The following is a 226,817-nucleotide window of genomic DNA, read 5'->3' on the forward strand; positions in this document are numbered from 1 at the left end:
ACCTCCCCCCCCCGGACATGGCACAGGGCTCAGAGACACCTCAGACTCTTGCTACCCAAGGTGCAAAGGGCATCAGTTGCTCCTCCAAGCCCCCCGCCCAGCAGACCACGTTGTCCAGCCAGCCCCCGGGCCTCCCTGGGGTGCCCAGCACAAAAGTGCAGACACCCACCGGACCCTCAGTCTCAGCTTTCGGATGTTTTTGCCACTCTAAGGACCCGCAGGCCCGCTGGGCCTTCGGGCAGGACAGAGAGCCCCGGGATCCGCCTTGGAGAGCTGCGTGTACGTACGTCCCCATCAGGAGGCGGTCCCCACCTCCGCGGCTCTCCCCTTGGCTCTCCCCTTGCGGGGAGCGGCAGCAGCCTGCAGCCGCAGGGCCTCAGGGAAGACACCAGGCTGGGCCCCCGCGGCACAGCGGGGGCACGTCCCCCGCACTCGACTTAGGGACGGCTGCTGGAGACTGCTGCGGCCACCCTGCTGCCGGGTTTCTGGAGGGCTTCCTGGAAGCAGCGTCCACACCAAGCCCTTGGAAGGCCCAGGCGACGGAGGAGCCGGTCAGGCAGGGGCCGAGGACGGTGAGAGGCCGGGCGGGAAGGAGCATGTCAGGCAGGGGCAGAGGACGGTGACAGGCCGGGCGGGGAGGAGCCGGTCAGGCGGGGGCCCAGGACAGTGACGGGCCTGGCCGGGGAGGAGTGCGTCAGGCAGGGGCAGAGGAGACGGGCTGGGTAAGGGTTAGGGTTACAGTTAGGGCACAATTCACAATCGCAAAGACGTGGAAGCGACCCGAGTGCCCATCCATCCAGGAGTGCATGAATAAAATGTGGCGCGTGGACACCACGGAGTGCCATTCGGCTGTGAGGAGCAGCGGTGAGAGGGCACCTCTCGTGTTCTCCTGGCCAGAGCTGGAACCCGTTCCAGTAAGCCAAGTATCCCAAGAATGGACACACGAGCACCACGTGAGCGCGCTCACCAGCAAATTGGAACGAACGGATGGACACCTAAGTGGACGGAGAGGAATCACCTTCATCGGGTGGGTGTCGGGCGGGTGGGGGGAGGGGAGGGGCATCCACATCCATTAGGCATGGGGTGGGTGCGCACCGACTGGGGGATGGGCGCACTTGAAGCTCTGACCCCAGGGGGGAGGCTTGGAGAGGGCAACGTACCCGACCTTAACACTGGTACCCCCACAATACGCTGGAACAACATGAGAGGTATATGAATGAGAACACAGGGGGGAGGGGGGCACGGGCAATACATGTCACCTGAATACTTGTACTCCCATCATCTGCTTGAAAAGAGAGAGGAAAGAAAATGCAATAATAGAGGTAAGAGACACTTTTTAAAAATAATGAATCCGAAGAGAAAAGTAAAAGGAGGCCTGTGGAGCAGGTCTGGGTGTGACTCCGGATCCCCCAACATCAGGTGCCACCACCAAAGATTCCTGCGTGGAGCCCATAGAACCCCCAAAAGCAACGGGACGAGTTCTGGTCACATACTCCCTCAAAATGACATCCTGGCCTTCTTCTGGAACTCCCTCCCCTCTCAGACTCTCAAGGTTTCCTCCAGCGTGTCGGTTCCCACAGAGCAGACCTTTGGTCTGAGACCTGACAGTCCAGATGCCACGCATGCTGCCGCGTGGCGGCGGTGTCTCGGCTTGGGACAAGAGGAGGCCCCACGGTGCGGGCTGGGGCGCCAGGCACCGCGGCGGGCGCTGAGGGTTGGGGTCACCCCCACACCGGGCCGCCGCCGCGCTCCCAGAAAGGGGACAGAACAAGAGGCAAAAAAAAAAAAAAAAAAAAAAGAAGCAGCCTGAGGCACCCGGTATTCCCAGGCGGTCTCCCATCCAAGTCCTAACCGGGCCCCACCCTGCTTAGCTTCCGAGACCAGACGAGATCGGGGGCGTTCAGGGTGGTGTGGCCCTAGACGGCGGCGGAGGCCGCCCCTGCCCCACTCAAGAAGCCGAGCCTCTCTGCGCTTTCCCCCCGCCGCCGCCGCCGCCGCCGCCGCCGCCGCCTCCCGCCCCAGGCCCCGCGCCGGGCCGGGCCTGTTGAGTTCGCCGGCCGGGTCCCGCGGGCTCCCAGGGACGGGGGTGATGGGCGGGGCGGGGCGGGGGGCTGTCTCTCTATACACACACACACACACACTCACACTCACTCACACAAGATGCGCCTCCACGGCTGGACTCGCCAAGGTGGAGCCCTCCCAGCCCCCCTCGTCTCCTCGCCCGGCCTCCTTCACCTACCCGCTGCCCACCCCCGGCGCGTCGCCGCCGCTGACGCTGACTGCGCACGCGCGCTCGCGCGGGGCGCTCGCCCTTTGACCCCAGCCAGGGGCCGCCCTCCCCCACAACCCCTTTCAGCTGCGCCCCCCCTCGCCCTGTGGGTGGGCTGCCGCCTATTCCCCCAGGCCAGGGCTGGGGCACAGCCAGTGTATGGGGCGTCTCTCTCTGGGGATGTGTCCCATGGGTGGGGTGGGGTGGCGTGGTTTGTGGGGCGCTGAAGAAATCAGTCCCCTCCATCTCCTACCTCTGGAAAACGCCCAAGCCCGTGGAGAACTGCCGGCACCGCTTCGTGGGGGCCGGGACCCTCCTCTGTGTCCTCCTGTGGCCCAGTCCAAGGGGCCTGGGCCTGGCCGGGGCTGCATTGGACCCCAACCACCCTGGCGTGTGGACTCGCTAAAAATCGGCCATTAGATATTGGATTCCAGCTTCCTTGAGGTCATTTCACTAATGAGTGCACCGGAAAGAGTTTCCTAATCCATCTGTGAGGGTGGCAACTGAAAGAGAATTTTAAAGCTGACAGAATAGGCGAGGGAAGGCATAGGAGATTTCCACACCCAGCAAGGAAGCCTTTCCCGAAATGGAAGAAAGAAACGAGCAAACAGAGACACCGGTAGCCCGCCCGGAAAAGAGTCTGCCCCCGAGAGAAAGTACCCTGACCAGGTTCACCCATGGGTGGGTGGGTGGCGAGCTAGCGAGGTTCAGAAGAGCGAGGACCGCAGTCTGTGCGGAAGACACCTGCGCTCGGGTGTGTGTGGCGGCCCGATTCGCAAGCAGCTCTAGATGTTAAACCAAGGAGAAGCCAGGGAGTTCCCAACGCCCCAGGTGTCCTCAGCCCACGACTGGCTGCTGTGGGAATGCGAAGCCCGGCTCCTTGTCTCAGAGCGGGGTTCCCAGGAGGATCAGGCTGAAGCTGGGACTTGGCCTCAAAGTGTCCCCTCGCATGGCCACCCCCTTCCCCTTCCTGCTCCTCTACTCCTGGTGCCCCTCCATCCAGGGGCCAGACCTTAGAGAGTCACCGCAAGAGAATCCTGGTCCCCAAGGAGCCTTCTGGGGGACCGGTGCTGAGAGAGGTTGTGGGCATGGCCCGCTGGGGCTCTGCCCGACCCAGGGCTGAGAGATGCCACCTCCCAGCTCTGGGTCCCTGCAGGAAGTGTTGGCAAGCACAGGGCCAGTCCCCCAAAGGCCCAGGTGCAGGGAGCCCAGGCCAAGCAGCCTGTGGAAGAAGCCACTTGCCGTGCCACCCCGGGAACAGGACTGCAGGCCCCGGCCCTTCCCACCTCCTCCTCCTCCTCCTCCCCCCCCCGCACCTCCCCCCCCCGGACATGGCACAGGGCTCAGAGACACCTCAGACTCTTGCTACCCAAGGTGCAAAGGGCATCAGTTGCTCCTCCAAGCCCCCCGCCCAGCAGACCACGTTGTCCAGCCAGCCCCCGGGCCTCCCTGGGGTGCCCAGCACAAAAGTGCAGACACCCACCGGACCCTCAGTCTCAGCTTTCGGATGTTTTTGCCACTCTAAGGACCCGCAGGCCCGCTGGGCCTTCGGGCAGGACAGAGAGCCCCGGGATCCGCCTTGGAGAGCTGCGTGTACGTACGTCCCCATCAGGAGGCGGTCCCCACCTCCGCGGCTCTCCCCTTGGCTCTCCCCTTGCGGGGAGCGGCAGCAGCCTGCAGCCGCAGGGCCTCAGGGAAGACACCAGGCTGGGCCCCCGCGGCACAGCGGGGGCACGTCCCCCGCACTCGACTTAGGGACGGCTGCTGGAGACTGCTGCGGCCACCCTGCTGCCGGGTTTCTGGAGGGCTTCCTGGAAGCAGCGTCCACACCAAGCCCTTGGAAGGCCCAGGCGACGGAGGAGCCGGTCAGGCAGGGGCCGAGGACGGTGAGAGGCCGGGCGGGAAGGAGCATGTCAGGCAGGGGCAGAGGACGGTGACAGGCCGGGCGGGGAGGAGCCGGTCAGGCGGGGGCCCAGGACAGTGACGGGCCTGGCCGGGGAGGAGTGCGTCAGGCAGGGGCAGAGGAGACGGGCTGGGTAAGGGTTAGGGTTACAGTTAGGGCACAATTCACAATCGCAAAGACGTGGAAGCGACCCGAGTGCCCATCCATCCAGGAGTGCATGAATAAAATGTGGCGCGTGGACACCACGGAGTGCCATTCGGCTGTGAGGAGCAGCGGTGAGAGGGCGCCTCTCGTGTTCTCCTGGCCAGAGCTGGAACCCGTTCCAGTAAGCCAAGTATCCCAAGAATGGACACACGAGCACCACGTGAGCGCGCTCACCAGCAAATTGGAACGAACGGATGGACACCTAAGTGGACGGAGAGGAATCACCTTCATCGGGTGGGTGTCGGGCGGGTGGGGGGAGGGGAGGGGCATCCACATCCATTAGGCATGGGGTGGGTGCGCACCGACTGGGGGATGGGCGCACTTGAAGCTCTGACCCCAGGGGGGAGGCTTGGAGAGGGCAACGTACCCGACCTTAACACTGGTACCCCCACAATACGCTGGAACAACATGAGAGGTATATGAATGAGAACACAGGGGGGAGGGGGGCACGGGCAATACATGTCACCTGAATACTTGTACTCCCATCATCTGCTTGAAAAGAGAGAGGAAAGAAAATGCAATAATAGAGGTAAGAGACACTTTTTAAAAATAATGAATCCGAAGAGAAAAGTAAAAGGAGGCCTGTGGAGCAGGTCTGGGTGTGACTCCGGATCCCCCAACATCAGGTGCCACCACCAAAGATTCCTGCGTGGAGCCCATAGAACCCCCAAAAGCAACGGGACGAGTTCTGGTCACATACTCCCTCAAAATGACATCCTGGCCTTCTTCTGGAACTCCCTCCCCTCTCAGACTCTCAAGGTTTCCTCCAGCGTGTCGGTTCCCACAGAGCAGACCTTTGGTCTGAGACCTGACAGTCCAGATGCCACGCATGCTGCCGCGTGGCGGCGGTGTCTCGGCTTGGGACAAGAGGAGGCCCCACGGTGCGGGCTGGGGCGCCAGGCACCGCGGCGGGCGCTGAGGGTTGGGGTCACCCCCACACCGGGCCGCCGCCGCGCTCCCAGAAAGGGGACAGAACAAGAGGCAAAAAAAAAAAAAAAAAAAAAAAGAAGCAGCCTGAGGCACCCGGTATTCCCAGGCGGTCTCCCATCCAAGTCCTAACCGGGCCCCACCCTGCTTAGCTTCCGAGACCAGACGAGATCGGGGGCGTTCAGGGTGGTGTGGCCCTAGACAGCGGCGGAGGCCGCCCCTGCCCCACTCAAGAAGCCGAGCCTCTCTGCGCTTTCCCCCCGCCGCCGCCGCCGCCGCCGCCGCCGCCGCCTCCCGCCCCAGGCCCCGCGCCGGGCCGGGCCTGTTGAGTTCGCCGGCCGGGTCCCGCGGGCTCCCAGGGACGGGGGTGATGGGCGGGGCGGGGCGGGGGGCTGTCTCTCTATACACACACACACACACACTCACACTCACTCACACAAGATGCGCCTCCACGGCTGGACTCGCCAAGGTGGAGCCCTCCCAGCCCCCCTCGTCTCCTCGCCCGGCCTCCTTCACCTACCCGCTGCCCACCCCCGGCGCGTCGCCGCCGCTGACGCTGACTGCGCACGCGCGCTCGCGCGGGGCGCTCGCCCTTTGACCCCAGCCAGGGGCCGCCCTCCCCCACAACCCCTTTCAGCTGCGCCCCCCCTCGCCCTGTGGGTGGGCTGCCGCCTATTCCCCCGGGCCAGGGCTGGGGCACAGCCAGTGTATGGGGCGTCTCTCTCTGGGGATGTGTCCCATGGGTGGGGTGGGGTGGCGTGGTTTGTGGGGCGCTGAAGAAATCAGTCCCCTCCATCTCCTACCTCTGGAAAACGCCCAAGCCCGTGGAGAACTGCCGGCACCGCTTCGTGGGGGCCGGGACCCTCCTCTGTGTCCTCCTGTGGCCCAGTCCAAGGGGCCTGGGCCTGGCCGGGGCTGCATTGGACCCCAACCACCCTGGCGTGTGGACTCGCTAAAAATCGGCCATTAGATATTGGATTCCAGCTTCCTTGAGGTCATTTCACTAATGAGTGCACCGGAAAGAGTTTCCTAATCCATCTGTGAGGGTGGCAACTGAAAGAGAATTTTAAAGCTGACAGAATAGGCGAGGGAAGGCATAGGAGATTTCCACACCCAGCAAGGAAGCCTTTCCCGAAATGGAAGAAAGAAACGAGCAAACAGAGACACCGGTAGCCCGCCCGGAAAAGAGTCTGCCCCCGAGAGAAAGTACCCTGACCAGGTTCACCCATGGGTGGGTGGGTGGCGAGCTAGCGAGGTTCAGAAGAGCGAGGACCGCAGTCTGTGCGGAAGACACCTGCGCTCGGGTGTGTGTGGCGGCCCGATTCGCAAGCAGCTCTAGATGTTAAACCAAGGAGAAGCCAGGGAGTTCCCAACGCCCCAGGTGTCCTCAGCCCACGACTGGCTGCTGTGGGAATGCGAAGCCCGGCTCCTTGTCTCAGAGCGGGGTTCCCAGGAGGATCAGGCTGAAGCTGGGACTTGGCCTCAAAGTGTCCCCTCGCATGGCCACCCCCTTCCCCTTCCTGCTCCTCTACTCCTGGTGCCCCTCCATCCAGGGGCCAGACCTTAGAGAGTCACCGCAAGAGAATCCTGGTCCCCAAGGAGCCTTCTGGGGGACCGGTGCTGAGAGAGGTTGTGGGCATGGCCCGCTGGGGCTCTGCCCGACCCAGGGCTGAGAGATGCCACCTCCCAGCTCTGGGTCCCTGCAGGAAGTGTTGGCAAGCACAGGGCCAGTCCCCCAAAGGCCCAGGTGCAGGGAGCCCAGGCCAAGCAGCCTGTGGAAGAAGCCACTTGCCGTGCCACCCCGGGAACAGGACTGCAGGCCCCGGCCCTTCCCACCTCCTCCTCCTCCTCCTCCCCCCCCCGCACCTCCCCCCCCCGGACATGGCACAGGGCTCAGAGACACCTCAGACTCTTGCTACCCAAGGTGCAAAGGGCATCAGTTGCTCCTCCAAGCCCCCCGCCCAGCAGACCACGTTGTCCAGCCAGCCCCCGGGCCTCCCTGGGGTGCCCAGCACAAAAGTGCAGACACCCACCGGACCCTCAGTCTCAGCTTTCGGATGTTTTTGCCACTCTAAGGACCCGCAGGCCCGCTGGGCCTTCGGGCAGGACAGAGAGCCCCGGGATCCGCCTTGGAGAGCTGCGTGTACGTACGTCCCCATCAGGAGGCGGTCCCCACCTCCGCGGCTCTCCCCTTGGCTCTCCCCTTGCGGGGAGCGGCAGCAGCCTGCAGCCGCAGGGCCTCAGGGAAGACACCAGGCTGGGCCCCCGCGGCACAGCGGGGGCACGTCCCCCGCACTCGACTTAGGGACGGCTGCTGGAGACTGCTGCGGCCACCCTGCTGCCGGGTTTCTGGAGGGCTTCCTGGAAGCAGCGTCCACACCAAGCCCTTGGAAGGCCCAGGCGACGGAGGAGCCGGTCAGGCAGGGGCCGAGGACGGTGAGAGGCCGGGCGGGAAGGAGCATGTCAGGCAGGGGCAGAGGACGGTGACAGGCCGGGCGGGGAGGAGCCGGTCAGGCGGGGGCCCAGGACAGTGACGGGCCTGGCCGGGGAGGAGTGCGTCAGGCAGGGGCAGAGGAGACGGGCTGGGTAAGGGTTAGGGTTACAGTTAGGGCACAATTCACAATCGCAAAGACGTGGAAGCGACCCGAGTGCCCATCCATCCAGGAGTGCATGAATAAAATGTGGCGCGTGGACACCACGGAGTGCCATTCGGCTGTGAGGAGCAGCGGTGAGAGGGCACCTCTCGTGTTCTCCTGGCCAGAGCTGGAACCCGTTCCAGTAAGCCAAGTATCCCAAGAATGGACACACGAGCACCACGTGAGCGCGCTCACCAGCAAATTGGAACGAACGGATGGACACCTAAGTGGACGGAGAGGAATCACCTTCATCGGGTGGGTGTCGGGCGGGTGGGGGGAGGGGAGGGGCATCCACATCCATTAGGCATGGGGTGGGTGCGCACCGACTGGGGGATGGGCGCACTTGAAGCTCTGACCCCAGGGGGGAGGCTTGGAGAGGGCAACGTACCCGACCTTAACACTGGTACCCCCACAATACGCTGGAACAACATGAGAGGTATATGAATGAGAACACAGGGGGGAGGGGGGCACGGGCAATACATGTCACCTGAATACTTGTACTCCCATCATCTGCTTGAAAAGAGAGAGGAAAGAAAATGCAATAATAGAGGTAAGAGACACTTTTTAAAAATAATGAATCCGAAGAGAAAAGTAAAAGGAGGCCTGTGGAGCAGGTCTGGGTGTGACTCCGGATCCCCCAACATCAGGTGCCACCACCAAAGATTCCTGCGTGGAGCCCATAGAACCCCCAAAAGCAACGGGACGAGTTCTGGTCACATACTCCCTCAAAATGACATCCTGGCCTTCTTCTGGAACTCCCTCCCCTCTCAGACTCTCAAGGTTTCCTCCAGCGTGTCGGTTCCCACAGAGCAGACCTTTGGTCTGAGACCTGACAGTCCAGATGCCACGCATGCTGCCGCGTGGCGGCGGTGTCTCGGCTTGGGACAAGAGGAGGCCCCACGGTGCGGGCTGGGGCGCCAGGCACCGCGGCGGGCGCTGAGGGTTGGGGTCACCCCCACACCGGGCCGCCGCCGCGCTCCCAGAAAGGGGACAGAACAAGAGGCAAAAAAAAAAAAAAAAAAAAAAGAAGCAGCCTGAGGCACCCGGTATTCCCAGGCGGTCTCCCATCCAAGTCCTAACCGGGCCCCACCCTGCTTAGCTTCCGAGACCAGACGAGATCGGGGGCGTTCAGGGTGGTGTGGCCCTAGACGGCGGCGGAGGCCGCCCCTGCCCCACTCAAGAAGCCGAGCCTCTCTGCGCTTTCCCCCCGCCGCCGCCGCCGCCGCCGCCGCCGCCGCCTCCCGCCCCAGGCCCCGCGCCGGGCCGGGCCTGTTGAGTTCGCCGGCCGGGTCCCGCGGGCTCCCAGGGACGGGGGTGATGGGCGGGGCGGGGCGGGGGGCTGTCTCTCTATACACACACACACACACACTCACACTCACTCACACAAGATGCGCCTCCACGGCTGGACTCGCCAAGGTGGAGCCCTCCCAGCCCCCCTCGTCTCCTCGCCCGGCCTCCTTCACCTACCCGCTGCCCACCCCCGGCGCGTCGCCGCCGCTGACGCTGACTGCGCACGCGCGCTCGCGCGGGGCGCTCGCCCTTTGACCCCAGCCAGGGGCCGCCCTCCCCCACAACCCCTTTCAGCTGCGCCCCCCCTCGCCCTGTGGGTGGGCTGCCGCCTATTCCCCCGGGCCAGGGCTGGGGCACAGCCAGTGTATGGGGCGTCTCTCTCTGGGGATGTGTCCCATGGGTGGGGTGGGGTGGCGTGGTTTGTGGGGCGCTGAAGAAATCAGTCCCCTCCATCTCCTACCTCTGGAAAACGCCCAAGCCCGTGGAGAACTGCCGGCACCGCTTCGTGGGGGCCGGGACCCTCCTCTGTGTCCTCCTGTGGCCCAGTCCAAGGGGCCTGGGCCTGGCCGGGGCTGCATTGGACCCCAACCACCCTGGCGTGTGGACTCGCTAAAAATCGGCCATTAGATATTGGATTCCAGCTTCCTTGAGGTCATTTCACTAATGAGTGCACCGGAAAGAGTTTCCTAATCCATCTGTGAGGGTGGCAACTGAAAGAGAATTTTAAAGCTGACAGAATAGGCGAGGGAAGGCATAGGAGATTTCCACACCCAGCAAGGAAGCCTTTCCCGAAATGGAAGAAAGAAACGAGCAAACAGAGACACCGGTAGCCCGCCCGGAAAAGAGTCTGCCCCCGAGAGAAAGTACCCTGACCAGGTTCACCCATGGGTGGGTGGGTGGCGAGCTAGCGAGGTTCAGAAGAGCGAGGACCGCAGTCTGTGCGGAAGACACCTGCGCTCGGGTGTGTGTGGCGGCCCGATTCGCAAGCAGCTCTAGATGTTAAACCAAGGAGAAGCCAGGGAGTTCCCAACGCCCCAGGTGTCCTCAGCCCACGACTGGCTGCTGTGGGAATGCGAAGCCCGGCTCCTTGTCTCAGAGCGGGGTTCCCAGGAGGATCAGGCTGAAGCTGGGACTTGGCCTCAAAGTGTCCCCTCGCATGGCCACCCCCTTCCCCTTCCTGCTCCTCTACTCCTGGTGCCCCTCCATCCAGGGGCCAGACCTTAGAGAGTCACCGCAAGAGAATCCTGGTCCCCAAGGAGCCTTCTGGGGGACCGGTGCTGAGAGAGGTTGTGGGCATGGCCCGCTGGGGCTCTGCCCGACCCAGGGCTGAGAGATGCCACCTCCCAGCTCTGGGTCCCTGCAGGAAGTGTTGGCAAGCACAGGGCCAGTCCCCCAAAGGCCCAGGTGCAGGGAGCCCAGGCCAAGCAGCCTGTGGAAGAAGCCACTTGCCGTGCCACCCCGGGAACAGGACTGCAGGCCCCGGCCCTTCCCACCTCCTCCTCCTCCTCCTCCCCCCCCCGCACCTCCCCCCCCCGGACATGGCACAGGGCTCAGAGACACCTCAGACTCTTGCTACCCAAGGTGCAAAGGGCATCAGTTGCTCCTCCAAGCCCCCCGCCCAGCAGACCACGTTGTCCAGCCAGCCCCCGGGCCTCCCTGGGGTGCCCAGCACAAAAGTGCAGACACCCACCGGACCCTCAGTCTCAGCTTTCGGATGTTTTTGCCACTCTAAGGACCCGCAGGCCCGCTGGGCCTTCGGGCAGGACAGAGAGCCCCGGGATCCGCCTTGGAGAGCTGCGTGTACGTACGTCCCCATCAGGAGGCGGTCCCCACCTCCGCGGCTCTCCCCTTGGCTCTCCCCTTGCGGGGAGCGGCAGCAGCCTGCAGCCGCAGGGCCTCAGGGAAGACACCAGGCTGGGCCCCCGCGGCACAGCGGGGGCACGTCCCCCGCACTCGACTTAGGGACGGCTGCTGGAGACTGCTGCGGCCACCCTGCTGCCGGGTTTCTGGAGGGCTTCCTGGAAGCAGCGTCCACACCAAGCCCTTGGAAGGCCCAGGCGACGGAGGAGCCGGTCAGGCAGGGGCCGAGGACGGTGAGAGGCCGGGCGGGAAGGAGCATGTCAGGCAGGGGCAGAGGACGGTGACAGGCCGGGCGGGGAGGAGCCGGTCAGGCGGGGGCCCAGGACAGTGACGGGCCTGGCCGGGGAGGAGTGCGTCAGGCAGGGGCAGAGGAGACGGGCTGGGTAAGGGTTAGGGTTACAGTTAGGGCACAATTCACAATCGCAAAGACGTGGAAGCGACCCGAGTGCCCATCCATCCAGGAGTGCATGAATAAAATGTGGCGCGTGGACACCACGGAGTGCCATTCGGCTGTGAGGAGCAGCGGTGAGAGGGCACCTCTCGTGTTCTCCTGGCCAGAGCTGGAACCCGTTCCAGTAAGCCAAGTATCCCAAGAATGGACACACGAGCACCACGTGAGCGCGCTCACCAGCAAATTGGAACGAACGGATGGACACCTAAGTGGACGGAGAGGAATCACCTTCATCGGGTGGGTGTCGGGCGGGTGGGGGGAGGGGAGGGGCATCCACATCCATTAGGCATGGGGTGGGTGCGCACCGACTGGGGGATGGGCGCACTTGAAGCTCTGACCCCAGGGGGGAGGCTTGGAGAGGGCAACGTACCCGACCTTAACACTGGTACCCCCACAATACGCTGGAACAACATGAGAGGTATATGAATGAGAACACAGGGGGGAGGGGGGCACGGGCAATACATGTCACCTGAATACTTGTACTCCCATCATCTGCTTGAAAAGAGAGAGGAAAGAAAATGCAATAATAGAGGTAAGAGACACTTTTTAAAAATAATGAATCCGAAGAGAAAAGTAAAAGGAGGCCTGTGGAGCAGGTCTGGGTGTGACTCCGGATCCCCCAACATCAGGTGCCACCACCAAAGATTCCTGCGTGGAGCCCATAGAACCCCCAAAAGCAACGGGACGAGTTCTGGTCACATACTCCCTCAAAATGACATCCTGGCCTTCTTCTGGAACTCCCTCCCCTCTCAGACTCTCAAGGTTTCCTCCAGCGTGTCGGTTCCCACAGAGCAGACCTTTGGTCTGAGACCTGACAGTCCAGATGCCACGCATGCTGCCGCGTGGCGGCGGTGTCTCGGCTTGGGACAAGAGGAGGCCCCACGGTGCGGGCTGGGGCGCCAGGCACCGCGGCGGGCGCTGAGGGTTGGGGTCACCCCCACACCGGGCCGCCGCCGCGCTCCCAGAAAGGGGACAGAACAAGAGGCAAAAAAAAAAAAAAAAAAAAAGAAGCAGCCTGAGGCACCCGGTATTCCCAGGCGGTCTCCCATCCAAGTCCTAACCGGGCCCCACCCTGCTTAGCTTCCGAGACCAGACGAGATCGGGGGCGTTCAGGGTGGTGTGGCCCTAGACGGCGGCGGAGGCCGCCCCTGCCCCACTCAAGAAGCCGAGCCTCTCTGCGCTTTCCCCCCGCCGCCGCCGCCGCCGCCGCCGCCGCCGCCTCCCGCCCCAGGCCCCGCGCCGGGCCGGGCCTGTTGAGTTCGCCGGCCGGGTCCCGCGGGCTCCCAGGGACGGGGGTGATGGGCGGGGCGGGGCGGGGGGCTGTCTCTCTATACACACACACACACACACTCACACTCACTCACACAAGATGCGCCTCCACGGCTGGACTCGCCAAGGTGGAGCCCTCCCAGCCCCCCTCGTCTCCTCGCCCGGCCTCCTTCACCTACCCGCTGCCCACCCCCGGCGCGTCGCCGCCGCTGACGCTGACTGCGCACGCGCGCTCGCGCGGGGCGCTCGCCCTTTGACCCCAGCCAGGGGCCGCCCTCCCCCACAACCCCTTTCAGCTGCGCCCCCCCTCGCCCTGTGGGTGGGCTGCCGCCTATTCCCCCGGGCCAGGGCTGGGGCACAGCCAGTGTATGGGGCGTCTCTCTCTGGGGATGTGTCCCATGGGTGGGGTGGGGTGGCGTGGTTTGTGGGGCGCTGAAGAAATCAGTCCCCTCCATCTCCTACCTCTGGAAAACGCCCAAGCCCGTGGAGAACTGCCGGCACCGCTTCGTGGGGGCCGGGACCCTCCTCTGTGTCCTCCTGTGGCCCAGTCCAAGGGGCCTGGGCCTGGCCGGGGCTGCATTGGACCCCAACCACCCTGGCGTGTGGACTCGCTAAAAATCGGCCATTAGATATTGGATTCCAGCTTCCTTGAGGTCATTTCACTAATGAGTGCACCGGAAAGAGTTTCCTAATCCATCTGTGAGGGTGGCAACTGAAAGAGAATTTTAAAGCTGACAGAATAGGCGAGGGAAGGCATAGGAGATTTCCACACCCAGCAAGGAAGCCTTTCCCGAAATGGAAGAAAGAAACGAGCAAACAGAGACACCGGTAGCCCGCCCGGAAAAGAGTCTGCCCCCGAGAGAAAGTACCCTGACCAGGTTCACCCATGGGTGGGTGGGTGGCGAGCTAGCGAGGTTCAGAAGAGCGAGGACCGCAGTCTGTGCGGAAGACACCTGCGCTCGGGTGTGTGTGGCGGCCCGATTCGCAAGCAGCTCTAGATGTTAAACCAAGGAGAAGCCAGGGAGTTCCCAACGCCCCAGGTGTCCTCAGCCCACGACTGGCTGCTGTGGGAATGCGAAGCCCGGCTCCTTGTCTCAGAGCGGGGTTCCCAGGAGGATAAGGCTGAAGCTGGGACTTGGCCTCAAAGTGTCCCCTCGCATGGCCACCCCCTTCCCCTTCCTGCTCCTCTACTCCTGGTGCCCCTCCATCCAGGGGCCAGACCTTAGAGAGTCACCGCAAGAGAATCCTGGTCCCCAAGGAGCCTTCTGGGGGACCGGTGCTGAGAGAGGTTGTGGGCATGGCCCGCTGGGGCTCTGCCCGACCCAGGGCTGAGAGATGCCACCTCCCAGCTCTGGGTCCCTGCAGGAAGTGTTGGCAAGCACAGGGCCAGTCCCCCAAAGGCCCAGGTGCAGGGAGCCCAGGCCAAGCAGCCTGTGGAAGAAGCCACTTGCCGTGCCACCCCGGGAACAGGACTGCAGGCCCCGGCCCTTCCCACCTCCTCCTCCTCCTCCTCCCCCCCCCGCACCTCCCCCCCCCCGGACATGGCACAGGGCTCAGAGACACCTCAGACTCTTGCTACCCAAGGTGCAAAGGGCATCAGTTGCTCCTCCAAGCCCCCCGCCCAGCAGACCACGTTGTCCAGCCAGCCCCCGGGCCTCCCTGGGGTGCCCAGCACAAAAGTGCAGACACCCACCGGACCCTCAGTCTCAGCTTTCGGATGTTTTTGCCACTCTAAGGACCCGCAGGCCCGCTGGGCCTTCGGGCAGGACAGAGAGCCCCGGGATCCGCCTTGGAGAGCTGCGTGTACATACGTCCCCATCAGGAGGCGGTCCCCACCTCCGCGGCTCTCCCCTTGGCTCTCCCCTTGCGGGGAGCGGCAGCAGCCTGCAGCCGCAGGGCCTCAGGGAAGACACCAGGCTGGGCCCCCGCGGCACAGCGGGGGCACGTCCCCCGCACTCGACTTAGGGACGGCTGCTGGAGACTGCTGCGGCCACCCTGCTGCCGGGTTTCTGGAGGGCTTCCTGGAAGCAGCGTCCACACCAAGCCCTTGGAAGGCCCAGGCGACGGAGGAGCCGGTCAGGCAGGGGCCGAGGACGGTGAGAGGCCGGGCGGGAAGGAGCATGTCAGGCAGGGGCAGAGGACGGTGACAGGCCGGGCGGGGAGGAGCCGGTCAGGCGGGGGCCCAGGACAGTGACGGGCCTGGCCGGGGAGGAGTGCGTCAGGCAGGGGCAGAGGAGACGGGCTGGGTAAGGGTTAGGGTTACAGTTAGGGCACAATTCACAATCGCAAAGACGTGGAAGCGACCCGAGTGCCCATCCATCCAGGAGTGCATGAATAAAATGTGGCGCGTGGACACCACGGAGTGCCATTCGGCTGTGAGGAGCAGCGGTGAGAGGGCACCTCTCGTGTTCTCCTGGCCAGAGCTGGAACCTGTTCCAGTAAGCCAAGTATCCCAAGAATGGACACACGAGCACCACGTGAGCGCGCTCACCAGCAAATTGGAACGAACGGATGGACACCTAAGTGGACGGAGAGGAATCACCTTCATCGGGTGGGTGTCGGGCGGGTGGGGGGAGGGGATGGGCATCCACATCCATTAGGAATGGGGTGGGTGCGCACCGACTGGGGGATGGGCGCACTTGAAGCTCTGACCCCAGGGGGGAGGCTTGGAGAGGGCAACGTACCCGACCTTAACACTGGTACCCCCACAATACGCTGGAACAACATGAGAGGTATATGAATGAGAACACAGGGGGGAGGGGGGCACGGGCAATACATGTCACCTGAATACTTGTACTCCCATCATCTGCTTGAAAAGAGAGAGGAAAGAAAATGCAATAATAGAGGTAAGAGACACTTTTTAAAAATAATGAATCCGAAGAGAAAAGTAAAAGGAGGCCTGTGGAGCAGGTCTGGGTGTGACTCCGGATCCCCCAACATCAGGTGCCACCACCAAAGATTCCTGCGTGGAGCCCATAGAACCCCCAAAAGCAACGGGACGAGTTCTGGTCACATACTCCCTCAAAATGACATCCTGGCCTTCTTCTGGAACTCCCTCCCCTCTCAGACTCTCAAGGTTTCCTCCAGCGTGTCGGTTCCCACAGAGCAGACCTTTGGTCTGAGACCTGACAGTCCAGATGCCACGCATGCTGCCGCGTGGCGGCGGTGTCTCGGCTTGGGACAAGAGGAGGCCCCACGGTGCGGGCTGGGGCGCCAGGCACCGCGGCGGGCGCTGAGGGTTGGGGTCACCCCCACACCGGGCCGCCGCCGCGCTCCCAGAAAGGGGACAGAACAAGAGGCAAAAAAAAAAAAAAAAAAAAGAAGCAGCCTGAGGCACCCGGTATTCCCAGGCGGTCTCCCATCCAAGTCCTAACCGGGCCCCACCCTGCTTAGCTTCCGAGACCAGACGAGATCGGGGGCGTTCAGGGTGGTGTGGCCCTAGACGGCGGCGGAGGCCGCCCCTGCCCCACTCAAGAAGCCGAGCCTCTCTGCGCTTTCCCCCCGCCGCCGCCGCCGCCGCCGCCGCCGCCGCCGCCGCCGCCGCCTCCCGCCCCAGGCCCCGCGCCGGGCCGGGCCTGTTGAGTTCGCCGGCCGGGTCCCGCGGGCTCCCAGGGACGGGGGTGATGGGCGGGGCGGGGCGGGGGGCTGTCTCTCTATACACACACACACACACACTCACACTCACTCACACAAGATGCGCCTCCACGGCTGGACTCGCCAAGGTGGAGCCCTCCCAGCCCCCCTCGTCTCCTCGCCCGGCCTCCTTCACCTACCCGCTGCCCACCCCCGGCGCGTCGCCGCCGCTGACGCTGACTGCGCACGCGCGCTCGCGCGGGGCGCTCGCCCTTTGACCCCAGCCAGGGGCCGCCCTCCCCCACAACCCCTTTCAGCTGCGCCCCCCCTCGCCCTGTGGGTGGGCTGCCGCCTATTCCCCCGGGCCAGGGCTGGGGCACAGCCAGTGTATGGGGCGTCTCTCTCTGGGGATGTGTCCCATGGGTGGGGTGGGGTGGCGTGGTTTGTGGGGCGCTGAAGAAATCAGTCCCCTCCATCTCCTACCTCTGGAAAACGCCCAAGCCCGTGGAGAACTGCCGGCACCGCTTCGTGGGGGCCGGGACCCTCCTCTGTGTCCTCCTGTGGCCCAGTCCAAGGGGCCTGGGCCTGGCCGGGGCTGCATTGGACCCCAACCACCCTGGCGTGTGGACTCGCTAAAAATCGGCCATTAGATATTGGATTCCAGCTTCCTTGAGGTCATTTCACTAATGAGTGCACCGGAAAGAGTTTCCTAATCCATCTGTGAGGGTGGCAACTGAAAGAGAATTTTAAAGCTGACAGAATAGGCGAGGGAAGGCATAGGAGATTTCCACACCCAGCAAGGAAGCCTTTCCCGAAATGGAAGAAAGAAACGAGCAAACAGAGACACCGGTAGCCCGCCCGGAAAAGAGTCTGCCCCCGAGAGAAAGTACCCTGACCAGGTTCACCCATGGGTGGGTGGGTGGCGAGCTAGCGAGGTTCAGAAGAGCGAGGACCGCAGTCTGTGCGGAAGACACCTGCGCTCGGGTGTGTGTGGCGGCCCGATTCGCAAGCAGCTCTAGATGTTAAACCAAGGAGAAGCCAGGGAGTTCCCAACGCCCCAGGTGTCCTCAGCCCACGACTGGCTGCTGTGGGAATGCGAAGCCCGGCTCCAGTCTCAGAGCGGGGTTCCCAGGAGGATCAGGCTGAAGCTGGGACTTGGCCTCAAAGTGTCCCCTCGCATGGCCACCCCCTTCCCCTTCCTGCTCCTCTACTCCTGGTGCCCCTCCATCCAGGGGCCAGACCTTAGAGAGTCACCGCAAGAGAATCCTGGTCCCAAAGGAGCCTTCTGGGGGACCGGTGCTGAGAGAGGTTGTGGGCATGGCCCGCTGGGGCTCTGCCCGACCCAGGGCTGAGAGATGCCACCTCCCAGCTCTGGGTCCCTGCAGGAAGTGTTGGCAAGCACAGGGCCAGTCCCCCAAAGGCCCAGGTGCAGGGAGCCCAGGCCAAGCAGCCTGTGGAAGAAGCCACTTGCCGTGCCACCCCGGGAACAGGACTGCAGGCCCCGGCCCTTCCCACCTCCTCCTCCTCCTCCTCCCCCCCCGCACCTCCCCCCCCCGGACATGGCACAGGGCTCAGAGACACCTCAGACTCTTGCTACCCAAGGTGCAAAGGGCATCAGTTGCTCCTCCAAGCCCCCCGCCCAGCAGACCACGTTGTCCAGCCAGCCCCCGGGCCTCCCTGGGGTGCCCAGCACAAAAGTGCAGACACCCACCGGACCCTCAGTCTCAGCTTTCGGATGTTTTTGCCACTCTAAGGACCCGCAGGCCCGCTGGGCCTTCGGGCAGGACAGAGAGCCCCGGGATCCGCCTTGGAGAGCTGCGTGTACGTACGTCCCCATCAGGAGGCGGTCCCCACCTCCGCGGCTCTCCCCTTGGCTCTCCCCTTGCGGGGAGCGGCAGCAGCCTGCAGCCGCAGGGCCTCAGGGAAGACACCAGGCTGGGCCCCCGCGGCACAGCGGGGGCACGTCCCCCGCACTCGACTTAGGGACGGCTGCTGGAGACTGCTGCGGCCACCCTGCTGCCGGGTTTCTGGAGGGCTTCCTGGAAGCAGCGTCCACACCAAGCCCTTGGAAGGCCCAGGCGACGGAGGAGCCGGTCAGGCAGGGGCCGAGGACGGTGAGAGGCCGGGCGGGAAGGAGCATGTCAGGCAGGGGCAGAGGACGGTGACAGGCCGGGCGGGGAGGAGCCGGTCAGGCGGGGGCCCAGGACAGTGACGGGCCTGGCCGGGGAGGAGTGCGTCAGGCAGGGGCAGAGGAGACGGGCTGGGTAAGGGTTAGGGTTACAGTTAGGGCACAATTCACAATCGCAAAGACGTGGAAGCGACCCGAGTGCCCATCCATCCAGGAGTGCATGAATAAAATGTGGCGCGTGGACACCACGGAGTGCCATTCGGCTGTGAGGAGCAGCGGTGAGAGGGCACCTCTCGTGTTCTCCTGGCCAGAGCTGGAACCCGTTCCAGTAAGCCAAGTATCCCAAGAATGGACACACGAGCACCACGTGAGCGCGCTCACCAGCAAATTGGAACGAACGGATGGACACCTAAGTGGACGGAGAGGAATCACCTTCATCGGGTGGGTGTCGGGCGGGTGGGGGGAGGGGAGGGGCATCCACATCCATTAGGCATGGGGTGGGTGCGCACCGACTGGGGGATGGGCGCACTTGAAGCTCTGACCCCAGGGGGGAGGCTTGGAGAGGGCAACGTACCCGACCTTAACACTGGTACCCCCACAATACGCTGGAACAACATGAGAGGTATATGAATGAGAACACAGGGGGGAGGGGGGCACGGGCAATACATGTCACCTGAATACTTGTACTCCCATCATCTGCTTGAAAAGAGAGAGGAAAGAAAATGCAATAATAGAGGTAAGAGACACTTTTTAAAAATAATGAATCCGAAGAGAAAAGTAAAAGGAGGCCTGTGGAGCAGGTCTGGGTGTGACTCCGGATCCCCCAACATCAGGTGCCACCACCAAAGATTCCTGCGTGGAGCCCATAGAACCCCCAAAAGCAACGGGACGAGTTCTGGTCACATACTCCCTCAAAATGACATCCTGGCCTTCTTCTGGAACTCCCTCCCCTCTCAGACTCTCAAGGTTTCCTCCAGCGTGTCGGTTCCCACAGAGCAGACCTTTGGTCTGAGACCTGACAGTCCAGATGCCACGCATGCTGCCGCGTGGCGGCGGTGTCTCGGCTTGGGACAAGAGGAGGCCCCACGGTGCGGGCTGGGGCGCCAGGCACCGCGGCGGGCGCTGAGGGTTGGGGTCACCCCCACACCGGGCCGCCGCCGCGCTCCCAGAAAGGGGACAGAACAAGAGGCAAAAAAAAAAAAAAAAAAAAGAAGCAGCCTGAGGCACCCGGTATTCCCAGGCGGTCTCCCATCCAAGTCCTAACCGGGCCCCACCCTGCTTAGCTTCCGAGACCAGACGAGATCGGGGGCGTTCAGGGTGGTGTGGCCCTAGACGGCGGCGGAGGCCGCCCCTGCCCCACTCAAGAAGCCGAGCCTCTCTGCGCTTTCCCCCCGCCGCCGCCGCCGCCGCCGCCGCCGCCGCCGCCGCCGCCGCCTCCCGCCCCAGGCCCCGCGCCGGGCCGGGCCTGTTGAGTTCGCCGGCCGGGTCCCGCGGGCTCCCAGGGACGGGGGTGATGGGCGGGGCGGGGCGGGGGGCTGTCTCTCTATACACACACACACACACACTCACACTCACTCACACAAGATGCGCCTCCACGGCTGGACTCGCCAAGGTGGAGCCCTCCCAGCCCCCCTCGTCTCCTCGCCCGGCCTCCTTCACCTACCCGCTGCCCACCCCCGGCGCGTCGCCGCCGCTGACGCTGACTGCGCACGCGCGCTCGCGCGGGGCGCTCGCCCTTTGACCCCAGCCAGGGGCCGCCCTCCCCCACAACCCCTTTCAGCTGCGCCCCCCCTCGCCCTGTGGGTGGGCTGCCGCCTATTCCCCCGGGCCAGGGCTGGGGCACAGCCAGTGTATGGGGCGTCTCTCTCTGGGGATGTGTCCCATGGGTGGGGTGGGGTGGCGTGGTTTGTGGGGCGCTGAAGAAATCAGTCCCCTCCATCTCCTACCTCTGGAAAACGCCCAAGCCCGTGGAGAACTGCCGGCACCGCTTCGTGGGGGCCGGGACCCTCCTCTGTGTCCTCCTGTGGCCCAGTCCAAGGGGCCTGGGCCTGGCCGGGCCTGCATTGGACCCCAACCACCCTGGCGTGTGGACTCGCTAAAAATCGGCCATTAGATATTGGATTCCAGCTTCCTTGAGGTCATTTCACTAATGAGTGCACCGGAAAGAGTTTCCTAATCCATCTGTGAGGGTGGCAACTGAAAGAGAATTTTAAAGCTGACAGAATAGGCGAGGGAAGGCATAGGAGATTTCCACACCCAGCAAGGAAGCCTTTCCCGAAATGGAAGAAAGAAACGAGCAAACAGAGACACCGGTAGCCCGCCCGGAAAAGAGTCTGCCCCCGAGAGAAAGTACCCTGACCAGGTTCACCCATGGGTGGGTGGGTGGCGAGCTAGCGAGGTTCAGAAGAGCGAGGACCGCAGTCTGTGCGGAAGACACCTGCGCTCGGGTGTGTGTGGCGGCCCGATTCGCAAGCAGCTCTAGATGTTAAACCAAGGAGAAGCCAGGGAGTTCCCAACGCCCCAGGTGTCCTCAGCCCACGACTGGCTGCTGTGGGAATGCGAAGCCCGGCTCCTTGTCTCAGAGCGGGGTTCCCAGGAGGATCAGGCTGAAGCTGGGACTTGGCCTCAAAGTGTCCCCTCGCATGGCCACCCCCTTCCCCTTCCTGCTCCTCTACTCCTGGTGCCCCTCCATCCAGGGGCCAGACCTTAGAGAGTCACCGCAAGAGAATCCTGGTCCCCAAGGAGCCTTCTGGGGGACCGGTGCTGAGAGAGGTTGTGGGCATGGCCCGCTGGGGCTCTGCCCGACCCAGGGCTGAGAGATGCCACCTCCCAGCTCTGGGTCCCTGCAGGAAGTGTTGGCAAGCACAGGGCCAGTCCCCCAAAGGCCCAGGTGCAGGGAGCCCAGGCCAAGCAGCCTGTGGAAGAAGCCACTTGCCGTGCCACCCCGGGAACAGGACTGCAGGCCCCGGCCCTTCCCACCTCCTCCTCCTCCTCCTCCCCCCCCCGCACCTCCCCCCCCCGGACATGGCACAGGGCTCAGAGACACCTCAGACTCTTGCTACCCAAGGTGCAAAGGGCATCAGTTGCTCCTCCAAGCCCCCCGCCCAGCAGACCACGTTGTCCAGCCAGCCCCCGGGCCTCCCTGGGGTGCCCAGCACAAAAGTGCAGACACCCACCGGACCCTCAGTCTCAGCTTTCGGATGTTTTTGCCACTCTAAGGACCCGCAGGCCCGCTGGGCCTTCGGGCAGGACAGAGAGCCCCGGGATCCGCCTTGGAGAGCTGCGTGTACGTACGTCCCCATCAGGAGGCGGTCCCCACCTCCGCGGCTCTCCCCTTGGCTCTCCCCTTGCGGGGAGCGGCAGCAGCCTGCAGCCGCAGGGCCTCAGGGAAGACACCAGGCTGGGCCCCCGCGGCACAGCGGGGGCACGTCCCCCGCACTCGACTTAGGGACGGCTGCTGGAGACTGCTGCGGCCACCCTGCTGCCGGGTTTCTGGAGGGCTTCCTGGAAGCAGCGTCCACACCAAGCCCTTGGAAGGCCCAGGCGACGGAGGAGCCGGTCAGGCAGGGGCCGAGGACGGTGAGAGGCCGGGCGGGAAGGAGCATGTCAGGCAGGGGCAGAGGACGGTGACAGGCCGGGCGGGGAGGAGCCGGTCAGGCGGGGGCCCAGGACAGTGACGGGCCTGGCCGGGGAGGAGTGCGTCAGGCAGGGGCAGAGGAGACGGGCTGGGTAAGGGTTAGGGTTACAGTTAGGGCACAATTCACAATCGCAAAGACGTGGAAGCGACCCGAGTGCCCATCCATCCAGGAGTGCATGAATAAAATGTGGCGCGTGGACACCACGGAGTGCCATTCGGCTGTGAGGAGCAGCGGTGAGAGGGCACCTCTCGTGTTCTCCTGGCCAGAGCTGGAACCCGTTCCAGTAAGCCAAGTATCCCAAGAATGGACACACGAGCACCACGTGAGCGCGCTCACCAGCAAATTGGAACGAACGGATGGACACCTAAGTGGACGGAGAGGAATCACCTTCATCGGGTGGGTGTCGGGCGGGTGGGGGGAGGGGAGGGGCATCCACATCCATTAGGCATGGGGTGGGTGCGCACCGACTGGGGGATGGGCGCACTTGAAGCTCTGACCCCAGGGGGGAGGCTTGGAGAGGGCAACGTACCCGACCTTAACACTGGTACCCCCACAATACGCTGGAACAACATGAGAGGTATATGAATGAGAACACAGGGGGGAGGGGGGCACGGGCAATACATGTCACCTGAATACTTGTACTCCCATCATCTGCTTGAAAAGAGAGAGGAAAGAAAATGCAATAATAGAGGTAAGAGACACTTTTTAAAAATAATGAATCCGAAGAGAAAAGTAAAAGGAGGCCTGTGGAGCAGGTCTGGGTGTGACTCCGGATCCCCCAACATCAGGTGCCACCACCAAAGATTCCTGCGTGGAGCCCATAGAACCCCCAAAAGCAACGGGACGAGTTCTGGTCACATACTCCCTCAAAATGACATCCTGGCCTTCTTCTGGAACTCCCTCCCCTCTCAGACTCTCAAGGTTTCCTCCAGCGTGTCGGTTCCCACAGAGCAGACCTTTGGTCTGAGACCTGACAGTCCAGATGCCACGCATGCTGCCGCGTGGCGGCGGTGTCTCGGCTTGGGACAAGAGGAGGCCCCACGGTGCGGGCTGGGGCGCCAGGCACCGCGGCGGGCGCTGAGGGTTGGGGTCACCCCCACACCGGGCCGCCGCCGCGCTCCCAGAAAGGGGACAGAACAAGAGGCAAAAAAAAAAAAAAAAAAAAAGAAGCAGCCTGAGGCACCCGGTATTCCCAGGCGGTCTCCCATCCAAGTCCTAACCAGGCCCCACCCTGCTTAGCTTCCGAGACCAGACGAGATCGGGGGCGTTCAGGGTGGTGTGGCCCTAGACGGCGGCGGAGGCCGCCCCTGCCCCACTCAAGAAGCCGAGCCTCTCTGCGCTTTCCCCCCGCCGCCGCCGCCGCCGCCGCCGCCGCCGCCGCCTCCCGCCCCAGGCCCCGCGCCGGGCCGGGCCTGTTGAGTTCGCCGGCCGGGTCCCGCGGGCTCCCAGGGACGGGGGTGATGGGCGGGGCGGGGCGGGGGGCTGTCTCTCTATACACACACACACACACACTCACACTCACTCACACAAGATGCGCCTCCACGGCTGGACTCGCCAAGGTGGAGCCCTCCCAGCCCCCCTCGTCTCCTCGCCCGGCCTCCTTCACCTACCCGCTGCCCACCCCCCGGCGCGTCGCCGCCGCTGACGCTGACTGCGCACGCGCGCTCGCGCGGGGCGCTCGCCCTTTGACCCCAGCCAGGGGCCGCCCTCCCCCACAACCCCTTTCAGCTGCGCCCCCCCTCGCCCTGTGGGTGGGCTGCCGCCTATTCCCCCGGGCCAGGGCTGGGGCACAGCCAGTGTATGGGGCGTCTCTCTCTGGGGATGTGTCCCATGGGTGGGGTGGGGTGGCGTGGTTTGTGGGGCGCTGAAGAAATCAGTCCCCTCCATCTCCTACCTCTGGAAAACGCCCAAGCCCGTGGAGAACTGCCGGCACCGCTTCGTGGGGGCCGGGACCCTCCTCTGTGTCCTCCTGTGGCCCAGTCCAAGGGGCCTGGGCCTGGCCGGGGCTGCATTGGACCCCAACCACCCTGGCGTGTGGACTCGCTAAAAATCGGCCATTAGATATTGGATTCCAGCTTCCTTGAGGTCATTTCACTAATGAGTGCACCGGAAAGAGTTTCCTAATCCATCTGTGAGGGTGGCAACTGAAAGAGAATTTTAAAGCTGACAGAATAGGCGAGGGAAGGCATAGGAGATTTCCACACCCAGCAAGGAAGCCTTTCCCGAAATGGAAGAAAGAAACGAGCAAACAGAGACACCGGTAGCCCGCCCGGAAAAGAGTCTGCCCCCGAGAGAAAGTACCCTGACCAGGTTCACCCATGGGTGGGTGGGTGGCGAGCTAGCGAGGTTCAGAAGAGCGAGGACCGCAGTCTGTGCGGAAGACACCTGCGCTCGGGTGTGTGTGGCGGCCCGATTCGCAAGCAGCTCTAGATGTTAAACCAAGGAGAAGCCAGGGAGTTCCCAACGCCCCAGGTGTCCTCAGCCCACGACTGGCTGCTGTGGGAATGCGAAGCCCGGCTCCTTGTCTCAGAGCGGGGTTCCCAGGAGGATCAGGCTGAAGCTGGGACTTGGCCTCAAAGTGTCCCCTCGCATGGCCACCCCCTTCCCCTTCCTGCTCCTCTACTCCTGGTGCCCCTCCATCCAGGGGCCAGACCTTAGAGAGTCACCGCAAGAGAATCCTGGTCCCCAAGGAGCCTTCTGGGGGACCGGTGCTGAGAGAGGTTGTGGGCATGGCCCGCTGGGGCTCTGCCCGACCCAGGGCTGAGAGATGCCACCTCCCAGCTCTGGGTCCCTGCAGGAAGTGTTGGCAAGCACAGGGCCAGTCCCCCAAAGGCCCAGGTGCAGGGAGCCCAGGCCAAGCAGCCTGTGGAAGAAGCCACTTGCCGTGCCACCCCGGGAACAGGACTGCAGGCCCCGGCCCTTCCCACCTCCTCCTCCTCCTCCTCCCCCCCCCGCACCTCCCCCCCCGGACATGGCACAGGGCTCAGAGACACCTCAGACTCTTGCTACCCAAGGTGCAAAGGGCATCAGTTGCTCCTCCAAGCCCCCCGCCCAGCAGACCACGTTGTCCAGCCAGCCCCCGGGCCTCCCTGGGGTGCCCAGCACAAAAGTGCAGACACCCACCGGACCCTCAGTCTCAGCTTTCGGATGTTTTTGCCACTCTAAGGACCCGCAGGCCCGCTGGGCCTTCGGGCAGGACAGAGAGCCCCGGGATCCGCCTTGGAGAGCTGCGTGTACGTACGTCCCCATCAGGAGGCGGTCCCCACCTCCGCGGCTCTCCCCTTGGCTCTCCCCTTGCGGGGAGCGGCAGCAGCCTGCAGCCGCAGGGCCTCAGGGAAGACACCAGGCTGGGCCCCCGCGGCACAGCGGGGGCACGTCCCCCGCACTCGACTTAGGGACGGCTGCTGGAGACTGCTGCGGCCACCCTGCTGCCGGGTTTCTGGAGGGCTTCCTGGAAGCAGCGTCCACACCAAGCCCTTGGAAGGCCCAGGCGACGGAGGAGCCGGTCAGGCAGGGGCCGAGGACGGTGAGAGGCCGGGCGGGAAGGAGCATGTCAGGCAGGGGCAGAGGACGGTGACAGGCCGGGCGGGGAGGAGCCGGTCAGGCGGGGGCCCAGGACAGTGACGGGCCTGGCCGGGGAGGAGTGCGTCAGGCAGGGGCAGAGGAGACGGGCTGGGTAAGGGTTAGGGTTACAGTTAGGGCACAATTCACAATCGCAAAGACGTGGAAGCGACCCGAGTGCCCATCCATCCAGGAGTGCATGAATAAAATGTGGCGCGTGGACACCACGGAGTGCCATTCGGCTGTGAGGAGCAGCGGTGAGAGGGCACCTCTCGTGTTCTCCTGGCCAGAGCTGGAACCCGTTCCAGTAAGCCAAGTATCCCAAGAATGGACACACGAGCACCACGTGAGCGCGCTCACCAGCAAATTGGAACGAACGGATGGACACCTAAGTGGACGGAGAGGAATCACCTTCATCGGGTGGGTGTCGGGCGGGTGGGGGGAGGGGAGGGGCATCCACATCCATTAGGCATGGGGTGGGTGCGCACCGACTGGGGGATGGGCGCACTTGAAGCTCTGACCCCAGGGGGGAGGCTTGGAGAGGGCAACGTACCCGACCTTAACACTGGTACCCCCACAATACGCTGGAACAACATGAGAGGTATATGAATGAGAACACAGGGGGGAGGGGGGCACGGGCAATACATGTCACCTGAATACTTGTACTCCCATCATCTGCTTGAAAAGAGAGAGGAAAGAAAATGCAATAATAGAGGTAAGAGACACTTTTTAAAAATAATGAATCCGAAGAGAAAAGTAAAAGGAGGCCTGTGGAGCAGGTCTGGGTGTGACTCCGGATCCCCCAACATCAGGTGCCACCACCAAAGATTCCTGCGTGGAGCCCATAGAACCCCCAAAAGCAACGGGACGAGTTCTGGTCACATACTCCCTCAAAATGACATCCTGGCCTTCTTCTGGAACTCCCTCCCCTCTCAGACTCTCAAGGTTTCCTCCAGCGTGTCGGTTCCCACAGAGCAGACCTTTGGTCTGAGACCTGACAGTCCAGATGCCACGCATGCTGCCGCGTGGCGGCGGTGTCTCGGCTTGGGACAAGAGGAGGCCCCACGGTGCGGGCTGGGGCGCCAGGCACCGCGGCGGGCGCTGAGGGTTGGGGTCACCCCCACACCGGGCCGCCGCCGCGCTCCCAGAAAGGGGACAGAACAAGAGGCAAAAAAAAAAAAAAAAAAAAAGAAGCAGCCTGAGGCACCCGGTATTCCCAGGCGGTCTCCCATCCAAGTCCTAACCAGGCCCCACCCTGCTTAGCTTCCGAGACCAGACGAGATCGGGGGCGTTCAGGGTGGTGTGGCCCTAGACGGCGGCGGAGGCCGCCCCTGCCCCACTCAAGAAGCCGAGCCTCTCTGCGCTTTCCCCCCGCCGCCGCCGCCGCCGCCGCCGCCGCCGCCGCCTCCCGCCCCAGGCCCCGCGCCGGGCCGGGCCTGTTGAGTTCGCCGGCCGGGTCCCGCGGGCTCCCAGGGACGGGGGTGATGGGCGGGGCGGGGCGGGGGGCTGTCTCTCTATACACACACACACACACACTCACACTCACTCACACAAGATGCGCCTCCACGGCTGGACTCGCCAAGGTGGAGCCCTCCCAGCCCCCCTCGTCTCCTCGCCCGGCCTCCTTCACCTACCCGCTGCCCACCCCCGGCGCGTCGCCGCCGCTGACGCTGACTGCGCACGCGCGCTCGCGCGGGGCGCTCGCCCTTTGACCCCAGCCAGGGGCCGCCCTCCCCCACAACCCCTTTCAGCTGCGCCCCCCCTCGCCCTGTGGGTGGGCTGCCGCCTATTCCCCCGGGCCAGGGCTGGGGCACAGCCAGTGTATGGGGCGTCTCTCTCTGGGGATGTGTCCCATGGGTGGGGTGGGGTGGCGTGGTTTGTGGGGCGCTGAAGAAATCAGTCCCCTCCATCTCCTACCTCTGGAAAACGCCCAAGCCCGTGGAGAACTGCCGGCACCGCTTCGTGGGGGCCGGGACCCTCCTCTGTGTCCTCCTGTGGCCCAGTCCAAGGGGCCTGGGCCTGGCCGGGGCTGCATTGGACCCCAACCACCCTGGCGTGTGGACTCGCTAAAAATCGGCCATTAGATATTGGATTCCAGCTTCCTTGAGGTCATTTCACTAATGAGTGCACCGGAAAGAGTTTCCTAATCCATCTGTGAGGGTGGCAACTGAAAGAGAATTTTAAAGCTGACAGAATAGGCGAGGGAAGGCATAGGAGATTTCCACACCCAGCAAGGAAGCCTTTCCCGAAATGGAAGAAAGAAACGAGCAAACAGAGACACCGGTAGCCCGCCCGGAAAAGAGTCTGCCCCCGAGAGAAAGTACCCTGACCAGGTTCACCCATGGGTGGGTGGGTGGCGAGCTAGCGAGGTTCAGAAGAGCGAGGACCGCAGTCTGTGCGGAAGACACCTGCGCTCGGGTGTGTGTGGCGGCCCGATTCGCAAGCAGCTCTAGATGTTAAACCAAGGAGAAGCCAGGGAGTTCCCAACGCCCCAGGTGTCCTCAGCCCACGACTGGCTGCTGTGGGAATGCGAAGCCCGGCTCCAGTCTCAGAGCGGGGTTCCCAGGAGGATCAGGCTGAAGCTGGGACTTGGCCTCAAAGTGTCCCCTCGCATGGCCACCCCCTTCCCCTTCCTGCTCCTCTACTCCTGGTGCCCCTCCATCCAGGGGCCAGACCTTAGAGAGTCACCGCAAGAGAATCCTGGTCCCAAAGGAGCCTTCTGGGGGACCGGTGCTGAGAGAGGTTGTGGGCATGGCCCGCTGGGGCTCTGCCCGACCCAGGGCTGAGAGATGCCACCTCCCAGCTCTGGGTCCCTGCAGGAAGTGTTGGCAAGCACAGGGCCAGTCCCCCAAAGGCCCAGGTGCAGGGAGCCCAGGCCAAGCAGCCTGTGGAAGAAGCCACTTGCCGTGCCACCCCGGGAACAGGACTGCAGGCCCCGGCCCTTCCCACCTCCTCCTCCTCCTCCTCCCCCCCCCGCACCTCCCCCCCCCCGGACATGGCACAGGGCTCAGAGACACCTCAGACTCTTGCTACCCAAGGTGCAAAGGGCATCAGTTGCTCCTCCAAGCCCCCCGCCCAGCAGACCACGTTGTCCAGCCAGCCCCCGGGCCTCCCTGGGGTGCCCAGCACAAAAGTGCAGACACCCACCGGACCCTCAGTCTCAGCTTTCGGATGTTTTTGCCACTCTAAGGACCCGCAGGCCCGCTGGGCCTTCGGGCAGGACAGAGAGCCCCGGGATCCGCCTTGGAGAGCTGCGTGTACGTACGTCCCCATCAGGAGGCGGTCCCCACCTCCGCGGCTCTCCCCTTGGCTCTCCCCTTGCGGGGAGCGGCAGCAGCCTGCAGCCGCAGGGCCTCAGGGAAGACACCAGGCTGGGCCCCCGCGGCACAGCGGGGGCACGTCCCCCGCACTCGACTTAGGGACGGCTGCTGGAGACTGCTGCGGCCACCCTGCTGCCGGGTTTCTGGAGGGCTTCCTGGAAGCAGCGTCCACACCAAGCCCTTGGAAGGCCCAGGCGACGGAGGAGCCGGTCAGGCAGGGGCCGAGGACGGTGAGAGGCCGGGCGGGAAGGAGCATGTCAGGCAGGGGCAGAGGACGGTGACAGGCCGGGCGGGGAGGAGCCGGTCAGGCGGGGGCCCAGGACAGTGACGGGCCTGGCCGGGGAGGAGTGCGTCAGGCAGGGGCAGAGGAGACGGGCTGGGTAAGGGTTAGGGTTACAGTTAGGGCACAATTCACAATCGCAAAGACGTGGAAGCGACCCGAGTGCCCATCCATCCAGGAGTGCATGAATAAAATGTGGCGCGTGGACACCACGGAGTGCCATTCGGCTGTGAGGAGCAGCGGTGAGAGGGCACCTCTCGTGTTCTCCTGGCCAGAGCTGGAACCCGTTCCAGTAAGCCAAGTATCCCAAGAATGGACACACGAGCACCACGTGAGCGCGCTCACCAGCAAATTGGAACGAACGGATGGACACCTAAGTGGACGGAGAGGAATCACCTTCATCGGGTGGGTGTCGGGCGGGTGGGGGGAGGGGAGGGGCATCCACATCCATTAGGCATGGGGTGGGTGCGCACCGACTGGGGGATGGGCGCACTTGAAGCTCTGACCCCAGGGGGGAGGCTTGGAGAGGGCAACGTACCCGACCTTAACACTGGTACCCCCACAATACGCTGGAACAACATGAGAGGTATATGAATGAGAACACAGGGGGGAGGGGGGCACGGGCAATACATGTCACCTGAATACTTGTACTCCCATCATCTGCTTGAAAAGAGAGAGGAAAGAAAATGCAATAATAGAGGTAAGAGACACTTTTTAAAAATAATGAATCCGAAGAGAAAAGTAAAAGGAGGCCTGTGGAGCAGGTCTGGGTGTGACTCCGGATCCCCCAACATCAGGTGCCACCACCAAAGATTCCTGCGTGGAGCCCATAGAACCCCCAAAAGCAACGGGACGAGTTCTGGTCACATACTCCCTCAAAATGACATCCTGGCCTTCTTCTGGAACTCCCTCCCCTCTCAGACTCTCAAGGTTTCCTCCAGCGTGTCGGTTCCCACAGAGCAGACCTTTGGTCTGAGACCTGACAGTCCAGATGCCACGCATGCTGCCGCGTGGCGGCGGTGTCTCGGCTTGGGACAAGAGGAGGCCCCACGGTGCGGGCTGGGGCGCCAGGCACCGCGGCGGGCGCTGAGGGTTGGGGTCACCCCCACACCGGGCCGCCGCCGCGCTCCCAGAAAGGGGACAGAACAAGAGGCAAAAAAAAAAAAAAAAAAAAGAAGCAGCCTGAGGCACCCGGTATTCCCAGGCGGTCTCCCATCCAAGTCCTAACCGGGCCCCACCCTGCTTAGCTTCCGAGACCAGACGAGATCGGGGGCGTTCAGGGTGGTGTGGCCCTAGACGGCGGCGGAGGCCGCCCCTGCCCCACTCAAGAAGCCGAGCCTCTCTGCGCTTTCCCCCCGCCGCCGCCGCCGCCGCCGCCGCCTCCCGCCCCAGGCCCCGCGCCGGGCCGGGCCTGTTGAGTTCGCCGGCCGGGTCCCGCGGGCTCCCAGGGACGGGGGTGATGGGCGGGGCGGGGCGGGGGGCTGTCTCTCTATACACACACACACACACACTCACACTCACTCACACAAGATGCGCCTCCACGGCTGGACTCGCCAAGGTGGAGCCCTCCCAGCCCCCCTCGTCTCCTCGCCCGGCCTCCTTCACCTACCCGCTGCCCACCCCCGGCGCGTCGCCGCCGCTGACGCTGACTGCGCACGCGCGCTCGCGCGGGGCGCTCGCCCTTTGACCCCAGCCAGGGGCCGCCCTCCCCCACAACCCCTTTCAGCTGCGCCCCCCCTCGCCCTGTGGGTGGGCTGCCGCCTATTCCCCCGGGCCAGGGCTGGGGCACAGCCAGTGTATGGGGCGTCTCTCTCTGGGGATGTGTCCCATGGGTGGGGTGGGGTGGCGTGGTTTGTGGGGCGCTGAAGAAATCAGTCCCCTCCATCTCCTACCTCTGGAAAACGCCCAAGCCCGTGGAGAACTGCCGGCACCGCTTCGTGGGGGCCGGGACCCTCCTCTGTGTCCTCCTGTGGCCCAGTCCAAGGGGCCTGGGCCTGGCCGGGGCTGCATTGGACCCCAACCACCCTGGCGTGTGGACTCGCTAAAAATCGGCCATTAGATATTGGATTCCAGCTTCCTTGAGGTCATTTCACTAATGAGTGCACCGGAAAGAGTTTCCTAATCCATCTGTGAGGGTGGCAACTGAAAGAGAATTTTAAAGCTGACAGAATAGGCGAGGGAAGGCATAGGAGATTTCCACACCCAGCAAGGAAGCCTTTCCCGAAATGGAAGAAAGAAACGAGCAAACAGAGACACCGGTAGCCCGCCCGGAAAAGAGTCTGCCCCCGAGAGAAAGTACCCTGACCAGGTTCACCCATGGGTGGGTGGGTGGCGAGCTAGCGAGGTTCAGAAGAGCGAGGACCGCAGTCTGTGCGGAAGACACCTGCGCTCGGGTGTGTGTGGCGGCCCGATTCGCAAGCAGCTCTAGATGTTAAACCAAGGAGAAGCCAGGGAGTTCCCAACGCCCCAGGTGTCCTCAGCCCACGACTGGCTGCTGTGGGAATGCGAAGCCCGGCTCCAGTCTCAGAGCGGGGTTCCCAGGAGGATCAGGCTGAAGCTGGGACTTGGCCTCAAAGTGTCCCCTCGCATGGCCACCCCCTTCCCCTTCCTGCTCCTCTACTCCTGGTGCCCCTCCATCCAGGGGCCAGACCTTAGAGAGTCACCGCAAGAGAATCCTGGTCCCAAAGGAGCCTTCTGGGGGACCGGTGCTGAGAGAGGTTGTGGGCATGGCCCGCTGGGGCTCTGCCCGACCCAGGGCTGAGAGATGCCACCTCCCAGCTCTGGGTCCCTGCAGGAAGTGTTGGCAAGCACAGGGCCAGTCCCCCAAAGGCCCAGGTGCAGGGAGCCCAGGCCAAGCAGCCTGTGGAAGAAGCCACTTGCCGTGCCACCCCGGGAACAGGACTGCAGGCCCCGGCCCTTCCCACCTCCTCCTCCTCCTCCTCCCCCCCCCGCACCTCCCCCCCCCGGACATGGCACAGGGCTCAGAGACACCTCAGACTCTTGCTACCCAAGGTGCAAAGGGCATCAGTTGCTCCTCCAAGCCCCCCGCCCAGCAGACCACGTTGTCCAGCCAGCCCCCGGGCCTCCCTGGGGTGCCCAGCACAAAAGTGCAGACACCCACCGGACCCTCAGTCTCAGCTTTCGGATGTTTTTGCCACTCTAAGGACCCGCAGGCCCGCTGGGCCTTCGGGCAGGACAGAGAGCCCCGGGATCCGCCTTGGAGAGCTGCGTGTACGTACGTCCCCATCAGGAGGCGGTCCCCACCTCCGCGGCTCTCCCCTTGGCTCTCCCCTTGCGGGGAGCGGCAGCAGCCTGCAGCCGCAGGGCCTCAGGGAAGACACCAGGCTGGGCCCCCGCGGCACAGCGGGGGCACGTCCCCCGCACTCGACTTAGGGACGGCTGCTGGAGACTGCTGCGGCCACCCTGCTGCCGGGTTTCTGGAGGGCTTCCTGGAAGCAGCGTCCACACCAAGCCCTTGGAAGGCCCAGGCGACGGAGGAGCCGGTCAGGCAGGGGCCGAGGACGGTGAGAGGCCGGGCGGGAAGGAGCATGTCAGGCAGGGGCAGAGGACGGTGACAGGCCGGGCGGGGAGGAGCCGGTCAGGCGGGGGCCCAGGACAGTGACGGGCCTGGCCGGGGAGGAGTGCGTCAGGCAGGGGCAGAGGAGACGGGCTGGGTAAGGGTTAGGGTTACAGTTAGGGCACAATTCACAATCGCAAAGACGTGGAAGCGACCCGAGTGCCCATCCATCCAGGAGTGCATGAATAAAATGTGGCGCGTGGACACCACGGAGTGCCATTCGGCTGTGAGGAGCAGCGGTGAGAGGGCACCTCTCGTGTTCTCCTGGCCAGAGCTGGAACCCGTTCCAGTAAGCCAAGTATCCCAAGAATGGACACACGAGCACCACGTGAGCGCGCTCACCAGCAAATTGGAACGAACGGATGGACACCTAAGTGGACGGAGAGGAATCACCTTCATCGGGTGGGTGTCGGGCGGGTGGGGGGAGGGGAGGGGCATCCACATCCATTAGGCATGGGGTGGGTGCGCACCGACTGGGGGATGGGCGCACTTGAAGCTCTGACCCCAGGGGGGAGGCTTGGAGAGGGCAACGTACCCGACCTTAACACTGGTACCCCCACAATACGCTGGAACAACATGAGAGGTATATGAATGAGAACACAGGGGGGAGGGGGGCACGGGCAATACATGTCACCTGAATACTTGTACTCCCATCATCTGCTTGAAAAGAGAGAGGAAAGAAAATGCAATAATAGAGGTAAGAGACACTTTTTAAAAATAATGAATCCGAAGAGAAAAGTAAAAGGAGGCCTGTGGAGCAGGTCTGGGTGTGACTCCGGATCCCCCAACATCAGGTGCCACCACCAAAGATTCCTGCGTGGAGCCCATAGAACCCCCAAAAGCAACGGGACGAGTTCTGGTCACATACTCCCTCAAAATGACATCCTGGCCTTCTTCTGGAACTCCCTCCCCTCTCAGACTCTCAAGGTTTCCTCCAGCGTGTCGGTTCCCACAGAGCAGACCTTTGGTCTGAGACCTGACAGTCCAGATGCCACGCATGCTGCCGCGTGGCGGCGGTGTCTCGGCTTGGGACAAGAGGAGGCCCCACGGTGCGGGCTGGGGCGCCAGGCACCGCGGCGGGCGCTGAGGGTTGGGGTCACCCCCACACCGGGCCGCCGCCGCGCTCCCAGAAAGGGGACAGAACAAGAGGCAAAAAAAAAAAAAAAAAAAAGAAGCAGCCTGAGGCACCCGGTATTCCCAGGCGGTCTCCCATCCAAGTCCTAACCGGGCCCCACCCTGCTTAGCTTCCGAGACCAGACGAGATCGGGGGCGTTCAGGGTGGTGTGGCCCTAGACGGCGGCGGAGGCCGCCCCTGCCCCACTCAAGAAGCCGAGCCTCTCTGCGCTTTCCCCCCGCCGCCGCCGCCGCCGCCGCCGCCGCCGCCGCCGCCGCCGCCGCCGCCTCCCGCCCCAGGCCCCGCGCCGGGCCGGGCCTGTTGAGTTCGCCGGCCGGGTCCCGCGGGCTCCCAGGGACGGGGGTGATGGGCGGGGCGGGGCGGGGGGCTGTCTCTCTATACACACACACACACACACTCACACTCACTCACACAAGATGCGCCTCCACGGCTGGACTCGCCAAGGTGGAGCCCTCCCAGCCCCCCTCGTCTCCTCGCCCGGCCTCCTTCACCTACCCGCTGCCCACCCCCGGCGCGTCGCCGCCGCTGACGCTGACTGCGCACGCGCGCTCGCGCGGGGCGCTCGCCCTTTGACCCCAGCCAGGGGCCGCCCTCCCCCACAACCCCTTTCAGCTGCGCCCCCCCTCGCCCTGTGGGTGGGCTGCCGCCTATTCCCCCGGGCCAGGGCTGGGGCACAGCCAGTGTATGGGGCGTCTCTCTCTGGGGATGTGTCCCATGGGTGGGGTGGGGTGGCGTGGTTTGTGGGGCGCTGAAGAAATCAGTCCCCTCCATCTCCTACCTCTGGAAAACGCCCAAGCCCGTGGAGAACTGCCGGCACCGCTTCGTGGGGGCCGGGACCCTCCTCTGTGTCCTCCTGTGGCCCAGTCCAAGGGGCCTGGGCCTGGCCGGGGCTGCATTGGACCCCAACCACCCTGGCGTGTGGACTCGCTAAAAATCGGCCATTAGATATTGGATTCCAGCTTCCTTGAGGTCATTTCACTAATGAGTGCACCGGAAAGAGTTTCCTAATCCATCTGTGAGGGTGGCAACTGAAAGAGAATTTTAAAGCTGACAGAATAGGCGAGGGAAGGCATAGGAGATTTCCACACCCAGCAAGGAAGCCTTTCCCGAAATGGAAGAAAGAAACGAGCAAACAGAGACACCGGTAGCCCGCCCGGAAAAGAGTCTGCCCCCGAGAGAAAGTACCCTGACCAGGTTCACCCATGGGTGGGTGGGTGGCGAGCTAGCGAGGTTCAGAAGAGCGAGGACCGCAGTCTGTGCGGAAGACACCTGCGCTCGGGTGTGTGTGGCGGCCCGATTCGCAAGCAGCTCTAGATGTTAAACCAAGGAGAAGCCAGGGAGTTCCCAACGCCCCAGGTGTCCTCAGCCCACGACTGGCTGCTGTGGGAATGCGAAGCCCGGCTCCAGTCTCAGAGCGGGGTTCCCAGGAGGATCAGGCTGAAGCTGGGACTTGGCCTCAAAGTGTCCCCTCGCATGGCCACCCCCTTCCCCTTCCTGCTCCTCTACTCCTGGTGCCCCTCCATCCAGGGGCCAGACCTTAGAGAGTCACCGCAAGAGAATCCTGGTCCCAAAGGAGCCTTCTGGGGGACCGGTGCTGAGAGAGGTTGTGGGCATGGCCCGCTGGGGCTCTGCCCGACCCAGGGCTGAGAGATGCCACCTCCCAGCTCTGGGTCCCTGCAGGAAGTGTTGGCAAGCACAGGGCCAGTCCCCCAAAGGCCCAGGTGCAGGGAGCCCAGGCCAAGCAGCCTGTGGAAGAAGCCACTTGCCGTGCCACCCCGGGAACAGGACTGCAGGCCCCGGCCCTTCCCACCTCCTCCTCCTCCTCCTCCCCCCCCCGCACCTCCCCCCCCCGGACATGGCACAGGGCTCAGAGACACCTCAGACTCTTGCTACCCAAGGTGCAAAGGGCATCAGTTGCTCCTCCAAGCCCCCCGCCCAGCAGACCACGTTGTCCAGCCAGCCCCCGGGCCTCCCTGGGGTGCCCAGCACAAAAGTGCAGACACCCACCGGACCCTCAGTCTCAGCTTTCGGATGTTTTTGCCACTCTAAGGACCCGCAGGCCCGCTGGGCCTTCGGGCAGGACAGAGAGCCCCGGGATCCGCCTTGGAGAGCTGCGTGTACGTACGTCCCCATCAGGAGGCGGTCCCCACCTCCGCGGCTCTCCCCTTGGCTCTCCCCTTGCGGGGAGCGGCAGCAGCCTGCAGCCGCAGGGCCTCAGGGAAGACACCAGGCTGGGCCCCCGCGGCACAGCGGGGGCACGTCCCCCGCACTCGACTTAGGGACGGCTGCTGGAGACTGCTGCGGCCACCCTGCTGCCGGGTTTCTGGAGGGCTTCCTGGAAGCAGCGTCCACACCAAGCCCTTGGAAGGCCCAGGCGACGGAGGAGCCGGTCAGGCAGGGGCCGAGGACGGTGAGAGGCCGGGCGGGAAGGAGCATGTCAGGCAGGGGCAGAGGACGGTGACAGGCCGGGCGGGGAGGAGCCGGTCAGGCGGGGGCCCAGGACAGTGACGGGCCTGGCCGGGGAGGAGTGCGTCAGGCAGGGGCAGAGGAGACGGGCTGGGTAAGGGTTAGGGTTACAGTTAGGGCACAATTCACAATCGCAAAGACGTGGAAGCGACCCGAGTGCCCATCCATCCAGGAGTGCATGAATAAAATGTGGCGCGTGGACACCACGGAGTGCCATTCGGCTGTGAGGAGCAGCGGTGAGAGGGCACCTCTCGTGTTCTCCTGGCCAGAGCTGGAACCCGTTCCAGTAAGCCAAGTATCCCAAGAATGGACACACGAGCACCACGTGAGCGCGCTCACCAGCAAATTGGAACGAACGGATGGACACCTAAGTGGACGGAGAGGAATCACCTTCATCGGGTGGGTGTCGGGCGGGTGGGGGGAGGGGAGGGGCATCCACATCCATTAGGCATGGGGTGGGTGCGCACCGACTGGGGGATGGGCGCACTTGAAGCTCTGACCCCAGGGGGGAGGCTTGGAGAGGGCAACGTACCCGACCTTAACACTGGTACCCCCACAATACGCTGGAACAACATGAGAGGTATATGAATGAGAACACAGGGGGGAGGGGGGCACGGGCAATACATGTCACCTGAATACTTGTACTCCCATCATCTGCTTGAAAAGAGAGAGGAAAGAAAATGCAATAATAGAGGTAAGAGACACTTTTTAAAAATAATGAATCCGAAGAGAAAAGTAAAAGGAGGCCTGTGGAGCAGGTCTGGGTGTGACTCCGGATCCCCCAACATCAGGTGCCACCACCAAAGATTCCTGCGTGGAGCCCATAGAACCCCCAAAAGCAACGGGACGAGTTCTGGTCACATACTCCCTCAAAATGACATCCTGGCCTTCTTCTGGAACTCCCTCCCCTCTCAGACTCTCAAGGTTTCCTCCAGCGTGTCGGTTCCCACAGAGCAGACCTTTGGTCTGAGACCTGACAGTCCAGATGCCACGCATGCTGCCGCGTGGCGGCGGTGTCTCGGCTTGGGACAAGAGGAGGCCCCACGGTGCGGGCTGGGGCGCCAGGCACCGCGGCGGGCGCTGAGGGTTGGGGTCACCCCCACACCGGGCCGCCGCCGCGCTCCCAGAAAGGGGACAGAACAAGAGGCAAAAAAAAAAAAAAAAAAAAGAAGCAGCCTGAGGCACCCGGTATTCCCAGGCGGTCTCCCATCCAAGTCCTAACCGGGCCCCACCCTGCTTAGCTTCCGAGACCAGACGAGATCGGGGGCGTTCAGGGTGGTGTGGCCCTAGACGGCGGCGGAGGCCGCCCCTGCCCCACTCAAGAAGCCGAGCCTCTCTGCGCTTTCCCCCCGCCGCCGCCGCCGCCGCCGCCGCCGCCGCCGCCGCCGCCGCCGCCGCCTCCCGCCCCAGGCCCCGCGCCGGGCCGGGCCTGTTGAGTTCGCCGGCCGGGTCCCGCGGGCTCCCAGGGACGGGGGTGATGGGCGGGGCGGGGCGGGGGGCTGTCTCTCTATACACACACACACACACACTCACACTCACTCACACAAGATGCGCCTCCACGGCTGGACTCGCCAAGGTGGAGCCCTCCCAGCCCCCCTCGTCTCCTCGCCCGGCCTCCTTCACCTACCCGCTGCCCACCCCCGGCGCGTCGCCGCCGCTGACGCTGACTGCGCACGCGCGCTCGCGCGGGGCGCTCGCCCTTTGACCCCAGCCAGGGGCCGCCCTCCCCCACAACCCCTTTCAGCTGCGCCCCCCCTCGCCCTGTGGGTGGGCTGCCGCCTATTCCCCCGGGCCAGGGCTGGGGCACAGCCAGTGTATGGGGCGTCTCTCTCTGGGGATGTGTCCCATGGGTGGGGTGGGGTGGCGTGGTTTGTGGGGCGCTGAAGAAATCAGTCCCCTCCATCTCCTACCTCTGGAAAACGCCCAAGCCCGTGGAGAACTGCCGGCACCGCTTCGTGGGGGCCGGGACCCTCCTCTGTGTCCTCCTGTGGCCCAGTCCAAGGGGCCTGGGCCTGGCCGGGGCTGCATTGGACCCCAACCACCCTGGCGTGTGGACTCGCTAAAAATCGGCCATTAGATATTGGATTCCAGCTTCCTTGAGGTCATTTCACTAATGAGTGCACCGGAAAGAGTTTCCTAATCCATCTGTGAGGGTGGCAACTGAAAGAGAATTTTAAAGCTGACAGAATAGGCGAGGGAAGGCATAGGAGATTTCCACACCCAGCAAGGAAGCCTTTCCCGAAATGGAAGAAAGAAACGAGCAAACAGAGACACCGGTAGCCCGCCCGGAAAAGAGTCTGCCCCCGAGAGAAAGTACCCTGACCAGGTTCACCCATGGGTGGGTGGGTGGCGAGCTAGCGAGGTTCAGAAGAGCGAGGACCGCAGTCTGTGCGGAAGACACCTGCGCTCGGGTGTGTGTGGCGGCCCGATTCGCAAGCAGCTCTAGATGTTAAACCAAGGAGAAGCCAGGGAGTTCCCAACGCCCCAGGTGTCCTCAGCCCACGACTGGCTGCTGTGGGAATGCGAAGCCCGGCTCCTTGTCTCAGAGCGGGGTTCCCAGGAGGATCAGGCTGAAGCTGGGACTTGGCCTCAAAGTGTCCCCTCGCATGGCCACCCCCTTCCCCTTCCTGCTCCTCTACTCCTGGTGCCCCTCCATCCAGGGGCCAGACCTTAGAGAGTCACCGCAAGAGAATCCTGGTCCCCAAGGAGCCTTCTGGGGGACCGGTGCTGAGAGAGGTTGTGGGCATGGCCCGCTGGGGCTCTGCCCGACCCAGGGCTGAGAGATGCCACCTCCCAGCTCTGGGTCCCTGCAGGAAGTGTTGGCAAGCACAGGGCCAGTCCCCCAAAGGCCCAGGTGCAGGGAGCCCAGGCCAAGCAGCCTGTGGAAGAAGCCACTTGCCGTGCCACCCCGGGAACAGGACTGCAGGCCCCGGCCCTTCCCACCTCCTCCTCCTCCTCCTCCCCCCCCCGCACCTCCCCCCCCCCGACATGGCACAGGGCTCAGAGACACCTCAGACTCTTGCTACCCAAGGTGCAAAGGGCATCAGTTGCTCCTCCAAGCCCCCCGCCCAGCAGACCACGTTGTCCAGCCAGCCCCCGGGCCTCCCTGGGGTGCCCAGCACAAAAGTGCAGACACCCACCGGACCCTCAGTCTCAGCTTTCGGATGTTTTTGCCACTCTAAGGACCCGCAGGCCCGCTGGGCCTTCGGGCAGGACAGAGAGCCCCGGGATCCGCCTTGGAGAGCTGCGTGTACGTACGTCCCCATCAGGAGGCGGTCCCCACCTCCGCGGCTCTCCCCTTGGCTCTCCCCTTGCGGGGAGCGGCAGCAGCCTGCAGCCGCAGGGCCTCAGGGAAGACACCAGGCTGGGCCCCCGCGGCACAGCGGGGGCACGTCCCCCGCACTCGACTTAGGGACGGCTGCTGGAGACTGCTGCGGCCACCCTGCTGCCGGGTTTCTGGAGGGCTTCCTGGAAGCAGCGTCCACACCAAGCCCTTGGAAGGCCCAGGCGACGGAGGAGCCGGTCAGGCAGGGGCCGAGGACGGTGAGAGGCCGGGCGGGAAGGAGCATGTCAGGCAGGGGCAGAGGACGGTGACAGGCCGGGCGGGGAGGAGCCGGTCAGGCGGGGGCCCAGGACAGTGACGGGCCTGGCCGGGGAGGAGTGCGTCAGGCAGGGGCAGAGGAGACGGGCTGGGTAAGGGTTAGGGTTACAGTTAGGGCACAATTCACAATCGCAAAGACGTGGAAGCGACCCGAGTGCCCATCCATCCAGGAGTGCATGAATAAAATGTGGCGCGTGGACACCACGGAGTGCCATTCGGCTGTGAGGAGCAGCGGTGAGAGGGCACCTCTCGTGTTCTCCTGGCCAGAGCTGGAACCTGTTCCAGTAAGCCAAGTATCCCAAGAATGGACACACGAGCACCACGTGAGCGCGCTCACCAGCAAATTGGAACGAACGGATGGACACCTAAGTGGACGGAGAGGAATCACCTTCATCGGGTGGGTGTCGGGCGGGTGGGGGGAGGGGATGGGCATCCACATCCATTAGGAATGGGGTGGGTGCGCACCGACTGGGGGATGGGCGCACTTGAAGCTCTGACCCCAGGGGGGAGGCTTGGAGAGGGCAACGTACCCGACCTTAACACTGGTACCCCCACAATACGCTGGAACAACATGAGAGGTATATGAATGAGAACACAGGGGGGAGGGGGGCACGGGCAATACATGTCACCTGAATACTTGTACTCCCATCATCTGCTTGAAAAGAGAGAGGAAAGAAAATGCAATAATAGAGGTAAGAGACACTTTTTAAAAATAATGAATCCGAAGAGAAAAGTAAAAGGAGGCCTGTGGAGCAGGTCTGGGTGTGACTCCGGATCCCCCAACATCAGGTGCCACCACCAAAGATTCCTGCGTGGAGCCCATAGAACCCCCAAAAGCAACGGGACGAGTTCTGGTCACATACTCCCTCAAAATGACATCCTGGCCTTCTTCTGGAACTCCCTCCCCTCTCAGACTCTCAAGGTTTCCTCCAGCGTGTCGGTTCCCACAGAGCAGACCTTTGGTCTGAGACCTGACAGTCCAGATGCCACGCATGCTGCCGCGTGGCGGCGGTGTCTCGGCTTGGGACAAGAGGAGGCCCCACGGTGCGGGCTGGGGCGCCAGGCACCGCGGCGGGCGCTGAGGGTTGGGGTCACCCCCACACCGGGCCGCCGCCGCGCTCCCAGAAAGGGGACAGAACAAGAGGCAAAAAAAAAAAAAAAAAAAAGAAGCAGCCTGAGGCACCCGGTATTCCCAGGCGGTCTCCCATCCAAGTCCTAACCGGGCCCCACCCTGCTTAGCTTCCGAGACCAGACGAGATCGGGGGCGTTCAGGGTGGTGTGGCCCTAGACGGCGGCGGAGGCCGCCCCTGCCCCACTCAAGAAGCCGAGCCTCTCTGCGCTTTCCCCCCGCCGCCGCCGCCGCCGCCGCCGCCGCCGCCGCCGCCGCCGCCGCCGCCTCCCGCCCCAGGCCCCGCGCCGGGCCGGGCCTGTTGAGTTCGCCGGCCGGGTCCCGCGGGCTCCCAGGGACGGGGGTGATGGGCGGGGCGGGGCGGGGGGCTGTCTCTCTATACACACACACACACACACTCACACTCACTCACACAAGATGCGCCTCCACGGCTGGACTCGCCAAGGTGGAGCCCTCCCAGCCCCCCTCGTCTCCTCGCCCGGCCTCCTTCACCTACCCGCTGCCCACCCCCGGCGCGTCGCCGCCGCTGACGCTGACTGCGCACGCGCGCTCGCGCGGGGCGCTCGCCCTTTGACCCCAGCCAGGGGCCGCCCTCCCCCACAACCCCTTTCAGCTGCGCCCCCCCTCGCCCTGTGGGTGGGCTGCCGCCTATTCCCCCGGGCCAGGGCTGGGGCACAGCCAGTGTATGGGGCGTCTCTCTCTGGGGATGTGTCCCATGGGTGGGGTGGGGTGGCGTGGTTTGTGGGGCGCTGAAGAAATCAGTCCCCTCCATCTCCTACCTCTGGAAAACGCCCAAGCCCGTGGAGAACTGCCGGCACCGCTTCGTGGGGGCCGGGACCCTCCTCTGTGTCCTCCTGTGGCCCAGTCCAAGGGGCCTGGGCCTGGCCGGGGCTGCATTGGACCCCAACCACCCTGGCGTGTGGACTCGCTAAAAATCGGCCATTAGATATTGGATTCCAGCTTCCTTGAGGTCATTTCACTAATGAGTGCACCGGAAAGAGTTTCCTAATCCATCTGTGAGGGTGGCAACTGAAAGAGAATTTTAAAGCTGACAGAATAGGCGAGGGAAGGCATAGGAGATTTCCACACCCAGCAAGGAAGCCTTTCCCGAAATGGAAGAAAGAAACGAGCAAACAGAGACACCGGTAGCCCGCCCGGAAAAGAGTCTGCCCCCGAGAGAAAGTACCCTGACCAGGTTCACCCATGGGTGGGTGGGTGGCGAGCTAGCGAGGTTCAGAAGAGCGAGGACCGCAGTCTGTGCGGAAGACACCTGCGCTCGGGTGTGTGTGGCGGCCCGATTCGCAAGCAGCTCTAGATGTTAAACCAAGGAGAAGCCAGGGAGTTCCCAACGCCCCAGGTGTCCTCAGCCCACGACTGGCTGCTGTGGGAATGCGAAGCCCGGCTCCTTGTCTCAGAGCGGGGTTCCCAGGAGGATCAGGCTGAAGCTGGGACTTGGCCTCAAAGTGTCCCCTCGCATGGCCACCCCCTTCCCCTTCCTGCTCCTCTACTCCTGGTGCCCCTCCATCCAGGGGCCAGACCTTAGAGAGTCACCGCAAGAGAATCCTGGTCCCCAAGGAGCCTTCTGGGGGACCGGTGCTGAGAGAGGTTGTGGGCATGGCCCGCTGGGGCTCTGCCCGACCCAGGGCTGAGAGATGCCACCTCCCAGCTCTGGGTCCCTGCAGGAAGTGTTGGCAAGCACAGGGCCAGTCCCCCAAAGGCCCAGGTGCAGGGAGCCCAGGCCAAGCAGCCTGTGGAAGAAGCCACTTGCCGTGCCACCCCGGGAACAGGACTGCAGGCCCCGGCCCTTCCCACCTCCTCCTCCTCCTCCTCCCCCCCCCGCACCTCCCCCCCCCCGACATGGCACAGGGCTCAGAGACACCTCAGACTCTTGCTACCCAAGGTGCAAAGGGCATCAGTTGCTCCTCCAAGCCCCCCGCCCAGCAGACCACGTTGTCCAGCCAGCCCCCGGGCCTCCCTGGGGTGCCCAGCACAAAAGTGCAGACACCCACCGGACCCTCAGTCTCAGCTTTCGGATGTTTTTGCCACTCTAAGGACCCGCAGGCCCGCTGGGCCTTCGGGCAGGACAGAGAGCCCCGGGATCCGCCTTGGAGAGCTGCGTGTACGTACGTCCCCATCAGGAGGCGGTCCCCACCTCCGCGGCTCTCCCCTTGGCTCTCCCCTTGCGGGGAGCGGCAGCAGCCTGCAGCCGCAGGGCCTCAGGGAAGACACCAGGCTGGGCCCCCGCGGCACAGCGGGGGCACGTCCCCCGCACTCGACTTAGGGACGGCTGCTGGAGACTGCTGCGGCCACCCTGCTGCCGGGTTTCTGGAGGGCTTCCTGGAAGCAGCGTCCACACCAAGCCCTTGGAAGGCCCAGGCGACGGAGGAGCCGGTCAGGCAGGGGCCGAGGACGGTGAGAGGCCGGGCGGGAAGGAGCATGTCAGGCAGGGGCAGAGGACGGTGACAGGCCGGGCGGGGAGGAGCCGGTCAGGCGGGGGCCCAGGACAGTGACGGGCCTGGCCGGGGAGGAGTGCGTCAGGCAGGGGCAGAGGAGACGGGCTGGGTAAGGGTTAGGGTTACAGTTAGGGCACAATTCACAATCGCAAAGACGTGGAAGCGACCCGAGTGCCCATCCATCCAGGAGTGCATGAATAAAATGTGGCGCGTGGACACCACGGAGTGCCATTCGGCTGTGAGGAGCAGCGGTGAGAGGGCACCTCTCGTGTTCTCCTGGCCAGAGCTGGAACCTGTTCCAGTAAGCCAAGTATCCCAAGAATGGACACACGAGCACCACGTGAGCGCGCTCACCAGCAAATTGGAACGAACGGATGGACACCTAAGTGGACGGAGAGGAATCACCTTCATCGGGTGGGTGTCGGGCGGGTGGGGGGAGGGGATGGGCATCCACATCCATTAGGAATGGGGTGGGTGCGCACCGACTGGGGGATGGGCGCACTTGAAGCTCTGACCCCAGGGGGGAGGCTTGGAGAGGGCAACGTACCCGACCTTAACACTGGTACCCCCACAATACGCTGGAACAACATGAGAGGTATATGAATGAGAACACAGGGGGGAGGGGGGCACGGGCAATACATGTCACCTGAATACTTGTACTCCCATCATCTGCTTGAAAAGAGAGAGGAAAGAAAATGCAATAATAGAGGTAAGAGACACTTTTTAAAAATAATGAATCCGAAGAGAAAAGTAAAAGGAGGCCTGTGGAGCAGGTCTGGGTGTGACTCCGGATCCCCCAACATCAGGTGCCACCACCAAAGATTCCTGCGTGGAGCCCATAGAACCCCCAAAAGCAACGGGACGAGTTCTGGTCACATACTCCCTCAAAATGACATCCTGGCCTTCTTCTGGAACTCCCTCCCCTCTCAGACTCTCAAGGTTTCCTCCAGCGTGTCGGTTCCCACAGAGCAGACCTTTGGTCTGAGACCTGACAGTCCAGATGCCACGCATGCTGCCGCGTGGCGGCGGTGTCTCGGCTTGGGACAAGAGGAGGCCCCACGGTGCGGGCTGGGGCGCCAGGCACCGCGGCGGGCGCTGAGGGTTGGGGTCACCCCCACACCGGGCCGCCGCTTTTCTCTTCGGATTCATTATTTTTAAAAAGTGTCTCTTACCTCTATGATTGCATTTTCTTTTCTCTCTCTCTTCAAGCAGATGATGGGAGTACAAGTATTCAGGCCGGGCCCCACCCTGCTTAGCTTCCGAGACCAGACGAGATCGGGGGCGTTCAGGGTGGTGTGGCCCTAGACGGCGGCGGAGGCCGCCCCTGCCCCACTCAAGAAGCCGAGCCTCTCTGCGCTTTCCCCCCGCCGCCGCCGCCGCCGCCGCCGCCGCCGCCGCCGCCGCCGCCGCCTCCCGCCCCAGGCCCCGCGCCGGGCCGGGCCTGTTGAGTTCGCCGGCCGGGTCCCGCGGGCTCCCAGGGACGGGGGTGATGGGCGGGGCGGGGCGGGGGCTGTCTCTCTATACACACACACACACACACTCACACTCACTCACACAAGATGCGCCTCCACGGCTGGACTCGCCAAGGTGGAGCCCTCCCAGCCCCCCTCGTCTCCTCGCCCGGCCTCCTTCACCTACCCGCTGCCCACCCCCGGCGCGTCGCCGCCGCTGACGCTGACTGCGCACGCGCGCTCGCGCGGGGCGCTCGCCCTTTGACCCCAGCCAGGGGCCGCCCTCCCCCACAACCCCTTTCAGCTGCGCCCCCCCTCGCCCTGTGGGTGGGCTGCCGCCTATTCCCCCGGGCCAGGGCTGGGGCACAGCCAGTGTATGGGGCGTCTCTCTCTGGGGATGTGTCCCATGGGTGGGGTGGGGTGGCGTGGTTTGTGGGGCGCTGAAGAAATCAGTCCCCTCCATCTCCTACCTCTGGAAAACGCCCAAGCCCGTGGAGAACTGCCGGCACCGCTTCGTGGGGGCCGGGACCCTCCTCTGTGTCCTCCTGTGGCCCAGTCCAAGGGGCCTGGGCCTGGCCGGGGCTGCATTGGACCCCAACCACCCTGGCGTGTGGACTCGCTAAAAATCGGCCATTAGATATTGGATTCCAGCTTCCTTGAGGTCATTTCACTAATGAGTGCACCGGAAAGAGTTTCCTAATCCATCTGTGAGGGTGGCAACTGAAAGAGAATTTTAAAGCTGACAGAATAGGCGAGGGAAGGCATAGGAGATTTCCACACCCAGCAAGGAAGCCTTTCCCGAAATGGAAGAAAGAAACGAGCAAACAGAGACACCGGTAGCCCGCCCGGAAAAGAGTCTGCCCCCGAGAGAAAGTACCCTGACCAGGTTCACCCATGGGTGGGTGGGTGGCGAGCTAGCGAGGTTCAGAAGAGCGAGGACCGCAGTCTGTGCGGAAGACACCTGCGCTCGGGTGTGTGTGGCGGCCCGATTCGCAAGCAGCTCTAGATGTTAAACCAAGGAGAAGCCAGGGAGTTCCCAACGCCCCAGGTGTCCTCAGCCCACGACTGGCTGCTGTGGGAATGCGAAGCCCGGCTCCTTGTCTCAGAGCGGGGTTCCCAGGAGGATCAGGCTGAAGCTGGGACTTGGCCTCAAAGTGTCCCCTCGCATGGCCACCCCCTTCCCCTTCCTGCTCCTCTACTCCTGGTGCCCCTCCATCCAGGGGCCAGACCTTAGAGAGTCACCGCAAGAGAATCCTGGTCCCCAAGGAGCCTTCTGGGGGACCGGTGCTGAGAGAGGTTGTGGGCATGGCCCGCTGGGGCTCTGCCCGACCCAGGGCTGAGAGATGCCACCTCCCAGCTCTGGGTCCCTGCAGGAAGTGTTGGCAAGCACAGGGCCAGTCCCCCAAAGGCCCAGGTGCAGGGAGCCCAGGCCAAGCAGCCTGTGGAAGAAGCCACTTGCCGTGCCACCCCGGGAACAGGACTGCAGGCCCCGGCCCTTCCCACCTCCTCCTCCTCCTCCTCCCCCCCCCGCACCTCCCCCCCCCGGACATGGCACAGGGCTCAGAGACACCTCAGACTCTTGCTACCCAAGGTGCAAAGGGCATCAGTTGCTCCTCCAAGCCCCCCGCCCAGCAGACCACGTTGTCCAGCCAGCCCCCGGGCCTCCCTGGGGTGCCCAGCACAAAAGTGCAGACACCCACCGGACCCTCAGTCTCAGCTTTCGGATGTTTTTGCCACTCTAAGGACCCGCAGGCCCGCTGGGCCTTCGGGCAGGACAGAGAGCCCCGGGATCCGCCTTGGAGAGCTGCGTGTACGTACGTCCCCATCAGGAGGCGGTCCCCACCTCCGCGGCTCTCCCCTTGGCTCTCCCCTTGCGGGGAGCGGCAGCAGCCTGCAGCCGCAGGGCCTCAGGGAAGACACCAGGCTGGGCCCCCGCGGCACAGCGGGGGCACGTCCCCCGCACTCGACTTAGGGACGGCTGCTGGAGACTGCTGCGGCCACCCTGCTGCCGGGTTTCTGGAGGGCTTCCTGGAAGCAGCGTCCACACCAAGCCCTTGGAAGGCCCAGGCGACGGAGGAGCCGGTCAGGCAGGGGCCGAGGACGGTGAGAGGCCGGGCGGGAAGGAGCATGTCAGGCAGGGGCAGAGGACGGTGACAGGCCGGGCGGGGAGGAGCCGGTCAGGCGGGGGCCCAGGACAGTGACGGGCCTGGCCGGGGAGGAGTGCGTCAGGCAGGGGCAGAGGAGACGGGCTGGGTAAGGGTTAGGGTTACAGTTAGGGCACAATTCACAATCGCAAAGACGTGGAAGCGACCCGAGTGCCCATCCATCCAGGAGTGCATGAATAAAATGTGGCGCGTGGACACCACGGAGTGCCATTCGGCTGTGAGGAGCAGCGGTGAGAGGGCACCTCTCGTGTTCTCCTGGCCAGAGCTGGAACCCGTTCCAGTAAGCCAAGTATCCCAAGAATGGACACACGAGCACCACGTGAGCGCGCTCACCAGCAAATTGGAACGAACGGATGGACACCTAAGTGGACGGAGAGGAATCACCTTCATCGGGTGGGTGTCGGGCGGGTGGGGGGAGGGGAGGGGCATCCACATCCATTAGGCATGGGGTGGGTGCGCACCGACTGGGGGATGGGCGCACTTGAAGCTCTGACCCCAGGGGGGAGGCTTGGAGAGGGCAACGTACCCGACCTTAACACTGGTACCCCCACAATACGCTGGAACAACATGAGAGGTATATGAATGAGAACACAGGGGGGAGGGGGGCACGGGCAATACATGTCACCTGAATACTTGTACTCCCATCATCTGCTTGAAAAGAGAGAGGAAAGAAAATGCAATAATAGAGGTAAGAGACACTTTTTAAAAATAATGAATCCGAAGAGAAAAGTAAAAGGAGGCCTGTGGAGCAGGTCTGGGTGTGACTCCGGATCCCCCAACATCAGGTGCCACCACCAAAGATTCCTGCGTGGAGCCCATAGAACCCCCAAAAGCAACGGGACGAGTTCTGGTCACATACTCCCTCAAAATGACATCCTGGCCTTCTTCTGGAACTCCCTCCCCTCTCAGACTCTCAAGGTTTCCTCCAGCGTGTCGGTTCCCACAGAGCAGACCTTTGGTCTGAGACCTGACAGTCCAGATGCCACGCATGCTGCCGCGTGGCGGCGGTGTCTCGGCTTGGGACAAGAGGAGGCCCCACGGTGCGGGCTGGGGCGCCAGGCACCGCGGCGGGCGCTGAGGGTTGGGGTCACCCCCACACCGGGCCGCCGCCGCGCTCCCAGAAAGGGGACAGAACAAGAGGCAAAAAAAAAAAAAAAAAAAAAGAAGCAGCCTGAGGCACCCGGTATTCCCAGGCGGTCTCCCATCCAAGTCCTAACCAGGCCCCACCCTGCTTAGCTTCCGAGACCAGACGAGATCGGGGGCGTTCAGGGTGGTGTGGCCCTAGACGGCGGCGGAGGCCGCCCCTGCCCCACTCAAGAAGCCGAGCCTCTCTGCGCTTTCCCCCCGCCGCCGCCGCCGCCGCCGCCGCCGCCGCCGCCTCCCGCCCCAGGCCCCGCGCCGGGCCGGGCCTGTTGAGTTCGCCGGCCGGGTCCCGCGGGCTCCCAGGGACGGGGGTGATGGGCGGGGCGGGGCGGGGGGCTGTCTCTCTATACACACACACACACACACTCACACTCACTCACACAAGATGCGCCTCCACGGCTGGACTCGCCAAGGTGGAGCCCTCCCAGCCCCCCTCGTCTCCTCGCCCGGCCTCCTTCACCTACCCGCTGCCCACCCCCGGCGCGTCGCCGCCGCTGACGCTGACTGCGCACGCGCGCTCGCGCGGGGCGCTCGCCCTTTGACCCCAGCCAGGGGCCGCCCTCCCCCACAACCCCTTTCAGCTGCGCCCCCCCTCGCCCTGTGGGTGGGCTGCCGCCTATTCCCCCGGGCCAGGGCTGGGGCACAGCCAGTGTATGGGGCGTCTCTCTCTGGGGATGTGTCCCATGGGTGGGGTGGGGTGGCGTGGTTTGTGGGGCGCTGAAGAAATCAGTCCCCTCCATCTCCTACCTCTGGAAAACGCCCAAGCCCGTGGAGAACTGCCGGCACCGCTTCGTGGGGGCCGGGACCCTCCTCTGTGTCCTCCTGTGGCCCAGTCCAAGGGGCCTGGGCCTGGCCGGGGCTGCATTGGACCCCAACCACCCTGGCGTGTGGACTCGCTAAAAATCGGCCATTAGATATTGGATTCCAGCTTCCTTGAGGTCATTTCACTAATGAGTGCACCGGAAAGAGTTTCCTAATCCATCTGTGAGGGTGGCAACTGAAAGAGAATTTTAAAGCTGACAGAATAGGCGAGGGAAGGCATAGGAGATTTCCACACCCAGCAAGGAAGCCTTTCCCGAAATGGAAGAAAGAAACGAGCAAACAGAGACACCGGTAGCCCGCCCGGAAAAGAGTCTGCCCCCGAGAGAAAGTACCCTGACCAGGTTCACCCATGGGTGGGTGGGTGGCGAGCTAGCGAGGTTCAGAAGAGCGAGGACCGCAGTCTGTGCGGAAGACACCTGCGCTCGGGTGTGTGTGGCGGCCCGATTCGCAAGCAGCTCTAGATGTTAAACCAAGGAGAAGCCAGGGAGTTCCCAACGCCCCAGGTGTCCTCAGCCCACGACTGGCTGCTGTGGGAATGCGAAGCCCGGCTCCAGTCTCAGAGCGGGGTTCCCAGGAGGATCAGGCTGAAGCTGGGACTTGGCCTCAAAGTGTCCCCTCGCATGGCCACCCCCTTCCCCTTCCTGCTCCTCTACTCCTGGTGCCCCTCCATCCAGGGGCCAGACCTTAGAGAGTCACCGCAAGAGAATCCTGGTCCCAAAGGAGCCTTCTGGGGGACCGGTGCTGAGAGAGGTTGTGGGCATGGCCCGCTGGGGCTCTGCCCGACCCAGGGCTGAGAGATGCCACCTCCCAGCTCTGGGTCCCTGCAGGAAGTGTTGGCAAGCACAGGGCCAGTCCCCCAAAGGCCCAGGTGCAGGGAGCCCAGGCCAAGCAGCCTGTGGAAGAAGCCACTTGCCGTGCCACCCCGGGAACAGGACTGCAGGCCCCGGCCCTTCCCACCTCCTCCTCCTCCTCCTCCCCCCCCCGCACCTCCCCCCCCCCGGACATGGCACAGGGCTCAGAGACACCTCAGACTCTTGCTACCCAAGGTGCAAAGGGCATCAGTTGCTCCTCCAAGCCCCCCGCCCAGCAGACCACGTTGTCCAGCCAGCCCCCGGGCCTCCCTGGGGTGCCCAGCACAAAAGTGCAGACACCCACCGGACCCTCAGTCTCAGCTTTCGGATGTTTTTGCCACTCTAAGGACCCGCAGGCCCGCTGGGCCTTCGGGCAGGACAGAGAGCCCCGGGATCCGCCTTGGAGAGCTGCGTGTACGTACGTCCCCATCAGGAGGCGGTCCCCACCTCCGCGGCTCTCCCCTTGGCTCTCCCCTTGCGGGGAGCGGCAGCAGCCTGCAGCCGCAGGGCCTCAGGGAAGACACCAGGCTGGGCCCCCGCGGCACAGCGGGGGCACGTCCCCCGCACTCGACTTAGGGACGGCTGCTGGAGACTGCTGCGGCCACCCTGCTGCCGGGTTTCTGGAGGGCTTCCTGGAAGCAGCGTCCACACCAAGCCCTTGGAAGGCCCAGGCGACGGAGGAGCCGGTCAGGCAGGGGCCGAGGACGGTGAGAGGCCGGGCGGGAAGGAGCATGTCAGGCAGGGGCAGAGGACGGTGACAGGCCGGGCGGGGAGGAGCCGGTCAGGCGGGGGCCCAGGACAGTGACGGGCCTGGCCGGGGAGGAGTGCGTCAGGCAGGGGCAGAGGAGACGGGCTGGGTAAGGGTTAGGGTTACAGTTAGGGCACAATTCACAATCGCAAAGACGTGGAAGCGACCCGAGTGCCCATCCATCCAGGAGTGCATGAATAAAATGTGGCGCGTGGACACCACGGAGTGCCATTCGGCTGTGAGGAGCAGCGGTGAGAGGGCACCTCTCGTGTTCTCCTGGCCAGAGCTGGAACCCGTTCCAGTAAGCCAAGTATCCCAAGAATGGACACACGAGCACCACGTGAGCGCGCTCACCAGCAAATTGGAACGAACGGATGGACACCTAAGTGGACGGAGAGGAATCACCTTCATCGGGTGGGTGTCGGGCGGGTGGGGGGAGGGGAGGGGCATCCACATCCATTAGGCATGGGGTGGGTGCGCACCGACTGGGGGATGGGCGCACTTGAAGCTCTGACCCCAGGGGGGAGGCTTGGAGAGGGCAACGTACCCGACCTTAACACTGGTACCCCCACAATACGCTGGAACAACATGAGAGGTATATGAATGAGAACACAGGGGGGAGGGGGGCACGGGCAATACATGTCACCTGAATACTTGTACTCCCATCATCTGCTTGAAAAGAGAGAGGAAAGAAAATGCAATAATAGAGGTAAGAGACACTTTTTAAAAATAATGAATCCGAAGAGAAAAGTAAAAGGAGGCCTGTGGAGCAGGTCTGGGTGTGACTCCGGATCCCCCAACATCAGGTGCCACCACCAAAGATTCCTGCGTGGAGCCCATAGAACCCCCAAAAGCAACGGGACGAGTTCTGGTCACATACTCCCTCAAAATGACATCCTGGCCTTCTTCTGGAACTCCCTCCCCTCTCAGACTCTCAAGGTTTCCTCCAGCGTGTCGGTTCCCACAGAGCAGACCTTTGGTCTGAGACCTGACAGTCCAGATGCCACGCATGCTGCCGCGTGGCGGCGGTGTCTCGGCTTGGGACAAGAGGAGGCCCCACGGTGCGGGCTGGGGCGCCAGGCACCGCGGCGGGCGCTGAGGGTTGGGGTCACCCCCACACCGGGCCGCCGCCGCGCTCCCAGAAAGGGGACAGAACAAGAGGCAAAAAAAAAAAAAAAAAAAAGAAGCAGCCTGAGGCACCCGGTATTCCCAGGCGGTCTCCCATCCAAGTCCTAACCGGGCCCCACCCTGCTTAGCTTCCGAGACCAGACGAGATCGGGGGCGTTCAGGGTGGTGTGGCCCTAGACGGCGGCGGAGGCCGCCCCTGCCCCACTCAAGAAGCCGAGCCTCTCTGCGCTTTCCCCCCGCCGCCGCCGCCGCCGCCGCCGCCGCCGCCGCCGCCGCCGCCGCCGCCGCCTCCCGCCCCAGGCCCCGCGCCGGGCCGGGCCTGTTGAGTTCGCCGGCCGGGTCCCGCGGGCTCCCAGGGACGGGGGTGATGGGCGGGGCGGGGCGGGGGGCTGTCTCTCTATACACACACACACACACACTCACACTCACTCACACAAGATGCGCCTCCACGGCTGGACTCGCCAAGGTGGAGCCCTCCCAGCCCCCCTCGTCTCCTCGCCCGGCCTCCTTCACCTACCCGCTGCCCACCCCCGGCGCGTCGCCGCCGCTGACGCTGACTGCGCACGCGCGCTCGCGCGGGGCGCTCGCCCTTTGACCCCAGCCAGGGGCCGCCCTCCCCCACAACCCCTTTCAGCTGCGCCCCCCCTCGCCCTGTGGGTGGGCTGCCGCCTATTCCCCCGGGCCAGGGCTGGGGCACAGCCAGTGTATGGGGCGTCTCTCTCTGGGGATGTGTCCCATGGGTGGGGTGGGGTGGCGTGGTTTGTGGGGCGCTGAAGAAATCAGTCCCCTCCATCTCCTACCTCTGGAAAACGCCCAAGCCCGTGGAGAACTGCCGGCACCGCTTCGTGGGGGCCGGGACCCTCCTCTGTGTCCTCCTGTGGCCCAGTCCAAGGGGCCTGGGCCTGGCCGGGGCTGCATTGGACCCCAACCACCCTGGCGTGTGGACTCGCTAAAAATCGGCCATTAGATATTGGATTCCAGCTTCCTTGAGGTCATTTCACTAATGAGTGCACCGGAAAGAGTTTCCTAATCCATCTGTGAGGGTGGCAACTGAAAGAGAATTTTAAAGCTGACAGAATAGGCGAGGGAAGGCATAGGAGATTTCCACACCCAGCAAGGAAGCCTTTCCCGAAATGGAAGAAAGAAACGAGCAAACAGAGACACCGGTAGCCCGCCCGGAAAAGAGTCTGCCCCCGAGAGAAAGTACCCTGACCAGGTTCACCCATGGGTGGGTGGGTGGCGAGCTAGCGAGGTTCAGAAGAGCGAGGACCGCAGTCTGTGCGGAAGACACCTGCGCTCGGGTGTGTGTGGCGGCCCGATTCGCAAGCAGCTCTAGATGTTAAACCAAGGAGAAGCCAGGGAGTTCCCAACGCCCCAGGTGTCCTCAGCCCACGACTGGCTGCTGTGGGAATGCGAAGCCCGGCTCCAGTCTCAGAGCGGGGTTCCCAGGAGGATCAGGCTGAAGCTGGGACTTGGCCTCAAAGTGTCCCCTCGCATGGCCACCCCCTTCCCCTTCCTGCTCCTCTACTCCTGGTGCCCCTCCATCCAGGGGCCAGACCTTAGAGAGTCACCGCAAGAGAATCCTGGTCCCAAAGGAGCCTTCTGGGGGACCGGTGCTGAGAGAGGTTGTGGGCATGGCCCGCTGGGGCTCTGCCCGACCCAGGGCTGAGAGATGCCACCTCCCAGCTCTGGGTCCCTGCAGGAAGTGTTGGCAAGCACAGGGCCAGTCCCCCAAAGGCCCAGGTGCAGGGAGCCCAGGCCAAGCAGCCTGTGGAAGAAGCCACTTGCCGTGCCACCCCGGGAACAGGACTGCAGGCCCCGGCCCTTCCCACCTCCTCCTCCTCCTCCTCCCCCCCCCGCACCTCCCCCCCCCGGACATGGCACAGGGCTCAGAGACACCTCAGACTCTTGCTACCCAAGGTGCAAAGGGCATCAGTTGCTCCTCCAAGCCCCCCGCCCAGCAGACCACGTTGTCCAGCCAGCCCCCGGGCCTCCCTGGGGTGCCCAGCACAAAAGTGCAGACACCCACCGGACCCTCAGTCTCAGCTTTCGGATGTTTTTGCCACTCTAAGGACCCGCAGGCCCGCTGGGCCTTCGGGCAGGACAGAGAGCCCCGGGATCCGCCTTGGAGAGCTGCGTGTACGTACGTCCCCATCAGGAGGCGGTCCCCACCTCCGCGGCTCTCCCCTTGGCTCTCCCCTTGCGGGGAGCGGCAGCAGCCTGCAGCCGCAGGGCCTCAGGGAAGACACCAGGCTGGGCCCCCGCGGCACAGCGGGGGCACGTCCCCCGCACTCGACTTAGGGACGGCTGCTGGAGACTGCTGCGGCCACCCTGCTGCCGGGTTTCTGGAGGGCTTCCTGGAAGCAGCGTCCACACCAAGCCCTTGGAAGGCCCAGGCGACGGAGGAGCCGGTCAGGCAGGGGCCGAGGACGGTGAGAGGCCGGGCGGGAAGGAGCATGTCAGGCAGGGGCAGAGGACGGTGACAGGCCGGGCGGGGAGGAGCCGGTCAGGCGGGGGCCCAGGACAGTGACGGGCCTGGCCGGGGAGGAGTGCGTCAGGCAGGGGCAGAGGAGACGGGCTGGGTAAGGGTTAGGGTTACAGTTAGGGCACAATTCACAATCGCAAAGACGTGGAAGCGACCCGAGTGCCCATCCATCCAGGAGTGCATGAATAAAATGTGGCGCGTGGACACCACGGAGTGCCATTCGGCTGTGAGGAGCAGCGGTGAGAGGGCACCTCTCGTGTTCTCCTGGCCAGAGCTGGAACCTGTTCCAGTAAGCCAAGTATCCCAAGAATGGACACACGAGCACCACGTGAGCGCGCTCACCAGCAAATTGGAACGAACGGATGGACACCTAAGTGGACGGAGAGGAATCACCTTCATCGGGTGGGTGTCGGGCGGGTGGGGGGAGGGGATGGGCATCCACATCCATTAGGAATGGGGTGGGTGCGCACCGACTGGGGGATGGGCGCACTTGAAGCTCTGACCCCAGGGGGGAGGCTTGGAGAGGGCAACGTACCCGACCTTAACACTGGTACCCCCACAATACGCTGGAACAACATGAGAGGTATATGAATGAGAACACAGGGGGGAGGGGGGCACGGGCAATACATGTCACCTGAATACTTGTACTCCCATCATCTGCTTGAAAAGAGAGAGGAAAGAAAATGCAATAATAGAGGTAAGAGACACTTTTTAAAAATAATGAATCCGAAGAGAAAAGTAAAAGGAGGCCTGTGGAGCAGGTCTGGGTGTGACTCCGGATCCCCCAACATCAGGTGCCACCACCAAAGATTCCTGCGTGGAGCCCATAGAACCCCCAAAAGCAACGGGACGAGTTCTGGTCACATACTCCCTCAAAATGACATCCTGGCCTTCTTCTGGAACTCCCTCCCCTCTCAGACTCTCAAGGTTTCCTCCAGCGTGTCGGTTCCCACAGAGCAGACCTTTGGTCTGAGACCTGACAGTCCAGATGCCACGCATGCTGCCGCGTGGCGGCGGTGTCTCGGCTTGGGACAAGAGGAGGCCCCACGGTGCGGGCTGGGGCGCCAGGCACCGCGGCGGGCGCTGAGGGTTGGGGTCACCCCCACACCGGGCCGCCGCCGCGCTCCCAGAAAGGGGACAGAACAAGAGGCAAAAAAAAAAAAAAAAAAAAAGAAGCAGCCTGAGGCACCCGGTATTCCCAGGCGGTCTCCCATCCAAGTCCTAACCGGGCCCCACCCTGCTTAGCTTCCGAGACCAGACGAGATCGGGGGCGTTCAGGGTGGTGTGGCCCTAGACGGCGGCGGAGGCCGCCCCTGCCCCACTCAAGAAGCCGAGCCTCTCTGCGCTTTCCCCCCGCCGCCGCCGCCGCCGCCGCCGCCGCCGCCGCCGCCGCCGCCGCCTCCCGCCCCAGGCCCCGCGCCGGGCCGGGCCTGTTGAGTTCGCCGGCCGGGTCCCGCGGGCTCCCAGGGACGGGGGTGATGGGCGGGGCGGGGCGGGGGGCTGTCTCTCTATACACACACACACACACACTCACACTCACTCACACAAGATGCGCCTCCACGGCTGGACTCGCCAAGGTGGAGCCCTCCCAGCCCCCCTCGTCTCCTCGCCCGGCCTCCTTCACCTACCCGCTGCCCACCCCCGGCGCGTCGCCGCCGCTGACGCTGACTGCGCACGCGCGCTCGCGCGGGGCGCTCGCCCTTTGACCCCAGCCAGGGGCCGCCCTCCCCCACAACCCCTTTCAGCTGCGCCCCCCCTCGCCCTGTGGGTGGGCTGCCGCCTATTCCCCCGGGCCAGGGCTGGGGCACAGCCAGTGTATGGGGCGTCTCTCTCTGGGGATGTGTCCCATGGGTGGGGTGGGGTGGCGTGGTTTGTGGGGCGCTGAAGAAATCAGTCCCCTCCATCTCCTACCTCTGGAAAACGCCCAAGCCCGTGGAGAACTGCCGGCACCGCTTCGTGGGGGCCGGGACCCTCCTCTGTGTCCTCCTGTGGCCCAGTCCAAGGGGCCTGGGCCTGGCCGGGGCTGCATTGGACCCCAACCACCCTGGCGTGTGGACTCGCTAAAAATCGGCCATTAGATATTGGATTCCAGCTTCCTTGAGGTCATTTCACTAATGAGTGCACCGGAAAGAGTTTCCTAATCCATCTGTGAGGGTGGCAACTGAAAGAGAATTTTAAAGCTGACAGAATAGGCGAGGGAAGGCATAGGAGATTTCCACACCCAGCAAGGAAGCCTTTCCCGAAATGGAAGAAAGAAACGAGCAAACAGAGACACCGGTAGCCCGCCCGGAAAAGAGTCTGCCCCCGAGAGAAAGTACCCTGACCAGGTTCACCCATGGGTGGGTGGGTGGCGAGCTAGCGAGGTTCAGAAGAGCGAGGACCGCAGTCTGTGCGGAAGACACCTGCGCTCGGGTGTGTGTGGCGGCCCGATTCGCAAGCAGCTCTAGATGTTAAACCAAGGAGAAGCCAGGGAGTTCCCAACGCCCCAGGTGTCCTCAGCCCACGACTGGCTGCTGTGGGAATGCGAAGCCCGGCTCCTTGTCTCAGAGCGGGGTTCCCAGGAGGATCAGGCTGAAGCTGGGACTTGGCCTCAAAGTGTCCCCTCGCATGGCCACCCCCTTCCCCTTCCTGCTCCTCTACTCCTGGTGCCCCTCCATCCAGGGGCCAGACCTTAGAGAGTCACCGCAAGAGAATCCTGGTCCCCAAGGAGCCTTCTGGGGGACCGGTGCTGAGAGAGGTTGTGGGCATGGCCCGCTGGGGCTCTGCCCGACCCAGGGCTGAGAGATGCCACCTCCCAGCTCTGGGTCCCTGCAGGAAGTGTTGGCAAGCACAGGGCCAGTCCCCCAAAGGCCCAGGTGCAGGGAGCCCAGGCCAAGCAGCCTGTGGAAGAAGCCACTTGCCGTGCCACCCCGGGAACAGGACTGCAGGCCCCGGCCCTTCCCACCTCCTCCTCCTCCTCCTCCCCCCCCCGCACCTCCCCCCCCCCGGACATGGCACAGGGCTCAGAGACACCTCAGACTCTTGCTACCCAAGGTGCAAAGGGCATCAGTTGCTCCTCCAAGCCCCCCGCCCAGCAGACCACGTTGTCCAGCCAGCCCCCGGGCCTCCCTGGGGTGCCCAGCACAAAAGTGCAGACACCCACCGGACCCTCAGTCTCAGCTTTCGGATGTTTTTGCCACTCTAAGGACCCGCAGGCCCGCTGGGCCTTCGGGCAGGACAGAGAGCCCCGGGATCCGCCTTGGAGAGCTGCGTGTACGTACGTCCCCATCAGGAGGCGGTCCCCACCTCCGCGGCTCTCCCCTTGGCTCTCCCCTTGCGGGGAGCGGCAGCAGCCTGCAGCCGCAGGGCCTCAGGGAAGACACCAGGCTGGGCCCCCGCGGCACAGCGGGGGCACGTCCCCCGCACTCGACTTAGGGACGGCTGCTGGAGACTGCTGCGGCCACCCTGCTGCCGGGTTTCTGGAGGGCTTCCTGGAAGCAGCGTCCACACCAAGCCCTTGGAAGGCCCAGGCGACGGAGGAGCCGGTCAGGCAGGGGCCGAGGACGGTGAGAGGCCGGGCGGGAAGGAGCATGTCAGGCAGGGGCAGAGGACGGTGACAGGCCGGGCGGGGAGGAGCCGGTCAGGCGGGGGCCCAGGACAGTGACGGGCCTGGCCGGGGAGGAGTGCGTCAGGCAGGGGCAGAGGAGACGGGCTGGGTAAGGGTTAGGGTTACAGTTAGGGCACAATTCACAATCGCAAAGACGTGGAAGCGACCCGAGTGCCCATCCATCCAGGAGTGCATGAATAAAATGTGGCGCGTGGACACCACGGAGTGCCATTCGGCTGTGAGGAGCAGCGGTGAGAGGGCACCTCTCGTGTTCTCCTGGCCAGAGCTGGAACCCGTTCCAGTAAGCCAAGTATCCCAAGAATGGACACACGAGCACCACGTGAGCGCGCTCACCAGCAAATTGGAACGAACGGATGGACACCTAAGTGGACGGAGAGGAATCACCTTCATCGGGTGGGTGTCGGGCGGGTGGGGGGAGGGGAGGGGCATCCACATCCATTAGGCATGGGGTGGGTGCGCACCGACTGGGGGATGGGCGCACTTGAAGCTCTGACCCCAGGGGGGAGGCTTGGAGAGGGCAACGTACCCGACCTTAACACTGGTACCCCCACAATACGCTGGAACAACATGAGAGGTATATGAATGAGAACACAGGGGGGAGGGGGGCACGGGCAATACATGTCACCTGAATACTTGTACTCCCATCATCTGCTTGAAAAGAGAGAGGAAAGAAAATGCAATAATAGAGGTAAGAGACACTTTTTAAAAATAATGAATCCGAAGAGAAAAGTAAAAGGAGGCCTGTGGAGCAGGTCTGGGTGTGACTCCGGATCCCCCAACATCAGGTGCCACCACCAAAGATTCCTGCGTGGAGCCCATAGAACCCCCAAAAGCAACGGGACGAGTTCTGGTCACATACTCCCTCAAAATGACATCCTGGCCTTCTTCTGGAACTCCCTCCCCTCTCAGACTCTCAAGGTTTCCTCCAGCGTGTCGGTTCCCACAGAGCAGACCTTTGGTCTGAGACCTGACAGTCCAGATGCCACGCATGCTGCCGCGTGGCGGCGGTGTCTCGGCTTGGGACAAGAGGAGGCCCCACGGTGCGGGCTGGGGCGCCAGGCACCGCGGCGGGCGCTGAGGGTTGGGGTCACCCCCACACCGGGCCGCCGCCGCGCTCCCAGAAAGGGGACAGAACAAGAGGCAAAAAAAAAAAAAAAAAAAAAGAAGCAGCCTGAGGCACCCGGTATTCCCAGGCGGTCTCCCATCCAAGTCCTAACCAGGCCCCACCCTGCTTAGCTTCCGAGACCAGACGAGATCGGGGGCGTTCAGGGTGGTGTGGCCCTAGACGGCGGCGGAGGCCGCCCCTGCCCCACTCAAGAAGCCGAGCCTCTCTGCGCTTTCCCCCCGCCGCCGCCGCCGCCGCCGCCGCCGCCGCCGCCTCCCGCCCCAGGCCCCGCGCCGGGCCGGGCCTGTTGAGTTCGCCGGCCGGGTCCCGCGGGCTCCCAGGGACGGGGGTGATGGGCGGGGCGGGGCGGGGGGCTGTCTCTCTATACACACACACACACACACTCACACTCACTCACACAAGATGCGCCTCCACGGCTGGACTCGCCAAGGTGGAGCCCTCCCAGCCCCCCTCGTCTCCTCGCCCGGCCTCCTTCACCTACCCGCTGCCCACCCCCGGCGCGTCGCCGCCGCTGACGCTGACTGCGCACGCGCGCTCGCGCGGGGCGCTCGCCCTTTGACCCCAGCCAGGGGCCGCCCTCCCCCACAACCCCTTTCAGCTGCGCCCCCCCTCGCCCTGTGGGTGGGCTGCCGCCTATTCCCCCGGGCCAGGGCTGGGGCACAGCCAGTGTATGGGGCGTCTCTCTCTGGGGATGTGTCCCATGGGTGGGGTGGGGTGGCGTGGTTTGTGGGGCGCTGAAGAAATCAGTCCCCTCCATCTCCTACCTCTGGAAAACGCCCAAGCCCGTGGAGAACTGCCGGCACCGCTTCGTGGGGGCCGGGACCCTCCTCTGTGTCCTCCTGTGGCCCAGTCCAAGGGGCCTGGGCCTGGCCGGGGCTGCATTGGACCCCAACCACCCTGGCGTGTGGACTCGCTAAAAATCGGCCATTAGATATTGGATTCCAGCTTCCTTGAGGTCATTTCACTAATGAGTGCACCGGAAAGAGTTTCCTAATCCATCTGTGAGGGTGGCAACTGAAAGAGAATTTTAAAGCTGACAGAATAGGCGAGGGAAGGCATAGGAGATTTCCACACCCAGCAAGGAAGCCTTTCCCGAAATGGAAGAAAGAAACGAGCAAACAGAGACACCGGTAGCCCGCCCGGAAAAGAGTCTGCCCCCGAGAGAAAGTACCCTGACCAGGTTCACCCATGGGTGGGTGGGTGGCGAGCTAGCGAGGTTCAGAAGAGCGAGGACCGCAGTCTGTGCGGAAGACACCTGCGCTCGGGTGTGTGTGGCGGCCCGATTCGCAAGCAGCTCTAGATGTTAAACCAAGGAGAAGCCAGGGAGTTCCCAACGCCCCAGGTGTCCTCAGCCCACGACTGGCTGCTGTGGGAATGCGAAGCCCGGCTCCAGTCTCAGAGCGGGGTTCCCAGGAGGATCAGGCTGAAGCTGGGACTTGGCCTCAAAGTGTCCCCTCGCATGGCCACCCCCTTCCCCTTCCTGCTCCTCTACTCCTGGTGCCCCTCCATCCAGGGGCCAGACCTTAGAGAGTCACCGCAAGAGAATCCTGGTCCCAAAGGAGCCTTCTGGGGGACCGGTGCTGAGAGAGGTTGTGGGCATGGCCCGCTGGGGCTCTGCCCGACCCAGGGCTGAGAGATGCCACCTCCCAGCTCTGGGTCCCTGCAGGAAGTGTTGGCAAGCACAGGGCCAGTCCCCCAAAGGCCCAGGTGCAGGGAGCCCAGGCCAAGCAGCCTGTGGAAGAAGCCACTTGCCGTGCCACCCCGGGAACAGGACTGCAGGCCCCGGCCCTTCCCACCTCCTCCTCCTCCTCCTCCCCCCCCCGCACCTCCCCCCCCCCGGACATGGCACAGGGCTCAGAGACACCTCAGACTCTTGCTACCCAAGGTGCAAAGGGCATCAGTTGCTCCTCCAAGCCCCCCGCCCAGCAGACCACGTTGTCCAGCCAGCCCCCGGGCCTCCCTGGGGTGCCCAGCACAAAAGTGCAGACACCCACCGGACCCTCAGTCTCAGCTTTCGGATGTTTTTGCCACTCTAAGGACCCGCAGGCCCGCTGGGCCTTCGGGCAGGACAGAGAGCCCCGGGATCCGCCTTGGAGAGCTGCGTGTACGTACGTCCCCATCAGGAGGCGGTCCCCACCTCCGCGGCTCTCCCCTTGGCTCTCCCCTTGCGGGGAGCGGCAGCAGCCTGCAGCCGCAGGGCCTCAGGGAAGACACCAGGCTGGGCCCCCGCGGCACAGCGGGGGCACGTCCCCCGCACTCGACTTAGGGACGGCTGCTGGAGACTGCTGCGGCCACCCTGCTGCCGGGTTTCTGGAGGGCTTCCTGGAAGCAGCGTCCACACCAAGCCCTTGGAAGGCCCAGGCGACGGAGGAGCCGGTCAGGCAGGGGCCGAGGACGGTGAGAGGCCGGGCGGGAAGGAGCATGTCAGGCAGGGGCAGAGGACGGTGACAGGCCGGGCGGGGAGGAGCCGGTCAGGCGGGGGCCCAGGACAGTGACGGGCCTGGCCGGGGAGGAGTGCGTCAGGCAGGGGCAGAGGAGACGGGCTGGGTAAGGGTTAGGGTTACAGTTAGGGCACAATTCACAATCGCAAAGACGTGGAAGCGACCCGAGTGCCCATCCATCCAGGAGTGCATGAATAAAATGTGGCGCGTGGACACCACGGAGTGCCATTCGGCTGTGAGGAGCAGCGGTGAGAGGGCACCTCTCGTGTTCTCCTGGCCAGAGCTGGAACCCGTTCCAGTAAGCCAAGTATCCCAAGAATGGACACACGAGCACCACGTGAGCGCGCTCACCAGCAAATTGGAACGAACGGATGGACACCTAAGTGGACGGAGAGGAATCACCTTCATCGGGTGGGTGTCGGGCGGGTGGGGGGAGGGGAGGGGCATCCACATCCATTAGGCATGGGGTGGGTGCGCACCGACTGGGGGATGGGCGCACTTGAAGCTCTGACCCCAGGGGGGAGGCTTGGAGAGGGCAACGTACCCGACCTTAACACTGGTACCCCCACAATACGCTGGAACAACATGAGAGGTATATGAATGAGAACACAGGGGGGAGGGGGGCACGGGCAATACATGTCACCTGAATACTTGTACTCCCATCATCTGCTTGAAAAGAGAGAGGAAAGAAAATGCAATAATAGAGGTAAGAGACACTTTTTAAAAATAATGAATCCGAAGAGAAAAGTAAAAGGAGGCCTGTGGAGCAGGTCTGGGTGTGACTCCGGATCCCCCAACATCAGGTGCCACCACCAAAGATTCCTGCGTGGAGCCCATAGAACCCCCAAAAGCAACGGGACGAGTTCTGGTCACATACTCCCTCAAAATGACATCCTGGCCTTCTTCTGGAACTCCCTCCCCTCTCAGACTCTCAAGGTTTCCTCCAGCGTGTCGGTTCCCACAGAGCAGACCTTTGGTCTGAGACCTGACAGTCCAGATGCCACGCATGCTGCCGCGTGGCGGCGGTGTCTCGGCTTGGGACAAGAGGAGGCCCCACGGTGCGGGCTGGGGCGCCAGGCACCGCGGCGGGCGCTGAGGGTTGGGGTCACCCCCACACCGGGCCGCCGCCGCGCTCCCAGAAAGGGGACAGAACAAGAGGCAAAAAAAAAAAAAAAAAAAAGAAGCAGCCTGAGGCACCCGGTATTCCCAGGCGGTCTCCCATCCAAGTCCTAACCGGGCCCCACCCTGCTTAGCTTCCGAGACCAGACGAGATCGGGGGCGTTCAGGGTGGTGTGGCCCTAGACGGCGGCGGAGGCCGCCCCTGCCCCACTCAAGAAGCCGAGCCTCTCTGCGCTTTCCCCCCGCCGCCGCCGCCGCCGCCGCCGCCGCCGCCGCCGCCGCCGCCGCCGCCGCCTCCCGCCCCAGGCCCCGCGCCGGGCCGGGCCTGTTGAGTTCGCCGGCCGGGTCCCGCGGGCTCCCAGGGACGGGGGTGATGGGCGGGGCGGGGCGGGGGGCTGTCTCTCTATACACACACACACACACACTCACACTCACTCACACAAGATGCGCCTCCACGGCTGGACTCGCCAAGGTGGAGCCCTCCCAGCCCCCCTCGTCTCCTCGCCCGGCCTCCTTCACCTACCCGCTGCCCACCCCCGGCGCGTCGCCGCCGCTGACGCTGACTGCGCACGCGCGCTCGCGCGGGGCGCTCGCCCTTTGACCCCAGCCAGGGGCCGCCCTCCCCCACAACCCCTTTCAGCTGCGCCCCCCCTCGCCCTGTGGGTGGGCTGCCGCCTATTCCCCCGGGCCAGGGCTGGGGCACAGCCAGTGTATGGGGCGTCTCTCTCTGGGGATGTGTCCCATGGGTGGGGTGGGGTGGCGTGGTTTGTGGGGCGCTGAAGAAATCAGTCCCCTCCATCTCCTACCTCTGGAAAACGCCCAAGCCCGTGGAGAACTGCCGGCACCGCTTCGTGGGGGCCGGGACCCTCCTCTGTGTCCTCCTGTGGCCCAGTCCAAGGGGCCTGGGCCTGGCCGGGGCTGCATTGGACCCCAACCACCCTGGCGTGTGGACTCGCTAAAAATCGGCCATTAGATATTGGATTCCAGCTTCCTTGAGGTCATTTCACTAATGAGTGCACCGGAAAGAGTTTCCTAATCCATCTGTGAGGGTGGCAACTGAAAGAGAATTTTAAAGCTGACAGAATAGGCGAGGGAAGGCATAGGAGATTTCCACACCCAGCAAGGAAGCCTTTCCCGAAATGGAAGAAAGAAACGAGCAAACAGAGACACCGGTAGCCCGCCCGGAAAAGAGTCTGCCCCCGAGAGAAAGTACCCTGACCAGGTTCACCCATGGGTGGGTGGGTGGCGAGCTAGCGAGGTTCAGAAGAGCGAGGACCGCAGTCTGTGCGGAAGACACCTGCGCTCGGGTGTGTGTGGCGGCCCGATTCGCAAGCAGCTCTAGATGTTAAACCAAGGAGAAGCCAGGGAGTTCCCAACGCCCCAGGTGTCCTCAGCCCACGACTGGCTGCTGTGGGAATGCGAAGCCCGGCTCCAGTCTCAGAGCGGGGTTCCCAGGAGGATCAGGCTGAAGCTGGGACTTGGCCTCAAAGTGTCCCCTCGCATGGCCACCCCCTTCCCCTTCCTGCTCCTCTACTCCTGGTGCCCCTCCATCCAGGGGCCAGACCTTAGAGAGTCACCGCAAGAGAATCCTGGTCCCAAAGGAGCCTTCTGGGGGACCGGTGCTGAGAGAGGTTGTGGGCATGGCCCGCTGGGGCTCTGCCCGACCCAGGGCTGAGAGATGCCACCTCCCAGCTCTGGGTCCCTGCAGGAAGTGTTGGCAAGCACAGGGCCAGTCCCCCAAAGGCCCAGGTGCAGGGAGCCCAGGCCAAGCAGCCTGTGGAAGAAGCCACTTGCCGTGCCACCCCGGGAACAGGACTGCAGGCCCCGGCCCTTCCCACCTCCTCCTCCTCCTCCTCCCCCCCCCGCACCTCCCCCCCCCGGACATGGCACAGGGCTCAGAGACACCTCAGACTCTTGCTACCCAAGGTGCAAAGGGCATCAGTTGCTCCTCCAAGCCCCCCGCCCAGCAGACCACGTTGTCCAGCCAGCCCCCGGGCCTCCCTGGGGTGCCCAGCACAAAAGTGCAGACACCCACCGGACCCTCAGTCTCAGCTTTCGGATGTTTTTGCCACTCTAAGGACCCGCAGGCCCGCTGGGCCTTCGGGCAGGACAGAGAGCCCCGGGATCCGCCTTGGAGAGCTGCGTGTACGTACGTCCCCATCAGGAGGCGGTCCCCACCTCCGCGGCTCTCCCCTTGGCTCTCCCCTTGCGGGGAGCGGCAGCAGCCTGCAGCCGCAGGGCCTCAGGGAAGACACCAGGCTGGGCCCCCGCGGCACAGCGGGGGCACGTCCCCCGCACTCGACTTAGGGACGGCTGCTGGAGACTGCTGCGGCCACCCTGCTGCCGGGTTTCTGGAGGGCTTCCTGGAAGCAGCGTCCACACCAAGCCCTTGGAAGGCCCAGGCGACGGAGGAGCCGGTCAGGCAGGGGCCGAGGACGGTGAGAGGCCGGGCGGGAAGGAGCATGTCAGGCAGGGGCAGAGGACGGTGACAGGCCGGGCGGGGAGGAGCCGGTCAGGCGGGGGCCCAGGACAGTGACGGGCCTGGCCGGGGAGGAGTGCGTCAGGCAGGGGCAGAGGAGACGGGCTGGGTAAGGGTTAGGGTTACAGTTAGGGCACAATTCACAATCGCAAAGACGTGGAAGCGACCCGAGTGCCCATCCATCCAGGAGTGCATGAATAAAATGTGGCGCGTGGACACCACGGAGTGCCATTCGGCTGTGAGGAGCAGCGGTGAGAGGGCACCTCTCGTGTTCTCCTGGCCAGAGCTGGAACCCGTTCCAGTAAGCCAAGTATCCCAAGAATGGACACACGAGCACCACGTGAGCGCGCTCACCAGCAAATTGGAACGAACGGATGGACACCTAAGTGGACGGAGAGGAATCACCTTCATCGGGTGGGTGTCGGGCGGGTGGGGGGAGGGGAGGGGCATCCACATCCATTAGGCATGGGGTGGGTGCGCACCGACTGGGGGATGGGCGCACTTGAAGCTCTGACCCCAGGGGGGAGGCTTGGAGAGGGCAACGTACCCGACCTTAACACTGGTACCCCCACAATACGCTGGAACAACATGAGAGGTATATGAATGAGAACACAGGGGGGAGGGGGGCACGGGCAATACATGTCACCTGAATACTTGTACTCCCATCATCTGCTTGAAAAGAGAGAGGAAAGAAAATGCAATAATAGAGGTAAGAGACACTTTTTAAAAATAATGAATCCGAAGAGAAAAGTAAAAGGAGGCCTGTGGAGCAGGTCTGGGTGTGACTCCGGATCCCCCAACATCAGGTGCCACCACCAAAGATTCCTGCGTGGAGCCCATAGAACCCCCAAAAGCAACGGGACGAGTTCTGGTCACATACTCCCTCAAAATGACATCCTGGCCTTCTTCTGGAACTCCCTCCCCTCTCAGACTCTCAAGGTTTCCTCCAGCGTGTCGGTTCCCACAGAGCAGACCTTTGGTCTGAGACCTGACAGTCCAGATGCCACGCATGCTGCCGCGTGGCGGCGGTGTCTCGGCTTGGGACAAGAGGAGGCCCCACGGTGCGGGCTGGGGCGCCAGGCACCGCGGCGGGCGCTGAGGGTTGGGGTCACCCCCACACCGGGCCGCCGCCGCGCTCCCAGAAAGGGGACAGAACAAGAGGCAAAAAAAAAAAAAAAAAAAAGAAGCAGCCTGAGGCACCCGGTATTCCCAGGCGGTCTCCCATCCAAGTCCTAACCGGGCCCCACCCTGCTTAGCTTCCGAGACCAGACGAGATCGGGGGCGTTCAGGGTGGTGTGGCCCTAGACGGCGGCGGAGGCCGCCCCTGCCCCACTCAAGAAGCCGAGCCTCTCTGCGCTTTCCCCCCGCCGCCGCCGCCGCCGCCGCCGCCGCCGCCGCCGCCGCCGCCGCCGCCTCCCGCCCCAGGCCCCGCGCCGGGCCGGGCCTGTTGAGTTCGCCGGCCGGGTCCCGCGGGCTCCCAGGGACGGGGGTGATGGGCGGGGCGGGGCGGGGGGCTGTCTCTCTATACACACACACACACACACTCACACTCACTCACACAAGATGCGCCTCCACGGCTGGACTCGCCAAGGTGGAGCCCTCCCAGCCCCCCTCGTCTCCTCGCCCGGCCTCCTTCACCTACCCGCTGCCCACCCCCGGCGCGTCGCCGCCGCTGACGCTGACTGCGCACGCGCGCTCGCGCGGGGCGCTCGCCCTTTGACCCCAGCCAGGGGCCGCCCTCCCCCACAACCCCTTTCAGCTGCGCCCCCCCTCGCCCTGTGGGTGGGCTGCCGCCTATTCCCCCGGGCCAGGGCTGGGGCACAGCCAGTGTATGGGGCGTCTCTCTCTGGGGATGTGTCCCATGGGTGGGGTGGGGTGGCGTGGTTTGTGGGGCGCTGAAGAAATCAGTCCCCTCCATCTCCTACCTCTGGAAAACGCCCAAGCCCGTGGAGAACTGCCGGCACCGCTTCGTGGGGGCCGGGACCCTCCTCTGTGTCCTCCTGTGGCCCAGTCCAAGGGGCCTGGGCCTGGCCGGGGCTGCATTGGACCCCAACCACCCTGGCGTGTGGACTCGCTAAAAATCGGCCATTAGATATTGGATTCCAGCTTCCTTGAGGTCATTTCACTAATGAGTGCACCGGAAAGAGTTTCCTAATCCATCTGTGAGGGTGGCAACTGAAAGAGAATTTTAAAGCTGACAGAATAGGCGAGGGAAGGCATAGGAGATTTCCACACCCAGCAAGGAAGCCTTTCCCGAAATGGAAGAAAGAAACGAGCAAACAGAGACACCGGTAGCCCGCCCGGAAAAGAGTCTGCCCCCGAGAGAAAGTACCCTGACCAGGTTCACCCATGGGTGGGTGGGTGGCGAGCTAGCGAGGTTCAGAAGAGCGAGGACCGCAGTCTGTGCGGAAGACACCTGCGCTCGGGTGTGTGTGGCGGCCCGATTCGCAAGCAGCTCTAGATGTTAAACCAAGGAGAAGCCAGGGAGTTCCCAACGCCCCAGGTGTCCTCAGCCCACGACTGGCTGCTGTGGGAATGCGAAGCCCGGCTCCTTGTCTCAGAGCGGGGTTCCCAGGAGGATCAGGCTGAAGCTGGGACTTGGCCTCAAAGTGTCCCCTCGCATGGCCACCCCCTTCCCCTTCCTGCTCCTCTACTCCTGGTGCCCCTCCATCCAGGGGCCAGACCTTAGAGAGTCACCGCAAGAGAATCCTGGTCCCCAAGGAGCCTTCTGGGGGACCGGTGCTGAGAGAGGTTGTGGGCATGGCCCGCTGGGGCTCTGCCCGACCCAGGGCTGAGAGATGCCACCTCCCAGCTCTGGGTCCCTGCAGGAAGTGTTGGCAAGCACAGGGCCAGTCCCCCAAAGGCCCAGGTGCAGGGAGCCCAGGCCAAGCAGCCTGTGGAAGAAGCCACTTGCCGTGCCACCCCGGGAACAGGACTGCAGGCCCCGGCCCTTCCCACCTCCTCCTCCTCCTCCTCCCCCCCCCGCACCTCCCCCCCCCCGACATGGCACAGGGCTCAGAGACACCTCAGACTCTTGCTACCCAAGGTGCAAAGGGCATCAGTTGCTCCTCCAAGCCCCCCGCCCAGCAGACCACGTTGTCCAGCCAGCCCCCGGGCCTCCCTGGGGTGCCCAGCACAAAAGTGCAGACACCCACCGGACCCTCAGTCTCAGCTTTCGGATGTTTTTGCCACTCTAAGGACCCGCAGGCCCGCTGGGCCTTCGGGCAGGACAGAGAGCCCCGGGATCCGCCTTGGAGAGCTGCGTGTACGTACGTCCCCATCAGGAGGCGGTCCCCACCTCCGCGGCTCTCCCCTTGGCTCTCCCCTTGCGGGGAGCGGCAGCAGCCTGCAGCCGCAGGGCCTCAGGGAAGACACCAGGCTGGGCCCCCGCGGCACAGCGGGGGCACGTCCCCCGCACTCGACTTAGGGACGGCTGCTGGAGACTGCTGCGGCCACCCTGCTGCCGGGTTTCTGGAGGGCTTCCTGGAAGCAGCGTCCACACCAAGCCCTTGGAAGGCCCAGGCGACGGAGGAGCCGGTCAGGCAGGGGCCGAGGACGGTGAGAGGCCGGGCGGGAAGGAGCATGTCAGGCAGGGGCAGAGGACGGTGACAGGCCGGGCGGGGAGGAGCCGGTCAGGCGGGGGCCCAGGACAGTGACGGGCCTGGCCGGGGAGGAGTGCGTCAGGCAGGGGCAGAGGAGACGGGCTGGGTAAGGGTTAGGGTTACAGTTAGGGCACAATTCACAATCGCAAAGACGTGGAAGCGACCCGAGTGCCCATCCATCCAGGAGTGCATGAATAAAATGTGGCGCGTGGACACCACGGAGTGCCATTCGGCTGTGAGGAGCAGCGGTGAGAGGGCACCTCTCGTGTTCTCCTGGCCAGAGCTGGAACCTGTTCCAGTAAGCCAAGTATCCCAAGAATGGACACACGAGCACCACGTGAGCGCGCTCACCAGCAAATTGGAACGAACGGATGGACACCTAAGTGGACGGAGAGGAATCACCTTCATCGGGTGGGTGTCGGGCGGGTGGGGGGAGGGGATGGGCATCCACATCCATTAGGAATGGGGTGGGTGCGCACCGACTGGGGGATGGGCGCACTTGAAGCTCTGACCCCAGGGGGGAGGCTTGGAGAGGGCAACGTACCCGACCTTAACACTGGTACCCCCACAATACGCTGGAACAACATGAGAGGTATATGAATGAGAACACAGGGGGGAGGGGGGCACGGGCAATACATGTCACCTGAATACTTGTACTCCCATCATCTGCTTGAAAAGAGAGAGGAAAGAAAATGCAATAATAGAGGTAAGAGACACTTTTTAAAAATAATGAATCCGAAGAGAAAAGTAAAAGGAGGCCTGTGGAGCAGGTCTGGGTGTGACTCCGGATCCCCCAACATCAGGTGCCACCACCAAAGATTCCTGCGTGGAGCCCATAGAACCCCCAAAAGCAACGGGACGAGTTCTGGTCACATACTCCCTCAAAATGACATCCTGGCCTTCTTCTGGAACTCCCCTCCCCTCTCAGACTCTCAAGGTTTCCTCCAGCGTGTCGGTTCCCACAGAGCAGACCTTTGGTCTGAGACCTGACAGTCCAGATGCCACGCATGCTGCCGCGTGGCGGCGGTGTCTCGGCTTGGGACAAGAGGAGGCCCCACGGTGCGGGCTGGGGCGCCAGGCACCGCGGCGGGCGCTGAGGGTTGGGGTCACCCCCACACCGGGCCGCCGCCGCGCTCCCAGAAAGGGGACAGAACAAGAGGCAAAAAAAAAAAAAAAAAAAAGAAGCAGCCTGAGGCACCCGGTATTCCCAGGCGGTCTCCCATCCAAGTCCTAACCGGGCCCCACCCTGCTTAGCTTCCGAGACCAGACGAGATCGGGGGCGTTCAGGGTGGTGTGGCCCTAGACGGCGGCGGAGGCCGCCCCTGCCCCACTCAAGAAGCCGAGCCTCTCTGCGCTTTCCCCCCGCCGCCGCCGCCGCGCCGCCGCCGCCGCCGCCGCCGCCTCCGCCGCCGCCGTCCCGCCCAGGCCCCGCGCCGGGCCGGGCCTGTTGAGTTCGCCGGCCGGGTCCCGCGGGCTCCCAGGGACGGGGGTGATGGGCGGGGCGGGGCGGGGGGCTGTCTCTCTATACACACACACACACACACTCACACTCACTCACACAAGATGCGCCTCCACGGCTGGACTCGCCAAGGTGGAGCCCTCCCAGCCCCCCTCGTCTCCTCGCCCGGCCTCCTTCACCTACCCGCTGCCCACCCCCGGCGCGTCGCCGCCGCTGACGCTGACTGCGCACGCGCGCTCGCGCGGGGCGCTCGCCCTTTGACCCCAGCCAGGGGCCGCCCTCCCCCACAACCCCTTTCAGCTGCGCCCCCCCTCGCCCTGTGGGTGGGCTGCCGCCTATTCCCCCGGGCCAGGGCTGGGGCACAGCCAGTGTATGGGGCGTCTCTCTCTGGGGATGTGTCCCATGGGTGGGGTGGGGTGGCGTGGTTTGTGGGGCGCTGAAGAAATCAGTCCCCTCCATCTCCTACCTCTGGAAAACGCCCAAGCCCGTGGAGAACTGCCGGCACCGCTTCGTGGGGGCCGGGACCCTCCTCTGTGTCCTCCTGTGGCCCAGTCCAAGGGGCCTGGGCCTGGCCGGGGCTGCATTGGACCCCAACCACCCTGGCGTGTGGACTCGCTAAAAATCGGCCATTAGATATTGGATTCCAGCTTCCTTGAGGTCATTTCACTAATGAGTGCACCGGAAAGAGTTTCCTAATCCATCTGTGAGGGTGGCAACTGAAAGAGAATTTTAAAGCTGACAGAATAGGCGAGGGAAGGCATAGGAGATTTCCACACCCAGCAAGGAAGCCTTTCCCGAAATGGAAGAAAGAAACGAGCAAACAGAGACACCGGTAGCCCGCCCGGAAAAGAGTCTGCCCCCGAGAGAAAGTACCCTGACCAGGTTCACCCATGGGTGGGTGGGTGGCGAGCTAGCGAGGTTCAGAAGAGCGAGGACCGCAGTCTGTGCGGAAGACACCTGCGCTCGGGTGTGTGTGGCGGCCCGATTCGCAAGCAGCTCTAGATGTTAAACCAAGGAGAAGCCAGGGAGTTCCCAACGCCCCAGGTGTCCTCAGCCCACGACTGGCTGCTGTGGGAATGCGAAGCCCGGCTCCTTGTCTCAGAGCGGGGTTCCCAGGAGGATCAGGCTGAAGCTGGGACTTGGCCTCAAAGTGTCCCCTCGCATGGCCACCCCCTTCCCCTTCCTGCTCCTCTACTCCTGGTGCCCCTCCATCCAGGGGCCAGACCTTAGAGAGTCACCGCAAGAGAATCCTGGTCCCCAAGGAGCCTTCTGGGGGACCGGTGCTGAGAGAGGTTGTGGGCATGGCCCGCTGGGGCTCTGCCCGACCCAGGGCTGAGAGATGCCACCTCCCAGCTCTGGGTCCCTGCAGGAAGTGTTGGCAAGCACAGGGCCAGTCCCCCAAAGGCCCAGGTGCAGGGAGCCCAGGCCAAGCAGCCTGTGGAAGAAGCCACTTGCCGTGCCACCCCGGGAACAGGACTGCAGGCCCCGGCCCTTCCCACCTCCTCCTCCTCCTCCTCCCCCCCCCGCACCTCCCCCCCCCGACATGGCACAGGGCTCAGAGACACCTCAGACTCTTGCTACCCAAGGTGCAAAGGGCATCAGTTGCTCCTCCAAGCCCCCCGCCCAGCAGACCACGTTGTCCAGCCAGCCCCCGGGCCTCCCTGGGGTGCCCAGCACAAAAGTGCAGACACCCACCGGACCCTCAGTCTCAGCTTTCGGATGTTTTTGCCACTCTAAGGACCCGCAGGCCCGCTGGGCCTTCGGGCAGGACAGAGAGCCCCGGGATCCGCCTTGGAGAGCTGCGTGTACGTACGTCCCCATCAGGAGGCGGTCCCCACCTCCGCGGCTCTCCCCTTGGCTCTCCCCTTGCGGGGAGCGGCAGCAGCCTGCAGCCGCAGGGCCTCAGGGAAGACACCAGGCTGGGCCCCCGCGGCACAGCGGGGGCACGTCCCCCGCACTCGACTTAGGGACGGCTGCTGGAGACTGCTGCGGCCACCCTGCTGCCGGGTTTCTGGAGGGCTTCCTGGAAGCAGCGTCCACACCAAGCCCTTGGAAGGCCCAGGCGACGGAGGAGCCGGTCAGGCAGGGGCCGAGGACGGTGAGAGGCCGGGCGGGAAGGAGCATGTCAGGCAGGGGCAGAGGACGGTGACAGGCCGGGCGGGGAGGAGCCGGTCAGGCGGGGGCCCAGGACAGTGACGGGCCTGGCCGGGGAGGAGTGCGTCAGGCAGGGGCAGAGGAGACGGGCTGGGTAAGGGTTAGGGTTACAGTTAGGGCACAATTCACAATCGCAAAGACGTGGAAGCGACCCGAGTGCCCATCCATCCAGGAGTGCATGAATAAAATGTGGCGCGTGGACACCACGGAGTGCCATTCGGCTGTGAGGAGCAGCGGTGAGAGGGCACCTCTCGTGTTCTCCTGGCCAGAGCTGGAACCTGTTCCAGTAAGCCAAGTATCCCAAGAATGGACACACGAGCACCACGTGAGCGCGCTCACCAGCAAATTGGAACGAACGGATGGACACCTAAGTGGACGGAGAGGAATCACCTTCATCGGGTGGGTGTCGGGCGGGTGGGGGGAGGGGATGGGCATCCACATCCATTAGGAATGGGGTGGGTGCGCACCGACTGGGGGATGGGCGCACTTGAAGCTCTGACCCCAGGGGGGAGGCTTGGAGAGGGCAACGTACCCGACCTTAACACTGGTACCCCCACAATACGCTGGAACAACATGAGAGGTATATGAATGAGAACACAGGGGGGAGGGGGGCACGGGCAATACATGTCACCTGAATACTTGTACTCCCATCATCTGCTTGAAAAGAGAGAGGAAAGAAAATGCAATAATAGAGGTAAGAGACACTTTTTAAAAATAATGAATCCGAAGAGAAAAGTAAAAGGAGGCCTGTGGAGCAGGTCTGGGTGTGACTCCGGATCCCCCAACATCAGGTGCCACCACCAAAGATTCCTGCGTGGAGCCCATAGAACCCCCAAAAGCAACGGGACGAGTTCTGGTCACATACTCCCTCAAAATGACATCCTGGCCTTCTTCTGGAACTCCCTCCCCTCTCAGACTCTCAAGGTTTCCTCCAGCGTGTCGGTTCCCACAGAGCAGACCTTTGGTCTGAGACCTGACAGTCCAGATGCCACGCATGCTGCCGCGTGGCGGCGGTGTCTCGGCTTGGGACAAGAGGAGGCCCCACGGTGCGGGCTGGGGCGCCAGGCACCGCGGCGGGCGCTGAGGGTTGGGGTCACCCCCACACCGGGCCGCCGCCGCGCTCCCAGAAAGGGGACAGAACAAGAGGCAAAAAAAAAAAAAAAAAAAAGAAGCAGCCTGAGGCACCCGGTATTCCCAGGCGGTCTCCCATCCAAGTCCTAACCGGGCCCCACCCTGCTTAGCTTCCGAGACCAGACGAGATCGGGGGCGTTCAGGGTGGTGTGGCCCTAGACGGCGGCGGAGGCCGCCCCTGCCCCACTCAAGAAGCCGAGCCTCTCTGCGCTTTCCCCCCGCCGCCGCCGCCGCCGCCGCCGCCGCCGCCGCCGCCGCCGCCGCCGCCTCCCGCCCCAGGCCCCGCGCCGGGCCGGGCCTGTTGAGTTCGCCGGCCGGGTCCCGCGGGCTCCCAGGGACGGGGGTGATGGGCGGGGCGGGGCGGGGGGCTGTCTCTCTATACACACACACACACACACTCACACTCACTCACACAAGATGCGCCTCCACGGCTGGACTCGCCAAGGTGGAGCCCTCCCAGCCCCCCTCGTCTCCTCGCCCGGCCTCCTTCACCTACCCGCTGCCCACCCCCGGCGCGTCGCCGCCGCTGACGCTGACTGCGCACGCGCGCTCGCGCGGGGCGCTCGCCCTTTGACCCCAGCCAGGGGCCGCCCTCCCCCACAACCCCTTTCAGCTGCGCCCCCCCTCGCCCTGTGGGTGGGCTGCCGCCTATTCCCCCGGGCCAGGGCTGGGGCACAGCCAGTGTATGGGGCGTCTCTCTCTGGGGATGTGTCCCATGGGTGGGGTGGGGTGGCGTGGTTTGTGGGGCGCTGAAGAAATCAGTCCCCTCCATCTCCTACCTCTGGAAAACGCCCAAGCCCGTGGAGAACTGCCGGCACCGCTTCGTGGGGGCCGGGACCCTCCTCTGTGTCCTCCTGTGGCCCAGTCCAAGGGGCCTGGGCCTGGCCGGGGCTGCATTGGACCCCAACCACCCTGGCGTGTGGACTCGCTAAAAATCGGCCATTAGATATTGGATTCCAGCTTCCTTGAGGTCATTTCACTAATGAGTGCACCGGAAAGAGTTTCCTAATCCATCTGTGAGGGTGGCAACTGAAAGAGAATTTTAAAGCTGACAGAATAGGCGAGGGAAGGCATAGGAGATTTCCACACCCAGCAAGGAAGCCTTTCCCGAAATGGAAGAAAGAAACGAGCAAACAGAGACACCGGTAGCCCGCCCGGAAAAGAGTCTGCCCCCGAGAGAAAGTACCCTGACCAGGTTCACCCATGGGTGGGTGGGTGGCGAGCTAGCGAGGTTCAGAAGAGCGAGGACCGCAGTCTGTGCGGAAGACACCTGCGCTCGGGTGTGTGTGGCGGCCCGATTCGCAAGCAGCTCTAGATGTTAAACCAAGGAGAAGCCAGGGAGTTCCCAACGCCCCAGGTGTCCTCAGCCCACGACTGGCTGCTGTGGGAATGCGAAGCCCGGCTCCTTGTCTCAGAGCGGGGTTCCCAGGAGGATCAGGCTGAAGCTGGGACTTGGCCTCAAAGTGTCCCCTCGCATGGCCACCCCCTTCCCCTTCCTGCTCCTCTACTCCTGGTGCCCCTCCATCCAGGGGCCAGACCTTAGAGAGTCACCGCAAGAGAATCCTGGTCCCCAAGGAGCCTTCTGGGGGACCGGTGCTGAGAGAGGTTGTGGGCATGGCCCGCTGGGGCTCTGCCCGACCCAGGGCTGAGAGATGCCACCTCCCAGCTCTGGGTCCCTGCAGGAAGTGTTGGCAAGCACAGGGCCAGTCCCCCAAAGGCCCAGGTGCAGGGAGCCCAGGCCAAGCAGCCTGTGGAAGAAGCCACTTGCCGTGCCACCCCGGGAACAGGACTGCAGGCCCCGGCCCTTCCCACCTCCTCCTCCTCCTCCTCCCCCCCCCGCACCTCCCCCCCCCCGACATGGCACAGGGCTCAGAGACACCTCAGACTCTTGCTACCCAAGGTGCAAAGGGCATCAGTTGCTCCTCCAAGCCCCCCGCCCAGCAGACCACGTTGTCCAGCCAGCCCCCGGGCCTCCCTGGGGTGCCCAGCACAAAAGTGCAGACACCCACCGGACCCTCAGTCTCAGCTTTCGGATGTTTTTGCCACTCTAAGGACCCGCAGGCCCGCTGGGCCTTCGGGCAGGACAGAGAGCCCCGGGATCCGCCTTGGAGAGCTGCGTGTACGTACGTCCCCATCAGGAGGCGGTCCCCACCTCCGCGGCTCTCCCCTTGGCTCTCCCCTTGCGGGGAGCGGCAGCAGCCTGCAGCCGCAGGGCCTCAGGGAAGACACCAGGCTGGGCCCCCGCGGCACAGCGGGGGCACGTCCCCCGCACTCGACTTAGGGACGGCTGCTGGAGACTGCTGCGGCCACCCTGCTGCCGGGTTTCTGGAGGGCTTCCTGGAAGCAGCGTCCACACCAAGCCCTTGGAAGGCCCAGGCGACGGAGGAGCCGGTCAGGCAGGGGCCGAGGACGGTGAGAGGCCGGGCGGGAAGGAGCATGTCAGGCAGGGGCAGAGGACGGTGACAGGCCGGGCGGGGAGGAGCCGGTCAGGCGGGGGCCCAGGACAGTGACGGGCCTGGCCGGGGAGGAGTGCGTCAGGCAGGGGCAGAGGAGACGGGCTGGGTAAGGGTTAGGGTTACAGTTAGGGCACAATTCACAATCGCAAAGACGTGGAAGCGACCCGAGTGCCCATCCATCCAGGAGTGCATGAATAAAATGTGGCGCGTGGACACCACGGAGTGCCATTCGGCTGTGAGGAGCAGCGGTGAGAGGGCACCTCTCGTGTTCTCCTGGCCAGAGCTGGAACCCGTTCCAGTAAGCCAAGTATCCCAAGAATGGACACACGAGCACCACGTGAGCGCGCTCACCAGCAAATTGGAACGAACGGATGGACACCTAAGTGGACGGAGAGGAATCACCTTCATCGGGTGGGTGTCGGGCGGGTGGGGGGAGGGGATGGGCATCCACATCCATTAGGAATGGGGTGGGTGCGCACCGACTGGGGGATGGGCGCACTTGAAGCTCTGACCCCAGGGGGGAGGCTTGGAGAGGGCAACGTACCCGACCTTAACACTGGTACCCCCACAATACGCTGGAACAACATGAGAGGTATATGAATGAGAACACAGGGGGGAGGGGGGCACGGGCAATACATGTCACCTGAATACTTGTACTCCCATCATCTGCTTGAAAAGAGAGAGGAAAGAAAATGCAATAATAGAGGTAAGAGACACTTTTTAAAAATAATGAATCCGAAGAGAAAAGTAAAAGGAGGCCTGTGGAGCAGGTCTGGGTGTGACTCCGGATCCCCCAACATCAGGTGCCACCACCAAAGATTCCTGCGTGGAGCCCATAGAACCCCCAAAAGCAACGGGACGAGTTCTGGTCACATACTCCCTCAAAATGACATCCTGGCCTTCTTCTGGAACTCCCTCCCCTCTCAGACTCTCAAGGTTTCCTCCAGCGTGTCGGTTCCCACAGAGCAGACCTTTGGTCTGAGACCTGACAGTCCAGATGCCACGCATGCTGCCGCGTGGCGGCGGTGTCTCGGCTTGGGACAAGAGGAGGCCCCACGGTGCGGGCTGGGGCGCCAGGCACCGCGGCGGGCGCTGAGGGTTGGGGTCACCCCCACACCGGGCCGCCGCCGCGCTCCCAGAAAGGGGACAGAACAAGAGGCAAAAAAAAAAAAAAAAAAAAGAAGCAGCCTGAGGCACCCGGTATTCCCAGGCGGTCTCCCATCCAAGTCCTAACCGGGCCCCACCCTGCTTAGCTTCCGAGACCAGACGAGATCGGGGGCGTTCAGGGTGGTGTGGCCCTAGACGGCGGCGGAGGCCGCCCCTGCCCCACTCAAGAAGCCGAGCCTCTCTGCGCTTTCCCCCCGCCGCCGCCGCCGCCGCCGCCGCCGCCGCCGCCGCCGCCGCCGCCGCCGCCTCCCGCCCCAGGCCCCGCGCCGGGCCGGGCCTGTTGAGTTCGCCGGCCGGGTCCCGCGGGCTCCCAGGGACGGGGGTGATGGGCGGGGCGGGGCGGGGGGCTGTCTCTCTATACACACACACACACACACTCACACTCACTCACACAAGATGCGCCTCCACGGCTGGACTCGCCAAGGTGGAGCCCTCCCAGCCCCCCTCGTCTCCTCGCCCGGCCTCCTTCACCTACCCGCTGCCCACCCCCGGCGCGTCGCCGCCGCTGACGCTGACTGCGCACGCGCGCTCGCGCGGGGCGCTCGCCCTTTGACCCCAGCCAGGGGCCGCCCTCCCCCACAACCCCTTTCAGCTGCGCCCCCCCTCGCCCTGTGGGTGGGCTGCCGCCTATTCCCCCGGGCCAGGGCTGGGGCACAGCCAGTGTATGGGGCGTCTCTCTCTGGGGATGTGTCCCATGGGTGGGGTGGGGTGGCGTGGTTTGTGGGGCGCTGAAGAAATCAGTCCCCTCCATCTCCTACCTCTGGAAAACGCCCAAGCCCGTGGAGAACTGCCGGCACCGCTTCGTGGGGGCCGGGACCCTCCTCTGTGTCCTCCTGTGGCCCAGTCCAAGGGGCCTGGGCCTGGCCGGGGCTGCATTGGACCCCAACCACCCTGGCGTGTGGACTCGCTAAAAATCGGCCATTAGATATTGGATTCCAGCTTCCTTGAGGTCATTTCACTAATGAGTGCACCGGAAAGAGTTTCCTAATCCATCTGTGAGGGTGGCAACTGAAAGAGAATTTTAAAGCTGACAGAATAGGCGAGGGAAGGCATAGGAGATTTCCACACCCAGCAAGGAAGCCTTTCCCGAAATGGAAGAAAGAAACGAGCAAACAGAGACACCGGTAGCCCGCCCGGAAAAGAGTCTGCCCCCGAGAGAAAGTACCCTGACCAGGTTCACCCATGGGTGGGTGGGTGGCGAGCTAGCGAGGTTCAGAAGAGCGAGGACCGCAGTCTGTGCGGAAGACACCTGCGCTCGGGTGTGTGTGGCGGCCCGATTCGCAAGCAGCTCTAGATGTTAAACCAAGGAGAAGCCAGGGAGTTCCCAACGCCCCAGGTGTCCTCAGCCCACGACTGGCTGCTGTGGGAATGCGAAGCCCGGCTCCTTGTCTCAGAGCGGGGTTCCCAGGAGGATCAGGCTGAAGCTGGGACTTGGCCTCAAAGTGTCCCCTCGCATGGCCACCCCCTTCCCCTTCCTGCTCCTCTACTCCTGGTGCCCCTCCATCCAGGGGCCAGACCTTAGAGAGTCACCGCAAGAGAATCCTGGTCCCCAAGGAGCCTTCTGGGGGACCGGTGCTGAGAGAGGTTGTGGGCATGGCCCGCTGGGGCTCTGCCCGACCCAGGGCTGAGAGATGCCACCTCCCAGCTCTGGGTCCCTGCAGGAAGTGTTGGCAAGCACAGGGCCAGTCCCCCAAAGGCCCAGGTGCAGGGAGCCCAGGCCAAGCAGCCTGTGGAAGAAGCCACTTGCCGTGCCACCCCGGGAACAGGACTGCAGGCCCCGGCCCTTCCCACCTCCTCCTCCTCCTCCTCCCCCCCCCGCACCTCCCCCCCCCCGACATGGCACAGGGCTCAGAGACACCTCAGACTCTTGCTACCCAAGGTGCAAAGGGCATCAGTTGCTCCTCCAAGCCCCCCGCCCAGCAGACCACGTTGTCCAGCCAGCCCCCGGGCCTCCCTGGGGTGCCCAGCACAAAAGTGCAGACACCCACCGGACCCTCAGTCTCAGCTTTCGGATGTTTTTGCCACTCTAAGGACCCGCAGGCCCGCTGGGCCTTCGGGCAGGACAGAGAGCCCCGGGATCCGCCTTGGAGAGCTGCGTGTACGTACGTCCCCATCAGGAGGCGGTCCCCACCTCCGCGGCTCTCCCCTTGGCTCTCCCCTTGCGGGGAGCGGCAGCAGCCTGCAGCCGCAGGGCCTCAGGGAAGACACCAGGCTGGGCCCCCGCGGCACAGCGGGGGCACGTCCCCCGCACTCGACTTAGGGACGGCTGCTGGAGACTGCTGCGGCCACCCTGCTGCCGGGTTTCTGGAGGGCTTCCTGGAAGCAGCGTCCACACCAAGCCCTTGGAAGGCCCAGGCGACGGAGGAGCCGGTCAGGCAGGGGCCGAGGACGGTGAGAGGCCGGGCGGGAAGGAGCATGTCAGGCAGGGGCAGAGGACGGTGACAGGCCGGGCGGGGAGGAGCCGGTCAGGCGGGGGCCCAGGACAGTGACGGGCCTGGCCGGGGAGGAGTGCGTCAGGCAGGGGCAGAGGAGACGGGCTGGGTAAGGGTTAGGGTTACAGTTAGGGCACAATTCACAATCGCAAAGACGTGGAAGCGACCCGAGTGCCCATCCATCCAGGAGTGCATGAATAAAATGTGGCGCGTGGACACCACGGAGTGCCATTCGGCTGTGAGGAGCAGCGGTGAGAGGGCACCTCTCGTGTTCTCCTGGCCAGAGCTGGAACCTGTTCCAGTAAGCCAAGTATCCCAAGAATGGACACACGAGCACCACGTGAGCGCGCTCACCAGCAAATTGGAACGAACGGATGGACACCTAAGTGGACGGAGAGGAATCACCTTCATCGGGTGGGTGTCGGGCGGGTGGGGGGAGGGGATGGGCATCCACATCCATTAGGAATGGGGTGGGTGCGCACCGACTGGGGGATGGGCGCACTTGAAGCTCTGACCCCAGGGGGGAGGCTTGGAGAGGGCAACGTACCCGACCTTAACACTGGTACCCCCACAATACGCTGGAACAACATGAGAGGTATATGAATGAGAACACAGGGGGGAGGGGGGCACGGGCAATACATGTCACCTGAATACTTGTACTCCCATCATCTGCTTGAAAAGAGAGAGGAAAGAAAATGCAATAATAGAGGTAAGAGACACTTTTTAAAAATAATGAATCCGAAGAGAAAAGTAAAAGGAGGCCTGTGGAGCAGGTCTGGGTGTGACTCCGGATCCCCCAACATCAGGTGCCACCACCAAAGATTCCTGCGTGGAGCCCATAGAACCCCCAAAAGCAACGGGACGAGTTCTGGTCACATACTCCCTCAAAATGACATCCTGGCCTTCTTCTGGAACTCCCTCCCCTCTCAGACTCTCAAGGTTTCCTCCAGCGTGTCGGTTCCCACAGAGCAGACCTTTGGTCTGAGACCTGACAGTCCAGATGCCACGCATGCTGCCGCGTGGCGGCGGTGTCTCGGCTTGGGACAAGAGGAGGCCCCACGGTGCGGGCTGGGGCGCCAGGCACCGCGGCGGGCGCTGAGGGTTGGGGTCACCCCCACACCGGGCCGCCGCCGCGCTCCCAGAAAGGGGACAGAACAAGAGGCAAAAAAAAAAAAAAAAAAAAGAAGCAGCCTGAGGCACCCGGTATTCCCAGGCGGTCTCCCATCCAAGTCCTAACCGGGCCCCACCCTGCTTAGCTTCCGAGACCAGACGAGATCGGGGGCGTTCAGGGTGGTGTGGCCCTAGACGGCGGCGGAGGCCGCCCCTGCCCCACTCAAGAAGCCGAGCCTCTCTGCGCTTTCCCCCCGCCGCCGCCGCCGCCGCCGCCGCCGCCGCCGCCGCCGCCGCCGCCGCCGCCTCCCGCCCCAGGCCCCGCGCCGGGCCGGGCCTGTTGAGTTCGCCGGCCGGGTCCCGCGGGCTCCCAGGGACGGGGGTGATGGGCGGGGCGGGGCGGGGGGCTGTCTCTCTATACACACACACACACACACTCACACTCACTCACACAAGATGCGCCTCCACGGCTGGACTCGCCAAGGTGGAGCCCTCCCAGCCCCCCTCGTCTCCTCGCCCGGCCTCCTTCACCTACCCGCTGCCCACCCCCGGCGCGTCGCCGCCGCTGACGCTGACTGCGCACGCGCGCTCGCGCGGGGCGCTCGCCCTTTGACCCCAGCCAGGGGCCGCCCTCCCCCACAACCCCTTTCAGCTGCGCCCCCCCTCGCCCTGTGGGTGGGCTGCCGCCTATTCCCCCGGGCCAGGGCTGGGGCACAGCCAGTGTATGGGGCGTCTCTCTCTGGGGATGTGTCCCATGGGTGGGGTGGGGTGGCGTGGTTTGTGGGGCGCTGAAGAAATCAGTCCCCTCCATCTCCTACCTCTGGAAAACGCCCAAGCCCGTGGAGAACTGCCGGCACCGCTTCGTGGGGGCCGGGACCCTCCTCTGTGTCCTCCTGTGGCCCAGTCCAAGGGGCCTGGGCCTGGCCGGGGCTGCATTGGACCCCAACCACCCTGGCGTGTGGACTCGCTAAAAATCGGCCATTAGATATTGGATTCCAGCTTCCTTGAGGTCATTTCACTAATGAGTGCACCGGAAAGAGTTTCCTAATCCATCTGTGAGGGTGGCAACTGAAAGAGAATTTTAAAGCTGACAGAATAGGCGAGGGAAGGCATAGGAGATTTCCACACCCAGCAAGGAAGCCTTTCCCGAAATGGAAGAAAGAAACGAGCAAACAGAGACACCGGTAGCCCGCCCGGAAAAGAGTCTGCCCCCGAGAGAAAGTACCCTGACCAGGTTCACCCATGGGTGGGTGGGTGGCGAGCTAGCGAGGTTCAGAAGAGCGAGGACCGCAGTCTGTGCGGAAGACACCTGCGCTCGGGTGTGTGTGGCGGCCCGATTCGCAAGCAGCTCTAGATGTTAAACCAAGGAGAAGCCAGGGAGTTCCCAACGCCCCAGGTGTCCTCAGCCCACGACTGGCTGCTGTGGGAATGCGAAGCCCGGCTCCTTGTCTCAGAGCGGGGTTCCCAGGAGGATCAGGCTGAAGCTGGGACTTGGCCTCAAAGTGTCCCCTCGCATGGCCACCCCCTTCCCCTTCCTGCTCCTCTACTCCTGGTGCCCCTCCATCCAGGGGCCAGACCTTAGAGAGTCACCGCAAGAGAATCCTGGTCCCCAAGGAGCCTTCTGGGGGACCGGTGCTGAGAGAGGTTGTGGGCATGGCCCGCTGGGGCTCTGCCCGACCCAGGGCTGAGAGATGCCACCTCCCAGCTCTGGGTCCCTGCAGGAAGTGTTGGCAAGCACAGGGCCAGTCCCCCAAAGGCCCAGGTGCAGGGAGCCCAGGCCAAGCAGCCTGTGGAAGAAGCCACTTGCCGTGCCACCCCGGGAACAGGACTGCAGGCCCCGGCCCTTCCCACCTCCTCCTCCTCCTCCTCCCCCCCCCGCACCTCCCCCCCCCGGACATGGCACAGGGCTCAGAGACACCTCAGACTCTTGCTACCCAAGGTGCAAAGGGCATCAGTTGCTCCTCCAAGCCCCCCGCCCAGCAGACCACGTTGTCCAGCCAGCCCCCGGGCCTCCCTGGGGTGCCCAGCACAAAAGTGCAGACACCCACCGGACCCTCAGTCTCAGCTTTCGGATGTTTTTGCCACTCTAAGGACCCGCAGGCCCGCTGGGCCTTCGGGCAGGACAGAGAGCCCCGGGATCCGCCTTGGAGAGCTGCGTGTACGTACGTCCCCATCAGGAGGCGGTCCCCACCTCCGCGGCTCTCCCCTTGGCTCTCCCCTTGCGGGGAGCGGCAGCAGCCTGCAGCCGCAGGGCCTCAGGGAAGACACCAGGCTGGGCCCCCGCGGCACAGCGGGGGCACGTCCCCCGCACTCGACTTAGGGACGGCTGCTGGAGACTGCTGCGGCCACCCTGCTGCCGGGTTTCTGGAGGGCTTCCTGGAAGCAGCGTCCACACCAAGCCCTTGGAAGGCCCAGGCGACGGAGGAGCCGGTCAGGCAGGGGCCGAGGACGGTGAGAGGCCGGGCGGGAAGGAGCATGTCAGGCAGGGGCAGAGGACGGTGACAGGCCGGGCGGGGAGGAGCCGGTCAGGCGGGGGCCCAGGACAGTGACGGGCCTGGCCGGGGAGGAGTGCGTCAGGCAGGGGCAGAGGAGACGGGCTGGGTAAGGGTTAGGGTTACAGTTAGGGCACAATTCACAATCGCAAAGACGTGGAAGCGACCCGAGTGCCCATCCATCCAGGAGTGCATGAATAAAATGTGGCGCGTGGACACCACGGAGTGCCATTCGGCTGTGAGGAGCAGCGGTGAGAGGGCACCTCTCGTGTTCTCCTGGCCAGAGCTGGAACCCGTTCCAGTAAGCCAAGTATCCCAAGAATGGACACACGAGCACCACGTGAGCGCGCTCACCAGCAAATTGGAACGAACGGATGGACACCTAAGTGGACGGAGAGGAATCACCTTCATCGGGTGGGTGTCGGGCGGGTGGGGGGAGGGGAGGGGCATCCACATCCATTAGGCATGGGGTGGGTGCGCACCGACTGGGGGATGGGCGCACTTGAAGCTCTGACCCCAGGGGGGAGGCTTGGAGAGGGCAACGTACCCGACCTTAACACTGGTACCCCCACAATACGCTGGAACAACATGAGAGGTATATGAATGAGAACACAGGGGGGAGGGGGGCACGGGCAATACATGTCACCTGAATACTTGTACTCCCATCATCTGCTTGAAAAGAGAGAGGAAAGAAAATGCAATAATAGAGGTAAGAGACACTTTTTAAAAATAATGAATCCGAAGAGAAAAGTAAAAGGAGGCCTGTGGAGCAGGTCTGGGTGTGACTCCGGATCCCCCAACATCAGGTGCCACCACCAAAGATTCCTGCGTGGAGCCCATAGAACCCCCAAAAGCAACGGGACGAGTTCTGGTCACATACTCCCTCAAAATGACATCCTGGCCTTCTTCTGGAACTCCCTCCCCTCTCAGACTCTCAAGGTTTCCTCCAGCGTGTCGGTTCCCACAGAGCAGACCTTTGGTCTGAGACCTGACAGTCCAGATGCCACGCATGCTGCCGCGTGGCGGCGGTGTCTCGGCTTGGGACAAGAGGAGGCCCCACGGTGCGGGCTGGGGCGCCAGGCACCGCGGCGGGCGCTGAGGGTTGGGGTCACCCCCACACCGGGCCGCCGCCGCGCTCCCAGAAAGGGGACAGAACAAGAGGCAAAAAAAAAAAAAAAAAAAAAAGAAGCAGCCTGAGGCACCCGGTATTCCCAGGCGGTCTCCCATCCAAGTCCTAACCAGGCCCCACCCTGCTTAGCTTCCGAGACCAGACGAGATCGGGGGCGTTCAGGGTGGTGTGGCCCTAGACGGCGGCGGAGGCCGCCCCTGCCCCACTCAAGAAGCCGAGCCTCTCTGCGCTTTCCCCCCGCCGCCGCCGCCGCCGCCGCCGCCGCCGCCTCCCGCCCCAGGCCCCGCGCCGGGCCGGGCCTGTTGAGTTCGCCGGCCGGGTCCCGCGGGCTCCCAGGGACGGGGGTGATGGGCGGGGCGGGGCGGGGGGCTGTCTCTCTATACACACACACACACACACTCACACTCACTCACACAAGATGCGCCTCCACGGCTGGACTCGCCAAGGTGGAGCCCTCCCAGCCCCCCTCGTCTCCTCGCCCGGCCTCCTTCACCTACCCGCTGCCCACCCCCGGCGCGTCGCCGCCGCTGACGCTGACTGCGCACGCGCGCTCGCGCGGGGCGCTCGCCCTTTGACCCCAGCCAGGGGCCGCCCTCCCCCACAACCCCTTTCAGCTGCGCCCCCCCTCGCCCTGTGGGTGGGCTGCCGCCTATTCCCCCGGGCCAGGGCTGGGGCACAGCCAGTGTATGGGGCGTCTCTCTCTGGGGATGTGTCCCATGGGTGGGGTGGGGTGGCGTGGTTTGTGGGGCGCTGAAGAAATCAGTCCCCTCCATCTCCTACCTCTGGAAAACGCCCAAGCCCGTGGAGAACTGCCGGCACCGCTTCGTGGGGGCCGGGACCCTCCTCTGTGTCCTCCTGTGGCCCAGTCCAAGGGGCCTGGGCCTGGCCGGGGCTGCATTGGACCCCAACCACCCTGGCGTGTGGACTCGCTAAAAATCGGCCATTAGATATTGGATTCCAGCTTCCTTGAGGTCATTTCACTAATGAGTGCACCGGAAAGAGTTTCCTAATCCATCTGTGAGGGTGGCAACTGAAAGAGAATTTTAAAGCTGACAGAATAGGCGAGGGAAGGCATAGGAGATTTCCACACCCAGCAAGGAAGCCTTTCCCGAAATGGAAGAAAGAAACGAGCAAACAGAGACACCGGTAGCCCGCCCGGAAAAGAGTCTGCCCCCGAGAGAAAGTACCCTGACCAGGTTCACCCATGGGTGGGTGGGTGGCGAGCTAGCGAGGTTCAGAAGAGCGAGGACCGCAGTCTGTGCGGAAGACACCTGCGCTCGGGTGTGTGTGGCGGCCCGATTCGCAAGCAGCTCTAGATGTTAAACCAAGGAGAAGCCAGGGAGTTCCCAACGCCCCAGGTGTCCTCAGCCCACGACTGGCTGCTGTGGGAATGCGAAGCCCGGCTCCTTGTCTCAGAGCGGGGTTCCCAGGAGGATCAGGCTGAAGCTGGGACTTGGCCTCAAAGTGTCCCCTCGCATGGCCACCCCCTTCCCCTTCCTGCTCCTCTACTCCTGGTGCCCCTCCATCCAGGGGCCAGACCTTAGAGAGTCACCGCAAGAGAATCCTGGTCCCCAAGGAGCCTTCTGGGGGACCGGTGCTGAGAGAGGTTGTGGGCATGGCCCGCTGGGGCTCTGCCCGACCCAGGGCTGAGAGATGCCACCTCCCAGCTCTGGGTCCCTGCAGGAAGTGTTGGCAAGCACAGGGCCAGTCCCCCAAAGGCCCAGGTGCAGGGAGCCCAGGCCAAGCAGCCTGTGGAAGAAGCCACTTGCCGTGCCACCCCGGGAACAGGACTGCAGGCCCCGGCCCTTCCCACCTCCTCCTCCTCCTCCTCCCCCCCCCGCACCTCCCCCCCCCGGACATGGCACAGGGCTCAGAGACACCTCAGACTCTTGCTACCCAAGGTGCAAAGGGCATCAGTTGCTCCTCCAAGCCCCCCGCCCAGCAGACCACGTTGTCCAGCCAGCCCCCGGGCCTCCCTGGGGTGCCCAGCACAAAAGTGCAGACACCCACCGGACCCTCAGTCTCAGCTTTCGGATGTTTTTGCCACTCTAAGGACCCGCAGGCCCGCTGGGCCTTCGGGCAGGACAGAGAGCCCCGGGATCCGCCTTGGAGAGCTGCGTGTACGTACGTCCCCATCAGGAGGCGGTCCCCACCTCCGCGGCTCTCCCCTTGGCTCTCCCCTTGCGGGGAGCGGCAGCAGCCTGCAGCCGCAGGGCCTCAGGGAAGACACCAGGCTGGGCCCCCGCGGCACAGCGGGGGCACGTCCCCCGCACTCGACTTAGGGACGGCTGCTGGAGACTGCTGCGGCCACCCTGCTGCCGGGTTTCTGGAGGGCTTCCTGGAAGCAGCGTCCACACCAAGCCCTTGGAAGGCCCAGGCGACGGAGGAGCCGGTCAGGCAGGGGCCGAGGACGGTGAGAGGCCGGGCGGGAAGGAGCATGTCAGGCAGGGGCAGAGGACGGTGACAGGCCGGGCGGGGAGGAGCCGGTCAGGCGGGGGCCCAGGACAGTGACGGGCCTGGCCGGGGAGGAGTGCGTCAGGCAGGGGCAGAGGAGACGGGCTGGGTAAGGGTTAGGGTTACAGTTAGGGCACAATTCACAATCGCAAAGACGTGGAAGCGACCCGAGTGCCCATCCATCCAGGAGTGCATGAATAAAATGTGGCGCGTGGACACCACGGAGTGCCATTCGGCTGTGAGGAGCAGCGGTGAGAGGGCACCTCTCGTGTTCTCCTGGCCAGAGCTGGAACCCGTTCCAGTAAGCCAAGTATCCCAAGAATGGACACACGAGCACCACGTGAGCGCGCTCACCAGCAAATTGGAACGAACGGATGGACACCTAAGTGGACGGAGAGGAATCACCTTCATCGGGTGGGTGTCGGGCGGGTGGGGGGAGGGGAGGGGCATCCACATCCATTAGGCATGGGGTGGGTGCGCACCGACTGGGGGATGGGCGCACTTGAAGCTCTGACCCCAGGGGGGAGGCTTGGAGAGGGCAACGTACCCGACCTTAACACTGGTACCCCCACAATACGCTGGAACAACATGAGAGGTATATGAATGAGAACACAGGGGGGAGGGGGGCACGGGCAATACATGTCACCTGAATACTTGTACTCCCATCATCTGCTTGAAAAGAGAGAGGAAAGAAAATGCAATAATAGAGGTAAGAGACACTTTTTAAAAATAATGAATCCGAAGAGAAAAGTAAAAGGAGGCCTGTGGAGCAGGTCTGGGTGTGACTCCGGATCCCCCAACATCAGGTGCCACCACCAAAGATTCCTGCGTGGAGCCCATAGAACCCCCAAAAGCAACGGGACGAGTTCTGGTCACATACTCCCTCAAAATGACATCCTGGCCTTCTTCTGGAACTCCCTCCCCTCTCAGACTCTCAAGGTTTCCTCCAGCGTGTCGGTTCCCACAGAGCAGACCTTTGGTCTGAGACCTGACAGTCCAGATGCCACGCATGCTGCCGCGTGGCGGCGGTGTCTCGGCTTGGGACAAGAGGAGGCCCCACGGTGCGGGCTGGGGCGCCAGGCACCGCGGCGGGCGCTGAGGGTTGGGGTCACCCCCACACCGGGCCGCCGCCGCGCTCCCAGAAAGGGGACAGAACAAGAGGCAAAAAAAAAAAAAAAAAAAAAGAAGCAGCCTGAGGCACCCGGTATTCCCAGGCGGTCTCCCATCCAAGTCCTAACCAGGCCCCACCCTGCTTAGCTTCCGAGACCAGACGAGATCGGGGGCGTTCAGGGTGGTGTGGCCCTAGACGGCGGCGGAGGCCGCCCCTGCCCCACTCAAGAAGCCGAGCCTCTCTGCGCTTTCCCCCCGCCGCCGCCGCCGCCGCCGCCGCCGCCGCCGCCTCCCGCCCCAGGCCCCGCGCCGGGCCGGGCCTGTTGAGTTCGCCGGCCGGGTCCCGCGGGCTCCCAGGGACGGGGGTGATGGGCGGGGCGGGGCGGGGGGCTGTCTCTCTATACACACACACACACACACTCACACTCACTCACACAAGATGCGCCTCCACGGCTGGACTCGCCAAGGTGGAGCCCTCCCAGCCCCCCTCGTCTCCTCGCCCGGCCTCCTTCACCTACCCGCTGCCCACCCCCGGCGCGTCGCCGCCGCTGACGCTGACTGCGCACGCGCGCTCGCGCGGGGCGCTCGCCCTTTGACCCCAGCCAGGGGCCGCCCTCCCCCACAACCCCTTTCAGCTGCGCCCCCCCTCGCCCTGTGGGTGGGCTGCCGCCTATTCCCCCGGGCCAGGGCTGGGGCACAGCCAGTGTATGGGGCGTCTCTCTCTGGGGATGTGTCCCATGGGTGGGGTGGGGTGGCGTGGTTTGTGGGGCGCTGAAGAAATCAGTCCCCTCCATCTCCTACCTCTGGAAAACGCCCAAGCCCGTGGAGAACTGCCGGCACCGCTTCGTGGGGGCCGGGACCCTCCTCTGTGTCCTCCTGTGGCCCAGTCCAAGGGGCCTGGGCCTGGCCGGGGCTGCATTGGACCCCAACCACCCTGGCGTGTGGACTCGCTAAAAATCGGCCATTAGATATTGGATTCCAGCTTCCTTGAGGTCATTTCACTAATGAGTGCACCGGAAAGAGTTTCCTAATCCATCTGTGAGGGTGGCAACTGAAAGAGAATTTTAAAGCTGACAGAATAGGCGAGGGAAAGCATAGGAGATTTCCACACCCAGCAAGGAAGCCTTTCCCGAAATGGAAGAAAGAAACGAGCAAACAGAGACACCGGTAGCCCGCCCGGAAAAGAGTCTGCCCCCGAGAGAAAGTACCCTGACCAGGTTCACCCATGGGTGGGTGGGTGGCGAGCTAGCGAGGTTCAGAAGAGCGAGGACCGCAGTCTGTGCGGAAGACACCTGCGCTCGGGTGTGTGTGGCGGCCCGATTCGCAAGCAGCTCTAGATGTTAAACCAAGGAGAAGCCAGGGAGTTCCCAACGCCCCAGGTGTCCTCAGCCCACGACTGGCTGCTGTGGGAATGCGAAGCCCGGCTCCAGTCTCAGAGCGGGGTTCCCAGGAGGATCAGGCTGAAGCTGGGACTTGGCCTCAAAGTGTCCCCTCGCATGGCCACCCCCTTCCCCTTCCTGCTCCTCTACTCCTGGTGCCCCTCCATCCAGGGGCCAGACCTTAGAGAGTCACCGCAAGAGAATCCTGGTCCCAAAGGAGCCTTCTGGGGGACCGGTGCTGAGAGAGGTTGTGGGCATGGCCCGCTGGGGCTCTGCCCGACCCAGGGCTGAGAGATGCCACCTCCCAGCTCTGGGTCCCTGCAGGAAGTGTTGGCAAGCACAGGGCCAGTCCCCCAAAGGCCCAGGTGCAGGGAGCCCAGGCCAAGCAGCCTGTGGAAGAAGCCACTTGCCGTGCCACCCCGGGAACAGGACTGCAGGCCCCGGCCCTTCCCACCTCCTCCTCCTCCTCCTCCCCCCCCCGCACCTCCCCCCCCCCGGACATGGCACAGGGCTCAGAGACACCTCAGACTCTTGCTACCCAAGGTGCAAAGGGCATCAGTTGCTCCTCCAAGCCCCCCGCCCAGCAGACCACGTTGTCCAGCCAGCCCCCGGGCCTCCCTGGGGTGCCCAGCACAAAAGTGCAGACACCCACCGGACCCTCAGTCTCAGCTTTCGGATGTTTTTGCCACTCTAAGGACCCGCAGGCCCGCTGGGCCTTCGGGCAGGACAGAGAGCCCCGGGATCCGCCTTGGAGAGCTGCGTGTACGTACGTCCCCATCAGGAGGCGGTCCCCACCTCCGCGGCTCTCCCCTTGGCTCTCCCCTTGCGGGGAGCGGCAGCAGCCTGCAGCCGCAGGGCCTCAGGGAAGACACCAGGCTGGGCCCCCGCGGCACAGCGGGGGCACGTCCCCCGCACTCGACTTAGGGACGGCTGCTGGAGACTGCTGCGGCCACCCTGCTGCCGGGTTTCTGGAGGGCTTCCTGGAAGCAGCGTCCACACCAAGCCCTTGGAAGGCCCAGGCGACGGAGGAGCCGGTCAGGCAGGGGCCGAGGACGGTGAGAGGCCGGGCGGGAAGGAGCATGTCAGGCAGGGGCAGAGGACGGTGACAGGCCGGGCGGGGAGGAGCCGGTCAGGCGGGGGCCCAGGACAGTGACGGGCCTGGCCGGGGAGGAGTGCGTCAGGCAGGGGCAGAGGAGACGGGCTGGGTAAGGGTTAGGGTTACAGTTAGGGCACAATTCACAATCGCAAAGACGTGGAAGCGACCCGAGTGCCCATCCATCCAGGAGTGCATGAATAAAATGTGGCGCGTGGACACCACGGAGTGCCATTCGGCTGTGAGGAGCAGCGGTGAGAGGGCACCTCTCGTGTTCTCCTGGCCAGAGCTGGAACCCGTTCCAGTAAGCCAAGTATCCCAAGAATGGACACACGAGCACCACGTGAGCGCGCTCACCAGCAAATTGGAACGAACGGATGGACACCTAAGTGGACGGAGAGGAATCACCTTCATCGGGTGGGTGTCGGGCGGGTGGGGGGAGGGGAGGGGCATCCACATCCATTAGGCATGGGGTGGGTGCGCACCGACTGGGGGATGGGCGCACTTGAAGCTCTGACCCCAGGGGGGAGGCTTGGAGAGGGCAACGTACCCGACCTTAACACTGGTACCCCCACAATACGCTGGAACAACATGAGAGGTATATGAATGAGAACACAGGGGGGAGGGGGGCACGGGCAATACATGTCACCTGAATACTTGTACTCCCATCATCTGCTTGAAAAGAGAGAGGAAAGAAAATGCAATAATAGAGGTAAGAGACACTTTTTAAAAATAATGAATCCGAAGAGAAAAGTAAAAGGAGGCCTGTGGAGCAGGTCTGGGTGTGACTCCGGATCCCCCAACATCAGGTGCCACCACCAAAGATTCCTGCGTGGAGCCCATAGAACCCCCAAAAGCAACGGGACGAGTTCTGGTCACATACTCCCTCAAAATGACATCCTGGCCTTCTTCTGGAACTCCCTCCCCTCTCAGACTCTCAAGGTTTCCTCCAGCGTGTCGGTTCCCACAGAGCAGACCTTTGGTCTGAGACCTGACAGTCCAGATGCCACGCATGCTGCCGCGTGGCGGCGGTGTCTCGGCTTGGGACAAGAGGAGGCCCCACGGTGCGGGCTGGGGCGCCAGGCACCGCGGCGGGCGCTGAGGGTTGGGGTCACCCCCACACCGGGCCGCCGCCGCGCTCCCAGAAAGGGGACAGAACAAGAGGCAAAAAAAAAAAAAAAAAAAAAGAAGCAGCCTGAGGCACCCGGTATTCCCAGGCGGTCTCCCATCCAAGTCCTAACCAGGCCCCACCCTGCTTAGCTTCCGAGACCAGACGAGATCGGGGGCGTTCAGGGTGGTGTGGCCCTAGACGGCGGCGGAGGCCGCCCCTGCCCCACTCAAGAAGCCGAGCCTCTCTGCGCTTTCCCCCCGCCGCCGCCGCCGCCGCCGCCGCCGCCGCCGCCTCCCGCCCCAGGCCCCGCGCCGGGCCGGGCCTGTTGAGTTCGCCGGCCGGGTCCCGCGGGCTCCCAGGGACGGGGGTGATGGGCGGGGCGGGGCGGGGGGCTGTCTCTCTATACACACACACACACACACTCACACTCACTCACACAAGATGCGCCTCCACGGCTGGACTCGCCAAGGTGGAGCCCTCCCAGCCCCCCTCGTCTCCTCGCCCGGCCTCCTTCACCTACCCGCTGCCCACCCCCGGCGCGTCGCCGCCGCTGACGCTGACTGCGCACGCGCGCTCGCGCGGGGCGCTCGCCCTTTGACCCCAGCCAGGGGCCGCCCTCCCCCACAACCCCTTTCAGCTGCGCCCCCCCTCGCCCTGTGGGTGGGCTGCCGCCTATTCCCCCGGGCCAGGGCTGGGGCACAGCCAGTGTATGGGGCGTCTCTCTCTGGGGATGTGTCCCATGGGTGGGGTGGGGTGGCGTGGTTTGTGGGGCGCTGAAGAAATCAGTCCCCTCCATCTCCTACCTCTGGAAAACGCCCAAGCCCGTGGAGAACTGCCGGCACCGCTTCGTGGGGGCCGGGACCCTCCTCTGTGTCCTCCTGTGGCCCAGTCCAAGGGGCCTGGGCCTGGCCGGGGCTGCATTGGACCCCAACCACCCTGGCGTGTGGACTCGCTAAAAATCGGCCATTAGATATTGGATTCCAGCTTCCTTGAGGTCATTTCACTAATGAGTGCACCGGAAAGAGTTTCCTAATCCATCTGTGAGGGTGGCAACTGAAAGAGAATTTTAAAGCTGACAGAATAGGCGAGGGAAAGCATAGGAGATTTCCACACCCAGCAAGGAAGCCTTTCCCGAAATGGAAGAAAGAAACGAGCAAACAGAGACACCGGTAGCCCGCCCGGAAAAGAGTCTGCCCCCGAGAGAAAGTACCCTGACCAGGTTCACCCATGGGTGGGTGGGTGGCGAGCTAGCGAGGTTCAGAAGAGCGAGGACCGCAGTCTGTGCGGAAGACACCTGCGCTCGGGTGTGTGTGGCGGCCCGATTCGCAAGCAGCTCTAGATGTTAAACCAAGGAGAAGCCAGGGAGTTCCCAACGCCCCAGGTGTCCTCAGCCCACGACTGGCTGCTGTGGGAATGCGAAGCCCGGCTCCAGTCTCAGAGCGGGGTTCCCAGGAGGATCAGGCTGAAGCTGGGACTTGGCCTCAAAGTGTCCCCTCGCATGGCCACCCCCTTCCCCTTCCTGCTCCTCTACTCCTGGTGCCCCTCCATCCAGGGGCCAGACCTTAGAGAGTCACCGCAAGAGAATCCTGGTCCCAAAGGAGCCTTCTGGGGGACCGGTGCTGAGAGAGGTTGTGGGCATGGCCCGCTGGGGCTCTGCCCGACCCAGGGCTGAGAGATGCCACCTCCCAGCTCTGGGTCCCTGCAGGAAGTGTTGGCAAGCACAGGGCCAGTCCCCCAAAGGCCCAGGTGCAGGGAGCCCAGGCCAAGCAGCCTGTGGAAGAAGCCACTTGCCGTGCCACCCCGGGAACAGGACTGCAGGCCCCGGCCCTTCCCACCTCCTCCTCCTCCTCCTCCCCCCCCCGCACCTCCCCCCCCCCGGACATGGCACAGGGCTCAGAGACACCTCAGACTCTTGCTACCCAAGGTGCAAAGGGCATCAGTTGCTCCTCCAAGCCCCCCGCCCAGCAGACCACGTTGTCCAGCCAGCCCCCGGGCCTCCCTGGGGTGCCCAGCACAAAAGTGCAGACACCCACCGGACCCTCAGTCTCAGCTTTCGGATGTTTTTGCCACTCTAAGGACCCGCAGGCCCGCTGGGCCTTCGGGCAGGACAGAGAGCCCCGGGATCCGCCTTGGAGAGCTGCGTGTACGTACGTCCCCATCAGGAGGCGGTCCCCACCTCCGCGGCTCTCCCCTTGGCTCTCCCCTTGCGGGGAGCGGCAGCAGCCTGCAGCCGCAGGGCCTCAGGGAAGACACCAGGCTGGGCCCCCGCGGCACAGCGGGGGCACGTCCCCCGCACTCGACTTAGGGACGGCTGCTGGAGACTGCTGCGGCCACCCTGCTGCCGGGTTTCTGGAGGGCTTCCTGGAAGCAGCGTCCACACCAAGCCCTTGGAAGGCCCAGGCGACGGAGGAGCCGGTCAGGCAGGGGCCGAGGACGGTGAGAGGCCGGGCGGGAAGGAGCATGTCAGGCAGGGGCAGAGGACGGTGACAGGCCGGGCGGGGAGGAGCCGGTCAGGCGGGGGCCCAGGACAGTGACGGGCCTGGCCGGGGAGGAGTGCGTCAGGCAGGGGCAGAGGAGACGGGCTGGGTAAGGGTTAGGGTTACAGTTAGGGCACAATTCACAATCGCAAAGACGTGGAAGCGACCCGAGTGCCCATCCATCCAGGAGTGCATGAATAAAATGTGGCGCGTGGACACCACGGAGTGCCATTCGGCTGTGAGGAGCAGCGGTGAGAGGGCACCTCTCGTGTTCTCCTGGCCAGAGCTGGAACCCGTTCCAGTAAGCCAAGTATCCCAAGAATGGACACACGAGCACCACGTGAGCGCGCTCACCAGCAAATTGGAACGAACGGATGGACACCTAAGTGGACGGAGAGGAATCACCTTCATCGGGTGGGTGTCGGGCGGGTGGGGGGAGGGGAGGGGCATCCACATCCATTAGGCATGGGGTGGGTGCGCACCGACTGGGGGATGGGCGCACTTGAAGCTCTGACCCCAGGGGGGAGGCTTGGAGAGGGCAACGTACCCGACCTTAACACTGGTACCCCCACAATACGCTGGAACAACATGAGAGGTATATGAATGAGAACACAGGGGGGAGGGGGGCACGGGCAATACATGTCACCTGAATACTTGTACTCCCATCATCTGCTTGAAAAGAGAGAGGAAAGAAAATGCAATAATAGAGGTAAGAGACACTTTTTAAAAATAATGAATCCGAAGAGAAAAGTAAAAGGAGGCCTGTGGAGCAGGTCTGGGTGTGACTCCGGATCCCCCAACATCAGGTGCCACCACCAAAGATTCCTGCGTGGAGCCCATAGAACCCCCAAAAGCAACGGGACGAGTTCTGGTCACATACTCCCTCAAAATGACATCCTGGCCTTCTTCTGGAACTCCCTCCCCTCTCAGACTCTCAAGGTTTCCTCCAGCGTGTCGGTTCCCACAGAGCAGACCTTTGGTCTGAGACCTGACAGTCCAGATGCCACGCATGCTGCCGCGTGGCGGCGGTGTCTCGGCTTGGGACAAGAGGAGGCCCCACGGTGCGGGCTGGGGCGCCAGGCACCGCGGCGGGCGCTGAGGGTTGGGGTCACCCCCACACCGGGCCGCCGCCGCGCTCCCAGAAAGGGGACAGAACAAGAGGCAAAAAAAAAAAAAAAAAAAAAGAAGCAGCCTGAGGCACCCGGTATTCCCAGGCGGTCTCCCATCCAAGTCCTAACCGGGCCCCACCCTGCTTAGCTTCCGAGACCAGACGAGATCGGGGGCGTTCAGGGTGGTGTGGCCCTAGACGGCGGCGGAGGCCGCCCCTGCCCCACTCAAGAAGCCGAGCCTCTCTGCGCTTTCCCCCCGCCGCCGCCGCCGCCGCCGCCGCCGCCGCCGCCGCCGCCGCCGCCGCCTCCCGCCCCAGGCCCCGCGCCGGGCCGGGCCTGTTGAGTTCGCCGGCCGGGTCCCGCGGGCTCCCAGGGACGGGGGTGATGGGCGGGGCGGGGCGGGGGGCTGTCTCTCTATACACACACACACACACACTCACACTCACTCACACAAGATGCGCCTCCACGGCTGGACTCGCCAAGGTGGAGCCCTCCCAGCCCCCCTCGTCTCCTCGCCCGGCCTCCTTCACCTACCCGCTGCCCACCCCCGGCGCGTCGCCGCCGCTGACGCTGACTGCGCACGCGCGCTCGCGCGGGGCGCTCGCCCTTTGACCCCAGCCAGGGGCCGCCCTCCCCCACAACCCCTTTCAGCTGCGCCCCCCCTCGCCCTGTGGGTGGGCTGCCGCCTATTCCCCCGGGCCAGGGCTGGGGCACAGCCAGTGTATGGGGCGTCTCTCTCTGGGGATGTGTCCCATGGGTGGGGTGGGGTGGCGTGGTTTGTGGGGCGCTGAAGAAATCAGTCCCCTCCATCTCCTACCTCTGGAAAACGCCCAAGCCCGTGGAGAACTGCCGGCACCGCTTCGTGGGGGCCGGGACCCTCCTCTGTGTCCTCCTGTGGCCCAGTCCAAGGGGCCTGGGCCTGGCCGGGGCTGCATTGGACCCCAACCACCCTGGCGTGTGGACTCGCTAAAAATCGGCCATTAGATATTGGATTCCAGCTTCCTTGAGGTCATTTCACTAATGAGTGCACCGGAAAGAGTTTCCTAATCCATCTGTGAGGGTGGCAACTGAAAGAGAATTTTAAAGCTGACAGAATAGGCGAGGGAAGGCATAGGAGATTTCCACACCCAGCAAGGAAGCCTTTCCCGAAATGGAAGAAAGAAACGAGCAAACAGAGACACCGGTAGCCCGCCCGGAAAAGAGTCTGCCCCCGAGAGAAAGTACCCTGACCAGGTTCACCCATGGGTGGGTGGGTGGCGAGCTAGCGAGGTTCAGAAGAGCGAGGACCGCAGTCTGTGCGGAAGACACCTGCGCTCGGGTGTGTGTGGCGGCCCGATTCGCAAGCAGCTCTAGATGTTAAACCAAGGAGAAGCCAGGGAGTTCCCAACGCCCCAGGTGTCCTCAGCCCACGACTGGCTGCTGTGGGAATGCGAAGCCCGGCTCCAGTCTCAGAGCGGGGTTCCCAGGAGGATCAGGCTGAAGCTGGGACTTGGCCTCAAAGTGTCCCCTCGCATGGCCACCCCCTTCCCCTTCCTGCTCCTCTACTCCTGGTGCCCCTCCATCCAGGGGCCAGACCTTAGAGAGTCACCGCAAGAGAATCCTGGTCCCAAAGGAGCCTTCTGGGGGACCGGTGCTGAGAGAGGTTGTGGGCATGGCCCGCTGGGGCTCTGCCCGACCCAGGGCTGAGAGATGCCACCTCCCAGCTCTGGGTCCCTGCAGGAAGTGTTGGCAAGCACAGGGCCAGTCCCCCAAAGGCCCAGGTGCAGGGAGCCCAGGCCAAGCAGCCTGTGGAAGAAGCCACTTGCCGTGCCACCCCGGGAACAGGACTGCAGGCCCCGGCCCTTCCCACCTCCTCCTCCTCCTCCTCCCCCCCCCGCACCTCCCCCCCCCGGACATGGCACAGGGCTCAGAGACACCTCAGACTCTTGCTACCCAAGGTGCAAAGGGCATCAGTTGCTCCTCCAAGCCCCCCGCCCAGCAGACCACGTTGTCCAGCCAGCCCCCGGGCCTCCCTGGGGTGCCCAGCACAAAAGTGCAGACACCCACCGGACCCTCAGTCTCAGCTTTCGGATGTTTTTGCCACTCTAAGGACCCGCAGGCCCGCTGGGCCTTCGGGCAGGACAGAGAGCCCCGGGATCCGCCTTGGAGAGCTGCGTGTACGTACGTCCCCATCAGGAGGCGGTCCCCACCTCCGCGGCTCTCCCCTTGGCTCTCCCCTTGCGGGGAGCGGCAGCAGCCTGCAGCCGCAGGGCCTCAGGGAAGACACCAGGCTGGGCCCCCGCGGCACAGCGGGGGCACGTCCCCCGCACTCGACTTAGGGACGGCTGCTGGAGACTGCTGCGGCCACCCTGCTGCCGGGTTTCTGGAGGGCTTCCTGGAAGCAGCGTCCACACCAAGCCCTTGGAAGGCCCAGGCGACGGAGGAGCCGGTCAGGCAGGGGCCGAGGACGGTGAGAGGCCGGGCGGGAAGGAGCATGTCAGGCAGGGGCAGAGGACGGTGACAGGCCGGGCGGGGAGGAGCCGGTCAGGCGGGGGCCCAGGACAGTGACGGGCCTGGCCGGGGAGGAGTGCGTCAGGCAGGGGCAGAGGAGACGGGCTGGGTAAGGGTTAGGGTTACAGTTAGGGCACAATTCACAATCGCAAAGACGTGGAAGCGACCCGAGTGCCCATCCATCCAGGAGTGCATGAATAAAATGTGGCGCGTGGACACCACGGAGTGCCATTCGGCTGTGAGGAGCAGCGGTGAGAGGGCACCTCTCGTGTTCTCCTGGCCAGAGCTGGAACCCGTTCCAGTAAGCCAAGTATCCCAAGAATGGACACACGAGCACCACGTGAGCGCGCTCACCAGCAAATTGGAACGAACGGATGGACACCTAAGTGGACGGAGAGGAATCACCTTCATCGGGTGGGTGTCGGGCGGGTGGGGGGAGGGGAGGGGCATCCACATCCATTAGGCATGGGGTGGGTGCGCACCGACTGGGGGATGGGCGCACTTGAAGCTCTGACCCCAGGGGGGAGGCTTGGAGAGGGCAACGTACCCGACCTTAACACTGGTACCCCCACAATACGCTGGAACAACATGAGAGGTATATGAATGAGAACACAGGGGGGAGGGGGGCACGGGCAATACATGTCACCTGAATACTTGTACTCCCATCATCTGCTTGAAAAGAGAGAGGAAAGAAAATGCAATAATAGAGGTAAGAGACACTTTTTAAAAATAATGAATCCGAAGAGAAAAGTAAAAGGAGGCCTGTGGAGCAGGTCTGGGTGTGACTCCGGATCCCCCAACATCAGGTGCCACCACCAAAGATTCCTGCGTGGAGCCCATAGAACCCCCAAAAGCAACGGGACGAGTTCTGGTCACATACTCCCTCAAAATGACATCCTGGCCTTCTTCTGGAACTCCCTCCCCTCTCAGACTCTCAAGGTTTCCTCCAGCGTGTCGGTTCCCACAGAGCAGACCTTTGGTCTGAGACCTGACAGTCCAGATGCCACGCATGCTGCCGCGTGGCGGCGGTGTCTCGGCTTGGGACAAGAGGAGGCCCCACGGTGCGGGCTGGGGCGCCAGGCACCGCGGCGGGCGCTGAGGGTTGGGGTCACCCCCACACCGGGCCGCCGCCGCGCTCCCAGAAAGGGGACAGAACAAGAGGCAAAAAAAAAAAAAAAAAAAAGAAGCAGCCTGAGGCACCCGGTATTCCCAGGCGGTCTCCCATCCAAGTCCTAACCGGGCCCCACCCTGCTTAGCTTCCGAGACCAGACGAGATCGGGGGCGTTCAGGGTGGTGTGGCCCTAGACGGCGGCGGAGGCCGCCCCTGCCCCACTCAAGAAGCCGAGCCTCTCTGCGCTTTCCCCCCGCCGCCGCCGCCGCCGCCGCCGCCGCCGCCGCCGCCGCCGCCGCCTCCCGCCCCAGGCCCCGCGCCGGGCCGGGCCTGTTGAGTTCGCCGGCCGGGTCCCGCGGGCTCCCAGGGACGGGGGTGATGGGCGGGGCGGGGCGGGGGGCTGTCTCTCTATACACACACACACACACACTCACACTCACTCACACAAGATGCGCCTCCACGGCTGGACTCGCCAAGGTGGAGCCCTCCCAGCCCCCCTCGTCTCCTCGCCCGGCCTCCTTCACCTACCCGCTGCCCACCCCCGGCGCGTCGCCGCCGCTGACGCTGACTGCGCACGCGCGCTCGCGCGGGGCGCTCGCCCTTTGACCCCAGCCAGGGGCCGCCCTCCCCCACAACCCCTTTCAGCTGCGCCCCCCCTCGCCCTGTGGGTGGGCTGCCGCCTATTCCCCCGGGCCAGGGCTGGGGCACAGCCAGTGTATGGGGCGTCTCTCTCTGGGGATGTGTCCCATGGGTGGGGTGGGGTGGCGTGGTTTGTGGGGCGCTGAAGAAATCAGTCCCCTCCATCTCCTACCTCTGGAAAACGCCCAAGCCCGTGGAGAACTGCCGGCACCGCTTCGTGGGGGCCGGGACCCTCCTCTGTGTCCTCCTGTGGCCCAGTCCAAGGGGCCTGGGCCTGGCCGGGGCTGCATTGGACCCCAACCACCCTGGCGTGTGGACTCGCTAAAAATCGGCCATTAGATATTGGATTCCAGCTTCCTTGAGGTCATTTCACTAATGAGTGCACCGGAAAGAGTTTCCTAATCCATCTGTGAGGGTGGCAACTGAAAGAGAATTTTAAAGCTGACAGAATAGGCGAGGGAAGGCATAGGAGATTTCCACACCCAGCAAGGAAGCCTTTCCCGAAATGGAAGAAAGAAACGAGCAAACAGAGACACCGGTAGCCCGCCCGGAAAAGAGTCTGCCCCCGAGAGAAAGTACCCTGACCAGGTTCACCCATGGGTGGGTGGGTGGCGAGCTAGCGAGGTTCAGAAGAGCGAGGACCGCAGTCTGTGCGGAAGACACCTGCGCTCGGGTGTGTGTGGCGGCCCGATTCGCAAGCAGCTCTAGATGTTAAACCAAGGAGAAGCCAGGGAGTTCCCAACGCCCCAGGTGTCCTCAGCCCACGACTGGCTGCTGTGGGAATGCGAAGCCCGGCTCCTTGTCTCAGAGCGGGGTTCCCAGGAGGATCAGGCTGAAGCTGGGACTTGGCCTCAAAGTGTCCCCTCGCATGGCCACCCCCTTCCCCTTCCTGCTCCTCTACTCCTGGTGCCCCTCCATCCAGGGGCCAGACCTTAGAGAGTCACCGCAAGAGAATCCTGGTCCCCAAGGAGCCTTCTGGGGGACCGGTGCTGAGAGAGGTTGTGGGCATGGCCCGCTGGGGCTCTGCCCGACCCAGGGCTGAGAGATGCCACCTCCCAGCTCTGGGTCCTTGCAGGAAGTGTTGGCAAGCACAGGGCCAGTCCCCCAAAGGCCCAGGTGCAGGGAGCCCAGGCCAAGCAGCCTGTGGAAGAAGCCACTTGCCGTGCCACCCCGGGAACAGGACTGCAGGCCCCGGCCCTTCCCACCTCCTCCTCCTCCTCCTCCCCCCCCCGCACCTCCCCCCCCCGACATGGCACAGGGCTCAGAGACACCTCAGACTCTTGCTACCCAAGGTGCAAAGGGCATCAGTTGCTCCTCCAAGCCCCCCGCCCAGCAGACCACGTTGTCCAGCCAGCCCCCGGGCCTCCCTGGGGTGCCCAGCACAAAAGTGCAGACACCCACCGGACCCTCAGTCTCAGCTTTCGGATGTTTTTGCCACTCTAAGGACCCGCAGGCCCGCTGGGCCTTCGGGCAGGACAGAGAGCCCCGGGATCCGCCTTGGAGAGCTGCGTGTACGTACGTCCCCATCAGGAGGCGGTCCCCACCTCCGCGGCTCTCCCCTTGGCTCTCCCCTTGCGGGGAGCGGCAGCAGCCTGCAGCCGCAGGGCCTCAGGGAAGACACCAGGCTGGGCCCCCGCGGCACAGCGGGGGCACGTCCCCCGCACTCGACTTAGGGACGGCTGCTGGAGACTGCTGCGGCCACCCTGCTGCCGGGTTTCTGGAGGGCTTCCTGGAAGCAGCGTCCACACCAAGCCCTTGGAAGGCCCAGGCGACGGAGGAGCCGGTCAGGCAGGGGCCGAGGACGGTGAGAGGCCGGGCGGGAAGGAGCATGTCAGGCAGGGGCAGAGGACGGTGACAGGCCGGGCGGGGAGGAGCCGGTCAGGCGGGGGCCCAGGACAGTGACGGGCCTGGCCGGGGAGGAGTGCGTCAGGCAGGGGCAGAGGAGACGGGCTGGGTAAGGGTTAGGGTTACAGTTAGGGCACAATTCACAATCGCAAAGACGTGGAAGCGACCCGAGTGCCCATCCATCCAGGAGTGCATGAATAAAATGTGGCGCGTGGACACCACGGAGTGCCATTCGGCTGTGAGGAGCAGCGGTGAGAGGGCACCTCTCGTGTTCTCCTGGCCAGAGCTGGAACCTGTTCCAGTAAGCCAAGTATCCCAAGAATGGACACACGAGCACCACGTGAGCGCGCTCACCAGCAAATTGGAACGAACGGATGGACACCTAAGTGGACGGAGAGGAATCACCTTCATCGGGTGGGTGTCGGGCGGGTGGGGGGAGGGGATGGGCATCCACATCCATTAGGAATGGGGTGGGTGCGCACCGACTGGGGGATGGGCGCACTTGAAGCTCTGACCCCAGGGGGGAGGCTTGGAGAGGGCAACGTACCCGACCTTAACACTGGTACCCCCACAATACGCTGGAACAACATGAGAGGTATATGAATGAGAACACAGGGGGGAGGGGGGCACGGGCAATACATGTCACCTGAATACTTGTACTCCCATCATCTGCTTGAAAAGAGAGAGGAAAGAAAATGCAATAATAGAGGTAAGAGACACTTTTTAAAAATAATGAATCCGAAGAGAAAAGTAAAAGGAGGCCTGTGGAGCAGGTCTGGGTGTGACTCCGGATCCCCCAACATCAGGTGCCACCACCAAAGATTCCTGCGTGGAGCCCATAGAACCCCCAAAAGCAACGGGACGAGTTCTGGTCACATACTCCCTCAAAATGACATCCTGGCCTTCTTCTGGAACTCCCTCCCCTCTCAGACTCTCAAGGTTTCCTCCAGCGTGTCGGTTCCCACAGAGCAGACCTTTGGTCTGAGACCTGACAGTCCAGATGCCACGCATGCTGCCGCGTGGCGGCGGTGTCTCGGCTTGGGACAAGAGGAGGCCCCACGGTGCGGGCTGGGGCGCCAGGCACCGCGGCGGGCGCTGAGGGTTGGGGTCACCCCCACACCGGGCCGCCGCCGCGCTCCCAGAAAGGGGACAGAACAAGAGGCAAAAAAAAAAAAAAAAAAAAGAAGCAGCCTGAGGCACCCGGTATTCCCAGGCGGTCTCCCATCCAAGTCCTAACCGGGCCCCACCCTGCTTAGCTTCCGAGACCAGACGAGATCGGGGGCGTTCAGGGTGGTGTGGCCCTAGACGGCGGCGGAGGCCGCCCCTGCCCCACTCAAGAAGCCGAGCCTCTCTGCGCTTTCCCCCCGCCGCCGCCGCCGCCGCCGCCGCCGCCGCCTCCCGCCCCAGGCCCCGCGCCGGGCCGGGCCTGTTGAGTTCGCCGGCCGGGTCCCGCGGGCTCCCAGGGACGGGGGTGATGGGCGGGGCGGGGCGGGGGGCTGTCTCTCTATACACACACACACACACACTCACACTCACTCACACAAGATGCGCCTCCACGGCTGGACTCGCCAAGGTGGAGCCCTCCCAGCCCCCCTCGTCTCCTCGCCCGGCCTCCTTCACCTACCCGCTGCCCACCCCCGGCGCGTCGCCGCCGCTGACGCTGACTGCGCACGCGCGCTCGCGCGGGGCGCTCGCCCTTTGACCCCAGCCAGGGGCCGCCCTCCCCCACAACCCCTTTCAGCTGCGCCCCCCCTCGCCCTGTGGGTGGGCTGCCGCCTATTCCCCCGGGCCAGGGCTGGGGCACAGCCAGTGTATGGGGCGTCTCTCTCTGGGGATGTGTCCCATGGGTGGGGTGGGGTGGCGTGGTTTGTGGGGCGCTGAAGAAATCAGTCCCCTCCATCTCCTACCTCTGGAAAACGCCCAAGCCCGTGGAGAACTGCCGGCACCGCTTCGTGGGGGCCGGGACCCTCCTCTGTGTCCTCCTGTGGCCCAGTCCAAGGGGCCTGGGCCTGGCCGGGGCTGCATTGGACCCCAACCACCCTGGCGTGTGGACTCGCTAAAAATCGGCCATTAGATATTGGATTCCAGCTTCCTTGAGGTCATTTCACTAATGAGTGCACCGGAAAGAGTTTCCTAATCCATCTGTGAGGGTGGCAACTGAAAGAGAATTTTAAAGCTGACAGAATAGGCGAGGGAAGGCATAGGAGATTTCCACACCCAGCAAGGAAGCCTTTCCCGAAATGGAAGAAAGAAACGAGCAAACAGAGACACCGGTAGCCCGCCCGGAAAAGAGTCTGCCCCCGAGAGAAAGTACCCTGACCAGGTTCACCCATGGGTGGGTGGGTGGCGAGCTAGCGAGGTTCAGAAGAGCGAGGACCGCAGTCTGTGCGGAAGACACCTGCGCTCGGGTGTGTGTGGCGGCCCGATTCGCAAGCAGCTCTAGATGTTAAACCAAGGAGAAGCCAGGGAGTTCCCAACGCCCCAGGTGTCCTCAGCCCACGACTGGCTGCTGTGGGAATGCGAAGCCCGGCTCCTTGTCTCAGAGCGGGGTTCCCAGGAGGATCAGGCTGAAGCTGGGACTTGGCCTCAAAGTGTCCCCTCGCATGGCCACCCCCTTCCCCTTCCTGCTCCTCTACTCCTGGTGCCCCTCCATCCAGGGGCCAGACCTTAGAGAGTCACCGCAAGAGAATCCTGGTCCCCAAGGAGCCTTCTGGGGGACCGGTGCTGAGAGAGGTTGTGGGCATGGCCCGCTGGGGCTCTGCCCGACCCAGGGCTGAGAGATGCCACCTCCCAGCTCTGGGTCCCTGCAGGAAGTGTTGGCAAGCACAGGGCCAGTCCCCCAAAGGCCCAGGTGCAGGGAGCCCAGGCCAAGCAGCCTGTGGAAGAAGCCACTTGCCGTGCCACCCCGGGAACAGGACTGCAGGCCCCGGCCCTTCCCACCTCCTCCTCCTCCTCCTCCCCCCCCCGCACCTCCCCCCCCCCGACATGGCACAGGGCTCAGAGACACCTCAGACTCTTGCTACCCAAGGTGCAAAGGGCATCAGTTGCTCCTCCAAGCCCCCCGCCCAGCAGACCACGTTGTCCAGCCAGCCCCCGGGCCTCCCTGGGGTGCCCAGCACAAAAGTGCAGACACCCACCGGACCCTCAGTCTCAGCTTTCGGATGTTTTTGCCACTCTAAGGACCCGCAGGCCCGCTGGGCCTTCGGGCAGGACAGAGAGCCCCGGGATCCGCCTTGGAGAGCTGCGTGTACGTACGTCCCCATCAGGAGGCGGTCCCCACCTCCGCGGCTCTCCCCTTGGCTCTCCCCTTGCGGGGAGCGGCAGCAGCCTGCAGCCGCAGGGCCTCAGGGAAGACACCAGGCTGGGCCCCCGCGGCACAGCGGGGGCACGTCCCCCGCACTCGACTTAGGGACGGCTGCTGGAGACTGCTGCGGCCACCCTGCTGCCGGGTTTCTGGAGGGCTTCCTGGAAGCAGCGTCCACACCAAGCCCTTGGAAGGCCCAGGCGACGGAGGAGCCGGTCAGGCAGGGGCCGAGGACGGTGAGAGGCCGGGCGGGAAGGAGCATGTCAGGCAGGGGCAGAGGACGGTGACAGGCCGGGCGGGGAGGAGCCGGTCAGGCGGGGGCCCAGGACAGTGACGGGCCTGGCCGGGGAGGAGTGCGTCAGGCAGGGGCAGAGGAGACGGGCTGGGTAAGGGTTAGGGTTACAGTTAGGGCACAATTCACAATCGCAAAGACGTGGAAGCGACCCGAGTGCCCATCCATCCAGGAGTGCATGAATAAAATGTGGCGCGTGGACACCACGGAGTGCCATTCGGCTGTGAGGAGCAGCGGTGAGAGGGCACCTCTCGTGTTCTCCTGGCCAGAGCTGGAACCTGTTCCAGTAAGCCAAGTATCCCAAGAATGGACACACGAGCACCACGTGAGCGCGCTCACCAGCAAATTGGAACGAACGGATGGACACCTAAGTGGACGGAGAGGAATCACCTTCATCGGGTGGGTGTCGGGCGGGTGGGGGGAGGGGATGGGCATCCACATCCATTAGGAATGGGGTGGGTGCGCACCGACTGGGGGATGGGCGCACTTGAAGCTCTGACCCCAGGGGGGAGGCTTGGAGAGGGCAACGTACCCGACCTTAACACTGGTACCCCCACAATACGCTGGAACAACATGAGAGGTATATGAATGAGAACACAGGGGGGAGGGGGGCACGGGCAATACATGTCACCTGAATACTTGTACTCCCATCATCTGCTTGAAAAGAGAGAGGAAAGAAAATGCAATAATAGAGGTAAGAGACACTTTTTAAAAATAATGAATCCGAAGAGAAAAGTAAAAGGAGGCCTGTGGAGCAGGTCTGGGTGTGACTCCGGATCCCCCAACATCAGGTGCCACCACCAAAGATTCCTGCGTGGAGCCCATAGAACCCCCAAAAGCAACGGGACGAGTTCTGGTCACATACTCCCTCAAAATGACATCCTGGCCTTCTTCTGGAACTCCCTCCCCTCTCAGACTCTCAAGGTTTCCTCCAGCGTGTCGGTTCCCACAGAGCAGACCTTTGGTCTGAGACCTGACAGTCCAGATGCCACGCATGCTGCCGCGTGGCGGCGGTGTCTCGGCTTGGGACAAGAGGAGGCCCCACGGTGCGGGCTGGGGCGCCAGGCACCGCGGCGGGCGCTGAGGGTTGGGGTCACCCCCACACCGGGCCGCCGCCGCGCTCCCAGAAAGGGGACAGAACAAGAGGCAAAAAAAAAAAAAAAAAAAAGAAGCAGCCTGAGGCACCCGGTATTCCCAGGCGGTCTCCCATCCAAGTCCTAACCGGGCCCCACCCTGCTTAGCTTCCGAGACCAGACGAGATCGGGGGCGTTCAGGGTGGTGTGGCCCTAGACGGCGGCGGAGGCCGCCCCTGCCCCACTCAAGAAGCCGAGCCTCTCTGCGCTTTCCCCCCGCCGCCGCCGCCGCCGCCGCCGCCGCCGCCGCCTCCCGCCCCAGGCCCCGCGCCGGGCCGGGCCTGTTGAGTTCGCCGGCCGGGTCCCGCGGGCTCCCAGGGACGGGGGTGATGGGCGGGGCGGGGCGGGGGGCTGTCTCTCTATACACACACACACACACACTCACACTCACTCACACAAGATGCGCCTCCACGGCTGGACTCGCCAAGGTGGAGCCCTCCCAGCCCCCCTCGTCTCCTCGCCCGGCCTCCTTCACCTACCCGCTGCCCACCCCCGGCGCGTCGCCGCCGCTGACGCTGACTGCGCACGCGCGCTCGCGCGGGGCGCTCGCCCTTTGACCCCAGCCAGGGGCCGCCCTCCCCCACAACCCCTTTCAGCTGCGCCCCCCCTCGCCCTGTGGGTGGGCTGCCGCCTATTCCCCCGGGCCAGGGCTGGGGCACAGCCAGTGTATGGGGCGTCTCTCTCTGGGGATGTGTCCCATGGGTGGGGTGGGGTGGCGTGGTTTGTGGGGCGCTGAAGAAATCAGTCCCCTCCATCTCCTACCTCTGGAAAACGCCCAAGCCCGTGGAGAACTGCCGGCACCACTTCGTGGGGGCCGGGACCCTCCTCTGTGTCCTCCTGTGGCCCAGTCCAAGGGGCCTGGGCCTGGCCGGGGCTGCATTGGACCCCAACCACCCTGGCGTGTGGACTCGCTAAAAATCGGCCATTAGATATTGGATTCCAGCTTCCTTGAGGTCATTTCACTAATGAGTGCACCGGAAAGAGTTTCCTAATCCATCTGTGAGGGTGGCAACTGAAAGAGAATTTTAAAGCTGACAGAATAGGCGAGGGAAGGCATAGGAGATTTCCACACCCAGCAAGGAAGCCTTTCCCGAAATGGAAGAAAGAAACGAGCAAACAGAGACACCGGTAGCCCGCCCGGAAAAGAGTCTGCCCCCGAGAGAAAGTACCCTGACCAGGTTCACCCATGGGTGGGTGGGTGGCGAGCTAGCGAGGTTCAGAAGAGCGAGGACCGCAGTCTGTGCGGAAGACACCTGCGCTCGGGTGTGTGTGGCGGCCCGATTCGCAAGCAGCTCTAGATGTTAAACCAAGGAGAAGCCAGGGAGTTCCCAACGCCCCAGGTGTCCTCAGCCCACGACTGGCTGCTGTGGGAATGCGAAGCCCGGCTCCTTGTCTCAGAGCGGGGTTCCCAGGAGGATCAGGCTGAAGCTGGGACTTGGCCTCAAAGTGTCCCCTCGCATGGCCACCCCCTTCCCCTTCCTGCTCCTCTACTCCTGGTGCCCCTCCATCCAGGGGCCAGACCTTAGAGAGTCACCGCAAGAGAATCCTGGTCCCCAAGGAGCCTTCTGGGGGACCGGTGCTGAGAGAGGTTGTGGGCATGGCCCGCTGGGGCTCTGCCCGACCCAGGGCTGAGAGATGCCACCTCCCAGCTCTGGGTCCCTGCAGGAAGTGTTGGCAAGCACAGGGCCAGTCCCCCAAAGGCCCAGGTGCAGGGAGCCCAGGCCAAGCAGCCTGTGGAAGAAGCCACTTGCCGTGCCACCCCGGGAACAGGACTGCAGGCCCCGGCCCTTCCCACCTCCTCCTCCTCCTCCTCCCCCCCCCGCACCTCCCCCCCCCGGACATGGCACAGGGCTCAGAGACACCTCAGACTCTTGCTACCCAAGGTGCAAAGGGCATCAGTTGCTCCTCCAAGCCCCCCGCCCAGCAGACCACGTTGTCCAGCCAGCCCCCGGGCCTCCCTGGGGTGCCCAGCACAAAAGTGCAGACACCCACCGGACCCTCAGTCTCAGCTTTCGGATGTTTTTGCCACTCTAAGGACCCGCAGGCCCGCTGGGCCTTCGGGCAGGACAGAGAGCCCCGGGATCCGCCTTGGAGAGCTGCGTGTACGTACGTCCCCATCAGGAGGCGGTCCCCACCTCCGCGGCTCTCCCCTTGGCTCTCCCCTTGCGGGGAGCGGCAGCAGCCTGCAGCCGCAGGGCCTCAGGGAAGACACCAGGCTGGGCCCCCGCGGCACAGCGGGGGCACGTCCCCCGCACTCGACTTAGGGACGGCTGCTGGAGACTGCTGCGGCCACCCTGCTGCCGGGTTTCTGGAGGGCTTCCTGGAAGCAGCGTCCACACCAAGCCCTTGGAAGGCCCAGGCGACGGAGGAGCCGGTCAGGCAGGGGCCGAGGACGGTGAGAGGCCGGGCGGGAAGGAGCATGTCAGGCAGGGGCAGAGGACGGTGACAGGCCGGGCGGGGAGGAGCCGGTCAGGCGGGGGCCCAGGACAGTGACGGGCCTGGCCGGGGAGGAGTGCGTCAGGCAGGGGCAGAGGAGACGGGCTGGGTAAGGGTTAGGGTTACAGTTAGGGCACAATTCACAATCGCAAAGACGTGGAAGCGACCCGAGTGCCCATCCATCCAGGAGTGCATGAATAAAATGTGGCGCGTGGACACCACGGAGTGCCATTCGGCTGTGAGGAGCAGCGGTGAGAGGGCACCTCTCGTGTTCTCCTGGCCAGAGCTGGAACCTGTTCCAGTAAGCCAAGTATCCCAAGAATGGACACACGAGCACCACGTGAGCGCGCTCACCAGCAAATTGGAACGAACGGATGGACACCTAAGTGGACGGAGAGGAATCACCTTCATCGGGTGGGTGTCGGGCGGGTGGGGGGAGGGGATGGGCATCCACATCCATTAGGAATGGGGTGGGTGCGCACCGACTGGGGGATGGGCGCACTTGAAGCTCTGACCCCAGGGGGGAGGCTTGGAGAGGGCAACGTACCCGACCTTAACACTGGTACCCCCACAATACGCTGGAACAACATGAGAGGTATATGAATGAGAACACAGGGGGGAGGGGGGCACGGGCAATACATGTCACCTGAATACTTGTACTCCCATCATCTGCTTGAAAAGAGAGAGGAAAGAAAATGCAATAATAGAGGTAAGAGACACTTTTTAAAAATAATGAATCCGAAGAGAAAAGTAAAAGGAGGCCTGTGGAGCAGGTCTGGGTGTGACTCCGGATCCCCCAACATCAGGTGCCACCACCAAAGATTCCTGCGTGGAGCCCATAGAACCCCCAAAAGCAACGGGACGAGTTCTGGTCACATACTCCCTCAAAATGACATCCTGGCCTTCTTCTGGAACTCCCTCCCCTCTCAGACTCTCAAGGTTTCCTCCAGCGTGTCGGTTCCCACAGAGCAGACCTTTGGTCTGAGACCTGACAGTCCAGATGCCACGCATGCTGCCGCGTGGCGGCGGTGTCTCGGCTTGGGACAAGAGGAGGCCCCACGGTGCGGGCTGGGGCGCCAGGCACCGCGGCGGGCGCTGAGGGTTGGGGTCACCCCCACACCGGGCCGCCGCCGCGCTCCCAGAAAGGGGACAGAACAAGAGGCAAAAAAAAAAAAAAAAAAAAGAAGCAGCCTGAGGCACCCGGTATTCCCAGGCGGTCTCCCATCCAAGTCCTAACCGGGCCCCACCCTGCTTAGCTTCCGAGACCAGACGAGATCGGGGGCGTTCAGGGTGGTGTGGCCCTAGACGGCGGCGGAGGCCGCCCCTGCCCCACTCAAGAAGCCGAGCCTCTCTGCGCTTTCCCCCCGCCGCCGCCGCCGCCGCCGCCGCCGCCGCCGCCGCCGCCGCCGCCGCCTCCCGCCCCAGGCCCCGCGCCGGGCCGGGCCTGTTGAGTTCGCCGGCCGGGTCCCGCGGGCTCCCAGGGACGGGGGTGATGGGCGGGGCGGGGCGGGGGGCTGTCTCTCTATACACACACACACACACTCACACTCACTCACACAAGATGCGCCTCCACGGCTGGACTCGCCAAGGTGGAGCCCTCCCAGCCCCCCTCGTCTCCTCGCCCGGCCTCCTTCACCTACCCGCTGCCCACCCCCGGCGCGTCGCCGCCGCTGACGCTGACTGCGCACGCGCGCTCGCGCGGGGCGCTCGCCCTTTGACCCCAGCCAGGGGCCGCCCTCCCCCACAACCCCTTTCAGCTGCGCCCCCCCTCGCCCTGTGGGTGGGCTGCCGCCTATTCCCCCGGGCCAGGGCTGGGGCACAGCCAGTGTATGGGGCGTCTCTCTCTGGGGATGTGTCCCATGGGTGGGGTGGGGTGGCGTGGTTTGTGGGGCGCTGAAGAAATCAGTCCCCTCCATCTCCTACCTCTGGAAAACGCCCAAGCCCGTGGAGAACTGCCGGCACCGCTTCGTGGGGGCCGGGACCCTCCTCTGTGTCCTCCTGTGGCCCAGTCCAAGGGGCCTGGGCCTGGCCGGGGCTGCATTGGACCCCAACCACCCTGGCGTGTGGACTCGCTAAAAATCGGCCATTAGATATTGGATTCCAGCTTCCTTGAGGTCATTTCACTAATGAGTGCACCGGAAAGAGTTTCCTAATCCATCTGTGAGGGTGGCAACTGAAAGAGAATTTTAAAGCTGACAGAATAGGCGAGGGAAGGCATAGGAGATTTCCACACCCAGCAAGGAAGCCTTTCCCGAAATGGAAGAAAGAAACGAGCAAACAGAGACACCGGTAGCCCGCCCGGAAAAGAGTCTGCCCCCGAGAGAAAGTACCCTGACCAGGTTCACCCATGGGTGGGTGGGTGGCGAGCTAGCGAGGTTCAGAAGAGCGAGGACCGCAGTCTGTGCGGAAGACACCTGCGCTCGGGTGTGTGTGGCGGCCCGATTCGCAAGCAGCTCTAGATGTTAAACCAAGGAGAAGCCAGGGAGTTCCCAACGCCCCAGGTGTCCTCAGCCCACGACTGGCTGCTGTGGGAATGCGAAGCCCGGCTCCAGTCTCAGAGCGGGGTTCCCAGGAGGATCAGGCTGAAGCTGGGACTTGGCCTCAAAGTGTCCCCTCGCATGGCCACCCCCTTCCCCTTCCTGCTCCTCTACTCCTGGTGCCCCTCCATCCAGGGGCCAGACCTTAGAGAGTCACCGCAAGAGAATCCTGGTCCCAAAGGAGCCTTCTGGGGGACCGGTGCTGAGAGAGGTTGTGGGCATGGCCCGCTGGGGCTCTGCCCGACCCAGGGCTGAGAGATGCCACCTCCCAGCTCTGGGTCCCTGCAGGAAGTGTTGGCAAGCACAGGGCCAGTCCCCCAAAGGCCCAGGTGCAGGGAGCCCAGGCCAAGCAGCCTGTGGAAGAAGCCACTTGCCGTGCCACCCCGGGAACAGGACTGCAGGCCCCGGCCCTTCCCACCTCCTCCTCCTCCTCCTCCCCCCCCGCACCTCCCCCCCCCGGACATGGCACAGGGCTCAGAGACACCTCAGACTCTTGCTACCCAAGGTGCAAAGGGCATCAGTTGCTCCTCCAAGCCCCCCGCCCAGCAGACCACGTTGTCCAGCCAGCCCCCGGGCCTCCCTGGGGTGCCCAGCACAAAAGTGCAGACACCCACCGGACCCTCAGTCTCAGCTTTCGGATGTTTTTGCCACTCTAAGGACCCGCAGGCCCGCTGGGCCTTCGGGCAGGACAGAGAGCCCCGGGATCCGCCTTGGAGAGCTGCGTGTACGTACGTCCCCATCAGGAGGCGGTCCCCACCTCCGCGGCTCTCCCCTTGGCTCTCCCCTTGGCTCTCCCCTTGCGGGGAGCGGCAGCAGCCTGCAGCCGCAGGGCCTCAGGGAAGACACCAGGCTGGGCCCCCGCGGCACAGCGGGGGCACGTCCCCCGCACTCGACTTAGGGACGGCTGCTGGAGACTGCTGCGGCCACCCTGCTGCCGGGTTTCTGGAGGGCTTCCTGGAAGCAGCGTCCACACCAAGCCCTTGGAAGGCCCAGGCGACGGAGGAGCCGGTCAGGCAGGGGCCGAGGACGGTGAGAGGCCGGGCGGGAAGGAGCATGTCAGGCAGGGGCAGAGGACGGTGACAGGCCGGGCGGGGAGGAGCCGGTCAGGCGGGGGCCCAGGACAGTGACGGGCCTGGCCGGGGAGGAGTGCGTCAGGCAGGGGCAGAGGAGACGGGCTGGGTAAGGGTTAGGGTTACAGTTAGGGCACAATTCACAATCGCAAAGACGTGGAAGCGACCCGAGTGCCCATCCATCCAGGAGTGCATGAATAAAATGTGGCGCGTGGACACCACGGAGTGCCATTCGGCTGTGAGGAGCAGCGGTGAGAGGGCACCTCTCGTGTTCTCCTGGCCAGAGCTGGAACCCGTTCCAGTAAGCCAAGTATCCCAAGAATGGACACACGAGCACCACGTGAGCGCGCTCACCAGCAAATTGGAACGAACGGATGGACACCTAAGTGGACGGAGAGGAATCACCTTCATCGGGTGGGTGTCGGGCGGGTGGGGGGAGGGGAGGGGCATCCACATCCATTAGGCATGGGGTGGGTGCGCACCGACTGGGGGATGGGCGCACTTGAAGCTCTGACCCCAGGGGGGAGGCTTGGAGAGGGCAACGTACCCGACCTTAACACTGGTACCCCCACAATACGCTGGAACAACATGAGAGGTATATGAATGAGAACACAGGGGGGAGGGGGGCACGGGCAATACATGTCACCTGAATACTTGTACTCCCATCATCTGCTTGAAAAGAGAGAGGAAAGAAAATGCAATAATAGAGGTAAGAGACACTTTTTAAAAATAATGAATCCGAAGAGAAAAGTAAAAGGAGGCCTGTGGAGCAGGTCTGGGTGTGACTCCGGATCCCCCAACATCAGGTGCCACCACCAAAGATTCCTGCGTGGAGCCCATAGAACCCCCAAAAGCAACGGGACGAGTTCTGGTCACATACTCCCTCAAAATGACATCCTGGCCTTCTTCTGGAACTCCCTCCCCTCTCAGACTCTCAAGGTTTCCTCCAGCGTGTCGGTTCCCACAGAGCAGACCTTTGGTCTGAGACCTGACAGTCCAGATGCCACGCATGCTGCCGCGTGGCGGCGGTGTCTCGGCTTGGGACAAGAGGAGGCCCCACGGTGCGGGCTGGGGCGCCAGGCACCGCGGCGGGCGCTGAGGGTTGGGGTCACCCCCACACCGGGCCGCCGCCGCGCTCCCAGAAAGGGGACAGAACAAGAGGCAAAAAAAAAAAAAAAAAAAAGAAGCAGCCTGAGGCACCCGGTATTCCCAGGCGGTCTCCCATCCAAGTCCTAACCGGGCCCCACCCTGCTTAGCTTCCGAGACCAGACGAGATCGGGGGCGTTCAGGGTGGTGTGGCCCTAGACGGCGGCGGAGGCCGCCCCTGCCCCACTCAAGAAGCCGAGCCTCTCTGCGCTTTCCCCCCGCCGCCGCCGCCGCCGCCGCCGCCGCCGCCGCCGCCGCCGCCGCCGCCTCCCGCCCCAGGCCCCGCGCCGGGCCGGGCCTGTTGAGTTCGCCGGCCGGGTCCCGCGGGCTCCCAGGGACGGGGGTGATGGGCGGGGCGGGGCGGGGGGCTGTCTCTCTATACACACACACACACACACTCACACTCACTCACACAAGATGCGCCTCCACGGCTGGACTCGCCAAGGTGGAGCCCTCCCAGCCCCCCTCGTCTCCTCGCCCGGCCTCCTTCACCTACCCGCTGCCCACCCCCGGCGCGTCGCCGCCGCTGACGCTGACTGCGCACGCGCGCTCGCGCGGGGCGCTCGCCCTTTGACCCCAGCCAGGGGCCGCCCTCCCCCACAACCCCTTTCAGCTGCGCCCCCCCTCGCCCTGTGGGTGGGCTGCCGCCTATTCCCCCGGGCCAGGGCTGGGGCACAGCCAGTGTATGGGGCGTCTCTCTCTGGGGATGTGTCCCATGGGTGGGGTGGGGTGGCGTGGTTTGTGGGGCGCTGAAGAAATCAGTCCCCTCCATCTCCTACCTCTGGAAAACGCCCAAGCCCGTGGAGAACTGCCGGCACCGCTTCGTGGGGGCCGGGACCCTCCTCTGTGTCCTCCTGTGGCCCAGTCCAAGGGGCCTGGGCCTGGCCGGGGCTGCATTGGACCCCAACCACCCTGGCGTGTGGACTCGCTAAAAATCGGCCATTAGATATTGGATTCCAGCTTCCTTGAGGTCATTTCACTAATGAGTGCACCGGAAAGAGTTTCCTAATCCATCTGTGAGGGTGGCAACTGAAAGAGAATTTTAAAGCTGACAGAATAGGCGAGGGAAGGCATAGGAGATTTCCACACCCAGCAAGGAAGCCTTTCCCGAAATGGAAGAAAGAAACGAGCAAACAGAGACACCGGTAGCCCGCCCGGAAAAGAGTCTGCCCCCGAGAGAAAGTACCCTGACCAGGTTCACCCATGGGTGGGTGGGTGGCGAGCTAGCGAGGTTCAGAAGAGCGAGGACCGCAGTCTGTGCGGAAGACACCTGCGCTCGGGTGTGTGTGGCGGCCCGATTCGCAAGCAGCTCTAGATGTTAAACCAAGGAGAAGCCAGGGAGTTCCCAACGCCCCAGGTGTCCTCAGCCCACGACTGGCTGCTGTGGGAATGCGAAGCCCGGCTCCTTGTCTCAGAGCGGGGTTCCCAGGAGGATCAGGCTGAAGCTGGGACTTGGCCTCAAAGTGTCCCCTCGCATGGCCACCCCCTTCCCCTTCCTGCTCCTCTACTCCTGGTGCCCCTCCATCCAGGGGCCAGACCTTAGAGAGTCACCGCAAGAGAATCCTGGTCCCCAAGGAGCCTTCTGGGGGACCGGTGCTGAGAGAGGTTGTGGGCATGGCCCGCTGGGGCTCTGCCCGACCCAGGGCTGAGAGATGCCACCTCCCAGCTCTGGGTCCCTGCAGGAAGTGTTGGCAAGCACAGGGCCAGTCCCCCAAAGGCCCAGGTGCAGGGAGCCCAGGCCAAGCAGCCTGTGGAAGAAGCCACTTGCCGTGCCACCCCGGGAACAGGACTGCAGGCCCCGGCCCTTCCCACCTCCTCCTCCTCCTCCTCCCCCCCCCGCACCTCCCCCCCCCGGACATGGCACAGGGCTCAGAGACACCTCAGACTCTTGCTACCCAAGGTGCAAAGGGCATCAGTTGCTCCTCCAAGCCCCCCGCCCAGCAGACCACGTTGTCCAGCCAGCCCCCGGGCCTCCCTGGGGTGCCCAGCACAAAAGTGCAGACACCCACCGGACCCTCAGTCTCAGCTTTCGGATGTTTTTGCCACTCTAAGGACCCGCAGGCCCGCTGGGCCTTCGGGCAGGACAGAGAGCCCCGGGATCCGCCTTGGAGAGCTGCGTGTACGTACGTCCCCATCAGGAGGCGGTCCCCACCTCCGCGGCTCTCCCCTTGGCTCTCCCCTTGGCTCTCCCCTTGCGGGGAGCGGCAGCAGCCTGCAGCCGCAGGGCCTCAGGGAAGACACCAGGCTGGGCCCCCGCGGCACAGCGGGGGCACGTCCCCCGCACTCGACTTAGGGACGGCTGCTGGAGACTGCTGCGGCCACCCTGCTGCCGGGTTTCTGGAGGGCTTCCTGGAAGCAGCGTCCACACCAAGCCCTTGGAAGGCCCAGGCGACGGAGGAGCCGGTCAGGCAGGGGCCGAGGACGGTGAGAGGCCGGGCGGGAAGGAGCATGTCAGGCAGGGGCAGAGGACGGTGACAGGCCGGGCGGGGAGGAGCCGGTCAGGCGGGGGCCCAGGACAGTGACGGGCCTGGCCGGGGAGGAGTGCGTCAGGCAGGGGCAGAGGAGACGGGCTGGGTAAGGGTTAGGGTTACAGTTAGGGCACAATTCACAATCGCAAAGACGTGGAAGCGACCCGAGTGCCCATCCATCCAGGAGTGCATGAATAAAATGTGGCGCGTGGACACCACGGAGTGCCATTCGGCTGTGAGGAGCAGCGGTGAGAGGGCACCTCTCGTGTTCTCCTGGCCAGAGCTGGAACCCGTTCCAGTAAGCCAAGTATCCCAAGAATGGACACACGAGCACCACGTGAGCGCGCTCACCAGCAAATTGGAACGAACGGATGGACACCTAAGTGGACGGAGAGGAATCACCTTCATCGGGTGGGTGTCGGGCGGGTGGGGGGAGGGGAGGGGCATCCACATCCATTAGGAATGGGGTGGGTGCGCACCGACTGGGGGATGGGCGCACTTGAAGCTCTGACCCCAGGGGGGAGGCTTGGAGAGGGCAACGTACCCGACCTTAACACTGGTACCCCCACAATACGCTGGAACAACATGAGAGGTATATGAATGAGAACACAGGGGGGAGGGGGGCACGGGCAATACATGTCACCTGAATACTTGTACTCCCATCATCTGCTTGAAAAGAGAGAGGAAAGAAAATGCAATAATAGAGGTAAGAGACACTTTTTAAAAATAATGAATCCGAAGAGAAAAGTAAAAGGAGGCCTGTGGAGCAGGTCTGGGTGTGACTCCGGATCCCCCAACATCAGGTGCCACCACCAAAGATTCCTGCGTGGAGCCCATAGAACCCCCAAAAGCAACGGGACGAGTTCTGGTCACATACTCCCTCAAAATGACATCCTGGCCTTCTTCTGGAACTCCCTCCCCTCTCAGACTCTCAAGGTTTCCTCCAGCGTGTCGGTTCCCACAGAGCAGACCTTTGGTCTGAGACCTGACAGTCCAGATGCCACGCATGCTGCCGCGTGGCGGCGGTGTCTCGGCTTGGGACAAGAGGAGGCCCCACGGTGCGGGCTGGGGCGCCAGGCACCGCGGCGGGCGCTGAGGGTTGGGGTCACCCCCACACCGGGCCGCCGCCGCGCTCCCAGAAAGGGGACAGAACAAGAGGCAAAAAAAAAAAAAAAAAAAGAAGCAGCCTGAGGCACCCGGTATTCCCAGGCGGTCTCCCATCCAAGTCCTAACCGGGCCCCACCCTGCTTAGCTTCCGAGACCAGACGAGATCGGGGGCGTTCAGGGTGGTGTGGCCCTAGACGGCGGCGGAGGCCGCCCCTGCCCCACTCAAGAAGCCGAGCCTCTCTGCGCTTTCCCCCCGCCGCCGCCGCCGCCGCCGCCGCCGCCGCCGCCGCCGCCGCCTCCCGCCCCAGGCCCCGCGCCGGGCCGGGCCTGTTGAGTTCGCCGGCCGGGTCCCGCGGGCTCCCAGGGACGGGGGTGATGGGCGGGGCGGGGCGGGGGGCTGTCTCTCTATACACACACACACACACACTCACACTCACTCACACAAGATGCGCCTCCACGGCTGGACTCGCCAAGGTGGAGCCCTCCCAGCCCCCCTCGTCTCCTCGCCCGGCCTCCTTCACCTACCCGCTGCCCACCCCCGGCGCGTCGCCGCCGCTGACGCTGACTGCGCACGCGCGCTCGCGCGGGGCGCTCGCCCTTTGACCCCAGCCAGGGGCCGCCCTCCCCCACAACCCCTTTCAGCTGCGCCCCCCCTCGCCCTGTGGGTGGGCTGCCGCCTATTCCCCCGGGCCAGGGCTGGGGCACAGCCAGTGTATGGGGCGTCTCTCTCTGGGGATGTGTCCCATGGGTGGGGTGGGGTGGCGTGGTTTGTGGGGCGCTGAAGAAATCAGTCCCCTCCATCTCCTACCTCTGGAAAACGCCCAAGCCCGTGGAGAACTGCCGGCACCGCTTCGTGGGGGCCGGGACCCTCCTCTGTGTCCTCCTGTGGCCCAGTCCAAGGGGCCTGGGCCTGGCCGGGGCTGCATTGGACCCCAACCACCCTGGCGTGTGGACTCGCTAAAAATCGGCCATTAGATATTGGATTCCAGCTTCCTTGAGGTCATTTCACTAATGAGTGCACCGGAAAGAGTTTCCTAATCCATCTGTGAGGGTGGCAACTGAAAGAGAATTTTAAAGCTGACAGAATAGGCGAGGGAAGGCATAGGAGATTTCCACACCCAGCAAGGAAGCCTTTCCCGAAATGGAAGAAAGAAACGAGCAAACAGAGACACCGGTAGCCCGCCCGGAAAAGAGTCTGCCCCCGAGAGAAAGTACCCTGACCAGGTTCACCCATGGGTGGGTGGGTGGCGAGCTAGCGAGGTTCAGAAGAGCGAGGACCGCAGTCTGTGCGGAAGACACCTGCGCTCGGGTGTGTGTGGCGGCCCGATTCGCAAGCAGCTCTAGATGTTAAACCAAGGAGAAGCCAGGGAGTTCCCAACGCCCCAGGTGTCCTCAGCCCACGACTGGCTGCTGTGGGAATGCGAAGCCCGGCTCCTTGTCTCAGAGCGGGGTTCCCAGGAGGATCAGGCTGAAGCTGGGACTTGGCCTCAAAGTGTCCCCTCGCATGGCCACCCCCTTCCCCTTCCTGCTCCTCTACTCCTGGTGCCCCTCCATCCAGGGGCCAGACCTTAGAGAGTCACCGCAAGAGAATCCTGGTCCCCAAGGAGCCTTCTGGGGGACCGGTGCTGAGAGAGGTTGTGGGCATGGCCCGCTGGGGCTCTGCCCGACCCAGGGCTGAGAGATGCCACCTCCCAGCTCTGGGTCCCTGCAGGAAGTGTTGGCAAGCACAGGGCCAGTCCCCCAAAGGCCCAGGTGCAGGGAGCCCAGGCCAAGCAGCCTGTGGAAGAAGCCACTTGCCGTGCCACCCCGGGAACAGGACTGCAGGCCCCGGCCCTTCCCACCTCCTCCTCCTCCTCCTCCCCCCCCCGCACCTCCCCCCCCCGGACATGGCACAGGGCTCAGAGACACCTCAGACTCTTGCTACCCAAGGTGCAAAGGGCATCAGTTGCTCCTCCAAGCCCCCCGCCCAGCAGACCACGTTGTCCAGCCAGCCCCCGGGCCTCCCTGGGGTGCCCAGCACAAAAGTGCAGACACCCACCGGACCCTCAGTCTCAGCTTTCGGATGTTTTTGCCACTCTAAGGACCCGCAGGCCCGCTGGGCCTTCGGGCAGGACAGAGAGCCCCGGGATCCGCCTTGGAGAGCTGCGTGTACGTACGTCCCCATCAGGAGGCGGTCCCCACCTCCGCGGCTCTCCCCTTGGCTCTCCCCTTGCGGGGAGCGGCAGCAGCCTGCAGCCGCAGGGCCTCAGGGAAGACACCAGGCTGGGCCCCCGCGGCACAGCGGGGGCACGTCCCCCGCACTCGACTTAGGGACGGCTGCTGGAGACTGCTGCGGCCACCCTGCTGCCGGGTTTCTGGAGGGCTTCCTGGAAGCAGCGTCCACACCAAGCCCTTGGAAGGCCCAGGCGACGGAGGAGCCGGTCAGGCAGGGGCCGAGGACGGTGAGAGGCCGGGCGGGAAGGAGCATGTCAGGCAGGGGCAGAGGACGGTGACAGGCCGGGCGGGGAGGAGCCGGTCAGGCGGGGGCCCAGGACAGTGACGGGCCTGGCCGGGGAGGAGTGCGTCAGGCAGGGGCAGAGGAGACGGGCTGGGTAAGGGTTAGGGTTACAGTTAGGGCACAATTCACAATCGCAAAGACGTGGAAGCGACCCGAGTGCCCATCCATCCAGGAGTGCATGAATAAAATGTGGCGCGTGGACACCACGGAGTGCCATTCGGCTGTGAGGAGCAGCGGTGAGAGGGCGCCTCTCGTGTTCTCCTGGCCAGAGCTGGAACCCGTTCCAGTAAGCCAAGTATCCCAAGAATGGACACACGAGCACCACGTGAGCGCGCTCACCAGCAAATTGGAACGAACGGATGGACACCTAAGTGGACGGAGAGGAATCACCTTCATCGGGTGGGTGTCGGGCGGGTGGGGGGAGGGGAGGGGCATCCACATCCATTAGGCATGGGGTGGGTGCGCACCGACTGGGGGATGGGCGCACTTGAAGCTCTGACCCCAGGGGGGAGGCTTGGAGAGGGCAACGTACCCGACCTTAACACTGGTACCCCCACAATACGCTGGAACAACATGAGAGGTATATGAATGAGAACACAGGGGGGAGGGGGGCACGGGCAATACATGTCACCTGAATACTTGTACTCCCATCATCTGCTTGAAAAGAGAGAGGAAAGAAAATGCAATAATAGAGGTAAGAGACACTTTTTAAAAATAATGAATCCGAAGAGAAAAGTAAAAGGAGGCCTGTGGAGCAGGTCTGGGTGTGACTCCGGATCCCCCAACATCAGGTGCCACCACCAAAGATTCCTGCGTGGAGCCCATAGAACCCCCAAAAGCAACGGGACGAGTTCTGGTCACATACTCCCTCAAAATGACATCCTGGCCTTCTTCTGGAACTCCCTCCCCTCTCAGACTCTCAAGGTTTCCTCCAGCGTGTCGGTTCCCACAGAGCAGACCTTTGGTCTGAGACCTGACAGTCCAGATGCCACGCATGCTGCCGCGTGGCGGCGGTGTCTCGGCTTGGGACAAGAGGAGGCCCCACGGTGCGGGCTGGGGCGCCAGGCACCGCGGCGGGCGCTGAGGGTTGGGGTCACCCCCACACCGGGCCGCCGCCGCGCTCCCAGAAAGGGGACAGAACAAGAGGCAAAAAAAAAAAAAAAAAAAAGAAGCAGCCTGAGGCACCCGGTATTCCCAGGCGGTCTCCCATCCAAGTCCTAACCGGGCCCCACCCTGCTTAGCTTCCGAGACCAGACGAGATCGGGGGCGTTCAGGGTGGTGTGGCCCTAGACGGCGGCGGAGGCCGCCCCTGCCCCACTCAAGAAGCCGAGCCTCTCTGCGCTTTCCCCCCGCCGCCGCCGCCGCCGCCGCCGCCGCCGCCGCCGCCGCCGCCGCCTCCCGCCCCAGGCCCCGCGCCGGGCCGGGCCTGTTGAGTTCGCCGGCCGGGTCCCGCGGGCTCCCAGGGACGGGGGTGATGGGCGGGGCGGGGCGGGGGGCTGTCTCTCTATACACACACACACACACACTCACACTCACTCACACAAGATGCGCCTCCACGGCTGGACTCGCCAAGGTGGAGCCCTCCCAGCCCCCCTCGTCTCCTCGCCCGGCCTCCTTCACCTACCCGCTGCCCACCCCCGGCGCGTCGCCGCCGCTGACGCTGACTGCGCACGCGCGCTCGCGCGGGGCGCTCGCCCTTTGACCCCAGCCAGGGGCCGCCCTCCCCCACAACCCCTTTCAGCTGCGCCCCCCCTCGCCCTGTGGGTGGGCTGCCGCCTATTCCCCCGGGCCAGGGCTGGGGCACAGCCAGTGTATGGGGCGTCTCTCTCTGGGGATGTGTCCCATGGGTGGGGTGGGGTGGCGTGGTTTGTGGGGCGCTGAAGAAATCAGTCCCCTCCATCTCCTACCTCTGGAAAACGCCCAAGCCCGTGGAGAACTGCCGGCACCGCTTCGTGGGGGCCGGGACCCTCCTCTGTGTCCTCCTGTGGCCCAGTCCAAGGGGCCTGGGCCTGGCCGGGGCTGCATTGGACCCCAACCACCCTGGCGTGTGGACTCGCTAAAAATCGGCCATTAGATATTGGATTCCAGCTTCCTTGAGGTCATTTCACTAATGAGTGCACCGGAAAGAGTTTCCTAATCCATCTGTGAGGGTGGCAACTGAAAGAGAATTTTAAAGCTGACAGAATAGGCGAGGGAAGGCATAGGAGATTTCCACACCCAGCAAGGAAGCCTTTCCCGAAATGGAAGAAAGAAACGAGCAAACAGAGACACCGGTAGCCCGCCCGGAAAAGAGTCTGCCCCCGAGAGAAAGTACCCTGACCAGGTTCACCCATGGGTGGGTGGGTGGCGAGCTAGCGAGGTTCAGAAGAGCGAGGACCGCAGTCTGTGCGGAAGACACCTGCGCTCGGGTGTGTGTGGCGGCCCGATTCGCAAGCAGCTCTAGATGTTAAACCAAGGAGAAGCCAGGGAGTTCCCAACGCCCCAGGTGTCCTCAGCCCACGACTGGCTGCTGTGGGAATGCGAAGCCCGGCTCCTTGTCTCAGAGCGGGGTTCCCAGGAGGATCAGGCTGAAGCTGGGACTTGGCCTCAAAGTGTCCCCTCGCATGGCCACCCCCTTCCCCTTCCTGCTCCTCTACTCCTGGTGCCCCTCCATCCAGGGGCCAGACCTTAGAGAGTCACCGCAAGAGAATCCTGGTCCCCAAGGAGCCTTCTGGGGGACCGGTGCTGAGAGAGGTTGTGGGCATGGCCCGCTGGGGCTCTGCCCGACCCAGGGCTGAGAGATGCCACCTCCCAGCTCTGGGTCCCTGCAGGAAGTGTTGGCAAGCACAGGGCCAGTCCCCCAAAGGCCCAGGTGCAGGGAGCCCAGGCCAAGCAGCCTGTGGAAGAAGCCACTTGCCGTGCCACCCCGGGAACAGGACTGCAGGCCCCGGCCCTTCCCACCTCCTCCTCCTCCTCCTCCCCCCCCCGCACCTCCCCCCCCCCGGACATGGCACAGGGCTCAGAGACACCTCAGACTCTTGCTACCCAAGGTGCAAAGGGCATCAGTTGCTCCTCCAAGCCCCCCGCCCAGCAGACCACGTTGTCCAGCCAGCCCCCGGGCCTCCCTGGGGTGCCCAGCACAAAAGTGCAGACACCCACCGGACCCTCAGTCTCAGCTTTCGGATGTTTTTGCCACTCTAAGGACCCGCAGGCCCGCTGGGCCTTCGGGCAGGACAGAGAGCCCCGGGATCCGCCTTGGAGAGCTGCGTGTACGTACGTCCCCATCAGGAGGCGGTCCCCACCTCCGCGGCTCTCCCCTTGGCTCTCCCCTTGCGGGGAGCGGCAGCAGCCTGCAGCCGCAGGGCCTCAGGGAAGACACCAGGCTGGGCCCCCGCGGCACAGCGGGGGCACGTCCCCCGCACTCGACTTAGGGACGGCTGCTGGAGACTGCTGCGGCCACCCTGCTGCCGGGTTTCTGGAGGGCTTCCTGGAAGCAGCGTCCACACCAAGCCCTTGGAAGGCCCAGGCGACGGAGGAGCCGGTCAGGCAGGGGCCGAGGACGGTGAGAGGCCGGGCGGGAAGGAGCATGTCAGGCAGGGGCAGAGGACGGTGACAGGCCGGGCGGGGAGGAGCCGGTCAGGCGGGGGCCCAGGACAGTGACGGGCCTGGCCGGGGAGGAGTGCGTCAGGCAGGGGCAGAGGAGACGGGCTGGGTAAGGGTTAGGGTTACAGTTAGGGCACAATTCACAATCGCAAAGACGTGGAAGCGACCCGAGTGCCCATCCATCCAGGAGTGCATGAATAAAATGTGGCGCGTGGACACCACGGAGTGCCATTCGGCTGTGAGGAGCAGCGGTGAGAGGGCACCTCTCGTGTTCTCCTGGCCAGAGCTGGAACCTGTTCCAGTAAGCCAAGTATCCCAAGAATGGACACACGAGCACCACGTGAGCGCGCTCACCAGCAAATTGGAACGAACGGATGGACACCTAAGTGGACGGAGAGGAATCACCTTCATCGGGTGGGTGTCGGGCGGGTGGGGGGAGGGGATGGGCATCCACATCCATTAGGAATGGGGTGGGTGCGCACCGACTGGGGGATGGGCGCACTTGAAGCTCTGACCCCAGGGGGGAGGCTTGGAGAGGGCAACGTACCCGACCTTAACACTGGTACCCCCACAATACGCTGGAACAACATGAGAGGTATATGAATGAGAACACAGGGGGGAGGGGGGCACGGGCAATACATGTCACCTGAATACTTGTACTCCCATCATCTGCTTGAAAAGAGAGAGGAAAGAAAATGCAATAATAGAGGTAAGAGACACTTTTTAAAAATAATGAATCCGAAGAGAAAAGTAAAAGGAGGCCTGTGGAGCAGGTCTGGGTGTGACTCCGGATCCCCCAACATCAGGTGCCACCACCAAAGATTCCTGCGTGGAGCCCATAGAACCCCCAAAAGCAACGGGACGAGTTCTGGTCACATACTCCCTCAAAATGACATCCTGGCCTTCTTCTGGAACTCCCTCCCCTCTCAGACTCTCAAGGTTTCCTCCAGCGTGTCGGTTCCCACAGAGCAGACCTTTGGTCTGAGACCTGACAGTCCAGATGCCACGCATGCTGCCGCGTGGCGGCGGTGTCTCGGCTTGGGACAAGAGGAGGCCCCACGGTGCGGGCTGGGGCGCCAGGCACCGCGGCGGGCGCTGAGGGTTGGGGTCACCCCCACACCGGGCCGCCGCCGCGCTCCCAGAAAGGGGACAGAACAAGAGGCAAAAAAAAAAAAAAAAAAAAGAAGCAGCCTGAGGCACCCGGTATTCCCAGGCGGTCTCCCATCCAAGTCCTAACCGGGCCCCACCCTGCTTAGCTTCCGAGACCAGACGAGATCGGGGGCGTTCAGGGTGGTGTGGCCCTAGACGGCGGCGGAGGCCGCCCCTGCCCCACTCAAGAAGCCGAGCCTCTCTGCGCTTTCCCCCCGCCGCCGCCGCCGCCGCCGCCGCCGCCGCCGCCGCCGCCGCCGCCTCCCGCCCCAGGCCCCGCGCCGGGCCGGGCCTGTTGAGTTCGCCGGCCGGGTCCCGCGGGCTCCCAGGGACGGGGGTGATGGGCGGGGCGGGGCGGGGGGCTGTCTCTCTATACACACACACACACACACTCACACTCACTCACACAAGATGCGCCTCCACGGCTGGACTCGCCAAGGTGGAGCCCTCCCAGCCCCCCTCGTCTCCTCGCCCGGCCTCCTTCACCTACCCGCTGCCCACCCCCGGCGCGTCGCCGCCGCTGACGCTGACTGCGCACGCGCGCTCGCGCGGGGCGCTCGCCCTTTGACCCCAGCCAGGGGCCGCCCTCCCCCACAACCCCTTTCAGCTGCGCCCCCCCTCGCCCTGTGGGTGGGCTGCCGCCTATTCCCCCGGGCCAGGGCTGGGGCACAGCCAGTGTATGGGGCGTCTCTCTCTGGGGATGTGTCCCATGGGTGGGGTGGGGTGGCGTGGTTTGTGGGGCGCTGAAGAAATCAGTCCCCTCCATCTCCTACCTCTGGAAAACGCCCAAGCCCGTGGAGAACTGCCGGCACCGCTTCGTGGGGGCCGGGACCCTCCTCTGTGTCCTCCTGTGGCCCAGTCCAAGGGGCCTGGGCCTGGCCGGGGCTGCATTGGACCCCAACCACCCTGGCGTGTGGACTCGCTAAAAATCGGCCATTAGATATTGGATTCCAGCTTCCTTGAGGTCATTTCACTAATGAGTGCACCGGAAAGAGTTTCCTAATCCATCTGTGAGGGTGGCAACTGAAAGAGAATTTTAAAGCTGACAGAATAGGCGAGGGAAGGCATAGGAGATTTCCACACCCAGCAAGGAAGCCTTTCCCGAAATGGAAGAAAGAAACGAGCAAACAGAGACACCGGTAGCCCGCCCGGAAAAGAGTCTGCCCCCGAGAGAAAGTACCCTGACCAGGTTCACCCATGGGTGGGTGGGTGGCGAGCTAGCGAGGTTCAGAAGAGCGAGGACCGCAGTCTGTGCGGAAGACACCTGCGCTCGGGTGTGTGTGGCGGCCCGATTCGCAAGCAGCTCTAGATGTTAAACCAAGGAGAAGCCAGGGAGTTCCCAACGCCCCAGGTGTCCTCAGCCCACGACTGGCTGCTGTGGGAATGCGAAGCCCGGCTCCAGTCTCAGAGCGGGGTTCCCAGGAGGATCAGGCTGAAGCTGGGACTTGGCCTCAAAGTGTCCCCTCGCATGGCCACCCCCTTCCCCTTCCTGCTCCTCTACTCCTGGTGCCCCTCCATCCAGGGGCCAGACCTTAGAGAGTCACCGCAAGAGAATCCTGGTCCCAAAGGAGCCTTCTGGGGGACCGGTGCTGAGAGAGGTTGTGGGCATGGCCCGCTGGGGCTCTGCCCGACCCAGGGCTGAGAGATGCCACCTCCCAGCTCTGGGTCCCTGCAGGAAGTGTTGGCAAGCACAGGGCCAGTCCCCCAAAGGCCCAGGTGCAGGGAGCCCAGGCCAAGCAGCCTGTGGAAGAAGCCACTTGCCGTGCCACCCCGGGAACAGGACTGCAGGCCCCGGCCCTTCCCACCTCCTCCTCCTCCTCCTCCCCCCCCCGCACCTCCCCCCCCCCGGACATGGCACAGGGCTCAGAGACACCTCAGACTCTTGCTACCCAAGGTGCAAAGGGCATCAGTTGCTCCTCCAAGCCCCCCGCCCAGCAGACCACGTTGTCCAGCCAGCCCCCGGGCCTCCCTGGGGTGCCCAGCACAAAAGTGCAGACACCCACCGGACCCTCAGTCTCAGCTTTCGGATGTTTTTGCCACTCTAAGGACCCGCAGGCCCGCTGGGCCTTCGGGCAGGACAGAGAGCCCCGGGATCCGCCTTGGAGAGCTGCGTGTACGTACGTCCCCATCAGGAGGCGGTCCCCACCTCCGCGGCTCTCCCCTTGGCTCTCCCCTTGGCTCTCCCCTTGCGGGGAGCGGCAGCAGCCTGCAGCCGCAGGGCCTCAGGGAAGACACCAGGCTGGGCCCCCGCGGCACAGCGGGGGCACGTCCCCCGCACTCGACTTAGGGACGGCTGCTGGAGACTGCTGCGGCCACCCTGCTGCCGGGTTTCTGGAGGGCTTCCTGGAAGCAGCGTCCACACCAAGCCCTTGGAAGGCCCAGGCGACGGAGGAGCCGGTCAGGCAGGGGCCGAGGACGGTGAGAGGCCGGGCGGGAAGGAGCATGTCAGGCAGGGGCAGAGGACGGTGACAGGCCGGGCGGGGAGGAGCCGGTCAGGCGGGGGCCCAGGACAGTGACGGGCCTGGCCGGGGAGGAGTGCGTCAGGCAGGGGCAGAGGAGACGGGCTGGGTAAGGGTTAGGGTTACAGTTAGGGCACAATTCACAATCGCAAAGACGTGGAAGCGACCCGAGTGCCCATCCATCCAGGAGTGCATGAATAAAATGTGGCGCGTGGACACCACGGAGTGCCATTCGGCTGTGAGGAGCAGCGGTGAGAGGGCGCCTCTCGTGTTCTCCTGGCCAGAGCTGGAACCCGTTCCAGTAAGCCAAGTATCCCAAGAATGGACACACGAGCACCACGTGAGCGCGCTCACCAGCAAATTGGAACGAACGGATGGACACCTAAGTGGACGGAGAGGAATCACCTTCATCGGGTGGGTGTCGGGCGGGTGGGGGGAGGGGAGGGGCATCCACATCCATTAGGCATGGGGTGGGTGCGCACCGACTGGGGGATGGGCGCACTTGAAGCTCTGACCCCAGGGGGGAGGCTTGGAGAGGGCAACGTACCCGACCTTAACACTGGTACCCCCACAATACGCTGGAACAACATGAGAGGTATATGAATGAGAACACAGGGGGGAGGGGGGCACGGGCAATACATGTCACCTGAATACTTGTACTCCCATCATCTGCTTGAAAAGAGAGAGGAAAGAAAATGCAATAATAGAGGTAAGAGACACTTTTTAAAAATAATGAATCCGAAGAGAAAAGTAAAAGGAGGCCTGTGGAGCAGGTCTGGGTGTGACTCCGGATCCCCCAACATCAGGTGCCACCACCAAAGATTCCTGCGTGGAGCCCATAGAACCCCCAAAAGCAACGGGACGAGTTCTGGTCACATACTCCCTCAAAATGACATCCTGGCCTTCTTCTGGAACTCCCTCCCCTCTCAGACTCTCAAGGTTTCCTCCAGCGTGTCGGTTCCCACAGAGCAGACCTTTGGTCTGAGACCTGACAGTCCAGATGCCACGCATGCTGCCGCGTGGCGGCGGTGTCTCGGCTTGGGACAAGAGGAGGCCCCACGGTGCGGGCTGGGGCGCCAGGCACCGCGGCGGGCGCTGAGGGTTGGGGTCACCCCCACACCGGGCCGCCGCCGCGCTCCCAGAAAGGGGACAGAACAAGAGGCAAAAAAAAAAAAAAAAAAAAGAAGCAGCCTGAGGCACCCGGTATTCCCAGGCGGTCTCCCATCCAAGTCCTAACCGGGCCCCACCCTGCTTAGCTTCCGAGACCAGACGAGATCGGGGGCGTTCAGGGTGGTGTGGCCCTAGACGGCGGCGGAGGCCGCCCCTGCCCCACTCAAGAAGCCGAGCCTCTCTGCGCTTTCCCCCCGCCGCCGCCGCCGCCGCCGCCGCCGCCGCCGCCGCCGCCGCCGCCTCCCGCCCCAGGCCCCGCGCCGGGCCGGGCCTGTTGAGTTCGCCGGCCGGGTCCCGCGGGCTCCCAGGGACGGGGGTGATGGGCGGGGCGGGGCGGGGGGCTGTCTCTCTATACACACACACACACACACTCACACTCACTCACACAAGATGCGCCTCCACGGCTGGACTCGCCAAGGTGGAGCCCTCCCAGCCCCCCTCGTCTCCTCGCCCGGCCTCCTTCACCTACCCGCTGCCCACCCCCGGCGCGTCGCCGCCGCTGACGCTGACTGCGCACGCGCGCTCGCGCGGGGCGCTCGCCCTTTGACCCCAGCCAGGGGCCGCCCTCCCCCACAACCCCTTTCAGCTGCGCCCCCCCTCGCCCTGTGGGTGGGCTGCCGCCTATTCCCCCGGGCCAGGGCTGGGGCACAGCCAGTGTATGGGGCGTCTCTCTCTGGGGATGTGTCCCATGGGTGGGGTGGGGTGGCGTGGTTTGTGGGGCGCTGAAGAAATCAGTCCCCTCCATCTCCTACCTCTGGAAAACGCCCAAGCCCGTGGAGAACTGCCGGCACCGCTTCGTGGGGGCCGGGACCCTCCTCTGTGTCCTCCTGTGGCCCAGTCCAAGGGGCCTGGGCCTGGCCGGGGCTGCATTGGACCCCAACCACCCTGGCGTGTGGACTCGCTAAAAATCGGCCATTAGATATTGGATTCCAGCTTCCTTGAGGTCATTTCACTAATGAGTGCACCGGAAAGAGTTTCCTAATCCATCTGTGAGGGTGGCAACTGAAAGAGAATTTTAAAGCTGACAGAATAGGCGAGGGAAGGCATAGGAGATTTCCACACCCAGCAAGGAAGCCTTTCCCGAAATGGAAGAAAGAAACGAGCAAACAGAGACACCGGTAGCCCGCCCGGAAAAGAGTCTGCCCCCGAGAGAAAGTACCCTGACCAGGTTCACCCATGGGTGGGTGGGTGGCGAGCTAGCGAGGTTCAGAAGAGCGAGGACCGCAGTCTGTGCGGAAGACACCTGCGCTCGGGTGTGTGTGGCGGCCCGATTCGCAAGCAGCTCTAGATGTTAAACCAAGGAGAAGCCAGGGAGTTCCCAACGCCCCAGGTGTCCTCAGCCCACGACTGGCTGCTGTGGGAATGCGAAGCCCGGCTCCTTGTCTCAGAGCGGGGTTCCCAGGAGGATCAGGCTGAAGCTGGGACTTGGCCTCAAAGTGTCCCCTCGCATGGCCACCCCCTTCCCCTTCCTGCTCCTCTACTCCTGGTGCCCCTCCATCCAGGGGCCAGACCTTAGAGAGTCACCGCAAGAGAATCCTGGTCCCCAAGGAGCCTTCTGGGGGACCGGTGCTGAGAGAGGTTGTGGGCATGGCCCGCTGGGGCTCTGCCCGACCCAGGGCTGAGAGATGCCACCTCCCAGCTCTGGGTCCCTGCAGGAAGTGTTGGCAAGCACAGGGCCAGTCCCCCAAAGGCCCAGGTGCAGGGAGCCCAGGCCAAGCAGCCTGTGGAAGAAGCCACTTGCCGTGCCACCCCGGGAACAGGACTGCAGGCCCCGGCCCTTCCCACCTCCTCCTCCTCCTCCTCCCCCCCCCGCACCTCCCCCCCCCGGACATGGCACAGGGCTCAGAGACACCTCAGACTCTTGCTACCCAAGGTGCAAAGGGCATCAGTTGCTCCTCCAAGCCCCCCGCCCAGCAGACCACGTTGTCCAGCCAGCCCCCGGGCCTCCCTGGGGTGCCCAGCACAAAAGTGCAGACACCCACCGGACCCTCAGTCTCAGCTTTCGGATGTTTTTGCCACTCTAAGGACCCGCAGGCCCGCTGGGCCTTCGGGCAGGACAGAGAGCCCCGGGATCCGCCTTGGAGAGCTGCGTGTACGTACGTCCCCATCAGGAGGCGGTCCCCACCTCCGCGGCTCTCCCCTTGGCTCTCCCCTTGCGGGGAGCGGCAGCAGCCTGCAGCCGCAGGGCCTCAGGGAAGACACCAGGCTGGGCCCCCGCGGCACAGCGGGGGCACGTCCCCCGCACTCGACTTAGGGACGGCTGCTGGAGACTGCTGCGGCCACCCTGCTGCCGGGTTTCTGGAGGGCTTCCTGGAAGCAGCGTCCACACCAAGCCCTTGGAAGGCCCAGGCGACGGAGGAGCCGGTCAGGCAGGGGCCGAGGACGGTGAGAGGCCGGGCGGGAAGGAGCATGTCAGGCAGGGGCAGAGGACGGTGACAGGCCGGGCGGGGAGGAGCCGGTCAGGCGGGGGCCCAGGACAGTGACGGGCCTGGCCGGGGAGGAGTGCGTCAGGCAGGGGCAGAGGAGACGGGCTGGGTAAGGGTTAGGGTTACAGTTAGGGCACAATTCACAATCGCAAAGACGTGGAAGCGACCCGAGTGCCCATCCATCCAGGAGTGCATGAATAAAATGTGGCGCGTGGACACCACGGAGTGCCATTCGGCTGTGAGGAGCAGCGGTGAGAGGGCACCTCTCGTGTTCTCCTGGCCAGAGCTGGAACCTGTTCCAGTAAGCCAAGTATCCCAAGAATGGACACACGAGCACCACGTGAGCGCGCTCACCAGCAAATTGGAACGAACGGATGGACACCTAAGTGGACGGAGAGGAATCACCTTCATCGGGTGGGTGTCGGGCGGGTGGGGGGAGGGGATGGGCATCCACATCCATTAGGAATGGGGTGGGTGCGCACCGACTGGGGGATGGGCGCACTTGAAGCTCTGACCCCAGGGGGGAGGCTTGGAGAGGGCAACGTACCCGACCTTAACACTGGTACCCCCACAATACGCTGGAACAACATGAGAGGTATATGAATGAGAACACAGGGGGGAGGGGGGCACGGGCAATACATGTCACCTGAATACTTGTACTCCCATCATCTGCTTGAAAAGAGAGAGGAAAGAAAATGCAATAATAGAGGTAAGAGACACTTTTTAAAAATAATGAATCCGAAGAGAAAAGTAAAAGGAGGCCTGTGGAGCAGGTCTGGGTGTGACTCCGGATCCCCCAACATCAGGTGCCACCACCAAAGATTCCTGCGTGGAGCCCATAGAACCCCCAAAAGCAACGGGACGAGTTCTGGTCACATACTCCCTCAAAATGACATCCTGGCCTTCTTCTGGAACTCCCTCCCCTCTCAGACTCTCAAGGTTTCCTCCAGCGTGTCGGTTCCCACAGAGCAGACCTTTGGTCTGAGACCTGACAGTCCAGATGCCACGCATGCTGCCGCGTGGCGGCGGTGTCTCGGCTTGGGACAAGAGGAGGCCCCACGGTGCGGGCTGGGGCGCCAGGCACCGCGGCGGGCGCTGAGGGTTGGGGTCACCCCCACACCGGGCCGCCGCCGCGCTCCCAGAAAGGGGACAGAACAAGAGGCAAAAAAAAAAAAAAAAAAAAGAAGCAGCCTGAGGCACCCGGTATTCCCAGGCGGTCTCCCATCCAAGTCCTAACCGGGCCCCACCCTGCTTAGCTTCCGAGACCAGACGAGATCGGGGGCGTTCAGGGTGGTGTGGCCCTAGACGGCGGCGGAGGCCGCCCCTGCCCCACTCAAGAAGCCGAGCCTCTCTGCGCTTTCCCCCCGCCGCCGCCGCCGCCGCCGCCGCCGCCGCCTCCCGCCCCAGGCCCCGCGCCGGGCCGGGCCTGTTGAGTTCGCCGGCCGGGTCCCGCGGGCTCCCAGGGACGGGGGTGATGGGCGGGGCGGGGCGGGGGGCTGTCTCTCTATACACACACACACACACACTCACACTCACTCACACAAGATGCGCCTCCACGGCTGGACTCGCCAAGGTGGAGCCCTCCCAGCCCCCCTCGTCTCCTCGCCCGGCCTCCTTCACCTACCCGCTGCCCACCCCCGGCGCGTCGCCGCCGCTGACGCTGACTGCGCACGCGCGCTCGCGCGGGGCGCTCGCCCTTTGACCCCAGCCAGGGGCCGCCCTCCCCCACAACCCCTTTCAGCTGCGCCCCCCCTCGCCCTGTGGGTGGGCTGCCGCCTATTCCCCCGGGCCAGGGCTGGGGCACAGCCAGTGTATGGGGCGTCTCTCTCTGGGGATGTGTCCCATGGGTGGGGTGGGGTGGCGTGGTTTGTGGGGCGCTGAAGAAATCAGTCCCCTCCATCTCCTACCTCTGGAAAACGCCCAAGCCCGTGGAGAACTGCCGGCACCGCTTCGTGGGGGCCGGGACCCTCCTCTGTGTCCTCCTGTGGCCCAGTCCAAGGGGCCTGGGCCTGGCCGGGGCTGCATTGGACCCCAACCACCCTGGCGTGTGGACTCGCTAAAAATCGGCCATTAGATATTGGATTCCAGCTTCCTTGAGGTCATTTCACTAATGAGTGCACCGGAAAGAGTTTCCTAATCCATCTGTGAGGGTGGCAACTGAAAGAGAATTTTAAAGCTGACAGAATAGGCGAGGGAAGGCATAGGAGATTTCCACACCCAGCAAGGAAGCCTTTCCCGAAATGGAAGAAAGAAACGAGCAAACAGAGACACCGGTAGCCCGCCCGGAAAAGAGTCTGCCCCCGAGAGAAAGTACCCTGACCAGGTTCACCCATGGGTGGGTGGGTGGCGAGCTAGCGAGGTTCAGAAGAGCGAGGACCGCAGTCTGTGCGGAAGACACCTGCGCTCGGGTGTGTGTGGCGGCCCGATTCGCAAGCAGCTCTAGATGTTAAACCAAGGAGAAGCCAGGGAGTTCCCAACGCCCCAGGTGTCCTCAGCCCACGACTGGCTGCTGTGGGAATGCGAAGCCCGGCTCCTTGTCTCAGAGCGGGGTTCCCAGGAGGATCAGGCTGAAGCTGGGACTTGGCCTCAAAGTGTCCCCTCGCATGGCCACCCCCTTCCCCTTCCTGCTCCTCTACTCCTGGTGCCCCTCCATCCAGGGGCCAGACCTTAGAGAGTCACCGCAAGAGAATCCTGGTCCCCAAGGAGCCTTCTGGGGGACCGGTGCTGAGAGAGGTTGTGGGCATGGCCCGCTGGGGCTCTGCCCGACCCAGGGCTGAGAGATGCCACCTCCCAGCTCTGGGTCCCTGCAGGAAGTGTTGGCAAGCACAGGGCCAGTCCCCCAAAGGCCCAGGTGCAGGGAGCCCAGGCCAAGCAGCCTGTGGAAGAAGCCACTTGCCGTGCCACCCCGGGAACAGGACTGCAGGCCCCGGCCCTTCCCACCTCCTCCTCCTCCTCCTCCCCCCCCCCGCACCTCCCCCCCCCCCGGACATGGCACAGGGCTCAGAGACACCTCAGACTCTTGCTACCCAAGGTGCAAAGGGCATCAGTTGCTCCTCCAAGCCCCCCGCCCAGCAGACCACGTTGTCCAGCCAGCCCCCGGGCCTCCCTGGGGTGCCCAGCACAAAAGTGCAGACACCCACCGGACCCTCAGTCTCAGCTTTCGGATGTTTTTGCCACTCTAAGGACCCGCAGGCCCGCTGGGCCTTCGGGCAGGACAGAGAGCCCCGGGATCCGCCTTGGAGAGCTGCGTGTACGTACGTCCCCATCAGGAGGCGGTCCCCACCTCCGCGGCTCTCCCCTTGGCTCTCCCCTTGCGGGGAGCGGCAGCAGCCTGCAGCCGCAGGGCCTCAGGGAAGACACCAGGCTGGGCCCCCGCGGCACAGCGGGGGCACGTCCCCCGCACTCGACTTAGGGACGGCTGCTGGAGACTGCTGCGGCCACCCTGCTGCCGGGTTTCTGGAGGGCTTCCTGGAAGCAGCGTCCACACCAAGCCCTTGGAAGGCCCAGGCGACGGAGGAGCCGGTCAGGCAGGGGCCGAGGACGGTGAGAGGCCGGGCGGGAAGGAGCATGTCAGGCAGGGGCAGAGGACGGTGACAGGCCGGGCGGGGAGGAGCCGGTCAGGCGGGGGCCCAGGACAGTGACGGGCCTGGCCGGGGAGGAGTGCGTCAGGCAGGGGCAGAGGAGACGGGCTGGGTAAGGGTTAGGGTTACAGTTAGGGCACAATTCACAATCGCAAAGACGTGGAAGCGACCCGAGTGCCCATCCATCCAGGAGTGCATGAATAAAATGTGGCGCGTGGACACCACGGAGTGCCATTCGGCTGTGAGGAGCAGCGGTGAGAGGGCACCTCTCGTGTTCTCCTGGCCAGAGCTGGAACCCGTTCCAGTAAGCCAAGTATCCCAAGAATGGACACACGAGCACCACGTGAGCGCGCTCACCAGCAAATTGGAACGAACGGATGGACACCTAAGTGGACGGAGAGGAATCACCTTCATCGGGTGGGTGTCGGGCGGGTGGGGGGAGGGGAGGGGCATCCACATCCATTAGGCATGGGGTGGGTGCGCACCGACTGGGGGATGGGCGCACTTGAAGCTCTGACCCCAGGGGGGAGGCTTGGAGAGGGCAACGTACCCGACCTTAACACTGGTACCCCCACAATACGCTGGAACAACATGAGAGGTATATGAATGAGAACACAGGGGGGAGGGGGGCACGGGCAATACATGTCACCTGAATACTTGTACTCCCATCATCTGCTTGAAAAGAGAGAGGAAAGAAAATGCAATAATAGAGGTAAGAGACACTTTTTAAAAATAATGAATCCGAAGAGAAAAGTAAAAGGAGGCCTGTGGAGCAGGTCTGGGTGTGACTCCGGATCCCCCAACATCAGGTGCCACCACCAAAGATTCCTGCGTGGAGCCCATAGAACCCCCAAAAGCAACGGGACGAGTTCTGGTCACATACTCCCTCAAAATGACATCCTGGCCTTCTTCTGGAACTCCCTCCCCTCTCAGACTCTCAAGGTTTCCTCCAGCGTGTCGGTTCCCACAGAGCAGACCTTTGGTCTGAGACCTGACAGTCCAGATGCCACGCATGCTGCCGCGTGGCGGCGGTGTCTCGGCTTGGGACAAGAGGAGGCCCCACGGTGCGGGCTGGGGCGCCAGGCACCGCGGCGGGCGCTGAGGGTTGGGGTCACCCCCACACCGGGCCGCCGCCGCGCTCCCAGAAAGGGGACAGAACAAGAGGCAAAAAAAAAAAAAAAAAAAAGAAGCAGCCTGAGGCACCCGGTATTCCCAGGCGGTCTCCCATCCAAGTCCTAACCGGGCCCCACCCTGCTTAGCTTCCGAGACCAGACGAGATCGGGGGCGTTCAGGGTGGTGTGGCCCTAGACGGCGGCGGAGGCCGCCCCTGCCCCACTCAAGAAGCCGAGCCTCTCTGCGCTTTCCCCCCGCCGCCGCCGCCGCCGCCGCCGCCGCCGCCGCCGCCGCCGCCTCCCGCCCCAGGCCCCGCGCCGGGCCGGGCCTGTTGAGTTCGCCGGCCGGGTCCCGCGGGCTCCCAGGGACGGGGGTGATGGGCGGGGCGGGGCGGGGGGCTGTCTCTCTATACACACACACACACACACTCACACTCACTCACACAAGATGCGCCTCCACGGCTGGACTCGCCAAGGTGGAGCCCTCCCAGCCCCCCTCGTCTCCTCGCCCGGCCTCCTTCACCTACCCGCTGCCCACCCCCGGCGCGTCGCCGCCGCTGACGCTGACTGCGCACGCGCGCTCGCGCGGGGCGCTCGCCCTTTGACCCCAGCCAGGGGCCGCCCTCCCCCACAACCCCTTTCAGCTGCGCCCCCCCTCGCCCTGTGGGTGGGCTGCCGCCTATTCCCCCGGGCCAGGGCTGGGGCACAGCCAGTGTATGGGGCGTCTCTCTCTGGGGATGTGTCCCATGGGTGGGGTGGGGTGGCGTGGTTTGTGGGGCGCTGAAGAAATCAGTCCCCTCCATCTCCTACCTCTGGAAAACGCCCAAGCCCGTGGAGAACTGCCGGCACCGCTTCGTGGGGGCCGGGACCCTCCTCTGTGTCCTCCTGTGGCCCAGTCCAAGGGGCCTGGGCCTGGCCGGGGCTGCATTGGACCCCAACCACCCTGGCGTGTGGACTCGCTAAAAATCGGCCATTAGATATTGGATTCCAGCTTCCTTGAGGTCATTTCACTAATGAGTGCACCGGAAAGAGTTTCCTAATCCATCTGTGAGGGTGGCAACTGAAAGAGAATTTTAAAGCTGACAGAATAGGCGAGGGAAGGCATAGGAGATTTCCACACCCAGCAAGGAAGCCTTTCCCGAAATGGAAGAAAGAAACGAGCAAACAGAGACACCGGTAGCCCGCCCGGAAAAGAGTCTGCCCCCGAGAGAAAGTACCCTGACCAGGTTCACCCATGGGTGGGTGGGTGGCGAGCTAGCGAGGTTCAGAAGAGCGAGGACCGCAGTCTGTGCGGAAGACACCTGCGCTCGGGTGTGTGTGGCGGCCCGATTCGCAAGCAGCTCTAGATGTTAAACCAAGGAGAAGCCAGGGAGTTCCCAACGCCCCAGGTGTCCTCAGCCCACGACTGGCTGCTGTGGGAATGCGAAGCCCGGCTCCTTGTCTCAGAGCGGGGTTCCCAGGAGGATCAGGCTGAAGCTGGGACTTGGCCTCAAAGTGTCCCCTCGCATGGCCACCCCCTTCCCCTTCCTGCTCCTCTACTCCTGGTGCCCCTCCATCCAGGGGCCAGACCTTAGAGAGTCACCGCAAGAGAATCCTGGTCCCAAAGGAGCCTTCTGGGGGACCGGTGCTGAGAGAGGTTGTGGGCATGGCCCGCTGGGGCTCTGCCCGACCCAGGGCTGAGAGATGCCACCTCCCAGCTCTGGGTCCCTGCAGGAAGTGTTGGCAAGCACAGGGCCAGTCCCCCAAAGGCCCAGGTGCAGGGAGCCCAGGCCAAGCAGCCTGTGGAAGAAGCCACTTGCCGTGCCACCCCGGGAACAGGACTGCAGGCCCCGGCCCTTCCCACCTCCTCCTCCTCCTCCTCCCCCCCCCCGCACCTCCCCCCCCCGGACATGGCACAGGGCTCAGAGACACCTCAGACTCTTGCTACCCAAGGTGCAAAGGGCATCAGTTGCTCCTCCAAGCCCCCCGCCCAGCAGACCACGTTGTCCAGCCAGCCCCCGGGCCTCCCTGGGGTGCCCAGCACAAAAGTGCAGACACCCACCGGACCCTCAGTCTCAGCTTTCGGATGTTTTTGCCACTCTAAGGACCCGCAGGCCCGCTGGGCCTTCGGGCAGGACAGAGAGCCCCGGGATCCGCCTTGGAGAGCTGCGTGTACGTACGTCCCCATCAGGAGGCGGTCCCCACCTCCGCGGCTCTCCCCTTGGCTCTCCCCTTGCGGGGAGCGGCAGCAGCCTGCAGCCGCAGGGCCTCAGGGAAGACACCAGGCTGGGCCCCCGCGGCACAGCGGGGGCACGTCCCCCGCACTCGACTTAGGGACGGCTGCTGGAGACTGCTGCGGCCACCCTGCTGCCGGGTTTCTGGAGGGCTTCCTGGAAGCAGCGTCCACACCAAGCCCTTGGAAGGCCCAGGCGACGGAGGAGCCGGTCAGGCAGGGGCCGAGGACGGTGAGAGGCCGGGCGGGAAGGAGCATGTCAGGCAGGGGCAGAGGACGGTGACAGGCCGGGCGGGGAGGAGCCGGTCAGGCGGGGGCCCAGGACAGTGACGGGCCTGGCCGGGGAGGAGTGCGTCAGGCAGGGGCAGAGGAGACGGGCTGGGTAAGGGTTAGGGTTACAGTTAGGGCACAATTCACAATCGCAAAGACGTGGAAGCGACCCGAGTGCCCATCCATCCAGGAGTGCATGAATAAAATGTGGCGCGTGGACACCACGGAGTGCCATTCGGCTGTGAGGAGCAGCGGTGAGAGGGCACCTCTCGTGTTCTCCTGGCCAGAGCTGGAACCCGTTCCAGTAAGCCAAGTATCCCAAGAATGGACACACGAGCACCACGTGAGCGCGCTCACCAGCAAATTGGAACGAACGGATGGACACCTAAGTGGACGGAGAGGAATCACCTTCATCGGGTGGGTGTCGGGCGGGTGGGGGGAGGGGAGGGGCATCCACATCCATTAGGCATGGGGTGGGTGCGCACCGACTGGGGGATGGGCGCACTTGAAGCTCTGACCCCAGGGGGGAGGCTTGGAGAGGGCAACGTACCCGACCTTAACACTGGTACCCCCACAATACGCTGGAACAACATGAGAGGTATATGAATGAGAACACAGGGGGGAGGGGGGCACGGGCAATACATGTCACCTGAATACTTGTACTCCCATCATCTGCTTGAAAAGAGAGAGGAAAGAAAATGCAATAATAGAGGTAAGAGACACTTTTTAAAAATAATGAATCCGAAGAGAAAAGTAAAAGGAGGCCTGTGGAGCAGGTCTGGGTGTGACTCCGGATCCCCCAACATCAGGTGCCACCACCAAAGATTCCTGCGTGGAGCCCATAGAACCCCCAAAAGCAACGGGACGAGTTCTGGTCACATACTCCCTCAAAATGACATCCTGGCCTTCTTCTGGAACTCCCTCCCCTCTCAGACTCTCAAGGTTTCCTCCAGCGTGTCGGTTCCCACAGAGCAGACCTTTGGTCTGAGACCTGACAGTCCAGATGCCACGCATGCTGCCGCGTGGCGGCGGTGTCTCGGCTTGGGACAAGAGGAGGCCCCACGGTGCGGGCTGGGGCGCCAGGCACCGCGGCGGGCGCTGAGGGTTGGGGTCACCCCCACACCGGGCCGCCGCCGCGCTCCCAGAAAGGGGACAGAACAAGAGGCAAAAAAAAAAAAAAAAAAAAGAAGCAGCCTGAGGCACCCGGTATTCCCAGGCGGTCTCCCATCCAAGTCCTAACCGGGCCCCACCCTGCTTAGCTTCCGAGACCAGACGAGATCGGGGGCGTTCAGGGTGGTGTGGCCCTAGACGGCGGCGGAGGCCGCCCCTGCCCCACTCAAGAAGCCGAGCCTCTCTGCGCTTTCCCCCCGCCGCCGCCGCCGCCGCCGCCGCCGCCGCCGCCGCCGCCGCCTCCCGCCCCAGGCCCCGCGCCGGGCCGGGCCTGTTGAGTTCGCCGGCCGGGTCCCGCGGGCTCCCAGGGACGGGGGTGATGGGCGGGGCGGGGCGGGGGGCTGTCTCTCTATACACACACACACACACACTCACACTCACTCACACAAGATGCGCCTCCACGGCTGGACTCGCCAAGGTGGAGCCCTCCCAGCCCCCCTCGTCTCCTCGCCCGGCCTCCTTCACCTACCCGCTGCCCACCCCCGGCGCGTCGCCGCCGCTGACGCTGACTGCGCACGCGCGCTCGCGCGGGGCGCTCGCCCTTTGACCCCAGCCAGGGGCCGCCCTCCCCCACAACCCCTTTCAGCTGCGCCCCCCCTCGCCCTGTGGGTGGGCTGCCGCCTATTCCCCCGGGCCAGGGCTGGGGCACAGCCAGTGTATGGGGCGTCTCTCTCTGGGGATGTGTCCCATGGGTGGGGTGGGGTGGCGTGGTTTGTGGGGCGCTGAAGAAATCAGTCCCCTCCATCTCCTACCTCTGGAAAACGCCCAAGCCCGTGGAGAACTGCCGGCACCGCTTCGTGGGGGCCGGGACCCTCCTCTGTGTCCTCCTGTGGCCCAGTCCAAGGGGCCTGGGCCTGGCCGGGGCTGCATTGGACCCCAACCACCCTGGCGTGTGGACTCGCTAAAAATCGGCCATTAGATATTGGATTCCAGCTTCCTTGAGGTCATTTCACTAATGAGTGCACCGGAAAGAGTTTCCTAATCCATCTGTGAGGGTGGCAACTGAAAGAGAATTTTAAAGCTGACAGAATAGGCGAGGGAAGGCATAGGAGATTTCCACACCCAGCAAGGAAGCCTTTCCCGAAATGGAAGAAAGAAACGAGCAAACAGAGACACCGGTAGCCCGCCCGGAAAAGAGTCTGCCCCCGAGAGAAAGTACCCTGACCAGGTTCACCCATGGGTGGGTGGGTGGCGAGCTAGCGAGGTTCAGAAGAGCGAGGACCGCAGTCTGTGCGGAAGACACCTGCGCTCGGGTGTGTGTGGCGGCCCGATTCGCAAGCAGCTCTAGATGTTAAACCAAGGAGAAGCCAGGGAGTTCCCAACGCCCCAGGTGTCCTCAGCCCACGACTGGCTGCTGTGGGAATGCGAAGCCCGGCTCCTTGTCTCAGAGCGGGGTTCCCAGGAGGATCAGGCTGAAGCTGGGACTTGGCCTCAAAGTGTCCCCTCGCATGGCCACCCCCTTCCCCTTCCTGCTCCTCTACTCCTGGTGCCCCTCCATCCAGGGGCCAGACCTTAGAGAGTCACCGCAAGAGAATCCTGGTCCCAAAGGAGCCTTCTGGGGGACCGGTGCTGAGAGAGGTTGTGGGCATGGCCCGCTGGGGCTCTGCCCGACCCAGGGCTGAGAGATGCCACCTCCCAGCTCTGGGTCCCTGCAGGAAGTGTTGGCAAGCACAGGGCCAGTCCCCCAAAGGCCCAGGTGCAGGGAGCCCAGGCCAAGCAGCCTGTGGAAGAAGCCACTTGCCGTGCCACCCCGGGAACAGGACTGCAGGCCCCGGCCCTTCCCACCTCCTCCTCCTCCTCCTCCCCCCCCCCGCACCTCCCCCCCCCGGACATGGCACAGGGCTCAGAGACACCTCAGACTCTTGCTACCCAAGGTGCAAAGGGCATCAGTTGCTCCTCCAAGCCCCCCGCCCAGCAGACCACGTTGTCCAGCCAGCCCCCGGGCCTCCCTGGGGTGCCCAGCACAAAAGTGCAGACACCCACCGGACCCTCAGTCTCAGCTTTCGGATGTTTTTGCCACTCTAAGGACCCGCAGGCCCGCTGGGCCTTCGGGCAGGACAGAGAGCCCCGGGATCCGCCTTGGAGAGCTGCGTGTACGTACGTCCCCATCAGGAGGCGGTCCCCACCTCCGCGGCTCTCCCCTTGGCTCTCCCCTTGCGGGGAGCGGCAGCAGCCTGCAGCCGCAGGGCCTCAGGGAAGACACCAGGCTGGGCCCCCGCGGCACAGCGGGGGCACGTCCCCCGCACTCGACTTAGGGACGGCTGCTGGAGACTGCTGCGGCCACCCTGCTGCCGGGTTTCTGGAGGGCTTCCTGGAAGCAGCGTCCACACCAAGCCCTTGGAAGGCCCAGGCGACGGAGGAGCCGGTCAGGCAGGGGCCGAGGACGGTGAGAGGCCGGGCGGGAAGGAGCATGTCAGGCAGGGGCAGAGGACGGTGACAGGCCGGGCGGGGAGGAGCCGGTCAGGCGGGGGCCCAGGACAGTGACGGGCCTGGCCGGGGAGGAGTGCGTCAGGCAGGGGCAGAGGAGACGGGCTGGGTAAGGGTTAGGGTTACAGTTAGGGCACAATTCACAATCGCAAAGACGTGGAAGCGACCCGAGTGCCCATCCATCCAGGAGTGCATGAATAAAATGTGGCGCGTGGACACCACGGAGTGCCATTCGGCTGTGAGGAGCAGCGGTGAGAGGGCACCTCTCGTGTTCTCCTGGCCAGAGCTGGAACCCGTTCCAGTAAGCCAAGTATCCCAAGAATGGACACACGAGCACCACGTGAGCGCGCTCACCAGCAAATTGGAACGAACGGATGGACACCTAAGTGGACGGAGAGGAATCACCTTCATCGGGTGGGTGTCGGGCGGGTGGGGGGAGGGGAGGGGCATCCACATCCATTAGGCATGGGGTGGGTGCGCACCGACTGGGGGATGGGCGCACTTGAAGCTCTGACCCCAGGGGGGAGGCTTGGAGAGGGCAACGTACCCGACCTTAACACTGGTACCCCCACAATACGCTGGAACAACATGAGAGGTATATGAATGAGAACACAGGGGGGAGGGGGGCACGGGCAATACATGTCACCTGAATACTTGTACTCCCATCATCTGCTTGAAAAGAGAGAGGAAAGAAAATGCAATAATAGAGGTAAGAGACACTTTTTAAAAATAATGAATCCGAAGAGAAAAGTAAAAGGAGGCCTGTGGAGCAGGTCTGGGTGTGACTCCGGATCCCCCAACATCAGGTGCCACCACCAAAGATTCCTGCGTGGAGCCCATAGAACCCCCAAAAGCAACGGGACGAGTTCTGGTCACATACTCCCTCAAAATGACATCCTGGCCTTCTTCTGGAACTCCCTCCCCTCTCAGACTCTCAAGGTTTCCTCCAGCGTGTCGGTTCCCACAGAGCAGACCTTTGGTCTGAGACCTGACAGTCCAGATGCCACGCATGCTGCCGCGTGGCGGCGGTGTCTCGGCTTGGGACAAGAGGAGGCCCCACGGTGCGGGCTGGGGCGCCAGGCACCGCGGCGGGCGCTGAGGGTTGGGGTCACCCCCACACCGGGCCGCCGCCGCGCTCCCAGAAAGGGGACAGAACAAGAGGCAAAAAAAAAAAAAAAAAAAAGAAGCAGCCTGAGGCACCCGGTATTCCCAGGCGGTCTCCCATCCAAGTCCTAACCGGGCCCCACCCTGCTTAGCTTCCGAGACCAGACGAGATCGGGGGCGTTCAGGGTGGTGTGGCCCTAGACGGCGGCGGAGGCCGCCCCTGCCCCACTCAAGAAGCCGAGCCTCTCTGCGCTTTCCCCCCGCCGCCGCCGCCGCCGCCGCCGCCGCCGCCTCCCGCCCCAGGCCCCGCGCCGGGCCGGGCCTGTTGAGTTCGCCGGCCGGGTCCCGCGGGCTCCCAGGGACGGGGGTGATGGGCGGGGCGGGGCGGGGGGCTGTCTCTCTATACACACACACACACACACTCACACTCACTCACACAAGATGCGCCTCCACGGCTGGACTCGCCAAGGTGGAGCCCTCCCAGCCCCCCTCGTCTCCTCGCCCGGCCTCCTTCACCTACCCGCTGCCCACCCCCGGCGCGTCGCCGCCGCTGACGCTGACTGCGCACGCGCGCTCGCGCGGGGCGCTCGCCCTTTGACCCCAGCCAGGGGCCGCCCTCCCCCACAACCCCTTTCAGCTGCGCCCCCCCTCGCCCTGTGGGTGGGCTGCCGCCTATTCCCCCGGGCCAGGGCTGGGGCACAGCCAGTGTATGGGGCGTCTCTCTCTGGGGATGTGTCCCATGGGTGGGGTGGGGTGGCGTGGTTTGTGGGGCGCTGAAGAAATCAGTCCCCTCCATCTCCTACCTCTGGAAAACGCCCAAGCCCGTGGAGAACTGCCGGCACCGCTTCGTGGGGGCCGGGACCCTCCTCTGTGTCCTCCTGTGGCCCAGTCCAAGGGGCCTGGGCCTGGCCGGGGCTGCATTGGACCCCAACCACCCTGGCGTGTGGACTCGCTAAAAATCGGCCATTAGATATTGGATTCCAGCTTCCTTGAGGTCATTTCACTAATGAGTGCACCGGAAAGAGTTTCCTAATCCATCTGTGAGGGTGGCAACTGAAAGAGAATTTTAAAGCTGACAGAATAGGCGAGGGAAGGCATAGGAGATTTCCACACCCAGCAAGGAAGCCTTTCCCGAAATGGAAGAAAGAAACGAGCAAACAGAGACACCGGTAGCCCGCCCGGAAAAGAGTCTGCCCCCGAGAGAAAGTACCCTGACCAGGTTCACCCATGGGTGGGTGGGTGGCGAGCTAGCGAGGTTCAGAAGAGCGAGGACCGCAGTCTGTGCGGAAGACACCTGCGCTCGGGTGTGTGTGGCGGCCCGATTCGCAAGCAGCTCTAGATGTTAAACCAAGGAGAAGCCAGGGAGTTCCCAACGCCCCAGGTGTCCTCAGCCCACGACTGGCTGCTGTGGGAATGCGAAGCCCGGCTCCTTGTCTCAGAGCGGGGTTCCCAGGAGGATCAGGCTGAAGCTGGGACTTGGCCTCAAAGTGTCCCCTCGCATGGCCACCCCCTTCCCCTTCCTGCTCCTCTACTCCTGGTGCCCCTCCATCCAGGGGCCAGACCTTAGAGAGTCACCGCAAGAGAATCCTGGTCCCAAAGGAGCCTTCTGGGGGACCGGTGCTGAGAGAGGTTGTGGGCATGGCCCGCTGGGGCTCTGCCCGACCCAGGGCTGAGAGATGCCACCTCCCAGCTCTGGGTCCCTGCAGGAAGTGTTGGCAAGCACAGGGCCAGTCCCCCAAAGGCCCAGGTGCAGGGAGCCCAGGCCAAGCAGCCTGTGGAAGAAGCCACTTGCCGTGCCACCCCGGGAACAGGACTGCAGGCCCCGGCCCTTCCCACCTCCTCCTCCTCCTCCTCCCCCCCCCCGCACCTCCCCCCCCCGGACATGGCACAGGGCTCAGAGACACCTCAGACTCTTGCTACCCAAGGTGCAAAGGGCATCAGTTGCTCCTCCAAGCCCCCCGCCCAGCAGACCACGTTGTCCAGCCAGCCCCCGGGCCTCCCTGGGGTGCCCAGCACAAAAGTGCAGACACCCACCGGACCCTCAGTCTCAGCTTTCGGATGTTTTTGCCACTCTAAGGACCCGCAGGCCCGCTGGGCCTTCGGGCAGGACAGAGAGCCCCGGGATCCGCCTTGGAGAGCTGCGTGTACGTACGTCCCCATCAGGAGGCGGTCCCCACCTCCGCGGCTCTCCCCTTGGCTCTCCCCTTGGCTCTCCCCTTGCGGGGAGCGGCAGCAGCCTGCAGCCGCAGGGCCTCAGGGAAGACACCAGGCTGGGCCCCCGCGGCACAGCGGGGGCACGTCCCCCGCACTCGACTTAGGGACGGCTGCTGGAGACTGCTGCGGCCACCCTGCTGCCGGGTTTCTGGAGGGCTTCCTGGAAGCAGCGTCCACACCAAGCCCTTGGAAGGCCCAGGCGACGGAGGAGCCGGTCAGGCAGGGGCCGAGGACGGTGAGAGGCCGGGCGGGAAGGAGCATGTCAGGCAGGGGCAGAGGACGGTGACAGGCCGGGCGGGGAGGAGCCGGTCAGGCGGGGGCCCAGGACAGTGACGGGCCTGGCCGGGGAGGAGTGCGTCAGGCAGGGGCAGAGGAGACGGGCTGGGTAAGGGTTAGGGTTACAGTTAGGGCACAATTCACAATCGCAAAGACGTGGAAGCGACCCGAGTGCCCATCCATCCAGGAGTGCATGAATAAAATGTGGCGCGTGGACACCACGGAGTGCCATTCGGCTGTGAGGAGCAGCGGTGAGAGGGCACCTCTCGTGTTCTCCTGGCCAGAGCTGGAACCCGTTCCAGTAAGCCAAGTATCCCAAGAATGGACACACGAGCACCACGTGAGCGCGCTCACCAGCAAATTGGAACGAACGGATGGACACCTAAGTGGACGGAGAGGAATCACCTTCATCGGGTGGGTGTCGGGCGGGTGGGGGGAGGGGAGGGGCATCCACATCCATTAGGCATGGGGTGGGTGCGCACCGACTGGGGGATGGGCGCACTTGAAGCTCTGACCCCAGGGGGGAGGCTTGGAGAGGGCAACGTACCCGACCTTAACACTGGTACCCCCACAATACGCTGGAACAACATGAGAGGTATATGAATGAGAACACAGGGGGGAGGGGGGCACGGGCAATACATGTCACCTGAATACTTGTACTCCCATCATCTGCTTGAAAAGAGAGAGGAAAGAAAATGCAATAATAGAGGTAAGAGACACTTTTTAAAAATAATGAATCCGAAGAGAAAAGTAAAAGGAGGCCTGTGGAGCAGGTCTGGGTGTGACTCCGGATCCCCCAACATCAGGTGCCACCACCAAAGATTCCTGCGTGGAGCCCATAGAACCCCCAAAAGCAACGGGACGAGTTCTGGTCACATACTCCCTCAAAATGACATCCTGGCCTTCTTCTGGAACTCCCTCCCCTCTCAGACTCTCAAGGTTTCCTCCAGCGTGTCGGTTCCCACAGAGCAGACCTTTGGTCTGAGACCTGACAGTCCAGATGCCACGCATGCTGCCGCGTGGCGGCGGTGTCTCGGCTTGGGACAAGAGGAGGCCCCACGGTGCGGGCTGGGGCGCCAGGCACCGCGGCGGGCGCTGAGGGTTGGGGTCACCCCCACACCGGGCCGCCGCCGCGCTCCCAGAAAGGGGACAGAACAAGAGGCAAAAAAAAAAAAAAAAAAAAGAAGCAGCCTGAGGCACCCGGTATTCCCAGGCGGTCTCCCATCCAAGTCCTAACCGGGCCCCACCCTGCTTAGCTTCCGAGACCAGACGAGATCGGGGGCGTTCAGGGTGGTGTGGCCCTAGACGGCGGCGGAGGCCGCCCCTGCCCCACTCAAGAAGCCGAGCCTCTCTGCGCTTTCCCCCCGCCGCCGCCGCCGCCGCCGCCGCCGCCGCCTCCCGCCCCAGGCCCCGCGCCGGGCCGGGCCTGTTGAGTTCGCCGGCCGGGTCCCGCGGGCTCCCAGGGACGGGGGTGATGGGCGGGGCGGGGCGGGGGGCTGTCTCTCTATACACACACACACACACACTCACACTCACTCACACAAGATGCGCCTCCACGGCTGGACTCGCCAAGGTGGAGCCCTCCCAGCCCCCCTCGTCTCCTCGCCCGGCCTCCTTCACCTACCCGCTGCCCACCCCCGGCGCGTCGCCGCCGCTGACGCTGACTGCGCACGCGCGCTCGCGCGGGGCGCTCGCCCTTTGACCCCAGCCAGGGGCCGCCCTCCCCCACAACCCCTTTCAGCTGCGCCCCCCCTCGCCCTGTGGGTGGGCTGCCGCCTATTCCCCCGGGCCAGGGCTGGGGCACAGCCAGTGTATGGGGCGTCTCTCTCTGGGGATGTGTCCCATGGGTGGGGTGGGGTGGCGTGGTTTGTGGGGCGCTGAAGAAATCAGTCCCCTCCATCTCCTACCTCTGGAAAACGCCCAAGCCCGTGGAGAACTGCCGGCACCGCTTCGTGGGGGCCGGGACCCTCCTCTGTGTCCTCCTGTGGCCCAGTCCAAGGGGCCTGGGCCTGGCCGGGGCTGCATTGGACCCCAACCACCCTGGCGTGTGGACTCGCTAAAAATCGGCCATTAGATATTGGATTCCAGCTTCCTTGAGGTCATTTCACTAATGAGTGCACCGGAAAGAGTTTCCTAATCCATCTGTGAGGGTGGCAACTGAAAGAGAATTTTAAAGCTGACAGAATAGGCGAGGGAAGGCATAGGAGATTTCCACACCCAGCAAGGAAGCCTTTCCCGAAATGGAAGAAAGAAACGAGCAAACAGAGACACCGGTAGCCCGCCCGGAAAAGAGTCTGCCCCCGAGAGAAAGTACCCTGACCAGGTTCACCCATGGGTGGGTGGGTGGCGAGCTAGCGAGGTTCAGAAGAGCGAGGACCGCAGTCTGTGCGGAAGACACCTGCGCTCGGGTGTGTGTGGCGGCCCGATTCGCAAGCAGCTCTAGATGTTAAACCAAGGAGAAGCCAGGGAGTTCCCAACGCCCCAGGTGTCCTCAGCCCACGACTGGCTGCTGTGGGAATGCGAAGCCCGGCTCCTTGTCTCAGAGCGGGGTTCCCAGGAGGATCAGGCTGAAGCTGGGACTTGGCCTCAAAGTGTCCCCTCGCATGGCCACCCCCTTCCCCTTCCTGCTCCTCTACTCCTGGTGCCCCTCCATCCAGGGGCCAGACCTTAGAGAGTCACCGCAAGAGAATCCTGGTCCCAAAGGAGCCTTCTGGGGGACCGGTGCTGAGAGAGGTTGTGGGCATGGCCCGCTGGGGCTCTGCCCGACCCAGGGCTGAGAGATGCCACCTCCCAGCTCTGGGTCCCTGCAGGAAGTGTTGGCAAGCACAGGGCCAGTCCCCCAAAGGCCCAGGTGCAGGGAGCCCAGGCCAAGCAGCCTGTGGAAGAAGCCACTTGCCGTGCCACCCCGGGAACAGGACTGCAGGCCCCGGCCCTTCCCACCTCCTCCTCCTCCTCCTCCCCCCCCCCGCACCTCCCCCCCCCGGACATGGCACAGGGCTCAGAGACACCTCAGACTCTTGCTACCCAAGGTGCAAAGGGCATCAGTTGCTCCTCCAAGCCCCCCGCCCAGCAGACCACGTTGTCCAGCCAGCCCCCGGGCCTCCCTGGGGTGCCCAGCACAAAAGTGCAGACACCCACCGGACCCTCAGTCTCAGCTTTCGGATGTTTTTGCCACTCTAAGGACCCGCAGGCCCGCTGGGCCTTCGGGCAGGACAGAGAGCCCCGGGATCCGCCTTGGAGAGCTGCGTGTACGTACGTCCCCATCAGGAGGCGGTCCCCACCTCCGCGGCTCTCCCCTTGGCTCTCCCCTTGCGGGGAGCGGCAGCAGCCTGCAGCCGCAGGGCCTCAGGGAAGACACCAGGCTGGGCCCCCGCGGCACAGCGGGGGCACGTCCCCCGCACTCGACTTAGGGACGGCTGCTGGAGACTGCTGCGGCCACCCTGCTGCCGGGTTTCTGGAGGGCTTCCTGGAAGCAGCGTCCACACCAAGCCCTTGGAAGGCCCAGGCGACGGAGGAGCCGGTCAGGCAGGGGCCGAGGACGGTGAGAGGCCGGGCGGGAAGGAGCATGTCAGGCAGGGGCAGAGGACGGTGACAGGCCGGGCGGGGAGGAGCCGGTCAGGCGGGGGCCCAGGACAGTGACGGGCCTGGCCGGGGAGGAGTGCGTCAGGCAGGGGCAGAGGAGACGGGCTGGGTAAGGGTTAGGGTTACAGTTAGGGCACAATTCACAATCGCAAAGACGTGGAAGCGACCCGAGTGCCCATCCATCCAGGAGTGCATGAATAAAATGTGGCGCGTGGACACCACGGAGTGCCATTCGGCTGTGAGGAGCAGCGGTGAGAGGGCACCTCTCGTGTTCTCCTGGCCAGAGCTGGAACCCGTTCCAGTAAGCCAAGTATCCCAAGAATGGACACACGAGCACCACGTGAGCGCGCTCACCAGCAAATTGGAACGAACGGATGGACACCTAAGTGGACGGAGAGGAATCACCTTCATCGGGTGGGTGTCGGGCGGGTGGGGGGAGGGGAGGGGCATCCACATCCATTAGGCATGGGGTGGGTGCGCACCGACTGGGGGATGGGCGCACTTGAAGCTCTGACCCCAGGGGGGAGGCTTGGAGAGGGCAACGTACCCGACCTTAACACTGGTACCCCCACAATACGCTGGAACAACATGAGAGGTATATGAATGAGAACACAGGGGGGAGGGGGGCACGGGCAATACATGTCACCTGAATACTTGTACTCCCATCATCTGCTTGAAAAGAGAGAGGAAAGAAAATGCAATAATAGAGGTAAGAGACACTTTTTAAAAATAATGAATCCGAAGAGAAAAGTAAAAGGAGGCCTGTGGAGCAGGTCTGGGTGTGACTCCGGATCCCCCAACATCAGGTGCCACCACCAAAGATTCCTGCGTGGAGCCCATAGAACCCCCAAAAGCAACGGGACGAGTTCTGGTCACATACTCCCTCAAAATGACATCCTGGCCTTCTTCTGGAACTCCCTCCCCTCTCAGACTCTCAAGGTTTCCTCCAGCGTGTCGGTTCCCACAGAGCAGACCTTTGGTCTGAGACCTGACAGTCCAGATGCCACGCATGCTGCCGCGTGGCGGCGGTGTCTCGGCTTGGGACAAGAGGAGGCCCCACGGTGCGGGCTGGGGCGCCAGGCACCGCGGCGGGCGCTGAGGGTTGGGGTCACCCCCACACCGGGCCGCCGCCGCGCTCCCAGAAAGGGGACAGAACAAGAGGCAAAAAAAAAAAAAAAAAAAAAGAAGCAGCCTGAGGCACCCGGTATTCCCAGGCGGTCTCCCATCCAAGTCCTAACCGGGCCCCACCCTGCTTAGCTTCCGAGACCAGACGAGATCGGGGGCGTTCAGGGTGGTGTGGCCCTAGACGGCGGCGGAGGCCGCCCCTGCCCCACTCAAGAAGCCGAGCCTCTCTGCGCTTTCCCCCCGCCGCCGCCGCCGCCGCCGCCGCCGCCGCCGCCGCCTCCCGCCCCAGGCCCCGCGCCGGGCCGGGCCTGTTGAGTTCGCCGGCCGGGTCCCGCGGGCTCCCAGGGACGGGGGTGATGGGCGGGGCGGGGCGGGGGGCTGTCTCTCTATACACACACACACACACACTCACACTCACTCACACAAGATGCGCCTCCACGGCTGGACTCGCCAAGGTGGAGCCCTCCCAGCCCCCCTCGTCTCCTCGCCCGGCCTCCTTCACCTACCCGCTGCCCACCCCCGGCGCGTCGCCGCCGCTGACGCTGACTGCGCACGCGCGCTCGCGCGGGGCGCTCGCCCTTTGACCCCAGCCAGGGGCCGCCCTCCCCCACAACCCCTTTCAGCTGCGCCCCCCCTCGCCCTGTGGGTGGGCTGCCGCCTATTCCCCCGGGCCAGGGCTGGGGCACAGCCAGTGTATGGGGCGTCTCTCTCTGGGGATGTGTCCCATGGGTGGGGTGGGGTGGCGTGGTTTGTGGGGCGCTGAAGAAATCAGTCCCCTCCATCTCCTACCTCTGGAAAACGCCCAAGCCCGTGGAGAACTGCCGGCACCGCTTCGTGGGGGCCGGGACCCTCCTCTGTGTCCTCCTGTGGCCCAGTCCAAGGGGCCTGGGCCTGGCCGGGGCTGCATTGGACCCCAACCACCCTGGCGTGTGGACTCGCTAAAAATCGGCCATTAGATATTGGATTCCAGCTTCCTTGAGGTCATTTCACTAATGAGTGCACCGGAAAGAGTTTCCTAATCCATCTGTGAGGGTGGCAACTGAAAGAGAATTTTAAAGCTGACAGAATAGGCGAGGGAAGGCATAGGAGATTTCCACACCCAGCAAGGAAGCCTTTCCCGAAATGGAAGAAAGAAACGAGCAAACAGAGACACCGGTAGCCCGCCCGGAAAAGAGTCTGCCCCCGAGAGAAAGTACCCTGACCAGGTTCACCCATGGGTGGGTGGGTGGCGAGCTAGCGAGGTTCAGAAGAGCGAGGACCGCAGTCTGTGCGGAAGACACCTGCGCTCGGGTGTGTGTGGCGGCCCGATTCGCAAGCAGCTCTAGATGTTAAACCAAGGAGAAGCCAGGGAGTTCCCAACGCCCCAGGTGTCCTCAGCCCACGACTGGCTGCTGTGGGAATGCGAAGCCCGGCTCCTTGTCTCAGAGCGGGGTTCCCAGGAGGATCAGGCTGAAGCTGGGACTTGGCCTCAAAGTGTCCCCTCGCATGGCCACCCCCTTCCCCTTCCTGCTCCTCTACTCCTGGTGCCCCTCCATCCAGGGGCCAGACCTTAGAGAGTCACCGCAAGAGAATCCTGGTCCCCAAGGAGCCTTCTGGGGGACCGGTGCTGAGAGAGGTTGTGGGCATGGCCCGCTGGGGCTCTGCCCGACCCAGGGCTGAGAGATGCCACCTCCCAGCTCTGGGTCCCTGCAGGAAGTGTTGGCAAGCACAGGGCCAGTCCCCCAAAGGCCCAGGTGCAGGGAGCCCAGGCCAAGCAGCCTGTGGAAGAAGCCACTTGCCGTGCCACCCCGGGAACAGGACTGCAGGCCCCGGCCCTTCCCACCTCCTCCTCCTCCTCCTCCCCCCCCCCCGCACCTCCCCCCCCCGGACATGGCACAGGGCTCAGAGACACCTCAGACTCTTGCTACCCAAGGTGCAAAGGGCATCAGTTGCTCCTCCAAGCCCCCCGCCCAGCAGACCACGTTGTCCAGCCAGCCCCCGGGCCTCCCTGGGGTGCCCAGCACAAAAGTGCAGACACCCACCGGACCCTCAGTCTCAGCTTTCGGATGTTTTTGCCACTCTAAGGACCCGCAGGCCCGCTGGGCCTTCGGGCAGGACAGAGAGCCCCGGGATCCGCCTTGGAGAGCTGCGTGTACGTACGTCCCCATCAGGAGGCGGTCCCCACCTCCGCGGCTCTCCCCTTGGCTCTCCCCTTGCGGGGAGCGGCAGCAGCCTGCAGCCGCAGGGCCTCAGGGAAGACACCAGGCTGGGCCCCCGCGGCACAGCGGGGGCACGTCCCCCGCACTCGACTTAGGGACGGCTGCTGGAGACTGCTGCGGCCACCCTGCTGCCGGGTTTCTGGAGGGCTTCCTGGAAGCAGCGTCCACACCAAGCCCTTGGAAGGCCCAGGCGACGGAGGAGCCGGTCAGGCAGGGGCCGAGGACGGTGAGAGGCCGGGCGGGAAGGAGCATGTCAGGCAGGGGCAGAGGACGGTGACAGGCCGGGCGGGGAGGAGCCGGTCAGGCGGGGGCCCAGGACAGTGACGGGCCTGGCCGGGGAGGAGTGCGTCAGGCAGGGGCAGAGGAGACGGGCTGGGTAAGGGTTAGGGTTACAGTTAGGGCACAATTCACAATCGCAAAGACGTGGAAGCGACCCGAGTGCCCATCCATCCAGGAGTGCATGAATAAAATGTGGCGCGTGGACACCACGGAGTGCCATTCGGCTGTGAGGAGCAGCGGTGAGAGGGCACCTCTCGTGTTCTCCTGGCCAGAGCTGGAACCCGTTCCAGTAAGCCAAGTATCCCAAGAATGGACACACGAGCACCACGTGAGCGCGCTCACCAGCAAATTGGAACGAACGGATGGACACCTAAGTGGACGGAGAGGAATCACCTTCATCGGGTGGGTGTCGGGCGGGTGGGGGGAGGGGAGGGGCATCCACATCCATTAGGCATGGGGTGGGTGCGCACCGACTGGGGGATGGGCGCACTTGAAGCTCTGACCCCAGGGGGGAGGCTTGGAGAGGGCAACGTACCCGACCTTAACACTGGTACCCCCACAATACGCTGGAACAACATGAGAGGTATATGAATGAGAACACAGGGGGGAGGGGGGCACGGGCAATACATGTCACCTGAATACTTGTACTCCCATCATCTGCTTGAAAAGAGAGAGGAAAGAAAATGCAATAATAGAGGTAAGAGACACTTTTTAAAAATAATGAATCCGAAGAGAAAAGTAAAAGGAGGCCTGTGGAGCAGGTCTGGGTGTGACTCCGGATCCCCCAACATCAGGTGCCACCACCAAAGATTCCTGCGTGGAGCCCATAGAACCCCCAAAAGCAACGGGACGAGTTCTGGTCACATACTCCCTCAAAATGACATCCTGGCCTTCTTCTGGAACTCCCTCCCCTCTCAGACTCTCAAGGTTTCCTCCAGCGTGTCGGTTCCCACAGAGCAGACCTTTGGTCTGAGACCTGACAGTCCAGATGCCACGCATGCTGCCGCGTGGCGGCGGTGTCTCGGCTTGGGACAAGAGGAGGCCCCACGGTGCGGGCTGGGGCGCCAGGCACCGCGGCGGGCGCTGAGGGTTGGGGTCACCCCCACACCGGGCCGCCGCCGCGCTCCCAGAAAGGGGACAGAACAAGAGGCAAAAAAAAAAAAAAAAAAAAAGAAGCAGCCTGAGGCACCCGGTATTCCCAGGCGGTCTCCCATCCAAGTCCTAACCGGGCCCCACCCTGCTTAGCTTCCGAGACCAGACGAGATCGGGGGCGTTCAGGGTGGTGTGGCCCTAGACGGCGGCGGAGGCCGCCCCTGCCCCACTCAAGAAGCCGAGCCTCTCTGCGCTTTCCCCCCGCCGCCGCCGCCGCCGCCGCCGCCGCCGCCGCCGCCGCCGCCTCCCGCCCCAGGCCCCGCGCCGGGCCGGGCCTGTTGAGTTCGCCGGCCGGGTCCCGCGGGCTCCCAGGGACGGGGGTGATGGGCGGGGCGGGGCGGGGGGCTGTCTCTCTATACACACACACACACACACTCACACTCACTCACACAAGATGCGCCTCCACGGCTGGACTCGCCAAGGTGGAGCCCTCCCAGCCCCCCTCGTCTCCTCGCCCGGCCTCCTTCACCTACCCGCTGCCCACCCCCGGCGCGTCGCCGCCGCTGACGCTGACTGCGCACGCGCGCTCGCGCGGGGCGCTCGCCCTTTGACCCCAGCCAGGGGCCGCCCTCCCCCACAACCCCTTTCAGCTGCGCCCCCCCTCGCCCTGTGGGTGGGCTGCCGCCTATTCCCCCGGGCCAGGGCTGGGGCACAGCCAGTGTATGGGGCGTCTCTCTCTGGGGATGTGTCCCATGGGTGGGGTGGGGTGGCGTGGTTTGTGGGGCGCTGAAGAAATCAGTCCCCTCCATCTCCTACCTCTGGAAAACGCCCAAGCCCGTGGAGAACTGCCGGCACCGCTTCGTGGGGGCCGGGACCCTCCTCTGTGTCCTCCTGTGGCCCAGTCCAAGGGGCCTGGGCCTGGCCGGGGCTGCATTGGACCCCAACCACCCTGGCGTGTGGACTCGCTAAAAATCGGCCATTAGATATTGGATTCCAGCTTCCTTGAGGTCATTTCACTAATGAGTGCACCGGAAAGAGTTTCCTAATCCATCTGTGAGGGTGGCAACTGAAAGAGAATTTTAAAGCTGACAGAATAGGCGAGGGAAGGCATAGGAGATTTCCACACCCAGCAAGGAAGCCTTTCCCGAAATGGAAGAAAGAAACGAGCAAACAGAGACACCGGTAGCCCGCCCGGAAAAGAGTCTGCCCCCGAGAGAAAGTACCCTGACCAGGTTCACCCATGGGTGGGTGGGTGGCGAGCTAGCGAGGTTCAGAAGAGCGAGGACCGCAGTCTGTGCGGAAGACACCTGCGCTCGGGTGTGTGTGGCGGCCCGATTCGCAAGCAGCTCTAGATGTTAAACCAAGGAGAAGCCAGGGAGTTCCCAACGCCCCAGGTGTCCTCAGCCCACGACTGGCTGCTGTGGGAATGCGAAGCCCGGCTCCTTGTCTCAGAGCGGGGTTCCCAGGAGGATCAGGCTGAAGCTGGGACTTGGCCTCAAAGTGTCCCCTCGCATGGCCACCCCCTTCCCCTTCCTGCTCCTCTACTCCTGGTGCCCCTCCATCCAGGGGCCAGACCTTAGAGAGTCACCGCAAGAGAATCCTGGTCCCAAAGGAGCCTTCTGGGGGACCGGTGCTGAGAGAGGTTGTGGGCATGGCCCGCTGGGGCTCTGCCCGACCCAGGGCTGAGAGATGCCACCTCCCAGCTCTGGGTCCCTGCAGGAAGTGTTGGCAAGCACAGGGCCAGTCCCCCAAAGGCCCAGGTGCAGGGAGCCCAGGCCAAGCAGCCTGTGGAAGAAGCCACTTGCCGTGCCACCCCGGGAACAGGACTGCAGGCCCCGGCCCTTCCCACCTCCTCCTCCTCCTCCTCCCCCCCCCCCGCACCTCCCCCCCCCGGACATGGCACAGGGCTCAGAGACACCTCAGACTCTTGCTACCCAAGGTGCAAAGGGCATCAGTTGCTCCTCCAAGCCCCCCGCCCAGCAGACCACGTTGTCCAGCCAGCCCCCGGGCCTCCCTGGGGTGCCCAGCACAAAAGTGCAGACACCCACCGGACCCTCAGTCTCAGCTTTCGGATGTTTTTGCCACTCTAAGGACCCGCAGGCCCGCTGGGCCTTCGGGCAGGACAGAGAGCCCCGGGATCCGCCTTGGAGAGCTGCGTGTACGTACGTCCCCATCAGGAGGCGGTCCCCACCTCCGCGGCTCTCCCCTTGGCTCTCCCCTTGCGGGGAGCGGCAGCAGCCTGCAGCCGCAGGGCCTCAGGGAAGACACCAGGCTGGGCCCCCGCGGCACAGCGGGGGCACGTCCCCCGCACTCGACTTAGGGACGGCTGCTGGAGACTGCTGCGGCCACCCTGCTGCCGGGTTTCTGGAGGGCTTCCTGGAAGCAGCGTCCACACCAAGCCCTTGGAAGGCCCAGGCGACGGAGGAGCCGGTCAGGCAGGGGCCGAGGACGGTGAGAGGCCGGGCGGGAAGGAGCATGTCAGGCAGGGGCAGAGGACGGTGACAGGCCGGGCGGGGAGGAGCCGGTCAGGCGGGGGCCCAGGACAGTGACGGGCCTGGCCGGGGAGGAGTGCGTCAGGCAGGGGCAGAGGAGACGGGCTGGGTAAGGGTTAGGGTTACAGTTAGGGCACAATTCACAATCGCAAAGACGTGGAAGCGACCCGAGTGCCCATCCATCCAGGAGTGCATGAATAAAATGTGGCGCGTGGACACCACGGAGTGCCATTCGGCTGTGAGGAGCAGCGGTGAGAGGGCACCTCTCGTGTTCTCCTGGCCAGAGCTGGAACCCGTTCCAGTAAGCCAAGTATCCCAAGAATGGACACACGAGCACCACGTGAGCGCGCTCACCAGCAAATTGGAACGAACGGATGGACACCTAAGTGGACGGAGAGGAATCACCTTCATCGGGTGGGTGTCGGGCGGGTGGGGGGAGGGGAGGGGCATCCACATCCATTAGGCATGGGGTGGGTGCGCACCGACTGGGGGATGGGCGCACTTGAAGCTCTGACCCCAGGGGGGAGGCTTGGAGAGGGCAACGTACCCGACCTTAACACTGGTACCCCCACAATACGCTGGAACAACATGAGAGGTATATGAATGAGAACACAGGGGGGAGGGGGGCACGGGCAATACATGTCACCTGAATACTTGTACTCCCATCATCTGCTTGAAAAGAGAGAGGAAAGAAAATGCAATAATAGAGGTAAGAGACACTTTTTAAAAATAATGAATCCGAAGAGAAAAGTAAAAGGAGGCCTGTGGAGCAGGTCTGGGTGTGACTCCGGATCCCCCAACATCAGGTGCCACCACCAAAGATTCCTGCGTGGAGCCCATAGAACCCCCAAAAGCAACGGGACGAGTTCTGGTCACATACTCCCTCAAAATGACATCCTGGCCTTCTTCTGGAACTCCCTCCCCTCTCAGACTCTCAAGGTTTCCTCCAGCGTGTCGGTTCCCACAGAGCAGACCTTTGGTCTGAGACCTGACAGTCCAGATGCCACGCATGCTGCCGCGTGGCGGCGGTGTCTCGGCTTGGGACAAGAGGAGGCCCCACGGTGCGGGCTGGGGCGCCAGGCACCGCGGCGGGCGCTGAGGGTTGGGGTCACCCCCACACCGGGCCGCCGCCGCGCTCCCAGAAAGGGGACAGAACAAGAGGCAAAAAAAAAAAAAAAAAAAAAGAAGCAGCCTGAGGCACCCGGTATTCCCAGGCGGTCTCCCATCCAAGTCCTAACCGGGCCCCACCCTGCTTAGCTTCCGAGACCAGACGAGATCGGGGGCGTTCAGGGTGGTGTGGCCCTAGACGGCGGCGGAGGCCGCCCCTGCCCCACTCAAGAAGCCGAGCCTCTCTGCGCTTTCCCCCCGCCGCCGCCGCCGCCGCCGCCTCCCGCCCCAGGCCCCGCGCCGGGCCGGGCCTGTTGAGTTCGCCGGCCGGGTCCCGCGGGCTCCCAGGGACGGGGGTGATGGGCGGGGCGGGGCGGGGGGCTGTCTCTCTATACACACACACACACACACTCACACTCACTCACACAAGATGCGCCTCCACGGCTGGACTCGCCAAGGTGGAGCCCTCCCAGCCCCCCTCGTCTCCTCGCCCGGCCTCCTTCACCTACCCGCTGCCCACCCCCGGCGCGTCGCCGCCGCTGACGCTGACTGCGCACGCGCGCTCGCGCGGGGCGCTCGCCCTTTGACCCCAGCCAGGGGCCGCCCTCCCCCACAACCCCTTTCAGCTGCGCCCCCCCTCGCCCTGTGGGTGGGCTGCCGCCTATTCCCCCGGGCCAGGGCTGGGGCACAGCCAGTGTATGGGGCGTCTCTCTCTGGGGATGTGTCCCATGGGTGGGGTGGGGTGGCGTGGTTTGTGGGGCGCTGAAGAAATCAGTCCCCTCCATCTCCTACCTCTGGAAAACGCCCAAGCCCGTGGAGAACTGCCGGCACCGCTTCGTGGGGGCCGGGACCCTCCTCTGTGTCCTCCTGTGGCCCAGTCCAAGGGGCCTGGGCCTGGCCGGGGCTGCATTGGACCCCAACCACCCTGGCGTGTGGACTCGCTAAAAATCGGCCATTAGATATTGGATTCCAGCTTCCTTGAGGTCATTTCACTAATGAGTGCACCGGAAAGAGTTTCCTAATCCATCTGTGAGGGTGGCAACTGAAAGAGAATTTTAAAGCTGACAGAATAGGCGAGGGAAGGCATAGGAGATTTCCACACCCAGCAAGGAAGCCTTTCCCGAAATGGAAGAAAGAAACGAGCAAACAGAGACACCGGTAGCCCGCCCGGAAAAGAGTCTGCCCCCGAGAGAAAGTACCCTGACCAGGTTCACCCATGGGTAGGTGGGTGGCGAGCTAGCGAGGTTCAGAAGAGCGAGGACCGCAGTCTGTGCGGAAGACACCTGCGCTCGGGTGTGTGTGGCGGCCCGATTCGCAAGCAGCTCTAGATGTTAAACCAAGGAGAAGCCAGGGAGTTCCCAACGCCCCAGGTGTCCTCAGCCCACGACTGGCTGCTGTGGGAATGCGAAGCCCGGCTCCTTGTCTCAGAGCGGGGTTCCCAGGAGGATCAGGCTGAAGCTGGGACTTGGCCTCAAAGTGTCCCCTCGCATGGCCACCCCCTTCCCCTTCCTGCTCCTCTACTCCTGGTGCCCCTCCATCCAGGGGCCAGACCTTAGAGAGTCACCGCAAGAGAATCCTGGTCCCCAAGGAGCCTTCTGGGGGACCGGTGCTGAGAGAGGTTGTGGGCATGGCCCGCTGGGGCTCTGCCCGACCCAGGGCTGAGAGATGCCACCTCCCAGCTCTGGGTCCCTGCAGGAAGTGTTGGCAAGCACAGGGCCAGTCCCCCAAAGGCCCAGGTGCAGGGAGCCCAGGCCAAGCAGCCTGTGGAAGAAGCCACTTGCCGTGCCACCCCGGGAACAGGACTGCAGGCCCCGGCCCTTCCCACCTCCTCCTCCTCCTCCTCCCCCCCCCCCCGCACCTCCCCCCCCCGGACATGGCACAGGGCTCAGAGACACCTCAGACTCTTGCTACCCAAGGTGCAAAGGGCATCAGTTGCTCCTCCAAGCCCCCCGCCCAGCAGACCACGTTGTCCAGCCAGCCCCCGGGCCTCCCTGGGGTGCCCAGCACAAAAGTGCAGACACCCACCGGACCCTCAGTCTCAGCTTTCGGATGTTTTTGCCACTCTAAGGACCCGCAGGCCCGCTGGGCCTTCGGGCAGGACAGAGAGCCCCGGGATCCGCCTTGGAGAGCTGCGTGTACGTACGTCCCCATCAGGAGGCGGTCCCCACCTCCGCGGCTCTCCCCTTGGCTCTCCCCTTGCGGGGAGCGGCAGCAGCCTGCAGCCGCAGGGCCTCAGGGAAGACACCAGGCTGGGCCCCCGCGGCACAGCGGGGGCACGTCCCCCGCACTCGACTTAGGGACGGCTGCTGGAGACTGCTGCGGCCACCCTGCTGCCGGGTTTCTGGAGGGCTTCCTGGAAGCAGCGTCCACACCAAGCCCTTGGAAGGCCCAGGCGACGGAGGAGCCGGTCAGGCAGGGGCCGAGGACGGTGAGAGGCCGGGCGGGAAGGAGCATGTCAGGCAGGGGCAGAGGACGGTGACAGGCCGGGCGGGGAGGAGCCGGTCAGGCGGGGGCCCAGGACAGTGACGGGCCTGGCCGGGGAGGAGTGCGTCAGGCAGGGGCAGAGGAGACGGGCTGGGTAAGGGTTAGGGTTACAGTTAGGGCACAATTCACAATCGCAAAGACGTGGAAGCGACCCGAGTGCCCATCCATCCAGGAGTGCATGAATAAAATGTGGCGCGTGGACACCACGGAGTGCCATTCGGCTGTGAGGAGCAGCGGTGAGAGGGCACCTCTCGTGTTCTCCTGGCCAGAGCTGGAACCCGTTCCAGTAAGCCAAGTATCCCAAGAATGGACACACGAGCACCACGTGAGCGCGCTCACCAGCAAATTGGAACGAACGGATGGACACCTAAGTGGACGGAGAGGAATCACCTTCATCGGGTGGGTGTCGGGCGGGTGGGGGGAGGGGAGGGGCATCCACATCCATTAGGCATGGGGTGGGTGCGCACCGACTGGGGGATGGGCGCACTTGAAGCTCTGACCCCAGGGGGGAGGCTTGGAGAGGGCAACGTACCCGACCTTAACACTGGTACCCCCACAATACGCTGGAACAACATGAGAGGTATATGAATGAGAACACAGGGGGGAGGGGGGCACGGGCAATACATGTCACCTGAATACTTGTACTCCCATCATCTGCTTGAAAAGAGAGAGGAAAGAAAATGCAATAATAGAGGTAAGAGACACTTTTTAAAAATAATGAATCCGAAGAGAAAAGTAAAAGGAGGCCTGTGGAGCAGGTCTGGGTGTGACTCCGGATCCCCCAACATCAGGTGCCACCACCAAAGATTCCTGCGTGGAGCCCATAGAACCCCCAAAAGCAACGGGACGAGTTCTGGTCACATACTCCCTCAAAATGACATCCTGGCCTTCTTCTGGAACTCCCTCCCCTCTCAGACTCTCAAGGTTTCCTCCAGCGTGTCGGTTCCCACAGAGCAGACCTTTGGTCTGAGACCTGACAGTCCAGATGCCACGCATGCTGCCGCGTGGCGGCGGTGTCTCGGCTTGGGACAAGAGGAGGCCCCACGGTGCGGGCTGGGGCGCCAGGCACCGCGGCGGGCGCTGAGGGTTGGGGTCACCCCCACACCGGGCCGCCGCCGCGCTCCCAGAAAGGGGACAGAACAAGAGGCAAAAAAAAAAAAAAAAAAAAAGAAGCAGCCTGAGGCACCCGGTATTCCCAGGCGGTCTCCCATCCAAGTCCTAACCGGGCCCCACCCTGCTTAGCTTCCGAGACCAGACGAGATCGGGGGCGTTCAGGGTGGTGTGGCCCTAGACGGCGGCGGAGGCCGCCCCTGCCCCACTCAAGAAGCCGAGCCTCTCTGCGCTTTCCCCCCGCCGCCGCCGCCGCCGCCGCCGCCGCCGCCGCCGCCTCCCGCCCCAGGCCCCGCGCCGGGCCGGGCCTGTTGAGTTCGCCGGCCGGGTCCCGCGGGCTCCCAGGGACGGGGGTGATGGGCGGGGCGGGGCGGGGGGCTGTCTCTCTATACACACACACACACACACTCACACTCACTCACACAAGATGCGCCTCCACGGCTGGACTCGCCAAGGTGGAGCCCTCCCAGCCCCCCTCGTCTCCTCGCCCGGCCTCCTTCACCTACCCGCTGCCCACCCCCGGCGCGTCGCCGCCGCTGACGCTGACTGCGCACGCGCGCTCGCGCGGGGCGCTCGCCCTTTGACCCCAGCCAGGGGCCGCCCTCCCCCACAACCCCTTTCAGCTGCGCCCCCCCTCGCCCTGTGGGTGGGCTGCCGCCTATTCCCCCGGGCCAGGGCTGGGGCACAGCCAGTGTATGGGGCGTCTCTCTCTGGGGATGTGTCCCATGGGTGGGGTGGGGTGGCGTGGTTTGTGGGGCGCTGAAGAAATCAGTCCCCTCCATCTCCTACCTCTGGAAAACGCCCAAGCCCGTGGAGAACTGCCGGCACCGCTTCGTGGGGGCCGGGACCCTCCTCTGTGTCCTCCTGTGGCCCAGTCCAAGGGGCCTGGGCCTGGCCGGGGCTGCATTGGACCCCAACCACCCTGGCGTGTGGACTCGCTAAAAATCGGCCATTAGATATTGGATTCCAGCTTCCTTGAGGTCATTTCACTAATGAGTGCACCGGAAAGAGTTTCCTAATCCATCTGTGAGGGTGGCAACTGAAAGAGAATTTTAAAGCTGACAGAATAGGCGAGGGAAGGCATAGGAGATTTCCACACCCAGCAAGGAAGCCTTTCCCGAAATGGAAGAAAGAAACGAGCAAACAGAGACACCGGTAGCCCGCCCGGAAAAGAGTCTGCCCCCGAGAGAAAGTACCCTGACCAGGTTCACCCATGGGTGGGTGGGTGGCGAGCTAGCGAGGTTCAGAAGAGCGAGGACCGCAGTCTGTGCGGAAGACACCTGCGCTCGGGTGTGTGTGGCGGCCCGATTCGCAAGCAGCTCTAGATGTTAAACCAAGGAGAAGCCAGGGAGTTCCCAACGCCCCAGGTGTCCTCAGCCCACGACTGGCTGCTGTGGGAATGCGAAGCCCGGCTCCTTGTCTCAGAGCGGGGTTCCCAGGAGGATCAGGCTGAAGCTGGGACTTGGCCTCAAAGTGTCCCCTCGCATGGCCACCCCCTTCCCCTTCCTGCTCCTCTACTCCTGGTGCCCCTCCATCCAGGGGCCAGACCTTAGAGAGTCACCGCAAGAGAATCCTGGTCCCAAAGGAGCCTTCTGGGGGACCGGTGCTGAGAGAGGTTGTGGGCATGGCCCGCTGGGGCTCTGCCCGACCCAGGGCTGAGAGATGCCACCTCCCAGCTCTGGGTCCCTGCAGGAAGTGTTGGCAAGCACAGGGCCAGTCCCCCAAAGGCCCAGGTGCAGGGAGCCCAGGCCAAGCAGCCTGTGGAAGAAGCCACTTGCCGTGCCACCCCGGGAACAGGACTGCAGGCCCCGGCCCTTCCCACCTCCTCCTCCTCCTCCTCCCCCCCCCCGCACCTCCCCCCCCCCGGACATGGCACAGGGCTCAGAGACACCTCAGACTCTTGCTACCCAAGGTGCAAAGGGCATCAGTTGCTCCTCCAAGCCCCCCGCCCAGCAGACCACGTTGTCCAGCCAGCCCCCGGGCCTCCCTGGGGTGCCCAGCACAAAAGTGCAGACACCCACCGGACCCTCAGTCTCAGCTTTCGGATGTTTTTGCCACTCTAAGGACCCGCAGGCCCGCTGGGCCTTCGGGCAGGACAGAGAGCCCCGGGATCCGCCTTGGAGAGCTGCGTGTACGTACGTCCCCATCAGGAGGCGGTCCCCACCTCCGCGGCTCTCCCCTTGGCTCTCCCCTTGCGGGGAGCGGCAGCAGCCTGCAGCCGCAGGGCCTCAGGGAAGACACCAGGCTGGGCCCCCGCGGCACAGCGGGGGCACGTCCCCCGCACTCGACTTAGGGACGGCTGCTGGAGACTGCTGCGGCCACCCTGCTGCCGGGTTTCTGGAGGGCTTCCTGGAAGCAGCGTCCACACCAAGCCCTTGGAAGGCCCAGGCGACGGAGGAGCCGGTCAGGCAGGGGCCGAGGACGGTGAGAGGCCGGGCGGGAAGGAGCATGTCAGGCAGGGGCAGAGGACGGTGACAGGCCGGGCGGGGAGGAGCCGGTCAGGCGGGGGCCCAGGACAGTGACGGGCCTGGCCGGGGAGGAGTGCGTCAGGCAGGGGCAGAGGAGACGGGCTGGGTAAGGGTTAGGGTTACAGTTAGGGCACAATTCACAATCGCAAAGACGTGGAAGCGACCCGAGTGCCCATCCATCCAGGAGTGCATGAATAAAATGTGGCGCGTGGACACCACGGAGTGCCATTCGGCTGTGAGGAGCAGCGGTGAGAGGGCACCTCTCGTGTTCTCCTGGCCAGAGCTGGAACCCGTTCCAGTAAGCCAAGTATCCCAAGAATGGACACACGAGCACCACGTGAGCGCGCTCACCAGCAAATTGGAACGAACGGATGGACACCTAAGTGGACGGAGAGGAATCACCTTCATCGGGTGGGTGTCGGGCGGGTGGGGGGAGGGGAGGGGCATCCACATCCATTAGGCATGGGGTGGGTGCGCACCGACTGGGGGATGGGCGCACTTGAAGCTCTGACCCCAGGGGGGAGGCTTGGAGAGGGCAACGTACCCGACCTTAACACTGGTACCCCCACAATACGCTGGAACAACATGAGAGGTATATGAATGAGAACACAGGGGGGAGGGGGGCACGGGCAATACATGTCACCTGAATACTTGTACTCCCATCATCTGCTTGAAAAGAGAGAGGAAAGAAAATGCAATAATAGAGGTAAGAGACACTTTTTAAAAATAATGAATCCGAAGAGAAAAGTAAAAGGAGGCCTGTGGAGCAGGTCTGGGTGTGACTCCGGATCCCCCAACATCAGGTGCCACCACCAAAGATTCCTGCGTGGAGCCCATAGAACCCCCAAAAGCAACGGGACGAGTTCTGGTCACATACTCCCTCAAAATGACATCCTGGCCTTCTTCTGGAACTCCCTCCCCTCTCAGACTCTCAAGGTTTCCTCCAGCGTGTCGGTTCCCACAGAGCAGACCTTTGGTCTGAGACCTGACAGTCCAGATGCCACGCATGCTGCCGCGTGGCGGCGGTGTCTCGGCTTGGGACAAGAGGAGGCCCCACGGTGCGGGCTGGGGCGCCAGGCACCGCGGCGGGCGCTGAGGGTTGGGGTCACCCCCACACCGGGCCGCCGCCGCGCTCCCAGAAAGGGGACAGAACAAGAGGCAAAAAAAAAAAAAAAAAAAAAGAAGCAGCCTGAGGCACCCGGTATTCCCAGGCGGTCTCCCATCCAAGTCCTAACCGGGCCCCACCCTGCTTAGCTTCCGAGACCAGACGAGATCGGGGGCGTTCAGGGTGGTGTGGCCCTAGACGGCGGCGGAGGCCGCCCCTGCCCCACTCAAGAAGCCGAGCCTCTCTGCGCTTTCCCCCCGCCGCCGCCGCCGCCGCCGCCGCCGCCGCCGCCGCCGCCGCCTCCCGCCCCAGGCCCCGCGCCGGGCCGGGCCTGTTGAGTTCGCCGGCCGGGTCCCGCGGGCTCCCAGGGACGGGGGTGATGGGCGGGGCGGGGCGGGGGGCTGTCTCTCTATACACACACACACACACACTCACACTCACTCACACAAGATGCGCCTCCACGGCTGGACTCGCCAAGGTGGAGCCCTCCCAGCCCCCCTCGTCTCCTCGCCCGGCCTCCTTCACCTACCCGCTGCCCACCCCCGGCGCGTCGCCGCCGCTGACGCTGACTGCGCACGCGCGCTCGCGCGGGGCGCTCGCCCTTTGACCCCAGCCAGGGGCCGCCCTCCCCCACAACCCCTTTCAGCTGCGCCCCCCCTCGCCCTGTGGGTGGGCTGCCGCCTATTCCCCCGGGCCAGGGCTGGGGCACAGCCAGTGTATGGGGCGTCTCTCTCTGGGGATGTGTCCCATGGGTGGGGTGGGGTGGCGTGGTTTGTGGGGCGCTGAAGAAATCAGTCCCCTCCATCTCCTACCTCTGGAAAACGCCCAAGCCCGTGGAGAACTGCCGGCACCGCTTCGTGGGGGCCGGGACCCTCCTCTGTGTCCTCCTGTGGCCCAGTCCAAGGGGCCTGGGCCTGGCCGGGGCTGCATTGGACCCCAACCACCCTGGCGTGTGGACTCGCTAAAAATCGGCCATTAGATATTGGATTCCAGCTTCCTTGAGGTCATTTCACTAATGAGTGCACCGGAAAGAGTTTCCTAATCCATCTGTGAGGGTGGCAACTGAAAGAGAATTTTAAAGCTGACAGAATAGGCGAGGGAAGGCATAGGAGATTTCCACACCCAGCAAGGAAGCCTTTCCCGAAATGGAAGAAAGAAACGAGCAAACAGAGACACCGGTAGCCCGCCCGGAAAAGAGTCTGCCCCCGAGAGAAAGTACCCTGACCAGGTTCACCCATGGGTGGGTGGGTGGCGAGCTAGCGAGGTTCAGAAGAGCGAGGACCGCAGTCTGTGCGGAAGACACCTGCGCTCGGGTGTGTGTGGCGGCCCGATTCGCAAGCAGCTCTAGATGTTAAACCAAGGAGAAGCCAGGGAGTTCCCAACGCCCCAGGTGTCCTCAGCCCACGACTGGCTGCTGTGGGAATGCGAAGCCCGGCTCCTTGTCTCAGAGCGGGGTTCCCAGGAGGATCAGGCTGAAGCTGGGACTTGGCCTCAAAGTGTCCCCTCGCATGGCCACCCCCTTCCCCTTCCTGCTCCTCTACTCCTGGTGCCCCTCCATCCAGGGGCCAGACCTTAGAGAGTCACCGCAAGAGAATCCTGGTCCCCAAGGAGCCTTCTGGGGGACCGGTGCTGAGAGAGGTTGTGGGCATGGCCCGCTGGGGCTCTGCCCGACCCAGGGCTGAGAGATGCCACCTCCCAGCTCTGGGTCCCTGCAGGAAGTGTTGGCAAGCACAGGGCCAGTCCCCCAAAGGCCCAGGTGCAGGGAGCCCAGGCCAAGCAGCCTGTGGAAGAAGCCACTTGCCGTGCCACCCCGGGAACAGGACTGCAGGCCCCGGCCCTTCCCACCTCCTCCTCCTCCTCCTCCCCCCCCCCCGCACCTCCCCCCCCCGGACATGGCACAGGGCTCAGAGACACCTCAGACTCTTGCTACCCAAGGTGCAAAGGGCATCAGTTGCTCCTCCAAGCCCCCCGCCCAGCAGACCACGTTGTCCAGCCAGCCCCCGGGCCTCCCTGGGGTGCCCAGCACAAAAGTGCAGACACCCACCGGACCCTCAGTCTCAGCTTTCGGATGTTTTTGCCACTCTAAGGACCCGCAGGCCCGCTGGGCCTTCGGGCAGGACAGAGAGCCCCGGGATCCGCCTTGGAGAGCTGCGTGTACGTACGTCCCCATCAGGAGGCGGTCCCCACCTCCGCGGCTCTCCCCTTGGCTCTCCCCTTGCGGGGAGCGGCAGCAGCCTGCAGCCGCAGGGCCTCAGGGAAGACACCAGGCTGGGCCCCCGCGGCACAGCGGGGGCACGTCCCCCGCACTCGACTTAGGGACGGCTGCTGGAGACTGCTGCGGCCACCCTGCTGCCGGGTTTCTGGAGGGCTTCCTGGAAGCAGCGTCCACACCAAGCCCTTGGAAGGCCCAGGCGACGGAGGAGCCGGTCAGGCAGGGGCCGAGGACGGTGAGAGGCCGGGCGGGAAGGAGCATGTCAGGCAGGGGCAGAGGACGGTGACAGGCCGGGCGGGGAGGAGCCGGTCAGGCGGGGGCCCAGGACAGTGACGGGCCTGGCCGGGGAGGAGTGCGTCAGGCAGGGGCAGAGGAGACGGGCTGGGTAAGGGTTAGGGTTACAGTTAGGGCACAATTCACAATCGCAAAGACGTGGAAGCGACCCGAGTGCCCATCCATCCAGGAGTGCATGAATAAAATGTGGCGCGTGGACACCACGGAGTGCCATTCGGCTGTGAGGAGCAGCGGTGAGAGGGCACCTCTCGTGTTCTCCTGGCCAGAGCTGGAACCCGTTCCAGTAAGCCAAGTATCCCAAGAATGGACACACGAGCACCACGTGAGCGCGCTCACCAGCAAATTGGAACGAACGGATGGACACCTAAGTGGACGGAGAGGAATCACCTTCATCGGGTGGGTGTCGGGCGGGTGGGGGGAGGGGAGGGGCATCCACATCCATTAGGCATGGGGTGGGTGCGCACCGACTGGGGGATGGGCGCACTTGAAGCTCTGACCCCAGGGGGGAGGCTTGGAGAGGGCAACGTACCCGACCTTAACACTGGTACCCCCACAATACGCTGGAACAACATGAGAGGTATATGAATGAGAACACAGGGGGGAGGGGGGCACGGGCAATACATGTCACCTGAATACTTGTACTCCCATCATCTGCTTGAAAAGAGAGAGGAAAGAAAATGCAATAATAGAGGTAAGAGACACTTTTTAAAAATAATGAATCCGAAGAGAAAAGTAAAAGGAGGCCTGTGGAGCAGGTCTGGGTGTGACTCCGGATCCCCCAACATCAGGTGCCACCACCAAAGATTCCTGCGTGGAGCCCATAGAACCCCCAAAAGCAACGGGACGAGTTCTGGTCACATACTCCCTCAAAATGACATCCTGGCCTTCTTCTGGAACTCCCTCCCCTCTCAGACTCTCAAGGTTTCCTCCAGCGTGTCGGTTCCCACAGAGCAGACCTTTGGTCTGAGACCTGACAGTCCAGATGCCACGCATGCTGCCGCGTGGCGGCGGTGTCTCGGCTTGGGACAAGAGGAGGCCCCACGGTGCGGGCTGGGGCGCCAGGCACCGCGGCGGGCGCTGAGGGTTGGGGTCACCCCCACACCGGGCCGCCGCCGCGCTCCCAGAAAGGGGACAGAACAAGAGGCAAAAAAAAAAAAAAAAAAAAAGAAGCAGCCTGAGGCACCCGGTATTCCCAGGCGGTCTCCCATCCAAGTCCTAACCGGGCCCCACCCTGCTTAGCTTCCGAGACCAGACGAGATCGGGGGCGTTCAGGGTGGTGTGGCCCTAGACGGCGGCGGAGGCCGCCCCTGCCCCACTCAAGAAGCCGAGCCTCTCTGCGCTTTCCCCCCGCCGCCGCCGCCGCCGCCGCCGCCGCCGCCGCCGCCGCCGCCTCCCGCCCCAGGCCCCGCGCCGGGCCGGGCCTGTTGAGTTCGCCGGCCGGGTCCCGCGGGCTCCCAGGGACGGGGGTGATGGGCGGGGCGGGGCGGGGGGCTGTCTCTCTATACACACACACACACACACTCACACTCACTCACACAAGATGCGCCTCCACGGCTGGACTCGCCAAGGTGGAGCCCTCCCAGCCCCCCTCGTCTCCTCGCCCGGCCTCCTTCACCTACCCGCTGCCCACCCCCGGCGCGTCGCCGCCGCTGACGCTGACTGCGCACGCGCGCTCGCGCGGGGCGCTCGCCCTTTGACCCCAGCCAGGGGCCGCCCTCCCCCACAACCCCTTTCAGCTGCGCCCCCCCTCGCCCTGTGGGTGGGCTGCCGCCTATTCCCCCGGGCCAGGGCTGGGGCACAGCCAGTGTATGGGGCGTCTCTCTCTGGGGATGTGTCCCATGGGTGGGGTGGGGTGGCGTGGTTTGTGGGGCGCTGAAGAAATCAGTCCCCTCCATCTCCTACCTCTGGAAAACGCCCAAGCCCGTGGAGAACTGCCGGCACCGCTTCGTGGGGGCCGGGACCCTCCTCTGTGTCCTCCTGTGGCCCAGTCCAAGGGGCCTGGGCCTGGCCGGGGCTGCATTGGACCCCAACCACCCTGGCGTGTGGACTCGCTAAAAATCGGCCATTAGATATTGGATTCCAGCTTCCTTGAGGTCATTTCACTAATGAGTGCACCGGAAAGAGTTTCCTAATCCATCTGTGAGGGTGGCAACTGAAAGAGAATTTTAAAGCTGACAGAATAGGCGAGGGAAGGCATAGGAGATTTCCACACCCAGCAAGGAAGCCTTTCCCGAAATGGAAGAAAGAAACGAGCAAACAGAGACACCGGTAGCCCGCCCGGAAAAGAGTCTGCCCCCGAGAGAAAGTACCCTGACCAGGTTCACCCATGGGTGGGTGGGTGGCGAGCTAGCGAGGTTCAGAAGAGCGAGGACCGCAGTCTGTGCGGAAGACACCTGCGCTCGGGTGTGTGTGGCGGCCCGATTCGCAAGCAGCTCTAGATGTTAAACCAAGGAGAAGCCAGGGAGTTCCCAACGCCCCAGGTGTCCTCAGCCCACGACTGGCTGCTGTGGGAATGCGAAGCCCGGCTCCTTGTCTCAGAGCGGGGTTCCCAGGAGGATCAGGCTGAAGCTGGGACTTGGCCTCAAAGTGTCCCCTCGCATGGCCACCCCCTTCCCCTTCCTGCTCCTCTACTCCTGGTGCCCCTCCATCCAGGGGCCAGACCTTAGAGAGTCACCGCAAGAGAATCCTGGTCCCAAAGGAGCCTTCTGGGGGACCGGTGCTGAGAGAGGTTGTGGGCATGGCCCGCTGGGGCTCTGCCCGACCCAGGGCTGAGAGATGCCACCTCCCAGCTCTGGGTCCCTGCAGGAAGTGTTGGCAAGCACAGGGCCAGTCCCCCAAAGGCCCAGGTGCAGGGAGCCCAGGCCAAGCAGCCTGTGGAAGAAGCCACTTGCCGTGCCACCCCGGGAACAGGACTGCAGGCCCCGGCCCTTCCCACCTCCTCCTCCTCCTCCTCCCCCCCCCCGCACCTCCCCCCCCCCGGACATGGCACAGGGCTCAGAGACACCTCAGACTCTTGCTACCCAAGGTGCAAAGGGCATCAGTTGCTCCTCCAAGCCCCCCGCCCAGCAGACCACGTTGTCCAGCCAGCCCCCGGGCCTCCCTGGGGTGCCCAGCACAAAAGTGCAGACACCCACCGGACCCTCAGTCTCAGCTTTCGGATGTTTTTGCCACTCTAAGGACCCGCAGGCCCGCTGGGCCTTCGGGCAGGACAGAGAGCCCCGGGATCCGCCTTGGAGAGCTGCGTGTACGTACGTCCCCATCAGGAGGCGGTCCCCACCTCCGCGGCTCTCCCCTTGGCTCTCCCCTTGCGGGGAGCGGCAGCAGCCTGCAGCCGCAGGGCCTCAGGGAAGACACCAGGCTGGGCCCCCGCGGCACAGCGGGGGCACGTCCCCCGCACTCGACTTAGGGACGGCTGCTGGAGACTGCTGCGGCCACCCTGCTGCCGGGTTTCTGGAGGGCTTCCTGGAAGCAGCGTCCACACCAAGCCCTTGGAAGGCCCAGGCGACGGAGGAGCCGGTCAGGCAGGGGCCGAGGACGGTGAGAGGCCGGGCGGGAAGGAGCATGTCAGGCAGGGGCAGAGGACGGTGACAGGCCGGGCGGGGAGGAGCCGGTCAGGCGGGGGCCCAGGACAGTGACGGGCCTGGCCGGGGAGGAGTGCGTCAGGCAGGGGCAGAGGAGACGGGCTGGGTAAGGGTTAGGGTTACAGTTAGGGCACAATTCACAATCGCAAAGACGTGGAAGCGACCCGAGTGCCCATCCATCCAGGAGTGCATGAATAAAATGTGGCGCGTGGACACCACGGAGTGCCATTCGGCTGTGAGGAGCAGCGGTGAGAGGGCACCTCTCGTGTTCTCCTGGCCAGAGCTGGAACCCGTTCCAGTAAGCCAAGTATCCCAAGAATGGACACACGAGCACCACGTGAGCGCGCTCACCAGCAAATTGGAACGAACGGATGGACACCTAAGTGGACGGAGAGGAATCACCTTCATCGGGTGGGTGTCGGGCGGGTGGGGGGAGGGGAGGGGCATCCACATCCATTAGGCATGGGGTGGGTGCGCACCGACTGGGGGATGGGCGCACTTGAAGCTCTGACCCCAGGGGGGAGGCTTGGAGAGGGCAACGTACCCGACCTTAACACTGGTACCCCCACAATACGCTGGAACAACATGAGAGGTATATGAATGAGAACACAGGGGGGAGGGGGGCACGGGCAATACATGTCACCTGAATACTTGTACTCCCATCATCTGCTTGAAAAGAGAGAGGAAAGAAAATGCAATAATAGAGGTAAGAGACACTTTTTAAAAATAATGAATCCGAAGAGAAAAGTAAAAGGAGGCCTGTGGAGCAGGTCTGGGTGTGACTCCGGATCCCCCAACATCAGGTGCCACCACCAAAGATTCCTGCGTGGAGCCCATAGAACCCCCAAAAGCAACGGGACGAGTTCTGGTCACATACTCCCTCAAAATGACATCCTGGCCTTCTTCTGGAACTCCCTCCCCTCTCAGACTCTCAAGGTTTCCTCCAGCGTGTCGGTTCCCACAGAGCAGACCTTTGGTCTGAGACCTGACAGTCCAGATGCCACGCATGCTGCCGCGTGGCGGCGGTGTCTCGGCTTGGGACAAGAGGAGGCCCCACGGTGCGGGCTGGGGCGCCAGGCACCGCGGCGGGCGCTGAGGGTTGGGGTCACCCCCACACCGGGCCGCCGCCGCGCTCCCAGAAAGGGGACAGAACAAGAGGCAAAAAAAAAAAAAAAAAAAAAGAAGCAGCCTGAGGCACCCGGTATTCCCAGGCGGTCTCCCATCCAAGTCCTAACCGGGCCCCACCCTGCTTAGCTTCCGAGACCAGACGAGATCGGGGGCGTTCAGGGTGGTGTGGCCCTAGACGGCGGCGGAGGCCGCCCCTGCCCCACTCAAGAAGCCGAGCCTCTCTGCGCTTTCCCCCCGCCGCCGCCGCCGCCGCCGCCGCCGCCGCCGCCGCCTCCCGCCCCAGGCCCCGCGCCGGGCCGGGCCTGTTGAGTTCGCCGGCCGGGTCCCGCGGGCTCCCAGGGACGGGGGTGATGGGCGGGGCGGGGCGGGGGGCTGTCTCTCTATACACACACACACACACACTCACACTCACTCACACAAGATGCGCCTCCACGGCTGGACTCGCCAAGGTGGAGCCCTCCCAGCCCCCCTCGTCTCCTCGCCCGGCCTCCTTCACCTACCCGCTGCCCACCCCCGGCGCGTCGCCGCCGCTGACGCTGACTGCGCACGCGCGCTCGCGCGGGGCGCTCGCCCTTTGACCCCAGCCAGGGGCCGCCCTCCCCCACAACCCCTTTCAGCTGCGCCCCCCCTCGCCCTGTGGGTGGGCTGCCGCCTATTCCCCCGGGCCAGGTCTGGGGCACAGCCAGTGTATGGGGCGTCTCTCTCTGGGGATGTGTCCCATGGGTGGGGTGGGGTGGCGTGGTTTGTGGGGCGCTGAAGAAATCAGTCCCCTCCATCTCCTACCTCTGGAAAACGCCCAAGCCCGTGGAGAACTGCCGGCACCGCTTCGTGGGGGCCGGGACCCTCCTCTGTGTCCTCCTGTGGCCCAGTCCAAGGGGCCTGGGCCTGGCCGGGGCTGCATTGGACCCCAACCACCCTGGCGTGTGGACTCGCTAAAAATCGGCCATTAGATATTGGATTCCAGCTTCCTTGAGGTCATTTCACTAATGAGTGCACCGGAAAGAGTTTCCTAATCCATCTGTGAGGGTGGCAACTGAAAGAGAATTTTAAAGCTGACAGAATAGGCGAGGGAAGGCATAGGAGATTTCCACACCCAGCAAGGAAGCCTTTCCCGAAATGGAAGAAAGAAACGAGCAAACAGAGACACCGGTAGCCCGCCCGGAAAAGAGTCTGCCCCCGAGAGAAAGTACCCTGACCAGGTTCACCCATGGGTGGGTGGGTGGCGAGCTAGCGAGGTTCAGAAGAGCGAGGACCGCAGTCTGTGCGGAAGACACCTGCGCTCGGGTGTGTGTGGCGGCCCGATTCGCAAGCAGCTCTAGATGTTAAACCAAGGAGAAGCCAGGGAGTTCCCAACGCCCCAGGTGTCCTCAGCCCACGACTGGCTGCTGTGGGAATGCGAAGCCCGGCTCCTTGTCTCAGAGCGGGGTTCCCAGGAGGATCAGGCTGAAGCTGGGACTTGGCCTCAAAGTGTCCCCTCGCATGGCCACCCCCTTCCCCTTCCTGCTCCTCTACTCCTGGTGCCCCTCCATCCAGGGGCCAGACCTTAGAGAGTCACCGCAAGAGAATCCTGGTCCCAAAGGAGCCTTCTGGGGGACCGGTGCTGAGAGAGGTTGTGGGCATGGCCCGCTGGGGCTCTGCCCGACCCAGGGCTGAGAGATGCCACCTCCCAGCTCTGGGTCCCTGCAGGAAGTGTTGGCAAGCACAGGGCCAGTCCCCCAAAGGCCCAGGTGCAGGGAGCCCAGGCCAAGCAGCCTGTGGAAGAAGCCACTTGCCGTGCCACCCCGGGAACAGGACTGCAGGCCCCGGCCCTTCCCACCTCCTCCTCCTCCTCCTCCCCCCCCCCGCACCTCCCCCCCCCCGGACATGGCACAGGGCTCAGAGACACCTCAGACTCTTGCTACCCAAGGTGCAAAGGGCATCAGTTGCTCCTCCAAGCCCCCCGCCCAGCAGACCACGTTGTCCAGCCAGCCCCCGGGCCTCCCTGGGGTGCCCAGCACAAAAGTGCAGACACCCACCGGACCCTCAGTCTCAGCTTTCGGATGTTTTTGCCACTCTAAGGACCCGCAGGCCCGCTGGGCCTTCGGGCAGGACAGAGAGCCCCGGGATCCGCCTTGGAGAGCTGCGTGTACGTACGTCCCCATCAGGAGGCGGTCCCCACCTCCGCGGCTCTCCCCTTGGCTCTCCCCTTGCGGGGAGCGGCAGCAGCCTGCAGCCGCAGGGCCTCAGGGAAGACACCAGGCTGGGCCCCCGCGGCACAGCGGGGGCACGTCCCCCGCACTCGACTTAGGGACGGCTGCTGGAGACTGCTGCGGCCACCCTGCTGCCGGGTTTCTGGAGGGCTTCCTGGAAGCAGCGTCCACACCAAGCCCTTGGAAGGCCCAGGCGACGGAGGAGCCGGTCAGGCAGGGGCCGAGGACGGTGAGAGGCCGGGCGGGAAGGAGCATGTCAGGCAGGGGCAGAGGACGGTGACAGGCCGGGCGGGGAGGAGCCGGTCAGGCGGGGGCCCAGGACAGTGACGGGCCTGGCCGGGGAGGAGTGCGTCAGGCAGGGGCAGAGGAGACGGGCTGGGTAAGGGTTAGGGTTACAGTTAGGGCACAATTCACAATCGCAAAGACGTGGAAGCGACCCGAGTGCCCATCCATCCAGGAGTGCATGAATAAAATGTGGCGCGTGGACACCACGGAGTGCCATTCGGCTGTGAGGAGCAGCGGTGAGAGGGCACCTCTCGTGTTCTCCTGGCCAGAGCTGGAACCCGTTCCAGTAAGCCAAGTATCCCAAGAATGGACACACGAGCACCACGTGAGCGCGCTCACCAGCAAATTGGAACGAACGGATGGACACCTAAGTGGACGGAGAGGAATCACCTTCATCGGGTGGGTGTCGGGCGGGTGGGGGGAGGGGAGGGGCATCCACATCCATTAGGCATGGGGTGGGTGCGCACCGACTGGGGGATGGGCGCACTTGAAGCTCTGACCCCAGGGGGGAGGCTTGGAGAGGGCAACGTACCCGACCTTAACACTGGTACCCCCACAATACGCTGGAACAACATGAGAGGTATATGAATGAGAACACAGGGGGGAGGGGGGCACGGGCAATACATGTCACCTGAATACTTGTACTCCCATCATCTGCTTGAAAAGAGAGAGGAAAGAAAATGCAATAATAGAGGTAAGAGACACTTTTTAAAAATAATGAATCCGAAGAGAAAAGTAAAAGGAGGCCTGTGGAGCAGGTCTGGGTGTGACTCCGGATCCCCCAACATCAGGTGCCACCACCAAAGATTCCTGCGTGGAGCCCATAGAACCCCCAAAAGCAACGGGACGAGTTCTGGTCACATACTCCCTCAAAATGACATCCTGGCCTTCTTCTGGAACTCCCTCCCCTCTCAGACTCTCAAGGTTTCCTCCAGCGTGTCGGTTCCCACAGAGCAGACCTTTGGTCTGAGACCTGACAGTCCAGATGCCACGCATGCTGCCGCGTGGCGGCGGTGTCTCGGCTTGGGACAAGAGGAGGCCCCACGGTGCGGGCTGGGGCGCCAGGCACCGCGGCGGGCGCTGAGGGTTGGGGTCACCCCCACACCGGGCCGCCGCCGCGCTCCCAGAAAGGGGACAGAACAAGAGGCAAAAAAAAAAAAAAAAAAAAAGAAGCAGCCTGAGGCACCCGGTATTCCCAGGCGGTCTCCCATCCAAGTCCTAACCGGGCCCCACCCTGCTTAGCTTCCGAGACCAGACGAGATCGGGGGCGTTCAGGGTGGTGTGGCCCTAGACGGCGGCGGAGGCCGCCCCTGCCCCACTCAAGAAGCCGAGCCTCTCTGCGCTTTCCCCCCGCCGCCGCCGCCGCCGCCGCCGCCGCCGCCGCCGCCTCCCGCCCCAGGCCCCGCGCCGGGCCGGGCCTGTTGAGTTCGCCGGCCGGGTCCCGCGGGCTCCCAGGGACGGGGGTGATGGGCGGGGCGGGGCGGGGGGCTGTCTCTCTATACACACACACACACACACTCACACTCACTCACACAAGATGCGCCTCCACGGCTGGACTCGCCAAGGTGGAGCCCTCCCAGCCCCCCTCGTCTCCTCGCCCGGCCTCCTTCACCTACCCGCTGCCCACCCCCGGCGCGTCGCCGCCGCTGACGCTGACTGCGCACGCGCGCTCGCGCGGGGCGCTCGCCCTTTGACCCCAGCCAGGGGCCGCCCTCCCCCACAACCCCTTTCAGCTGCGCCCCCCCTCGCCCTGTGGGTGGGCTGCCGCCTATTCCCCCGGGCCAGGGCTGGGGCACAGCCAGTGTATGGGGCGTCTCTCTCTGGGGATGTGTCCCATGGGTGGGGTGGGGTGGCGTGGTTTGTGGGGCGCTGAAGAAATCAGTCCCCTCCATCTCCTACCTCTGGAAAACGCCCAAGCCCGTGGAGAACTGCCGGCACCGCTTCGTGGGGGCCGGGACCCTCCTCTGTGTCCTCCTGTGGCCCAGTCCAAGGGGCCTGGGCCTGGCCGGGGCTGCATTGGACCCCAACCACCCTGGCGTGTGGACTCGCTAAAAATCGGCCATTAGATATTGGATTCCAGCTTCCTTGAGGTCATTTCACTAATGAGTGCACCGGAAAGAGTTTCCTAATCCATCTGTGAGGGTGGCAACTGAAAGAGAATTTTAAAGCTGACAGAATAGGCGAGGGAAGGCATAGGAGATTTCCACACCCAGCAAGGAAGCCTTTCCCGAAATGGAAGAAAGAAACGAGCAAACAGAGACACCGGTAGCCCGCCCGGAAAAGAGTCTGCCCCCGAGAGAAAGTACCCTGACCAGGTTCACCCATGGGTGGGTGGGTGGCGAGCTAGCGAGGTTCAGAAGAGCGAGGACCGCAGTCTGTGCGGAAGACACCTGCGCTCGGGTGTGTGTGGCGGCCCGATTCGCAAGCAGCTCTAGATGTTAAACCAAGGAGAAGCCAGGGAGTTCCCAACGCCCCAGGTGTCCTCAGCCCACGACTGGCTGCTGTGGGAATGCGAAGCCCGGCTCCTTGTCTCAGAGCGGGGTTCCCAGGAGGATCAGGCTGAAGCTGGGACTTGGCCTCAAAGTGTCCCCTCGCATGGCCACCCCCTTCCCCTTCCTGCTCCTCTACTCCTGGTGCCCCTCCATCCAGGGGCCAGACCTTAGAGAGTCACCGCAAGAGAATCCTGGTCCCCAAGGAGCCTTCTGGGGGACCGGTGCTGAGAGAGGTTGTGGGCATGGCCCGCTGGGGCTCTGCCCGACCCAGGGCTGAGAGATGCCACCTCCCAGCTCTGGGTCCCTGCAGGAAGTGTTGGCAAGCACAGGGCCAGTCCCCCAAAGGCCCAGGTGCAGGGAGCCCAGGCCAAGCAGCCTGTGGAAGAAGCCACTTGCCGTGCCACCCCGGGAACAGGACTGCAGGCCCCGGCCCTTCCCACCTCCTCCTCCTCCTCCTCCCCCCCCCCCCGCACCTCCCCCCCCCGGACATGGCACAGGGCTCAGAGACACCTCAGACTCTTGCTACCCAAGGTGCAAAGGGCATCAGTTGCTCCTCCAAGCCCCCCGCCCAGCAGACCACGTTGTCCAGCCAGCCCCCGGGCCTCCCTGGGGTGCCCAGCACAAAAGTGCAGACACCCACCGGACCCTCAGTCTCAGCTTTCGGATGTTTTTGCCACTCTAAGGACCCGCAGGCCCGCTGGGCCTTCGGGCAGGACAGAGAGCCCCGGGATCCGCCTTGGAGAGCTGCGTGTACGTACGTCCCCATCAGGAGGCGGTCCCCACCTCCGCGGCTCTCCCCTTGGCTCTCCCCTTGCGGGGAGCGGCAGCAGCCTGCAGCCGCAGGGCCTCAGGGAAGACACCAGGCTGGGCCCCCGCGGCACAGCGGGGGCACGTCCCCCGCACTCGACTTAGGGACGGCTGCTGGAGACTGCTGCGGCCACCCTGCTGCCGGGTTTCTGGAGGGCTTCCTGGAAGCAGCGTCCACACCAAGCCCTTGGAAGGCCCAGGCGACGGAGGAGCCGGTCAGGCAGGGGCCGAGGACGGTGAGAGGCCGGGCGGGAAGGAGCATGTCAGGCAGGGGCAGAGGACGGTGACAGGCCGGGCGGGGAGGAGCCGGTCAGGCGGGGGCCCAGGACAGTGACGGGCCTGGCCGGGGAGGAGTGCGTCAGGCAGGGGCAGAGGAGACGGGCTGGGTAAGGGTTAGGGTTACAGTTAGGGCACAATTCACAATCGCAAAGACGTGGAAGCGACCCGAGTGCCCATCCATCCAGGAGTGCATGAATAAAATGTGGCGCGTGGACACCACGGAGTGCCATTCGGCTGTGAGGAGCAGCGGTGAGAGGGCACCTCTCGTGTTCTCCTGGCCAGAGCTGGAACCCGTTCCAGTAAGCCAAGTATCCCAAGAATGGACACACGAGCACCACGTGAGCGCGCTCACCAGCAAATTGGAACGAACGGATGGACACCTAAGTGGACGGAGAGGAATCACCTTCATCGGGTGGGTGTCGGGCGGGTGGGGGGAGGGGAGGGGCATCCACATCCATTAGGCATGGGGTGGGTGCGCACCGACTGGGGGATGGGCGCACTTGAAGCTCTGACCCCAGGGGGGAGGCTTGGAGAGGGCAACGTACCCGACCTTAACACTGGTACCCCCACAATACGCTGGAACAACATGAGAGGTATATGAATGAGAACACAGGGGGGAGGGGGGCACGGGCAATACATGTCACCTGAATACTTGTACTCCCATCATCTGCTTGAAAAGAGAGAGGAAAGAAAATGCAATAATAGAGGTAAGAGACACTTTTTAAAAATAATGAATCCGAAGAGAAAAGTAAAAGGAGGCCTGTGGAGCAGGTCTGGGTGTGACTCCGGATCCCCCAACATCAGGTGCCACCACCAAAGATTCCTGCGTGGAGCCCATAGAACCCCCAAAAGCAACGGGACGAGTTCTGGTCACATACTCCCTCAAAATGACATCCTGGCCTTCTTCTGGAACTCCCTCCCCTCTCAGACTCTCAAGGTTTCCTCCAGCGTGTCGGTTCCCACAGAGCAGACCTTTGGTCTGAGACCTGACAGTCCAGATGCCACGCATGCTGCCGCGTGGCGGCGGTGTCTCGGCTTGGGACAAGAGGAGGCCCCACGGTGCGGGCTGGGGCGCCAGGCACCGCGGCGGGCGCTGAGGGTTGGGGTCACCCCCACACCGGGCCGCCGCCGCGCTCCCAGAAAGGGGACAGAACAAGAGGCAAAAAAAAAAAAAAAAAAAAGAAGCAGCCTGAGGCACCCGGTATTCCCAGGCGGTCTCCCATCCAAGTCCTAACCGGGCCCCACCCTGCTTAGCTTCCGAGACCAGACGAGATCGGGGGCGTTCAGGGTGGTGTGGCCCTAGACGGCGGCGGAGGCCGCCCCTGCCCCACTCAAGAAGCCGAGCCTCTCTGCGCTTTCCCCCCGCCGCCGCCGCCGCCGCCGCCGCCGCCGCCGCCTCCCGCCCCAGGCCCCGCGCCGGGCCGGGCCTGTTGAGTTCGCCGGCCGGGTCCCGCGGGCTCCCAGGGACGGGGGTGATGGGCGGGGCGGGGCGGGGGGCTGTCTCTCTATACACACACACACACACACTCACACTCACTCACACAAGATGCGCCTCCACGGCTGGACTCGCCAAGGTGGAGCCCTCCCAGCCCCCCTCGTCTCCTCGCCCGGCCTCCTTCACCTACCCGCTGCCCACCCCCGGCGCGTCGCCGCCGCTGACGCTGACTGCGCACGCGCGCTCGCGCGGGGCGCTCGCCCTTTGACCCCAGCCAGGGGCCGCCCTCCCCCACAACCCCTTTCAGCTGCGCCCCCCCTCGCCCTGTGGGTGGGCTGCCGCCTATTCCCCCGGGCCAGGGCTGGGGCACAGCCAGTGTATGGGGCGTCTCTCTCTGGGGATGTGTCCCATGGGTGGGGTGGGGTGGCGTGGTTTGTGGGGCGCTGAAGAAATCAGTCCCCTCCATCTCCTACCTCTGGAAAACGCCCAAGCCCGTGGAGAACTGCCGGCACCGCTTCGTGGGGGCCGGGACCCTCCTCTGTGTCCTCCTGTGGCCCAGTCCAAGGGGCCTGGGCCTGGCCGGGGCTGCATTGGACCCCAACCACCCTGGCGTGTGGACTCGCTAAAAATCGGCCATTAGATATTGGATTCCAGCTTCCTTGAGGTCATTTCACTAATGAGTGCACCGGAAAGAGTTTCCTAATCCATCTGTGAGGGTGGCAACTGAAAGAGAATTTTAAAGCTGACAGAATAGGCGAGGGAAGGCATAGGAGATTTCCACACCCAGCAAGGAAGCCTTTCCCGAAATGGAAGAAAGAAACGAGCAAACAGAGACACCGGTAGCCCGCCCGGAAAAGAGTCTGCCCCCGAGAGAAAGTACCCTGACCAGGTTCACCCATGGGTGGGTGGGTGGCGAGCTAGCGAGGTTCAGAAGAGCGAGGACCGCAGTCTGTGCGGAAGACACCTGCGCTCGGGTGTGTGTGGCGGCCCGATTCGCAAGCAGCTCTAGATGTTAAACCAAGGAGAAGCCAGGGAGTTCCCAACGCCCCAGGTGTCCTCAGCCCACGACTGGCTGCTGTGGGAATGCGAAGCCCGGCTCCTTGTCTCAGAGCGGGGTTCCCAGGAGGATCAGGCTGAAGCTGGGACTTGGCCTCAAAGTGTCCCCTCGCATGGCCACCCCCTTCCCCTTCCTGCTCCTCTACTCCTGGTGCCCCTCCATCCAGGGGCCAGACCTTAGAGAGTCACCGCAAGAGAATCCTGGTCCCCAAGGAGCCTTCTGGGGGACCGGTGCTGAGAGAGGTTGTGGGCATGGCCCGCTGGGGCTCTGCCCGACCCAGGGCTGAGAGATGCCACCTCCCAGCTCTGGGTCCCTGCAGGAAGTGTTGGCAAGCACAGGGCCAGTCCCCCAAAGGCCCAGGTGCAGGGAGCCCAGGCCAAGCAGCCTGTGGAAGAAGCCACTTGCCGTGCCACCCCGGGAACAGGACTGCAGGCCCCGGCCCTTCCCACCTCCTCCTCCTCCTCCTCCCCCCCCCGCACCTCCCCCCCCCGGACATGGCACAGGGCTCAGAGACACCTCAGACTCTTGCTACCCAAGGTGCAAAGGGCATCAGTTGCTCCTCCAAGCCCCCCGCCCAGCAGACCACGTTGTCCAGCCAGCCCCCGGGCCTCCCTGGGGTGCCCAGCACAAAAGTGCAGACACCCACCGGACCCTCAGTCTCAGCTTTCGGATGTTTTTGCCACTCTAAGGACCCGCAGGCCCGCTGGGCCTTCGGGCAGGACAGAGAGCCCCGGGATCCGCCTTGGAGAGCTGCGTGTACGTACGTCCCCATCAGGAGGCGGTCCCCACCTCCGCGGCTCTCCCCTTGGCTCTCCCCTTGCGGGGAGCGGCAGCAGCCTGCAGCCGCAGGGCCTCAGGGAAGACACCAGGCTGGGCCCCCGCGGCACAGCGGGGGCACGTCCCCCGCACTCGACTTAGGGACGGCTGCTGGAGACTGCTGCGGCCACCCTGCTGCCGGGTTTCTGGAGGGCTTCCTGGAAGCAGCGTCCACACCAAGCCCTTGGAAGGCCCAGGCGACGGAGGAGCCGGTCAGGCAGGGGCCGAGGACGGTGAGAGGCCGGGCGGGAAGGAGCATGTCAGGCAGGGGCAGAGGACGGTGACAGGCCGGGCGGGGAGGAGCCGGTCAGGCGGGGGCCCAGGACAGTGACGGGCCTGGCCGGGGAGGAGTGCGTCAGGCAGGGGCAGAGGAGACGGGCTGGGTAAGGGTTAGGGTTACAGTTAGGGCACAATTCACAATCGCAAAGACGTGGAAGCGACCCGAGTGCCCATCCATCCAGGAGTGCATGAATAAAATGTGGCGCGTGGACACCACGGAGTGCCATTCGGCTGTGAGGAGCAGCGGTGAGAGGGCACCTCTCGTGTTCTCCTGGCCAGAGCTGGAACCTGTTCCAGTAAGCCAAGTATCCCAAGAATGGACACACGAGCACCACGTGAGCGCGCTCACCAGCAAATTGGAACGAACGGATGGACACCTAAGTGGACGGAGAGGAATCACCTTCATCGGGTGGGTGTCGGGCGGGTGGGGGGAGGGGATGGGCATCCACATCCATTAGGAATGGGGTGGGTGCGCACCGACTGGGGGATGGGCGCACTTGAAGCTCTGACCCCAGGGGGGAGGCTTGGAGAGGGCAACGTACCCGACCTTAACACTGGTACCCCCACAATACGCTGGAACAACATGAGAGGTATATGAATGAGAACACAGGGGGGAGGGGGGCACGGGCAATACATGTCACCTGAATACTTGTACTCCCATCATCTGCTTGAAAAGAGAGAGGAAAGAAAATGCAATAATAGAGGTAAGAGACACTTTTTAAAAATAATGAATCCGAAGAGAAAAGTAAAAGGAGGCCTGTGGAGCAGGTCTGGGTGTGACTCCGGATCCCCCAACATCAGGTGCCACCACCAAAGATTCCTGCGTGGAGCCCATAGAACCCCCAAAAGCAACGGGACGAGTTCTGGTCACATACTCCCTCAAAATGACATCCTGGCCTTCTTCTGGAACTCCCTCCCCTCTCAGACTCTCAAGGTTTCCTCCAGCGTGTCGGTTCCCACAGAGCAGACCTTTGGTCTGAGACCTGACAGTCCAGATGCCACGCATGCTGCCGCGTGGCGGCGGTGTCTCGGCTTGGGACAAGAGGAGGCCCCACGGTGCGGGCTGGGGCGCCAGGCACCGCGGCGGGCGCTGAGGGTTGGGGTCACCCCCACACCGGGCCGCCGCCGCGCTCCCAGAAAGGGGACAGAACAAGAGGCAAAAAAAAAAAAAAAAAAAAGAAGCAGCCTGAGGCACCCGGTATTCCCAGGCGGTCTCCCATCCAAGTCCTAACCGGGCCCCACCCTGCTTAGCTTCCGAGACCAGACGAGATCGGGGGCGTTCAGGGTGGTGTGGCCCTAGACGGCGGCGGAGGCCGCCCCTGCCCCACTCAAGAAGCCGAGCCTCTCTGCGCTTTCCCCCCGCCGCCGCCGCCGCCGCCGCCGCCGCCGCCGCCGCCGCCGCCGCCGCCTCCCGCCCCAGGCCCCGCGCCGGGCCGGGCCTGTTGAGTTCGCCGGCCGGGTCCCGCGGGCTCCCAGGGACGGGGGTGATGGGCGGGGCGGGGCGGGGGGCTGTCTCTCTATACACACACACACACACTCACACTCACTCACACAAGATGCGCCTCCACGGCTGGACTCGCCAAGGTGGAGCCCTCCCAGCCCCCCTCGTCTCCTCGCCCGGCCTCCTTCACCTACCCGCTGCCCACCCCCGGCGCGTCGCCGCCGCTGACGCTGACTGCGCACGCGCGCTCGCGCGGGGCGCTCGCCCTTTGACCCCAGCCAGGGGCCGCCCTCCCCCACAACCCCTTTCAGCTGCGCCCCCCCTCGCCCTGTGGGTGGGCTGCCGCCTATTCCCCCGGGCCAGGGCTGGGGCACAGCCAGTGTATGGGGCGTCTCTCTCTGGGGATGTGTCCCATGGGTGGGGTGGGGTGGCGTGGTTTGTGGGGCGCTGAAGAAATCAGTCCCCTCCATCTCCTACCTCTGGAAAACGCCCAAGCCCGTGGAGAACTGCCGGCACCGCTTCGTGGGGGCCGGGACCCTCCTCTGTGTCCTCCTGTGGCCCAGTCCAAGGGGCCTGGGCCTGGCCGGGGCTGCATTGGACCCCAACCACCCTGGCGTGTGGACTCGCTAAAAATCGGCCATTAGATATTGGATTCCAGCTTCCTTGAGGTCATTTCACTAATGAGTGCACCGGAAAGAGTTTCCTAATCCATCTGTGAGGGTGGCAACTGAAAGAGAATTTTAAAGCTGACAGAATAGGCGAGGGAAGGCATAGGAGATTTCCACACCCAGCAAGGAAGCCTTTCCCGAAATGGAAGAAAGAAACGAGCAAACAGAGACACCGGTAGCCCGCCCGGAAAAGAGTCTGCCCCCGAGAGAAAGTACCCTGACCAGGTTCACCCATGGGTGGGTGGGTGGCGAGCTAGCGAGGTTCAGAAGAGCGAGGACCGCAGTCTGTGCGGAAGACACCTGCGCTCGGGTGTGTGTGGCGGCCCGATTCGCAAGCAGCTCTAGATGTTAAACCAAGGAGAAGCCAGGGAGTTCCCAACGCCCCAGGTGTCCTCAGCCCACGACTGGCTGCTGTGGGAATGCGAAGCCCGGCTCCAGTCTCAGAGCGGGGTTCCCAGGAGGATCAGGCTGAAGCTGGGACTTGGCCTCAAAGTGTCCCCTCGCATGGCCACCCCCTTCCCCTTCCTGCTCCTCTACTCCTGGTGCCCCTCCATCCAGGGGCCAGACCTTAGAGAGTCACCGCAAGAGAATCCTGGTCCCAAAGGAGCCTTCTGGGGGACCGGTGCTGAGAGAGGTTGTGGGCATGGCCCGCTGGGGCTCTGCCCGACCCAGGGCTGAGAGATGCCACCTCCCAGCTCTGGGTCCCTGCAGGAAGTGTTGGCAAGCACAGGGCCAGTCCCCCAAAGGCCCAGGTGCAGGGAGCCCAGGCCAAGCAGCCTGTGGAAGAAGCCACTTGCCGTGCCACCCCGGGAACAGGACTGCAGGCCCCGGCCCTTCCCACCTCCTCCTCCTCCTCCTCCCCCCCCCGCACCTCCCCCCCCCGGACATGGCACAGGGCTCAGAGACACCTCAGACTCTTGCTACCCAAGGTGCAAAGGGCATCAGTTGCTCCTCCAAGCCCCCCGCCCAGCAGACCACGTTGTCCAGCCAGCCCCCGGGCCTCCCTGGGGTGCCCAGCACAAAAGTGCAGACACCCACCGGACCCTCAGTCTCAGCTTTCGGATGTTTTTGCCACTCTAAGGACCCGCAGGCCCGCTGGGCCTTCGGGCAGGACAGAGAGCCCCGGGATCCGCCTTGGAGAGCTGCGTGTACGTACGTCCCCATCAGGAGGCGGTCCCCACCTCCGCGGCTCTCCCCTTGGCTCTCCCCTTGGCTCTCCCCTTGCGGGGAGCGGCAGCAGCCTGCAGCCGCAGGGCCTCAGGGAAGACACCAGGCTGGGCCCCCGCGGCACAGCGGGGGCACGTCCCCCGCACTCGACTTAGGGACGGCTGCTGGAGACTGCTGCGGCCACCCTGCTGCCGGGTTTCTGGAGGGCTTCCTGGAAGCAGCGTCCACACCAAGCCCTTGGAAGGCCCAGGCGACGGAGGAGCCGGTCAGGCAGGGGCCGAGGACGGTGAGAGGCCGGGCGGGAAGGAGCATGTCAGGCAGGGGCAGAGGACGGTGACAGGCCGGGCGGGGAGGAGCCGGTCAGGCGGGGGCCCAGGACAGTGACGGGCCTGGCCGGGGAGGAGTGCGTCAGGCAGGGGCAGAGGAGACGGGCTGGGTAAGGGTTAGGGTTACAGTTAGGGCACAATTCACAATCGCAAAGACGTGGAAGCGACCCGAGTGCCCATCCATCCAGGAGTGCATGAATAAAATGTGGCGCGTGGACACCACGGAGTGCCATTCGGCTGTGAGGAGCAGCGGTGAGAGGGCACCTCTCGTGTTCTCCTGGCCAGAGCTGGAACCCGTTCCAGTAAGCCAAGTATCCCAAGAATGGACACACGAGCACCACGTGAGCGCGCTCACCAGCAAATTGGAACGAACGGATGGACACCTAAGTGGACGGAGAGGAATCACCTTCATCGGGTGGGTGTCGGGCGGGTGGGGGGAGGGGAGGGGCATCCACATCCATTAGGCATGGGGTGGGTGCGCACCGACTGGGGGATGGGCGCACTTGAAGCTCTGACCCCAGGGGGGAGGCTTGGAGAGGGCAACGTACCCGACCTTAACACTGGTACCCCCACAATACGCTGGAACAACATGAGAGGTATATGAATGAGAACACAGGGGGGAGGGGGGCACGGGCAATACATGTCACCTGAATACTTGTACTCCCATCATCTGCTTGAAAAGAGAGAGGAAAGAAAATGCAATAATAGAGGTAAGAGACACTTTTTAAAAATAATGAATCCGAAGAGAAAAGTAAAAGGAGGCCTGTGGAGCAGGTCTGGGTGTGACTCCGGATCCCCCAACATCAGGTGCCACCACCAAAGATTCCTGCGTGGAGCCCATAGAACCCCCAAAAGCAACGGGACGAGTTCTGGTCACATACTCCCTCAAAATGACATCCTGGCCTTCTTCTGGAACTCCCTCCCCTCTCAGACTCTCAAGGTTTCCTCCAGCGTGTCGGTTCCCACAGAGCAGACCTTTGGTCTGAGACCTGACAGTCCAGATGCCACGCATGCTGCCGCGTGGCGGCGGTGTCTCGGCTTGGGACAAGAGGAGGCCCCACGGTGCGGGCTGGGGCGCCAGGCACCGCGGCGGGCGCTGAGGGTTGGGGTCACCCCCACACCGGGCCGCCGCCGCGCTCCCAGAAAGGGGACAGAACAAGAGGCAAAAAAAAAAAAAAAAAAAAGAAGCAGCCTGAGGCACCCGGTATTCCCAGGCGGTCTCCCATCCAAGTCCTAACCGGGCCCCACCCTGCTTAGCTTCCGAGACCAGACGAGATCGGGGGCGTTCAGGGTGGTGTGGCCCTAGACGGCGGCGGAGGCCGCCCCTGCCCCACTCAAGAAGCCGAGCCTCTCTGCGCTTTCCCCCCGCCGCCGCCGCCGCCGCCGCCGCCGCCGCCGCCGCCGCCGCCGCCGCCGCCGCCGCCGCCGCCGCCTCCCGCCCCAGGCCCCGCGCCGGGCCGGGCCTGTTGAGTTCGCCGGCCGGGTCCCGCGGGCTCCCAGGGACGGGGGTGATGGGCGGGGCGGGGCGGGGGGCTGTCTCTCTATACACACACACACACACACTCACACTCACTCACACAAGATGCGCCTCCACGGCTGGACTCGCCAAGGTGGAGCCCTCCCAGCCCCCCTCGTCTCCTCGCCCGGCCTCCTTCACCTACCCGCTGCCCACCCCCGGCGCGTCGCCGCCGCTGACGCTGACTGCGCACGCGCGCTCGCGCGGGGCGCTCGCCCTTTGACCCCAGCCAGGGGCCGCCCTCCCCCACAACCCCTTTCAGCTGCGCCCCCCCTCGCCCTGTGGGTGGGCTGCCGCCTATTCCCCCGGGCCAGGGCTGGGGCACAGCCAGTGTATGGGGCGTCTCTCTCTGGGGATGTGTCCCATGGGTGGGGTGGGGTGGCGTGGTTTGTGGGGCGCTGAAGAAATCAGTCCCCTCCATCTCCTACCTCTGGAAAACGCCCAAGCCCGTGGAGAACTGCCGGCACCGCTTCGTGGGGGCCGGGACCCTCCTCTGTGTCCTCCTGTGGCCCAGTCCAAGGGGCCTGGGCCTGGCCGGGGCTGCATTGGACCCCAACCACCCTGGCGTGTGGACTCGCTAAAAATCGGCCATTAGATATTGGATTCCAGCTTCCTTGAGGTCATTTCACTAATGAGTGCACCGGAAAGAGTTTCCTAATCCATCTGTGAGGGTGGCAACTGAAAGAGAATTTTAAAGCTGACAGAATAGGCGAGGGAAGGCATAGGAGATTTCCACACCCAGCAAGGAAGCCTTTCCCGAAATGGAAGAAAGAAACGAGCAAACAGAGACACCGGTAGCCCGCCCGGAAAAGAGTCTGCCCCCGAGAGAAAGTACCCTGACCAGGTTCACCCATGGGTGGGTGGGTGGCGAGCTAGCGAGGTTCAGAAGAGCGAGGACCGCAGTCTGTGCGGAAGACACCTGCGCTCGGGTGTGTGTGGCGGCCCGATTCGCAAGCAGCTCTAGATGTTAAACCAAGGAGAAGCCAGGGAGTTCCCAACGCCCCAGGTGTCCTCAGCCCACGACTGGCTGCTGTGGGAATGCGAAGCCCGGCTCCTTGTCTCAGAGCGGGGTTCCCAGGAGGATCAGGCTGAAGCTGGGACTTGGCCTCAAAGTGTCCCCTCGCATGGCCACCCCCTTCCCCTTCCTGCTCCTCTACTCCTGGTGCCCCTCCATCCAGGGGCCAGACCTTAGAGAGTCACCGCAAGAGAATCCTGGTCCCCAAGGAGCCTTCTGGGGGACCGGTGCTGAGAGAGGTTGTGGGCATGGCCCGCTGGGGCTCTGCCCGACCCAGGGCTGAGAGATGCCACCTCCCAGCTCTGGGTCCCTGCAGGAAGTGTTGGCAAGCACAGGGCCAGTCCCCCAAAGGCCCAGGTGCAGGGAGCCCAGGCCAAGCAGCCTGTGGAAGAAGCCACTTGCCGTGCCACCCCGGGAACAGGACTGCAGGCCCCGGCCCTTCCCACCTCCTCCTCCTCCTCCTCCCCCCCCCGCACCTCCCCCCCCCGGACATGGCACAGGGCTCAGAGACACCTCAGACTCTTGCTACCCAAGGTGCAAAGGGCATCAGTTGCTCCTCCAAGCCCCCCGCCCAGCAGACCACGTTGTCCAGCCAGCCCCCGGGCCTCCCTGGGGTGCCCAGCACAAAAGTGCAGACACCCACCGGACCCTCAGTCTCAGCTTTCGGATGTTTTTGCCACTCTAAGGACCCGCAGGCCCGCTGGGCCTTCGGGCAGGACAGAGAGCCCCGGGATCCGCCTTGGAGAGCTGCGTGTACGTACGTCCCCATCAGGAGGCGGTCCCCACCTCCGCGGCTCTCCCCTTGGCTCTCCCCTTGGCTCTCCCCTTGCGGGGAGCGGCAGCAGCCTGCAGCCGCAGGGCCTCAGGGAAGACACCAGGCTGGGCCCCCGCGGCACAGCGGGGGCACGTCCCCCGCACTCGACTTAGGGACGGCTGCTGGAGACTGCTGCGGCCACCCTGCTGCCGGGTTTCTGGAGGGCTTCCTGGAAGCAGCGTCCACACCAAGCCCTTGGAAGGCCCAGGCGACGGAGGAGCCGGTCAGGCAGGGGCCGAGGACGGTGAGAGGCCGGGCGGGAAGGAGCATGTCAGGCAGGGGCAGAGGACGGTGACAGGCCGGGCGGGGAGGAGCCGGTCAGGCGGGGGCCCAGGACAGTGACGGGCCTGGCCGGGGAGGAGTGCGTCAGGCAGGGGCAGAGGAGACGGGCTGGGTAAGGGTTAGGGTTACAGTTAGGGCACAATTCACAATCGCAAAGACGTGGAAGCGACCCGAGTGCCCATCCATCCAGGAGTGCATGAATAAAATGTGGCGCGTGGACACCACGGAGTGCCATTCGGCTGTGAGGAGCAGCGGTGAGAGGGCACCTCTCGTGTTCTCCTGGCCAGAGCTGGAACCCGTTCCAGTAAGCCAAGTATCCCAAGAATGGACACACGAGCACCACGTGAGCGCGCTCACCAGCAAATTGGAACGAACGGATGGACACCTAAGTGGACGGAGAGGAATCACCTTCATCGGGTGGGTGTCGGGCGGGTGGGGGGAGGGGAGGGGCATCCACATCCATTAGGAATGGGGTGGGTGCGCACCGACTGGGGGATGGGCGCACTTGAAGCTCTGACCCCAGGGGGGAGGCTTGGAGAGGGCAACGTACCCGACCTTAACACTGGTACCCCCACAATACGCTGGAACAACATGAGAGGTATATGAATGAGAACACAGGGGGGAGGGGGGCACGGGCAATACATGTCACCTGAATACTTGTACTCCCATCATCTGCTTGAAAAGAGAGAGGAAAGAAAATGCAATAATAGAGGTAAGAGACACTTTTTAAAAATAATGAATCCGAAGAGAAAAGTAAAAGGAGGCCTGTGGAGCAGGTCTGGGTGTGACTCCGGATCCCCCAACATCAGGTGCCACCACCAAAGATTCCTGCGTGGAGCCCATAGAACCCCCAAAAGCAACGGGACGAGTTCTGGTCACATACTCCCTCAAAATGACATCCTGGCCTTCTTCTGGAACTCCCTCCCCTCTCAGACTCTCAAGGTTTCCTCCAGCGTGTCGGTTCCCACAGAGCAGACCTTTGGTCTGAGACCTGACAGTCCAGATGCCACGCATGCTGCCGCGTGGCGGCGGTGTCTCGGCTTGGGACAAGAGGAGGCCCCACGGTGCGGGCTGGGGCGCCAGGCACCGCGGCGGGCGCTGAGGGTTGGGGTCACCCCCACACCGGGCCGCCGCCGCGCTCCCAGAAAGGGGACAGAACAAGAGGCAAAAAAAAAAAAAAAAAAAGAAGCAGCCTGAGGCACCCGGTATTCCCAGGCGGTCTCCCATCCAAGTCCTAACCGGGCCCCACCCTGCTTAGCTTCCGAGACCAGACGAGATCGGGGGCGTTCAGGGTGGTGTGGCCCTAGACGGCGGCGGAGGCCGCCCCTGCCCCACTCAAGAAGCCGAGCCTCTCTGCGCTTTCCCCCCGCCGCCGCCGCCGCCGCCGCCGCCGCCGCCGCCGCCGCCGCCTCCCGCCCCAGGCCCCGCGCCGGGCCGGGCCTGTTGAGTTCGCCGGCCGGGTCCCGCGGGCTCCCAGGGACGGGGGTGATGGGCGGGGCGGGGCGGGGGGCTGTCTCTCTATACACACACACACACACACTCACACTCACTCACACAAGATGCGCCTCCACGGCTGGACTCGCCAAGGTGGAGCCCTCCCAGCCCCCCTCGTCTCCTCGCCCGGCCTCCTTCACCTACCCGCTGCCCACCCCCGGCGCGTCGCCGCCGCTGACGCTGACTGCGCACGCGCGCTCGCGCGGGGCGCTCGCCCTTTGACCCCAGCCAGGGGCCGCCCTCCCCCACAACCCCTTTCAGCTGCGCCCCCCCTCGCCCTGTGGGTGGGCTGCCGCCTATTCCCCCGGGCCAGGGCTGGGGCACAGCCAGTGTATGGGGCGTCTCTCTCTGGGGATGTGTCCCATGGGTGGGGTGGGGTGGCGTGGTTTGTGGGGCGCTGAAGAAATCAGTCCCCTCCATCTCCTACCTCTGGAAAACGCCCAAGCCCGTGGAGAACTGCCGGCACCGCTTCGTGGGGGCCGGGACCCTCCTCTGTGTCCTCCTGTGGCCCAGTCCAAGGGGCCTGGGCCTGGCCGGGGCTGCATTGGACCCCAACCACCCTGGCGTGTGGACTCGCTAAAAATCGGCCATTAGATATTGGATTCCAGCTTCCTTGAGGTCATTTCACTAATGAGTGCACCGGAAAGAGTTTCCTAATCCATCTGTGAGGGTGGCAACTGAAAGAGAATTTTAAAGCTGACAGAATAGGCGAGGGAAGGCATAGGAGATTTCCACACCCAGCAAGGAAGCCTTTCCCGAAATGGAAGAAAGAAACGAGCAAACAGAGACACCGGTAGCCCGCCCGGAAAAGAGTCTGCCCCCGAGAGAAAGTACCCTGACCAGGTTCACCCATGGGTGGGTGGGTGGCGAGCTAGCGAGGTTCAGAAGAGCGAGGACCGCAGTCTGTGCGGAAGACACCTGCGCTCGGGTGTGTGTGGCGGCCCGATTCGCAAGCAGCTCTAGATGTTAAACCAAGGAGAAGCCAGGGAGTTCCCAACGCCCCAGGTGTCCTCAGCCCACGACTGGCTGCTGTGGGAATGCGAAGCCCGGCTCCTTGTCTCAGAGCGGGGTTCCCAGGAGGATCAGGCTGAAGCTGGGACTTGGCCTCAAAGTGTCCCCTCGCATGGCCACCCCCTTCCCCTTCCTGCTCCTCTACTCCTGGTGCCCCTCCATCCAGGGGCCAGACCTTAGAGAGTCACCGCAAGAGAATCCTGGTCCCCAAGGAGCCTTCTGGGGGACCGGTGCTGAGAGAGGTTGTGGGCATGGCCCGCTGGGGCTCTGCCCGACCCAGGGCTGAGAGATGCCACCTCCCAGCTCTGGGTCCCTGCAGGAAGTGTTGGCAAGCACAGGGCCAGTCCCCCAAAGGCCCAGGTGCAGGGAGCCCAGGCCAAGCAGCCTGTGGAAGAAGCCACTTGCCGTGCCACCCCGGGAACAGGACTGCAGGCCCCGGCCCTTCCCACCTCCTCCTCCTCCTCCTCCCCCCCCCGCACCTCCCCCCCCCGGACATGGCACAGGGCTCAGAGACACCTCAGACTCTTGCTACCCAAGGTGCAAAGGGCATCAGTTGCTCCTCCAAGCCCCCCGCCCAGCAGACCACGTTGTCCAGCCAGCCCCCGGGCCTCCCTGGGGTGCCCAGCACAAAAGTGCAGACACCCACCGGACCCTCAGTCTCAGCTTTCGGATGTTTTTGCCACTCTAAGGACCCGCAGGCCCGCTGGGCCTTCGGGCAGGACAGAGAGCCCCGGGATCCGCCTTGGAGAGCTGCGTGTACGTACGTCCCCATCAGGAGGCGGTCCCCACCTCCGCGGCTCTCCCCTTGGCTCTCCCCTTGCGGGGAGCGGCAGCAGCCTGCAGCCGCAGGGCCTCAGGGAAGACACCAGGCTGGGCCCCCGCGGCACAGCGGGGGCACGTCCCCCGCACTCGACTTAGGGACGGCTGCTGGAGACTGCTGCGGCCACCCTGCTGCCGGGTTTCTGGAGGGCTTCCTGGAAGCAGCGTCCACACCAAGCCCTTGGAAGGCCCAGGCGACGGAGGAGCCGGTCAGGCAGGGGCCGAGGACGGTGAGAGGCCGGGCGGGAAGGAGCATGTCAGGCAGGGGCAGAGGACGGTGACAGGCCGGGCGGGGAGGAGCCGGTCAGGCGGGGGCCCAGGACAGTGACGGGCCTGGCCGGGGAGGAGTGCGTCAGGCAGGGGCAGAGGAGACGGGCTGGGTAAGGGTTAGGGTTACAGTTAGGGCACAATTCACAATCGCAAAGACGTGGAAGCGACCCGAGTGCCCATCCATCCAGGAGTGCATGAATAAAATGTGGCGCGTGGACACCACGGAGTGCCATTCGGCTGTGAGGAGCAGCGGTGAGAGGGCACCTCTCGTGTTCTCCTGGCCAGAGCTGGAACCCGTTCCAGTAAGCCAAGTATCCCAAGAATGGACACACGAGCACCACGTGAGCGCGCTCACCAGCAAATTGGAACGAACGGATGGACACCTAAGTGGACGGAGAGGAATCACCTTCATCGGGTGGGTGTCGGGCGGGTGGGGGGAGGGGAGGGGCATCCACATCCATTAGGCATGGGGTGGGTGCGCACCGACTGGGGGATGGGCGCACTTGAAGCTCTGACCCCAGGGGGGAGGCTTGGAGAGGGCAACGTACCCGACCTTAACACTGGTACCCCCACAATACGCTGGAACAACATGAGAGGTATATGAATGAGAACACAGGGGGGAGGGGGGCACGGGCAATACATGTCACCTGAATACTTGTACTCCCATCATCTGCTTGAAAAGAGAGAGGAAAGAAAATGCAATAATAGAGGTAAGAGACACTTTTTAAAAATAATGAATCCGAAGAGAAAAGTAAAAGGAGGCCTGTGGAGCAGGTCTGGGTGTGACTCCGGATCCCCCAACATCAGGTGCCACCACCAAAGATTCCTGCGTGGAGCCCATAGAACCCCCAAAAGCAACGGGACGAGTTCTGGTCACATACTCCCTCAAAATGACATCCTGGCCTTCTTCTGGAACTCCCTCCCCTCTCAGACTCTCAAGGTTTCCTCCAGCGTGTCGGTTCCCACAGAGCAGACCTTTGGTCTGAGACCTGACAGTCCAGATGCCACGCATGCTGCCGCGTGGCGGCGGTGTCTCGGCTTGGGACAAGAGGAGGCCCCACGGTGCGGGCTGGGGCGCCAGGCACCGCGGCGGGCGCTGAGGGTTGGGGTCACCCCCACACCGGGCCGCCGCCGCGCTCCCAGAAAGGGGACAGAACAAGAGGCAAAAAAAAAAAAAAAAAAAAGAAGCAGCCTGAGGCACCCGGTATTCCCAGGCGGTCTCCCATCCAAGTCCTAACCGGGCCCCACCCTGCTTAGCTTCCGAGACCAGACGAGATCGGGGGCGTTCAGGGTGGTGTGGCCCTAGACGGCGGCGGAGGCCGCCCCTGCCCCACTCAAGAAGCCGAGCCTCTCTGCGCTTTCCCCCCGCCGCCGCCGCCGCCGCCGCCGCCGCCGCCGCCGCCGCCGCCGCCTCCCGCCCCAGGCCCCGCGCCGGGCCGGGCCTGTTGAGTTCGCCGGCCGGGTCCCGCGGGCTCCCAGGGACGGGGGTGATGGGCGGGGCGGGGCGGGGGGCTGTCTCTCTATACACACACACACACACACTCACACTCACTCACACAAGATGCGCCTCCACGGCTGGACTCGCCAAGGTGGAGCCCTCCCAGCCCCCCTCGTCTCCTCGCCCGGCCTCCTTCACCTACCCGCTGCCCACCCCTGGCGCGTCGCCGCCGCTGACGCTGACTGCGCACGCGCGCTCGCGCGGGGCGCTCGCCCTTTGACCCCAGCCAGGGGCCGCCCTCCCCCACAACCCCTTTCAGCTGCGCCCCCCCTCGCCCTGTGGGTGGGCTGCCGCCTATTCCCCCGGGCCAGGGCTGGGGCACAGCCAGTGTATGGGGCGTCTCTCTCTGGGGATGTGTCCCATGGGTGGGGTGGGGTGGCGTGGTTTGTGGGGCGCTGAAGAAATCAGTCCCCTCCATCTCCTACCTCTGGAAAACGCCCAAGCCCGTGGAGAACTGCCGGCACCGCTTCGTGGGGGCCGGGACCCTCCTCTGTGTCCTCCTGTGGCCCAGTCCAAGGGGCCTGGGCCTGGCCGGGGCTGCATTGGACCCCAACCACCCTGGCGTGTGGACTCGCTAAAAATCGGCCATTAGATATTGGATTCCAGCTTCCTTGAGGTCATTTCACTAATGAGTGCACCGGAAAGAGTTTCCTAATCCATCTGTGAGGGTGGCAACTGAAAGAGAATTTTAAAGCTGACAGAATAGGCGAGGGAAGGCATAGGAGATTTCCACACCCAGCAAGGAAGCCTTTCCCGAAATGGAAGAAAGAAACGAGCAAACAGAGACACCGGTAGCCCGCCCGGAAAAGAGTCTGCCCCCGAGAGAAAGTACCCTGACCAGGTTCACCCATGGGTGGGTGGGTGGCGAGCTAGCGAGGTTCAGAAGAGCGAGGACCGCAGTCTGTGCGGAAGACACCTGCGCTCGGGTGTGTGTGGCGGCCCGATTCGCAAGCAGCTCTAGATGTTAAACCAAGGAGAAGCCAGGGAGTTCCCAACGCCCCAGGTGTCCTCAGCCCACGACTGGCTGCTGTGGGAATGCGAAGCCCGGCTCCTTGTCTCAGAGCGGGGTTCCCAGGAGGATCAGGCTGAAGCTGGGACTTGGCCTCAAAGTGTCCCCTCGCATGGCCACCCCCTTCCCCTTCCTGCTCCTCTACTCCTGGTGCCCCTCCATCCAGGGGCCAGACCTTAGAGAGTCACCGCAAGAGAATCCTGGTCCCCAAGGAGCCTTCTGGGGGACCGGTGCTGAGAGAGGTTGTGGGCATGGCCCGCTGGGGCTCTGCCCGACCCAGGGCTGAGAGATGCCACCTCCCAGCTCTGGGTCCCTGCAGGAAGTGTTGGCAAGCACAGGGCCAGTCCCCCAAAGGCCCAGGTGCAGGGAGCCCAGGCCAAGCAGCCTGTGGAAGAAGCCACTTGCCGTGCCACCCCGGGAACAGGACTGCAGGCCCCGGCCCTTCCCACCTCCTCCTCCTCCTCCTCCCCCCCCCGCACCTCCCCCCCCCCGGACATGGCACAGGGCTCAGAGACACCTCAGACTCTTGCTACCCAAGGTGCAAAGGGCATCAGTTGCTCCTCCAAGCCCCCCGCCCAGCAGACCACGTTGTCCAGCCAGCCCCCGGGCCTCCCTGGGGTGCCCAGCACAAAAGTGCAGACACCCACCGGACCCTCAGTCTCAGCTTTCGGATGTTTTTGCCACTCTAAGGACCCGCAGGCCCGCTGGGCCTTCGGGCAGGACAGAGAGCCCCGGGATCCGCCTTGGAGAGCTGCGTGTACGTACGTCCCCATCAGGAGGCGGTCCCCACCTCCGCGGCTCTCCCCTTGGCTCTCCCCTTGCGGGGAGCGGCAGCAGCCTGCAGCCGCAGGGCCTCAGGGAAGACACCAGGCTGGGCCCCCGCGGCACAGCGGGGGCACGTCCCCCGCACTCGACTTAGGGACGGCTGCTGGAGACTGCTGCGGCCACCCTGCTGCCGGGTTTCTGGAGGGCTTCCTGGAAGCAGCGTCCACACCAAGCCCTTGGAAGGCCCAGGCGACGGAGGAGCCGGTCAGGCAGGGGCCGAGGACGGTGAGAGGCCGGGCGGGAAGGAGCATGTCAGGCAGGGGCAGAGGACGGTGACAGGCCGGGCGGGGAGGAGCCGGTCAGGCGGGGGCCCAGGACAGTGACGGGCCTGGCCGGGGAGGAGTGCGTCAGGCAGGGGCAGAGGAGACGGGCTGGGTAAGGGTTAGGGTTACAGTTAGGGCACAATTCACAATCGCAAAGACGTGGAAGCGACCCGAGTGCCCATCCATCCAGGAGTGCATGAATAAAATGTGGCGCGTGGACACCACGGAGTGCCATTCGGCTGTGAGGAGCAGCGGTGAGAGGGCACCTCTCGTGTTCTCCTGGCCAGAGCTGGAACCTGTTCCAGTAAGCCAAGTATCCCAAGAATGGACACACGAGCACCACGTGAGCGCGCTCACCAGCAAATTGGAACGAACGGATGGACACCTAAGTGGACGGAGAGGAATCACCTTCATCGGGTGGGTGTCGGGCGGGTGGGGGGAGGGGATGGGCATCCACATCCATTAGGAATGGGGTGGGTGCGCACCGACTGGGGGATGGGCGCACTTGAAGCTCTGACCCCAGGGGGGAGGCTTGGAGAGGGCAACGTACCCGACCTTAACACTGGTACCCCCACAATACGCTGGAACAACATGAGAGGTATATGAATGAGAACACAGGGGGGAGGGGGGCACGGGCAATACATGTCACCTGAATACTTGTACTCCCATCATCTGCTTGAAAAGAGAGAGGAAAGAAAATGCAATAATAGAGGTAAGAGACACTTTTTAAAAATAATGAATCCGAAGAGAAAAGTAAAAGGAGGCCTGTGGAGCAGGTCTGGGTGTGACTCCGGATCCCCCAACATCAGGTGCCACCACCAAAGATTCCTGCGTGGAGCCCATAGAACCCCCAAAAGCAACGGGACGAGTTCTGGTCACATACTCCCTCAAAATGACATCCTGGCCTTCTTCTGGAACTCCCTCCCCTCTCAGACTCTCAAGGTTTCCTCCAGCGTGTCGGTTCCCACAGAGCAGACCTTTGGTCTGAGACCTGACAGTCCAGATGCCACGCATGCTGCCGCGTGGCGGCGGTGTCTCGGCTTGGGACAAGAGGAGGCCCCACGGTGCGGGCTGGGGCGCCAGGCACCGCGGCGGGCGCTGAGGGTTGGGGTCACCCCCACACCGGGCCGCCGCCGCGCTCCCAGAAAGGGGACAGAACAAGAGGCAAAAAAAAAAAAAAAAAAAAGAAGCAGCCTGAGGCACCCGGTATTCCCAGGCGGTCTCCCATCCAAGTCCTAACCGGGCCCCACCCTGCTTAGCTTCCGAGACCAGACGAGATCGGGGGCGTTCAGGGTGGTGTGGCCCTAGACGGCGGCGGAGGCCGCCCCTGCCCCACTCAAGAAGCCGAGCCTCTCTGCGCTTTCCCCCCGCCGCCGCCGCCGCCGCCGCCGCCGCCGCCGCCGCCGCCGCCGCCTCCCGCCCCAGGCCCCGCGCCGGGCCGGGCCTGTTGAGTTCGCCGGCCGGGTCCCGCGGGCTCCCAGGGACGGGGGTGATGGGCGGGGCGGGGCGGGGGGCTGTCTCTCTATACACACACACACACACACTCACACTCACTCACACAAGATGCGCCTCCACGGCTGGACTCGCCAAGGTGGAGCCCTCCCAGCCCCCCTCGTCTCCTCGCCCGGCCTCCTTCACCTACCCGCTGCCCACCCCCGGCGCGTCGCCGCCGCTGACGCTGACTGCGCACGCGCGCTCGCGCGGGGCGCTCGCCCTTTGACCCCAGCCAGGGGCCGCCCTCCCCCACAACCCCTTTCAGCTGCGCCCCCCCTCGCCCTGTGGGTGGGCTGCCGCCTATTCCCCCGGGCCAGGGCTGGGGCACAGCCAGTGTATGGGGCGTCTCTCTCTGGGGATGTGTCCCATGGGTGGGGTGGGGTGGCGTGGTTTGTGGGGCGCTGAAGAAATCAGTCCCCTCCATCTCCTACCTCTGGAAAACGCCCAAGCCCGTGGAGAACTGCCGGCACCGCTTCGTGGGGGCCGGGACCCTCCTCTGTGTCCTCCTGTGGCCCAGTCCAAGGGGCCTGGGCCTGGCCGGGGCTGCATTGGACCCCAACCACCCTGGCGTGTGGACTCGCTAAAAATCGGCCATTAGATATTGGATTCCAGCTTCCTTGAGGTCATTTCACTAATGAGTGCACCGGAAAGAGTTTCCTAATCCATCTGTGAGGGTGGCAACTGAAAGAGAATTTTAAAGCTGACAGAATAGGCGAGGGAAGGCATAGGAGATTTCCACACCCAGCAAGGAAGCCTTTCCCGAAATGGAAGAAAGAAACGAGCAAACAGAGACACCGGTAGCCCGCCCGGAAAAGAGTCTGCCCCCGAGAGAAAGTACCCTGACCAGGTTCACCCATGGGTGGGTGGGTGGCGAGCTAGCGAGGTTCAGAAGAGCGAGGACCGCAGTCTGTGCGGAAGACACCTGCGCTCGGGTGTGTGTGGCGGCCCGATTCGCAAGCAGCTCTAGATGTTAAACCAAGGAGAAGCCAGGGAGTTCCCAACGCCCCAGGTGTCCTCAGCCCACGACTGGCTGCTGTGGGAATGCGAAGCCCGGCTCCAGTCTCAGAGCGGGGTTCCCAGGAGGATCAGGCTGAAGCTGGGACTTGGCCTCAAAGTGTCCCCTCGCATGGCCACCCCCTTCCCCTTCCTGCTCCTCTACTCCTGGTGCCCCTCCATCCAGGGGCCAGACCTTAGAGAGTCACCGCAAGAGAATCCTGGTCCCAAAGGAGCCTTCTGGGGGACCGGTGCTGAGAGAGGTTGTGGGCATGGCCCGCTGGGGCTCTGCCCGACCCAGGGCTGAGAGATGCCACCTCCCAGCTCTGGGTCCCTGCAGGAAGTGTTGGCAAGCACAGGGCCAGTCCCCCAAAGGCCCAGGTGCAGGGAGCCCAGGCCAAGCAGCCTGTGGAAGAAGCCACTTGCCGTGCCACCCCGGGAACAGGACTGCAGGCCCCGGCCCTTCCCACCTCCTCCTCCTCCTCCTCCCCCCCCCGCACCTCCCCCCCCCCGGACATGGCACAGGGCTCAGAGACACCTCAGACTCTTGCTACCCAAGGTGCAAAGGGCATCAGTTGCTCCTCCAAGCCCCCCGCCCAGCAGACCACGTTGTCCAGCCAGCCCCCGGGCCTCCCTGGGGTGCCCAGCACAAAAGTGCAGACACCCACCGGACCCTCAGTCTCAGCTTTCGGATGTTTTTGCCACTCTAAGGACCCGCAGGCCCGCTGGGCCTTCGGGCAGGACAGAGAGCCCCGGGATCCGCCTTGGAGAGCTGCGTGTACGTACGTCCCCATCAGGAGGCGGTCCCCACCTCCGCGGCTCTCCCCTTGGCTCTCCCCTTGGCTCTCCCCTTGCGGGGAGCGGCAGCAGCCTGCAGCCGCAGGGCCTCAGGGAAGACACCAGGCTGGGCCCCCGCGGCACAGCGGGGGCACGTCCCCCGCACTCGACTTAGGGACGGCTGCTGGAGACTGCTGCGGCCACCCTGCTGCCGGGTTTCTGGAGGGCTTCCTGGAAGCAGCGTCCACACCAAGCCCTTGGAAGGCCCAGGCGACGGAGGAGCCGGTCAGGCAGGGGCCGAGGACGGTGAGAGGCCGGGCGGGAAGGAGCATGTCAGGCAGGGGCAGAGGACGGTGACAGGCCGGGCGGGGAGGAGCCGGTCAGGCGGGGGCCCAGGACAGTGACGGGCCTGGCCGGGGAGGAGTGCGTCAGGCAGGGGCAGAGGAGACGGGCTGGGTAAGGGTTAGGGTTACAGTTAGGGCACAATTCACAATCGCAAAGACGTGGAAGCGACCCGAGTGCCCATCCATCCAGGAGTGCATGAATAAAATGTGGCGCGTGGACACCACGGAGTGCCATTCGGCTGTGAGGAGCAGCGGTGAGAGGGCGCCTCTCGTGTTCTCCTGGCCAGAGCTGGAACCCGTTCCAGTAAGCCAAGTATCCCAAGAATGGACACACGAGCACCACGTGAGCGCGCTCACCAGCAAATTGGAACGAACGGATGGACACCTAAGTGGACGGAGAGGAATCACCTTCATCGGGTGGGTGTCGGGCGGGTGGGGGGAGGGGAGGGGCATCCACATCCATTAGGCATGGGGTGGGTGCGCACCGACTGGGGGATGGGCGCACTTGAAGCTCTGACCCCAGGGGGGAGGCTTGGAGAGGGCAACGTACCCGACCTTAACACTGGTACCCCCACAATACGCTGGAACAACATGAGAGGTATATGAATGAGAACACAGGGGGGAGGGGGGCACGGGCAATACATGTCACCTGAATACTTGTACTCCCATCATCTGCTTGAAAAGAGAGAGGAAAGAAAATGCAATAATAGAGGTAAGAGACACTTTTTAAAAATAATGAATCCGAAGAGAAAAGTAAAAGGAGGCCTGTGGAGCAGGTCTGGGTGTGACTCCGGATCCCCCAACATCAGGTGCCACCACCAAAGATTCCTGCGTGGAGCCCATAGAACCCCCAAAAGCAACGGGACGAGTTCTGGTCACATACTCCCTCAAAATGACATCCTGGCCTTCTTCTGGAACTCCCTCCCCTCTCAGACTCTCAAGGTTTCCTCCAGCGTGTCGGTTCCCACAGAGCAGACCTTTGGTCTGAGACCTGACAGTCCAGATGCCACGCATGCTGCCGCGTGGCGGCGGTGTCTCGGCTTGGGACAAGAGGAGGCCCCACGGTGCGGGCTGGGGCGCCAGGCACCGCGGCGGGCGCTGAGGGTTGGGGTCACCCCCACACCGGGCCGCCGCCGCGCTCCCAGAAAGGGGACAGAACAAGAGGCAAAAAAAAAAAAAAAAAAAAAGAAGCAGCCTGAGGCACCCGGTATTCCCAGGCGGTCTCCCATCCAAGTCCTAACCGGGCCCCACCCTGCTTAGCTTCCGAGACCAGACGAGATCGGGGGCGTTCAGGGTGGTGTGGCCCTAGACGGCGGCGGAGGCCGCCCCTGCCCCACTCAAGAAGCCGAGCCTCTCTGCGCTTTCCCCCCGCCGCCGCCTCCCGCCCCAGGCCCCGCGCCGGGCCGGGCCTGTTGAGTTCGCCGGCCGGGTCCCGCGGGCTCCCAGGGACGGGGGTGATGGGCGGGGCGGGGCGGGGGGCTGTCTCTCTATACACACACACACACACACTCACACTCACTCACACAAGATGCGCCTCCACGGCTGGACTCGCCAAGGTGGAGCCCTCCCAGCCCCCCTCGTCTCCTCGCCCGGCCTCCTTCACCTACCCGCTGCCCACCCCCGGCGCGTCGCCGCCGCTGACGCTGACTGCGCACGCGCGCTCGCGCGGGGCGCTCGCCCTTTGACCCCAGCCAGGGGCCGCCCTCCCCCACAACCCCTTTCAGCTGCGCCCCCCCTCGCCCTGTGGGTGGGCTGCCGCCTATTCCCCCGGGCCAGGGCTGGGGCACAGCCAGTGTATGGGGCGTCTCTCTCTGGGGATGTGTCCCATGGGTGGGGTGGGGTGGCGTGGTTTGTGGGGCGCTGAAGAAATCAGTCCCCTCCATCTCCTACCTCTGGAAAACGCCCAAGCCCGTGGAGAACTGCCGGCACCGCTTCGTGGGGGCCGGGACCCTCCTCTGTGTCCTCCTGTGGCCCAGTCCAAGGGGCCTGGGCCTGGCCGGGGCTGCATTGGACCCCAACCACCCTGGCGTGTGGACTCGCTAAAAATCGGCCATTAGATATTGGATTCCAGCTTCCTTGAGGTCATTTCACTAATGAGTGCACCGGAAAGAGTTTCCTAATCCATCTGTGAGGGTGGCAACTGAAAGAGAATTTTAAAGCTGACAGAATAGGCGAGGGAAGGCATAGGAGATTTCCACACCCAGCAAGGAAGCCTTTCCCGAAATGGAAGAAAGAAACGAGCAAACAGAGACACCGGTAGCCCGCCCGGAAAAGAGTCTGCCCCCGAGAGAAAGTACCCTGACCAGGTTCACCCATGGGTGGGTGGGTGGCGAGCTAGCGAGGTTCAGAAGAGCGAGGACCGCAGTCTGTGCGGAAGACACCTGCGCTCGGGTGTGTGTGGCGGCCCGATTCGCAAGCAGCTCTAGATGTTAAACCAAGGAGAAGCCAGGGAGTTCCCAACGCCCCAGGTGTCCTCAGCCCACGACTGGCTGCTGTGGGAATGCGAAGCCCGGCTCCTTGTCTCAGAGCGGGGTTCCCAGGAGGATCAGGCTGAAGCTGGGACTTGGCCTCAAAGTGTCCCCTCGCATGGCCACCCCCTTCCCCTTCCTGCTCCTCTACTCCTGGTGCCCCTCCATCCAGGGGCCAGACCTTAGAGAGTCACCGCAAGAGAATCCTGGTCCCCAAGGAGCCTTCTGGGGGACCGGTGCTGAGAGAGGTTGTGGGCATGGCCCGCTGGGGCTCTGCCCGACCCAGGGCTGAGAGATGCCACCTCCCAGCTCTGGGTCCCTGCAGGAAGTGTTGGCAAGCACAGGGCCAGTCCCCCAAAGGCCCAGGTGCAGGGAGCCCAGGCCAAGCAGCCTGTGGAAGAAGCCACTTGCCGTGCCACCCCGGGAACAGGACTGCAGGCCCCGGCCCTTCCCACCTCCTCCTCCTCCTCCTCCCCCCCCCGCACCTCCCCCCCCCGGACATGGCACAGGGCTCAGAGACACCTCAGACTCTTGCTACCCAAGGTGCAAAGGGCATCAGTTGCTCCTCCAAGCCCCCCGCCCAGCAGACCACGTTGTCCAGCCAGCCCCCGGGCCTCCCTGGGGTGCCCAGCACAAAAGTGCAGACACCCACCGGACCCTCAGTCTCAGCTTTCGGATGTTTTTGCCACTCTAAGGACCCGCAGGCCCGCTGGGCCTTCGGGCAGGACAGAGAGCCCCGGGATCCGCCTTGGAGAGCTGCGTGTACGTACGTCCCCATCAGGAGGCGGTCCCCACCTCCGCGGCTCTCCCCTTGGCTCTCCCCTTGCGGGGAGCGGCAGCAGCCTGCAGCCGCAGGGCCTCAGGGAAGACACCAGGCTGGGCCCCCGCGGCACAGCGGGGGCACGTCCCCCGCACTCGACTTAGGGACGGCTGCTGGAGACTGCTGCGGCCACCCTGCTGCCGGGTTTCTGGAGGGCTTCCTGGAAGCAGCGTCCACACCAAGCCCTTGGAAGGCCCAGGCGACGGAGGAGCCGGTCAGGCAGGGGCCGAGGACGGTGAGAGGCCGGGCGGGAAGGAGCATGTCAGGCAGGGGCAGAGGACGGTGACAGGCCGGGCGGGGAGGAGCCGGTCAGGCGGGGGCCCAGGACAGTGACGGGCCTGGCCGGGGAGGAGTGCGTCAGGCAGGGGCAGAGGAGACGGGCTGGGTAAGGGTTAGGGTTACAGTTAGGGCACAATTCACAATCGCAAAGACGTGGAAGCGACCCGAGTGCCCATCCATCCAGGAGTGCATGAATAAAATGTGGCGCGTGGACACCACGGAGTGCCATTCGGCTGTGAGGAGCAGCGGTGAGAGGGCACCTCTCGTGTTCTCCTGGCCAGAGCTGGAACCCGTTCCAGTAAGCCAAGTATCCCAAGAATGGACACACGAGCACCACGTGAGCGCGCTCACCAGCAAATTGGAACGAACGGATGGACACCTAAGTGGACGGAGAGGAATCACCTTCATCGGGTGGGTGTCGGGCGGGTGGGGGGAGGGGAGGGGCATCCACATCCATTAGGCATGGGGTGGGTGCGCACCGACTGGGGGATGGGCGCACTTGAAGCTCTGACCCCAGGGGGGAGGCTTGGAGAGGGCAACGTACCCGACCTTAACACTGGTACCCCCACAATACGCTGGAACAACATGAGAGGTATATGAATGAGAACACAGGGGGGAGGGGGGCACGGGCAATACATGTCACCTGAATACTTGTACTCCCATCATCTGCTTGAAAAGAGAGAGGAAAGAAAATGCAATAATAGAGGTAAGAGACACTTTTTAAAAATAATGAATCCGAAGAGAAAAGTAAAAGGAGGCCTGTGGAGCAGGTCTGGGTGTGACTCCGGATCCCCCAACATCAGGTGCCACCACCAAAGATTCCTGCGTGGAGCCCATAGAACCCCCAAAAGCAACGGGACGAGTTCTGGTCACATACTCCCTCAAAATGACATCCTGGCCTTCTTCTGGAACTCCCTCCCCTCTCAGACTCTCAAGGTTTCCTCCAGCGTGTCGGTTCCCACAGAGCAGACCTTTGGTCTGAGACCTGACAGTCCAGATGCCACGCATGCTGCCGCGTGGCGGCGGTGTCTCGGCTTGGGACAAGAGGAGGCCCCACGGTGCGGGCTGGGGCGCCAGGCACCGCGGCGGGCGCTGAGGGTTGGGGTCACCCCCACACCGGGCCGCCGCCGCGCTCCCAGAAAGGGGACAGAACAAGAGGCAAAAAAAAAAAAAAAAAAAAGAAGCAGCCTGAGGCACCCGGTATTCCCAGGCGGTCTCCCATCCAAGTCCTAACCGGGCCCCACCCTGCTTAGCTTCCGAGACCAGACGAGATCGGGGGCGTTCAGGGTGGTGTGGCCCTAGACGGCGGCGGAGGCCGCCCCTGCCCCACTCAAGAAGCCGAGCCTCTCTGCGCTTTCCCCCCGCCGCCGCCGCCGCCGCCGCCGCCGCCGCCGCCGCCGCCGCCGCCTCCCGCCCCAGGCCCCGCGCCGGGCCGGGCCTGTTGAGTTCGCCGGCCGGGTCCCGCGGGCTCCCAGGGACGGGGGTGATGGGCGGGGCGGGGCGGGGGGCTGTCTCTCTATACACACACACACACACACTCACACTCACTCACACAAGATGCGCCTCCACGGCTGGACTCGCCAAGGTGGAGCCCTCCCAGCCCCCCTCGTCTCCTCGCCCGGCCTCCTTCACCTACCCGCTGCCCACCCCTGGCGCGTCGCCGCCGCTGACGCTGACTGCGCACGCGCGCTCGCGCGGGGCGCTCGCCCTTTGACCCCAGCCAGGGGCCGCCCTCCCCCACAACCCCTTTCAGCTGCGCCCCCCCTCGCCCTGTGGGTGGGCTGCCGCCTATTCCCCCGGGCCAGGGCTGGGGCACAGCCAGTGTATGGGGCGTCTCTCTCTGGGGATGTGTCCCATGGGTGGGGTGGGGTGGCGTGGTTTGTGGGGCGCTGAAGAAATCAGTCCCCTCCATCTCCTACCTCTGGAAAACGCCCAAGCCCGTGGAGAACTGCCGGCACCGCTTCGTGGGGGCCGGGACCCTCCTCTGTGTCCTCCTGTGGCCCAGTCCAAGGGGCCTGGGCCTGGCCGGGGCTGCATTGGACCCCAACCACCCTGGCGTGTGGACTCGCTAAAAATCGGCCATTAGATATTGGATTCCAGCTTCCTTGAGGTCATTTCACTAATGAGTGCACCGGAAAGAGTTTCCTAATCCATCTGTGAGGGTGGCAACTGAAAGAGAATTTTAAAGCTGACAGAATAGGCGAGGGAAGGCATAGGAGATTTCCACACCCAGCAAGGAAGCCTTTCCCGAAATGGAAGAAAGAAACGAGCAAACAGAGACACCGGTAGCCCGCCCGGAAAAGAGTCTGCCCCCGAGAGAAAGTACCCTGACCAGGTTCACCCATGGGTGGGTGGGTGGCGAGCTAGCGAGGTTCAGAAGAGCGAGGACCGCAGTCTGTGCGGAAGACACCTGCGCTCGGGTGTGTGTGGCGGCCCGATTCGCAAGCAGCTCTAGATGTTAAACCAAGGAGAAGCCAGGGAGTTCCCAACGCCCCAGGTGTCCTCAGCCCACGACTGGCTGCTGTGGGAATGCGAAGCCCGGCTCCTTGTCTCAGAGCGGGGTTCCCAGGAGGATCAGGCTGAAGCTGGGACTTGGCCTCAAAGTGTCCCCTCGCATGGCCACCCCCTTCCCCTTCCTGCTCCTCTACTCCTGGTGCCCCTCCATCCAGGGGCCAGACCTTAGAGAGTCACCGCAAGAGAATCCTGGTCCCCAAGGAGCCTTCTGGGGGACCGGTGCTGAGAGAGGTTGTGGGCATGGCCCGCTGGGGCTCTGCCCGACCCAGGGCTGAGAGATGCCACCTCCCAGCTCTGGGTCCCTGCAGGAAGTGTTGGCAAGCACAGGGCCAGTCCCCCAAAGGCCCAGGTGCAGGGAGCCCAGGCCAAGCAGCCTGTGGAAGAAGCCACTTGCCGTGCCACCCCGGGAACAGGACTGCAGGCCCCGGCCCTTCCCACCTCCTCCTCCTCCTCCTCCCCCCCCCGCACCTCCCCCCCCCCGGACATGGCACAGGGCTCAGAGACACCTCAGACTCTTGCTACCCAAGGTGCAAAGGGCATCAGTTGCTCCTCCAAGCCCCCCGCCCAGCAGACCACGTTGTCCAGCCAGCCCCCGGGCCTCCCTGGGGTGCCCAGCACAAAAGTGCAGACACCCACCGGACCCTCAGTCTCAGCTTTCGGATGTTTTTGCCACTCTAAGGACCCGCAGGCCCGCTGGGCCTTCGGGCAGGACAGAGAGCCCCGGGATCCGCCTTGGAGAGCTGCGTGTACGTACGTCCCCATCAGGAGGCGGTCCCCACCTCCGCGGCTCTCCCCTTGGCTCTCCCCTTGCGGGGAGCGGCAGCAGCCTGCAGCCGCAGGGCCTCAGGGAAGACACCAGGCTGGGCCCCCGCGGCACAGCGGGGGCACGTCCCCCGCACTCGACTTAGGGACGGCTGCTGGAGACTGCTGCGGCCACCCTGCTGCCGGGTTTCTGGAGGGCTTCCTGGAAGCAGCGTCCACACCAAGCCCTTGGAAGGCCCAGGCGACGGAGGAGCCGGTCAGGCAGGGGCCGAGGACGGTGAGAGGCCGGGCGGGAAGGAGCATGTCAGGCAGGGGCAGAGGACGGTGACAGGCCGGGCGGGGAGGAGCCGGTCAGGCGGGGGCCCAGGACAGTGACGGGCCTGGCCGGGGAGGAGTGCGTCAGGCAGGGGCAGAGGAGACGGGCTGGGTAAGGGTTAGGGTTACAGTTAGGGCACAATTCACAATCGCAAAGACGTGGAAGCGACCCGAGTGCCCATCCATCCAGGAGTGCATGAATAAAATGTGGCGCGTGGACACCACGGAGTGCCATTCGGCTGTGAGGAGCAGCGGTGAGAGGGCACCTCTCGTGTTCTCCTGGCCAGAGCTGGAACCTGTTCCAGTAAGCCAAGTATCCCAAGAATGGACACACGAGCACCACGTGAGCGCGCTCACCAGCAAATTGGAACGAACGGATGGACACCTAAGTGGACGGAGAGGAATCACCTTCATCGGGTGGGTGTCGGGCGGGTGGGGGGAGGGGATGGGCATCCACATCCATTAGGAATGGGGTGGGTGCGCACCGACTGGGGGATGGGCGCACTTGAAGCTCTGACCCCAGGGGGGAGGCTTGGAGAGGGCAACGTACCCGACCTTAACACTGGTACCCCCACAATACGCTGGAACAACATGAGAGGTATATGAATGAGAACACAGGGGGGAGGGGGGCACGGGCAATACATGTCACCTGAATACTTGTACTCCCATCATCTGCTTGAAAAGAGAGAGGAAAGAAAATGCAATAATAGAGGTAAGAGACACTTTTTAAAAATAATGAATCCGAAGAGAAAAGTAAAAGGAGGCCTGTGGAGCAGGTCTGGGTGTGACTCCGGATCCCCCAACATCAGGTGCCACCACCAAAGATTCCTGCGTGGAGCCCATAGAACCCCCAAAAGCAACGGGACGAGTTCTGGTCACATACTCCCTCAAAATGACATCCTGGCCTTCTTCTGGAACTCCCTCCCCTCTCAGACTCTCAAGGTTTCCTCCAGCGTGTCGGTTCCCACAGAGCAGACCTTTGGTCTGAGACCTGACAGTCCAGATGCCACGCATGCTGCCGCGTGGCGGCGGTGTCTCGGCTTGGGACAAGAGGAGGCCCCACGGTGCGGGCTGGGGCGCCAGGCACCGCGGCGGGCGCTGAGGGTTGGGGTCACCCCCACACCGGGCCGCCGCCGCGCTCCCAGAAAGGGGACAGAACAAGAGGCAAAAAAAAAAAAAAAAAAAAGAAGCAGCCTGAGGCACCCGGTATTCCCAGGCGGTCTCCCATCCAAGTCCTAACCGGGCCCCACCCTGCTTAGCTTCCGAGACCAGACGAGATCGGGGGCGTTCAGGGTGGTGTGGCCCTAGACGGCGGCGGAGGCCGCCCCTGCCCCACTCAAGAAGCCGAGCCTCTCTGCGCTTTCCCCCCGCCGCCGCCGCCGCCGCCGCCGCCGCCGCCGCCGCCGCCGCCGCCTCCCGCCCCAGGCCCCGCGCCGGGCCGGGCCTGTTGAGTTCGCCGGCCGGGTCCCGCGGGCTCCCAGGGACGGGGGTGATGGGCGGGGCGGGGCGGGGGGCTGTCTCTCTATACACACACACACACACACTCACACTCACTCACACAAGATGCGCCTCCACGGCTGGACTCGCCAAGGTGGAGCCCTCCCAGCCCCCCTCGTCTCCTCGCCCGGCCTCCTTCACCTACCCGCTGCCCACCCCCGGCGCGTCGCCGCCGCTGACGCTGACTGCGCACGCGCGCTCGCGCGGGGCGCTCGCCCTTTGACCCCAGCCAGGGGCCGCCCTCCCCCACAACCCCTTTCAGCTGCGCCCCCCCTCGCCCTGTGGGTGGGCTGCCGCCTATTCCCCCGGGCCAGGGCTGGGGCACAGCCAGTGTATGGGGCGTCTCTCTCTGGGGATGTGTCCCATGGGTGGGGTGGGGTGGCGTGGTTTGTGGGGCGCTGAAGAAATCAGTCCCCTCCATCTCCTACCTCTGGAAAACGCCCAAGCCCGTGGAGAACTGCCGGCACCGCTTCGTGGGGGCCGGGACCCTCCTCTGTGTCCTCCTGTGGCCCAGTCCAAGGGGCCTGGGCCTGGCCGGGGCTGCATTGGACCCCAACCACCCTGGCGTGTGGACTCGCTAAAAATCGGCCATTAGATATTGGATTCCAGCTTCCTTGAGGTCATTTCACTAATGAGTGCACCGGAAAGAGTTTCCTAATCCATCTGTGAGGGTGGCAACTGAAAGAGAATTTTAAAGCTGACAGAATAGGCGAGGGAAGGCATAGGAGATTTCCACACCCAGCAAGGAAGCCTTTCCCGAAATGGAAGAAAGAAACGAGCAAACAGAGACACCGGTAGCCCGCCCGGAAAAGAGTCTGCCCCCGAGAGAAAGTACCCTGACCAGGTTCACCCATGGGTGGGTGGGTGGCGAGCTAGCGAGGTTCAGAAGAGCGAGGACCGCAGTCTGTGCGGAAGACACCTGCGCTCGGGTGTGTGTGGCGGCCCGATTCGCAAGCAGCTCTAGATGTTAAACCAAGGAGAAGCCAGGGAGTTCCCAACGCCCCAGGTGTCCTCAGCCCACGACTGGCTGCTGTGGGAATGCGAAGCCCGGCTCCAGTCTCAGAGCGGGGTTCCCAGGAGGATCAGGCTGAAGCTGGGACTTGGCCTCAAAGTGTCCCCTCGCATGGCCACCCCCTTCCCCTTCCTGCTCCTCTACTCCTGGTGCCCCTCCATCCAGGGGCCAGACCTTAGAGAGTCACCGCAAGAGAATCCTGGTCCCAAAGGAGCCTTCTGGGGGACCGGTGCTGAGAGAGGTTGTGGGCATGGCCCGCTGGGGCTCTGCCCGACCCAGGGCTGAGAGATGCCACCTCCCAGCTCTGGGTCCCTGCAGGAAGTGTTGGCAAGCACAGGGCCAGTCCCCCAAAGGCCCAGGTGCAGGGAGCCCAGGCCAAGCAGCCTGTGGAAGAAGCCACTTGCCGTGCCACCCCGGGAACAGGACTGCAGGCCCCGGCCCTTCCCACCTCCTCCTCCTCCTCCTCCCCCCCCCGCACCTCCCCCCCCCCGGACATGGCACAGGGCTCAGAGACACCTCAGACTCTTGCTACCCAAGGTGCAAAGGGCATCAGTTGCTCCTCCAAGCCCCCCGCCCAGCAGACCACGTTGTCCAGCCAGCCCCCGGGCCTCCCTGGGGTGCCCAGCACAAAAGTGCAGACACCCACCGGACCCTCAGTCTCAGCTTTCGGATGTTTTTGCCACTCTAAGGACCCGCAGGCCCGCTGGGCCTTCGGGCAGGACAGAGAGCCCCGGGATCCGCCTTGGAGAGCTGCGTGTACGTACGTCCCCATCAGGAGGCGGTCCCCACCTCCGCGGCTCTCCCCTTGGCTCTCCCCTTGGCTCTCCCCTTGCGGGGAGCGGCAGCAGCCTGCAGCCGCAGGGCCTCAGGGAAGACACCAGGCTGGGCCCCCGCGGCACAGCGGGGGCACGTCCCCCGCACTCGACTTAGGGACGGCTGCTGGAGACTGCTGCGGCCACCCTGCTGCCGGGTTTCTGGAGGGCTTCCTGGAAGCAGCGTCCACACCAAGCCCTTGGAAGGCCCAGGCGACGGAGGAGCCGGTCAGGCAGGGGCCGAGGACGGTGAGAGGCCGGGCGGGAAGGAGCATGTCAGGCAGGGGCAGAGGACGGTGACAGGCCGGGCGGGGAGGAGCCGGTCAGGCGGGGGCCCAGGACAGTGACGGGCCTGGCCGGGGAGGAGTGCGTCAGGCAGGGGCAGAGGAGACGGGCTGGGTAAGGGTTAGGGTTACAGTTAGGGCACAATTCACAATCGCAAAGACGTGGAAGCGACCCGAGTGCCCATCCATCCAGGAGTGCATGAATAAAATGTGGCGCGTGGACACCACGGAGTGCCATTCGGCTGTGAGGAGCAGCGGTGAGAGGGCGCCTCTCGTGTTCTCCTGGCCAGAGCTGGAACCCGTTCCAGTAAGCCAAGTATCCCAAGAATGGACACACGAGCACCACGTGAGCGCGCTCACCAGCAAATTGGAACGAACGGATGGACACCTAAGTGGACGGAGAGGAATCACCTTCATCGGGTGGGTGTCGGGCGGGTGGGGGGAGGGGAGGGGCATCCACATCCATTAGGCATGGGGTGGGTGCGCACCGACTGGGGGATGGGCGCACTTGAAGCTCTGACCCCAGGGGGGAGGCTTGGAGAGGGCAACGTACCCGACCTTAACACTGGTACCCCCACAATACGCTGGAACAACATGAGAGGTATATGAATGAGAACACAGGGGGGAGGGGGGCACGGGCAATACATGTCACCTGAATACTTGTACTCCCATCATCTGCTTGAAAAGAGAGAGGAAAGAAAATGCAATAATAGAGGTAAGAGACACTTTTTAAAAATAATGAATCCGAAGAGAAAAGTAAAAGGAGGCCTGTGGAGCAGGTCTGGGTGTGACTCCGGATCCCCCAACATCAGGTGCCACCACCAAAGATTCCTGCGTGGAGCCCATAGAACCCCCAAAAGCAACGGGACGAGTTCTGGTCACATACTCCCTCAAAATGACATCCTGGCCTTCTTCTGGAACTCCCTCCCCTCTCAGACTCTCAAGGTTTCCTCCAGCGTGTCGGTTCCCACAGAGCAGACCTTTGGTCTGAGACCTGACAGTCCAGATGCCACGCATGCTGCCGCGTGGCGGCGGTGTCTCGGCTTGGGACAAGAGGAGGCCCCACGGTGCGGGCTGGGGCGCCAGGCACCGCGGCGGGCGCTGAGGGTTGGGGTCACCCCCACACCGGGCCGCCGCCGCGCTCCCAGAAAGGGGACAGAACAAGAGGCAAAAAAAAAAAAAAAAAAAAGAAGCAGCCTGAGGCACCCGGTATTCCCAGGCGGTCTCCCATCCAAGTCCTAACCGGGCCCCACCCTGCTTAGCTTCCGAGACCAGACGAGATCGGGGGCGTTCAGGGTGGTGTGGCCCTAGACGGCGGCGGAGGCCGCCCCTGCCCCACTCAAGAAGCCGAGCCTCTCTGCGCTTTCCCCCCGCCGCCGCCTCCCGCCCCAGGCCCCGCGCCGGGCCGGGCCTGTTGAGTTCGCCGGCCGGGTCCCGCGGGCTCCCAGGGACGGGGGTGATGGGCGGGGCGGGGCGGGGGGCTGTCTCTCTATACACACACACACACACACTCACACTCACTCACACAAGATGCGCCTCCACGGCTGGACTCGCCAAGGTGGAGCCCTCCCAGCCCCCCTCGTCTCCTCGCCCGGCCTCCTTCACCTACCCGCTGCCCACCCCCGGCGCGTCGCCGCCGCTGACGCTGACTGCGCACGCGCGCTCGCGCGGGGCGCTCGCCCTTTGACCCCAGCCAGGGGCCGCCCTCCCCCACAACCCCTTTCAGCTGCGCCCCCCCTCGCCCTGTGGGTGGGCTGCCGCCTATTCCCCCGGGCCAGGGCTGGGGCACAGCCAGTGTATGGGGCGTCTCTCTCTGGGGATGTGTCCCATGGGTGGGGTGGGGTGGCGTGGTTTGTGGGGCGCTGAAGAAATCAGTCCCCTCCATCTCCTACCTCTGGAAAACGCCCAAGCCCGTGGAGAACTGCCGGCACCGCTTCGTGGGGGCCGGGACCCTCCTCTGTGTCCTCCTGTGGCCCAGTCCAAGGGGCCTGGGCCTGGCCGGGGCTGCATTGGACCCCAACCACCCTGGCGTGTGGACTCGCTAAAAATCGGCCATTAGATATTGGATTCCAGCTTCCTTGAGGTCATTTCACTAATGAGTGCACCGGAAAGAGTTTCCTAATCCATCTGTGAGGGTGGCAACTGAAAGAGAATTTTAAAGCTGACAGAATAGGCGAGGGAAGGCATAGGAGATTTCCACACCCAGCAAGGAAGCCTTTCCCGAAATGGAAGAAAGAAACGAGCAAACAGAGACACCGGTAGCCCGCCCGGAAAAGAGTCTGCCCCCGAGAGAAAGTACCCTGACCAGGTTCACCCATGGGTGGGTGGGTGGCGAGCTAGCGAGGTTCAGAAGAGCGAGGACCGCAGTCTGTGCGGAAGACACCTGCGCTCGGGTGTGTGTGGCGGCCCGATTCGCAAGCAGCTCTAGATGTTAAACCAAGGAGAAGCCAGGGAGTTCCCAACGCCCCAGGTGTCCTCAGCCCACGACTGGCTGCTGTGGGAATGCGAAGCCCGGCTCCTTGTCTCAGAGCGGGGTTCCCAGGAGGATCAGGCTGAAGCTGGGACTTGGCCTCAAAGTGTCCCCTCGCATGGCCACCCCCTTCCCCTTCCTGCTCCTCTACTCCTGGTGCCCCTCCATCCAGGGGCCAGACCTTAGAGAGTCACCGCAAGAGAATCCTGGTCCCCAAGGAGCCTTCTGGGGGACCGGTGCTGAGAGAGGTTGTGGGCATGGCCCGCTGGGGCTCTGCCCGACCCAGGGCTGAGAGATGCCACCTCCCAGCTCTGGGTCCCTGCAGGAAGTGTTGGCAAGCACAGGGCCAGTCCCCCAAAGGCCCAGGTGCAGGGAGCCCAGGCCAAGCAGCCTGTGGAAGAAGCCACTTGCCGTGCCACCCCGGGAACAGGACTGCAGGCCCCGGCCCTTCCCACCTCCTCCTCCTCCTCCTCCCCCCCCCGCACCTCCCCCCCCCGGACATGGCACAGGGCTCAGAGACACCTCAGACTCTTGCTACCCAAGGTGCAAAGGGCATCAGTTGCTCCTCCAAGCCCCCCGCCCAGCAGACCACGTTGTCCAGCCAGCCCCCGGGCCTCCCTGGGGTGCCCAGCACAAAAGTGCAGACACCCACCGGACCCTCAGTCTCAGCTTTCGGATGTTTTTGCCACTCTAAGGACCCGCAGGCCCGCTGGGCCTTCGGGCAGGACAGAGAGCCCCGGGATCCGCCTTGGAGAGCTGCGTGTACGTACGTCCCCATCAGGAGGCGGTCCCCACCTCCGCGGCTCTCCCCTTGGCTCTCCCCTTGCGGGGAGCGGCAGCAGCCTGCAGCCGCAGGGCCTCAGGGAAGACACCAGGCTGGGCCCCCGCGGCACAGCGGGGGCACGTCCCCCGCACTCGACTTAGGGACGGCTGCTGGAGACTGCTGCGGCCACCCTGCTGCCGGGTTTCTGGAGGGCTTCCTGGAAGCAGCGTCCACACCAAGCCCTTGGAAGGCCCAGGCGACGGAGGAGCCGGTCAGGCAGGGGCCGAGGACGGTGAGAGGCCGGGCGGGAAGGAGCATGTCAGGCAGGGGCAGAGGACGGTGACAGGCCGGGCGGGGAGGAGCCGGTCAGGCGGGGGCCCAGGACAGTGACGGGCCTGGCCGGGGAGGAGTGCGTCAGGCAGGGGCAGAGGAGACGGGCTGGGTAAGGGTTAGGGTTACAGTTAGGGCACAATTCACAATCGCAAAGACGTGGAAGCGACCCGAGTGCCCATCCATCCAGGAGTGCATGAATAAAATGTGGCGCGTGGACACCACGGAGTGCCATTCGGCTGTGAGGAGCAGCGGTGAGAGGGCACCTCTCGTGTTCTCCTGGCCAGAGCTGGAACCTGTTCCAGTAAGCCAAGTATCCCAAGAATGGACACACGAGCACCACGTGAGCGCGCTCACCAGCAAATTGGAACGAACGGATGGACACCTAAGTGGACGGAGAGGAATCACCTTCATCGGGTGGGTGTCGGGCGGGTGGGGGGAGGGGATGGGCATCCACATCCATTAGGAATGGGGTGGGTGCGCACCGACTGGGGGATGGGCGCACTTGAAGCTCTGACCCCAGGGGGGAGGCTTGGAGAGGGCAACGTACCCGACCTTAACACTGGTACCCCCACAATACGCTGGAACAACATGAGAGGTATATGAATGAGAACACAGGGGGGAGGGGGGCACGGGCAATACATGTCACCTGAATACTTGTACTCCCATCATCTGCTTGAAAAGAGAGAGGAAAGAAAATGCAATAATAGAGGTAAGAGACACTTTTTAAAAATAATGAATCCGAAGAGAAAAGTAAAAGGAGGCCTGTGGAGCAGGTCTGGGTGTGACTCCGGATCCCCCAACATCAGGTGCCACCACCAAAGATTCCTGCGTGGAGCCCATAGAACCCCCAAAAGCAACGGGACGAGTTCTGGTCACATACTCCCTCAAAATGACATCCTGGCCTTCTTCTGGAACTCCCTCCCCTCTCAGACTCTCAAGGTTTCCTCCAGCGTGTCGGTTCCCACAGAGCAGACCTTTGGTCTGAGACCTGACAGTCCAGATGCCACGCATGCTGCCGCGTGGCGGCGGTGTCTCGGCTTGGGACAAGAGGAGGCCCCACGGTGCGGGCTGGGGCGCCAGGCACCGCGGCGGGCGCTGAGGGTTGGGGTCACCCCCACACCGGGCCGCCGCCGCGCTCCCAGAAAGGGGACAGAACAAGAGGCAAAAAAAAAAAAAAAAAAAAGAAGCAGCCTGAGGCACCCGGTATTCCCAGGCGGTCTCCCATCCAAGTCCTAACCGGGCCCCACCCTGCTTAGCTTCCGAGACCAGACGAGATCGGGGGCGTTCAGGGTGGTGTGGCCCTAGACGGCGGCGGAGGCCGCCCCTGCCCCACTCAAGAAGCCGAGCCTCTCTGCGCTTTCCCCCCGCCGCCGCCGCCGCCGCCGCCGCCGCCGCCTCCCGCCCCAGGCCCCGCGCCGGGCCGGGCCTGTTGAGTTCGCCGGCCGGGTCCCGCGGGCTCCCAGGGACGGGGGTGATGGGCGGGGCGGGGCGGGGGGCTGTCTCTCTATACACACACACACACACACTCACACTCACTCACACAAGATGCGCCTCCACGGCTGGACTCGCCAAGGTGGAGCCCTCCCAGCCCCCCTCGTCTCCTCGCCCGGCCTCCTTCACCTACCCGCTGCCCACCCCCGGCGCGTCGCCGCCGCTGACGCTGACTGCGCACGCGCGCTCGCGCGGGGCGCTCGCCCTTTGACCCCAGCCAGGGGCCGCCCTCCCCCACAACCCCTTTCAGCTGCGCCCCCCCTCGCCCTGTGGGTGGGCTGCCGCCTATTCCCCCGGGCCAGGGCTGGGGCACAGCCAGTGTATGGGGCGTCTCTCTCTGGGGATGTGTCCCATGGGTGGGGTGGGGTGGCGTGGTTTGTGGGGCGCTGAAGAAATCAGTCCCCTCCATCTCCTACCTCTGGAAAACGCCCAAGCCCGTGGAGAACTGCCGGCACCGCTTCGTGGGGGCCGGGACCCTCCTCTGTGTCCTCCTGTGGCCCAGTCCAAGGGGCCTGGGCCTGGCCGGGGCTGCATTGGACCCCAACCACCCTGGCGTGTGGACTCGCTAAAAATCGGCCATTAGATATTGGATTCCAGCTTCCTTGAGGTCATTTCACTAATGAGTGCACCGGAAAGAGTTTCCTAATCCATCTGTGAGGGTGGCAACTGAAAGAGAATTTTAAAGCTGACAGAATAGGCGAGGGAAGGCATAGGAGATTTCCACACCCAGCAAGGAAGCCTTTCCCGAAATGGAAGAAAGAAACGAGCAAACAGAGACACCGGTAGCCCGCCCGGAAAAGAGTCTGCCCCCGAGAGAAAGTACCCTGACCAGGTTCACCCATGGGTGGGTGGGTGGCGAGCTAGCGAGGTTCAGAAGAGCGAGGACCGCAGTCTGTGCGGAAGACACCTGCGCTCGGGTGTGTGTGGCGGCCCGATTCGCAAGCAGCTCTAGATGTTAAACCAAGGAGAAGCCAGGGAGTTCCCAACGCCCCAGGTGTCCTCAGCCCACGACTGGCTGCTGTGGGAATGCGAAGCCCGGCTCCTTGTCTCAGAGCGGGGTTCCCAGGAGGATCAGGCTGAAGCTGGGACTTGGCCTCAAAGTGTCCCCTCGCATGGCCACCCCCTTCCCCTTCCTGCTCCTCTACTCCTGGTGCCCCTCCATCCAGGGGCCAGACCTTAGAGAGTCACCGCAAGAGAATCCTGGTCCCCAAGGAGCCTTCTGGGGGACCGGTGCTGAGAGAGGTTGTGGGCATGGCCCGCTGGGGCTCTGCCCGACCCAGGGCTGAGAGATGCCACCTCCCAGCTCTGGGTCCCTGCAGGAAGTGTTGGCAAGCACAGGGCCAGTCCCCCAAAGGCCCAGGTGCAGGGAGCCCAGGCCAAGCAGCCTGTGGAAGAAGCCACTTGCCGTGCCACCCCGGGAACAGGACTGCAGGCCCCGGCCCTTCCCACCTCCTCCTCCTCCTCCTCCCCCCCCCCGCACCTCCCCCCCCCCCGGACATGGCACAGGGCTCAGAGACACCTCAGACTCTTGCTACCCAAGGTGCAAAGGGCATCAGTTGCTCCTCCAAGCCCCCCGCCCAGCAGACCACGTTGTCCAGCCAGCCCCCGGGCCTCCCTGGGGTGCCCAGCACAAAAGTGCAGACACCCACCGGACCCTCAGTCTCAGCTTTCGGATGTTTTTGCCACTCTAAGGACCCGCAGGCCCGCTGGGCCTTCGGGCAGGACAGAGAGCCCCGGGATCCGCCTTGGAGAGCTGCGTGTACGTACGTCCCCATCAGGAGGCGGTCCCCACCTCCGCGGCTCTCCCCTTGGCTCTCCCCTTGCGGGGAGCGGCAGCAGCCTGCAGCCGCAGGGCCTCAGGGAAGACACCAGGCTGGGCCCCCGCGGCACAGCGGGGGCACGTCCCCCGCACTCGACTTAGGGACGGCTGCTGGAGACTGCTGCGGCCACCCTGCTGCCGGGTTTCTGGAGGGCTTCCTGGAAGCAGCGTCCACACCAAGCCCTTGGAAGGCCCAGGCGACGGAGGAGCCGGTCAGGCAGGGGCCGAGGACGGTGAGAGGCCGGGCGGGAAGGAGCATGTCAGGCAGGGGCAGAGGACGGTGACAGGCCGGGCGGGGAGGAGCCGGTCAGGCGGGGGCCCAGGACAGTGACGGGCCTGGCCGGGGAGGAGTGCGTCAGGCAGGGGCAGAGGAGACGGGCTGGGTAAGGGTTAGGGTTACAGTTAGGGCACAATTCACAATCGCAAAGACGTGGAAGCGACCCGAGTGCCCATCCATCCAGGAGTGCATGAATAAAATGTGGCGCGTGGACACCACGGAGTGCCATTCGGCTGTGAGGAGCAGCGGTGAGAGGGCACCTCTCGTGTTCTCCTGGCCAGAGCTGGAACCCGTTCCAGTAAGCCAAGTATCCCAAGAATGGACACACGAGCACCACGTGAGCGCGCTCACCAGCAAATTGGAACGAACGGATGGACACCTAAGTGGACGGAGAGGAATCACCTTCATCGGGTGGGTGTCGGGCGGGTGGGGGGAGGGGAGGGGCATCCACATCCATTAGGCATGGGGTGGGTGCGCACCGACTGGGGGATGGGCGCACTTGAAGCTCTGACCCCAGGGGGGAGGCTTGGAGAGGGCAACGTACCCGACCTTAACACTGGTACCCCCACAATACGCTGGAACAACATGAGAGGTATATGAATGAGAACACAGGGGGGAGGGGGGCACGGGCAATACATGTCACCTGAATACTTGTACTCCCATCATCTGCTTGAAAAGAGAGAGGAAAGAAAATGCAATAATAGAGGTAAGAGACACTTTTTAAAAATAATGAATCCGAAGAGAAAAGTAAAAGGAGGCCTGTGGAGCAGGTCTGGGTGTGACTCCGGATCCCCCAACATCAGGTGCCACCACCAAAGATTCCTGCGTGGAGCCCATAGAACCCCCAAAAGCAACGGGACGAGTTCTGGTCACATACTCCCTCAAAATGACATCCTGGCCTTCTTCTGGAACTCCCTCCCCTCTCAGACTCTCAAGGTTTCCTCCAGCGTGTCGGTTCCCACAGAGCAGACCTTTGGTCTGAGACCTGACAGTCCAGATGCCACGCATGCTGCCGCGTGGCGGCGGTGTCTCGGCTTGGGACAAGAGGAGGCCCCACGGTGCGGGCTGGGGCGCCAGGCACCGCGGCGGGCGCTGAGGGTTGGGGTCACCCCCACACCGGGCCGCCGCCGCGCTCCCAGAAAGGGGACAGAACAAGAGGCAAAAAAAAAAAAAAAAAAAAGAAGCAGCCTGAGGCACCCGGTATTCCCAGGCGGTCTCCCATCCAAGTCCTAACCGGGCCCCACCCTGCTTAGCTTCCGAGACCAGACGAGATCGGGGGCGTTCAGGGTGGTGTGGCCCTAGACGGCGGCGGAGGCCGCCCCTGCCCCACTCAAGAAGCCGAGCCTCTCTGCGCTTTCCCCCCGCCGCCGCCGCCGCCGCCGCCGCCGCCGCCGCCGCCGCCGCCTCCCGCCCCAGGCCCCGCGCCGGGCCGGGCCTGTTGAGTTCGCCGGCCGGGTCCCGCGGGCTCCCAGGGACGGGGGTGATGGGCGGGGCGGGGCGGGGGGCTGTCTCTCTATACACACACACACACACACTCACACTCACTCACACAAGATGCGCCTCCACGGCTGGACTCGCCAAGGTGGAGCCCTCCCAGCCCCCCTCGTCTCCTCGCCCGGCCTCCTTCACCTACCCGCTGCCCACCCCCGGCGCGTCGCCGCCGCTGACGCTGACTGCGCACGCGCGCTCGCGCGGGGCGCTCGCCCTTTGACCCCAGCCAGGGGCCGCCCTCCCCCACAACCCCTTTCAGCTGCGCCCCCCCTCGCCCTGTGGGTGGGCTGCCGCCTATTCCCCCGGGCCAGGGCTGGGGCACAGCCAGTGTATGGGGCGTCTCTCTCTGGGGATGTGTCCCATGGGTGGGGTGGGGTGGCGTGGTTTGTGGGGCGCTGAAGAAATCAGTCCCCTCCATCTCCTACCTCTGGAAAACGCCCAAGCCCGTGGAGAACTGCCGGCACCGCTTCGTGGGGGCCGGGACCCTCCTCTGTGTCCTCCTGTGGCCCAGTCCAAGGGGCCTGGGCCTGGCCGGGGCTGCATTGGACCCCAACCACCCTGGCGTGTGGACTCGCTAAAAATCGGCCATTAGATATTGGATTCCAGCTTCCTTGAGGTCATTTCACTAATGAGTGCACCGGAAAGAGTTTCCTAATCCATCTGTGAGGGTGGCAACTGAAAGAGAATTTTAAAGCTGACAGAATAGGCGAGGGAAGGCATAGGAGATTTCCACACCCAGCAAGGAAGCCTTTCCCGAAATGGAAGAAAGAAACGAGCAAACAGAGACACCGGTAGCCCGCCCGGAAAAGAGTCTGCCCCCGAGAGAAAGTACCCTGACCAGGTTCACCCATGGGTGGGTGGGTGGCGAGCTAGCGAGGTTCAGAAGAGCGAGGACCGCAGTCTGTGCGGAAGACACCTGCGCTCGGGTGTGTGTGGCGGCCCGATTCGCAAGCAGCTCTAGATGTTAAACCAAGGAGAAGCCAGGGAGTTCCCAACGCCCCAGGTGTCCTCAGCCCACGACTGGCTGCTGTGGGAATGCGAAGCCCGGCTCCAGTCTCAGAGCGGGGTTCCCAGGAGGATCAGGCTGAAGCTGGGACTTGGCCTCAAAGTGTCCCCTCGCATGGCCACCCCCTTCCCCTTCCTGCTCCTCTACTCCTGGTGCCCCTCCATCCAGGGGCCAGACCTTAGAGAGTCACCGCAAGAGAATCCTGGTCCCAAAGGAGCCTTCTGGGGGACCGGTGCTGAGAGAGGTTGTGGGCATGGCCCGCTGGGGCTCTGCCCGACCCAGGGCTGAGAGATGCCACCTCCCAGCTCTGGGTCCCTGCAGGAAGTGTTGGCAAGCACAGGGCCAGTCCCCCAAAGGCCCAGGTGCAGGGAGCCCAGGCCAAGCAGCCTGTGGAAGAAGCCACTTGCCGTGCCACCCCGGGAACAGGACTGCAGGCCCCGGCCCTTCCCACCTCCTCCTCCTCCTCCTCCCCCCCCCGCACCTCCCCCCCCCCGGACATGGCACAGGGCTCAGAGACACCTCAGACTCTTGCTACCCAAGGTGCAAAGGGCATCAGTTGCTCCTCCAAGCCCCCCGCCCAGCAGACCACGTTGTCCAGCCAGCCCCCGGGCCTCCCTGGGGTGCCCAGCACAAAAGTGCAGACACCCACCGGACCCTCAGTCTCAGCTTTCGGATGTTTTTGCCACTCTAAGGACCCGCAGGCCCGCTGGGCCTTCGGGCAGGACAGAGAGCCCCGGGATCCGCCTTGGAGAGCTGCGTGTACGTACGTCCCCATCAGGAGGCGGTCCCCACCTCCGCGGCTCTCCCCTTGGCTCTCCCCTTGGCTCTCCCCTTGCGGGGAGCGGCAGCAGCCTGCAGCCGCAGGGCCTCAGGGAAGACACCAGGCTGGGCCCCCGCGGCACAGCGGGGGCACGTCCCCCGCACTCGACTTAGGGACGGCTGCTGGAGACTGCTGCGGCCACCCTGCTGCCGGGTTTCTGGAGGGCTTCCTGGAAGCAGCGTCCACACCAAGCCCTTGGAAGGCCCAGGCGACGGAGGAGCCGGTCAGGCAGGGGCCGAGGACGGTGAGAGGCCGGGCGGGAAGGAGCATGTCAGGCAGGGGCAGAGGACGGTGACAGGCCGGGCGGGGAGGAGCCGGTCAGGCGGGGGCCCAGGACAGTGACGGGCCTGGCCGGGGAGGAGTGCGTCAGGCAGGGGCAGAGGAGACGGGCTGGGTAAGGGTTAGGGTTACAGTTAGGGCACAATTCACAATCGCAAAGACGTGGAAGCGACCCGAGTGCCCATCCATCCAGGAGTGCATGAATAAAATGTGGCGCGTGGACACCACGGAGTGCCATTCGGCTGTGAGGAGCAGCGGTGAGAGGGCGCCTCTCGTGTTCTCCTGGCCAGAGCTGGAACCCGTTCCAGTAAGCCAAGTATCCCAAGAATGGACACACGAGCACCACGTGAGCGCGCTCACCAGCAAATTGGAACGAACGGATGGACACCTAAGTGGACGGAGAGGAATCACCTTCATCGGGTGGGTGTCGGGCGGGTGGGGGGAGGGGAGGGGCATCCACATCCATTAGGCATGGGGTGGGTGCGCACCGACTGGGGGATGGGCGCACTTGAAGCTCTGACCCCAGGGGGGAGGCTTGGAGAGGGCAACGTACCCGACCTTAACACTGGTACCCCCACAATACGCTGGAACAACATGAGAGGTATATGAATGAGAACACAGGGGGGAGGGGGGCACGGGCAATACATGTCACCTGAATACTTGTACTCCCATCATCTGCTTGAAAAGAGAGAGGAAAGAAAATGCAATAATAGAGGTAAGAGACACTTTTTAAAAATAATGAATCCGAAGAGAAAAGTAAAAGGAGGCCTGTGGAGCAGGTCTGGGTGTGACTCCGGATCCCCCAACATCAGGTGCCACCACCAAAGATTCCTGCGTGGAGCCCATAGAACCCCCAAAAGCAACGGGACGAGTTCTGGTCACATACTCCCTCAAAATGACATCCTGGCCTTCTTCTGGAACTCCCTCCCCTCTCAGACTCTCAAGGTTTCCTCCAGCGTGTCGGTTCCCACAGAGCAGACCTTTGGTCTGAGACCTGACAGTCCAGATGCCACGCATGCTGCCGCGTGGCGGCGGTGTCTCGGCTTGGGACAAGAGGAGGCCCCACGGTGCGGGCTGGGGCGCCAGGCACCGCGGCGGGCGCTGAGGGTTGGGGTCACCCCCACACCGGGCCGCCGCCGCGCTCCCAGAAAGGGGACAGAACAAGAGGCAAAAAAAAAAAAAAAAAAAAGAAGCAGCCTGAGGCACCCGGTATTCCCAGGCGGTCTCCCATCCAAGTCCTAACCGGGCCCCACCCTGCTTAGCTTCCGAGACCAGACGAGATCGGGGGCGTTCAGGGTGGTGTGGCCCTAGACGGCGGCGGAGGCCGCCCCTGCCCCACTCAAGAAGCCGAGCCTCTCTGCGCTTTCCCCCCGCCGCCGCCGCCGCCGCCGCCGCCGCCGCCGCCGCCGCCGCCGCCTCCCGCCCCAGGCCCCGCGCCGGGCCGGGCCTGTTGAGTTCGCCGGCCGGGTCCCGCGGGCTCCCAGGGACGGGGGTGATGGGCGGGGCGGGGCGGGGGGCTGTCTCTCTATACACACACACACACACACTCACACTCACTCACACAAGATGCGCCTCCACGGCTGGACTCGCCAAGGTGGAGCCCTCCCAGCCCCCCTCGTCTCCTCGCCCGGCCTCCTTCACCTACCCGCTGCCCACCCCCGGCGCGTCGCCGCCGCTGACGCTGACTGCGCACGCGCGCTCGCGCGGGGCGCTCGCCCTTTGACCCCAGCCAGGGGCCGCCCTCCCCCACAACCCCTTTCAGCTGCGCCCCCCCTCGCCCTGTGGGTGGGCTGCCGCCTATTCCCCCGGGCCAGGGCTGGGGCACAGCCAGTGTATGGGGCGTCTCTCTCTGGGGATGTGTCCCATGGGTGGGGTGGGGTGGCGTGGTTTGTGGGGCGCTGAAGAAATCAGTCCCCTCCATCTCCTACCTCTGGAAAACGCCCAAGCCCGTGGAGAACTGCCGGCACCGCTTCGTGGGGGCCGGGACCCTCCTCTGTGTCCTCCTGTGGCCCAGTCCAAGGGGCCTGGGCCTGGCCGGGGCTGCATTGGACCCCAACCACCCTGGCGTGTGGACTCGCTAAAAATCGGCCATTAGATATTGGATTCCAGCTTCCTTGAGGTCATTTCACTAATGAGTGCACCGGAAAGAGTTTCCTAATCCATCTGTGAGGGTGGCAACTGAAAGAGAATTTTAAAGCTGACAGAATAGGCGAGGGAAGGCATAGGAGATTTCCACACCCAGCAAGGAAGCCTTTCCCGAAATGGAAGAAAGAAACGAGCAAACAGAGACACCGGTAGCCCGCCCGGAAAAGAGTCTGCCCCCGAGAGAAAGTACCCTGACCAGGTTCACCCATGGGTGGGTGGGTGGCGAGCTAGCGAGGTTCAGAAGAGCGAGGACCGCAGTCTGTGCGGAAGACACCTGCGCTCGGGTGTGTGTGGCGGCCCGATTCGCAAGCAGCTCTAGATGTTAAACCAAGGAGAAGCCAGGGAGTTCCCAACGCCCCAGGTGTCCTCAGCCCACGACTGGCTGCTGTGGGAATGCGAAGCCCGGCTCCTTGTCTCAGAGCGGGGTTCCCAGGAGGATCAGGCTGAAGCTGGGACTTGGCCTCAAAGTGTCCCCTCGCATGGCCACCCCCTTCCCCTTCCTGCTCCTCTACTCCTGGTGCCCCTCCATCCAGGGGCCAGACCTTAGAGAGTCACCGCAAGAGAATCCTGGTCCCCAAGGAGCCTTCTGGGGGACCGGTGCTGAGAGAGGTTGTGGGCATGGCCCGCTGGGGCTCTGCCCGACCCAGGGCTGAGAGATGCCACCTCCCAGCTCTGGGTCCCTGCAGGAAGTGTTGGCAAGCACAGGGCCAGTCCCCCAAAGGCCCAGGTGCAGGGAGCCCAGGCCAAGCAGCCTGTGGAAGAAGCCACTTGCCGTGCCACCCCGGGAACAGGACTGCAGGCCCCGGCCCTTCCCACCTCCTCCTCCTCCTCCTCCCCCCCCCGCACCTCCCCCCCCCGGACATGGCACAGGGCTCAGAGACACCTCAGACTCTTGCTACCCAAGGTGCAAAGGGCATCAGTTGCTCCTCCAAGCCCCCCGCCCAGCAGACCACGTTGTCCAGCCAGCCCCCGGGCCTCCCTGGGGTGCCCAGCACAAAAGTGCAGACACCCACCGGACCCTCAGTCTCAGCTTTCGGATGTTTTTGCCACTCTAAGGACCCGCAGGCCCGCTGGGCCTTCGGGCAGGACAGAGAGCCCCGGGATCCGCCTTGGAGAGCTGCGTGTACGTACGTCCCCATCAGGAGGCGGTCCCCACCTCCGCGGCTCTCCCCTTGGCTCTCCCCTTGCGGGGAGCGGCAGCAGCCTGCAGCCGCAGGGCCTCAGGGAAGACACCAGGCTGGGCCCCCGCGGCACAGCGGGGGCACGTCCCCCGCACTCGACTTAGGGACGGCTGCTGGAGACTGCTGCGGCCACCCTGCTGCCGGGTTTCTGGAGGGCTTCCTGGAAGCAGCGTCCACACCAAGCCCTTGGAAGGCCCAGGCGACGGAGGAGCCGGTCAGGCAGGGGCCGAGGACGGTGAGAGGCCGGGCGGGAAGGAGCATGTCAGGCAGGGGCAGAGGACGGTGACAGGCCGGGCGGGGAGGAGCCGGTCAGGCGGGGGCCCAGGACAGTGACGGGCCTGGCCGGGGAGGAGTGCGTCAGGCAGGGGCAGAGGAGACGGGCTGGGTAAGGGTTAGGGTTACAGTTAGGGCACAATTCACAATCGCAAAGACGTGGAAGCGACCCGAGTGCCCATCCATCCAGGAGTGCATGAATAAAATGTGGCGCGTGGACACCACGGAGTGCCATTCGGCTGTGAGGAGCAGCGGTGAGAGGGCACCTCTCGTGTTCTCCTGGCCAGAGCTGGAACCTGTTCCAGTAAGCCAAGTATCCCAAGAATGGACACACGAGCACCACGTGAGCGCGCTCACCAGCAAATTGGAACGAACGGATGGACACCTAAGTGGACGGAGAGGAATCACCTTCATCGGGTGGGTGTCGGGCGGGTGGGGGGAGGGGATGGGCATCCACATCCATTAGGAATGGGGTGGGTGCGCACCGACTGGGGGATGGGCGCACTTGAAGCTCTGACCCCAGGGGGGAGGCTTGGAGAGGGCAACGTACCCGACCTTAACACTGGTACCCCCACAATACGCTGGAACAACATGAGAGGTATATGAATGAGAACACAGGGGGGAGGGGGGCACGGGCAATACATGTCACCTGAATACTTGTACTCCCATCATCTGCTTGAAAAGAGAGAGGAAAGAAAATGCAATAATAGAGGTAAGAGACACTTTTTAAAAATAATGAATCCGAAGAGAAAAGTAAAAGGAGGCCTGTGGAGCAGGTCTGGGTGTGACTCCGGATCCCCCAACATCAGGTGCCACCACCAAAGATTCCTGCGTGGAGCCCATAGAACCCCCAAAAGCAACGGGACGAGTTCTGGTCACATACTCCCTCAAAATGACATCCTGGCCTTCTTCTGGAACTCCCTCCCCTCTCAGACTCTCAAGGTTTCCTCCAGCGTGTCGGTTCCCACAGAGCAGACCTTTGGTCTGAGACCTGACAGTCCAGATGCCACGCATGCTGCCGCGTGGCGGCGGTGTCTCGGCTTGGGACAAGAGGAGGCCCCACGGTGCGGGCTGGGGCGCCAGGCACCGCGGCGGGCGCTGAGGGTTGGGGTCACCCCCACACCGGGCCGCCGCCGCGCTCCCAGAAAGGGGACAGAACAAGAGGCAAAAAAAAAAAAAAAAAAAAGAAGCAGCCTGAGGCACCCGGTATTCCCAGGCGGTCTCCCATCCAAGTCCTAACCGGGCCCCACCCTGCTTAGCTTCCGAGACCAGACGAGATCGGGGGCGTTCAGGGTGGTGTGGCCCTAGACGGCGGCGGAGGCCGCCCCTGCCCCACTCAAGAAGCCGAGCCTCTCTGCGCTTTCCCCCCGCCGCCGCCGCCGCCGCCGCCGCCGCCGCCTCCCGCCCCAGGCCCCGCGCCGGGCCGGGCCTGTTGAGTTCGCCGGCCGGGTCCCGCGGGCTCCCAGGGACGGGGGTGATGGGCGGGGCGGGGCGGGGGGCTGTCTCTCTATACACACACACACACACACTCACACTCACTCACACAAGATGCGCCTCCACGGCTGGACTCGCCAAGGTGGAGCCCTCCCAGCCCCCCTCGTCTCCTCGCCCGGCCTCCTTCACCTACCCGCTGCCCACCCCCGGCGCGTCGCCGCCGCTGACGCTGACTGCGCACGCGCGCTCGCGCGGGGCGCTCGCCCTTTGACCCCAGCCAGGGGCCGCCCTCCCCCACAACCCCTTTCAGCTGCGCCCCCCCTCGCCCTGTGGGTGGGCTGCCGCCTATTCCCCCGGGCCAGGGCTGGGGCACAGCCAGTGTATGGGGCGTCTCTCTCTGGGGATGTGTCCCATGGGTGGGGTGGGGTGGCGTGGTTTGTGGGGCGTTTGTGGGGCGCTGAAGAAATCAGTCCCCTCCATCTCCTACCTCTGGAAAACGCCCAAGCCCGTGGAGAACTGCCGGCACCGCTTCGTGGGGGCCGGGACCCTCCTCTGTGTCCTCCTGTGGCCCAGTCCAAGGGGCCTGGGCCTGGCCGGGGCTGCATTGGACCCCAACCACCCTGGCGTGTGGACTCGCTAAAAATCGGCCATTAGATATTGGATTCCAGCTTCCTTGAGGTCATTTCACTAATGAGTGCACCGGAAAGAGTTTCCTAATCCATCTGTGAGGGTGGCAACTGAAAGAGAATTTTAAAGCTGACAGAATAGGCGAGGGAAGGCATAGGAGATTTCCACACCCAGCAAGGAAGCCTTTCCCGAAATGGAAGAAAGAAACGAGCAAACAGAGACACCGGTAGCCCGCCCGGAAAAGAGTCTGCCCCCGAGAGAAAGTACCCTGACCAGGTTCACCCATGGGTGGGTGGGTGGCGAGCTAGCGAGGTTCAGAAGAGCGAGGACCGCAGTCTGTGCGGAAGACACCTGCGCTCGGGTGTGTGTGGCGGCCCGATTCGCAAGCAGCTCTAGATGTTAAACCAAGGAGAAGCCAGGGAGTTCCCAACGCCCCAGGTGTCCTCAGCCCACGACTGGCTGCTGTGGGAATGCGAAGCCCGGCTCCTTGTCTCAGAGCGGGGTTCCCAGGAGGATCAGGCTGAAGCTGGGACTTGGCCTCAAAGTGTCCCCTCGCATGGCCACCCCCTTCCCCTTCCTGCTCCTCTACTCCTGGTGCCCCTCCATCCAGGGGCCAGACCTTAGAGAGTCACCGCAAGAGAATCCTGGTCCCCAAGGAGCCTTCTGGGGGACCGGTGCTGAGAGAGGTTGTGGGCATGGCCCGCTGGGGCTCTGCCCGACCCAGGGCTGAGAGATGCCACCTCCCAGCTCTGGGTCCCTGCAGGAAGTGTTGGCAAGCACAGGGCCAGTCCCCCAAAGGCCCAGGTGCAGGGAGCCCAGGCCAAGCAGCCTGTGGAAGAAGCCACTTGCCGTGCCACCCCGGGAACAGGACTGCAGGCCCCGGCCCTTCCCACCTCCTCCTCCTCCTCCTCCCCCCCCCGCACCTCCCCCCCCCCGGACATGGCACAGGGCTCAGAGACACCTCAGACTCTTGCTACCCAAGGTGCAAAGGGCATCAGTTGCTCCTCCAAGCCCCCCGCCCAGCAGACCACGTTGTCCAGCCAGCCCCCGGGCCTCCCTGGGGTGCCCAGCACAAAAGTGCAGACACCCACCGGACCCTCAGTCTCAGCTTTCGGATGTTTTTGCCACTCTAAGGACCCGCAGGCCCGCTGGGCCTTCGGGCAGGACAGAGAGCCCCGGGATCCGCCTTGGAGAGCTGCGTGTACGTACGTCCCCATCAGGAGGCGGTCCCCACCTCCGCGGCTCTCCCCTTGGCTCTCCCCTTGCGGGGAGCGGCAGCAGCCTGCAGCCGCAGGGCCTCAGGGAAGACACCAGGCTGGGCCCCCGCGGCACAGCGGGGGCACGTCCCCCGCACTCGACTTAGGGACGGCTGCTGGAGACTGCTGCGGCCACCCTG

The 226,817-nt window shown here is 64.0% G+C and overlaps 62 pseudogenes; all 62 read right to left on the reverse strand.

The window, feature by feature from the left end:
• Positions 1-1,803: 1,803 nt before the first annotated feature.
• On the reverse strand, positions 1,804-1,922 carry LOC142865429 (uncharacterized; annotated as a pseudogene).
• Positions 1,923-5,387: 3,465 nt separating this feature from the next.
• LOC142865430 (uncharacterized) lies at positions 5,388-5,506 on the reverse strand (annotated as a pseudogene).
• Positions 5,507-8,970: 3,464 nt separating this feature from the next.
• On the reverse strand, positions 8,971-9,089 carry LOC142865432 (uncharacterized; annotated as a pseudogene).
• Positions 9,090-12,552: 3,463 nt separating this feature from the next.
• Positions 12,553-12,671, reverse strand: LOC142865433 (uncharacterized; annotated as a pseudogene).
• Positions 12,672-16,134: 3,463 nt separating this feature from the next.
• LOC142865434 (uncharacterized) lies at positions 16,135-16,253 on the reverse strand (annotated as a pseudogene).
• A 3,472-nt stretch (positions 16,254-19,725) lies between these two features.
• LOC142865435 (uncharacterized) lies at positions 19,726-19,844 on the reverse strand (annotated as a pseudogene).
• Positions 19,845-23,319: 3,475 nt separating this feature from the next.
• On the reverse strand, positions 23,320-23,438 carry LOC142865396 (uncharacterized; annotated as a pseudogene).
• Positions 23,439-26,904: 3,466 nt separating this feature from the next.
• On the reverse strand, positions 26,905-27,023 carry LOC142865397 (uncharacterized; annotated as a pseudogene).
• Positions 27,024-30,488: 3,465 nt separating this feature from the next.
• Positions 30,489-30,607, reverse strand: LOC142865436 (uncharacterized; annotated as a pseudogene).
• Positions 30,608-34,062: 3,455 nt separating this feature from the next.
• LOC142865437 (uncharacterized) lies at positions 34,063-34,181 on the reverse strand (annotated as a pseudogene).
• Positions 34,182-37,660: 3,479 nt separating this feature from the next.
• Positions 37,661-37,779, reverse strand: LOC142865438 (uncharacterized; annotated as a pseudogene).
• Positions 37,780-41,259: 3,480 nt separating this feature from the next.
• LOC142865439 (uncharacterized) lies at positions 41,260-41,378 on the reverse strand (annotated as a pseudogene).
• A 7,076-nt stretch (positions 41,379-48,454) lies between these two features.
• LOC142865399 (uncharacterized) lies at positions 48,455-48,573 on the reverse strand (annotated as a pseudogene).
• A 3,465-nt stretch (positions 48,574-52,038) lies between these two features.
• On the reverse strand, positions 52,039-52,157 carry LOC142865440 (uncharacterized; annotated as a pseudogene).
• A 3,483-nt stretch (positions 52,158-55,640) lies between these two features.
• On the reverse strand, positions 55,641-55,759 carry LOC142865441 (uncharacterized; annotated as a pseudogene).
• A 3,479-nt stretch (positions 55,760-59,238) lies between these two features.
• LOC142865400 (uncharacterized) lies at positions 59,239-59,357 on the reverse strand (annotated as a pseudogene).
• Positions 59,358-62,822: 3,465 nt separating this feature from the next.
• On the reverse strand, positions 62,823-62,941 carry LOC142865443 (uncharacterized; annotated as a pseudogene).
• A 3,482-nt stretch (positions 62,942-66,423) lies between these two features.
• Positions 66,424-66,542, reverse strand: LOC142865444 (uncharacterized; annotated as a pseudogene).
• Positions 66,543-70,023: 3,481 nt separating this feature from the next.
• Positions 70,024-70,142, reverse strand: LOC142865445 (uncharacterized; annotated as a pseudogene).
• Positions 70,143-73,623: 3,481 nt separating this feature from the next.
• LOC142865446 (uncharacterized) lies at positions 73,624-73,742 on the reverse strand (annotated as a pseudogene).
• A 3,480-nt stretch (positions 73,743-77,222) lies between these two features.
• On the reverse strand, positions 77,223-77,341 carry LOC142865447 (uncharacterized; annotated as a pseudogene).
• Positions 77,342-80,824: 3,483 nt separating this feature from the next.
• Positions 80,825-80,943, reverse strand: LOC142865448 (uncharacterized; annotated as a pseudogene).
• A 3,485-nt stretch (positions 80,944-84,428) lies between these two features.
• On the reverse strand, positions 84,429-84,547 carry LOC142865401 (uncharacterized; annotated as a pseudogene).
• A 3,463-nt stretch (positions 84,548-88,010) lies between these two features.
• Positions 88,011-88,129, reverse strand: LOC142865402 (uncharacterized; annotated as a pseudogene).
• Positions 88,130-91,595: 3,466 nt separating this feature from the next.
• Positions 91,596-91,714, reverse strand: LOC142865403 (uncharacterized; annotated as a pseudogene).
• A 3,466-nt stretch (positions 91,715-95,180) lies between these two features.
• Positions 95,181-95,299, reverse strand: LOC142865449 (uncharacterized; annotated as a pseudogene).
• A 3,479-nt stretch (positions 95,300-98,778) lies between these two features.
• LOC142865450 (uncharacterized) lies at positions 98,779-98,897 on the reverse strand (annotated as a pseudogene).
• A 3,476-nt stretch (positions 98,898-102,373) lies between these two features.
• On the reverse strand, positions 102,374-102,492 carry LOC142865451 (uncharacterized; annotated as a pseudogene).
• A 3,462-nt stretch (positions 102,493-105,954) lies between these two features.
• Positions 105,955-106,073, reverse strand: LOC142865452 (uncharacterized; annotated as a pseudogene).
• A 3,465-nt stretch (positions 106,074-109,538) lies between these two features.
• Positions 109,539-109,657, reverse strand: LOC142865454 (uncharacterized; annotated as a pseudogene).
• A 3,488-nt stretch (positions 109,658-113,145) lies between these two features.
• Positions 113,146-113,264, reverse strand: LOC142865455 (uncharacterized; annotated as a pseudogene).
• Positions 113,265-116,755: 3,491 nt separating this feature from the next.
• LOC142865456 (uncharacterized) lies at positions 116,756-116,874 on the reverse strand (annotated as a pseudogene).
• Positions 116,875-120,348: 3,474 nt separating this feature from the next.
• LOC142865457 (uncharacterized) lies at positions 120,349-120,467 on the reverse strand (annotated as a pseudogene).
• Positions 120,468-123,945: 3,478 nt separating this feature from the next.
• Positions 123,946-124,064, reverse strand: LOC142865458 (uncharacterized; annotated as a pseudogene).
• A 3,489-nt stretch (positions 124,065-127,553) lies between these two features.
• Positions 127,554-127,672, reverse strand: LOC142865459 (uncharacterized; annotated as a pseudogene).
• Positions 127,673-131,149: 3,477 nt separating this feature from the next.
• Positions 131,150-131,268, reverse strand: LOC142865460 (uncharacterized; annotated as a pseudogene).
• A 3,465-nt stretch (positions 131,269-134,733) lies between these two features.
• Positions 134,734-134,852, reverse strand: LOC142865461 (uncharacterized; annotated as a pseudogene).
• A 3,475-nt stretch (positions 134,853-138,327) lies between these two features.
• On the reverse strand, positions 138,328-138,446 carry LOC142865462 (uncharacterized; annotated as a pseudogene).
• Positions 138,447-141,921: 3,475 nt separating this feature from the next.
• Positions 141,922-142,040, reverse strand: LOC142865463 (uncharacterized; annotated as a pseudogene).
• Positions 142,041-145,515: 3,475 nt separating this feature from the next.
• On the reverse strand, positions 145,516-145,634 carry LOC142865465 (uncharacterized; annotated as a pseudogene).
• Positions 145,635-149,098: 3,464 nt separating this feature from the next.
• LOC142865466 (uncharacterized) lies at positions 149,099-149,217 on the reverse strand (annotated as a pseudogene).
• Positions 149,218-152,688: 3,471 nt separating this feature from the next.
• LOC142865467 (uncharacterized) lies at positions 152,689-152,807 on the reverse strand (annotated as a pseudogene).
• Positions 152,808-156,284: 3,477 nt separating this feature from the next.
• LOC142865468 (uncharacterized) lies at positions 156,285-156,403 on the reverse strand (annotated as a pseudogene).
• A 3,457-nt stretch (positions 156,404-159,860) lies between these two features.
• Positions 159,861-159,979, reverse strand: LOC142865469 (uncharacterized; annotated as a pseudogene).
• A 3,471-nt stretch (positions 159,980-163,450) lies between these two features.
• LOC142865470 (uncharacterized) lies at positions 163,451-163,569 on the reverse strand (annotated as a pseudogene).
• Positions 163,570-167,046: 3,477 nt separating this feature from the next.
• LOC142865471 (uncharacterized) lies at positions 167,047-167,165 on the reverse strand (annotated as a pseudogene).
• Positions 167,166-170,642: 3,477 nt separating this feature from the next.
• LOC142865472 (uncharacterized) lies at positions 170,643-170,761 on the reverse strand (annotated as a pseudogene).
• Positions 170,762-174,232: 3,471 nt separating this feature from the next.
• Positions 174,233-174,351, reverse strand: LOC142865473 (uncharacterized; annotated as a pseudogene).
• A 3,471-nt stretch (positions 174,352-177,822) lies between these two features.
• Positions 177,823-177,941, reverse strand: LOC142865474 (uncharacterized; annotated as a pseudogene).
• Positions 177,942-181,406: 3,465 nt separating this feature from the next.
• LOC142865476 (uncharacterized) lies at positions 181,407-181,525 on the reverse strand (annotated as a pseudogene).
• A 3,489-nt stretch (positions 181,526-185,014) lies between these two features.
• Positions 185,015-185,133, reverse strand: LOC142865477 (uncharacterized; annotated as a pseudogene).
• Positions 185,134-188,642: 3,509 nt separating this feature from the next.
• LOC142865478 (uncharacterized) lies at positions 188,643-188,761 on the reverse strand (annotated as a pseudogene).
• A 3,474-nt stretch (positions 188,762-192,235) lies between these two features.
• LOC142865479 (uncharacterized) lies at positions 192,236-192,354 on the reverse strand (annotated as a pseudogene).
• A 3,478-nt stretch (positions 192,355-195,832) lies between these two features.
• On the reverse strand, positions 195,833-195,951 carry LOC142865480 (uncharacterized; annotated as a pseudogene).
• A 3,490-nt stretch (positions 195,952-199,441) lies between these two features.
• LOC142865482 (uncharacterized) lies at positions 199,442-199,560 on the reverse strand (annotated as a pseudogene).
• A 3,441-nt stretch (positions 199,561-203,001) lies between these two features.
• On the reverse strand, positions 203,002-203,120 carry LOC142865483 (uncharacterized; annotated as a pseudogene).
• Positions 203,121-206,598: 3,478 nt separating this feature from the next.
• On the reverse strand, positions 206,599-206,717 carry LOC142865484 (uncharacterized; annotated as a pseudogene).
• A 3,489-nt stretch (positions 206,718-210,206) lies between these two features.
• LOC142865485 (uncharacterized) lies at positions 210,207-210,325 on the reverse strand (annotated as a pseudogene).
• A 3,441-nt stretch (positions 210,326-213,766) lies between these two features.
• On the reverse strand, positions 213,767-213,885 carry LOC142865486 (uncharacterized; annotated as a pseudogene).
• A 3,465-nt stretch (positions 213,886-217,350) lies between these two features.
• LOC142865488 (uncharacterized) lies at positions 217,351-217,469 on the reverse strand (annotated as a pseudogene).
• Positions 217,470-220,955: 3,486 nt separating this feature from the next.
• Positions 220,956-221,074, reverse strand: LOC142865489 (uncharacterized; annotated as a pseudogene).
• A 3,477-nt stretch (positions 221,075-224,551) lies between these two features.
• Positions 224,552-224,670, reverse strand: LOC142865490 (uncharacterized; annotated as a pseudogene).
• Between the last annotated feature and the right edge of the window lie 2,147 nt (positions 224,671-226,817).

The sequence above is a fragment of the Microcebus murinus genome, chromosome 28 (genome assembly GCF_040939455.1).
Source record: "Microcebus murinus isolate Inina chromosome 28, M.murinus_Inina_mat1.0, whole genome shotgun sequence".
Taxonomy (NCBI): domain Eukaryota; kingdom Metazoa; phylum Chordata; class Mammalia; order Primates; family Cheirogaleidae; genus Microcebus; species Microcebus murinus.